The sequence below is a fragment of the Aythya ferina genome, assembly GCF_964211825.1.
Source record: "Aythya ferina genome assembly, chromosome: 10".
Lineage (NCBI taxonomy): Eukaryota > Metazoa > Chordata > Aves > Anseriformes > Anatidae > Aythya > Aythya ferina.
The window spans coordinates 6,083,239-6,327,031 of record NC_140306.1 but is presented as its reverse complement, the minus strand read 5'-3'; the positions used below and the strand labels follow the sequence as shown (position 1 = coordinate 6,327,031).

Genomic DNA, 243,793 nt, shown 5'->3' with positions numbered 1-243,793 from the left:
ATGCCAAGTCCCTGCTATGGAAGTTAGAGCCACTTCTCCAGCGGAGATACCCTCACAATTTTAAATACGTTAAGGACCTGATCCCGCTCCCATTTAAGCATTTAGAGCATGGCAAGATGATTGCAAGTCTGAATAACTTGACCCAAGAGCTTTCTCAAGAGTGCTCAGTAATAATGAGCTCAGAGACCAGGGCCTGGGTGCTGCCCCCCGCACAGCTCTGGGAATTGCCTTTGGCAGCAGGGTCAGCTCTGCGGGGCACAGGCTGGAGGGCTGTCCCACAGCACATGTCCAGGCACAAGAACAGGGGCCATAAATATCACGCTTGGCATCTCCTTCCACCCCAAAGTCACCTGAGAGCTGGGCAGCATCACAGAGGATGAGAAGTGTATAGAGCAGGTGGGACAAGTGCAGAGAAATCCCAGCCCAAGGATGACTTCCATCAGCATGCCCTGTCTAAGGGCAAATTTAGGGTGTCCTCTCTTCATTAAGAGAGCCTTTTATTACCACCTCAGCCCTCAGGAAAAGGCATCCTCCACACCCTGCTCCAGCCCCAAAGCTCTCCCCCATCCTGGCCAGAAAACAAAAGCCTCCACACTGCCTCCCACCGTGTGCTTGGTTCCTCCCCACCGTGACCGAGACCCCGGGTGCTGGTACCTGATTTTCCCAGCCCACTGCACTCCCAGTGGGTGCTCTCTGAGCCCTGCAGCAGGCTGCCTGCCTGAGCCTTGTTATTCGGCAGCAACCCACTTAGAAGAGCCAGAGGATGGGGACTCAAGCAGAGCTCAATATTCTCCTACAGCAGCTTTTAGGAGCCTGGTGTTGGTGCATGACAGCCTCTCCTTCACTCCTAATTAACACAGTCTGTTGTTTGGCTAGGGCTTTCTTTTCTGCTTATTTTTTTTTTTTTTCAGTTTGTTTTCCCATTTTGCTTTTTAGTGCCTGTTCTTCCTGCACAATGCAGCCAGAAAGCAGAGGCCAAGAGGCCAGGCCCTGCTGAAGGAATGACTGCAAAGGCCCAGCCCAGAGACACCCACAGAGCTGCAACCCTGACACCACTCCTCCAGCTGCAGGTTCGCAGAGAGGCAGCTCTGAGCTGTGCTTGGCAGCTTGCAGCAAACAACTCAAGCCACACATGGAGCACAACCCTCTTTCATTCTCTTGCTTAACCTGTTGGTGAGTATTTCCCTAAACATGGGCTGTAAAGGGGGGCAGCTAGGGTGCCAGCAGTTCTCCAGCCTCTGTGGTCTTGAATTATCTCAGAGCCCTTGGCTGAAATATTGCTTCAGGACCCACACCATGGTACCCTCACTATCTCTGTTAGGGAGCTCAGCAGCCACATGGCAGTGTTTTCTCTAGACTCCAGATTATTAACTCTGCAGACAGACACCCACCTGGTCACATTAAGTGCTCTGCTGAGGTTCAGACAGGAACCTTCAGTGCTTACAGTGCCCTTCTGACCTGGGCTGGAGCTCATATTTACCAGGACACCCTCCAGCCAGCTAACCGGCATTTAAGACAACTTCAGCCAGACACAGCACTCTATAAAGTTCTTAAGCAGAAGTAGTAACAGAAGTGACTATTAAAGAAACAGAGTAAACAGATTTTTTTCCTACCTTTCTGTTCTATCCCTTTATCTAACTTTCACCTAAGTTTCTCTTTAGCTTTCTCTTCTTTTGGTGGATTCCATTCTTTCAGGCTGAGGCCTGTTACTCTTCTAACTCTGTCCTAGTACTCTAGGAACCAGGAGACTTCTGAACTTTTTCTCCCCCTTCTATCCTACACTATTTCTCCTTCAGAAAAAAGACACAACCATTCCTTTGAAACCCCCTCCTCCTCATCCTTTTAAAGGACTGTTGTTCCCAGCCCAGGCAGCGAGTGGCTTTGATTGCTGGTGACTGGGATCAGCTGAGGAAGGGAGGGATCCGTGATCCATCACAGATAAAGCCAAGTGCAGATACCAGCCATTTTTCTTCTACACCAAAAGCTTTTTGTGCTGGGGGCAGCTGCTAGTAGGCTGCTTGTGCATACAAGGATGCTTTCTAAGATCAAGGTGAGTAGTAAAGCTCTTTTTTTGCAGTGAGTGTCCTTCAGTGTGAAGGAGCTGAGTGCTTCTCTGCATTGATCCTTCTTTTTGCACAGCAAGATGATCCTGAGTCTCGTTGGTGTATTCTTTAGATATAAGGCAGCCTCTGTGTTTATGTGGTGCTAACCTCCAGGTCTGCAATCCCTGTTGGTTGCTCATATAAGGTATCCCAATATAAGTTTGCTTCCAGATTTTTCATGGCTGGCTGAAGGTATAGATGTACTCATGGCTTTGGGGTAACCCTGAAGCAGAAATGTGTGATGAGCAGTAGATGAAAGCCAGCTGTCCTGTTCTTCCTGTGTGGTGTCCAAGGCACTGAAGAAAGCTCTTGCATGTGTTTCCAGGTGTGGGGAAGTAGCTTACACTTAATACAGCAAATGTAGGCTTGTCTTGGGTGATTCACAGAGGTGTTTAGTTATCGTATCCCTCTGTTGAAGGGAGTAGGTGGGCTCTGATAGTGCTCTCTCCCCTTTCTATTGGTTTTCTTAAGCTATCAGCCTTTGGGTTTTGAGCTCTGAAGTGACCGTGCCCAACCCAAGCAGTTGGATGGCTCCTGGGGGCTGCAGGAGCAGGCGGTGATGTGCTCAGTCAGCTCTGTGTGCTCAGGGCACTAACAGAGAAGTGAAAGGAAGGGGAGAGGAAGGTCAGGAAAAATCCTGCTGATATCAGCCCTGGGCTGGTGGGAATCATCTCTGAATGATCTCTTGGGTGCCCCCTACTTCTGAGTTATCTGTGGCAAAGGGAAATGTTGGTGATAAATCTGTCAAGCAAGGTTTTCTCCAAAATCAATGAAACTATTTTCCCCTAAAAGGGATTTCTTGGATACTGCCACAAAGCTAGCATCAGGAGAGAAAGAAGCCATCAGGTTTAGATGTCAGCAGTGTCAGTTTAATGCTAGAGGGAATGATTTGCCTGCCTGCCAGTCCTGAGCTGTTTTTTCCCTGTTGTCACACTTCTGGCTGGACCAGAAGATGCTTGCAGAGAAGTTTAGTCACACAGGGCAGCAAGAGGGGGATGCCTGATGTGGTTACAAATGGCTCTTTCCAAACCCAAGTATGGGTTGAGATTTCCTGCCTGTGTCAGTCCTGGCTCTAGCCTGGGTGGGCAGGCGATGGGTTTCTCCTAGGAAAGCTCTCCTCCCTCTCTCCCCCTGCACTGTGAAGGAGCAGAAGGCTCTGCTCTCCAGAGACCTGCCCCTTTGCTTTGCCCCTACTGCTTTGTGGCAGAAATACTTCAGCTCTCATGCTGGCACAGTAAAATTTGCTTTGGCTCCCACCAGTGGGCAGTTCTGATTTTCAAATGGCCTCGCCAGCCTGCAGAGGATGGCTGGGTGTGCTGAGGATCACAGCGTGGCTGCCTGAGCTGAAGGAGACAGCTGAGATGTGTGCTCTCCGGTAGGCTGTGAATAATTCAAGTGTGCTGAAAATGAAAGGCAGGTGCTCTAAAAATGGTTCAAAAGCATCAGTGCCTTCTGCCTGAGGATGTCCAGGCCCCCTTACAACATTGTGAAATTGTCAATTTGAAGCAATAAGATACCTTTATGGCTTTAGCATCAAAAGCAATGTAATGGCTCTTTGCTGTCAGAGGGTTAAAGGCTTTCTCTAAACTGCAGTGTTTTCAGGGAAGATGTATGTAACAAGCCTGGCATGGTGCAGTCTGTCACAGCTCATTCAGTATCTGCAAGGAAATAGAGCTGCCTGAACAGTTCCTAATGCAATCTTCTTCTAGTTGGAAGTGCTGTTACAGCACACAAACTGGAAGGATGGCATGGGAGGGTTTTAAGGCAACTTCATTTGGAAAAGGCACAAGTTTTCTTGGGTCAGAGGGAACTCCTCTTTTTTTTTTTTTTTTAATTTTTTTTTTTTTGTTGCTTCAAAATTACTTTCCGAAGTATAATAGAAAATGAATGGCAATTCAATAAGTCAAAGCTGGAGAAGGCACTTAATTTGGAAGCATTTAACATTTCAGTGGCTTCCGTAGCGTTTTCCAGTTTCCCTGCAGCAGCTTTGCCCGAACTGAGTTCTCTGCCCCTTCTCCCAGCCCTTGCAGGGCTTGAGGACCCCTTGGTACCTCATTGCATCGCCTTGATTTTGCAGACTGTCACTTAAATAGCATCACTTTGGCTTCCTACACCAGCTATTATTAAACTGGCTGAGCTCCAACACCCCAAGCCCAGCTGACTTTTCTATTCCAATTCAGCTGGGAAAACGATGGCATTGTGCAGCCCTCAGCCTGCCTTCCCTTTGTACGCGTCTCAGGAGATGAATAACTTATGATAATGTCATTAGCGAAGGGCCCAAATGATTGCAGTGTGCGCCTCTCCCCGCGAAGGAGCCGCAGTCTGCGGTGGGGACGCTAGGTGGTAGTCTCAGCCCAGAAACGCTTGGAGCTGTGGGGACTGTGAATTTTGGGTGTGTGTCAGCCGGGTTTGCTTCTCCCAACGCACAGTTGGAGAGCAACTGATGGGGAAGTGTTTTTCCGAGCCGAACTCCTCGCAGGTTCTGAAGCTTGTAACAAACTCCCAGCTGATCTCCAGAAAAGGCAGATCTGGAGCCTGACGATTTTCGTGGTTAACTGTTCCTGAAAGCACCAGTGAGATCTCTATTTCTGATGGTGTGAGCACAAATTCTGATTTATTTTATTTTTTTTTTAAAGCCCAATCCCTAGATACGTCGATGCCTGGAGTCAATGGGACATAGAAGACATGGCAGGTCCCCTCCTCCCCCTCAGTTTGGAGCAGACGTATGAGCAATTATTACCTAACACTATAAAAGTGTCCTGGTTTGGCTATTTTGTGATGCTTGTTTTACATTTGGAATAAACAAGCACTTACATACAAAGTCATGCTAATTGTATCTGATGTGATTACTCAGGTACAGTCAGCTTTGTGTATGTCACAAAGTGCCCACTTGCTCAAACTCTTTGCTGCTTGGTCTCTAACATGCTCTAAGTTCCTGCATCTGCTCCTGAGGAGGCAGCCCAGAAGCTTCAATTTGCATCTCCTGTAGCCAGCCCAACACTGCAAGACATTTCCTTTCATCTGTTTTTCCCCTGAGAAGTCAGAATCGTTAAGGCTCAGTACCGCAGGTATATTTATATGAAATGAAATCTGCATATGCCATAAACTTTCAAGAACAGAAGAATTAAATAGCAGCAGTGAAGCAGAAGAGGCTCAGTTGGCTCCGCTCCCCACTGACCAATATTCGGGCTACGTTAGATGCCCTGGCTAGGGAGGGGACTTCTTCCAGCTTGCTCTGAATCAAAGAAAAGATTCCCTTTGACAGTGATGTTAAGAAACATTCAGATGTGTTCCTACTTGTTTTGTTCAGCATGTGTTTAAGTGTGAGGGGAAAATGTGGGGGGTGGGGAACTTGGAAATAACCTTTTTTAATTATGAGATATCAGATTGACTGAGAATTGAATCCAATTTTCACTCTGATGGACTGGGAATAGAACGCAAAGAGAAATCAGGCATATATTACTTGTAACTTGACTCTTTCACAGTTTCAACAGATTGCAAACTAGTATTGATTTCTATACATAAGCTGTGAACAAAAAAGAATTACAAAACTTTTCAGCAGCCTGAAAAGCCAATATCGACCAACCTAGAATGGCATTTAGGAGAGCGATGCTTAGCTGATGAAAATAAATGGCAGTAAAATAGCTTCTCACTTGTAATTTTTATCTAATATTGTATCAGGTCTGTAATCCTTTGCAAGTGTCATCTAATGCATCACTGGCGACTGGAGAAATGTATGGAATGAATAAAGAGGATGCCTGGATGTGGAATAGCCAACCACCTCCTATCTTCTTGAAAGGCTTCAGTTTGATGCATGATATTCCTCTGATGAAAGTATAAAATCTACTCTGTTCCCAAAGCTAGTCTTATTCTTGAGCTTCTGTAAAAGCAGCGCTTTGACACCATCCATTTATTTGTCTCCCTGCAGCCACGAAATCATGTGGCTGTGCTATGGCACTGCTAACAGGAGTGGCTGTGGGGTCATGAGCATAGATTAGAACCTTTTCTATTTTAATATTTCACTATTTCTAGATATCCAAAGCAGAGGAAAGGAGCAGAGGACAGAGGATGGGCGTGAGCTGTCAGGCTGCTCATGAAGGGAGCTTTCTAGCAGGAAGAGCACAGCATTGCATACAGGTGCCTGGGATGGTGACATTAAAAGCTAGGTCAAAAAGCCCAAAATAAGACAAACATTCCCCAGAAGACGGTGGGAATGGCTCCTCTGGAGATGCCTTCTCTCTGTTGTCTGGCCCCAAAATGTTACTGCCCTAGCATATAATGAGCATCCCTAGTTTTTAAGGGGAAAGGAATGAGAATTCTTCTAACACAGGCCAATCATTTTGCCTTGTTTTTAAGCCTTGTTTATAGAATCAGAATATCCCAAGCTGGAAGGGACCCACAAGAATCATCAAGTGCAACTCCTGGCTCCACTCGGGACCACCCAAAAATCAGACCATGTCTCTGAGAGCATTGTCCAACCTCTCCTTGAACTCCAGCAGCTCGGTGCTGTGACCACCCTGGGGAGCCTGTCCCAGTGCCTGACTTCACCCTCTCCTTCAGTGCCTCTTCACCCTCTTGGTGAGGAACCTTTTCCTGATATCCAACCGAAATCCCACCCGTCACAGCCTCATATCATTCCCTTGGGTCTTTGTTTTGGTTTCTCCTACTTTGGGGTGGGAGGACAGGGGGTGGTCATCTGCAGAGCACAGAGTGTGGGCTTGGTTCATCTGAACGTGCAGCTGCAAAGACTGCTTCTATGAGTGCCCTGCTATGGAAGCAAAAAGCCTGTGGAGCAGGTACCAGGTCTCCGAATGCTTCTGCCAACAGAAATTACTATTCATCATATTAATTCTGAAAGGACATAAATTCTTGTCAAATACAGGGGGAGGTTTCTTGCAGTAGGATATTGGTGTTTCTAGTTCAATGCATGTTCTGCTGGACCAGAGCTCAAATCTTCATCTACTTGTGGCCAATTGCAAGCAAGAGTAGCTCCATCCCTTAGGTTAGAAACATTACCACTTGACTGGTATCTTAGTTTGAAATTAAATTAAACTGAGAAGCAGGTGTTGCATATGACCAGACAAAGAAGAAGTTCAGCAAGCCTCTATCTGCATCTTCAGATCAAGATGAACTTTGATAAACTTGGTTATTAAAAAAACAAGCAACGTTTTTCTCCCTCATCTGACTTGCAAATGAAGCTAAACTCGCATTATCAAATCTGATTGGAATTTATTTTCAGCTGATGGATTCACCACAGACTTAAAAGACTAAAGCCAAGATCGTAATTGCATATTGTGGGCTGCCCCTGCTGCAAAAGTTCTGCTGATTTCAGAGCAAAAATCTACTTAGAGAGAGAGCTTTTTGTGCTAAATGAATAGTTAGAAATGCGGTAATTGATGTTTCTCATTCAAATGCAGAAAGAATTTTGATTCAGATCCCTCCTCCCTCCCTTTGAAACGCTATTTACCTACATCAGAGTCTAATAAGGTTAATGCGCTAGATGTTCCCCCAGTGTAAATTGTATCAGTAGGAAGAATGCTGCTTGAATAGAGTCCTCCAGCTCTATTCATTTGCTTTCAATGTGTCAAATTAATTTTGCCACATGGGTAATAAAAGCTGTGCTTCTGTGTATTTCTGTAAACATTGTACGATTTAGAAAGTGTTTATGATTTCTTTTAACAATGAAACTTAAACTGTGCACAGTCCAATATCAGCAAGTAATTTCAGAAGCGACTGAGGCATGTAATTGAGTTTGTCAGTGTAATTGTATTTTGGAATAGATAGTGGTATGGTTTTTTTAGTTGCTAGTGAGTCTCATATTTAGTGTGCTGATTAATTCTATTAGAGAAGTTAATTAGACTGAGGAGGTGGGGGTGAGAATGGATACAAATCACTTTAAAGCACTGCATTTAACTTGGAGTTGATCATTCTGTGTACGGAGAAATGATGCTTCTCCCTGTTTCGGACTCACGTGTGTGATTAGAGCTCATCAGCGCAGCCCTGAGCCTGCCGACAAGGACAAACGAGGAGTATGGATACAATTTTCTCTCCTTTCAAGTGTGAACTTCCAAATTGAGGCACTGCAGGGTACGGAGCTGACCTGACTTTAAAACAATAAGCTCCTGTTTGCTCCGTCATAAAAAACAATTACAAGATCTGTATTTCTGGCACAGCCTCCCCATATTGTTTCCTGTAAATAGTAAAAGGCAATAAGGAATAACTAGGCACCACTTAAGGGCACTCTGCAAGACTTTAGAGAAGCCGGGGCTCAAGTCTTTGCATTTTGGTTTTCCAGGACGCTGGAGGTCTGGCAGCTGTAACATCTGCCCCTGAGGTGGTATGAACCGTTTCTGGAGTGCATCAGCAGCTTTGGGATGGTGAAAGGAGAAGGACGGGCATTAATTCTCTGTGCCTGCTGACAGGGGCTGCACACAACGCGCACCCTTAGGAGCAGCACAGCAGGGGAGCTCAGCCCCAGAGGAGCTGATGGGGCTCTTCTGCACCTGAGCTAGCATGAACCAAGCAGCTGGAATTGTAGGCAACAATTCAAAGAGCCCTTCAATGCCTCTCCATCCCCACAGCACGCCCCAAAGCACTTCTAGGTGTGAGATGAGAGGGACTGAGGAAAGGGGGAATAGGGAATTGCAACAGCCTCCTCTAAAGTCAAAAATATGTGAAATAAATCCATAGAGAATAGACTTTAAGAAGCTGTGTGCAAATTGAGTCACCTGGAATACTTCCAACTAGACAAACACATGACGCTAGCAGAAGAGCATTAAAACATGCCTTGAGACCTCATCTGAGCCGGACAGAAGTCAGGACCCTTTATAATGCACATGTTGGAAGCCTATGTTATTTTCTGGAAAAAGTCTCTGCCTAGATGTGGAGGCAGGATAGCGTCAAACGAAGCAGTGGTCAGGACTATACAAAAGCCAGGTCAGCTGTCTGTACCTCTTCAAGCAACTTAGATATTGTGTCAGGGGATTGCTCCCAGCCTGCCTGCTCGGGCCATTATAATGCTGTCAGTGAAATTCCTCTTATCTTCTGCCTCCTTCCTCGTGCAGATTATGCAGCCGTGGTCAGCACAGGGCATATTTTAATAAGATTCAGAGTGGTAACATCTGGCAAATTCACATGTCATATGCTTCTCCTTCCCCGTGTACAAACAGCCTGTGTTCCCAGGCTTTTGTTTCCCTTAGATAATGGCTTCTCTGCAGCAGAATACCAACGATAGGTTATCTGCCAGGAGTGGCAATGCACCTCCCGATTGCGTGATACGAAGAAATGATCAGAAACTTTCCCTGTTGGGAAACTTCGCATCGGAAGGTGGCTGTGATAAGCTCAGTGAAAGGAGAAAGGCTGGCAAGGTTCCCTCGCTGCACAACGGGAGGAAAAGGAAAAGGGCCCTGGAAACTCGCAGGAGGGTGAACGAGAATGTCTTGTCATCAGCCTCCTTCCTCTGGTCCTGGGAAGGAAGCTTTGGCCGCCTCTCACCAACGGGATGGGCTGCACAATGTCAAAGACAACAGTGGAGATGGAGACTGAAGGCTGAAGTAGCTCAGTAGAGAATTAAAGGTGTGTGCAGAAGGGCAGCAGCGTGGCTGTCTGGGGGTGCCGTGTGCTATTCAGGATAAAACGACGTCTTCTTGCAGGGGCAAATCATGTGCTGACTACTGGGCTGGGGCTCAGCTGCTGGGGACTTCCTCAAATGCTCAAATGAAGTCAACAAGATTTATGAACATGAAAATATTTAGGTACTACTGAGACTTTCAATATTCTATCTCCCTTTTAATATCACTGCAATCCCAGCCTCTTGGGACGAATATCACAATTTTTAGTCACATTTTGGGGTTTATTATAATCCAAAAATCAAGCATTGCCTGCAGATAAGGCTTTTACCACTTGTGCAAGCCGGTGGAAGGAGCTGCACAAGTCCCCTCAAAGACCTCAGCTTTCTGGAGACTGGTGAGTCTTCTGCAAAAAAAGTAGTGGGGATTCCAAGCTACCAAAGCCACATAGCCATAGAAATAATGTTGTCTTCTGCAAATAGAAATAGAAATAATTCATAGAAATTATATCAAAATCATAGAAATAATTTTGTCTTCTGCAAAAAAAGTAGTGGGGATTCCAAGCTACCAAAGCCACATAGCCATAGAAATAATGCTGGGTAGTTTTGGATTTCTGATGCAGACTCTGTGGTGCATGGACAACTTGGTTTCTTTGCCCTTTTCTGAGTAGCTAAAACAGCCTGAGAGAGACTTTTCCTTGAATTAAAGGGTACTAAAAATGAATTATAGCAAGTACACAGCACCAAGCACAACACACAGCTTTTTTTTAAAGCAAATGTCATAATTTTTACAGTTTACATTTAAAAATAGCTGTGGTTTACATGCTGAAATTCAGCTGTTCAAATAAGCCCTTAAGCTCCTTCCTTCAGCAGCACCTCCCTGTAGGGGCACCGTTACGGCTGCGGTGTCACCGCCAGCACTTCCCATCAGCCGCGCTCCTGGGAGCCAGAGAAGGAATTGAGCTGATAAAAACTAGGAGCTGAGCAAACAGCTGGCAAGGAACTAATTTTCTAAAATATTGCTGCTTGTCTGCATGGAAACGCTCACAACTTGTTTCTGCTAGGAGGCTGATGGAGCTGAGCGGTGGGCGTGAGGGTCAGGGCCATGGCCACGCACCTCCCCTGGGGCTGGGGCTGCCGTCCCTGTGGCAGGGGTGTTGGGACGGAGGATCTGGGGGCGTTGGGAAGGGAACAGGCAGCCTCACGCTTCAGTTTGGGCAGGGCGGAGTGTCAGTGTCCAGCTCTGAGGAATGGGGGAACAAAACATCATGAAATTTGAGGAAATACAATTGGAATTGAGTCCTTCTTTACAGAGACCCAACAAAATTTTGTTCTCTTAGAGGACAGCCCACTGTGTGTTTTGTTAACCCTGGCTGCAGCTTTTGGAAGAGACCAGGTCTGCTAATCCTCTATTTAAAAGAGAGGAAGGCACTAAACCACCAGGAGAACGACTCAAGCAATTTGGTTGCCCAAGGAACCCACTCTTTGGGAATGTCGGGGTGCTCCCCTGGAAGAGTTTGGTAGTGCAGAGCTGCCTGGGCAGTTTAGGGCCATCCTGTCTCAAACTTTTTCTTAACTCTGCTTCCTGAGTCAACTAAGTCATTGCATCAGCCCACAAAATGAGCTGAGAACAGATGTGAGCGATTCCAGTTGTCAGGTCACTGGACTGTAGCCACAAATGCAGGCATAATTAAGATTTTCCTCCATTTCTCTTATGTGCTAAATGGAAATATTAGATTAATTCAGCTGTGCTGTGAGATGAACTGCAGAGACTCTGGCAGATATGCTCACATGGAAAAGGTCACCGTGTTGCCATTGGATTGTTATTTCACTTACTTTACCCAGTAGTTAAAATGGACATTTTGTCTTTCCCAGACCACTCATCTCCAATTGTCCAGGCAGCCAATAAGGCAGGATAAATGAGGATCACCAGAAAGTTGTACGGTTTAAGGCTTTCTATCATTATGCAAAATCTACAACTTCATTAATCACTTTTCTCTTAATGAATTTGGGGACTAGCGTTTCTGCTGCTAAGTACTCAAAGGAGTTATTAAATCTCTGGCTGTCTGGTTCCCCATCTGCTTCCACAAAAATTTACTGCAATTAGTATTTCAGCAAAATTTCTAAAAATGGCCAGATTTCTTAAGAACAGGGAATGCTACTGTAAGCGTGAAGGGGAGCTTATGGTGTATGAGTAGCAAAAAACGCTTCTAAAATCCTCATTAAAACAGCCTTCGCTGTATTTTGCAAGAGGGTCAAAGCAATAAAAGTGAGCCTGACAAAATGAGGAGAGGCTGGAAAAACTGCTGCCCATCCAGGTCCAGCTGTCTGCTGCTGGCGAGATGTTAGGTTAATATTTAATTCATTTTCATTTTTTTTTCCTGAAGGAAGCAGCTCCACCAGCCCACGCAGCAGCCAGGGAAGTGGGCTGGTGTCTGTAGCACAGCGACTGTGCATGCGGAGGGGCTGTGGGGCACCGGGGTGGCAGCTGGAGGCAAGGAGCAGTTCTGGGGCATGGACTGGGCACAGGACCCTGCTTCTTCACAGCCCTGATCACTAGGCCTCGGGTTGCCTCTGAGATTTTTTATGCACTGAAACTGTGACTAAATCATTGCTGGCCCATCCCTGGCAGAAATAAGTTGTAGGAAATAAATCTGTGCTTGTGGAAGACTGTGTCAGGAGCCCTTGCCTTCATGTGTGCATGTGATGGGTGTTGAAGAAGGCTGGTGACAACGCTGTCACCTGGAGAAGGGCCGATGTCACTCCTTCCATTGCATGGAGATACGCTCATGGTGTGTTCTCAGGAATGTGCTCTTGCTCTGCTCCAACTTCACGGTTCTGTTGCAGTTTGTCATAAAATGGGGACGAACAAGTTTTCTAATGGCCAAGAGGTTGTTTCGCTTCTGGTCTCTGTTTGCAGGCCCACTCTGCCATGCTGTGAGCCCGTAGTACATCCCAGCCCCTTGGGTGTTGTACGCAGCCACATCGCCGACATCCCCCTGCAGATGGCCTCCCTGGCTCAGCCACGTACCTGCTTAGCTTCAAATCAGAGGGATCCACGAGCCTTTATTTTTATTCTACTTATGCCAGGACACATTTTTGCAGGGGCTGAGTTTCCATCTGCTTTCCCCAAGTGCGGGCCGGGCCTGGTTTCTCAGGAAGGAAGAGCTGCAGGGTGTTGTCTGCGCTGAGGCAAACCTGGCGACCCGCGAGGGGCTGGCTGACTGGAAGGGCTTGGCTCGGATGCGCCTGGCTTGCCCAGGAGAAAGATAATAAACAGAATGAGGAGAGCAATTGCTTTAATAAATAAACTGGAACATGTGTGCAACTGATACCGCCAGGGGCTGATATATGCCAAGAAGTCTGTTTTTAACATCTGCTCTTCAGCGGCCTTAATATGTTATGACCAGATCAATATATCTTCTGCTGCTGGTGTCAGCCTCCCGACAGCAGCTAGAGACGGGGGGGAAAATACAGGTAAACAAGCATATATCCATATATATATGCACATATATATGCCTTTTTGTACATAAATACCCACCAGTGGGAGGATTAATAATGTGAAACGGATTCAAAATGGTGCTTAAGCAGCCCATAAAGAGAGGCCCTATTGGCGGCCCATATTTGTTCCCTATGTTTTGCACAGCACAGAGGATTGTTCTGATGTCGGCAACTCAAAATTCCACATGGGGCATCCATAGACGCAACGTGTTCTTTACCATACTGTGATTAAAGGGATTTTCATCTCTTGCCAAGGCTTTTATGTGCTGCAAAGGTTGGGGGAAGCAGGTGAGGTGCTGTAGGCCTGGCGGTCATTTTTGCAAGCACTCCTGCCAGCCTGCAGCCACGGGCAGGGAAGGGCAGAGATGAAAAGGGGCTGAGCAGGTAGATGTTCCTGGGCTGTAGTTTTTAACTAAAGACAGAGTGCTACCAGGGGAGAGGAAAACAAGAAATCCTACAGGCAGGAAGAAAGCGTGTGAAATTATTCAGTGCTTGAAAGTCATGTGGATCAATTGACTGAAAAACTTTGAACTTACGTGTTATAACAGAAACCAGGACCCTACTGAGCAGAAAAGTAGTGAGAGAAAAGCTATAATCAGCTTATATTTTAGGAGACTGGCAGGTTTGAAAGCCCTGGCTGGCCTAGTCATCTGGTAGATTGACTTTGGCAAAACCACCTGACAACCATCTGAACTGTGGGGAAGAAGCATCACGGGGCTATGCCTCAGCCTCCCTAGCTCATCCTTCAGCCCTTGAGCTTCAGAAAGGACGTGAGAAAATGGACTTCTTTCTTTATTCAACTTACTCTGCAAGCTTGGGGGGAGTCCACTGAAGGACTCTGCACAAAGATTAGTGCTTGGCATGCAGCATTAGGCGGAGCTTCCTCATTTAAGACAGGATGGTGGCTTGGATGAGTAGGAGGTTGTGGCCTCTCTGAGCCAGCTGCAGTTCTTCTGACAGAAGGTGCTAAATAAAAGAGACTGCCACTGAGTGTATTTGAACGCTTTGCATTGAACAATGTGAAAAATTCTTGTTATGACCCTAAGCACCTTTACATCAAGAGACCTGGGCACACATGGAAAATAAGGTCTTCTTTCAAGTGCTGCCATCAGTGGATTATGTGGGGATAGCTTTAAAATTATGCTTCATTTACTGCAGACATCTGATTTTTTTTTTTTTCCCCCTTTAATATTGCTCTGAAGTACCTAATCTAATGACAGATGTGGACTTGGAAACACAGGAACTTTCAGGCTTTTGTGTTTATTTAGTCACTTAGCAGAACACCAGCTGGAAATGGTAGATTTTGGATCATTTTTACTTCTACCTAAATAGCAGGGTTCTTTCAGAAAGTCAGGCGCTCTGCTGGGTATTACTTTAATAACTGTTCAGTCCCATGTTCCCTTTATTATAGCTGACACATGTAACTGGCTCCTGTTTCTTCCAGGAATCCAACCCAAAGTTTTCAGGAAGTAATTCCTTGGATAGCAAACTGGCTCTGGTTGGCCCCAAAGCCCTTCCAAGGAATCACAGGTGTTGGAATAAAGGAAGGAAAGCCAGCCATAATGGGGATGAGTGCTAGTAAAGTCAAAGAAGTCCACTTGTTTGATCATGTGCTGATAGGAAAACAGGAGGTGATCCTCAATGAACATAACAAAGACTAAATTAAAATGAAGTACTGATAATACACCAGAGCAGAAAAAAAATGTAAAATAGGACCAGAAAACCAAGGAGAGAGAAAGAACATGAATGTGTTATATTTCTATATTTGATTGCAGAGCTTTGAGCTTTTCACTCGAATGAAAATGAAGACAATATGAAGACTATTCTAACCAACATCACATGTCCCTGAGAAATGCAGGTGTTCAGGAAAAACCACTGAGTTGTAGGAGGGCTGTAGTAAGTTTGCGAGAGTTGGCAACTCCATTTTGATGTCAGCCACTGCACTGCTGAGGGCAGATGTTATAGGTTGAGTGTTTCCCACATGCTAACATCCTCAGTGCTCTGCCAAAGAGGGGCTGAGCTGTCTGAAGATGGTCACTGATGGTGAAAATGTGAGGCATCATTGCTTCCTCAGCTTCTGCCTCCAAAGTCTTCCCAAACAAAGCGCTCTCAGCCAAGGAAACCTTGAATTAAAGCCTGCCGATCTGCCTGCTCTGCATGCACTGTCTATAGTGCTTTCTAACATCTACCCCCTTTCCCTCCTCTGGAATCATATTTCCTATAATTTCAAGCGTGGTTTTCTGCTGGGTGAGGATTATGCGAGAGCTCTGTGTCAAAACCCTCTTTGTATCTTTATTTTTATTCACTTTTATTGGATTTTGGTTTCGTTTCCTCAGTCAGTGGTGGGGGGTGAGGGGGGGCACAGAAACACCCCCCAGCTACTCAGGAGTACTCGTGGCCAGAAGAGCGGCAAACACCTCAGATGCCCAAGCAGCACCGCTGCTCGCACGCGACTCATCGCTAATTAATGGCTCGTTAACAGCTCATTAACGCTCGGTGGCCGTTACCGAGGCGCTGAAGCCGCTCCCCGCCATGCGCGGCGGGGGCGCATGCGCAGCGGGCTCGGCGCCCACCTGACCGCGGCTCGGGGGCCCCAAGATGGCCGCGCCCATGCGGGGCTAGGCCCTTGCGGGGACCTGAGCCCGGTTCCGTTTCCCCTAAGGCCGGGCAGGGCAGGGCAGGGCCGGGCCGGGCCGGGCGGTGCTGCCCCGTGCCGGGTTGTGCCGCCGCTCCCCGCACATGGAGCCGCGGGAGTCGTGGGCGGCCCTGGCAGTGAGTGCGGGGGCCGAGGCCTGCCCGTTGCCATGGCGACGCGGGGGCCGCGGCCTAGGCCCGAGCTGGGCCTTGGGAGGGACCCGAGGGGGACACAGGGCGCGGGGGGCCTGGCCTGGGGGTGCGGGGGGGTGCAGGGTGCTCCCTGTGTCCCCGGGCCGGGCAGCGCTTGGTCGCGCTGGGTGCTGTTAATTGGTGTCTGGTTCGATGTAAGGGCAGTGGGGTGCCCTCTGTGGGGTGTCCCCAGCTCCTTGTAAGGCCGATGTGACTGACAGCCAGGGAATGAAGTTATTTTGGTTGTCTTTTTGCCTAAAATCATTTCTGTTCTGCTGCAGTTATAAGCACGCCGATATTGGCACCCGCTGGCAGGTGCGCCCTTCGCTGCTTCGTGCATTTAAATGGCGTTAAGATGCAGGAGTTTGCAAAGTAAAGAAGCAATTAGTAACTTTTGATTCATGCTTTAGCAGATGGCTCGGTTAAATCTGATTAAATCTGATCAATGCTATTTTGAGCAGATAAGGATTTTGATGAAAAAGAGTGAAGAAAAATCAATGCATGCAAAATAGCCAAACAGATTAAAAGAGTAATTAACTTATTGATTAAAACTCCAGTAGTAGCAACTCAACACCTCTCTGAATCCTCTGTTGGCGCTGGAAAAAAAAATCAGAGTAACACAGGAGAAAGTGATTTGCTTGCAGACTGAGTTAAAAACTTGTGATAGTTTCTTGCCTGCTGTCTATATGCGGTAGATTTCTGCAAAGTGTGTCTTGTTCTGAACAACAATGAATAAATAATATCGTCTAATGGATTATCGCTAAATATTTTTTCCTTTTTATTTTTATTTTTTCCTTTTTTTCAGTTTATTTCAATCCCTTCTTGCTGTTGGCAAGTAATTATTTTCTACAGATCAGCCACGTTCTGGGGAAACCTAAAACCAAAGTCACCTAGAAACACAGATGCTGAGAAACCTTGAACTTTAGTTGAAACTATTTTGGGGGGGGTAGTATTAGGAATTGCTTTGGAAAAAAAAAAAAAAAAAAGAAAACCTTCCACTTTTCCTTATGGCTTTGGAAAAATCGCTTTCATATATATTATTTTTTTTCTATGTGCTCACATCAACAACAACAAAAAAAGTTTTGCTTTAGGCTTTGTTCAATAAAGGAAAAGGGTGGGCAGGAACACTATAAGTACGAAGTTTGCTAGGAAATGTGAGTGTGCTTTCTAGAGATGCTTACGGGGAAGCAGAATTGCTTCTGTCCTCCCTGATCTTATCACACAGCTTCCTAGGGGTATTGGTGGTTCTGTGCTGTGGCATTTTGATAAGTGACATTGGCTGTCTTGCTTTTAGGTGTGGTAGATAAGCGCTGCTTTGCTTGTACTCTGCAACATAATGAGATTATTTTGAAAACACCTTTAAATGGTTTAAAGGTTGTAATCTCTCATTATAGCTATAGAAGTTAAGGAGATCTGTGTGGGACTGTCAATTTATAATTTGATCTCAGAAAGGATACTTTTGGTAGTGCTTTGGCTTAGGCATGTCTCGGATGCTCACATAAGCACCGCAGCTTCACACCCGTGAATGTTAATGCACTTTGTGATTTTATCTTGAAGGCTGGCGGAGTTGCTGGTGTCTGTGTCGACTTGATCCTTTTTCCTCTGGACACTGTCAAAACCAGACTGCAAAGTCCCCAAGGATTTTGGAAGGCTGGTGGCTTTCGTGGCATCTATGCTGGTGTTCCCTCCACTGCTATAGGATCCTTTCCAAATGGTAAATCTTGGTCGGATTGTGCTTTATCTTCCTTTAAGTGGGTGTTAGGTAGCACAGGACATTCATGTCAGTGGCTTCCTCTCCTGCAGGTGACAGTTTGGATTCTGTGGGACAATGTCCAGCTGTGAAAACAGTGTCTAGGGTTGTATGACACTGAACAAAATCTCTGAGCACGCTTGGAGTAAAGGCTGCTGTGTACTTACTCTGTTCTTGTGTTTTGTCCTTAGTGCCGTATTTCAGCTGGGAACTTGCCTGAACAGGAACGTTTGCAAACATGCAGCTCATATCTGAGGTTTTCATTGTGGGTTAATTCCTCCAGTTCAGCTCCAAGCTGTAGGGAACTTCTCTGAAAGCTTTGGCAAAGAACAGTCCCCTGTCAGTGGGACCTGGAGGCTGTGTTTGTGCTTAAAGAAGCCTGTCCTGGTGTCACAGGCAGCGTACGTCTCTAATGTGGGTGCGGTTTGGTGCCCTCCTCCAGTGTGTTTTTACTCTCTTAAACACCTGCATGAATCCTGCTATTGTAAGCATCATTCTGTGGTGGGAGCAGTGCATAGTGATTGGCGTAGCCCAGCAGTGCAAACCTATCTTAAATAAACGAGCTGCAAAGGTTAACAAGTGGGCAAGTAGCTGCTGGTGTTAAATGTTCCCTGCATGGCCCTTACTCCTTGGAAGTGTTCCTGGATATGCCGTATGAGCCACTTCTTACTGAATCGGGGCACCCAAGGCATTTCCAGGTGCCAAAGAGGACTCAAGTCCTGCTTGCCCTGGATGCTTTTGTCATGATCCGGCCTTCCATGGCGATGGAAATGAATCAGAAAGTGCTTGAGCACTGGAGGTCTTTGAACTGAATGTCCTGGGGATGCTCTGCACATCTTTTCCTCCCTGAGAAACAGCTACAAATCACTTAACATGAAAAGACATCAGGAATACTTCTGAAACTGCAACATTAAAAAAAAAAAATTAATACTTCTCCCTGCAGAGAATAGGCATCTAAAAATCCTAATGCCTTTGTCCATTTTGTCTTTGTAGGGAAGGAAAATAAAAACCACCAAGCTCTGCTGTCAGTAATAAATGTTAGGAGAACTTTGCTGACAAATCCCCTTACACCTTCAGATGTTTGATGTCCTTCATAAGATGATATAAAAAATTCAGTTCTTTATCTTGTCTGCTCGGTTATCTCCTTTTGAGGTGATAAGCATCTTTTGATTAGCAGAAGGCAATTCACGTAGTCCTTCTTTACAATTAAAATCCGTTCCCCCGCAAGACATGTCAGTTTTTTTCAAGATTTACATCTTCAAAATCTGAACTGTGTTTTTATCTTTCCAGCATATGACTCAAAACTGAAATTATTGTTAGGAGAAGAAGTAACCCTTAAGGTGCAAGTACCTTTGCAGTTGACTTGCAGTGAATAAGTGCACTTTTTCTTGTTATGTTCAGTTTCATTTTCTGTGTTTCTTGTCCACTGGAACTTCAGAAGAATTTCTTTTTGGAGCTAAAGTGTAAAATGTTGAACTAGGAAGAAGTTACTGATAACCGCCACTGAAATGGTTTTGCAGATTGCAGTGTAGCAGGTTTGTATCAATTATTTTGATTATTTTTGCTTCTTTATTTAAGGTCACCTGCCCAATTCAACTGGGACAGAACAGCGTCATTTCTACCTTCCCCTCCACATGTATGAAAGATAGGGTTTTTTCAAAACCTGTTGGACAGTCAGGACTCATTAACATCTCCTTCCTTATCTCTAAACTAGTGCTGCCTGAAGCCTTGGCACCTTTGGTGTCAGTGGGAGGTGTGCCCACTAGGAGCATAAACTGCTGAAGAGATTTACCTACAGATTGTTTTCCTACAGTGTTAGAGTTTTGGGGCAATAATTTTTCTTTTTTCAAATGTGTTTTTAGAATAATAGGTGACAGAATCCACCTCTAAATGTTCTAGTTCTATGTTCTAGGGCTAGTTCTATGATGAAAGAATGGAGGGACGGTTAAATGACTGAATGTATGCTTGAATTTCAGCTGCTGCGTTTTTTATCACCTATGAGAATGTGAAATCTGTGCTGCCCCACGGCTCTGCATCGTACTTGACTCCAGTAACACACATGGTGGCTGCCTCCTTTGGGGAAGTGGTAAGAAAGAGCTTTATATGTTGTGCCTCTGTGGAAGGAGAAGAAACCATTCCATTACAGAACTCATATTTGGTGTCATGTCTTTTCTGACTGCTGCCCATATATGCACTTGACAGTTCTTATAATACTTCTTATTTTTTTAATGATGTGCTGATATTTGTCAGGATTCTTTCCAAGTGTATAAATGAGTTCTTAGGCTGAGCTTGCTAAGTCAGTAGGAACTGTGCATTGTTCTGAAATATGAATCCACCTTCACACTGTAGTGGTTGTGTGTCAACATTAACTTTCAAGAAGGCTTTTCTTGCGTTTACAGCCTTTCAGCATCAGGTGGGGTAGTAACGGAAATTATTTTTATTTTTAAAAGGTTTTTACATACAACACAACTGTCTTACGGTAGTAAATCAGGTGGGTGCCACCATCTGAAACCCATGCAGCTTAGGTGGTAAAAGCCTGTATTCACTAATTAATATTAATTTTTCTCCTCTTCCCTGAACGCATTCATAACCAACACCATTTCCTGTAAGAGAGTGTCATGCTGATGAAAAGACTTTCTAGTGTTTATAAACAGAATCTGGGATAGGGCAACTGGCAGCTGTATAACACAGAATCACAGAATAATCTAGTTTGGAATAGTCCTGCAAGATCAGAGTCCAACCTCTGACCTAACACTAAGCAGTCCTCCACTAAACCATATCACTGAGCTCTACCTCTAAACGTCTTAAAGATCTCCAGGGATGGTGACTGAACTACTTCCCTGGGCACTTTTCTGACAAAGCCTGTGTCATGGGTAGGTAATGATTTTTTTCCTTGGAATGGGCACCTTTTAGTGACAGTTTTTCATAGTTTCTCTGCTAGCAGTAGCCCTTAGGTTTGTGTATTGGTTGGGTTATTGCAGGATAAAAAGTGAATAATGAAAATCATGTCTGTATACAAGTTTTTTTTAAATGTTTTTCCACCCACTCCTTGGAAAAGTTGCTGTGCTTTTTATCCTTTAAATTCTAATTACTTTGTTTATAGCAGGATCTGGAGCAGCAAGTAACAACTTGTTTTGCCAAGGTTCAAACAGTACTGAGAATAATTGAGACCAAGTTCTATTGAACACCTTAGATGATCAATAAGACAGGTCACCAGAAAAGCTTTTCTTTTTTTTTTTTTTTTTTTTTGATACCTAGGTTGCCCTTCCCTTCTTAACAGCGTGGGCTTTGTAGAATTTAGTAGTGGGTGGAAGTAGTTTTTTGTTTGTTTGCAACTTACAGTATCCAAACAAATAAAGTAGAATCATTCAGGTTGGAAAAGAATTCTAAGATCATCAAGTCCAACCATTACCCGAGCGAGCAATGTTAAACTATTGGACTGAAATAATAAAATACTAAATATAGTATTTAAAAGTAAAGTCCATCTTTCAAAAATAAATATAAAAAATAAGTCCATCTTTCTTTTTTATTTTCGTTCAGCAAAGTCCATCTTTCTCTAGATGTCCCTCTTGTTTTTAACTGCGGGGTTGGAACTGTGCCTTGGCAGTGGTCAGGTCTGGGTGTTCAGCTGTAAACAGTCCGCTGCTGTGGCTGCCAGCGCTGTCCCCTCCTTGTTCCTGCTTTTGTCACACTGGGTGTTTCCTGGCTGTAGTGATGAGGTGGGGTGTGGGCTGCCTCCCCACAGGTCAAGGGGAGGGCAGCGGGCTATACAAAATTAATATTTCTGGCTCTTTTGCAACTTAAACTCAGCCTGTGATACGGGGCAGAAAAACGGTTTGTGTCTTTGGTTCCATATTTTGCTTTTAACTGAGGTTTTTAATCTCTCAGGAAGCTCGCTGCTTTCCCTCCTTTGCACGTAGCTGTGTATTTATGCTCCTCTGAGTGGCTTGGTCCCAGGCTGCAAGGAGTGCAGATGGAGCTGTGCCATTTTGCCTTAGCTCTGCGATGCCTTGCTGTTATATCAGACTGGCATAGCTGCCTCCCCTGGGAAGCAGTTCAGCTATTCTTGCTCTCTGTGGTTTCAGCTTTGATTCCCAAGTAATTTTTATTCTTCTGTGGAAATGATACTTATCAGACTGAATGGGACTGAGACAGTGAACTTAATTTACCATACCAAGCACATGGAGATAGGTGAATGCAGCATACCCCTCCTGTAGTATAATCATAGGCAGGAGTAGATAGAAGATGGTAGATTTAGGGCTGGGTGGGATACGTTTGTGTTGCCTCCTCAGGCGGATTCTTCTTGATCTTGATTAGAGTCTGCACTGTTAGCTTATGATGTTTAACTTCAGGCAGTGCACAGACTTTATTTCTATGGAAATCCTACAAAGGCTGTTAGAGGTTCTTCACCACGGCAGTGCATAGCTCTGAAATTCCTTGTTTGCTTGGAACATCACGGAACAGGTGCCTTAAGCTTCCCTACTGCTGTTTCAGAATCAAACAAAATGATGATTGGGCTTATGAAGAGGTACCAGTGTTCTGTTATAAAATCCCCTGAAAAATTCTCTCTTCTTTTGCGAGTGGGTTATTTATAGTATACCTCCTCTGCTTGTGAGTATTCTGCAAGAAAACCACAACTGGGTAATTGAATCAGCAGCAGCCAGAGAAAGGTCGGCTACAGCTGACTCCTGTGCGTAATTACAGAACCTGCTGCCTGACTGTTCCAAGGTGGTCTGTGTTTGTGTGATCCTTACAACTCAGGCAGGCACTGCTTTCATTTTTTTTTTTCAAACTGAGATGCTGCATAGTTAAATGAGTTGTTCAGGGCTGTCTTTATCAGTGCCTCATGTGTTTGGCTCTTGCTGCCCTAAGGCCAGAGAAATGTGTGGTGATAGCCTTGAAATGGCAATCTGACTTTATGGTGTGGAAACTGTGATGTTGTCACAACCATTTCTCAGCCAATAAGATTTTGCTTTTTGCTAGCTTTTCTTCTTCTCTTGGTGTGCTGAGAGAAATAAACTATAAAATATTGAGGCAGGGACTTAGAGATTTGCTACAGCGAATCTGTAATAAAAATAGCACTAAGCAAGATCTTCTTACACTTGTTTTTTTTAATAAAGTCTTAACAGATCAATCAAGATATATAAACTCTTCCAAATTGCATCAGACTGAAAGTTATAATTATAGTTTTATTGATTAGTCATTACGTTTTAATCAAGGTATAACCACTGGGACTATTATTTTGTCAGTTGTTTTTGTTGAATACATACTTTCCCTCTTTTGTATACTTTAATAATTACTTTGATATACATTGCTTTTAAATGTAAAATAATAAGCCAAAGGCTCGGTCGTGTTAGGATTCCCAAGACATCTGTTTGCGTTTCCAAGCTGTCTTTTTTGCAAAACTGAAATTTGGATTTAGATCGAGAAACTGGGGTTGAATTTCCAGGTTTGCTGCTCATTTACTGGTGAGCATAGATGAGTTGGCTGCATTCTTGTGCATTAGTAAAATGTGCTAAGCCTAGAGGTATGCTAACGCTGACTAATCTGCTTTGAATGTGCCCAGCTAAAAATGATAAAATAGGTAAAGGCAGAAAAATGAAAATGCTGCATCAAAATATGGTAAAATATATGAGAGAAATTGGTTAAATGGGAGCTCTTTGGTTTTTGTAACAGCCACTCTTCCCTACTGCTTACAGCCTGTGTAAATTCATGGGAAACAGTCCCCTGGAGCTGGCTTGGTTCAGTACAGGCTGAGGAATAAAACCAAGCAGTGAAGGGGCAGTGATTGTAGTGTTTTGGTTTTTGTTTGTTTGTTTTCCTTTTATACTTTATAATTTAGGAGAGTAACCTCATCTTCAGGGGTAGGATTTTTTACAAAAAAAAAAGTACACGTATCATCTGACCCCGTTAAACATAATTTTTCCTATAACTGAATCTTGCTGTATAGTGACCCCGAATATCCCATAATACAAGAAAAAAAATACCAAGACAGAGCCCAAACCGTAGAGGACAGCTATGCAGCATATCGTTTCATCTCATCAAGGAAGAGTGAAGGTTGAAGAACACATGAGTTACCAAAGGGAGAAAAAACCTCTTAGCGTACCACTTGCCTAACTGTGAAATTTGGGGGTAGGAAACGCACTTACTGCATCCAGGGCTTTGGAATTTTTCATCTTGACTCGGCATTGCCCTGCATGTTTAGTCTGCCTGTATCTTTACGGTGAGCTGCCAAATGCGCTTGGAAAACATGATATCATAGGGGGTGGAAAGGAAAACCAGATGTTCGCAAATTTTACTTTTCATATTCTAAGGCGGTGTAAGGAACCCTGAGGTGAAGCAGTGTTTTTAACCTCCCAGAGCCCGCTTTTAGAGGCTGCTTGTTGTAGATAGAGGTGATGGAGTTTGTAACTGCTTTTAGCTGTGGTGTAACGTGGCAGTATATACATGTACTATTAATTGCAAGAAACCTTGGTAATGAGAAGTTGTGCTCTGCCCCCATCACTGCCAGTGTCCTGCAAGTGTGGTTTTATGGGGCAAATTTAAGATTATCCCAGTTCGGCTGATGAGGTTTCCTTCAGGAGTGCCAAAGTGCTTGGATTCAGCACAGTTAATTTTACATCCTGCTGGCTTTCCATGGAGGTGAGAATAAAGTCATTTGGATCACGTTCTAGCAAAGCTAGCTGACAACAGCCTTTTCCATCTAATATTTAGATATTGTTATGGTTACAATCTTTGCTTTGCAAGATATTCAGTGAAAGTTTAGGGCTGTTGCCTGTAAATACCAGGTCTACCCTTACCATTTTTCTGACCTTTTATTTTGGATTGGGCTTTTTTGATAGCTTTGTCATTGTTCCTGCTCTGTAGGAAAGCAAACCGCCTGACTTCTAGCTCAAGTGTGCGAGCAAATGTGGGGGAAGGACTTAAGACCAGGATGGGAGGTCGATGTCCCATTCTTTTGGCAGCGAGCATTAAGGTGCTGCTCTGCAAGTAGATTGCTGAAGTTACTGAGCTGCTTTTGTCCTTGTGTACGTTAACAGAGTACTTCAGGAGAACAGTGCTGGAGATGTGCTGACACTGCGGTGCTGTGAGATCCCAGGCTGCTCGCAGGAGGGTGATGTGTCTTCACAGGACGCAGCAGCACGCGACAGAAAGCAGCTCAGATCCTGGAGGCTTCCCAGTCGTATCAGAGATGCTGTGCCTGCGTTAATTTGCTTGTTAATTTTGAAGCAGATGTAGGCACGATACTTTTTAAGCTCCTCAGCTGGCTTGTTTTCATCCTTCTTCAGTGTCTGTGCACTGTGCTCCCTTGAGTCATATAATTCTGGACAAGCTTTCAGGTGTAGAAAGGCGTTTCTGGTCTGGCTCCAAAAATGCTGAAACTTGGGCTATCCACTAGGCTTTGCTGGAGCATGAACCTCGCAGGAGAAGATGGAGAGCTGAGCTGAGGTCTTCTGAGACAGCTCTGACGTTGAGGTAGGGACTGCTCCCTCCAAGAGTGATAGGCTTGGCTGGCTTCAACAACAAGCATTTTGGCACAGCCTCACACTTAACTGTTTTTCCAGAATTGAGAAATGAGGGATGTGGAGTACATTTGAAACAAAATGGCCAGAAGTTTGTGGCTTTACTGGGGTGCGGGGATGAGAATGGCTGACTTGTCATTCTCCAACTAACTAAATGAAGTAACGGGAGAAATGCACTCAGGAGAGCAGGAACTGAAACCTAGACATGCAGCTGGGCATTCAGTTTACCACCTCATCTTGGCTTAAATAAGTAGGCAGGTGGCATGGCATTGTCACCTCATGTGGCTCCAATCGGCAAGGCGAGAACAGGTATTTCAAGGTGAAATTCCACCCTCACTTGTGTTTTGCAGCTTGTTGCCACTTAAGATACCTGTGTGATAAGAGCAAAGTGTGTGGTTCATCTGTGATTGGCATTGGACCCTCAATATTAATAACTTGGAATTTTTTTTTATCTGCTGTTGGGATGTGTCAAATAGAAAGGCTTCTTAATGCAGGAGTGAGCTTTCTGGGGAATTCAGCTAGCTTTTGCTACTCGTCTGAACTTGTTTCTTGGGAGAAGCAAGTCCAAATGCAAGCAAGTTTACAGTTCACAAATCGCAATTTTGTAGAGTGACATTTTGAGTGTACTTTTCATTCAATTAAAAAAGAAGGGAAGTGAGTGTTTTGTATTTTAGGCTTCCTTCTGGGAAAAAAAAAAAAAAAGGATGCATTTAAACGTGTTGTTGTTTGTCTCTCTCTGTCCACGTATCGGCCCCTTCTTCTTCCCTCTGCTGTGGCAGTGTCTTTCAAAACTGTTAACTAGTTTGAATTTAATAGAACAGCAGCAATTTCTAGAAGTGTATTAGTATGGATTCCATTAGAGTAGCTGGCTAGATCAGAGAGGAGAGTTGCTATTAATGCCTGTTCTGAGGAGAAGACTGAGGCTTGAGCCAGACAGATCCACAAAGAGTAATGTCATGAAAGCATCCCCAGCAGGATAATTGGTTTGGGCTTTGCAGCACTGTAAGCCCTAGAAGACCGGCTTGCAGGAGTCAAATTTAACAGAGATGAAACAACCACTCACGTCAGACGTGGAGTTAAGGTTTTAGCTGTTTGAGACTCCAAAAACTAACATGTTGGAAGATGTTGCTTTTCAGTTCAACAGGCAAGTTGGACACTCTCGGGAGAGTTGCATCTAATCAACAATTATCTGCTGGAGCAAAGAGGCTATTTAGCACTTAATGCGTCTAGACTTTGGGGTAATGGCTTTGAATTTTTAACTATCCTTTTTCTAAGAACCGAACTAAGACACGAACAAAATTGTTTAAAAATGAAAAGCTCCATTTTCTGCTTTGCCTTCAGTCTCCCAGCCAGCGTAGTACAGGCTGGCAGACCATAATATTCAAAGTATTATCCTAAGTTTGACTGTAATCAGTGTCTGACAGGACTCCTTCCACAGTTCGTGTGCGTTTTGTGGTTTTATTTTCAGTGATCAGGGCCTGTCATTTTGGGTCTGTGTCTCTGTGCTGTCTGTATCTGGATGCACACAGGCAGTGAGCAGGGGAATGTGCCGACCCTGGCAAGACGAGCAGCGGCGGGGAGTGCAGCAAGGTATGTGGTCTCCTGAATTAATCACGATGGGTTTTAAGATACTTGTAAATTAACCTAGGTGAGGCCAGGTCTGCTGTACAGCTGCTGCAGAACCTTTGCCAAGCCCGTATGCAGAAGCGTAGCTCAGCAGTGGCTGGAAGCTGGTTGTGAATGTGAGACTGGTGCCATTAAGAGCTAGGGGAGAAGGAGTGCAGTTAGTGGACGGAAACCCAAAGCTGCAGCTGGAAATTGGTTGTAAATAGAGACAAATAGAGGCATGATTCATAACTGCTGCCAACAAATTCATCATACAATTACAGACTGAAACAGCAAAATAAGAACTGTTGAGCACCTAGCCAGCCACCCACGCTGATCTTTTTTTTTTTTGTATGCTCCGTATTAACTCCATGTATTACCTCTTCTTCGTCAGCTGGCCTTCCTAGATCACTTCATGTTACCAGTTCAGGTCAGGACTTAAAGGACATGCTGTTTCTCCTTACAGAGTAGAAACTGGAAGGTTGTCATCTCTTTGCTGGGCCTCACCATCCCAGGGCTCATACTCAGCTGATTTAAAAATATTTGTAGCTCGAAGTACATGACTGTAAAGGAAAATTAACTTGGCTTAAAGAGTATGCATGAGAAATAAATAATTTAAAACGATTTTCTGGCTTGCAACTTATTCTGCCAGACTCAGCTTTGGAAAGGACTGAGGGAGCTTAAAATAAGGGACGTTTATTCCAGTGTAAGGTTCTGTACAGGGTTTGTCAGCTATTTCTGAACAGCTCCATATGTGAACCAGCCCGTAATTCTTCAGGGGAGAAGGCTGTAGGAAAGACTAAGGGATCAATTAGAGGAAAATACTTGATAAAATACAATGTAGTTGAAATTTCCATGTTTTGGGCCAGTGTATCCCCAAGAGCCTGAGCAAGCTGTAAAATACTAGTCATCTTTCAACAGGAGACTTAATGTGTTTTCAGAAAATATTGCCTGTGTTCTCTTGCCTGGAATCTCATTAATGTTTGTCCTCCTGTAACACAGCCTGACCCCTCTTGGCTCTCTGGAAACAGTTTTGTGCTGGATGGGATGCACCACACTGCTGTGGAAGGGAACTTTTGCTGAAAGAACCGTTTGGCTGGTGGATGTGATTAGTTTAAGTCTTTTAAAATAGATTTAGCAGGCTCACGGTGGTGAAAGTGTTGCTGGGATAGGTTGGGTCATGCAGACAGTTCCGTATGCTGAATTCAGGGCCTTCCATTCTTTGGCTTTAAGGCTTTCTGTGTTTAAGAGGGGTAGCAACTGATGATTCAAGCATCAGCCTGATTAATGAAGATAGACTGGTATTTCTAAAGCTATTCAAGTGTCTGATTTCTGCCACTCAAGGGCTGAATCCAACTGTTTGTGACTCGGGAACTTCAAACTCCGTGGGACACTCGGTCTGTACTGCAGTGAAGAGAGCTGAGCACCAATTTCTGCTGTCTGAGGACAGAAGGTACCGGTCAGTTACCGAGGTGTAGCTGACAAAGCTGATGGAGAGGTAGGCAGGGAGACTACAGCAAGAGAGGTAGGGCATCTGGCTGAGCAATTGAAGAGCCATGTTTGGGGAAAGAAATCTGAGAGCCCATGCTGAGAGGGCTGCTGAAGCATCCAGCTGAGGATTTCAGGCAGAAGGGGTGAAAGGGCTCAGTCAAGATGGCCTGTGTGAAGGAGGAAGCATGTGGAGGTGTGGGTGATGCTCTGGAGCAGGAACAAGGGGGCTCTGGAAAGCATTAATAAGGAGCTGACTTAATTTTGACAGTGACAAAGGACGAAACAGCACCCTGCTCAACAGTTGGGCAGTTCCAGGCAGAGCTCTCGAAGGTGGAAAGTTGGAGGAAGTCAAAAACATTTGTGCAGAAGCTCCAGTTTTTCAAATGCCTGCGCCGTTCGGTCCATGCGCATGGTCTCATCTCTGAAATAGTATGTTTTTAAGCCCTGGGAAGTGCAGAGATCTGAGGGATCTTGCTGGGTGAGATTGCTCTTTGAAGAAATGTTTCCTGCCAGCATGCAGGGGAGCTGCAGTTAAATTAATGAAGGCCCTATTGTGTTAGTCAGAGGAAAAGACTGGACGAGGAGGTTGGTGTTGTCTGAACTTTCCTATCCAGAGCCCATTAGTCAAAACTTATTCTCTCTGTGGGCTTTAAATTAGGAGTGGAGGCACTTGTTCATGACCCCAGCAGCTTTGCACAGGACTGAATTTAACTCTGCTGGAAGGGCACAGCCATGCTGTGCGTGAGCGTGGGAGGGGAAAGTAGGATTTAAATATTCTGAGGTTTCATTTTGAAGATGAACACTTTTTCTCTGGGGCTGGCACTTAAAGCAGAAACTGAGAGCGCACAACACATGTAATGGGCAGACCCCGTTGTCCCCGGGGACAGTTTCCTCATTAAAATAGGTGTTAACGCTTCAATTCTCCTCTTCCATTGTGCTTTAGCAGGTAGCAGAGCCTGCTGACAAGCACGTGTGGAAGGGCTTGCCTGAGTTTGTGATCCACAGCAAATTACAGACCATGCTGACGCTTTTTTTCTGCTTTGGTCAAAAGGGCAGCAATTATTTAGATGAACACTTACTGATGTTTGAACCGTTAAGGGTCTGTGATTGCAGCAGTTCAGGCTTCTCTGTTCAAAGAAAATATGAGACCAAATGACAAATGTGTATTTCATTTATCCCTGTTCTCCTGTTAATTTTCATGGTGGTGGAAAGGTTACGGCAGCTCACCTTCTGCCTGCAGGTACATCCCTTGCTCCCGCCTCCGCCAGTACTGAACGTTTCCAATCCCAGACTTGTGGCCAGAGTTTAGAAACAATTATCTGGAGGATAAAGTACTTTGCTAATCTCATAACACTGCATTGAAAACACTCGTTTTTTCTTTTCAGTGAATCTCTGAAGATCCAGCTATAACTTCTCAGTATTTGGAGAGGCATGGGAAGTTGAATATGAGTCTTGTCGAGAGACAAGCCTTAAACCAAGATGGGGCATCTGACACAGAAATTGAGGTGCTTGTATTGTGTCATGTTTATTAACCTGTTTTGGGAAGCAGCATTTTTTTGTAAACAAACCAGCCTGAACTATAAGGTAGCTTTTGTTTGCAAGAGTGCCACCAAGGCTAACGCAAAATGAATTTAAAACAAAAGTAAGCTAACAAAACCAACAAACCCAAGCAAACAAACGTATTCTGTTTTTGCTTCTTCCCTTTGAATGGGTTTTTAGAGTTCAATTTTTCTTGGCTTTTCTGCATTGTGTTGCTGCAGGCAATCTCTCTGACCTTCAAGAACGGGGTGGAAGATTAGGGTTTTGTTTCCAGATTGACTACAGCCTAAACATATGTCCTTTGACAACTCAAACTCTTTGTCGTCATTTCCCTGCAGCGGCTTTTTCTCCTGAGTGGCTTAGTGATTGTCCTGGGATTCTGAGGGTTGGGTTGAAGTCTGCTTTCTGGATATGAAGTTGTGTAGTGTCATGTGTTAGGTTCCAATTTGATTAAGAACAAATTCATGCAAATGATACCTAAGAATAACTCTCCTCAGGTATGTTCCTTTAGTTCCGTCTGAAGTTATTAAATTATATTTATGTGGGGAACATCAATTAAAGCTTCCCAGCCTACTCAGACAGATAAAGTTATTAAAAGTAACCTCCTGCTCAGAAAAATTAAAAATCCTTTGGGAAGTGTGTTCTAAAGGGTTCACAGCTGCAACGCAGACAAGTTTTCTGGAGCTTATCACCTGTTTCTGTACCCAGTTTTCAAAGCAGGCTTAGGCATGGAGGTCAGAGACTTGTTGGAGTCGCCGAGCGCATGTCCCTAAACCAGCAGCCACTAACGTGTTCCAGAAAACTTCTCTGTCCTCAGACTACTCTTCACCCCATTTGCAGCTGAATAGCTGGCTAATTACAGCATGGAAAAAAATTGGTCTTGATCCTCACCCCGGTCCCTAACAGTGCAGAGAACAGATCAGCTTGTTAGCCAAGAGCTCAGCAAGTGCCAGCGGCTTTGCAGATTGGGCTCTTGGTCTTTGTGCTTTGGTCTTAAGAGCATGGGCATTATCTCTCTCTTATTAAAGTGTTCAGACTTTAATGGGAGCTTTAAAGTTCGTGAGCCAGATCATCTGCTGTGCAAGGTCCATGCCAGGCTGCAGAAGGAGATGTTTTCTCAAGCTGCTCCACTTAAAGGTACAAAGCTGCGAGTTGTGGTGCACCAGCTGTGTCCCCAGATCTATGAAAAACCTGCCCTGCAGACACCCAAAGGCATAAACCCTTACCAGCAACTGTAACACCTGCTCTGCATTCTCACTAATGTTTCTGGATAGAGCTCCTGCACAGATCAAGCATGCAAGGTTAGTGTAGCTGCCTGAAAACAAATGCACAAATGTGACATCGTTGTCTTGGATTCTCTACTCAGTCCTACAGAAAAATCAGCCATGTAGAAAATGATTAGCCAGGGGCACAAAGGGTGGAACCAAAAGGCTGATAATTTACCTGAGATTTATTAATATTTGAGTAATAAAAAAGATACAGTTCTGAAGACCAGGAGGAGTTGTGCTCTTTTTGTAGCATGCCTGATTTTCTTTTACCTATAGCCACATAGAAATAGATTTCTGTATCTAACTTCTCATCTACTGAAACAAGCTGTTTAAATCAGTGTGTATAAAGAAGCTTTGTGTTGATTTTAGTGTATTTTTGAGACTTTAAAATGCACTGGTCATACTTCAGGGTCAGTTGACACACTGGTCAGAGCAAGCAGGGAAATCTGGTTCCAACATAAATCTGACCAGGAGATGGCAGCCTTGATGCACACAAGGAGTATCTGAAAATAAAAATGCTTTTTACCGAACCGACAGAGGAAAAGAAATTACCTTCATTTAATGGGAAGATTATCTAGGTATTGCTAAGACAGTATAATGTTAACAAAATAATCCCATTTTAGCTTTTGTCTCTAACTGGCTAATGCAAGTCAGTGAATTAAAAATGTGCGTAGGTTTGCATCTGAACGCTTAAGTCACGAGTTTGGCCTGGTAATGATTGAAGACAATGACTTTGAAATTCAGTACTCCTCTCCTTCTTGTTTGTGTTTTTGTTCAGAAGTGTTTGTAGTGTTAAAAGACTGGACAGATAATAGATGGTAATAGTCACTTTGATTTACCTGCTGTGTAAACAAACAATAGCAATGCTTTCAGCTGCAAATTAGGGTTTTACTCAAGCTTAGAGCTAAAACTCCTTGAGCTTCTTTTTCATCGTTTCTTTCCTACCCATGTAGTACATGTATGCATACCTGTGAGATGGACTGAAAACTGGAGAATTGCGTTAGCAGACAGGGAGAGTGAGGAAGGACTTCGTAGGGCGGTACTCATTGATGCCCTGAACTTGGTCTGTAGGATCTTCATTCTGGATTTCTGGTCCCGTCGACAGGCAGGAATTGTGCTCGGCTCCACAGCTTGCTCGGAGGAAAGAGCATGGCCCTGTCAATTGGGTGCTGTTGTTGGATGCCTTAATGCAGGCTGAGGCAGCTGAGGGCCTGCTTCTGAACCCTCTCCATTGCTGGCTACGCGGTTGTTTGACAGAAAGCTAGCTCGTCACTGGGCCATCCCTCAAACCAGCAGGATTCACCAGGAATGGCTGAGTTTGGCAGGTTGTATTGCACTCTTCTGTGGCAAGCTACAGGCTACACTTATGTGAACAGCAGTGAGTTTAAAAAGTAACCTGTTGGGTTAGACTGGTTACAATTCTTTGCACCCATCTGTCCCAGCCTGCAACTTTATTTCACCTTGTGGGCTGGTGAGACCTGTGACATTGGCCTTCCTACTTCCCTTCTAAAGAGCGGTGTTGACTGACATCAAAAGGCTGTTTGAATCCTTATTGCTGGTAAGGTGCCCGTGTAGAAGCAATTAAGGTAGCACACTGTAAGTTTGGGTGCACGCTGGAAATGTCACCGTGCAGCCTGACGTGGGCAGTTGAGGCTCGCAGCTTTTCTAGCCCCCGAAGTGCCCCATGGAGGCAACCTGACGGCGGAGCCTGGCTGACACGAGCCTTTAATTCCTTTCATAACAGCACAATGTAATCACTGTTTTTGTTCCTGTGCAGCCAGAGATTCCCTTCTAAGCTCAAATTCAAATGGGAGAAACATCAAAGTTAGTTTGAAATGCAAGGCACCCCAAGTAGTCCGGGGAAATGGAGCCATCGCTTTGTAGCCACCCTTCTCTTGCCGAAACAGCAACACCCAGGTGTCAGAAAGCCACGCCGCGTTCTTTGTCTGCTCGTGGCCGACTAGATTGTTTTCATCCCAGCCTTTTTAAAGTTTTCCTCCTGCCTCCATATTCGTAAGGAATAAAAAGCTAATATAAGGACAGGGGGTGTTATGAAGCATGAAGTTCTATAAATATTTATGCTGAACTATCAAAAAACTTGACAGTTCTTATTTTCTTGACATATTGGGGTCACTTGTTATTTTTGACCCTGAGGATTGAAGAGCACATGGAGTTATATCTGTTTGTAATGACTTCTGGATATTGTTGTCTGGTAAACTTGTAGGAATATAACAGGATAACAGACTTTTTCTTAGTCACTGCGAAAATGGAACTTAAACTTTACACAGTGTTACCCGCGAGTGATCATTCAAGTTACATCGCACTTGTGTGTCTGTGTCTGGCAGTGAATTCCTGAATTTCAACTCTTGGTGGCATATGTGATCACCTTTCCTGCTAGGAACCAAATTCACTGCAGTGGGTTGCTCACCCCAGCCCAGGAAAGGACCGAAGAAAGCCGAAAGCCTAGCAAAGGGCTCTGGCATCTCCGGTGTCGTGCCACCAGTCCCAGCACTGTTTTAAGTATCCCTGGGATCAGCTGAAGACAACAACTTCTCCTAAAAGTTTACGTGCTGGTGAACAGGCATTTTGTAGAGATGAGGCTCATAACTCTGACACCTCAGTGTCCTCGTTTCTCAGAATTATGTGCATGCAGTCTTAACTCTTACCTGAAATTGTGGTGGCAGGTGAGCATTTTAAAGCCAGGTTTAGCTATTTCATAAAAGCTAGAGATTTATGGCAGTAGCCACATTATTTCGTCCAGCTACAAGGGCCTTTCTTGCCTAGTTAAGTTCATTACGTAGAAAAGAATCAGTCTGATGCTTCACCTTGAATGAAGTCCGGTGTGTTTGAAGGTAAACCTTGAGTGTGTTGTTTGCATCTAACACTAACTGGAGCATCTTTTGCTGTCAGTCACTAGAGGGCACAATGGAACTATCTACGAAATTTGTTCTTCCAGTCCCAGATCTGCAGATTAGAGCTGTGAAAGTAGGGGAGATTTTCCTGTAGCTGCCAAAAAAAAAAAAAAAGGATGGCTTCAAAATCTTGGTTTCATCAATGATTTGTCTCATCCAAACCTACTTCTGTTTTGGAGGTTAAGAACTGAACTGTTATTTTCGAGAGTGCTTAATTTTCTGTTAGTACAGTTTCACCTTCTGGAAGCATGTAGCTCTGAGAGCAAACACATAAGCGCCTTATAAACAGCTTTTAAGTTCAACTCATATAATTACAAAAATTATTTCCTGGTTTCTCAGGTTTCTGTACTGGGAACAAACTCCAAATGCGTCAGCTGTATGAAGGCAGCAAAAGGAATTGCTCCCTGATTGTATCGCTCTTTTGCAGGTTGCGTGCCTCATAAGGGTTCCATCTGAAGTTGTCAAGCAAAGGGCCCAAGTTTCACCTTCTGCAAGTACCTTTCGGATTCTTTCCCACACCTTGTACCATGAGGTGAGTTCAGAGCAAAATTTCAAAGAAGTTGCTTCATTCTTCCCACTGATGCTGTACATGTGCAGAAGCATTACTACAATTTTATTCTTTCTCAGCACTTTTCCAATAATTCTTCTGTTCCTGGAAGCAGTAGGCATGTTAATGTTTAAGGGAACCAAACCCCACACCTCCCCCATGTGTGTGCACTTAAATGCACACACGTGCAAACTTTAAACAACTTTTTCCTCCTCTTTTTATATTGGGCACCTACAAAAAAAAAAAAAAAAAAGCTGTGAAAAGATCTACTTGGATATATCTAAACAGCCCTTGTCTGTGACAGCAGGACATCAAGACCCTGTATCTAAGGTTTGCTGGCTGGTTTTCAGTTTTTGAAGCAGGTTTCGGGGGAGATATCTTAAAGGCACCATTTCAGAGAGGCTTCAGGAGAGAAATGAATGCACTTCCAGTATCGGTAACTTTTGAAAAATCAGAATTTTTGTCATCTCTTCAGTACTGTTTCTTTCTGGAAAACCTGCCTGCCGCTGCTTTTACTGCGTCTCAAAAGGGCATTTTTCAAATTCTATTATCCCATAAGAGAAAGTGACTCCTGAAGATACTGTGGGGAAAAATGTTATACAAGTTTCCATGTATAAATGCCAGGAAAAGGAAGACGTATATATGACCCTTTAATGATTCAGTTGTTTTTTTAGTTGCTTGCAAATGAATACTATTTTGATAACCCTGTATGAGAGGGTCCCTGGAACTTCACTCTGTGATTTGGTCGTTCTGCTCTAAAAGCTGGTGCTCTCCAGATTGTACTCTTTTCTCCTTTGTAGCTGACCAAAGAACTGTAGGATTTGATAAACATCCAAGAAACTGTCCTGTAAGATATTAAACCTAATTTTATATGTACATTTAAAAAGAATTCTTAATTGTTTTGCATATTATTAGCTGGTTATAATATTCATAAAAGCTGTGAATCAAAGGTAAGGAGTTGGATGTAAGTTGTCATCCTGTGTGTTCACTTCAGGTAGGCTGCTTAAGCAGAAGAGGAGTAGTTTCAAAATATATGGAGGATAATGGATGCTTGCCCAGGATTAGTCAAGCAGAACTTGGAGTAATGTGTTTCTGTGCTATCTTTTAATTTTAACTGTAAGGTATATTTTCTTCTCTGTAACTGATTATTGTGAACAGTGTTTAAATGCTTTTTGAAATGAACATAAAACTGCCCAGCACTGTAAATCACAGAATACAGCATACAATGCTATAATCAATATAGTCAATTTGTAAGAAGTCAGGTCTGACACTAAGTAAGGCTGCACTGCTTGCCTTGTGATCACCAATAAATTGTGGTCTTTGACAAACTAATTCCCTATAGCTGATGCTTTCTTTTGTTGGTTTACAGGGTATTCAAGGACTTTATCGGGGTTATAAAAGCACGGTATTAAGAGAGGTAAAACACTTGTCTTTCCTTTTTTTTTTTTTTTTTAAACATTGATTCCTTTGCCTCACTTTTTTTTTTGTTCACTAACAAGAGGTGGTGGTAGTACCAGTAGAATTGAGATCAGTTGCCCTAACCATAATCTGTAAATATTAGCATATTTCATTCCAGGTAAGTTACCAGCCTGTAATTTAAATAATTACTGATGACATGCCTTAGAGAAATCTATGATACATGCAAAAAGTCAGCTACCTTCCTGTCTCTTACTTTTGTTGCTGCTAAATTGTAAAAGAATGGAAATATACGTATTAACACGATGAAAACCATAAAATTAAAGCACTGGAAACTTCAAGTCTCGTGGTTGCATCATGTGAAGTATGTAATTCAACAATGGTGAACTGGTGGCATCAGGCCAAGTTTGGCACAGATTTAGGCTTTCTTTAAATGTGTTTGTCAGCAGATGCCAAGAGATTATCTGTCATCTGTATATAGGGAGGATTGTGTGCACTTTTTTTTTTTTTTTTCCCCCTGAATGTGTGAAAGAAATGCATTTAGTCATCCAGTCTGTGGATCTGATATGGCATTACTTAACTGCAAATCAGAAGTACTTCACTGGTGGGAAAAATGGAGCTAAAAATATTTTGGCCTGCTTGGCAGTAAATAGTTCCTAAACTTAAAATCTCTTCATAAACAGACTACCAATTTTAGGATTAGTGTCATGGAAGTGTTTGATACGCTGTGTGGACTGAAGGCATTACAAAAGAAATAGAAAAGTTCTTCTGTTGGCTTTTGTGACCCTGGTTTGGACCCACTGAAAGTGGTGGGCGGGCAGAGGCTCTGATCTTGTTGTGCAGCGTGTTCTCATGGCTTCAGTTATGGATTTAGTTTGTGCTCAGTGCTGGCGCTCTTCTTGTGCAGCTGGAACTGTGGCACCTGAGATCTGCACACAGCAGTCCCCATGTGGGCTGACGGTCTTCATAGCTCTGACTTTTAGATCTTTAAATGACATCTGTGTGACTTCTTAACAGCTCTCATTTAGGACATTGATTGCCCCTATGATTTCCCTGAACCTTTAACTTTTTTTTTTTTTTTTAATTTAAAGAATTTCCTAACATTAATGCTTTTATAAAATGTACGTAGTCTTCTCTAAGCTGTTTCAGATTAGCCAGTAGATAGATTTCTTTTGGCCTTTAACATACACTGATAAACTCCCAATCCAAAACAGCTTTAAAAATCACATCACAGGTGGTAGATCATCTTTTGACAAAGCAGAGTTTTCTCCATGAGTACCTCAAATAAAGAGGCAAGGCTTGATTCGTATGAAAACGTAGCAGCTATTTTTCAGAAAGGGTTATTTACTTACAGTGTTCAGTGTGGCACGCGGGGGTTTGTTCTCTCCTTGTATAGCTCAACTGAATAAACTAGGTTTAGATCTCTGCTTTTCTTCATTTTTTTTTTTCCCTCCAGATTGGTTGGATGTGTTGCCATTGATAACAAAGCTAGTTAGAGAGGCTTTTTAAGCCTTCATTCAGTAGCTCTTCTTTAAAAAGCCTTTCTTCTTGCTGCAAACTATTTTTAGGGCACTTAGGTTAGCCAGTTCTTGTTACAACGTAGGATAAAGATGGATATTACCTAAAATAAGAAATCCCAAATTTTGTGTTCTCCAAAGTGCTGAGAAATGACAGTGCACTTCAGTTTATTTGAGCAGTTCTGAGTGTTTCAAAAATTAGTTGCTTTTGCAGAGATGACACCTGCTTTTCTGAAATGTATCCCGCACCATAGCTTCATCCTGTACTTATTTTCTGGCTCACTAAACACGTGTTATTCACTCAGATTTCATTTGGCGACGGGCAAAAAAAGGCCAACGAGTCATTTTGATTTCTCTGAGGGGTTCTGAATAAATGAATAAATTTAGGTGCCATTGAATACAGATTTTGCATACTAACAGGTAGATAAAACACACGGTTACAACTGGGTGCTGTTCTCCTTAAAATTTGTTTTGACATATGTCAGGGTGGTAATTAATTTGCAGACCATATTCATGGCACAGTGTGTGACCCTGCTGAGATAACTTTGTTTACTCAAAATGGCAGCACTTTGTTGGAAATTTAATGGGGGTCCTCTCCATTATGTATATTCATAAAAGATCCTTCAGAACTGATTTCTGTTGAAGTATTGCTTTTCAGGGGAATCTGTCCGATAGAATGAGAAATAAATGATCACCAAATGAAATGTGCTTTCTTTTCAAAATGAAACAAATCATAAGTGATGTCTTTAAAAATAAAATAAAAAAAATCTTTGAATTTAACAGCCAGTTAAGGCCATTGCATTTTCAGACCACTAAATACATAAAGCAATATCCATACAAGTAGGAGCTGCATGCTGAACCTCCAGCTGGAACCACTCTAAGCCTGATGTTTAATCTTGATATTTTCTCCTCTATTGAAATACACTTCCTTTAGGGAAAGTCTTTATTTTCAGATAAAAATCTATATTAATTTGTTGTTGGACACATCCAGGTAGCTGCATGACATCTGTAGACTCCAGCTGAATTTTACGCTTATAGAGTTCATTTGTATGTTTTGTTTTTTTATTTAGACAAAACCCTTTGTTTAGTTACAGCAGAGCGGGATTTGGGGTAAAATGGTTTCAATGAACAATTTTTCATTTAAAAAAAACAGTAATGGAAGAGGCTGTGGATATTGATGCTTCGAAGATGGCGATGTTCTTGCACAGACAAAATTCTTGAGCCAGATTTTGAGATGTTGGTTTTAGATTTTGCATATTACATAAAGCAGGTATCAGTGCCTGGACAGAGATCTGCTTGCCAGTTGCTTGGGCTTAAATGAAAATGAGTTTGAATGTTTATAAAAGGAATGCAATCTTGAAATCTCTTCGTTTTCCCATAGCATTGTAGATCTTTTCAAGGCAGCCTTATTCTTTTCTGTGTAATTTGCATTAGCTGCTGTGCTGCTTCTGTTCTGGTGCGAGATGGTTGTTTCACCCTTCACTTTTGATTTTCATTCCTTCTCTTATCCCCCTTTATCTTTTCATCGGAATACCTTCTGTACAGACAAATATCAGAAAAGAAGGAAGATGGTTAAATGTATAATGCTTTTGGAAATACCTTTGTTTGAGGGAGTCTCAGTGGAGGATAAACTGTGAAGTTTTGGCTGTGCTGTTTTCACCTGCTCTGAACTAATCCTAAAATCTGAAGGAAAACAAGGTATGGTGCATCATTCTTTTGGCAGTAGTAGCCTGCAAGAGACACCAGTGCTCCGAGAGGAAAGCTTTTGTGACAAAGCACAAAGTGAGAGTATGGTTATTAAGCTGTTGAATGAGACTTTGAAATAATGGCAGAAATCTGAGGCTGTGAAAAGATGTGGAATTCCCATGATGTCACTTCCGAAGCAAATCAAAGCAAGAACTGGCCTTTCTTGTGGTCACAGTATGGCAGCGTGCACTGGTGCGCAGACTGGATCGTGCTGCTAAGAGCAGTCAGCGAGCAGGTAAACGTCGTCATGTTTTCCAGAAGAGAGTTCATTTGTAAAATCTCCTGCCATCTTATAACAAGGCAGGAGTAGGCTGTAAATGCACTGTAAATCCTCTAGAATTTCTTAATGGGAATGTAGTTCTGCTGCTGAGATCTTATATAAGCAAATGGAGCCAGATTTTTAATTCCTGCATAATTCATTTTATTAACTATGACTGAGTAGAACATCTGTTAAAATTCCATAATGTTCAGTTCATGGGAAAAAGACAGAAGCCCCTGAGTTCCCTTTGGAGTTTATCCATTTCCATTAATGTTACAGGAGCCTAGCAGATGTCTTAAAGGACACTATTATGAACGGGAAGACAACGCAAGAGAATGAAGTGCATTGTCCAGTTCCACCGTGTGCAGCAGCTTGCTGGACAGTGAGTCACGTTACTCTCTGCGTGTTTGTATGAAGGGTTCAGCTTTGCACAGCTGAGAAGTGCCACACTTAAATGTGGTGTCCCTTCTGTTGCAAATTGCTGTAGAAGTGTTTGGGAGAACTGAGGGGGTGCTTTGGTTTTAATCTAGGTTGTCACTGCTAGAAATATTGCAGAGGGATTGGGCCCTAACTCAGGATTAGGGGCGAAAGGAGCTAAAATGGATATTGAACTCATCCTCCATCCCTTTGTCTTTAAGGAATCGATGTTTATAATTCACGTATGACTTGAAAGGAGGCAGAGAATTGCTTTCAAATGGCAGTCCTTGCCGTGCAGGTAGCTCTGCTTGTTGTTTGTATTGCCTCAGAGACTTCTCTGAGAAAATTCGGGCTCTTGGCTTTTAATGGCCTCCATTCAGGGGGGCAGTAATGATGAGTCCCTGAGCAGTGGTGTTCGAGAGCTCATCTCAGGGCTCAGAGTTCGATGGATAATTTGATAAATCTGAAAAATCTGAACCCACTCTTGTGTAGCATGCTGTTGGTCTTACTGCCAGGGAGGTAACCTAGCTGTGATTTCTGGGAGTACGAACTTTGAGAATTAGTACAGCTGTAGGGTTGGCTGGGGGACACACGTTTCTTTGTTTTCCTTCGGTGTGTGCAGGTCGGAGCCCTGAGCGAGCACAGGCAGATCCTGCTGCTCTGGGGGGGGAGAGAGCACTCTATGCCATATTCATTTGGGTCAAAGAGGAGGAGAATTAGTTAAAAGTAAACCACTGCATTAATGAGTGGTGGCAGTGCTCTGACAAACAGGCAACAAACTCAAGCTTTCTTCAGGCTCCAAAACCCCAGAGGTAACATCTCCTGAGGCAGAGGTACTGTGGGCAGTACAACTGGTGGCCTGTCACAGTGCCCCCATCAACGGGGATGGGGAGGACATGCAGGTGACTGACCAAAACCCCGCTCTTAACTGACTGACTACCAGGGAGAAGGTGAGAGGCACTCTGAAGCAGCTGGAAGCAAAATGAGTCTTAAAGACACACCTGCTGCCTTTTCCTAAATTTAAAGGGTCAAGGAACAAAGGATGCTGAAAAGGTTATGTATAAAAATGTGGAAGCCAGCTGAGATATGTTAAAACATTGTTGACCGAGCAAGGGAGGGGATCTCTGAGGGCTGAGCTCGATAGAGAACAGTCTGCAAACAGGGAGCCTAGTTTGTTTATCCACCAGAGGTAGTTTTGCATGCTTTTCTTTTGTTAGGACATCTTTATATAAATATCCTGTTCTCCTAGCTGTTAGATTTTTTTTTTAAGTTTATCTCTGTTGCTGTAGGACAGAAAGAATGTTATTAAGACATTCTTTTTCTTGCACAATTAAATCTTTGATCTTCTATCATTCTCTGTATTACAGAGCAGATGTCGATTGAAATGGGCAAACAGGACACTATCTTAATACAATATTTGGAAAAATAAACATCCTCTCTAATGAAATATGTGCAGTATCTGTCTTTTGTTACTTTCTGGAAAACTGAGTTGGCTTTAATTGTATTTTGGGATTCTAGAGGTTAGATTTAACCAGGAATTTGCCAGGCAAGATCCGTAAGACTGGGGGTTTTGCCTTGTACTGAGCAACCAACGTTTCTTAGGCTTGGGTGTTTCCATATAGAATAAGTCTCACAGAAGGGTTGGGAACTAGAAAATGGATTAACTTAGTCCCTGCCATGTGAGAAATTATGCAGAAGTTATGCAACGTGATTAATAGGAGGAAAGTTGGGAGCGGAAAAAAGAATCTCTCTGCTTCCTCCTGCCCATAACGCCGCTGTGTTATGGATTGTGTGTTACTGGAGTTGTACCAGGTATCTGGTAGGGCACCTGTATCTTCCTAGGTATCGATACTCAATGGATTTTGATTTTGGAAGCTATGTAAGGGTTAAAAGTGATTCTTGTGGTGTAAGAGCAGGAGACAGCTCCGTGCTCTGGTGTAAAGGTTCAGGCACATCCAGGTGCTCGGGACCTGGAACAACAACAAATGTACCAAGGAAATAACTGTCCTTCGTTTTTGTGGGTTATTCATCACACTCCTTACTTTCTGCAGTCACTGGAGTAGTATTCGGAAATTAAAGCGGAGATCTAAAAAGGCTTTGTGTAGGTTTTGTGACCTGCTTGAATGGTAAATAAACTGGCCAGGATGGGCAGAGACGGAAAGCAAATTCCCTGTAAAGTTAATGGGGGGGATTTTTTTTTTTTTTTTTTTTTTTTTTGTTAAGCACATGCAGTGATCCCAGATTTGCCAGCTGAATGTGCTCTTTCTCAGGCTGGGTGCAGCATCCACGTTCATTGGTTAGAAGCAGAATGCAGCCATCCTTTCTGCCCCTGGTAAATCAATTTTTACCAGAGCATACAATTAATAGGGTCTCTGACATCAGTGGATATCTTCATCTGAAAAGAATTTCATATATGCACAATGTTTCTATATTTGGAAGACTATAGCCTTGCATCTAGGCTCTCCAAACAGACAAAACACTTCCAAAAACTGTGCAGTAAAAATGGCTTATGTGGTTTGGTAATGCAGATGCTTTCCAAATGGAAGTGTATGCAAGCAGCATCTTGCAGGAAGCACGTTTCACCGCATGCTTGAAATAGAGGTACTGTTCCCGTACTTTTTCTAAGCACCTCACTAAAGCATACTTGCAAGTGATGTTTTCTGCATTGTTCTTGATGTAAGGAACACATTTAGTGGGTCAGTAGTGACATTGTGGGCAAGAACAAGTCAGGAAGAGGAAGATGCCTGACTTTGGTTTTTCTTCATGCTGTAAAATCTTCGGTTGGTTGTTGGCTGTTTTTTTTTTTTTTTTTTTAAACAACCTAAGAACTGATCTTTGCATTGGTTTCCCATGAGTTTTGTTTGGCAGTGGTTTGGAGAGCATGCTCCATGTGCTGGTTCCAGTGGAGAATGTCCATGTGAACCTTGTTTCCCCACCGTAATAGGAGGGAGGACAGGCAACAGATAACTCCTCGTGGTTAAGAGGAGGAGGAAAGGCAATAGGTAGCAAATAGAAGCAATTATAGAAGATACTTAACCTTATTTTTATTTTTTATCTGGTAGTATCACTGGATGAATAACACTGATGTTTTCCAAAGCAAGCTAAGGGTGTTAGAGTTAATGGGATAACTCTGTATCTTCAGATACCTGGGATATCTCTGTATGGGATATCTCTTATCATTACAGCCTGGTGGCATGGCACTGAAGTCCTGTCATGTCTAGTCGGATTGGAGAGTTCTGCCTACTTCTGAAATTTGGCTGGCTGTAACACTTCTGACTGTTCAACGGCAAAAAGAATTGTATAAAAACGTGGGGAATTTTTGGCTGAGTGGCCGATCCCAGTTTTAATTCCACAGCTACATTCCTCTACGGGCAACTGTATTTTGTCTGCCTGGATTCTTTCTGTGGCTCTCAGCAGGAGACGAGGGTTCCTGCTTTTCTACGCTGTGCAGAAACCGTGCAGATGGCTGATGAGTTCCCGGGCTGGATCCGGTGCAGGCTGCGTTTCGTTTGTGGCTGTGCTGAAGCAGGTTCTTATCTAACCGTAAAAAGATAGGGGCGCGTGTGTGGCATAGCTGCTTGTATAAAATCTGAACAGAGACACGCATGCATATACATGTAATTCCTTATCAAGGGTCTTGCACTCTCTAAGGCAAATCGTCCTCTCAGTGTGTATGATGGGTCTGGAACAGCAAGCAGTTTGGCAATACGGGACATGCTTTCAAGGATGAAATTCTTGCCTGAAATAGACCAAAAAATGACTTTTACAGTGGAAGATTTCCATGTACAGAACGATACTGCTGTCAATATTCACAGCAATTATCTGGTTTTCCTACTTGGGGCAGCTATTGCCTGGTTTTCTCTACATCTGCTGAAGAACAGAAAACTCAGCAGTCCAAGATCAAAAGCATTTTCCCCAAATTCCTTGCATGATATTCTCTCAAGCAGCAGTTCTGCTTTAACACAAAAAGCTGAGTGTCTGCTCTGGCCAAGAGATGTGCTTCGGGACTTGAGGGTGCAGAGTCCTGGGGAGCTTTCTGCTCAGCCTTGGGCTTGGCGCTTAGCACTTGGGAGCTTCCAGCCTCACGTTGAATGGTGACAGCCTTCTTGCATTCTCTTCTATCAGAAAGATGATGATTGCTGTAGCATGTGGAAATAGTTCAGCAAGAGAAAGGTCTGCGGGCATTGCCTGGTGAGCTCTAGTGACTTGTTTGGAAGTGGACCCCCCCTTTCTGCTAGGAGGTTAGCATCTTGGTGACTTAAAGTGCTGCAGAGTGGTGGGCTCTGAACTGCGGTTCGGAGGGCCCGATGTGTACCAGCTTCTGCTGGGTCTGACCCAGGGTGAGGAACCTCTGGCAGTAGGATGGGGCAGACAGATGGAAAAATCTTCTCTTAAATCATCCCAGCATTCGTTCTAGGAATCCATTGTCCATACCCTTGATATGAAAGCTCAGATCCGCACATGTCCATAATACCGTGCCCGTCAGCAGTACTGCTTTTGGTGGCAGCCTTGGCGCTTGACTTACTGTTTGTGCAGATTTTTGAAGGCAACAGCAATCGTGATTTTCATCTGTAGGTACACCAACAGAACTGGAGGGATGTAGCTAAAACATGCAGAAGAGAAGAAACTGATTTTAATTTAGATTGCTGCTGCTGAAACCGGGCTTCATTTAGCCATAAATAATTCCACCCAACCCTGATGCGTTGCTAGATTTTAAATTCTTTTATACGTTTATCTGTACACATGCACGTATGTATGGATAGAATGCTTGCTCTGTTGCTTGTTAGATGACGTATGTATACATCAAACTAAGTATTAGGCACCAACTGAGAGATATGAAGAGTTGAAACTGAAAACCCAAGATTGTGGATGAAGGTGTGGAAAAACAGAGCAGACCTGCCGCAGAGCTTATTTAATTTAGCACGATTGTGGTAAATTCCGTGTTCCCCCACTCCATGTTTTGGAAGTACGGCCCTTGTGACAGCTGGCTACAAGAGTGGCTCTTCCAAGTGGTTAACACAGGTGACACCACAAATTTCTTTTGAAAACCCAGCTTATTTTTATCTTGCAGGAAATAAGTTCTGATTCCACTGTTGTGAGCAGAGGAGATGTGACACCCCCCCATCCCAAAAAACAAAACACAACAACAACAAAAAAACAACCAAACAAAATGCTTAAAGCCAAAGTCATACCTAGCCTCAGAACATTTTAAGGGCCAGATTCAGCTGGTTTTAGCTAACCAAATAGATGAAACAACTTGCTTATTTATTTATTTTAAGGGATATTCTGGGAATTCACTAGCAATCAATCCTTATAGTAAACATCTTGTCTGGTTAAGGGAAAAGAAGTTAATTTTGGGCATGGGAACTTTTGCTTCTGTTTCAAAAAAAAATAAAAAAAATAAAGTTGGAGCACAGTGACCTTTCCTGGGTCTCTCCCTTGCTCTGTGCAGACTGACTGAGCGCTGCAAGCAGTCACACACTAGAGGGCACACAATACCTGTGATTGCTGCAGCGCCAGCCCAAGGAAATGCCTCTTGCAAGGGATCCAATCTTAGGGTGCCCTGTGGAGCTTGGAATTGACTTTGCTTTAATCCTGCCTCTCAACCCAGTTGCAAAGGAAACATAAAACTTGAAATACTGTTTGTTTTGTTGATTCTGGGGAGCAGTCCCATTGAATTTCCTGGGACTAAAAAAAAAAAAATCTTAAGCATAGCCAGGGACCTTTATGGCAGTGTATATCGAAAGTATCAGCTTCAAGGCTGATACTTTCGGTTTGATTGGCTGTGCTTTGCTTTTTTTGTTTGTTTGATACCAGGTGGCTGGTTCCATTCGTGCTTGTTTATCAGGAAGCAGAGGGCTTCTCTTGCCCTGCCTGCCCAGGTGAGCTACCCACTGTGTCCAGGACCGCAGCGATCAGCTGCAGTCACACCTTGAGAGGCACGTGGCATCTCCTGTGAGGCAGGAGGAGAGCTGCCTGTGGTGGTAGCACTTGCAAGATGCAGGAGCAGAATGCCCTCATAACCTGGGTCTGCACTGTGCATGGGATGCATGGATGTATGGTCAGGTATCTGCAGTTCAGAAGAGCAGCCTGGCTGTGGTCTCCCTCCAAGAAGGAAGGACTCTTGGGTCTTTCCTAAGAATTTCCTAAGAATGAGGAGGCAGATTGGCTTGGTCTTCGCACAGAGTGAAGAACTGGAGGTGTAATGGGAGGGCTTGCAGTCGCCGTGTGTGTAACTGGAAATGCACGTGGGGGAAGGGACAGGATGGATGGTAGCATGACTTTCATTATTTTTATAGAAATGTAGGCAAAGCAGGCCTGGTGCATATGCTGCAGATGGAAATGGTGTTATTAAACCGGCCTCTTATCTCACTTTTACTTTTCTGTTAATTTTATAGAAGCCAATAAAGTGTAAGCTCTGCAAATTTTCTTTTTATGCGGGTTGAATAAGTGAAAATTGTATTCTTGCTTTTCAAAGCCAGCAGGCCTGGCTACAATAAAGCAGAGCTTGGCCTGAATATTTTGGCTTTGAATGGCAGATAGAGCAACCCTCAGGTCACTCTACCAGATCTGGCTGTTCCAGGCTTGAATCTTTCCCAGTTAAATACTGCCAGTGATGCACGGTATGTGACACGGATGAGTTTGTCATGAGTAAACTGAGGACCCTGGATGCTCTTTCAGACAAAACAAACCCCCAAAAAGAGAAAAACATAAACCAGGATACTACCCCTGCGTTCCACGGGAGAACAGCTAGTACATTGTATTCTGAATTTGCATTTGACATCGCACTGTCTAACTTGAAAAGAGAAGAGCCATAAAGAAGTATCCCTACACATCTAAATAAGTAATGTGCTCATACCTCAGTGGGAGGTTATCTGCTTCATTCCTGCTTTTGCTGATATGAAATCCTGAAGCACAAGAAAGTGTTTTAGGAGCCTCATGAAATATAAGACTCCGAAGCACTTAACTGAATCTTGTCTTGTAGATTTTAACATACTAAATGCCAATTAAAGCAAAATTTGGCCCAGTGTAATCTTGCCACTGGCTACATACCTCACAAGTTTGGGGTGTTTTTTTTTTTTTTTTTTTCCTTTTTCTCCAACTCTCCCAGCATTTTGCCTTCTGGCCTGTACAGCTGTGCTGCTGGTATACTTTCTATTTCTGGAAGTGACCCATGCAGTTAGGTCAGTTTGTTTTAGCCTTGCTCCTTGTTGCTGAAGTAGTATAGCACATTTCCCCTCGCTGCATGAAAGCCAGGGTAGACAATCTTGATAAATATGATTAATGGGCCTCTTTGCTTTGCTCTGCAGCTGAAGGCTTCCTGAGGTTCTGTCTCTGCTGGGCTACAGCTCCCCAAACTAACTTTTACATAAAAAGTATGCCTTAGAGTCAATGATGCTGTTAAAAATATTTTTATTTGCAGCTTTTGCTATAGGAAAGTCTTTGTGGTTGAAATATGGTAATGGGGTCTGAAGAGGTGGTAGTGGCAGGAAAAACAATTCATAAGAGTGGGTGAGGATTGTTTTTTCCACCTCTGTTGTGTTATCTGAAAGTTTGTTGGTTACATTTTCCGTGGCTGAGGTTAAGTTTGGGGTTAGCGTGGTATTTAAAGCCTTGCCCTGATCAGCGTGATAGTAACTGTGATAGTAAATGGCAGCTTCAAGGTGATTATAACTTGTCAGGAAGCTGTAACCTACAAACATATTCAGTGATGCTCATTTCCAGTAACATGACTTAAATACGGTGTTCATGGAACTCGATAAAAATTATCTTGTGTTGTCCCTTTTGTCAGAAGGAAAAGCAAATGAAGCGGCATGTTATCTTGATGAAAAATGCTGTCCAGAGACTCCAGCAGCTGTGTGGCCGCTTCTTCAGAAACGAGATTAAAGGGTACAGGGGGAGCCGAGGGGGAGCATTGATGTGAGTGATAAAATAAAAGCGTTACGGGCACCAAGGAACATGCAGGTTGCAACTGTTTATTAGCAAACACCCGTATTAGTGAGGGTACTTTGCAAATTCTCTTAAAAACGAGGGGCTGAACTGTCCTGCATGTGGGAACAGCTGGCTGCAGCGCTGCTCAATCCATCCCTGCTTGCCTGGAGCCTCCTGAAAGGAGCACGTCAGCGTTCTCCATAATTGAGTACAAGTCTTAATAGCAAATAATCCTCTTGAAGTTGTGTTTTTTTCCCCCTACTGCAATCAAAGGAGAGCTTTGTTAAGACATTAACTAACAAATTAGCTGCTAAATACTGGTAATAACCTATTTCCCATAGATTGCTTTTTAATTATACCCTAAGCTGTGTGATTCCTGAAATCGCTTCTTAAGCAAACCAATGTTTGTGGACATTTCAAACCACTGTAACTAAGTGGTGAAAAACTCGCTTCTAAAAGTTGTTAGTGGTATCAGAATATGACTTGCTGATATATTCCTGTCTGCAGAAGAAATACGTCCTCAGTGTTCGTTTTTATTAGTATTTTAATTTAAACATGTTATGCTGTGCTGTGAATCTGTTGTTTTAATTTTACTTCTGTGTACAATATGTGCCCTCATCAGATTTTAGCATAGATATTTTCCCTTTAACTTTAAAAAAGAAACTTTCTGTGAGGGAGGAGGACTTAACCACTCTATTTTATATAAGTATTGGTTAATGCAAACAGTATTTATTTTGCTAATCTGTGTCTCAGCAATCATTTAGAAAATTAAATGAACTTTGTTTTATGGGAGGGAGGGGCATTTTTGGTGGATTCATTGCTTTTCCTCCCCAGATTTCAATAAAGGCTATACCTCTTCCAATATATCATCCTCCTTCCCTTCAGAGCCGACTCTTCTGTTAAGGGAGCACAGCCATCAAAACTGGCAAGCGTTAAGCTTGATAATTAGTTCAATATAGTGACCAATTCTGTGAATTACGAGTTCAAAGCAACATATGGACATGGATGAAATCAGATTTTGGCATTTCTCACTTAGATTGTTTCAGGACACTGCTGGAGCTTCTTTGATCTGTAAATAACAACTGCAGTTCAGTGCCTTACTTAAAATACATCAAACGCATTCATGACTTTTGCTTTTAGATATAGACCTCACTTCTAGTTATAGTTCTGAATCAGATTAATGCGGCTATTCATGTTTTGAGATTTCATGGAGAAAGCTACCAAAGATAGCTCTTTTCATTCTTCATGTTTTAAGAGGAGCAGCAAACACTTCTGTCTTGATCTGTACCCCAGACCAGCTCAGCAGCTGCACTGGGAAATGAAAAGCAACCCTCTCCTGGCTGCAGAGGGGCTGTGATACTGATGGCGATTGTTAGCCTTCCTCTTTCTCAACAGTATAAAATAAAGAAGTGAACCAAAGGTTTGTTTTCACTCTACCATTTGGTTACCTACTTCACTAAATCCATTCCCTGCTGTCGTTTGCACAAGGCAGCCTTTTTCTCAGTCTTCAACTGTGGGCTATTTTATCCACGATGTTCCCTGCAGCAGCCAGGAGCTGGAGATACCCAGGCAGACCCTCTTTGTTACTCCTTAAGGTATACGCAGGTGCTGACCGAGTTCAATAAGCAACATTAACTAACAATAGGTAGTTAAATGTGCTACCTCTGGGGGCTGTGTGATTTCTTGGTAGCAAAGGAATGAGGGAATTACTGATACTCAGTGTTTTTACCATCCGCTTTCCAGCTGGGTAATTCCATTGTTTGTGATTCAACTCCCACTGTTTTGCTTAGAAAAATTCAGCGTTTAGCTGTAATGTGATGTATTATTTTTTTCTGCCGAATAGTTAGCTGTGTAATTACCCAAATTCCCCACAAATGATTGAGTTGTTTTCATACTGCTTTGGGGTCTACATAGATCAAGTTCTTGTCCTATACAAACCTTAGTCTACAGCTTTGTACCCAGTGAAAATTCACTGCAACCCTCTGCCTCCCCCCTCCAGCCCATAAGCTTGAAAAGGAGCAGAAAGCCAAGCTTCTCTTCTAAGGAACCCCGTCCCTCCTCACTTTATAGTCCATTGATAAGATGCCAGATAGCTGTCACTTGGTGGAGCATTTATTTCCGTGGGTGGCAGATGGTAAAACCCAAGTAGGAAAGTTGGCTTTGGCTGATGGGATCAGCTCCTTGTTCTGGCCAGTCCCGTGTCTTGTCTCTCCTTGGGGCCAGATGGGGAATCCTCAGGGAGGGCAGGAGGTAGGAAAGATCCTACACTGGGTTTGGGGCTGACATCTGGCAGCTGTTGGAAGGCAAGCATTCACCTTCCCTTCAAGTCAGTCCTTGTTACTACCAGCACCCCAGCAAAAAAAGACTGAAGAATTAGGGACTACAAATCCTAAACTTCTACGTTAGTCGTTTGAAATGGATGCAGCTGGCTCGGAGATGGCTTACACCAATAATTGATTTGGAGGGGCAACTTCAATTTGTTATTTAGGAAAATAATTCCTCCTTTTTTATTTTGCCCAGCTGTTTGAGCTTGGCTGGTTGGTGCCAGTGGGACTCACTGGACATGGGATTGGGTGTGATGGAGAGCAAAAGGGTGGTGAGGGCTTTGAGATTAAATCTCAGCAGTATTTGTTTAGTAAATTAATATTTGAAGCTTCTGAGAATTGGTAGAATTAGATTCTAATGAATGTCACTCCTCTTTCAGTTGTCTCCAGTATTTGCATCAAAATTGTATCCCACGAGGTTATGTTTTATGCATTTTTAGGTATTCTTTTGTTTTCCTTTTTAGCTTTTTTGGTGCTCTGAAATAAACGCATGTTTTCTATGAGTGCTTGCAGTAATGTAATCAGTGGGAATTCAGTTCTGGATTTGCAGCTCTGTCACCAATAATCTGTATTGCGTTGGTTTTTTCTTGTTTGTTTTACATCTAGGTATATGTTTATTCTGTCCCCTTGAGTTTTATGTAGTTAAGAGATGCCTATTCTGAATATTTAGAGGCACTAGCAGTTATTTACAGAACACGTAGTTTCTGCAAGAATGAAATCAGAAACTGAACTCCGGAATTTCTGTGGCAGGTCAGGCACTTCTGGCCTCAGCTGTCGTTGACTGGAAGAAGAATAAAGCTCTCGGTGCCTCTGCAAAGCACTGCAGCAGTCTGTTCCCTGATGTTATGATACATGTCACATGCTGCAGAGAGACAATATCAATATGCCTGCTGGATAAACGCTCTCTGGATAAACTCGGATGTTATTTTGTCTCCTCACTGTGCTTTTTATGATCCACATCTCTCAGATTGATGTGAATATGTAAAATATGACCTGCTTTAAAAAAAAAAAAAAAAAAAAGTGTCTAAATGTAATGACCAAGGAAAAAAATGCCTGAGAAGTGAGCAGAATCCTATAGTGAAGTTTCAAACACCGGCCAACAGAAGAGCCCTGCTATATTTGTTTTCATTCCTGTACTTTTCAGAGCCTGTTTCACAATGGTTGTCACTCGATCCAGGATTTTAGGAGGGCGCTTGAATAAGGCAGTGTAATTTGTGCAGTTTAGGAGGCTGGGGAACTACAGTGGCTTCTGTGCCTGGTGCCTGAGAGCAAACTCACCCTGTCTAGATGCTCGGGATGCCTGTGAGACAAAACAAAGGAGAGAAAACAATAACAGTTTGGGTAAGGAAGAAATACTTAAAAATAAATGTTTGGGATGGGCAAACCAAGGGGAGAGAATTCTTCCTGAGATACTGCAGGGCCACGTCTTGTTCAAAATGGTGAAAAACAAGATGCAACAGATCCGTAGTCCTGTGTTTTCCTCTGACACCTGAGTCAATGTGCTGCACAGATCCACACATCAGGTGAACAGAAATTGTGCAGTGAGAATTTATCCGGCCACTAACTTAACCTCTGACTGACCCCAGCAGTGGTACAGCATTACAAATGTAGTCTTCAAGGAAGGATGAACAAATTTCTTAAGCCATTGGGCACAAACAAAACACTCAGATTCAGTCAAGAATCCATCCTCATCCCATTGTTCCCTCACCCCTCATGCCCTGGGATGTATTTATTGCGGCCAGTGCTAGGAAAACTCAATCTGCCTATTTGTGTCTTCTGCTCAGAGCGACTAGAAGTACCTTTCCTTTTCCAGTTTTGTCCAACTTGTCTTCAGTTCTGTGTCCTTTAAAAGATTTCCAGACCACCAAGTGTGAGGGCTCTTGGCTCAGCACATGAATATCCGTGGTTTGACAACCTAGCCCCTTTTCTGAATGCACGTCAACAGAGGGAGCATCAAGAAGGGAATGTAAAGCACGGCTTTCTTTACAGCCCCAAGCATCTGCACCAGCAGTTTAGGAATTAACTAATTCAGGCCACAGGAATCCTGTGTGTTACCAAGGGACCCAAAAAGAGCGTGTACTCTCACCGCTGATTTCGTTTTATGGTTGTGCCTCCCCAAAACTACCAGACATGCAGAGCCCCCACTGACAGTGGGGAGGGAGCTCAGTACTTCCAGAAACAAATAAGGCTGCTGAAGTGTTTGAATTTAGATTTAGCTCTTCAACTTTTTCATATATGAGTTAGAAATGTCTCCTTTATGCATTAAAGAAAGTGTTCCTGTGGCCAGATTTCCTTTCTTTGCAACTTCCCCCATTTATAACTGAGGTGGAGAAGTCAGGAGCGGAGCTGGGTGATGTCGGTAGGAAGAAGCCAACTCAAGTATCTAGTATGAATATTCTGCTACCCGCTTAGTGCAAATCCTGCCTGGATTACGTGGCATACTTACAGGTGTTGAAGCTCATGGATTAAGATGTGGACATTCCTCCCAGCGCTGACTCTCCCCCCTGCCCTTGCTTGGCAGGGCGGATGGGAAGAAAAATTACTTATGATGGTCAGAAGTTATTTTGAATTTCTTGTGCCAGGGGCTTTCCTGACTGTTGGAGAGCTTGTGACAGTAAACTGTATTCTGAAGTTTATCCTTCCAAACTGTAAGTTGCAGCCCTTGTAGATGAGTGTTCCTTGATTTGCCAGTTGCCGTCACCTCCTAAGCTGCAGTTTGCTTTGTTTACCTGAATGGAAAGGTAGGATTTTCTTTTGCTCCTCCTCTCGTGTGATTTGGCAATATGTGAAGAAAACTAGGAATATGAAAAATCATTATTTTTTTTTTTCTTAGAGGCCTGTTGGAGAAGGGCCTCTGGGTAAATCTCATCACCACCTGGAAGCCTGGGGCCAAGGCTGGAGCTGCGCCTGTATCTATGGGACCCTTCTGAATGTTTAATCAGCCACATACATCACGCAGCGCCGTGTGCGGCACGAGGGTATGTTTAGAGCCTCCCCCCCACTCCTTTGCTCCTAGGGGGTGTTTCTGTGCACATTCCTAGCATAAAATGAGGTATGGAGCCTCAGCTCCTCTTGTCGTGTTTAAGTGCGGTGATATCACGGAGACACGCTGAAACATGGGGCCACTTGTTGAGGTTAATGTTTGATCTCTCAGTCCGCTGGGAAATGCTGATGTTGAAGTGGTAGGGCCTAGGACAACTTAAAATACTCATTTTCCCAAGGCCCATGAGTTACCAACACAGGGAGTGCTTTTACTGTTCTGTGTATATAAAGAGAATTCCTTCCTCCTCTCTGAGGGCAAATGTGACCTTGATTAAATTATTTCTATTTTTAATCAACTTTAAGGTTCCTGGAACTTCTGAAGTTCTCAGCAGCTGTTCCTCAGATGTCTGCTGATCTGTCAGTCTCACGGATTTCCCTATCTCCCTGGGAGGACCGAGGGCTCTGCACGTGTCCGAAATGGCCAGCAGTACCCCTTTGTGTCCAGGAAAGAGTAGGTGGTGCCGTGACCTTGGAAAAGGGCTAAGTGAATGCTATGTCTACAGAGCTTCCCAACAGAGAGCATGTGTGTTAGAGCCCTGTTAAAGAGCACTTCAGCTTTAATAGTTGCACTCTGGTCCTCAGCCACTGGATCTTTATTGTGCCGTCAGTCTTTCTTTTATGCAGCAGGTTTCCTTTGAGGGCAGAAAACAGGCACAATCTTTTAGGTTCTTGCTTTACCCCATAATCCAGCGCCACAAACCAGAAATCCTTGGAGTTTAAGCAGCTTTATCATTTATTTACACAGGTCTGCAGTTACTTCTTTGTTGTTTCTTTTCTTTTTTTTTCTTTTTTTTTTTTCCCTGGTTGTTTTGTCTGGTTCTGTTCTCCATAGGAAATTCTGAAAGGCTGTTCAGCTGCATGCTTAATGGCTTCCCTGTACACTCGTATGTCCTCTGAACGTGGTGTAAGCATGTCCAGCATCCTATTCTCACGGCCACAACACCTTTTTTTTTTTACTGAGGTACTATAAACAGCAGAAACATGCTCTCTATGGACCTGTAATCCGCAGCATCCCTGCTGTCCCTGTTGTGCTGACTCCAGCCCTGCATGCATGGCCCCCAAGCTCCCCCCGTTCCTTCCAACATCTGGGCTCTGTCCCACAGCCCTGAGCTGTTGGCTGTGCAGATGATAACACCCGCTGGGGGGCATCCCCAGGTGGCTGTGTGCTGCTTGCTGCCTGTGCATACCCACTGATTCCCTGGCTGACAACCAACCAGGTAATTGTTGAGCTCCTTCTGCAGCCTTTCCTGCAGAGTAGGGTGGCCGGTTTGGGTCTCTCTGCTCAACCAAAATACCTTCAGATGTGTTTGAGATGCCTGTTGGACGTTCACAGAAGTTTTAGGAGCTCTTTACCCCTGAGATCCTTACCTCTGTCCTGTGTGCCTAAAACTAAACACTGAGTTCAAAAGCTCAGGAGAAAGAAGAAGAGGGCAATTTCACACACTGCTTCTATCATAAACCAGTCTGAAAACGAACCTCTGTAGAGTCAGCTACACGGGCTGTTCAGTGTGACATTTATTAATATCTTGTTTCATTGCTTACAGGTACATCAGTAAAATAACTTTCTGTATTAAATAAATCAAATTTGTTGCAGCCAGATTGTAAGGATATGGTGGAGATGGAAACCGTAGTACCAATTAAGTGCTATTATCCAAGCAATCAGCTCAAATCTTACCACCCAGACGTTGTGTAGTTGGAGCCAGTGGAAGGCAAAACCTATGCTGAAATCATGCTGAAATTTGAATCAGGACCATGTTACGGTATTAATACTTGACAAAAACACCGAGTTTTACTGTAATCAGCAAATGTGGTCATTTATTGCATCTCAGGTACCCATTGAAAATCCCTGGGCTACAGTCCAAATACCTGTACAGATTCACAAATGGAAGGTACGTTATGAGAACTCCTGCAACCACTCAGGGATTAAAAAGGAGGAATACTTATCAGTACAAAATGTCCTTAAGCTTCATCAGCACAGATGTCCTTTCAGTAATTGTTATGGGTAGTCTGCCAACAACAAAATCATGATGCGGGACTGAGATACCGTTCTCCTTTTCCTGGTAGATATAAGAGCACTTAATTGGAGGTTTAGCTATGGAATTTTCTCTCAACGAGCAGAATTCCATAGTTTATTGTAGTGAAATTCCTGAAATAGCAAGAAAAAAAGCATATAAAAGGCAGCTTAAAGCAAAGATAATAGAATTGCATGCTGTTGTGTGTGCATTGGGTTGTAATCGCCCATGGTGAATCAGACTTGCACATCCAGTATATTTGCAGAGGTGAAGTTTTGCCATTGTTGGGTTATTTTCAATTAATTGCATCCAGACCAGTTAAGTTTTACAATCTCTTGAGTGGCCTTAGATGTCTTTTGCTTGTGTCTGATCTTTGCTTCTTTGGTTTCAGGCTTTAGCACTGGTGGTCAGGTTTGATGTCAGTCTATCAGTGTTATTTCTGCCACTGGTGATGTTATTTCTGACTGGAAACACTGCTCTTTAATTCTGTCAGAGGTGTTTCTGTAATTAATTTTATACTGCAGCTTATCAGCAGTTCAGAGAGTGTAAAGCTCCCAGTGGGTTTTAGTTCTGTTGGAAAATGGATGCTTGGGCTACAGTTTGGATCAGAGGTGGTAAAATTGGTTAGTGTTTTGTGACCATAAAGCTTTTCTGTTCAGTCACATCTTAATATTCTGTGCTACTGAAAGACTTGTGTGCAAGCATGCTTTGAAATGTTGCATTACAGTAAAGAAAAATTACAATAAAAATGCTCTTTGCTGCATGTTCACAGCTATTCAGCTCTCCAAGCTTGTGTTAACCTAAGTGTGAAGTGCTTGAGTGGGATGTTTGCAGGATCAGACCGCTTGCAGGCACGTAGATGGGAGATATCCTGGCCTTCTTTACTTGATGAAGCATGTTGAGGGAACAGGAAATTAGCAGTGCCCTGTCTCTCCCTGTATTTTTCCATGAGAATAATCAGGAGATGTAACAAGTTTGTTGCCTAACAAGCTGTCCTTTAACAGTAATGAATTGGCATTAGGGAATCCTGCTGACCAAAAATATTTGGCAGGTTTTGAAAACTGAAGTGTCGTAAATATGGGCACGGTCCAGATGGCACAGCTTGAATAAACTTTCTGATCGGGCGTACAGGAGTACCTTTGGATGGAAGAGAGCAGAATTTAGCTTTTTAGCATGAACCTTACCCCAGTATATCCTTTCATGGCTATGCTTACACAGACACGTTTTGATTACCAGTGCCTATAAAGAGCAGATGGTGTCCTCTGAATGCGTTTTAATATGAGCAGGTATTGAGTAGGGATTGAGACTGTGCATATTTTAAATCAGCTGTGTCTGTAAACCCCATTTCAGCATTACCTGTGCTTTGAAGAACTTGGGACATTTAATATGGCTACAGACATCCCATAAATTCTTATCGACACCACCTGCCTCCTCGTGCTGAGTTCCTGCTGTTACAGGCAGAGCTTTGATGGATATTTAGATTGCGCTATAAAGTTCTTGCCTTCTAAGATATGGGTTTTTCTCATGGAAAAAGCTTTGTTTCTGTTCTGAAACACATAGGAGAAAAGGATTGTGTTATGCCCATGGCTAACCGTTGGTGCAAGTGGAAAGGGAAGGAACACTTCTTCCTGGAGCAGTGAAGAGCAGTGAATACAGTTTCCTAATATCCCAAAAGCTTGGTCAGAAACAAGTTTAGTGCATACTTAGAATTTTTGGCACTGAAGACATCTCTTTCCCCAGTTCTGAAATGACTGCACTAATCATCCTCTTGATGGATATTGTTCTCTTCCTTATGTGTCTGTTCATCTGGGGACCTTCCAGCTACCCCATTCCCCTCCACCTTCTCAGCCGTGTCCCATGTTGTGGTGAGCAATGCCTGCTGCTCATCTGGCCAGAGGGTTTAGCATTTCTCATCCTCCTCGTCTGTCTTCACAAACGACCTCTTTGTGAGGCTTTCTAGCAGACAGCCGGTTGATCAAAGTTGACTTTAGGAGGTGTTCCCTAGAACTTCCTGGAAGATCTCATTATTTAATGGTTTAATTTAGTCTTGAGGCACTTGGTTTCCGTGGAAAATCTCTGGTGCGTGTGTGTACACACAGCCTGGTGAGAGGGAAGTTGAGATCTTGCAGCTACTAGCAGTGTTTGTGTTACAACGTCAGGATCTAACCTTTTACAGTCCTGATAGAGGGCTCAACGAGAAACCTGGGGCATGTACATGCTGCCTGGGGCTTTGAAGCACAAGTGGAGATGTGCAGCAGAAGCTGAATTTCCCTCGTGTCGGGGTTTAACCCGGCAGGCGGCTCAGCACCGCACGGCTGTTTGCTACCCCCTCCCAGTAGGACGGGGGGGAGAATCGGGAGGGAAAAAAAGTAAAAGCTCGTGGGTTGAGATAAAGATAGGTTAATAAAATGGAAAAGAAAGAGAAATAATGATGATAATAATAATAATAATAATAGAACGTCCAAAGCAAGTGATGCACAATGCAGTTGCTTGCCACCCGCTGACCGATGCCCAGTCTGTCCCCGAGCTGTTTTCTCCTTGGGGAATTTTTGCTTCTTAATGCAACAATAATTACAAATGGAAAGGGGTTGTGTCTTCAGGCACACTTCACGTGTGTTTTTGTTGCACATCCGAGCTGGCACGTTGTGTTTGGTTCTTTCAGTCACTGCTGTAACACAAATAATCCCTATAAAAGTGCTCTCTGCCTGTTTTTCTGGCTGGCCTCACAGCAAAGGGCTGGCCCTGAGCTGCACATCTTCTAGTTCAATGGCCAAGACAAAAGGAAACCATTTTTTTCCAGATGTCAGGTCTGTAAAGATGGAGTGCTGTCCCGAGGTTATGCCGCTCACCTCCTGTGTGCTCGGTGAGTTCTCCTGAGGGCCACAGCACCTTCGTAAGCCAGAGGCTGTCCTGCTGCCTCCCTCTAGGGTTTTGTTGGGGACTGCCAGCTGAGCACACCCATAGCGTTTTGCAAAGCACTGAGGGTTGCAGATGTCACGCTGGCTGATTTCGCTGATGATCTGCTCAGAGATTCAGTGTACATATATGGTGACTTCTCTCCTGCTCGCTTTGGAGCCCCAGAATAACACAGGCCTGCTCCTCCAGCTTCTGCACAACGGCATGCCTGAGACTACGCAGGCTTGCACTGGCTCTTAGGGTTATACTTGTTTCCCACAATTTTCTGCATGTTTGTCTCTAAACGAACCATGAAACGATTCAGTGCCCGCATGTGGTTTTAATAACGAGTGTATGTGGGCAAGCGAGAAAATACAGAATGTTCGACTGGAAGCTTCCAGCATACAAGAGGGGTTAAAATCGAAGGAGGTTTGTAGTGGGGTGTTTTTCGGACTTGGTTAGCTACTTTGGGGTTGTGTGGCGTTTCAGATGAGGCTTCTATCTATAACCTGGTAACAACGACAGTAGTGGAAAGCTCCACGCTTAATCAGGGACAGGTTTGGAGCAATAAGCTCCAGTTTGATCTCTGAGCAGATTGTTTTTCTGGAAAGTCTGCGTGTTGTTGTTGTTTTTTTTTGTTTTGTTTTGTCGTTGGATTTTTGAGAGGGAGAGAGAGCAAGAAAGTGCAGCAAGTAGCTTTCTGATCTTGCTCTAGCTGCAAGTTCTGTCAAGGGCTTATACTCATTTAATAGGTTATGTTAGACATCCACATCTTAAAAACAATCATTGTAGGCACATTCTGGCTTCACATGGGTTTTTCAGAGTGCAGAGCAACCCTTCCCTTCACCATGTATCCTCAGTTACTCAGAATGCTTCTGAAAAGACTTGAGCCTTTCATTCTTATTTTGTTAGAGATCAGTATGTCCCCAGATTTTCAAAATTTTTCTCTTTTCTCCCACCTCAGAAATGTTTCATCCTCAATACATAACTGAAGTGAGATTGTGACATCCCACCAGCCCAAAATCAGAACAAGAAATGTCGTGCTGACAGATGTAGGTTTAAAGCTGCTGTGGACTTAACCAGCTTTTGCTAACAATCTGCCTTAAGCTTGTTGATGAAATACACGGTGAGACTGAGACTGATGTCCTCGTGTGTGAAAGGGAGGAAAAATACTGGAAAAAGCACAGGGAAGAAAAATGATAAATAAAGGCAAATATGCTTGGATTTTTTTCTGTGAAGGAGAAAAGAAAAGTCTGTTCCTATGCCTGTGATGAGGAGGTGAAGAAGCAATGACTGAAGTTACTCTGGGGAACTATCCAGCCACGCAGCACCTGAGTTGATCATCTCTGCAGCCCATCCATCACAAGCAGCCATAAAATGAGGTTAGACAAACATGCTGGGAACAGGCTTTGCCCTTGATCAGGGGAACGAAGGGCCTTCGAATCCCGTTTTCTCCATAATAATGTAATTTCAGGGAAAAGCAGGTGTAGTTGTACGAGGTGAGCAAGAAGTGCAAGGAGGCAGAGCTACCTTTTCTTGTGACAGCAGTGCCACACACCAGTTCGTTGGGTGGTTGTGTACAAGGGACTTTGGTAAGCCAGGTGGAGACGGTCTGTTAAATGTGTTAAACTGAGTGGCTGCACCTGTGACTGGGAGAGTCGTTTCTCTGTGGAGATGTGTTCAGTATCTAGGCGGTGTGTCAAGGTGGCTGCTGGTGTGGAGCTGTGTGTAGGAGCCGTGCTGGACTCTTGGTTTGTTCTCACCGTGATCTTTGGGCATCGAGCTGCTTGCAAGGGGGAGTCCCACCGCGCACAGGTAGGTCTTTCTGCTGTGCTGTGAGGAGCTTAGCTCTGCTGGCAACTCCTCTCAGTGCAGACATCTGAAATGGCAGGTAGTGGTCAAATTTGCTATAAATCCTGCCACCTCTGCTGCAGAGGGGGCCAGGTGCCCTGCCCTCTGAGTACGAGCTAACGTACAGACCCGCTTACACTGCTCAGGGCTGTAAGGGCAGGTTAGTTCTGCTTCTGCTGCTGTGCTCGTTGCCTCTGTGCATACAGACCTACCAGCTCCACGGGCAAGAGCCTCAAAATTCCTTCTCAACAAAGAGTAGAACCTGGAAGTTGTTTTCTGCTCTCTGCAAGGTGCATGCACCAAGGCAAATCTGGCATAACAGGAGGAAAAACGGGGAGTCTGTCATTTCTGTTCTGTGCCTAGTGAAGTAACTTCAAAATGAGCACAGAAGGGAGACTAAAATCTATGACTGACATGTTAAAAAACTTAAAGCAGTTTTGGCCCAGAAGTTTTAAAACATTTGCTTGTCATTGTGGTGGTTTTACAGTCATATAACCTGTGCTTTGTGAGCGCAGACGACCGCAGGAGCGTGCTGAGGTTGAGGAATGAGCACTTTCCCTGTGGCTGCCCTTGCTTTCTACCCATGGACCCAGCCCTGGGTAGTTGATCGGACATCTTACAAAGCAGAGGCTACAGCATCAAGTTGAATATTTGCCTGTTCTAGAGGGGAAGTGCACTTCTCTGAAGCACAAACATCCCAAGGTACTGCAGATGATAACACCTGTATGCAGTTATTTTATCTCTGGGCTCATCAGGCTTTAGGAGCGGAGTCATATCTTAAAGGAGCTGTCACAGCAATCCTTGTTTGCCTTCAAGGTGTCTCCTGAAGTGCTCCTGAAGGTAATTAATCACCTAATAAAATACACTCTTTGACAGTAGGTGGAATTTGGAAATTAATTTGCACCCCTTAAATGGGGCTCCTAAAACTATAATTATCACGAGAGGAAGAAACGAGCTGTGTCAGGTGTATAAATGATTTATCTGTTGAGAATAAACTGTCACCAAAGTGGCACTTAGGCTTGCTGCGTTTCTTTTAAGTGAATTGAGCGATGATACTTGCCTTCCCTGCTATATTTTTGCAAATCCTGGGGCAAATCTTCTGTTGTTTGTGAAGTGTTTGGAACAAAAGAGACCTGCAACAAAATTTTAGCTGCTTTTTCCACATTCTCCAATGTGGTGATAAGTTCTTCCTTCTGCCCCATCACTCCCTGTGCAATTCCTTATTCCCAGAAAAGCCTTTGGCCTCCTCAGAGGGCACCACCAGCCTTGTGCAGCTGGACATCTGGCTTTCTCCTTCTCTCTCCGAATAGTGGGCTTTGTGAAGTGGGTATTGGTAGGAGCACCAGGAAATGGAAACAGGAGCGGGCAGAATCCAGAAAATTGTGAGAACAGGCACATTTTAAAAGTGAATCACTTGCAAAAATAGTTGCTTGATTTTGAAGGTAAATACCCTGGTAAAAAGGTGTCACTCAAGTGCCCGTGCACCTGAGCGTCTGAAGGTTGGATTCAGTTGTGGAGGTAAAGGCTGCTTCAGCGTAGCCTTTGCTGTGGAATTACCACTAACGAGTGCTTTAGTTGCTACATCTGAAACGTATTTGCTGCTGACAGTGTAATTTGCTGGCTTCAAAGTGCGTGTGGTGGGCTGATCTAATGCATGTAGTTTGTGTGACATGGAAAAAATAGGCTCATTATTACATATTAATTTTGCATTATTGGTGCCTTAATTTCAGAGAAAGCCCAAGAGGATTTCTGTTTATTCATGTCAAACTGACTTCTCTAACATACACGTTAGCCCTCTAGGAAGGGCTGTGCCTGATTATCTCCTCCATACCTGTTTGCCCAAAGTTAAGTTGACTTGAAAAATGCATGAGGGTACTCAGTGCCACGGGCTCGATTCAAAAGTCTTGCACGCAGTGGGAATATCTCTTGAGTTTAAGCCCCTTGAGAGAAACCTGTGGAAGTGTGAAATCATGTACAGTGCCCTTCCTATTTAAATTTTCCTGATGTTGTCTCGTAGGGGCAGAGAGGGCTTTTGCTGGAATGCATCACCAACACAGACAAAACAGGCAGTGATTCAAAACAAAACCTCATTTGATGCGATTATACCGGCATGCCGCATTTTGGTTTCTGGGTACTGACAGATTGCAGACAATTTATGTGAGCAAAACATAGTTTTGATTCTTTCTTTTCTCTTAGGAGTGTAGGTCTGAATAATGCTATGCAGAGTCCTTTCAATACAAACTAATACCTTTCTTCTCCCTCCTCCTCTGCAGTTTTACCGCAAAGTATTTTTACTGGACTGCTGAATTTTTTGGAAGTGTGCTGGAAATATTTTTCATGAAACCGAGTGGCAAAAATTAAACACTCAGGAATGCAGCTGAAGGGGCAGTCCAACTACCCTGAGCATGTCCTGGTTTGCTTGAAATATGGGTGCCCTTTACAGGCACTCAATTCATCTTGAGGCCAATTTTAACAGTGCGCAGTGCAGAAATGACTAACTGTTATGACATGCCCTGAGCCAGCTCCAGTTCAGCTTGTGTAAATTCTACATGTGGGGTGCTTTTGGAGCTGACAGGTGGAATTTTATTGTGATTGTATTTAACTATTCTGCCACAGTAAAGGCTTTTGTCATTTATCTTACTGAGTTGCTATGTGTTTTATACAAAGGCACAAGTTCTTTGCTTTTTACTTATTTTTTTTAACCAGCGTGTCTTATAAAGTGTCTGGAAACGTGGATAGGATCCTTTCAGCGTTCAGTTCCCCACCTTTAACCTGGCTTCTTGGCACGAAACGGGAATGGGGCAGTCACAAAAGGAGCCAAACCACCACAAAGTCAGGTCCTTTACTGGCATCGTGGTAGCATTTAAAACTGTGTGTGTGAATCATGTTACGCTGGGAAAGGCATTTGTCTTGAGACCAGCTTATTCTTGGTATTAAGCAATAACATTCCTTTCTTTCCTCTTCCCTTTGGTCCTTAAATAGCGTGTTAATTTCTCTTTAACACACTGTGCATTGCCCAGCTCTTTCTATCCAGGTATGTGCGGTGCTGTTTCAGGGATACCCCATCTGTGAGGAGGTGCTGCGTTCTTTGTCTTCAGAAGCTGTCTGACAATTTTGCTGAGCTAATTTGGACAGATCCATCCCAGTCAGTCTCGGGGTGAAAGGAGCATCGTGCAGGTATCACGGGGCCTGGGGGTGGCTCCTAGAGCAAGGCAGCGGGATGCTGCAGGAACAGCAGCAGATCTGGAGATCCACCTAGGGGCAGGTTTCTCAGGCAGCTACTCAAATGCTGTCCACGAGGAAGGTGCAATTTCTGGAGATTCCTTGTGCTTAGGGAAAGGACTGGGTGTTTCCCCAACCAGCATTTTTGTGTTCGATTCTTTCCTCTCAAGTAACAACAGTTATCATGAAAATCATTTCATTGCTGCTGTTCTGTTCTCCATCTGGAAAACAATTGTGGAGGCTGTGGTTCAAATCACACGTAGGTAAATCCCCTCCGTTGCTGTGTATCACAGACCTAAGCCCCTACCAGGCGACATGACCTCAGCCGTAGCACTGGGAGTGCCGTGGATCTACCTGTAACACCAGGGAGCTGGCACATCTGCCCCGTGGCTCTGATGGGCGTTTGGCATGGCTGCAAAATCAGTGAGGGAAAGAAATCAGCTTAGGGGGAACCTTCTGGACGCGAAGTGGCCTCTAAATGAATTAAAGCTGTGAGAACAGCGTTTCCCATTCCTTTCCCTCTGGAGGCCATGCTGCAGTGGGCGTGCAGTTTGGCTTTCTCCTTTCGGTGTCAATGCTTTCTGCAGAAGTTGGGTTCTTAAAGGGCTCATGAGTGCAACAGATGCCGGGCTCAGACCTGCCGCGTGAGAGAGGAACGTGCTGGAACTGGTGGGATCCGATCCTGTCCCGGGGCCCCGGCTGTCACGCTGACTGCTCGCGTTTGTCTGCTCCTCGCCGTGATGCTCAGACCTCGTGGAGGAAGCGGCAGCGGTGTCGTTACCTTTGCTTATCCCGGGTTTGGTGTTGGAGGTCACTTGGAGTTCTTTATTGTACATCTAGAGTGAGCCACAGAAAAGTTTAGACTATTTTCTTTGTCTTTTCTCTTCATTCACCACGTTGGTTACAACACCAAATTAGCAGAAAACTTTGTTTAGGCGTCAGTTCAACAAAACACTTTGGCCCAGCTCCAGCTCTGGAGGAGCTTTGAGATTAATGAGAGGTTGGGAGCGTAAGGAAGAGTGAGGAGTGCAGAAACTTGTTTGGGTCTGGCCTTCAGTGTTTCTAAAGCAAAATGTTGTTCGCTGTTCAGCAGTAGTTAAAATTAAGCATGTGCTTAAGTGCTTTGCCAAGCTCGGAGGGGATGATTTATACTGGTGAAGTGGAAGCTTAATAGTGTCTGCTTTGCTGATCGCAGCAATAACGGGGATTTCATAGAGCAGGCCTTCGCTGCTGTCGTGCTCTGTGCTCTGGTGTCGGGCTCAGGAGATGGCCCAGATCTGTAGCAGGGTGTGTGAATGCCCTGCAGGGTGGGCACAGGAGGACAGCTCGTGTCCAGCCGCTGTGTGAGGGGTGTTTGGGATGTTTTACGACTCAGCCTCGTGGTTCAAGTGACCCTCAAGGCAAACGGAAATAAGGTGGCCGCCTAAAGACAAGCAAACGAATTTGACTGCTTACAGCGAAAGCCTCTTCTCCATAAACAAATTAAATAATTGAGAGTGATGCTTGAGAATGGCGTTTTATTTCCACGGGTCCTACAGTGTTAGGCTGCTCCGAGGAAGCCTGCGAGGGATTGTGTAGCAGCCCCTCCTCGCACACTGCACTTTGTACACAGCCTAAAGCTTTTCCCCAGCCGCTGGCAGCAGGAAGGCGGGGGCTGCAGCAGCCTGACGGCTTGCCCAGGGGCCCCATAACCATGGACTTGCTCTGCATGTCCACACCTGGGCAGGCAGCGAGCTCCAGGCGGCCCCACGGTGTCACTCCCAGCTCCTGGGGGAAGCGGTGCTGCGGCAGGAGCCGAGCAGCTCTCCTGTGAGTGGGGGGCTTGTTTAAAGAGCCACGGGGCCAGCAGAGTTGGTTGAACTGCCAAAGAAAAAAGAAATTATAGAGGGTAAAATCAAAATAAAATGGGAGCATCCTTCCTGTATTTGTATGTGCGTTGTCGAACTGCTCACTTGGGGTTGATGTCTTGTGGTTTTTCATCACCTCAATGGTTCTGTTGTAAGGTGGAATCAGCTCAAAGTTTGTGGAACTGCAGCTCAGGACAGCTCATGCCTTAGGACATAAATGCTGGAAGAAACCACTGTCGTCAGGGTATTATACTGTTGGGTATTAGAGATGTGTTTCAGTTCTTTGCAGAATCAACTGCTAGTGGGCGAATGCCAGCAGAGAGCACAGGTGGGAACTCCTTCCAGGAGTTTGTAAAGGGCAGATCTGCAGCCCTATGGCTGCCGACTGCCTGTGCAGGCTGCCCTGCAACTGCCCACTCACTCTTGCCTGCCGCAGCTTCCCGTTTCCTCTTCACTTCGTTACCTTGGCACCCTCTGGTGCTGCCCCAGCGACTGTCAGCACTTTGCAGGACAAGGCTGCCTTCTCCTCCAGCTGTGGTGCGCGGTGCAGGATCTTCAACAGGCACAGAATAAAGCTTAGCAATGCCCCGTTTGGTGAGAGCCACAACATTTGGAACGTGCCTACACACAAATGTGTACACAAATGTGTAAGGTAACTAAAATATCTTTACATGAGTAGCATTTCCTAAACGTAATATCAATCTGCATTTTTTCTCTCAGCCACATGATGGAGATAATGGTGTGAGATCCATACGCAGCGCTGTACGGGTCATACCCCACAAGGAAAAGCTGCTCAAGGAGAGTGGTTGTTCTCCAGTAGTTACTCTTTAGTGCTGGTTTAGCACTAGCCTTGATGGAATAATTTTCTCATACTTATCTCTGGGTGTTGTGTTTATAACAGCATGTTGTTACTTGTTTGGTTCTGCTCTTTTTTTTTTTTTCCTTCTTTTTTTCTTTCCTTTTTTTTTTCCCTATAAAAATACGCAGGAGTGCTGTTTACCAGATTGAACACCAAAGTTTGTATCTGGTCGAGCAGTCAGAAGAATATGCTTAGCTCACATTGATATCATTGGGACCTTGAATTGCATGTAGACATTCACAGTCAGGGCTCAGATATAGCTGCTAGTGGGGCTGTTGTCCCTCTTTCTGTACAAGCAGGGAATTTTCAGCAGTTTCTGTTTAACAGCTTAGCAAGGGCATGTCCCCAGCTCCTGGTGACACCACGAGCGTGACTCTGTGCATCCTGAGAAGGACGCGGTGGCACCTGAAGGTGTTGGTCCTTGTGCCATATGCCAGAACCCTTGCGTTGGCTCTCCTCTGCTCTCCAGCTGGAGCGTGAACCCTGATCCCAAACCTACTGAAGCCACGTGTACGAGTTTCCCTGCAGTTTCGATGACCTTCGGATCAGGCCTGTGCGCAGAGGAAGATGTGGGTTTTCCCATGGAGCTGCTCTCAGTGCCATACCGAGGTCTCCTGGTGAGAGCTGTGTGTTTAATATATTAACAAAGAGCTGCTATGTTGTATTTGTGATCACAGTGAGTAACAAGACATTTCTAACAAACCTGCTAGAGACTGAGACAGGTCCAGGGAGAGGGAAACACTTGTTTCTTTCCAGCCTGTTAGTTCTTTGTAGCTGTTACTCCGAGGACAAGAGTTCCCCTGCTGATGTCAGTGCAATTACAGCTGCGCTGTTGTCAAGTTGCTTGATGGAGTATTTGCTGGATGAAGCAATTCTCTCACCCCTCTCCCCAGATCCACCTGCCTTAGGAATCAGGCATGCTGCTGGTTTAATTCCCTGCCCAGCTCCTCGTATCTCACTCAAAATTCTCACTTGAGGAGCTGTGCAGCTCTGTGATACTGCAGGTCTGTCAGTCGGGGCGCTCTGTGATCAGTTTGTCTGGAATTAGGTTTTGTGTGTTTGTTCTCGGAGGGTCCCGCTTGATAGCTGCCCTTTGCAAGACACTTTTGAAATTATATTTACATTAAAAATGTTGCGTGTACGTAAAATATACATTAACATACCTTCGGAGTTACAGCACCGGCGTGTTCCACTGACAGCAGCACACAAGCATGCGTGTGTGTGCGCCCACGGTTTATGTAATAGCTTCTCCAAATGCCGGGCTTTTTCCTCAGAAGGCTTTCGCAGAAACGCTGTGCCCCATGCTCCAGAGCTCTGCTGGTAGGGTTTTTTTTTTCATGAGAACAAAGATCAGCCCTTCATGGTCCTAAACGCAATGCATGTGCATGACTTAAAGGCATTACCTACCAATAAATAGGAGATTAGCTGCGGCTTGTATATTTCCTGATCAGTTCAGGTTTTTTCAGATGGCTCATTGTTATCCTGTTTCCTTTAACGATGGGACACTTTAATGAGTTTGCCATCTGACATACATCTGCTTCCTGTTAAACAATACCTTCATTCTTCTAGAGCTGCTAAACTCATCTTTTATCCTACAAGATTTTTATCTGCGCCTTGAAAACAGCCTGTACAAATTGGTGCTAGCACACTCGGTTGCTCGTGGAGGGTTGTGCTGTGTGTTTTCAAGAAGGAACAGCTTCCTTTAGTGCTCGTTTGTTGGAGGATGGGAGAACGTGGATATTGTTTGGCTGTTCAGAGCCTGGTCAGTCCAGCTCTTGCAGAAGTCCAATAGGATCAACTTAGTGCCAGCATCTTGCAATTTCTCACAGTTATGCCATCTTCCCAGCAAAGCAAGGGGCTGGTGCAAAACGGGTTTTGAAGGCTGTTCGTGTTTCTTTGAGGAAGGAGCCTTCAATAGCTAGCTGATGGCCTCACGCGTGTGAAAAGTCAGTGCTCTGTGATCATCAGGCTCCCTTAAATCAATCCATCTTGCATTGAGTTTGTGCATCTGCCTCACTGCTTCCCTTTTCCCCATGTGCTGGGAACGTGTAGTTATGCCAGATCTCTGGCTGTGTCCTCCTCCTTCCCTAACCAACATCGCCTCTCCAGAAAAGCTTTTTTTTTGTATCATCTACCCCTTTTGTAGTGGAGGGAACACAGGATAGCATTTTCCTTTTACAGAAACATACCTACTCTTCTGTTTCTACATAAAGCCCTTTTTGTGTTGCTGTTACAACAAGTGTGCAGTGCTGCTTAAAAGAAAATGCTGTTGTATGGGAAGTGCAGTCACACAGATCCAAAAGACATCACTGATAATGGCTTGCGACCAAATAAAGCAGCTCTGTGGGGTGTACAGTGTTTTGTCTCAGAAAGAATTTACTTCCAGGCATTCACGTAGCCCAGGTACAAGTGGAATTATTTTGGTTTTGGAACTAGAGGACCAGAGGAAGCAAGGTACAGATATTTGAGGCTTGGTAGATGTTTAAATCAGAATAATGATTATAATTCAGGGATTTGGGATTTCTCCCCATTTAGAGCTCACAGCTCAGGCAGGGTTAATGTCATTTGCTTGAAAATGAGGGAATTGCAGATTAGCTCAGGTTACTGCTGATGCATCAGCTAAAACCTCTGTTTTAACGTCACTCCTGCCACTGTAGGGACTGGTGTTTCTAAACGCTGTCCCTTTGCTCCCACCAGGGCTGCAGGGCCACACGTCCAGTGTGAAGAGTTGGTGTTGCAAGTGGAACTCAAGAGTTTTACCTCCAATGGCCCCGATTTCCCCTAGGGTCCCAGCACTCTTTAGGTATTGCAGTTTTATAGGAAGGCATTGTATGGGAAATTGGATTTCACCGCTTCTCTTTGAGAAATGCAACCACGAGAAGATCTCTACTGATTGTTGTACCGGTGTTGTCATTTTCTTGAAGACTTTTGATTCTAATTGCATCAGTGTTTATTAACAGAGCCCTACGCCAGTTTTTTAACATATAAACTTGTCCGTTCTTTCACCGTGCTCGCTCCTTTCATCTCCGAGAGCTACAGGAACGGCTGATGGCTCTGACAGCCTTTCATTCATGTTAGGATTACAAATTACTTTCATTAGGCTCCTTGTGGAGTCTGCAATTTATCAAGTGGGATTTAGGAGCAGCATCCACTGAAGCTTTGCAAGAAAATCAGTTGACTTTGTCAACCTCAGGATAGCACAGGGGATGGCTATGCCGAGCTCCTCCACACCTCCACCTTTCGGCAGCGCCGTGGAAAGCTGCAGGCCTTTATACACACTTTATATAGCCAAGTCTATTGCTATGACCTCTGACATGACCGAGGGAGAGGCTTACCTCATTTCATGCTCCCCGTTCAAATCCCATTATGAGGAAAGCGTAGTTAGAGTTGGAACACCAGTTTGTCACAATCCAGATGTACCGGGCGAGCGTGTTAGGAATGTGAAGGGGACGAGACATGGAAGCAGATTTGCTGCAATTGTTAACTGAAATGTTTTGGTGTTAGCTCCAGTGAGCAGGCAGGGTTGTTCTGCTCTCCTGTAACCTGAACCTATTTGGAAAGAACCAGTTTTTAAAAAAGAAGCTGATATAAAAATAAAGAAGGAATGTAGAAGGGACTTAAGTAAATGAAAGATTGATCTTGCGAAATGTGTAGTTTATGTACCCTTGGAAAATGTTTTTATTTTTCATTCTTAGACGCGGGTTGTTAGGTTGTTGGACTTTTCCTTGTCATTGCAGTGGGGAAGCCAGAGTTTGGCACCTGCAGCTCAGATGCTGTGGTGGAGTGCTCCCAATGAATCCAGGTTTCTCCAATGATAACTTTCAGGGGCCTTCAGCAAGCCCTTACAAGGTGAGCCTGTTTCCTTTGCTGGCTGTTTGTGCCAGTCTCTCCTCCAGTATTTACTCCAGCGTTTGTAAAAACAGTTCTTCTGGAGAGCAAGGCCCCGCTGAACTGGAGACAGCGAAAACCTGAATAAACAAACATGTGCCACAGATTAGTAAGAACATCTGTAGGTTTTATATTGTTTTGAGAACACATACCACATAGTTTTTCATTTCTTGTGCTTTTCGAGTTTCTCCCTTTCTTTCTGCCTCTGTTTTCTTCTGCTTTTTAAATATATTGCTAATAAAGGTTGGAGGTAGAAAGCACAGCTGGACTCTGCATGACATGCCACTGTTTAATTTCTAGCTCGGAGGATGAGAAGAAGAGTAGTTTTATTGTATCCGAGAAGAGAATAAAGCCACATGCAAATTCCAGCCATGGACATCTGTTTCCTCTTTATGTGAAAGAATTCTCATATTTTGTAGGGAATCCCAGTTTTGAAGGGGCTGATGAGGTTTTTATTTTTATTTTTTTTTTCTTTTCTCCCCCTCCCCCAGCTCCCCCCTCCCACTCTCTTCTCATTGCCGTCCTTCAGCATGCTCTCCCTGCTCTCTGGCTGCTCTCTTTCCTTCTGGACAGTATCAGCTTGCAGTTTAATGTCAAATACTGAAAGAGGGAATTTTGAATTACATACAAATGGTGCGTTTTGGTTACAAAAATTATCACCACTACCAGTTTTCTGTATTTACGCATCTCTGTGGATGCTAGTTTTAAACTCCTCCTCAAATTTCTCTGATTTACTTAAGCAGTATTTGGTAGGGCTTCTTTTGCTCTGTGATAGATCTTCAGTACTTGCAGCCTGGTGGTTTTTTGGAAGTGGAGATCTGGAGATCTCTGTTGCTCTAGCTGTGAAGTCTTACTCTTTCTGCAAGTAATTTATTAAAAAAAAATCTTAAAAAAACTGTATCAGAGGAATTAAGTGAAACTAAAAATACAGATCTGCAACATTTATTACATTGTTAGCTATCAAGTGCTAAGGAACACAGGGACCAGAGTAACTGACAATTTCACTAACCTATAAAACATTTTAGAATAATGATTTACAGCTGTTTGGGAGCTTTAAACTTTTTTTTTCCTTTTGGTGTAAGATTTGCCTCTGTTGAACAAACAGCACAGTTATATAATGTTAGGCCAGACATGAGAACTGGTACTCTCTGTCTATTTTATATTAACGCCGAATGAGAGGTTGGTGAAGCTCGCCAGGGTTTCATATTTGCTGGCAGCAAGTTAGCCACATGTGTGGACCACATTTTTATTGTTGCCTTAGCCTATTTCAGGCATAAATATCGCTGCCTGGCAGGGTGTGATTCTCTTCATTGCTGAAGAGCTTTTCTTTTTAAAAGGAAAAAGGAATCAAATGGCAAATGCTGTAAATGTTCGGACTGAGAAGAGCCTCGAAACGAGCCATTTTGTCACGTCCATCATAGAGGAATAAGGGATGAAAGGCATCCGAGGGATTTTCGGTTGTTGGATTCGTTCCCCTCGCAGAGATATTTCTTTTTGCATATATTAATCCTGCTTTTGGGTGTGGGCTGTTTAGTCTGGTTTCTTAGGGAAACAAGGCTTATGCAAGCAGGGTGGATGTGCGCACCGACACCAGCAGCGCGCGGCTCATGCCTTCCTGCGTGCCCTTGGACGTGTCGGCCACAGAAATGGGGCAGAGAGAGGGGCACATCAATTTAGCTTCCTTTAAGCTTCCTGAAAATAGGCGTGCAAGGGGAGAAGAGAAGGGATGGAGAACATCTCCTGCTGGAGTCTTCTTGGCCAAGGTGCCTCTTTGTCTTTGCTCGTGGTGCTTCTTTGCTCATTTCTTTCGGGTTTTCAAATTCTACTTAAATATGATTTATGAATGGTTAGCTGCTGATCCTGCCAGCAGTTCAGGAGGCAGCCCCGTAGCTGTGCAGATCCCACTGACCTACATCTGAAACCTTCCCAGGCATTTTGGAAGCCTGCAGCTTGTGGGGCGCACGGGGAGGTGAAACCAATAATCCCTGTCCGGTTCTGATCCCCAGACCAGGACACAGCAAACAAACGCCGCTGATGGCAGAAATCAAACAGCGGTCCTGAACAAGTCTCCTCTCTGACTGAAATGCTTCTAGCTAGCTCTGCAGATAAAAAGGAGGTTCTGTCAAAAAGCCTCTCTTGTCTTATTAACAGCTGCATAATTTTATCACTCATTTTCAAGTATGAAAAAGCAAAACTTTGAGACTGCATTTGAAAGCTTGTTTTGTTGGGTGTACAGCTGGATATAGAGCGTTTCCTTTTCTCCCTTTTAACAAATTTGAAGCAAATGTAGTGGGTATTGTTTCTCTTTTTTCTATTTTTTGGCCTAGATAATAGAATATTCTGTTGCTTTTCATTTTGCATGGCAAGGAAATCATGCCATTTAACTCCAAATCAGCAGTGATGCAGCAGCATGCGGATATACATACATCTTCTCATAAATATATTACCACACATTACTGTCAAATAGCTGGACTTTTTCACCCAGTATTAAAAACGAAATTTAATTGCTACACTAGAGTTTCAAGGCCCTGATAAATAAGAGCCATGTCTGACCTTTATTGTGGGGGTTTTGAGCTGCCACCAGGGATATTGCTCATTGTTCAAGATGACAAACTTCCTCTGAGATTTCAGTTTGTCAGCTCAATGTACAGCAGTGACATTGATTTCTTCTCACTGCCATTTCCTGCCTGAATAGATAACAAATTTTCTGTGGCAGGTGTCCGTCAAGCTTAGTTTTGCCTGGCAGATTAACTTAATAGACTCATTTATTAATCATTAGTTGCAACACAGTGAAGGAGACAATACTCCTTAACTCCTGTGTTGTTAAATAGCTGTACCACTTCAGATTCCTTTGTGAAGCTTGAGTTTAGATTTAGTAAGCTGTTCGTTTCTCTGTAATGAGTGGCTTTAACCTGACATTACTCATCTTACAAAGTGCAAAGATGTGTGTGTTAACTATGACCCACTTTGACTGTCTTCTACTTTTTATGGCAAAAGGTGTGTGAGTGCTTTCTGAGGCTAATAAAATGATGCATGAACTACGAACCGAAAGGAGGGAGGAAACTAACTCAGCGTGCATCACGTCTGGGGAAGGAAGATGCACACAGGAGAAGAAATGAGATATTTGGAAGAAGGTTTGAAAGTGGGGCTGACTGCCTAAGGCAGAGCAGGTACTGCATGAGCATTGAGCAGGGGGCAAACCAGACCTGCAGCTAGAGCTGTAGGGCAGTTCTGGCATGAGCTGGTATTGTCACAGGGACTTCTTCCTCTGAAAAGTCTTGAGATGGGCATCCTGGGCTGGAGGTAGTAAAGGCAGAGTCAGTGCCAGAGATGGATTTTGGATGGATGTCAGGGTGGTGAGCAGGAGGAAGAGCCAGAAGAGCCCAGGTGGGAGACTGGAGGAGGAGAAGGAAGCTATATGGAAATGCAAAACCTTGAAAAGTGATTTCTCCTGCTGCAAGGATTCACTCTGACCATGGAGAAAAAGCAACTCATGGCATGTGTTGGCCCTCCACAGCCTACAGAACTGAGGGAGAAGGATGTTTGCTTGTTTCCTGCGTGTTGAGTTGGTTCACAAGACGTTTATCATGACAAAATCTGTAACAGAGCTGGAAGTGCATGGGCACTGCTGGGGACACATGGCAGAAGGAATGAGCTTAGGTAGAGATAAAGGGTGTTGGACAGAAGAGCCTCGTCTGTCCACTGATAAGAAGGGAAACATCAAGCTTCTCCCTTTGGGCTTTGTTTGGGCTTGCCACCTCTTCTCTACCTGCTTTTAATTCTCAAGGGAGCGTCTTAATGTGAGATCACGGGGAGATGTTCAGAAAAGTTTCTCTCTGCAGCTGATACCCGACCTGCAAAGCCCCGGTTCGAGCACAGCTCTTTTCAGCTCAGCGTTTGTGAGAGTGTTACTGAAGATGGTTCTTTGACAGGCTGTGTTCCTGGCCTTGCGAGCGTGTTACTTGAACCATCCTTATGGCTTTCTTGGCTGAGCATCAAACCGAGAATGTCCCTGCACTAGATCATACTGCTTATTGCTCTTCTAGGCCACCCTGGTAACAATACATTAACCTCTCAGCAGGGAATGTGATAAACAAAGTAAAACTGCTTTAGTGAAACCAGTCGTTTAATGGCAGCCGACATAAAGTGTCCTTAAAGATTTGCAAATGTAATAAGCTGCAGTTCCCTGAGTGAACAATAACTGTTCCTAATTTAGCCAGGCAAGGAACACGCCAACCTCATTTGCTTTCGTAACGTTATGTTGTTGTTGTTTTTTCCCACCTCTGCAGATTCCTTTCTCTCTGGTACAATTTCCCCTCTGGGAGGCCTTAAAGGTAAGTCCTCTTCAATGATACAAATATAAGTTATGCAACTCACAAAGGCTGTCCACGGTAGCTTATTTAACTTGATTATCGCAATTATGGGCACATCCAAGAATCAATAAGCATGTAGCACCCTACCTGTGCATGTGATCATTTGCTTGGATATTTGAAAAATAACAGGGAACACCTAACCATCAATATGTGCCATGCAGTCTACGTTTTACTCCCTGGCGTGCCAGAAGTCTTATTTGCTGCCCTAGCTATTTTTGTTGATTGCAGTAGAGTGGGAACTATCGGTCTTGTGTGATTTATTTTATTTTATTCTGGTTTTATTTTAACTGTTCTAGTGTTTCACTCTTCAAGGTAACAGGAAATTGCAAACGATACAGAGCAGGCTGATGGAACCTGTTTCTGTGGAGAGGGAGAAACTCTCAGTATGTCACCGACACGCTATTTTGATGGGCTGTATATACTTTATTTCAGAGGTCATTTAAAGAAGGTGTCAATTGGATGATATTTTAATAGCACAGCCTTTCAGAACGATGCACTGTTCTCCCACCAGCTGCTTGCTTTGTTTATCATGTACAGTCACTGTGTATTTTTCTGAGCATGGAGTTGAATTTGAAGTTGTGTAATTTCTTTATTCTTCTGGTTTTCCTTTTAAATGGTGATACTGGTGTGGTCCTCACTGCAGAATGATGAGGGAAAGTCGGGGCCTTTTAGCTGCTTTGAGATCCTGGGTTGGAAACACAGAAAATTACAGCAGATCACTAAAAGCATTGTAGCAAAATACAGAATTTTTAAGAGGGAAGCTGGAAAGAGAGTCGTGTTCTTCCTGATAAAGGTGCTGGACTCCCGAGAAAGCCCGGCACTGAGACCCAAACTGGGAAGGAGTACTGGGAAGGATGGGAGCTGGCAGTGCTCTTCCTTGCTCCTTGCTGCCTTCATTTAGGAAGCAGTGCCGATGTTCTCCTCAGTCTTTGTATGCCTGTCTGGGACCCCAGCTTGCCCCCTCATTTGTGTCAGTGGCTGAGCCCACATTGGGACCGTGAGCATCTAGAGGTTTCAGGAAGGCAAATTAAAGGGGAGTCCACAGGTAGGAGAAGCCTGAAATCCATCGAGAGCTTTCATATAACGGAGCTGTAAGTTGCTGGGGGCTCTGCAGGTGCTCCATGAGCTCAGCCTGCTGCAGTGTCTGGGTATCATCCCCTTGTGCAGGGTAGCTTTGGCTGCCTTATTAGGAATCTGTTTTCCTGCCAGTGTCTAGGAACAGCTTTGTGTAAACTCTTTGGAGCGATGCTGGCATGACCCCCAATTGTCAGTGCAGCAGCCTCCGCTGGGAGCTAGAGATGGCAGTACTTAAAGAGAAAAAGTGCAGCGTTCTCTCCAAAACCACATAAAACAGCGCCATAGTGGAGTTGTTTTCAGAACACAAAGTTGTTTTAACTAATGTCCGTGTAGCTGCAGCTCTAAAATGTATTGTTTAAATTTCAGGTTAAAGAAGACAGTCTGAATTTAGCTGGCTCCAGGAGGGAGTCCCTTAGGATGAGAGGCATCAGGTTTAATCTAAAGAGGTCGGTGCAGGTTTGAAAAGAAACAAAACTGGGTTAGTTTGCTCTTTGGACCGGTTGCAATATATTCTTCTGCCTGTGGAACCAAGAGCAGAAATCTGCAGAAATCAATCTTGCATGCTTCAGTCACTTTGGCTTAGCACATGGAGAGAGCTCAAGGTTTGTCACATCAAAGCTAGGCAGTGGTGGCAGAAAACATACAGCTCTTAAAAAAAAAATTACTGTGGCAGTAAAACAAAGGAGGAAAATCATGATGGCCCCAGCAGCTGGCAAGATGTGGCTGGTAGCATCAAGAGCAGCGTGATTCAGCACAGGGCTTCTCCTGGGTGCTTTGAAGGGAGCATGAAGAGACAGGAATTGAGAAGCAATAATAGTGCAGAGGACGAGGCAAAAGGTGCAAAGCCTAAATATACCAGAGTTAGGTAAAGTTGTTGGTTACTTAATGTCTGAGGGACTTCTCTGCACTATAGCAATGGGGTTACTTGAGAAAGTAAATGCAGGAGTAGCTGTGTATGCATGATGTGTGCGGGTCATCCCGCAGAGGAGAACAGAACAAGTGCTGTGGCTGGGTGACTTTTAAAGCCATTAATACAAAATTACACAAACTGGTGGACGACAGGCTCAGTCTTAGAACTCCCCAAGCAAGCTAGTAACCATAAAAATGATGAAAATTATCTTTCCATTGTAAAGTTAGCGGAGCATGTGGAAGAACAGTTTTCTTTTCCTTCACATATGTGCTGGCTAAGGCCAGCAGCAGGGTGTTAAGCTTAAAGAAGCTTAATAAAGGCTTTGTAGGCAGCAAATCAGGTGTTCCTGCATCCCATCTTCTCTATCTGCGTTGCTCTAGGCTGCTGTGGTTACTCTTTTTGCTTCCAGCTGGCTTTAGCCACGTAGTTTACATGCACAGTTTTCTTGTGCCTATGAATGTGGGCCAGCTGCCCCATGTGAGAGTAAACTTGCGTGCCCTGCACTGGTGGGAAGTAAGGTAGGAGAGGGAGAGAGGGCTGTGGGGTCACCGAACCATCAGGGTGCTTATGCTGTTGGTGCTGACAAAGGGGTATATATATATAGAGAGAGAGAGGTAGCATCCACTGCTGTAAAACATGCTTAACATCCTTTCCCATCCCATTTCTTCATTTTTTCATATTTCTACTTAGGTAAAGATTACTGATAAAAAAACAAAGGGGAGAAGGAAACTGTACTATGACATGTCAGATGTAGAAACAGACATTGTCATTCTCTGTTAGAGTGAGTTGTGTAGTGCTGATCTGTCTCGTAATCCCAAGCTGTACAGCTAAAATAATTTTTAAGTCTTAAAGTTCAGGAAAAGAAGAGGGATTTTAAGTATCATTCACACTATGTTAAACCAGCCCTTGGAGGAACACCATGGCCAGTTACCACTGTAGCAGTTTGGTCAAATATAAGTTATTTTAGGGGGCATCTTGCAGAAATACAGGGCACCTGTTTATTTATTTATTTTCCCAACAAAATAGGGTTTAAAACAAACTTGCAAAATAGAGCACTGCTGGTTAGTTTTGAGTCAAGCAACATCTTGCCCCAAATGCCTCCTATTTATGGCTGAGTGGAAATGATCAGCTCCCTAGGAGAACAATGCTGCGTGTAAGACAAACCCTTCTCAGGTGGAATGAGACTCAGTCCTCTTGGGTTTTATATTTCTGCCTGCTGGCTGCACTTCAGAGCCACAAAGAACTGCGCCAGTGCAGCTGTAAATGAAGAATGCTCCCTTTATAGACCAAATGTATCGTACGTCTGAAGCAAAGGCTCTGGCAGTCGGTGAGGAGGGAAGGAACAGGCGGGACGGGAGGACACAGGTCTCGAATGAGTAGACTTGGAAAGTAAGGTTTGACTAGTTCTTTACTAGTTCGTTTGGTTGGGTTTTGTTTTAAGGAGGGAGAACAAACCCAGTATCCTGGGAACCTTTTGTCTTTTTCATCAGACATCCAGTTCTGAGATGAGACACTTGCAGGTTGCTAAAACTTCATAACATCAGGGTCAGGCTGACTTCACCCTGCCGAATGCTGCTCCTGCACAGGCAGCCCCTCTGGGAGGGCTGTCAAAGGCGGTGCTGCTCAGCGGCCCTGCGAGGCAAGATAATAATCTCGCACTGACTGTGCTGAAGGTGGTGGTATGGCTTTTCTGGCACTGGACGGAGCCAGGATTTCCCTTTTAGTCTCAGTGCTGGGCAAAACCCAAAGCTCTCAGACTTTCTGCAGCTCTAGTGAACTCTCATGGTTTTTGTCACCGGCTTTAGCCATAAGGTAATTTTCTCAAATCTCTAAATCTCCCAAATTGACAGGTGTTTTACAAAGCCATGTATTTGGTTGCACCTTGAGAGGCAAGAGCTGGAGAGAGGGAGCCGAGATGCATGGGCAGCTCTCTCTTGTGGGATTTTTTAATGACTGCACTGGCATGTGATAGCTGTGCAAGACCCTGAACAAGCAGAGGAATGCTTTGATGGCTTCAGGCAGAGAACTGTTTGCAGAGTACAGACGGGCACGTTTCCACCCTGTGAAATAAGCAGGACATGGCAATAAAGGGAACGGGGAGAGTCCAGCCGCTCTGAATCTGAGCGGTAGCAGGAGGGTGGTTGGGTCAGAGCCCTTGTGTTGTTCCCAAACTGCTTTCTGGGTGGAGAGAAGTCTTGGGATTGGGCTTGCATCTCCTGAAGTCCCTTGTTTTCTGTCCGGGTTCAGCTGTCACCCAAGGCACCTGTGCTGGGAGTCAGCAAAGATTAGGAAATCTGGTGTTCAGTATAGGATGTGAACAACTCTGGTGGCAAGGTGGGCTCAGCCCTGCTCATCACTATCCGTGCAGACAGACCTTGGAGGAAGCCGTGCGAGGACTGCTCAGTGGGTTTTCTGTGAGGGCAAGGACTCTGATCGTGGCTGAGCTCATTGCACCTGATTTGTAAAGTTACTAAGAATGAAAAGTTTACAGAATGCTTCTCCCCGGGCAGCTGGGGTCCTTGGCTGTAATACGTGTTTATAACTCCACCACTGAAAGAATAAACCACATGCTATTTCCCTCCTAAAATTTACAATCAAATCTGGTGCCGTTTAACAGAATCAGTAGAAAACAGAGGAATGTAGCCAAAGTGGGCCTAAAATGGCTTTCCCGGCTCTAAAGGAAGGTGACAACTTTCCTTTTTTTTTCCTGGAGGAGCAGCTGAGTGTTTCTTTTCTGCGGCGTTCAGCTGCATGTAGGTCAAGAGTAAATGAAACCCAGGCCCGGCTTTAAACCCATTTCCTTGCAGGCAGCATAGTAAGTGTTCTACCATGCCTCGCTCCGTCTTTGAGTAACGATCGGGCGGATTTAGGGATTAAGTCCTAATCGTTAAATAACGCTAACGTGTCTGCCATTTGCTTAGGTGCTGTATCAGGAAAACAGATTTCCACGGCAGCGTTTCAAGGCGTGATGTAACTTGCAGCCAATGCGGCGTGTGCATGCCATTAGCATAACGGCTGCATTTTTCTCACAAAAGAACAATGTACCCAACAGCTGTTCAGCAAACAGCCCCCGCTTTATTAGTGGCACAATAAGTGTCATTCACACAGTCTTTAAGCGCAGCCGAAGGAATGCTATGCACCATCTGCACCGAAGAGAAAGAAACAAATGCAATCCTCACTCAGAGCGCTGCAGACACGTTTGGGAAAGTCAGATGGCCTCGGATCATCAATGCAGCATTTAAAACATAGAAATAAAACAGGCTTGTGCAGTGTGTAGATACAGAGCCAGATTGTGATGCTCTTGGTCATGCCTAGACCACAAGCAGCTCTCTACAAGTTGGAGCTTGCCAATGATGTTTGGGGACATTTAGTAGAATATAGAAACAATCGATGCGAAGGGCTCACCATTTGACTCAGACGCTTTGTTCTTGCTGCAGAAGCTTAAAAACCCCTTATAATTCTTCCATGTAATTTATTCACCCAGGCCTGCATGAAATCCACATTTACTAGCAGGTAGTAGCGGTGCATATGCTCAAGGAAAGCTGGCCTAGCTTTGAAGTGATTTCTTAGAGTTGCATTTTCCTTCCCAGCCACATAGATGGCCCTTTGTGCCATGGAAACTGAGTGTGGCTGGTATATTATGTTCTGCCTTGCCATGGGAACAGTGTTTCGAAGACATTTTATTTAACCAGGCTTTTAGCACATCCATTTTGATTTACATCCAAATGGGTCGCAGACATCAATGCAGTATTATATGGGGAGAGAAAGGGAATGAAACGCTTTTAACATGAAAAATATGCTGTTGCATGTAGGCCAACTTTTGTTCTCTTTCTCTCAATTTATCTAGGATTTGGGTGGGTTTATTTCTAGGGCCAAATTCAGTACTGGCGTAAGTGAGTACAGCTCCATTAGTGTGAAAGGAGTCTCAACATTTATATCAACAGTTAACTTAGATCATTGAATTTTTCCCATGTTTGGGCTTGCATGTTTCCTGCGTGATTAATATACACATGTACTGCACATGTGCTGCACATATGCGCATAAAAATTCACTGGAGATGGCATTTGTCTCTGTGCTTTTTGATTTTACGTCTAGAAATTGCAATCTGCTTACGAATTTCTGCTTCTCCTACAGCTAATGTGCCACGCATCTGTAAGGACCAGCCATGCAGAATGCCACATTGCAAATAAAATACCTAGCAGCAAAGGCAAGCGTGAAAATGCTTTCCTTCCTCAGTCTGCAGGACTGCACATAGGCACAAATCAACGTGATTAATTCCGAGAGATAACTCCCCCTCCTGTTATCATAAAGTTGAACACTCGTTGAACAGAGGGGTGCAGAGAAATACTACAGATGCGTATCATCGGAGCGAGTTGTAATATTTACTCAGCTGCAGGCCTCGAGTTTAGAGCACGCCATGAGGCCTGCTTGCCTCTTAGCGTCTGAGGAATAGTAAAGTCAAGGCAGAGATGTCTCGATGTCTGCAATGCCTCTTGCAGCATTTGGGATATTGTTCTGGTCACCAGGTTTCAGAGAGAGATGCAAGTGGTGTCCTGTCCTAGTATCACCATAGCTAAGGTGTCCTGAATATAGACTGAGACCCAACGGTGTTGTGAGCACGAAGCCTTTGAAGGCTGATCTTTGCCCCAAACTTTTACCACAAACATAAGGCAGAGATGACAGATGTGCCCAGGTAAGGAGTTCTGGAGAGAGTAAAAAGTTATTGGCCATCTTGTGGCCAGGTGTCCTCAACAGATGAGCAGCCTTGTCGGTGCCACATGTTCGGGGGCACCGTATAATTCCCCCTGTGTTTAAAGGAGATGGTAAACTTGCTTTTTTTTATTCATTTTTATTTTTATTTTTATTTGGATTGAAAGGTCTTTGATATATCCTAAGAGGGACTTTTTCCAATGTGATTTATGCCCAGCAAAACGGGGTGTCTGTTGTATTCTCTATATCAAAAGAGCTAAATAATGTTTGTGGTGAGAGGCGGAGGGTGCCGGCTTCTGAGACAGTGTGTAACGGGATCATTAGGAAGAAAAGTGAGGCATGGCTCACGTATAAAACCGGACCCTTCTCTGCAAACGTTATCCCTGTGCAGAACTGGAGCTCTGCATTCAGGCTTCCCGCCGAGGCCGATCCCTCGAGGACACAGCCGCTGTATTGCTTTACATGGCGTGGCAACGCACAGCGAGATTTACATATATATCACAGAAACGTGTTTACAAAAAAATTAGCATGTGATTGAGCTGGGAAGCTGCAGAGGGCCCCAACTGTATGAGTTTCCATGCGCTTCAGCCAGAAGATTTATTTCCAATTTGTTATTCATAAGGGAAGAGCGAGAGATTGGGATGGGGTCCTTTGAAGTGGAAAACAAAGTCTTCTATTCAGCCTTCAGCTTAATAGAATACACATGACACAGGCTTGGCATGGCGGCCTGCTTTCATGTAATGTGCTCCTTGTCATTTGGCTTTCCTAGGCTGCGAAAGCTGGTGGGAAGGGGAATGGCCCTGGAAAAGCCCCGTTATCTCCTGCCGCCTGCAGGAGTAGTGTGGTGTCGTCAGGTCGGAGCTGGCTGGTGGTGACGAAAGCAGGCCGACCAAGGCATTGCGGTGTGCTGCTAGCGGCTCCCAGTTTGTGTTTCGTGTTCAGAGGGCACGTGTCGAAAAAGCAGCGTAATATCGAGGCTATTGTGGGACTTGGGCAGGCGCTTCGGCCTCCTCAGAGGCCCCGAGCAGGGAGCGGGGAGCACGGCTGGCACGGCACCGTGACGCGGGGCCGTGGCTTCATCGCGCTGGTGGGGAGGTGACCGAGGGGAAGCTGTTCTGCGTCAGTGCACCAGCCAGGATGGTGGGGAGCGAGCCAGGCAGTGCTGCAAATAACCAGCAATCCGTCAGCAGCCAGCGGTTTGGGGATAGGTGTGTTAGCCATGTATTTCTCCTCAGGAACGAGGCCAACAAGGCCTGGTTTCGGCAGTGCTGTTATTACCTGTATCCACAGCCTGCAATAGCTCTGTGTTGCCCTGTGGTAGTGGTATCAGTACGGTGCTCGGTGCAGCTCCAAGGCAAATGTTTTTGAAGACGTTACCAGCCCAACTTACCGTAAAGCCCTGTCAATTAATGCTCTGTGGACTGAGAGAGAAAACATGCGTGACCTTCAGCACGTCAGCTTGGCCCGCGGTGCGAGCGTGGTTAGCAGGAATTTGGAGCAGAGACCTGCCAGGCCTCTTGGCCTCGTGACACTTGTTCCTCACGGCTTCCCTCTCTCTCCCTGCTTCTCTCTCGCTCTTCTGCATATTCAGGTTTGGAGCTCTGGGTGAATCACCGAAATCAGAGATGGAAAGAAATGCATGAAGTCATCTCGTCCTGCCCCTGCCAATGCAGGATTATTCCCCACAGTACAGTCTCGAGTGCCTTCTCCAGTCTATTTTTAAATGACTCAGAGGAGAGGGCTTTCCTCTCCTCCCTGGGGAGGCTGGCTCTGCTGTTCAATAGACCTCACTGTTGGGGAATTTTCTTCCTGTTCTCTAGCCTCAGATCTCCTTTTCCCTAATTTAATTGAACTGTTCCTGGCTCCACCCTTCTAAATAATTTTCCATGTTGCATGACTCTTGCAAATACCTATTGTCAATTTGCAGGCATAATGGATGGGAATTCAGCACAGTTTGCCTTGCTTGGCAGAGGCTCTTTGTACAGAACTGTACTGGGAAGCCAGGCTTTATCAAAAACTAGGTTTCAGAAGCACATGCCAACAAATAAGAAAGACGATTTACAACTCTTTGGACAATACCATTGACACAAAACCCCATCAGGACTGAGAACAGGCTTCAAAATGTCTATATTGATGTGCTTGTTTTCTGTTCGTCCTTCAGCAGATCTTGCGTAGTGGTTTTTGCCTAAGAGAAGAAACTGTTGGGAGTTCTCAGGTTGAGTTATGGATGTGTGCGTTTGGAGAACGTTTAATGAAAAAATACAGCGATTCTGTTTTTGTCAAGTGGCTGCAGCAGTTACGTTTCTAAACCCTGGCTTTCAACTTGAGGTTTCTTAAGTGCTTTTAGTGTTGGGAGAATGGGTTTTGAAGATGGGATTTATGCTTTGACAGTACCTAGACGCTTTGGAGCAGAGCACCCTTTGTCTCAGGGGGCATGTGTCCTTCTTCTGTCAGGACTGACTTGCAAGAAATCTGCGTGTCCAAAGGGTGGAAGTTATTCCAGAAAAACATCTCATGGGTTTGAAGAATTATGAATCCCTATTTACTTATTTATGAGATGAAAATCAGTTTCTGCTGTGGGTGACAGCAGAATAGGAACTCATACTGAAAACACCAGGAAGAAGAATGGCTAGCATTAAAGAGACTGAAATCCCTTTAGTGCTTTCGTAAAGCAGAGCTGCAGCTATTTAGCTGTGGCAGGATACCAAACAACATTGTGGCTGGCCATTGTTGCTTGAACAGTTTGATTTTTAAAACATTCAACTGAAATATAACCACCAGCCAAGTTGGAAGAAGCGAGTCACAAGGACAGTGTGTTAAATGAAGAGTCAGCAAATAAAGGAAATGAGCTCTCATGCCCCAGTGGAGCGTGGCTGTATTGCAGACCAGGAGCCCGAGAGCAGCATCTCAGCCTCCGAAGCTATCGGGTTGCTTTCAGGAAAGTTTTATAGTATAGGAGTAATACGGATTTAAAAAGAATGAGATAGCGCCGCAGCTATAAAATAAAATTATTGATTTCTCTGTGGTAGGCCTCAAAGGGCCATGGAACCCATCCCTTTTTGCTAAGCACTGTTCCTGACTTCATAAGACAGAAATCTCTCCTCCAGAGCATTTCAGGAGATGGAAGAGGGTGATGAGGTGAAGGGAGGAGGAGAGAACAATGTGACCGTAGCTGGCATCATCACAGATCTTCCCAGCAAGCTTTGGCCCTTGCTGCTGATCTCAATCAGAGTCCTCAAACTGCATGTTTGACATGATCCTTAATGCTTGTGTTTTGGAAGACACCGTTCTTGGTGGTGTGTTTAAGTGATGCAGTGAGTTCAACGGATCGGAGCACGGTGTGTGGGAGCGGTGGCAAGGAGGAGGGTGTGTGGTCTCCAAAGACGCCAAGCGAAAAACAGACACACCTGCTTCCGAATGCAACGGGAGCGATAAGAGTAATTTCTTAATGATGGCTTCTTCGGGGAGGGGCTGGGTTACGAAAGGCAGGGGAGCAAATGGGATTTGTGTCCAACTGGGCTGGGGGCTGCTCACCCCACACGGGGGTGTTTGGTACTGGGCTGACCTGATGCTGGTTCTTGCATGCTGCCCCCCTGGCTAAGTGTTTTGCTTTGCACCGTTTTATCTGCCAAAAAGAAAATAATTTCACAAAATATTTGCAAAGTTGCATGGCCACAGGCTTAAATGCATACATATGAAACCCCTGAAAGCAATTTGCTTCAAGCCCTCCTCAGTTCCAGACATCTTTCTCACTCCATCTGCTTGTTCAAGTACACAAGTTCCTTGGGAAAAATCACTTATTACATCACTGAAAAATGCCACAAAAATAGCTTTTCACTTAAGTTCCCATCCTCGGAGCTAACTCACATGGGGATCAGATAGATTCAAACATTTAATAACTTTTTATTTTCCTTTCTCTTTAAACACAGGATCTCTGGTCATGGAAGCAGGGTCACGTGGTGGATTCTTGGCAGTCAGCAGTCTGTGGAGCTTTTGCAGGTGCAAAGGATTATATGTTACACTGGGAAAGACTAAAGAAGAAAGGGAAAAATGTGCAAATCTATTAAGTATAGCAGAACAACATTCCTTTGTAATTCAAGTTTGTTTAGAAGAAAACGGATCCAGTTGTTGTTTGGAAGTAGGGAAGTCAGCAAAGGAAAGGGAAGAAAAAAAAAAGGCTCAAACAGGGTGTCTGTTTGAAAGACAACCAATTTGTTTTTGACAAATTTCTGTTATTTAAAAACCAGGGGCCTGTCAGTCAGGCTTTGCGATTATTTCAAAGTTGATTTGTAAAATCCTCATCCAGGAGAAAACTTTGCTTGGGTGCGGGTTTGTGCAGCTGTCTGCTCTGAGCAGCTCCCCAGGGCTTGAAGTGATTGCAGCGAGAGGCCGTGATTCACCATTCATGTGACAGCTCTGACTAATTTAGTAGATTAACTAGAGTCAGGAGAGCAGAGGCTAGCACTGCACAGCCTGGAGGCAAAAGCCTTCCACAGCAAAAAAAACAGAGGACGAAACATCTGGGCAATCTCCAGACACTACAGCAAGAATAAAGAGTGGCAGAACACAATACTGCACTATTTATTACCAAACAAGCCAAAAGTTAATTGAATTCTTCGGTAGGCTTCTTGCTTGATTTTAGCCTACTGTAGTTTTTTCCAAAAAAAAAAAAAAAGTTGGGGGGGCAATTAATGACTCATCAGTATAGCTGACAAGTTAAAGGGAGGAGAGACTCAACTGTCTTAACAGAGAAAACAGATTAGTAGTTAAGAGATGGATAGCCAGAGTGTCTCCCCAAGGAGCTAAAATACATTTTGAGATTCCAAACCAGTAACAGAATATGTGGAAAAAATAAATCCTACTTAAACAGAAATTATAACATTTCTTGAAATAGAGATTATCAAAAGCAAAGCTTGTTCTTTGATGACTTGTAAAATCAGAGCCATTACATCGTATGTAATTTTTAAAAATAAGCTCTGTTAGGGGAATTGAAGTATTAATAGCAACAGGATTCCAGCAGAGGCTGAGGCTTCATTTTGATAGGCACTGTAACGACACAGCAGAGAGAGGATTTGTGGCTCTAACTGCACTCCGTTCAGTAGATCAGTCATGCAAGCAGCCTGGGAATGGTTTAGGTAGGGTTGATTCTGCTTTGGGGCAGAGAGGATATTTTAGATGATCTGTGGTGTGTCCAGCTGTGTTTTCTATGTTTATGAGATATGAAGGGAGTTTTTGTTCTGCTTAAATTTTGGTCTCCTTTTGGATTTTACACTGACTTAGTCAAATCAGTGCAAGCAAAATCAGAGCACTTGAGTTGAAGCAGATCGTTCATTTCTGTTTGGAAACAAAACAAGCCATCAGGCTAAAAATGCTTTAAAATGCAATCTGTATGTCTGCAGGTGTGATAGGAGATCATTAATTTAGTTCTGCTGATTTCTTTACAGTCAGATTGATACAAAAACTGTGTTCAGGCACGTTCAGAGAGCTGGAGAGGTTATCTGATTTACCCAAGGCCCTGTGGAGTAATTTCCTGAAGTCCAATTTGGTGCCTCAGTTGGAAACCTAGCCCGGTGCCTCTGTTTCCTCCTGTGTATGTCTTTATTCTGACCAGTTGTGCTTGAACTTGCTGCTGTTTGATGGATGGTTGGTGGCGTCTGCTCGCTTTCCAGCAGGAATATTGCAGAGGGAGCTTCCAGGGGCGCAGTCGTGCACAAGCACTTCGCCGCCTTTGGGGAGCCCTGGCACTGGGTGCTCGAGGAGACCCCAGGTCCCGAAGTAGCCCAGAGGCTTCCAGGTTCGTGCTCAGGTGGTTCATGCTCAGCCCTGACTTTTTAGGCTCAATTCCCAAAGCAGGAATCTGTGCAGACCTGCAGTCCTGGTTTGTAGCTCGTGATGTAGCTGGTGATGATACATTCTGTGGGTTATCCTTCCAGCTTCACTTCCTCCAGCCTGGTTTTCCTTTTTTGTTCTCTCCTTCCCCATTCTTGCCTTTTCACCAGGAGCATTTTAAACTTCCTCTCTGGTGTGTCCTTTGAGGGCCTGCTTCAAAGCTCATGAGATTAAACGTTTTCTGGACCAGAACCTTACCTTTTGGTCTCCGTTCCCTCCCTCAGCAGACACACAACAGGCAGGACCTGTATTGATCTAACCCAGCGCTGTGTCCATTCTGTTTTACCGAAAATATTCGGCTCCATTGCTGAGCGTTGGAGGTGGAAAAATAATTTCCTGCTTTCTGAGGAATGGTTTCCACAGTTAAAAACAATTAACTACCTACCTGGAGCTTCGGATGAGGGAAGCGAAACCAGACCAAGCTCTTTATCCCTTTTTTTCCACCCCAAAACAAAAATCAGAATGCCAGCAGTACTCTGTGAAGAAAACAGGCTGTGTGTGCATCTGAATGATTTAAAATCATCACGTTATAAACCTCAAAAGGAGAAGATTATCCAAAAAAACAACTTTTAAACACAGAGATGCTATCAAATGCCACCATGGTAGCAGTGGGATGGAGAAACCACACAGACATGCTTTTCTCCTGTGCTCTTTGCTTGAATTCAATACTTTCTAAAAATATGTTAGAGGTCCTGAGGGGCAGGGTAAGCTGAAACAAACTGAAAGAGAAGTCCTGTTTGGCTTCCCTTTAGGGCTCTCGCACACATACATACATGTGTCTGTGTGTTGGTTAGTTCCTAGCTAAATCATAATTGATTATTTGGCGAGGACAGAACAAAGAGTAACAATATATTGAATTCCATCCCCAGCGCCTGTGAAATAACAGCGATTTCAGCCAAAGTGCTGCCAGAGGCCTGACTCCTCCTCGTTGAGCACACATGTGTCAGATGTATGTATGTGATCCGTGGGCTTTTTATAGAAACCTAATAGGCGCGAGCATAAATATCAGAGATCTGGAACCCTCCCTGTCTCGTCTGTTAATAATTTAATCCCTGGAGGCCTTGTCCAGCTTTATCATCGTCTTTGGTGTCTTAACTGGAGGAGATGTTTGGAGCAGTCAGGGAGTGAGAGAAGGAGGTATGCGAGCAGTGGGGAGGAACCCAAGGGTAGATCCGTGGTATATTTTAGGCCTGAGGTTTGGAACCAGAACTTGCCTGGTGTCTGAGCTGTTTGGGTACCAGCCCAGGATTTGGCAGGCAGGAGGCAGGTGAGGGAAACATGTCCCCACTCTCATTGCTCTTGATGCTCGAGCCATCCTGGGGCTCAGGTTGCCTGGCTGGACCACTGCAACCCAACCCTGCTCTGTGCCAGGGCAGGCTGTCCCAAAGGGGCCTCCGGGTGGCTTTCCAGCAGCTCCTGCTCGTCAAAGCACCATTTAATGTGGTTGAAAACTGTCCCTGCTAAAGACACCTCCTTTTTCTCCCTAGTGTTAAAAAAAAAAAAGTGTGGCTTGCTGTTAATAATTTTTGCCCTGTGGTGAAAAAGTCCCAGGGACTGGAGGTGCAAGCCTAGTGCATAATAAAGCACGAACGGGAGCTTTTTGCACATTAACAGGGAGGGCGTCCCATCACTTTTGTTCTCACCTAATTGGCTCTGACAAGATTACATGCCGTGTCTAAAAGCCTGTTTATAGCTCTGGATAAATTTTTGAGCAGTTCTCAAGATCCCCCTTCAGTGCCTTCTTGGATGGGGCTTCTCAGCCAGAGCTGGTTAAATCCCCGGAGGAGCAGTGCCTTGCCTCTTGGTACCTCTGCTGGTTTTTCTTGGGTCACTTTGCTCTGCCCTTGGCAGGTGTCAGTGCTGCAGGAATAAAGGACCTGGAACAGCTTCTTAAAATCGACCTAATGTCGATATAATGCAACTTCAAATAAAAAACAGTTGATTGAAGAGTTCTGGGGAAAAAAAAAAAAAAAGGTAAAGTCTTGAAAAAAGTTCTGAAAAAGTTAATTAGGCAGTCAGTCAGTGTCAGGTGTTGTGAGGGGTGGTGAGTAGTTTGCGTTAGACCAATGCTATGCAGTTTTTCCGTGAGAATTTGGGATTTAATCCTAAATCAGCAATGAAGACAGGCAATAATACAACTCAATCAGCATTTTTTTTTCCTTCTCCCAAGGTGGGCTGATTCAGACAAATACATTTTAATTCTCAGACTCAAGTTCCTACCTCTTGAGACAAGCCTGGCCTCCGGGACAGGACTGGTGTTCAGATGAGAGTGCCGGGGTCCAGCAAGGTGACAGAAACCTGCGAGGCCTGGCCAGAAGGGTTCCTTGGTCCCTTCAGAAAGGGTGAGGAAAAATTGCAATGATACCAAAAAAAAAAAAAAAAGATACAGGAGCTGAAGAATAACCTGTCTTCCTCCCTTTGTGGGATTTTACTTGCAGAGTGTCCCAAGGAGGCAGTGGGACATTTCCCTGTGGTAGCAGGAAATTCAGCAGGAGCCACCTTACCGCTAGGACCTCGGGTTATTTATTGTTCTCGAGTGAAGTATTTCATTCTGTTCTGATGCTTCTCGATTTTGATTTGCATGTGACAGCTAAAAAGGAAATGCCAACAGGAACCTAGGGGAATATCTTAGTCTCCAAGGCTCCTCTCCTATTGCCAAATCTAGGGAAATTGCTCTCTTTGCTTGGCCTCAGCACAGGGACTGTCTGTCTCTAGCACTTCCATCAAGAGCTGGTCAGTGGGAAAGTGTGACTAGCAGGGGGATTTTCTGTTTAACACCCTGTACTTGGTAAATTTGGGGCCGTTCTGCTGAGATGTGTGAATATACAGCATCCCTTGTAACTTCTTGGGAGACAGGCAATGAATTTTCCAGTAGCATGGAGTTTTATTTTCCCAGCAGAGGAGTTTGTCACTCTGCTAGGAGTATTAACAAGCCAAGAGCGTTTTCCCATGTGCAAATCCATCTTTATGCCTACTTGCTGAGCCCAAGCCACCGACAGATCCTCCTAGGGCAGGGGATAAAAGGAGCCTTCTCCAGGAGTGAGCAGGTGAGTCAGTCTGCCTGCCTGGGCACGGGCTGCCTCTGGAGGTGCCTTTCTGTCAGCTCTGCAGAGGGAGAATGATTGGGAGCATCAGGGTGGATGTGTTTGGACTGTGTCTGTCCCCCTGATACTCTGATACCTGTTTTTTCTGCTTGTTGAGCAGACTCCAGCCTTGTGTGGCAACTCTTGAAGAATTTGGTGACAGCAGGACTAGGCTAAATCAGTAACAGGGCAGGTAAAGATCTTTTGGCCCTACTGAGTATTGGACAGGCCAGTGCACAGCGCTGCTGTTTTGATTGAGTAGACTCTGGCTGTACTCGTTTGGATTTGTTTTATTAGTTTGATGCTTGGAAGCTGTCAGATTGTATGCTGAATTTCCCACCTAGGGCAGGTGGAACGGCACAATACCCGCTAGCACTGCAGCCTGTCCCGGGATCTCCATGCAGTAGCATTGAAGAGCTCATTCTAAAATTACTTTGGACATTTAGGGTTAAGACTGGAGGAAATTAATTTTTCAGACTCGTTGCCTGCACTGAAATGTCGTTCCCAACAAACGCCAGCTTTAATCTGGTGTTTTTGTCAGGCATATGCAAACTTGCATTTAATTTAGCTGCTATCCTGCTGCTTGTTGTGCTTATGAAGCATTTTATTGTTGCTGTTGTCTTTCTAAATTGATTGGTAAATCTGTACCAAATACTTCCCAGTGATGGAAAAAGAAACATAGAGATGTTAATAACAAAAGAGTCTGAGACATCCAGATGTTAGCTGGGGAAAAATGAAAACCAACCAGGCCTGCTGAAGGCGTTGGGCTGCGAGTGCTGGGGAACGTCGTATCCGCAGGAATTGGTTGTTCTGATCACTCCGTCAATGCAGATCAAAGCTTCTGCTAATGAGAGACCTTCAGGAGTGAGTACCTAAAAAATTAACAGGGTCTGATAAGGGAAATTAGCTGTCACCTCCGCAGCCGAGCGATGCTTTGAGATCTCTGCCCGATACAGGCCCAACAGCCTCGTGGTTCGCTGCGGGCGAAGGAAGGACGTCTGCATCCAAACTTGTAAATCCCCACTCTTTTCCATGGAGGTTATTTTTACTGCTCTAAAAATACTTTGCTGACATGAGTACCAAGTTCCTAACCCGATCGTTCTCTCCAAGCCTTTGGGTCATTTAGTCAAAAACTGGCTCACAATGAAAAGATTCGTGACCTTAAAGAAGGTCCAAGAACGGGCTGGGATTTACTTTAACTTGCTCATAGTTTCTGCTTTGGTTTCTTAAACACAACCCATTTTTTTCTGCCTTTTCATGAGGTATCACTGCTAGAAAGCTTCCGGCAGGGTGAAGCTGATGGGCTGACCTTACAGGAGCCGAAGCTGCTGCTCCAAGCTGGGCTTGGGTGGTTCAGGAGCTTCCCTGCTCCTCTTGTTTGATATCCAAGGGATTGCACATCTGCCTCACTGTGCCCTGAGCTGTCCTGGGACGTTCCTCAATGAGCTGTCAGAAGTCACCCCGGGGTGCCAGCTGGCCTCTCCCCATCTGACATAAAGCAGGGTTTTCAGGTGTTACAGCCAAGGTAACAGAGAAAGAGATGCAGGTAGAATCACCAGCCGGTGGGGAAGAGAGTTTTTTTTCATTACTTGACAGATGTTAGAAGAAATGCTTTCCCCCTTCCCGTCCCAAGAAAAGAAGGATCAATTTTTCTACATTCTGTAGAACAATTTTTTGTTCTACATTCCGTAGAACAATTTTTTTGGAGCAAAAAAAAACAGATTATTTTTAGCTTATTCCCTGGGCACGCTGTAGGCTTCAGCCCTTGGAATCGCTTTGTTCCCTGCTGCAGCAGATACAGGGTTTATCCAAGCTCCAGGGGAAAAAAATAGGAGGGAACGAGCGAGACAAATTTCAGAACGAGTCTCTCTTTTTCTTCCCTCCTTTTGTCCCTTTTCTCTCTTTGCTTACCACTGTGCTGCTCCAGCATTTTAAGTTCCTTTCTCTTCGTCTGTGCCACAACATGAATTACTTGCTTGGGATATTGTGAAGAGAGGAGGGACAGCTCAGAGTTAATTTTAGGATGGTGAAATAAGGCAAAGGGAATAAGAGCCTGGGAGAAAAACCACCAAAGCTGGTCCCTAGGTAGCATGAGAGGCCAGGCTGTACCCACAGGGTTAAAATACGGAGAAATAGACACACACATTTGTGGGTGAGACATGCACATGGATAAGCTTAAGATTTCTGGCTTTTGGGAAGAAAGCCACAGCTGAGCTGGCTGCTCTGAGTGAAAGTAATGAGCTCCAAGGGTGACGTTTGGGAGTGATTAGAGAGAATAAAAGTGCCTGTGAGGAGAAGATGGCACTTGTGGCAGCAGCCTCCTGACAGTTCCCGAGATCTGCGGGCAGACTCACCTTGTTGTTCTCCAAAATGCAGCTGATCTTCGTTGGGGATGAGCTCTGTCCAGAGCTGTGCCTTGTCTCGTTTTCCTTGAGGCAGAATCCCAGGTCTAACAGCTGCCATTCACACCTGATCTCTCTGCTGCCTGTGGCCAGCGATGCCCTGCAGCATGAGTGCTGCAGACACAGAGCATCTTCCTCGCTTGCTCTTTCTAAAATTTGAATGGTCAGGCTTTAGTTCTCCAGGCAGAGCACAGCAGGCTGGGCTGCACTCACCTTCACCAAATGTACCTGGACTCTGCCCCTAGGAAATGTGCCGGAGGCATTAATAACGCAGCAGTGTTGGCCACAGCCATGGGAATTACAGGGAGGGTGTCGTTCCTACTCAGCCAACAATGTCTCACTTGTGTTTCGTGTTTTGGTTTGCTCAGGTGGATTTGCAGCTGCCGTCACCACGCCTCTCGACGTAGCGAAGACGAGAATTATGTTGGCAAAGGTAAGAGTGGAGGAGAGCAGCAGACATGCCAGGGGAATGGTCATAGCAGAAAGAAATCCAGCACCTAGTAACAATGACTTCAGCTCTTGTCCTTTAAGACAGATGCAAGCAGGTACCACACGCAGAACTAATGAAATTGTGTTAATTTCCTTGAATTCCTCTTCTGCTCCCTTCCCAAAGGAGCTCTCTGAGAAGGGCCTGCACTTGTGCTGGACTCGAGGCTTCCAGGGTCTTACGCAACGACACCCAAAGTTAAACATCCCACCAGGAATTTGTTCCTGTGTTGTTTTGTTAATGGCTGTGTGTGTGTGGTTTTTGAGGACAGCTCAGCACTGGATTTTCTGTCTGAAAATTTCAAACCACAGAGATCATGGTGGCTTAGTTCTGCCAGCCAAAGCAGAAGGGCAATTGCTTGTAAGACTAATACCTTTAGTAAGCAGTTAAGTTGCCAGTAAATCTACTATCCCCATCGTTCTTACTGACCCAGAGCAGAGCTAAGCAGCCACGCAGCTAAAAGCCCTCAGTGGGTGGATGTTCCTAACGTCCTTCCCTGCCCTGAAAAGAGACGTTATGTTGGCAGGGGTCAGGCATCCTGGGGTGTGCGAGGATGGTTTTTACCCTGTGGCTCACATCTTTCAGTGAAGGGCTGTTTATTCTCCATGACACATACCCTCTCAGCTGAGTCACACACAGCTGTGCACACCTCGGTGTGTTGTGAGTCTGGTGTTGTACCTGGTGCAGCTTCTTTGCCTCTGGGCAGCATCGGTGATAAAATTCTAAGAACTGGGTTTCGTTTGTGTCTGCTGCTGTCCTCGGCAACCAGGTCAGCACTGGCAGGGGGGTGATGGTGCCTTGGGATGTTCTGAGACCATTCCAGCAGCATCTATTATTCGTCACTGCACGCTAACCAGATCACACATGTAATGTAATTGCTCTGGTGTTTGTCCTGTTTTTCACTCAAGGTAATTTCCCCATGCAAAACACCACTCATGTTTTTTAACCATTACTTGTAATTTGTATTTTTTAAGTTAATCCCAGGCTGCTAACATTTGGGTTTGAAGTCAGTGAGTAGTGAAGTCACTTGGTGGTGCTTTTAGAGTGTGTTTTTATTAACGTCTTAGTCCAGAGTCAGCTGCTGGACGTAGAGCAGAGTGTAGTGCAGAGGAGACTGGAGCTCCAGTCCTGTAATTAACCCGCTCTGTGACCTTGGAGTGGTTATTTTGTTCTTCTGTGCCTACTTTTCCCTTTCTGCCCTCTGCCTCATTGCTGGAGACAGTGAGCTTTAGCCTGTGCCAGGAGACCCAGACCGTTAGGACCCCTGTAGCTGCTGCAAGGTGGCACTAAGCAGGGACACACAGCTCGGTAAATAACCAAACCTCTCTGGCAACAATTTTCAGACTCTGCTGTTTTTTGGTGCAGGCTGGTTCCGCCACAGCTAGCGGGAACGTGCTGGCTGCCCTCGGAGGCATCTGGAGGACACAAGGACTGTCGGGGTAAGGCCACGCTGAAGCAGCACAGCTCAGGGCTTGTCTCTCTGCCTGTGGGGTGGGGAGGGAGAGGATGGGGCAGTCTGCTTGTATTTAAACGATGTCACACAGGAAAGATTTTTAACTCAGGGCCCAGGAGCACCCCTCAGGTAGGCACAAACTGTGCTGGGTCAGGCTGAGGTCTCTCCGGTCCGGTATCTTCTCTTTAGCAGCAGCTGGGAGCAGTGTCCATGGAGGAGCACAGAAATGGTGTTATTTTTATATATTTCCTTGGTAGAGCCTCTAAGGCTAGCTCCAGGCTTCTGAGGCGAAGGTGGCTTTGTGTTCAATAACCCGTGATGGACTTACCTCCAGGAACACGTGTGTTGTGCACAGCAGTGTGGGGCTGTACGCCGGGAGCACTCCCAGCCTGGCCTCACTGGGCAGTAGCTCAGCACCAGAAGTGCCTCCTGCAGGGACAGGAGCTGCAGGGAGGCTGGAGACATCTCATTCAGCTCGAGCTCAAAGAATCAATCTGAGCAGCCCCAGAGCAGCTCTCCAGCTGCTTTCCTGCTGTCACTGGTGTGTAGAAATGTTGGTCTGGGTTTCTGCTGACCAGTATGAGAAGTTGGGGTGATGCTGATCCAATCTCTCACCTGCCCTGCTTTACTTCTGAGAATGAGAATCACTCTCCTGACCTTGGAGCAGTGTCGTGAAAAAAAAATAAATCCTTTTCAAGTGTTTGTAGAACATTTTGAGAGCTTTTGAAGAAGGTGTCAGGGGCTTATAAATTATTATTAGGTTTTACAGGCACCTGCCTCGTTTCTGTTCCCCTGCCCTCTCAGAGTGCAAGTCAGGGTGCCTGTTGGCCTCTCGTAGGGAGCACACACAGCGTGACACCTTCACTGCAGCCAGCTCAGGCTCCTCCAGTCCACGAGGTGTGGCTGTGCTTCCTTTGGTGGGGCCCGTGTCCCACCTGCCCTGGGGCTGGAAGAGAAATGAAGGGTTTTGGAACCCTTCCTTGGTGCTTTTCCCTGTCATTTTTAAAGGCTTTTCATCCTCTTGGTGCGGCCGATGCTCTCGGGGTGCTGCTGTGACGTTTGTGAACTGCTGCTGGAAGCAGCGCGTACGGTCTGGCGTGCTGGGAGAGGGCTTTCTCCTCACATCTGATCTCTGCTCCCACGGCTAATAAAAAGTTCAGCCCTCTTTCTCCACATGTGGGAAATAATTCAAAACAAATTGCAGGAAGTTCTGGACACTCAGTGCAGGAAGCCGTCCAGCTGCGTGCCCCCAGCAGCCCGCACGGAGAGCTGGGCTCTCGGGTTTGCTCCTCGAGGTGCCCCGTCTGTGGACGAGCTTCAGGTCCTCCTGGTGGGCTCCAGGGCTTGGTTTCAGGGGGGCTGGGAGAAGCGAGGCCGCTTGTGCTACCGCTGGAAGTCAAGCACCGAAGGGCATAAACAGGCAGGGGGTCGGCTGGGGAAGCAGAGGGCAGAAAACGTGCGTTTGGGTTCCTTTCAGGGTGTTTCGGCAGTGCCCTTTTCTAAACGGCCCCAAATTAAACTCTACCTAAAGATAGTACCCGGGGCCTGGGACCAAAGGGAAGGCAACGCAATCGAAATCAAAACAATAAGTGATCTGGAGAAGGAAAACGTAAAGTAGGCCAAGCTGCGTCAGCTACAAGGAAAAGGAAGAAAGTCTTGGGAAAAATAAACGCTGAGACTGCCATGCCTGCTGCCAATTATAAATCTATTAATCAAAAACAATAAAAATGTCAGGCTTTTTTGGCTAGTTGCAACACGATTTGATTTACGGCGTCTCTAATAAATCTAGTATTTGAAGAGGAGGAATTCTAGGGGCAGAAAGATGCATTGCTTATTGCCACCTTATTAAAACCAGAGCGCGGGGCTCGGCTTCCTGTTTTGCACCTAGTAAATCCCCCTGCTTCACGCCGCGAGGCCCGCTCTGTGCCGGGACAGCCTGCAGGACACGGAGCAGGGATGAGGTGGACGGATCCGTGTGGCTCTTCGCTCTCACCAGCAGGGTGATGGAGCCCTCCCACCACCGCAGGTTGCAGCTTTTCCGACTGCTTTTAGTGCAAGGGGCCAGCGGGAAAAAAAAATAGAATAAAATTCATCAGGTGATGGGGCTGGTGTGGCCCGGAGGGGTCTGGTTTGGGTCAGGCTTGCAGCAGAGGGGCTGCGGGGGACAGATTTGTGGGGGCAGGTAAGGAAATGGAGCAGGGCCAGGGATCCCGGGGGTGATGGCCAGCAGTGGGTGCTGCCAGGGCTGCAGCTCCCAGGTAACTCAGTTATCTGCCCCTGTTTGGTCTTGAACGTGCAGCTCTGGCGATGCTGCTCCTGCGCTGGGGCTGCCTGACGCAGGGGGTGCTGCACCAGAGGATTTACCCCACCAGCGCTCTGTCCGTACATGCCTTGTACAAATTACTCTGGTTTAAAGCTGTCATTATGGTAATAGACCCAATTGCTGTCTAGTAAAGCCATAAAATGTTTCCATCTGCCCGGGTGCTCCAGGCTCCTGAGCGAAGCTCATTACAGCGGAAAGCGGAGTTCCCGCAGGCACGGCTCGCCCTGAGCAGCGCAGCGAGAGCTGCTGAGCACCCCGGCTGCTCGGGGCACGCTTTTTCTCCCAGGGCATGGCACGAGGGCACAGCACGAGGCCCTGAGGTGGGCAGGAGCAGTGGGGGCTCGGTGGCAGAGCCCAGGGCAGTGGCGTCCTCGTGCAGCCCAGCTGGAGCTCGCTGCATGAGGCCTCCCGCGGTGCGGGCGCTCGGTCGGCAGAGGAAGCCAAATAGGTCCGAGCCTGGTGTTTAATCCTTGCTCGCAATGAAGGAAGCCTGTAATGAAGCCTGTAATCCTCGGGGAGGATACGCCGGGCTGTCCTGGAGTTATTAGACCAACTGCGAGCTTAGATGTGTAGGGTAATGGGCTTTGCATCAGTTTCCTGTTAACTTCCAAGAGCTGTTAGGATCAGGCACCTAAAACCCATCGTGGCTGATCATGCAGCCGTTCCTGCTCCCTCCCTGCCGAGTGTTTTTGGGGATTGGCTGTGGTGCTGGGTCTGTGGCAGGGTAGCTCCTGGAAGATAGAGCAGGTCCTGCCCTCAGCGCACCTCTGCTGAGGCTGGATGTGGGCACGGGGCACTTCTTATCTGAGACAGTTTCTCTTGGCTTTGTTTTCTGAAGCCCCTGCAGGCAGCCACACAGCAGCCACTCACCCTGAAGCTGCCTTTCCTTTGCCTTCAGCTTGTTTGCAGGTGTTGTCCCGCGGATGGCAGCCATCAGCCTGGGAGGGTTCATCTTCCTGGGGACCTACGAGAAGACGCGGGAGCTGCTGCTCTGACCCAGCTCCTGCCTCTGTCCTGCGAAGAGCCGGAGGAGCCCGGCCGTGAGCGCAGCCCTTCCTCTCCTGCCACCTCCTCGCCGTGCCCGCAGCAGCTGCCGAGCAGCCCGAGCGCCGCTCTCACTGTTAGAGAAAAGTAAATCCTCAAATAATCCCATTTCCCAAACGTGAAATTTTCCTGCACGGAAAGTGAGTGAAGTCATCGGGAGAGTCGTGCCAAAAAAAAGTGATGTTTGGGGGGTAAACAGCTAATTACGGTGCCTGAGAAAGGCGTTGGGAGAACTCCTGCAGGGGAAGTGTTCTGCAAACCTCCGGACAGCGGGGAGGCTGAAATAAAGCAAGTTTTCATAATTTGGTGGCACCTGCCTCGTAACGCGGGGAGGGTTTTACTGCTGGTGGAAGGGGCTGATAGAGTTACGGCCTGCTGCCCTCCTACAGCACTGAAAGTATTCCGGGTTGGGAGGGCTCTTTGTAAAAGACAATAATCCATTTGTTTCTGATTTGAGCCATATTTGTGAAAGTTTATATTCCTGTTTATACCTACAGGTGCACAGCAAGCATTCCTGCCTGGTCACCAGTGCAGCTTTATTAATTAGACTCACATTTCTCCAGTAAAAGCCCGGGGTTGGATTATTTTACAGCTGTGCCTCCGCAAAGACGTGCGGTTGGGCCTTTTTTAGGTCTTCCTCCCTCAGCAGCTGAAGGAGCAGGAGTTTGGAAATGGTAAAACCCAGGAGGGAGGCCGGGAAGGCAGGGCAGGGAGAGCACCCAAGTTCTCCTGCTGAAATATGGACGGACCCAAAGGGCTCAGGGGGCTGCTGGCAAGCAGAGGGAACCTCTGGTGCTGCTCTCCTGTTGGGAAGGAGGAGCTGTGGGGCCAGGCTGGTGCTGGGACAAGCTTGGTGAACGGGTGGTGAAATTATTGGGTTAAATGATCACCAGAACACGGGGAAAATTGATCGGCCATTTAGAGCACCTTGGGGTGCTCTAACTTCACCTTAGGGTGTGCTCCTCACTGGGAAGCTGCACAGGTGTAGGGAGACTGGGGCCGGTGCAAAAATGGGGGCAGGGGCATGGGCAGAGCCTCAGCCTGGAGCAATGGGCAGTGCTGCCCCGAGACACAGCCGTGGGCCTTGGTTATGAGGGGGGCTGTTTTATTGCCCTGTCATCCCCTGACACAGCAATCAGGCTTTGAGGAGTCCAAAACTTACAAAATAATTGGCAGATGAGTCAAATATGCGGAACAAAGGCCGTAATTCTTACAAATTAGCTTCAATTAAAATGGGGAATTTCAACCCAGTCCGATCGTGGCTGGTTGCGTCTCCCAGTTGCCCTGGCACAGCACAGCACGTCCACGGCTGTGTCTTTTATGAAGCTTTATGTAGAGCAGGCCCGATTTTAGGGGCATAGGGGGTGGGGGAGAGATTTATTACCTAGTCTTAAAAGCGAACTCATATTTTCTGTTAAAGCTCTTCAAGCAGCTGAGGGGGCTAGGGCTGCAGTTGGGCTGTTTAATTACTTGAGCTGAAAGTAATCACGCCTCGTCGTCCTCGGGTCCAAATACGGGGTTGTTGTTGTTGTTACTTAATATTTACATAACCAGTTTTGTCATCACCACTTAAAAAAAAAAAAAGCCGAAGTTTTGGCAAACAACAGTGCATGGGGTGGGGGGAGACTGTTGCAATGCTGTTGTATTAAGGTGGTTTGTCTGTGGTAATTTAATAATGGCTGTGCAAATCAGCGTGTGCTCCTGCTTTAGTTTGCCGAGGTTGAACGCTCAGCAGGTGAGGCAAGGCTCGGATCCCACCTGGACACACAGCTCTTGCCACACAAAGTGGTGCTGCCACCTGAGCGAGCCCCAACGCCTTCCAGCTGTGCTGCCAAAACCAGGTGCCATACCCAGGCTGGCCTTGCTGAGCTGTTCAGCATTTCCAGCAGCCCCCACGCTGCTCCCTCGTCCCTCGCGCTGACGGACTGGCTCTGCACCCCAGCACGGCACCAGGCGAGTGGTGGCGAGGGGCTGGTGTGCACGCAGCTGGCTGAGCCCGCTGCAAATGGCACCTTTGGTGATGGGAATAGGGGGGAACTTGGCAAATGCTCCTCGGTGTTTGTTTTTTTTTCCCATCCTGTCTGTTTGCCTTGCGGTTTAGCCACGTTTTGGCAGTTATTTCAAGTTTACTGAAACTTGAAAAATTCATTTTATTTTGTTACTGAGACAATGTGGATAAGAAAACTTGAAGCTCAAGGCACTAGCTTCTTAAAGGCTCTTGCTTTTCCATTTTAAAGTACTTTAATGTGTTAAGGGATTTAGCATAGTCTCAGAAAAGCTGTGTTATATTCAGGGTTAGAATTTGGAGAAGGAAATACTTTATTTTGTAAATAATATACAGAAATTGAGTTGAGACTTTAGCTGGAGCAAAAATTCATGCTTATCTCCAAAGCTGCCTCTGGAATTTCTGTAGAAGGTGGGGTTTGGATTTGAGCAAGCCAGAGGTGTTCAAAACTGCAGCTGACTCTGGGGTTGTCCTGGCCCTGTTTTTTTACACACTAACCCACCCCCATCTGTTCTGCTCTCGGTGCCAGGAGAAGGGTACTTGCCAGATACTTACGCAGTTGATATCTTAGAAGTGCATTTCGTATGAGTTCCTTATTGTATCTTTCATTGCAGCCCCCAAATTCCACCCCATCCACAAGCCCGACTGCCAGAATCTCACGCTGATCCGCAGTATCTGATGTTAAATTTGGGGATCTAATTTCACAAGCGGATATTCTGGCAGTTACTCTGCATTTTCATTAGAGAAAGACAGAAAAGAGTGTAGCAATGGATTAGAATTTTATTTAATTTTCAACTGAAACTCCCAAAAGCTCACTCAACAAAAAAGCTGTAATATTATAAATGAACCTTTATTAAAGACACTTCAATGCCATTTGTTAGACACTTCAATATCTTACATGTTTGTCAATGTACAACATTGTACCAAATTTTCTAATAAATAAATAACTTTGTACACAAAAGTAATACTTCCTCTTTCACATTGCCTCTTAGAAGCAGCAAATTCACATATTTAGTGGAAGTCATAACGTTAGGCAGTTAACTTTATTTAGAAACATCATTTGCAAATGTTAACGTGGCAAATATGCTTGGTGTCTGCAGTGGTGGTGACGCGTCGCCAGCCCAAGGAGGCAGTTGGGTCGGTCTTTTCCCCTCTTCCCGGTCCCACTGTTTTCCCCGTCAGTTGGTTCTTTTAGCCCTTGACTAAAGGGAAAAATGCGCTCGGTTTGTAATTGTCTAACGTCCTCTTCCTTTGCTTGGAGTAGGCTTGGCACTCAACATCGCTAGCCACCTGTCTCAAAGTGCAAATGCGTCAATGGTCAGGACTGGTACAGACAGGTACGTGGCTCAATTACACCTTGCTTCATTAACGGGGGGCTCGGGGGGATAGCTTGCGGCCAGACCGCCCCCAGCTGCTAGGCAAAAGGCAGAGAGGTCCTTCCCTGAAGGGAGGTGGTGGCTTCTCGAGCTAAGGTTGGGCACGAACAGCTTAAAATGAATGGGTGCTGTGCTGGTGCAGGGCAGCGTGCAGCTTCTTTGCGTGGTAGGGCTTAGGCAGATCCAGAAGTAATGAATCTGAACCCCAAATGCAGCCTTTCTGCCCCCATTTCTAAAGCTTGTTTTGAGCCACAGCCCTAACAAAGGTGGATTTCCACTAGACTCTGCTTCAGTGGGACTGGCATTTGTGTTGCTCCTAAGGAAAAAAGTAACAACTCCCCAGAAAACCTTTCCCCAAAGTAGTCATCACCAGGGTTAGCAACCGCGTATTAGCAGAACTCAAATTACAAATAGCTGGAAGGGAGTCCTCCATCCACAGGTACCAACAGAAAGCAGCCTTTCTAGGAATAAAAAGCTTTGTAGTGAAGTTAGACGTGACAAAGATCTGTTTCACCAACATAGGTTTTTCTTTTTCCCCCGTTCATGGATGAACTTAAAAGACCCCCAAAATATTTGAGACATTTCCATTTAAACAAGTACTTTCAACCCTAAATACACAGTTTCCCTTCTAAGTGAGGGTATTTCTGCATTGCTTAGCATTGCTGCACGGAGCACCGTAATTCATTTGAGGCGGGTACGTTCACATCAAGAGTCTGGCTGCAGCTCAGGGTAACGGTGTCAAACAAGAAAGCCTAATGCTGGGTTGTAGGAAAAAAAGGTAAAAGCATTGTATGAATTCATGGTACAGCTGTTGGCCTAGGTTTTGTTGTCAAAACAGCTGCACGGGTTCAAACTCCCTCCTGAATAGATGTGTTTTTCTTGGGTAGCAAATGCATTGTACTGGCCAAGGTTGTTCCTTCTGCTTCACAGGGCCAGGCCGGCTCCCAAACGCACCTTGTACAGGTGAAGCTGCGTCCGTCCGGGGGGAAATGTCTGCACTGGGCTCTGTAGGTGAGCAGGGCTGTAAGAGCACGTGTGGGCAGATAATGCCCTCTGCTAGGAGGCTTTTGCAGGGTGCAATGTCTGGGACCACCCCACAGTTTACTGCATGAATTATTTATTTTGGTAATGGCTGTTCACCAGCCATGATAGCTGGGTAGTTCTGGGGCTCTGCCCTGTTGCTGAATTATTTAGTGCTGCTTGTGTGGTCCACTCTAATGTAGCGCAGTCACAGTTCAAATACTAATTTTTCTGCAATTTTGAAAACTAAGGGAATTTAAGTTCTTCCACAAACAGGAGAAAATCAGGTTGCTATGTAATTTCTCACTGCTTGTTTTTTTTTTCATATAAACTTCATTTGAAACAGTTGCAGATCTCTGTTTAAATGTGTTAAGTGCAATAAATTTCAAAGGGGAAGGAAATTTGTGCTAAGTAACCCAATTGATCCTTGATTTAAAGGAACTTCCATTGAAAAGAGGACAATCCCTTTGGAACAGTCTGGCTTTTTAAAGTTCTGCTTATGCATTTAAGGCACCAGAATTATTTCTCTCACGAAGTTTAACAGCAACCTGATACTGAAAACAATATTGCCAAAATTGTAAAATTTCACTCAGTTTTCCATGCACTAAAGATTAAAATAGCCTCTGTAAAAGATATATATATATATATTTATATATATATATTTATATATGAAAACTCTTATGTACAATTGTATCAAATACTTTTCTCTTTACACAATAATCCCTTGCATTTATGTGCTTCATATGCAAGTCAACTTTTGAACGCTTCATACTTCTCAGGGAAGTTTTAAACTATGTACAGACAGATGACGCTCGAACAGGAGTTTGTTCCCCATACAAGCTTGTTTCTCATACCTCAGCTGTGTTGCCTTTGACAGGTCATCAGTTCAGGATTTGAGGTAGAAGTAAGTAGCCTATATACTCTGTGCAAAAAATAATAATAATAATAATAGCGTGTTTGTTAATTTGCACATGGCAGTCTGTCCTCTCAGTCTATCGATCTGTTTGGTGGCTTGAACTCAGGAATGGAGTCGCACGCCGTGGGTGCGTAGCCGTTGGACAGGAGAGCCTGTTTCACTTCTGCTTCGCTCTGCAAATCCAGTAGTGTTGGGGAAGCTTCAGGAAGCACGTTCAGTTGCTTTAGTGACCCTCCTGATGGTGAAGCTCTCACCAAATTCAGGTTGTTAAGCTCTGAAGGCTTTGCTACTGATTGTGAAGAGCCTGCGGAAAAGGAAAGAACCAGTGTGGTTAGCTGGTGGTTGGAGCCAGCTGGCTCGGCCTGACAGTGCGCCTCATAAAACCAACCCTGCCACTGTCATTCGTACTCTCGAGCCAAGTTTAAGAAGCTGATAGAAGTTAAAAAACCCGGCTCTGATGTAACCCCAGTGATGCTGTGGAACAGCTGGGGAGAGGAAGAGATCCCAGGGGAGCGACGTACCGTGTTTGTCTGCTAGCAGCGGGCTGGTTGTGCTCCCGGGCCCTATCCTGTCGTGGTTGCTGGGGTAGAGGGTCCCGTCCGTTTCTGTCCTCCTGCTGCTGGCGATCCCATTGCACTGCTGCGGGTGGAGAAGGCCGGTGCCTGCAGCCCTCTTCCTGCTCCGCTCCTTGCTGCTCAGTGCGTTGTGGTAGGTGTTATCCAGAGTCTTAAGGCCTTCGGAGTAGTACTCCGGCTCCCTGGGGTAAATGTGGACGTTCATGCTGTCCGTGCTGCCGCTGCAGTCCGCGCACACGACTGGCAGGCCGTAGCCTGTGCGGGAGGAAGGGAGAACAGCAATAAACGGGGGTCAACCAGCTGGAATGTGTCAGCACCGGAGCACACAAATTGCGGAAGGAAAAGGCAACTCTGTTTAGCTCATCTGTCCCTCAGCAGTGTGGGAATCTCTCACTAAATAATATGGACACATCTCGGGTTTTATACAGGGCTAGTAAATACTTGTGGTTTTCGGAACTCGGTAGCTGTCCTATCACAAAAAGTAGTTCCAATTAATGTGTTTATTTGGCAGCTTTTGTTTGGTTGGTTTAACTCCTAAGAGGTGATGACTTTTTTAAATAATTACGTGCTTATCTCTTTTGTAAACTTTCTAGTCAAGGCAGAATTAGAAAGTGAAACTTTTCTATAAGTGTTTTATAATACCAAGTTACCTTTCTTATTTTTGTGCTGCTGCTTTACAGGGATCACTGTCAAAACGTATTGTTATCTCAAGATGCTTTATTACTGCCAGTGGGAATAACAGATGAACAGAATTCAAAGCAGCAAGATGAAAGGAGCTTCTAAGGTTTGAAAGTTAACTTTCTTAGTGCACTTGACAGCTTTCCATTATTCAACTTCACAGTTTCTCCTGGAGAGAAAATGTGTTTCACTGGCTGTTTTTCTGTGGATACTACAATACAGGACAAGAACACAAAACTCATCCTAAAAATAGAACCAAGAAATTGGCAAAGAGAAGATAATCAGGTGGAGTGCCCAAACCAACATTTAAATTTTGAAAAAAATTTTTAAAAAATGCTGAGCTTTGAAGCTGGCAGCCCCTTTAAAGATCATGAAAAATTTTAACACCTTCAGTTTGAAAGTGCTTTCAGGACTAGCTCAAATCAAAATACCCATCAGCCAGCTGCAAGCCATGGCTATCACGAGCTTTAGTCTGCCTTTCTGATGGTTCCTCAAATTCAAACTATCCAAGTTTGATAGAGGATCAAAGCAAGCAGGAGAAAGTAAATTTAGTGTACTCGCACCTGAGAATCATTCTGGGCTTTTTTTTTTTTCTTCTGAAGGTAACAATTTCTTGTCTTAATGCTGTCTGACTTGGAGGGCTTTCTGATCTGTACAAACATGAAATACCTTTCCAGATTAATGGGTTTTGTACCTGTCTTATCTGGAACAAGCATTCCATCAGCCATGTCTTCAGTTTTCCAAGTGTCTTTATTATAGCCGATACATAGCTTTGGCTGTCTGCAGCCTACAGTGGGAGCTTCAACATCTGGACACCTTCCAGCATCAGTCTGACACATACCTGCAACAAATGAACCATCTGGCTTAGGATTACAACCATCTGCCCTCAGCCGAATGGCTGTTAGCCTCATTTCTAACATAAAAACTCCAAAAGGGAGAAAAATAGCAATGGAGGTAATAGATAAGTTTAAGTTAACGTTTAACAGAATAAATGCTGCATAATCATAGGAGAATCTTAGTTCAGAACACTTACCTTTTCCTCCCTAATGTACTGTGTTTAAATACTGTAACATCCCAGCATTAATTTCTAAGCCCGAAGGCAGGGACAGGCAATGCTAATGGGTTCTCTACTAGAGCTTAACCAGGGGTAGCTCTGGTGCCAAAGAACTAATCCAAAATTAGCAAAAAGGTACTCCTTAGGGCCTGACTGAGCAGTTTCTGAAGCAGTCTCCATGCATAAATGCAGCTATTACTGGGAGAGGGTGGCTTTGTAAAGCCAAAGACAGATCCTTGTTTTGCATAAGTGCAGTAGCTGGAGAATTACACGGTGAAGATCTTTCAGATAACTCGTAACAAGCGCTAAGTACTTTGTACTGTGATTTTTCCCTCCTCATATCAAATTCAGATACAGCATTACAGAAGAAATAATTAAACTGGTTCTCACCATTGCTGTCTACATGCCCGTTAGGCTGTTGGTTATCTACTCTGACGACCGCTTCCTGCCTGTCAGAAAGAGTCCCTTGTGAAGACAAGTAGCTCGGCACGTCTGGAGGCACAATAGTCTCATCTAGAGCAATGGGAGTAGAGAAATATGAATTCCTAGTAGGACGTAAAGGCTTCTGCTTTCATTGCATCTAAAAGCACATATGCAAGAGGAATTTGGGACCAAATTATTATTATTTGGGACCATGCTGTTTTCCCTAAGTGCAATGAATTAGAGTTGAGCCGCCAAAATACCCCATGCCCCTCAGAGTCCCTGCTCCTGCCTTTTCAAAGCCCGAAGCTGGGAGGTTTAGCACTGCTAAGCCATTCTGGATGTTTGCATTTGGCATAGTCAGTACGAGGTAGGTTGCAGGGGAGCTGCCTCTTCAGAATATGCAAATCCTGATCCCCAGAAATTCAGAATGGGAGACCGAGGACTTGAATCAAATGAGGCAAAGTCATAAGCAACAGACTTCTGGGGAGCGGGCATTTTGATTCACTTAAGCAGGCCGTCTGAGCCCCCCCTTAGCTACCCTGGGCTTTCCCCACTTCTTATCAGGTGATTTCAGTCATACAAACACCAAAATGCCATACACCTCTGTCATACAAACACCAAATGAAACTCAAATACACCAGGACTGAATAACAGGGAAGAGAAAATCCCACTAACATGTTGCACCAGCCACATGGTACCCAATACCTCCTACCTAGCTCATGTCTCCAGAACACCGTGCCACACTACATCTAAAGCTAGCAGTAACACAGCAAGGCTGCAAAGCCAAGAAGGGAACGGAAACCCTAAGCTGGTTCTGCCACACTTCTGTACAGAAGCTGTATAAAGTTGAGGGCAGGAGAGGTTTTCTTCACTGCACCATTTACTTTTACTGCACCAAATGATCCCCTTTCAGGCTCAGCAGGAAGCAGTAAACACCGCTTCTTCTTTGCCCAAAAAGTGAGGGATGCCCCTTGTCAGCAGGGTTACAACAGCTCTTACAGGCAACATGGAAAAGGGTTTTCCAGCTTCCAAGTCTATTTCTGCAATGATTTGAATACAAAGCCTTTGAAAATACAGATTCCCAAGAAGACAGGTTCCCAGCATCATGGGCGCAATCCAGACTGTCTTGAGAGTTATGGTCATGGAACATCAAAGTAGCAAAGCAAGGGAAAAAAAAACAAACACTTCCAAGTGGAAAAGACCAATCTGGAGAGCCAGCCAAGGCGAGAAACACAGCTCTAAGCATGGTTCAGCAGCAAGCGAATGCTGGTTCCAGCTTTGGTAGCCACGAGAACCACAGAGATAAGCCAATTGCTTTTCCAGTGTGACTGTGGCTACCTGACGTGCCAGTCTGGCCTCAGTGGGAAGCATGACAAGACAAAAGATTAAGGAAAGCCTCAGCAGGAGAGGCGAGGTACCTGTGTTGGTGACGCTGTACTCTTCGCTCTTCTTCCTGGTTTGGTAGATGATGCAGACCCAGACCAGGGAGGTGAGCACGATGCTGCACACCACAGCGATGGTGATGATGCCCACCGTGGTGCGGTCCTTCCGGCAGCCCAGGGACTGTAAGATGCTGACGTGGCTGTGCGCGCGCTCCGTCCCCAGGGTGTTGGACATTTCACAGGTGTATTTCCCTGCGTCTTCCAGGATAACGTTCCTGACGATGAGCAGCTGGTTGCCCGAGGTGAAGTGATGCCTTTCCGTCACCACCAGGGGCTGGTCACCTTTCAGCCAGGTGATGCGTGGGGGTGGGCTCCCCGTGGCTTTGCACTGGAGAGCCACGGTCTCACCTACAGACACCACGTGGTCCTCCAGCGGGTGGATCAAAGACGGTGTCTCTGCAGGGAATAAATGCCAAAATTAATTATTGTGGTGGGACAATTTCTTTTAACAGTACTGAACACAACCGGCGTTTCTGCAGACAAATACACAGCAATGCGCTGTGTGGCCATGGCCCAGGAGCACACCACGACAGGTCACAACCAAATCACAACCAAAGCCTTCTCTTAACCAGCTGGCGTTGGTCTTCCCAGCAAAGAAACGCCCCAGGATCAGGGGCAATGGCTGACACATGGATAATCTGGTAGGGCCTGAGAGGAGGAGTGCAATTTCCTCTTGAAGTAATTTTCCCAGCCAGGAAATAGCGTGGTTAGAGGGGCTTCCCTGGCACAAGAGGAAATGTGACTCAAAGCTCCTTTTTTAATTAGTGGGTATTTTTCATTAGTTAACTACAGTGTAAAAGGATGAAATAAGATTAACACAGAGTAAGTACCGCCTCTGTCCCATTTCTGTGCCTGCAACTGCCAGAGAGCCTGGACTGCAATCCCTTCCCGTTCCCACTTGGTCCCTCAGGGGCACTAAGACATCTTACCCAGGACAGTCAGGGTGGCGTTGGCCAGCACAGACCCCGCGGGGTTCTGAGCTGTGCAGCTGTAGACGCCCATGTCTTCGATCTTCACATCGGTGATGAAGAAGACGTCATCGTCGGGCATGACGTGCATGCGGCGCTCCCGGGCGGCGGGGAAGTCGGTGCCCCCATCTTTCTGCCAGGCAATCTGCGGGGTGGGGTCTCCTTCAGCCGCACACTCCAGCCGTGCCGTCGTCCCTGTCCGGCTGGTGATGTCGTGGGGAGTTTTGATAAAGGAGGGCAGCACTGGTGGGAGAAAAACAAGAAAAGAGGTGAGCAGTTCCCTGGGGAACGCGCCGTCTTCCAGGCAGTTCAAACTGCTTTCCTTCCTAGGCAGGACATGGACGCGGGTGGACACCTCAGCTGCTGAGGGCTAACCCCACATTTCTACAGCACGTACCTGGCCGAGGTGCCCCCACACAGCATCGTTAGAGCTGGGATCAGAACTGCTTTTCTTCTGTAATTAACCTGAACCAAACCCCACTATCCCTCCTACAGAGAGCTTTCAATCACTATCATCGCTCTTCTTTCTATCCTTTTTCATTCCCATGGGCAAAGACTCTTCTGGAACAGCCACAGACAGGTGACTAACGCCACTGAGAGTGTGCAGAAGTGCTTGGCTGCATGGCAGCCGTCACAAGCCCGGCACGTGCACCTCACACAGCATTTCTCAGCACCCAGCGATGCAAGCAGCTGGTGTGAACCGGCTGGGAGCTTCTCACCAGCAGGAATGGGCCCTCAGGAGTAACTGAGGGTTACAAATGGCCAAAAGCGGGCCCCAGAGAACTGAACCACCTCAGGGCGAGGGCAGGAACCAGAAAGCAGCTTTCTACTCACCATTAACAGTGAGCCGGGCCTTGCTGGAGTAGGTGGAGCCGAAGTGGTTGGTGATGATGCACTGGTAGCGGCCTTCGTGGGCGAAGGTGACGTGGCGGAGGTGCAGGATGGTGGTGTACTCCATCACCTCCCCGTCCTTCGCCCGCACGTGGGCAAAGTTCTCAATCTCGGCGTTGTGCAGCATCTCGTTGTCCTTCTTCCACGCAAACATCATGGGGGAGCTGCTGCTGCTGGCAGCCGAGCAAGTGAAGCGGATGTCCTTGCCGAGGACTGCCACCGTTGTCTCGGGCTGGATGATGATCTGAGGCTTGGGGAAATCATCTGAGGGACAAGAGCAAGCACGGTTAGTGCTGGGCTGCGAGGGCAGACTGGGACAGAGAGAGATGCAACAGAAAACGAGTGTGGAAGTGAAAGACATTACTGCACATCTGTCTGTACATCCACTGTTGTCTACACCAGAAAAACTGCTTGCTCTTGCACAGCTCCACCTTCGGGACAGCGCAGAGGTGCCGTGCACAGCTCCAGGACTCTGCTCCTCTGGTTTCTTCTGAGATCAGCGGAGTCAGGCAGTCGCTCAGAGGCCTGAAGCACCCTGAAGGTGCCCAGCTCTCCTCACCACTGAGGCTGAACCTCAAAAAGGTCTGCGCTAGCACAAAGCAGGAGGAGAGAGCAGGGGGGCAGCTAAAGCACAGGGCTGCAAATGCCACCTCTGCGGATAAGGCTCGGGAGCCTGGTTTAGGATAACTGCAGCCTGCACTCAAAACAGAAGCAGCTGTATTCGCCTGTCACCCGTCCAGGGTGGAAAGCTTTGTACACTCTTGCTCTGCCCTGAAGACTGTTGGTTTTAGCAGGGTTCCAAGCAGATTCATTTATTAGATTTCTACAAATGGTGTAATTTAATATTTGACTAAGGTTTAATTAAGCAGCCAGGCCTCTGGAACCAGGAATACTAGTGTGCCTGGAGGCCTTGGAGAAGCAAAACTGTCTTCACTTTGTGATGTTGCTGTGGAGATGGAGCCTTCGTGATCGTGTCTTCCCCACGAATGCAGCAAGCCTCCCGGTCTCGCTCTGACAGAGGCCATACATCAGCCCTAGCACTCAGACCTGAGGGACGTGGGACAGCAGCTGGAACAAAGCTTTCGCTCAGTTTTTAATGCAAGTCACGTGCTGAGCTGAGCTCAGTGGTGTGTGCAGAAGCTCAGTTCTCCATCCAGCAGCCATGTGCAGCCCCACCTAGGAGCCACGATGCTTGGCACCACTGAGCTGGGACTGGCTCCCAAAACCAGGTGTTTATGTAGGCGAACACCGTTTAGATGAAAAAACAGCAGCAGAAGCAAAAAGAAGATTATAACGCAACTGTTAGCGGTCGGTGGGTTACGTGTGACACCTTCCTGGACCAAGAAAAGGAGCTGCAATGGATGGATTCTGCTCTTTTTAAGCCTTCGTTCATGTTTCCAAGAGGGAGGAAAGATGAGCGAGGAACACAGGGCTACACAACAAGCTCAAAGCGCTGCCGCAGGAATAAAATGATAGCTGCAGTCTTGGTAATATCAACCCAAGAGGACTGTGCAGCTGTGCTGCCCCGTTCAGAACTGGAACAAGCATTAGTCCCTTTTGATTTAATACTCAGGGAGCTCCGTACGGAATACACTACATGCAAGCAATGCGCTGTGTGGTTTTGGTGGGAAATAAATTGTAGCCAATGACAAATTTTTAAAATGCAGGCTTGGGCTTCCTTTGATCCCATTGAATAACAAAACAAAACAGAAACTCTCTCGTAATAACATGCTAGTAGTCAAAGAAAATGTTTCCCAAGTGAGTTCTGCCCTTCATACAACCTCAAAACACACAGGCAAGACTTACCACACACAAAACTTTCTGGCAGGACGGCAAAAATGCTCTTGCTCTTCAGTGACTCAGGATGGGCGCAGGTGGCCACCACGAAGGATTGCAGCTCCTTCTCCACTAACCACGGGGGCAACCACTTCAGCTGGCAGTCGCAGAGGAAGCTGTCGCTGTTTATGTGGCTGCAGGGGAACAAAACCAACACGAGCCTGCTGTGACTCCTGCGTGGAGAGAAGGCTGCAAAGCTCCCGGCCCTTTCATGTTGGTCACATTCCTCCCATCCCCTCAGCAGGGGTGGAAGGAAAAAAGGAGCGCAGGGCTGTCCTCAAGGCACTAACGAAGCAAAATACAGCACACATTTAAGCAGCGTTTCATCTCTGCATACAGCGCCCCAGTCTTGTGCCCCCTGGTGCCTTATAATTATTATCCACTTTCAGAGTGGTCCCCAGCAGCAGGCAGTGACCAGTTGGGAAACAAATGGTACAAAGCCATTTCTCAGCACCCCAACAGTAACTCAGCAGCTTCTGTTAAAAAAAAATAAATGGGAAAAAGATGCAAATGAAGGGGAGCTTCATTTCTGAAGCTTCTTTTTTTTTTTTTTTTTTTTTTTAATCTGGGCCAAACTGTGGCTCAGCACAGCTCTGAGGGTAGTGGAGAGCTGCATGTTTACATCAACAGGGAATTCAGAGTGGTCTGGTTTGGTCTAAGATCCTAGGAAAAGCCAGGCTGATCCCTCACACCAAATGCACAGGGTGCCCCAGAGACTAATAGAGAAATCTGCCCCGCAGTGCTGCAGGTTGTGCAATAGCAGAGAAGCAACAGCACAGCAGAATCCCAACTGCAGCACTGTGTGGTAGGAAGGTGTAAATCTCCTCCCGTTTTTATACCTGAAAACCTTGGGAAATCCTGAAGAAACTAGCCCTGAAAAGTGAAAAGGAAAAAATGGACTGGAGAGGGATGGAATGAGGGAGCACAGGGATTTGCTCTTCCAAACTTGTCTGCTTTGCTGGCCTAGACAGATGTGCTGCCCCTAAAATAGGTGATGGCATAAACACTGCTGGCGAGCTGGGAGAGGTCAGAGAGACCCTTAGTATTTAAGATTTTAATAAGACGTATTCTGCACTTGTATGTCATCTCTGAAAGCCACCTTTGCTAAGACATAAAGGCTCCTTCACAATATCTGGCATCCCACAAGCTCTTCTCTAATCAGATCAGATTTTCTCCTCAGTTTTGTTTCAACGATGCAATAGATGCAGCAGATAAAGTGGTCAAAGAGGCAGTGAGCGTGCAACGTTTGTCTTACTCTACAGTCACAGGTACTCACTGTCCTTGCTAGCATCACCTGATTCCCATTTTCGAAGTCAGGAAGAAGATCCTGAACCTGCCCGAGTACCAAAGAAGTGACTCCTTGTTCCACAGACTTTGCACTACTCCAGAGTGCAGCAAATGCACTGACGTGGATTAAATATTTATAGAGAAGAGGAGGAAAGGAAACCAGGCAAGACTGGAAACAGTGTCTGATAACAGCACGGAGCCCAGGCTGGAGCACAAGCAGCAGCTCTGATAACACATCCGTATTTTTACACCAGAAGGCTGGATGACAAGCGGATTCAGCTCAAATGGTGCTTATCGCTGAAATGTCAGTGCTGTACGCGGACCCTAAACATAGGCACGGCAGAGGAGCAGATGGGCCACTGGGATTAAAGCTGTGACGGCATGAGGAGGAGAGATGGCAACAGGACCAGGGCTGGACTTCCTGAGCGGAGATGAATAATTGCACAGATGCGAACCTGCTGGAGGAACCTGTCTCGATGATCTAATTTCACTCACTATTAAATGCAAGATGTTCCCATGACAGCTACTCGTGTGTAAAAATACCCCGCCGAGGAGGACAGCGGGAGGAGGATATAAATGAGTGGTAATGTGAATAACACCCCCTTGCAAACAACGTGCTACTTCTCACGTCCAGGGCAAGAAAAATCCATGCCTCCTTAATGGTGTGCACAGCACAATTACTTACAGCTGCCGCAGGCTCTTCATCTTAGCAAAAGCGTCTGCTTGAATGGAGCGGATGGCGTTATCTCCAAGGTTCCTGCAGAACACAAACAGAGGTGGTTTGAGCAAAAGGGATGTGACAAAATCTCTCCGTATTTAAGCAAGGACTGGCAGCAGGAGGTGAGGTGGCGGCTCCTCGTTAGGACAGCACGCACTCGCAGCTCACAGAAACAGCTTTCCACAAAGCGTTTTAATATTGAACAAGTATTGCTGAGCAATAGTAAGGAAGCAAAAACCTCAGGAATAAATCGCTAAGTCAGTCCATAGCCCACCTGCTCACTACCCTTTCTCAGTCTCAGCTACCTCCATCACCCGGGGCTCAGAAATTCCTCAGCCCTCTCAATAACCAAAGATAGTCAGGAATGTTGAATCCCAGGCCAGACCTTCAGCAAACGTAAAGAAAGCCAATACTTGCACAAAACGGCATCTGAGAAGTTATTTGAAAGTGACTTTGAGAGGATATTAGAGTGCTTGAAAAACACTGCAATGTTTCCACAGGAAGGTATTCTTAAAAGCTTCCCTTGCAACTGTCGCTAATTAAAAAAAAAATCCCTTGTCCTCTGAAGGAGGATAGTGTCAGATTTAGGGTGAAGTGCGGGACAGACAAATGCCAGCACTGCTTGCAGAAGAAAATCTCAGCACGGTGTTAGTAAGGGACCCTTTATTGGGGGTGGTGCCCCCCAGTCACAGTCCTCACCCCTCAATATGCTCTCAGTGGCCACACCATTTTGTAGGATCAGTGGCCAATGAGACATCCAGAGCAGAATCTCACGTACTCTGACATGCCTTAGTTCAGAAAGGAAGCTATTCATGAATCGCTGCTGGAGTCATCAGCCTTGGGACAGAAAAAATATTACACAGCAGCAGCCAAAATGCACTTCTTGCAAACCGCTCTTAGGCAGCGGAGCTGGACGGGGATGTTTGGTGCCTGTATCACAGGCGCTCCTTTGCCAGCCTCCAGATTTAGGAGGAAGTCTGGGCAGGGGAAGAGGAGGGAGCCCTACATCTGAAAGCGCCAATTTTCATCGCTAACTGCCTGCAAAGAAGCAATGTGCAAGGCGATATTTATCCAAGAACAAATCAAAAAATTAAGAGCATGCAGATTTGCCATATGTTCTATAACTTTGTTCCTGGCACAAAAAAAGGCCAAAGTTGAGGCGGACTTATAATGAGAAGGAAGCAGGTGGCCCCCACAAATGGACTGGCTTCTCAGTTTACAAAGACGCTATTAAATTGCTAGCAGATCTCTCAAGCAGCTACTTTTGGCAGCCCCCCCTTCCCCAAATCCAAGGCATGGTGGGTTACTCACAGGTGCTCCAGGGCCTCCAACCCTGAGAACGCTTTCTTGGCCACCGACTTGATCTTGTTTCCAAACAGAGTTCTGCAGTTTCCAAACATCCAGTGCCAGATAAACAGAAAGCAAACGGGGAGAGGGAGGCAGAAAAAGAAGGAACACAATTAGCGGGGCTTTATCTGATGGACGCGCTCGGTGCAAGTCCCAGGAAATCTGAACTGCGTGCAGATTAAGAGGGCTGCAGTGCACTCGCTTTCCCGCTCCTGAAATTAAATCCTTTTATCTGTATTCGAATTTAATAGTGATGACAGCACAAAAGGGAATGTGCCGTATCACGGAAAGAGGCAGCTTTGCTCCCGTGCTTGGAAACCAGCTCGCAGAGTTAACACAAGGTCCCTCCAGTCTTTGAAGGCTGGCTGCGGACAGGATTAATGTGATGCCAGTGTAACAGGATTTGGGACTCTCCCTGCACCACTTTTCATTTCTGACTTCTTCCCAGGCAGTAAAGAGCAGTGATCTGTTCGCTGCAGCTCGGCCTGATCGGGTATCCGCATCCAGGGGCTGCCTCTGGGCTGCGTGCTCACAGCACCTCGCCCACGGGAGCGCCGACTTCCTTCCTTGGCCTCTTACAAACACAACATTTTACACAATAAATAAGAGCAGCGTGGTGAGTTCGAGGGCCAAAGGGAAGAAGAGAAAAGGCAATAATGCACAGACAGCCCTGAGCTGAGGAGCAAGCCTGCCTCCATCTGTGGCCACGGAGCCTTCCTCCCCACCGGCAGAGGCAGCTGCAGGCAGCCCAGCCCAGCCCAGCCCAGCTGCTGCTGGCAGAGGTACAGGGCTCTGTAAATATTGACCGGTGCTGACTGCTCAGGGGCAGGGTTCATGCAAAATGGATGAGCCCCTCAACTGTTTAAAAAAAATACATCCACCGATGTCGTTAATTAGGAAATTCTTTCCTTCCCCCAGCTCTCTCTGTGTGAGGTTTGTCTTCCAGGTGCATCTTTTACATCTTTTATCCCCCCCCTTGCTTCACACGGCGTCCAGCACAAGTCACTGCTGACAGCTCTGGTTAAAGGACTGCCACGTCAGGTGCTCTGCTGGGTTGGGTTTTCCTGCAAGATTCTTGCCTCAGACACAGGCTGCCACCTACGTGCTAATGAGGCTCCAGAACTGTGCTCACTACCAGATGCAGAAAGGAGGCTGGGGTACAAGATGAAATGTGTGGCCATTATCTGAGCTCATCCATTTGCAGGAACTTCTTAGGGCTCTCCACAAAGCACCATCCGAGTGGCAGGACAAGCTGGTGGCTCACCACTGCCACCCAGGAAGAACAGCTTCTGTGTCACACCGAGCAGAAGGAAAAATGGGGCTCAGCAAGGCTCCCGAGAGCTGTAACCTGCTCTAGGAGGGGCATTGTTCTAAATACCTGGAGAGCTGTCCTGAGAATCCTCTTACAGCCCCAAAACCAGCGTATCAGAGCTTCTCCTTACTGCATTTTACACTACATCAGTGTATAAAGCAACAGCTGCATACAAGCTACATACACAAGCTTTATACAACACCCCAAGCAGCAAGGGCTGTCTGCAGGCACGTGTACCATCAGCTGGTAAAAGGTACCTTGTCTTAATGCGGGCTCTGAGAAGCCCATTAGAACAGTTAATACGGTAACTCACTCACTGTATGCACATGGGCCACATGGCAGCAGCCAGACAAACTCATTTATGAACCATAACCCTGAACGAGCGCTGTGCTGGGTTTGGATTTGATAACTGGAGATTTCTGCGTGTGGTTTACAGCAGATCTTGAACTTTGAGAATCTGAGATACCGATTCTGTCAATTTACCCATCTGGGCAGAGGCAAGCAGGGACCCTGGGGGGTGAATACACCCACCTCTGCGCTGTGTGTGATGGCGCATGCGGTTTTATGGTTACATCCATAGGAAATACTCAACACACTGGGAATGAAGCCGTGCTCCAGCCAACTCATTAAAGCCACGATGCCTTTCAGACCTCAGACAGCCCCTTCTCTGACTCGGGGGCATGCTCTGAACCCAGCAGCCCCCTTCAAAGGGAGGCGCACACGGAGCCACGCAGCCCAGCCGCGCTCCGCAGCGCTGGGCACAAGCGAGCTCTCCCGGTGACTGCACGAGTGTAACCGCACGTCAGGCACGCAATTCATTAGGAAGCAGCATTTTCTTCCCCCAGCCAGTTCTGCACCTGCAGGAAGACCTCGGTCACTGAGTGAGCCGTCAAGAAAGGGGGTGCGTTGGGCAGCTTGAATAATTAGGGAGCGCGGCGCTCCCCGGCGAGCCCACCGATGCTTTTTACGCTTCGGTGCTTCTTTGACTCTCCCTTTCTTGCAGAAACGTTTTAATTTAGGCCTGTGCTCTCCAGCCTGGAGAGCTTCATATATAATTCAGAGAAGGCTAAAGTGGCTGCCCTCCCCACCTCTCAGTTTAACACCTTCATTTCAGCGAACAGCCCTCTCCTGGCTAAATCCTTTCAGAGGCTAATCTGTGCCAGATCAAAGGGGAGCAGCTTTTAAGGCAATCTCCACAGAGCTGAGGTGATTATTAATTCATTGGAAGGTCTCCTCTGAAGTGCCCATTTATTTTTTGTATGCTAATGCATTTAAAGCCTATTGACAGTTTAAACACAGGCTTTAAATCAGGCAGTGAAACCTCTGTAGAGGCTGATATTTTACTTTATTTAAGAAAAAAAAAATCCCTGCAAGAATAACACTCATTTCAGTCTTAGAAGAAATTACATGTTTGGGATTTAAGTGCTGATGAGCTGGAGCAGAGCTGTGCAGATCCCTCTAAGAGTGAACACCCCCAAGTCTCCAGAATGCTCCGGAATGCAATAATCTCATATTCTGAGGGGTTTCCAGCCCTACAGTGACCATGAATGACTCCAGCGACTTCTCTGCTCCTCTCTCCATCCTATGGCAAGAAAACCGGCCACCTTCCGAAGCTGCTGCTGTGCTGGCTGCTGTCAGACAGGCCACAGCTCACAGGGATTGAGAGCTGCCCTGCCCCGAGCCCCACGCACCCACCCCGCACAGCCCTGCGGGCTCCTTCCCTCCTCCCGCACCTCCTGGCCTCTGCCTGACCCCCCACTCATTCCTCCTGCTTGCTCTCCCTTGTCGAAGCAGCACAACTTTCAGATTCAGTCCTTCAGCCTGCAATTCCCTCTGGACAAGGCCTCTGCTCCCACTGCCCCTCCGGCCATTCTTACTGGTTTCATCAGAAGCACCAAAACTTCGGCAGCGTCAGCCAAGCCACCTCCCCCCCCCACCACATCTGCCGCCTCTGCCTTTTTTCTGGCAGCTCGTGGGAATATCTCCTGACTCCACACGCAGCGATTCCTGCTGCCCGCTCTCCCTCCCTCACATCTCTCACCTCTCTGCCTGCCTCCCCCTGTCCTCGGCTCCTTCCCCACCTTTTGCCTCACTTTACTTGTAGCTACAGCTTGGTTCCCCTCTCCTTGGATCCAGTAACTCCCCTCAGCAACGATCCAATGCCATCTACGTCCGTGCCTTCCATTTTTCCTCCTCCATCTCAGCGTCACATCCCCACCAGCCCTGCCAAGGCTCTTCCCACTCCCCCAGGAGGCTGTAATGAGAACAGGACAATATACCGCCCGCCAGGATTCATTCTAGCCATCTGCTCTCCATCGAGGTACTTTTACTGCACCTCTAGCTGTGCCATCGCAGCATCAGAGACAGCGTGATGGGGGGGTGCTGAGAACTTAAACAAAGGCAAGAGGTAATGATTAGAAGGGCTCTTGATTTGTCACAAGCCATCAGAGACTTCCCTGACAGCGCTGATTTATATAACTGATTTCAAATGGAACACGAACAAGTACAGAGCAATGTGAAAATACTTGCGAGGGCCAAGCAAGCAATAAACATTTGCAAGGCGCATGCTTGCCTTAGGTTTCTTTTTATCTCTTTAAGAGTCTATGCCCCATGGTGCCTTTTATTGTCACTGCACATGGAAGCAAGCCCAAAAGATCATTCTCAGACAGAGTATCCCACAGAAACGAATCCTGCTTCAACCCTCTGTTGTAACAGGAAATGGTAGGATTTTTCTCTTCTGTTTATTGTTACTCGCTGCATCAATCACTGCTTCGCTGAGGATTGCAAGGGGTCTTTTGTTACTGTCTGCTTTTGGAAGCAAAGACCAGTTGTGCTCAATCTCGTATCTGAAAGGAACTGAAGTTACTCTCCCTGGTGTTTCCTCACTGCAGCATCCAACACTGTAAGCGATGGTCACTGCCTAGGATCGCCTCCTGCCTGCTTAGAAACACGAGTGCTTGATAACCCCATCTGTGCTCCTGCAGGGAGCCTGCAAAACTACCACGTCTCAGATTTTCTGTTGATTTCTAACTTGTTCCAAGGGAAGGAAGACTGCAGAGGGGAGAGACCCGACCCACACAGGCACACAACTGTTTTGCACGACTTCAGAACCAGGGATACTCACAGCTTGCTCAGGTTTTCTAGGCCTGTGAAGGCTCCGTTGGTGTCTTCTATCGTGCCTGAGATGTCGTTGTGGTCCAGTTCCCTGGGGAGAGGACAAGAGAAAGCTCATAATCAGTGTCTAAATCCTAGGGTCATCATTCAAAACAAACAGAAACTTTGAGAATGGCAAAGAGCGAGCGTCCCATTTCCTTGTGACACTTAGCAGAAAAAGCTGAGTCCCACAGCAAAAACATCCGAACTGCTTTTCCTGCACTGCCCCATGTTGAGTTGATGTATTCTAAAACTTTTTTTCTAGCTGAAACCCTCTGTTTCTGAGGCAACAGTAGCTGATAGCTACTGTTTAAAACATGTAGGTTTTAGACCTTCTCTGTATTTCTAAACAGGAGGAAAAAGAGCTCGAAGTCCCCAAAGTAAACTGAAAGAACTGAAGGGAACTGGTAGGTAAGATGAGGCAAGGAGAGACCTACATCAGCGTTAAGTCTCCGATGGTGAAGTTTCACTGCACACAGATGGTGCCCACTGAAGGCAAATGATTTCTTCATTTTCTCACTCAATTCAAATTCCACCAGGATAGAGGCCACATTAAACCTGAACAACAAAAGTTCAACAGCTGTCCCTAAATGCTAACATCATAAATTGATATATTTGGCTATTCCTGTCTACAGTTATTTGTCTACAGCCGTATCTTAGGAAGATGACTTGGTTTATTTTCTATGAAACTGCATTTTTTTTCTGGCAATGAACTTGAAAGCTCAACAAAGGAAAACCCTATCACTATTGCACAAGCCTAACTCTGTATAACTGTTAAAAAAAAAAAAAAGAGCAAGAATTCCTTTTTCAGAGTTCGCTTCTTTTGGCTTTCAAATCCACCATCAATTATGAAAGTCAAAGGGGTCTGAAGAAAAACAAGCACACAGAACAAACAAAAAGATCCACAAAAGCTGTTTAAACAGTCTGTTTAAAAATCCTTCCCCCCTGCGCTTTGGTTCCAGCTAGAAATGAGTACCCAGCAACACAGACAGAAATTTATCATTTCTAATGGTAAGTAAAAAGAAAGGAAAAAATAAATAGGCTTTGTTGGTTTTGTTACATCATTCAGATTTAAAACCTAGCAAAAACCAACAACAAAGCAAAATCATCCAGATAACCCCCTGAACCCTCAGGTACTCTTTCGCACCTTTTGAAGATTATTATCAGAACAATCCCAGTTTAAACATACCAAAACAAAAAAAAATCTAAAACAAAGCCCCCTGTATTTCTTAAAATGCCAGGCACAGGGATCACAGTACAACTTCTGGGCTATGATGCACAAATACACAACGAAACATATGAAGAGAACAATAATAATCCTGAACTACCCCTGCAGTTTCGGTATTCACGTGCCTTTCCTCAGTGGGGATGGGGCTGAGCTTTTTGCCCTCAGTACCTAAGCTGGCTGCGGTCTTTCTCAGCCTCGGTGTGTGAACTGAAGATGTGAAAGGCGATGGCCAAAAGCCACAAATCCTCTTTCTCAGCCGCCTTCAGCATGCGACCTGACTGCCGTGGCCCTGGGGAACACTCGCCTTAGCCAGCATTATTACGGATGTCAGGGTGATCTGTGGACACGTCTATGCCAAGAGGATGGAGAAAAACCCAACGCCCCAGTGGGGTCTGGGCACAAAGAATGCTGTGGTGGCAGAAGAGACAATGCCAGGAGAGCTGGTTTGCTGTGCTGACAGTTACCGTGCTATCTAAGTGGGGCAAGAGCAAATATATCCTCCCGGAGCTAAGTTTCTACCCTTCCCCTATGGTTGCCAAGCCCATGCCAGTTGTTCTGTTTGTCTGGTTTTTAAGGAAAAAATCCCTTCTCAGACATTTGTCCTGCTCAGTTCCACCACTGGCTACTGGTCTTTGGACCAGCGAAGCCTTTCCCATGGCAAAGGCAGACAAGTGGGAACAGCCCGCAGGAACCCTCTGACATGCACTTTTATTAATTGACTGCCACACATTGTGTTTTCTTGAAAAAGGAAAAGAAAACGGTATTGCTTGTTCATCCAGAGGCAGCTCAAAGGTTTAGTGTTAGAAAGGAGGAAAAAAACCTTCCCAACAAATGGGTGAAAATAAAGAGAAAGAAAAAAAAAAGAGTGGGGTACTTTGGCCTGGCTCTCTTTGTATTCAAACTCCTCTCCCAGCCCCTGTTGCCAATTTCCTATTCTTTCTGGCTGGCTGAGCTTGAATGCTCGCAGCCTTGTTAATCATTGTGCTCTGAGGTCTCTAGGCCTGACCTCTATTTGAATAGCTCCACATTTCAGCAGTTTCACACCCACCAAAGGCTCCCCAACAATGGGCCATAATTAAAGCATGCTCGGGTCTTTTTCACCAGGTGCAGGACCCAATGGGCCTTTCTCTTTATTAAATTAGAGCTCGCTCACACACTCCCTCTCCTCCTCCCCCCTCAGCCCTGAACATAAAAGAGGCTCCACATTCACTGCCGAGCAAAGGGACCGGCCAGCTCCCCTTCCCCTCCATTTTTCTTTGGAAACCTTTAGTTCCGGTCTTGACAGCTGCCTCCGAGAAGGCCCTTTCTGAATGCCCAGTGGCTGAAAGGCTTTGGCTTAAGTTTAAAAAAAAAAAAAAAAAGGCGGGGGGGGACACAAACAAAACCCAAACTCACTTTCCAGTCACTTCCTCCACTGTGAACTTCAATAAAGGGAAGAGTGGGATGCGAGAAGTACTGTAAAGAGGGGAGATCTCTCTGTTCCCATTTCCTTTTCATTACCCAGACCATAATGGGCTTCTGAAGAGGAATAAAGGTATCAAAGTGTGTTTTCTTCCTTTTGAAGGAAGAATTAAATCAGCCTGCTGAACTCAACCAGTCTGGAAGCTTGGCCAGTGCTGTAACTCGGGTGCTGGGAACTTGGTGGGGTTTCAGGTGAAGGCGCCGAGCGGGCAACCTCTGGAGAGGGGAGGGGAGCAGCCAGGAGCTCCTACGGCAGCTTTTGGGGCTTCCTAATTCAAAAGCACCCTACAACAGTGAGTAGTCCAGTTGCAATTTACTACTCTTAATTAAAAAATAGAAGTTCATTGAATTTGAATAATGGGTAAACACAACAGCTGCTCAAGACAACGGAGCTGCGTGTAGGGGAGTTTGCAGCTGAGAAACAGGCACCCAAAGCAAAGGAGAAGAGTTTGGCAGAACATAAACTGTAGAGGGAAGGTGGGTATTGCGTTATCTGACAAGCTGAGAGCAACTTACAGGACGCGCAGGTTTTTCAGTCCCTTGAAGGCACCTTCTGCAATATGATTGATGGAGTTGTGGCTCAATCGTAGTACGTGCAGTCCCCCGAGGTCTGCCAAGCTTCCCTCGTCCAGCCTGGTTAGGTTGTTGTAAGAGAGTATTCTGAGGAGAAAAACAACAGCCCCGTCAGCCCAACCAGCCGTTTCCAAACTCCTCTGCACCAGCCAGTGCCTGCCTCCCACAACACTCTTACGAGAGGCGATGTATATGGGGTGGGTACATAACAACCTGATTAGGAAATAACACTGCAGCCTGCAAATATTCCCCAACGATACCATGGGGCAGGAGGCATTTGGCACCCGCTTATAGGGAAGTCTTACGAGCATGAGTTGGAGGGAGGGAAGGAGGGAAGCTCCTCCAGAAGTGAATCAGAGCAACAGCCTAACACAGATGCTGTTATGCTGGGGAGAAGCTACTCTTTCTCCATGGACTGCATGGTGACATTAGGGCCCGGCAGCACCCCTCCTTAGCCCCCTGATATATAGGACAGGTTTAATTAGCCCCATAGCATTGAGATTTCAGCAAGGGATATTAGTCCTGGTCGTGTTCACTCCTCACTCCTGCTTGGACACCCTCTGAGGCTTACAGGAAAAAGCAGTCCCCGTCTTCCCTCTGCCCTGCGAGGTGGGGAGTGCTGCCAGACCGAAAGATTTTGAAGTTCGCATGCACCCTGGGCAGGGTTCAGACCTGAGTACTCAGGAGGTGCCTTATCGGTCCGCATTTGTGCATCGCCAGCCCCAGGCACCTGGGCGTGGGTGTCTCCACCAGAGTCTAGAGCCAAAAGCATTTCACCACAAGGCAATTGAATGCTTGCTTTCATCCACAGGAAGGAGGTATCTATCCACCGTACAGCAGCCGCCTTCCCTCCCGCTCCCCTCTGTCAGGGAGCGTACAGTCTGCCTGAAATCATCGCCACTTACGAGTGCCTAATCTTGGAGGGTTGCTTCTTTCAGCCATCTCTTCCCATTGGTTTTATTCTGTTGGTTTTTGTTTTCAGTGCTCCTCTTGTTGCAGTTTGGAAGCTGGTAGGAGAAAGCTGATTTTCTCTCCCAGCCAAGGCGCAGATGAGGCTTCTGAGACTGGATGCTGAGAGTAGGGCATGGGAAGCTCCCTGCTACTGCACACCCCTCACACAATAAATGAGGGGGAAAGCCACGGGCAAAGTCACCGGTCAGTGATCCTCAGCCTGGAGCACTCACCCACAGCTCCTGGTGCCCTGCACAAGTGTCACCAGCTCTAAGTTGCCAACAGGGCAGGGGTTATAAAGCTATCATTCAGATACACCCTGCCTCTCGTGTTTTTTCTCAAATGTCTCTCTCTACATAGGGCAGTTACATAGGATTTTAGAAAATACCTTGGTGACCTGGGAGCACAAGTCCTTTCAGAAGCTGTGAAGCACCAGACAGCTAACTTCAAAAAGTGGGGTTGTGCTACTTTGTATAAGCACTGAAATCCTTTATTATACAAGCAACAAGAAAAAATTGAGTTCCAAACCTCCAAATTCCTTTTCTAGTCCTTTCTGTTAGTAACTCTGCTTAAAAATGTGTCTAGGGCTTGCATGAAAGTCACTGCAAAGCCAAAACCTAAGTCAAAACAGACACATACTCCTAAGCACTGTGACTGTCATTTACTTGGCAAAGGAGCTGTCTATCTTTTAGCTGTGTGAGTGGGCAGAGGGCAAGCTTTGGAAAAAATCAGCAAAGATTAATGAGTTTGAGGAAGGTATGGGACAACATATTTTCATTCCTAAAGAAGTTGTAGTGTTAGTTATGAAGAACTGGCATCTGGTCAAAATTATGTCCTCACCTGCGATTAAAGAATTTGGCTTAAAAAAAAGAAGCGTTCAAAAGTAATTCTAAACCTGGCTGAGGAAAAAAAAATAGCTCCTTTTGATTCTACACAGAAGGGTTCCTGCTACAACTGGTGAAAGCATGTTCCCATCCGTTCCTCCTGACGTCACCAGGACGGATGGACAGCAGCAGCCTTCAGCGTCTGTCTCAGTGGCTGTAACCAGCTGGGAGGTTTCAGGGGCTGAAGCACCTGGCAGCAGCTTCCTTCAACACATTCGGTCTCTGCTTCCTGCCAGTGGGAAAGGCCAGTTTGCAAAAGACTGCGTTCCTCTCCTCGGCAGTTTGGATTATCTGGGTTGAGAGAAGCCAGCAGGTCTCTGCCACTGCCCCTTCTCGTCTCTTTACCAAAGAAATCACTGGGACAAACACATGGAAATACCTTGCCTACACACGACCCTTTTAGCCTGGGAAGGAAGTGGAAGAGTGACCCAAAAAGCAGCCCGCCAGAAGCGATGCATGAAGCAGTTAGCTGGAAATCTGTTGTGCAGCTGCAGCTCCTGCTGCCAGACAGTTCTGGACCAGGTACGTCTACCTCCTTTCCTTCCCACTGACCGAACCATAGGTAAGAAGCGAGGCTTCTTCACCTTTCTGAAGAAAAAAAAAAAAAGAAAAAGACCCAGAAACCGATTCATCATTTACATCTGATGAAATTGTATGCTCCCACTGTGGATTTTTCCATGATACTGATGCCTTAGCACCTGACCGGCGAATACAATCAGCCCTTTCTCGTGCCCATGAGAAGGCAAGAGATCTCTTTTCTTGTTGCATTTTGCATCAGACCGAGACTCGGAGTCATGTTTTCTCCTGACAACTGAAGGAGAGGCAACTCTTCAGATGCTCGCCTCCTCCCTCGTCACAGATCAGCGGAGGTCTGGGTCTCTCTTTTTGTCAATCAAGGACTTTGAAATTCATTCCCCGTACAACCAGAGGCAATACTGTCTGATAACTGAAACCCAGCAGATTTAGTAATAGGGGAGGTGAGCAAAGATCTTTTAATAAGAACGTAACAGACACATTCAAAGGAGCGCACAGAGGCAGTCTAGATGTATCTAGCGCTTCCTTTCCTCACCCTTCAATTTCAGAGCAGACCTCTCCTACGAGCACTCTCTGGCTGTGGGAGTTTCAGTTACGGGTATCTGATAGCTCTCTGTAGCAGCCTTACCCTAAAGGCAACATCTGCAACAGCTTGTAATATTTTGCAGAGATGTGTGCTAACACCCGCATAATTACCTTTCGGATCTCAGCTCTGTCGTCCCTGGCCCCACACTCTAGCACAATCCTGTTTGTCAGGCCAAGCATGCCGCAGTGGCTGCGACCACCAGCCCTTTTCCAAGTCTGCTCCATTCTGCACCGGGGCAAAAAAGTCCTGTAGCGGGTTGCTGCAGTGACTCCAAACAAGCTCCTCTAGGCCAGAACAGCTGCCCATGGGCACTGCTTGTGGTAGGAGATCCCAATCCACACGTGACATAGAAAGGACTCGGCACTAGGTGCAACCTTTCATCTACATCTTAAGGGTTTGCAAAGATGGTGTCAGGTAGAAGAGACAAGCACAGATCTCCCTAAGATAATTTTAACGTGAGCAATGCAAGGCACAGATGGGATGCACCCATCCCTTCAATGCAGACACCAGACACTGGATCCCAAAGCAGAAAGCTCCCAGAGCTGTACTACTAAATCAGTGTAGTGATCTGGTAGTGATCTGAATTTGGCTATTCCAGGGACCTAGCTGTGAGTGCCTTAACAAGGTAGATTCCCCTCTTTTTGATGCTTCAGACTTAAGCAGGCTGTGGTTGTTTCTAATCTGTTCTCTTGAAGACATCTGCATTGACACTGCCTTAACGCAGTAAAATATCAGTTGCAGATCTACACGTGAAGGAACTATGGCTGTCTACAGCACTATGCAAAGGAGCCCTTTAGGCATGGGCAGTTTCACAACAGTTTGAAAAATTAGGTAATTAAACAATCACATTTGTATTAAACTAAAAACAAAAGATTTCCTTGTGCCAAAAGAAAAATCCCCATTTGAATGAGTATTTTGGGTTCAACAAAAGATCCCAGTTGGCCACTGCACTACAGGTTCATTCTACAGCTTCTAACCTCAGTGGGATGGCGTGTCATGTCCAACTGCCTTTGAATCTACACGCCAAAAGGTGAGGGACTCACAGCTGGGTATGCAGTTACAGTCCCTTAGTCTGAGTCCAGAGGGAGGCCTCTGAAAACAGGACATTGCTTTACTGTACTGCTTGTTGGTGGACAGGAGAACCCGTAACAATGTTCAACAAGAGATTTCCGAGCATCAAGCAGAATGAATTGCAGTTCCACTAACCACATGTGTCAAGTTCTCCAAAGAAAAAAAGTGAATCTTTCCACAGTCCCACCGAGGGGATGACAGCTACTTCTGTAAATACTGCAAGCATCCATGTGTGTCTCTTCAAAAAGGCATTAAGCAGTGCCACAGGCCCAAAAGGCGCCCTTGTGGGGCTATCCACAACAGCACGGCTTTCTTTCATTTATCAAAGAGACCATACTCACAGCAGGAAATCTCAGGAGAGCAAAGTCAGTGTATTTACTTTTCAACAACTGAACCCTACAGGAAGGGTAAAGTGTAAATAGGAGAAAGGACAACTGCCTTTAAAGGGCCAAACCTCCGCTGGTTAAAACCAAGAATATTCTTTGTAAATACACAGGACAAAGCAAAACTTCCTTCAGGCTGTACAGTCATTATATGGCAAGCAGCAGATGTCTTGTAACTAGCTAGCTAGGAAGTGTTGGCAAGCCCCAGATCACAAGCTCTCCACGTCTTTTGGCACTGTACACTTCCAGTATACAATAACGTATATGGTGCAGAAATATTTTAAACAGGTGCTCTGAAGGTCATAACATGATGAATAACAAGGGCACCACTTGGAGGCTGCAGTTCCTGCATTTCTACATGTTACTACAGTGGAAGCTGCAGGCCATGTGATGGGGGAAGAGTCCTTACCTTGCCTACCAGCGTTACATTAGCATCAAACCCTGCCCAATGAACCACGAGGGAAACCAACTTACAGCTCATGCAGCTTCTGGCAGAAGCTCCAGCCGTCGGGGTTGATGCGGGATATGGAGTTGTTGCTGAGGTGGAGCTGGTGGAGAGACGAAAGGCCGTAGAGAGAGCCACTGTTTACTTCTGTCAGGCTGTTATACTCCAGGTGGCTGTAGAGAAAAATCAGAAGGAATCGACAGATAAGCAATGCTGGTCAAATGCTGAAGAATTCCCAACAACGAAGAATCTCCGCAAAGGACTGGGGTTTTAGCCATTCCTACACATATTTCCTACATACCTATGTGGACACACCCATGCGTAGGCATTTCATGTGCAAGAAAGGATAGAAATTCAAGAGCAACACAAGCAAAAGGTCTAAGGTATTCACTTAGCAAAAGGCTTTCTACCACGCACTCCCACACAACCTCCCAGTACAAAGGCACAACCCTCTGCCACCGTCACACAGTCACAAGGTACCAAGCTGGTATGTTCTGAGGGCTTAAGGCCCAGATCGAGGTGTGACTGAGGTACGCTCCACTGCATGTAAACTGGGCTTAGAGCATCCCAATAGAGTTTGTATTTGCAGAGTCTCAGCTGTGTGACAGCAGCTTCCAGAAACACACTGCCTTGATCACTTGTGACCCCGCAAACGCACTTGAAAGCCAATCACATTGCAAGTTTCAAGCATTTCTCTGCCATGACTGTTCAGCGTGCTCTCTTGTACGGAAAGAACGCATCACTGAGATAGGCCGGCTTGGTTTCTAGGTTTCCCAAGATGCAGATTAATCAGGTCTGCAGCACATAGTTTCCATGTATCAGTTGAAAGAAATTTGCAGAGCCAGAAAAGCTTTCATTTAAAGCCCAGTTGGGAACTTACGGAGTGTTCAAATCATCAAACTTACAAAGCAACACTGCCACAGCTTGAAAAACTGGATTTTTTTTATTGAACACCTGGCAGATCACTGAGCTGACAGTGGGGCAATGGGACAAAGGCTGCTGTAGCACTGCAGTTCTGTGCATGCAGGACATAGAAAGAAACATGAGGACTGGCACTCTGAGGGGAGTCCTTGCTAAAAGAAGAAAAGGACAAGATAACAGGTGAAGTCTAGGCTGTTTAAGAGAAAAGAATGCAACTTACAGAACTTGCATCTTGGCTAGCCCCCAGAAAGCCCCATCAGTCAATTTGCTTATGTTGTTGCGCTGCAGTTTCAGGACTTCCAAGCTGTCCAGTCCCTGGAACGTCAGGCCTTCAATCAGGCGGATGCGATTCCGGTTCAGCTCCCTAAAATCACCAAGGCCATACAAGTATATTAAATCCCAGCCCTTTCTCACGAAATCGTCTGTGCAGCACACAATGGGGACAGCAATGCCAACAACTCCTCCACCGACCGTTCCCAGAGAGAGCAGAAGCACACCGGAAACTTTCAATCCCCGAGCCAGCCAGGGAAGTCAGCTGGGTGTGATCTCTTAAATAAACTCACCCTGGGACAGACTCTCACTACAGAGGAATTACAGACAGTGCAGCAATTCCTCTTCAACCCTCTTCTCTCTGAATATGTTTTAGGCCATTTATCCTTTTCATCAATTTTCACACTTCACCTTCTCTCAAGCAGAGACACCATGTGAACAGACACAGCTAAATGTCGGCATCGTTTTCCTTACAACCCACCGTTTTTACAGGACTTGTAAAAACTGTGCTCTGAAACAAATGGGTGCTGTATGAACTGGGAGCCCAAGAGGAAGCTTTATGGCTTAGTTTGAAAGGAAAGCTTTCAGTTCCCTTTACAAATTTCACATTTTTCCCTATTATAAGAAACTAATAAAGACTGAAACAAGTTGTTCCAATAATGAGGCAGTCAGTATTCTGTGTATACAAAGATCTCCAACTTGGTTCATTAAATTTCATTTTTTTTTTCCACTGTGTTAGTGGGAACCCCTAAAGCTTGGAAGCTTGGGAATACCTTTTTTTTTTTTTTTTTTCCCCAGAATAGCGATGTGTACATCATCACAGCACACTTCACCAACCCATATCAAACAGTATCATGGATTGCTAGATCCAGGCATGCCAGGTGAAATCCCAGTTCCATAATGGCCGTAGAGAAGTTCACCGACACAACGCATTGAAGTTGAAGATAGAGCTTTGCAAATGGATGTCCTTTCAAAAAATGCAAGACTAACCTAAGGGTAGTTCCCTACTTGGTGTTTGTGTTGAACAAAATGATGAAGATTACCACATCAGAAATTGTTTTGGAAAAGATGACGAAGCCGTACGAACTCCAAGCTTACTTTTTTAAAAAAGTAAGCTTAAAAAAACAACATTGAAGTTGCACTGAAGTTGAGTGTAATTAAAGTCAAGTAAGCAATTAGAAAGTTTTTAGGCATAAAGACTGTTGCCCTAACGCACTTCCTAGACTGAGCTATGCCTTGCCAGAAAAAGAACTCTACACAACAAATTCTACAACACATCAAGTCTGTATAGCTTGCTATTCGTTCCTGTTTATCCACAGCGTTAAACAACCAGCTGTGAGACTGTCCCAGAGTCTAAGAATACCAATCACTCTAACTTCTAGGGAAAACTGCTCCCAAATAGATTGAGTTGACCCTTGGTTTATTATACGTTTGCACAGGACGCAGATGAACACAGCGTATTACAAGCTCTCAGCTAATGGACAGCAATTTCCAGCTGAGAGGCAACAGACTCCTAAGACACACATGCTCTTGTCCTACACTGTTCAATCCCAAATTGGCTATGAATCCTACAAGTATGCCAGCACAGATGCACACCCATTCCTTAGCCACGTCTTGGTTTAAGGATCTGCTTCTCAATCAGAAGGCTGCCGTTTAGAGGCACGAGTTCCAACAGCCTTTGTGTAGTTTTTGTTGATAGACAGCAGTTGATCTTTTGCCTATCAAATTTGACAGAAAGACCACAACAGGTCACAGGCTGGGACCATTTCTCCAGCAGAAAAAGCAGAAGGGAAAAGTTAAGCCATTAGAGCTACTATTTACACATAAAGCATTTTTATAGTTGCAGATGTCTGTGTGTCTCCATGCAGCTCCTGCCCTACAGACTGCAGGCAGGACAATAATGATGTGTGTGTTAACTCATCTAGAGTGTTATTTTCTCTGCCCAAATATCACTGCAGTTTAACAACCTTCCGCCGTTGCTATTTTATTGCCACATAAAGATACCTGTGTGGTCTTGAAAACCTAACATGGTGGCTGAGCTCTGTCACTCCCAACAGACGCATCCTTCCAAACCTCTCTTGCACCACAGACGCCAGCAGTGTTCAGGGGAATGGATTTGTCTTACCCTGTCAATGCACAAGATGCTGATGCCTGCTGCTGCTCCCATCCCTCCCCACCTGACCAAAAGAATGGCCTGAAAGGTCAACAGCTACAAGACAAAAAGGACTCTCCCGGTATGTTTTACTCAGTGCTGGCAGGGCACCAGTGCATAGCTTATTTTAAATTTTAAATAGCAGGTAAGGAAGGGTGACATTTGGTGCATGTATTCTCAGGGGCATTTTGTCTCCATAAAGCAGGGCTAAGTTTAATTAAAACACCCATTTCTACTCACAGTTGTATTAGCCTGGGTAGCCTGAACGCCTTGACAGGAAGCTGAGTGATCCTGTTTTTACTCAGACGAAGTGTTAGCAGGGACCGTGACAGACTATCAAAAGCACCAGGCTCCAGGGTGCTGATTCTGTTGCTCCCCAGGTAGCTGCAATAAATCACAGCAGAAAAATGAACTGTTCTGTCAGAAATCTCCTTTTATCAGCATTTAGTTGGTCTCCAGACAGGCTGGTGAAATTACAGAGGTGGCTTCAGTTCCCTTGGATTTCTGGCTGCACAAAAAGCACAGTGCCTTTCCCAGAGCCCTGTGACGAATGTGGAGAAGTGCAGTGCAATTCCCAAGAGCTCCCCTATAACCTCCTGCTTCAGAAAGTTTGGAGTGGAAGCCAGAAACCAGAGAATATTCTAGTGCAGTTTGACTCCAGCCATTCCCCATTTCTTTAGATTTTTCCCTTAGCATCTATCCCAGGGCTCTTTCTTACTCGCACTCTGGTCTTAGCACAGAGGCTGTTCTTATAAATTAACAAACAAACATCAGGTACAACACACACTCTTATATCCTCTTACAACCAGAGGCAGTAAGTTTTGTGCAAACTTTAATGGAAGCAAATCATCTGTGTGCACCTTTTCAAATTTACCTAAAACACAGCTCACTCTCACTTTATGTTTCTCTGAATAGGCCAAAAGCTCTGTGGGGAGGGCATTACTCTGCTTACCCCCCCTTTTTCTTCCAATTACCAGTGAGAGATTTCTGTTCTTAGCCACTGAGATTTCATTCAACAACCGCTTCAACTGTAATGATGAAATAATCATTCACCCTCCCCCCTTCCAGATGCAAAGGGGCTGATTTAGGAAGCAGCACCTACAGATCCCACTGGGGAAGAAGATACTGTCCTGCTGGAGACAGCTCTGGCTTCTAGGCTTCCAGTGAAAACACCAACACCTGGAGGATGAATTCCAGCTTTTCGCTGCTGCAACATTCCCGTGCAACACAAACAATAATCTGCATTCTTTACGGGTACGCCAGAAACCCAAATGAAAAAGCTCAATAAATAACCTGACAGTGAGGACAATGTGCTGCCATCTGATTCTCCTCTGCACTTAAAATCCTGATGAATAACCCCATACTTTTTGTGTCGTTCCCTTTCCTTCTTTTAAAGAAGGTTTGAGGCCCTTTTCTCTGCTGTGGTAACTCAACAAAAGCAGTTCCCAACAAGAAAAACTCACAGCTCCTTTATGTGAAGTCCCTGTGGAAAGCAGCCGTTTCGGATTTCCGTGATGTCATTGAAACTCAGGTCCAACGTTTCCAGGGTAACGTAGGGCTTCAGTTGACTTGCTTCAATGCTACGGATCCTGTTGTGATGCCTGAAATGGTCAGGAGGAGAAATGGAGACAGTTTAGTTCTCTTGGAAAAACAAAGAGACTAGCAAGGCTGCGGCAGGCGCTCGGGCTGGCCGCTGAGTTCACACGTGGTGATTTAAATCACGTCTTTAGCAGCTCTCCTAGGAGAAAACCACGCCAGGGACACCTTCCCTAACCCCCATGTCGTTCCTGTGAGTACAGAGATTGGGTCTCAGACATCTGCAGGCTTCTGGACGATTTTTCTCTTACGGTACAAGGCTTTCCCTTCTCCACAAGTACTGACTCAAGTCATCTGTTCTCCTTCCAGTCGTTTGGGCTTGCTCTCCTGCAAGCCTGCACTTCCAAATCGGATTCATTACATGCAAACTCTGGAGGGCTGGATTTTAATCCTGCAGGCAAACAGCACTGAGCAACAGTTTAAGCAAACTGCCCATGTTTTTACAAGGAGGATGGGATTTTCAGAGCTGTCTGCAAGAAACAGGTAAGCACATACAGTCTCAGGAAAGGTTACAAAACACCGCTTCCCTAATTCCTAGGGATTCTTCTGAAAACACTCAGCTTTGGACTATTTACCATGATTTGTAACACACAGAAATACTGTAAGACGGGTTGTTCCTGCAAACATTGCCTCATCTTCTGCCACCTCTGTCCCACTGTGTGATTAGGATGACTCTGCAGTACCGCGAGCTCTGCCCAAGCACTGCCTGCAGGATCAGACCCTGTAACAATCCTCTGCACTTGCTGCCTTATCAGCACCAGCCTGAAGGACTCAATCTGATGTTTTTCTTTAGAGGAGGCACTGCAAGCTCTCCTCAAGATCTCCACAGCTGTCAAACAGTTAATTACCTTTTGGACCTCATCTGTACTCAACAAGGTCTAACTAAAAACCCCCCGAGTCCTTTCCTCTGACTCCTTTCTGGCCTGAATCAGCGGAGAGAACAGTAACCAATTAAAAAAAAATTCATTGTGCATTAGTCACCAGAAGTAGAGCACATGCCTGATGTGAATTTAGACCAGTCATTGATATTCCTGGCAAGGCTGCGAGTGAGGCACTCCAAATAGAGACGCTCAGCAGACACTTGAGAACTTGCTGAATAATAAGAGATAGCAGAGAGGGTTCAGACAAGTACCGGGGCTTAATCCGGCTGCCTACCCGCTGCGTAACCAGAAGAAGAGACAGCCGCCACTGAAAGCGCTCTCGAATGCAAATTGGGACGCCCCGGCTCTCCCGACACAGCATCAGCTCTCCGAAACAAAATCCTGCTCCCTGAGCCCACCGCAGCCTTCGAGGCACTGGAGCTGCCGGGTGTCTGGGAGCCGGTCTCCTCCAGCCTCACCCAGGTGTTCAGACAAGCTCCCAAAAATTCCTATATCATGTAGCAAGGGTCCTGCTCCCCACACTGATCTCCTCTCCTTCCCCACTACTAAAACCAGACTGTTTCACTGCCACGTGTGCTGGTAACAGAAAGAGGCCATGAACCGCATCCCCCTGACAATTTGCTCTCTGGAGACTCACCCTCCAAGCAGCGCCCGATGCTTGCTCACACCGGTGAAATAGCCCCAGAAACGCTGCTAGGACTTTAAATGCTACTTAGTTAATTCAGTGCAGGCTCACAAGTCGTTAAGGACAAATTTTACACCACTACAGAAATGCTCTGCTAATATGGTGCAAAAAGGCCTCAGGAAAATCAAAGGGAAGTCATAGCTTAAGTCCCCAAAGCACTTACTCTGGGGTTATGGGCACGCAGGCTCTGCAGGCACGAACAGTACAAAAAGCAGTGATATGACCAGTATTCATTCACAGCTGGAAATTAAGGCTGAATTTTCACGTCCACACCACGCAGAGGAACAGAGCTCCGGTGGGTTTGTTAACAGGGTGACTGAAACAGGGAAACTCGCTGTGCCCAGGTTTTTGTGTCCTCCATTAACTGAGCACACGGGTGAGAAGGATTTCATTTCCGTAAGGACTGGTTTTTCTTTTGCAAGGCCTCGATAGGTAAAACTCGCCAGTTCAAAAATTTCCATCTTTTTTTCCATCTCAAAATAACAGAGGCTGTTAAATGAGCGTGTGCGACCTGAGTCAGGGAAGTACCTCGCCGCAGACATCAGCGAAAGCAAAGCCCAACACGCTTTCGGAGCTCTGCTGAAGAAGGGGCTGCGAGTTCAACTCTGATCTCATCTGGGCTGCGATGGCTGAGCTGAACCTGGCTGTAAACGCACAGGAAATGAAGGCTTGTACAAATGAACACGAAGAATCCATAAACTACCTGACAAATCCTGCGCGGGGCAGCTGAGGCTGTAAGAGCACGGAGTGAGTTTGGACACGAGCTGTTCCTCAGAAGCCAATGTTATTTTTTTGGAGTATTAATATTTCTGTGCTTTAGTTGCTCAACTTATATCCAGCCTGCCTGCCTGCCAGATCTCCCAGCCCTTCCCAGAGGACTGAGTTAAAGAAGGGAAGGAAGGGGCAGGAAAGAGCTATATTGTCTGAGCCACGCTCGCAGTTTCCAGGTGACTCCTGTCCATTTGCCTCTCGCTTTGCTTGCGCTGCAGCTGGCAGATGAGATGGATGCGTTATTTCACACAGGAAAACAACAGGCTGCTTTCTCTCCCTCTCCCTGTCTCCTTCAAACATGGGCTGACTCCAAATGTAGCTCTCGGCTCCAAACACCATCCCGGGCCAGTCCCAGCTGGGGAATGTCAGACAGTTTGCTGCAAAGTACTGCACCCTCTCAAAGCACTGCACTTCAAACAAAAGCAGCCCTGCTGACTTTTCCTATACACAGCATGTGATATGAGCGCAACGTAGTCCAAACCTTCTGCTAGCTTGATTACATTTCATTTTTCATTCTTACAGTAAGAGCTGAAATGTGATTTAACCCTTCCTGTTAGTACTCGGATCCTTGCAGCTTGTTTCCCTTTGTTCCCAACTCTTATCACAAAGGTGTTTTACAGACGGAAGACGAGTGATGAAGTTATAACTTTACCTCTCTCCTTTGACTGCACAAGGCCGGGATTTTTACCGGCTCGCTCCTTGGTTTACAATTCCTCGGCTTCAAAGGTGACAGATCAGGTTTTAGTACCAATTGCTGGACCGGGCTTTAAAGCACAAATTACTGGTCCTTCCACAACTAATTTGCCTCCAGGTGTCTTTTCCTCTCCCCTCTCCTTAGGTATCACAGCCTGGAAACAGATTTCCCCGCCTCGCCTGGGCCAGCGTTACCTCAAGAGTATAAGATGACAAGGCCTCAACGCGAGATTGAGCAATTAGAGCCAGGAGCGCGAGCCAAGTCTCTTTACTTTCTATTCCCAGCTCTGGCACTGACTCATCCGCCTTGGGCAAGTTTCTTAACCCCTCTCTACCTCTGGGTTATCCATCTGCGTGGGAATGCACTGCCGGTCTCAGCTGCTGCACGACTGCCTCGCCGAGGACCAAGGACTTGGAGTGAAAGCTGCTCCGGTGAAAAAGAAATCCCAGGGACTGAGGAGCCCGAGTCCACGAGGGTTTGCTCGTGAACGAGGGAGGATGTAGCTAAAAGGGTTTCACTTCCCAGCTCGGTAATCTCATTCCTGGGGACACCAATTTGCTAAAGCAGATGGGCCGTAACAACCTAGTGCTGTACACCAAGGTGACTCGAAGCCAGCGCTGGGTGGGTTTAACACCACGAGCTGCACGCATGTGGCAGCTCCTTAGGTCAGCAGAACTGAGCCTTCAGCCACCACCTCTTGACCCTCATCCACACCCCGAGGTGCCGCAGCCCCTCAGCCCCTGTGCTTTGCCCTGCTCCCCAGCAGACCCCTGGGGGTTACAGGGGATTTGGGTTAGCCTCAGCCAGCCTTTTGCTGAACCGAGCCGATGCGGACAACGTCGGGAAGCAAACGCGTGCTCTGCGCTTCTCCAGGCTGCTCAGAGACAGGAAAAACAAGCAAAATGTTCCAGCGAAGCAAAGCGTGTTTGGGTTTGCTCTAAGTCGGGAGGGAGCCGAAGGGGGTGGCAGGAAAACAACAGGTGGCGCAAAGTCAAAAGCTTGCAGCATTTCCAGGAATCTCAGCTTGTATTTTAGAGGTAAAGTTACACTTTAATCCCGGTGGGTTTCCTAGTTCGAAGCGTCTTTGTGAATATTTGTTTGATAAACAGGCTGTGAAACATTTTCCAGTAGACCTAATAGGAGAAGAATTCACCTTCCTCTTCGCAGCAAGCCTGTCCTTTGGAGTACACTAATCAGTTTAATTTAGACCATGGCTTCAAACCTCTTCTGTGAAATCGATGCAGAGAGCAGTGCAAACACGCTCCTTTGTTGTTAGAGCCACATTTACTTCCCCTCAGCAGCTGCCCATTAGAAAGCTGACAGCGGAAAATCAAAGCAAGCAGCCCCTCAGATGGGAATGCACGAGGGGCTTTGCTCAGCCTGATTTAAATACAATCGGCACAAAACCCTCCTGGTTTAGACAAAGCTTGAATTAAGTCTGCCTTGGCTGCCGGGAGCCTGCAGCACAACTGCGTGGTGTGAAGTGAGGCTAGAGGCAGGGCGCAGTCACATGCCTGGCCTTCATGTCGTGTCAGCTTACAGGGCTGGCTGGGCTCGCCGAAAAAAAAAGAAAGCCTTAATACAGCAAACCTATTAAACCCACACCTGTTATAGGCATCAAAAATAAAATCAAGCTTCAAAAGAGGCTCCACACCTCGGTAAGGCTCTATTAATAACGTGAGCACATTCTCAAAAGGAGCATATAAGCGAGATCACAAGGCTACAGCCAGAGATGGAGAAGTCCGGAGTTCAGTTAATATTTCCATACTGGGAAAGCAGTGAAACAAAAAAAAACACAGTGCTGGAGCCAGAAAGAGTTATGGGGTTTGCTACCGAAGGACATGCGAGGCTCGGTGTCACAGACAGGCCACGCAGAGAGGGCACGGCCAGAAGCGAGATCAAAGACGCGGTAACACAAACCGGCTCACACACACCGTGACTAAGTGATGCCTGGAATTACCTGCCCTCCTCCTCCTCCACCTTCTCAATTCAGAGAAGACAGAGATTTAATATCAATCTTCCTAGAAACGCTAAAGAAGATTTAAGATACGGGTTCCTAAACTCCCACCTTAGATCTGCCATCTGATTTCACCCCGCCGTTCACTACACAGAAACAGCTTCCCGGTGGAAGCTGCCTGAGCAATTGCCCTGAAAGGATGAAGAGCAGCCCGTAATCTGGAAAATGTGGTAGTGCTTACAGTGGCAGAGAGAGAGACATTTCTGTTCCTGTCACATCATTACGCTCTGTAATTTAAAATCAGTCCCAAGTGATTCCTCTTATGGAAATACGGATAGAGAACATTGTTGTGATTCAATTTGTATAGTTTATCAGCATAAAACTTCCATGATCTTAACATTTTACTCCTAAAAATGCTGTGCCAGAGACTTTTAATCAAAAAAAAATTCCTCTGTTTTATCAGGACTTGTAAAAGTTCTAGCTTGCAAGGGAAAGGCGACAGAGAATGGAGCGAATGTGCAGGTGACAAGCTGGAAACCCGCAGCATGCTGTCCTCTACTTCTGTGCATGAGACCTTCCCCTGAAAGCCTGAGCTGCCCAAAGCTCAGCCCTAAGCCCTCGAGCTTCCCAGATGCCCTGAGAAAGCTGCTGCCACTTTGCACTGCCACCTCAGCCTCACCAGCATCATGCATCAGACTCAAGGTCTGGTACCCCGACAAGAAGGTACATTTTTAGCCATCCCAGCGTGTGCTGAGCTTGCTTAAGCGAACAGCCCCGCTTTTTTTCTCTCCAAAGTAACGCCGCGCGCGTTATTCTCTGGGCAGGAAGCAAGGACGCATGGAAGCAGCCCCCACTTCTCTCAGATGCTCTGAATCACTCCTTCCCCGAGGAGTCCTGGCGGAGCCCCAGGGCCGCCGCAGCTCCAGCTCTGTTTGTTCAGGTGCCGGCCGCATGCGCAGCGAGAGCAGAGCAGCCGCAGGCCAAGCAGCCACCACGTTTTGGGGTCAGACACAAAAAGAGAGGGGGAAAAGAAAACTGCACGGGGTTTACAGGCATCCCAACCTTCCCTTAAAGGCTTACATGGTCTGTCTGAGACTACGTCAGGATCTTCCCTCTCGCTACTTCTCCTGCAGAACAAGGCCTTTCTAAGGCGCAGCAAACACAATCTGTGACCGTTTCAGGCTGTTTTCACTTAAAACCATCATATGTAATTGTACAGAACAGGCTGACAGAGCTATTCCAGCCGTACCGAACAATGGCAGGAAGTCTGAAGGCATTTCTCCATCTGCTGATGTACTTACAGGGTGTTCCTTCACCTGGTTACGTTCCTGGCCTGTGCTGCTGCTTTAGGATGGAGGAGCACAAAGGCTGGGACAGACGTGGGGCTCAAAACCATACATATCCTCTCTGGATATTTCTTCATTGAGAACATTTATTTAAACTTTCTGTTTGTCAGATAACTTTATGCTGTGCATGAGATCCACTGAGGTGAGTGATATAATTTTATACAAGCTTTCTCCCTCTCTCACTAGACTTCTTTTACTCTCACGAGACTTCTTTGACTTGCCACAATATGATTTGGGGTATTTTTTTGCAATGTCCTAAACCTTCAGCGTTTGATCTATTAGCAGAGTAAAATGTGTGGGGCAGGCAGGATTAGAGGTTAGTCATCTTTAAAACCAGAGGCTGCCTTATCGACTCAGCACATTACACAACCTGCTGTGACATCAAAGCAAATGAAGATTCCTGAAGACCAGCCCGCCCCTGTTACGGGCACAGCCGTCCCCCCACCAGCAACAGGGTGGTTCCACATGCACCAGTCTTTCTGCATGATGCTTCACGAAGATAGCACTCCAAACGGGCTTTTTAAATGATGTGTTCACAAAGGGAACAGACCCACAAAAACGCTGCGTCAAGCATCTCTCATTGTTTGTCACAACCTCGCCGTGAGGAGCTTGCCTTATCTTTTCTGAGCTCAACACCACAGAGCACAACCTTGCCTCCCCGCGTGCAGCTCCACCTCGAAACCTCTTGGCCAGAGCCCTGGCACGAGGAGGGCAAGCACCTCTGAGCCACTGGGCATAATCGATGGTGGTTTTGAAACAACCAGCTTGTGAGCAAGCACAGCTGGGCCAGCGTTTAACCCCCTTCTTCTCCAGCTCTCAGACCCATCCGCTGCTCTCAGCACCCTCCATTTCCTCATAGTCCCCAGCCTCTGTCTGGAACAAGCATGAGGAAGGATGAAAAGGTGAGCAGAGGCTCTGCTGAGTGCTGAACCCTGCTGAGAAGGATCCGAAATGTCCTACAGGAATAGAAGGAAGAGTCCTACCAGGTAGATTTCATACAAGAATGCAGAAAACCACATGGCTCTGCACCACCTATGTGAATGAGGCTGTGGGGCACTGCACAGGCTGTCTGAAGGGGCTCAATCAGTATTTGAAAGGGCTCGTTCAGCTGCTGGCAGATGACAGGTCGGTGTTTTCATGCTATACACCTCATATATCACATCACTGGCCTCAAAGAGGAGTCCTACCTGTGGCAAGGAGGAAGAGACAGCGAGAATCAGAATGAGCCAGATGTGAATTGAACTCGGAGCAGGGGCTCGGACAGCCACCCTGCCCCATCCCCGGCACAGACAGCATCTCCTTTTTGTTGTCACTGCAAGCAAGTTTTTGCAAGCCTCCATCTAATCAACACGGGTAGCGTTTTCATTTGAAAGCCAATAGGGCCCAGGATCACACGGCGTGTAGGCACTTTTATCCTTAAATCCTGATGCTGATTTTAGTTCCTCTTTGTGTAATAAATGATCAAAGCAAGGAAGATCCACCACAGCCTAGCGAGTGCATATGTTTTGTGGGTGGCTTTGTTTTGCTTTTGTCTCTCCACAGGAGCGAGGAGGGGAAAATACACAAGTGGAAAAGCAATTTAAGTGCAAACCAAATGTAATGACTCTGCCCGTGATGCTGGGACATAAATCCAAACTGTAATTGCATGCAGACGGCTCGATAGCACGCACTGTTGGTGCCTGAATGCCACCAGGACGTGACACAGGCTCTGCCCATTTCTGACAGGAGCACAACAAACAGGTGAATTTAACCACACAAGATTTTTGTGACCCTGACGCTGAGGCAGGTAAATCAAGGACAGTATTTTTGATCTGTCTGCTCCACAAGACCACGAACCTCTCGGAGTCTAACGGCGCTTGCAGCAAACCCTTACAGAAGGCAGCGGTTGGAGGAACACGCGCTTTTAACTGGCCAAGCAAACTCCTGTTAACACTTTATAGATGTAGATAGGCTGGCTGGTTAGGCTGCTCCAACATGACACACACTTGTGCTCTGTTGAAAGGGCTTATCTGTCTTGTCAGCAAGGTCGCCAGAGCAGGGATAGCCTCTGGGCAGGCTTCGCTGGGAGCTCCACTCACTGAGACTGTTCAGCCTGCAAGAAGGAATAGCTCCTGTGTGGAAAAGCAATAGCCAAGCTAGGAAAGAAAACAGCTCTTCTTAAAAAAAAATAGACACCTTGTTGTTAATACAGCATGGCAAGTGGGAAGGATGGCTTCGGGAAACTGCTGAACAGGGTCTCGGAAGATCCAGGGAAGAAAAATTGAGCTCTGAAGCAGAACTGATACTGTGCTAACCCAGGCTGGTGTAAAATAATAGCTGTCCAAGCTTCCCTAGAGCAGATCTTGGAAAACCAATGGTCAAAATCAAAAGCATTCACCACCACTTAGCCAGTAACTTCTTCAAGTCACTTTAATAGGACCAGTGACTTCTTCAGTTCCTCTTACGTTGAAAAGAAAGAAGTCTGTCCCAGGAACATAATCGAGGGGGGGGGCAAAAAGCTTCAGTAAGGAAAGGAGCTCTTTCTCCAGGTCACTGAAAAACTACAGCAAGTCCAGCCCCTTTCCCTGGTTGTTTATACTAATCACACCCCACTTCACCCTCAAGCAGCAATTGCTTCCATGCAGTGTGACCTGCAGTATGCACTGGATTGAGGAGAGTATTTTAAGCCTAAAAACAATGAGCCGTTCAGATTCTTTCTTTTGCCATTTACTCTTCTTCCCTTCTCCCCAACTTTTTCTCTTCAGACCCTTGACCACTAAAACACTTCTTTTCCCTTGCGTGCTCCTGCTCTCCTCTTTCATTTTCCAGCTGCCTTTGCCATTTTCCCCGATGTGCAATTGAACATTAAATGGTTTGACAGGCAGAACATGTACTCACCCAACCACTTACTCCCAATCAATATTCACGTGGAATTCCTGTTAACAAGCAAGAGTTATGCACACACTTGGAAGGGAGGAGGGCCTCTTAAGTGATTGTTTCATCCAAAGGCATGACTGATCATTTTCCTGTCTACCTTAATAAGCAGCATTCAGATTTTCCACCCCGCCTACCACCAGCAAGGCGGTTTTTATAACAGCAAGATCAGAACTCTTAACGTGATCCCTACTGTTCATCTCTGCAATTACCTGGGGAATTTAACATGGGTTTAAAATATCAGAAAATCCAGCGTATAGCCAGCTTTTATTCGGTTAAAAATGCGCCTTCTAGAGATTCTTTGCTAATCCTTTCCAACCCCGACATGGCAGGATCCCACTACTTTTAGTGAACACTGTTTACACACGTAGTTCTTTACTCTGAATTACGCACCGCTCCTCGCGCTGCCAGTGGAAGCAATGATGGAAGTGCCAAGCACCGCGCAGAGCAGAAGGTAAATGGCAAAACTGATGTTTTAGTCCCCGGGCTTTGAACCACGTTCACTTTTTAACACCTCTGCTGAAACAGTTTTCGCCTTGTTATACGCAGAGGACCTAAAAGACACTGCCTGTTCTCAAGCCTTCCAGGCCGCTTGAAGGTAAACAAAATGGATTTTGAAAGCACTTATGGCACCGTACTTTAAAAAGCCCGTTCTGCCCCTGTTCCTGCTCCTACTGCTCTCCGTGCATATGTTTGTGGCTGCTGCTGCGAAGGCAAAGGCGAGCGGGGCAGACCATGCCCTGAGGAAGCAGCACCGAGCTAAGGACCAGTACAAAGCACCTGACACTTACGGACTGATAATGAGGACTAACTGGGCAAAGTAGAAAGTCTGGAAACGGTGACACGCTGATATCTCTTCATTTTCTGCAATTTTGTCACCAAACTGTATCAAAGTTTCAAGCTTTTGGAGAGAAGAGAAATGAAGAGAGGATTATACATTCATAAATACTTTAATTTGCTTTTATTGCAGTTGCAACTTCGCTTTTACTCGCCCCTGAGCAAACTACATTGCAGTTACTAGCATTTTTAGGCAGGAAAGTCCAATATGCTAAAAAAACCTTTTAACTCAGCAAGTTATTTACGTTTGAAATCTGCTCAGCCTGAGAAGCCTAACAAAGGAACTGCCTCTGCAGACATGTGCTTTATTTGTCATGTGCCATGAGACCGTCAATCTACCACAGATATTAATAGTAGTAACTTTGGGCTATTCTAAGGTTCAAACATGAGGCTGTTTTTCATAATGACCTTAACAAAAGATCATGGTCACAAATGACCCCAACAACTAATCTAGGCTTGAGCTGCAGAGTTGGGAGCCATCCTGTGCGCTGTGGGTGATGCACCTGCCCTGGGACCATGCACCAGAGGATGCTTTATGTTCACCAGTTACATCTGCCCTGGGGCAATGCCCCATCTTTTGGCTATTTTTTAGGATATAATGAATATATGGAACATGCACTTAAGATCCCGTTCCCATATTCCAACTCCTAACACCTTGTGCTCCGTCCCAAAGGACCATTTGGGTCATCCATCCCCTTCCTGCAGAACAAATCCTCACCCAGCACAGCCAGCTAAGCAGCACACAGACAATTCTCCATCTGCAGGAGAAGCTGCCACGGCTGCACATGAGAGTTAAGCTCACTAGTGAAGACAAAATAAAGTAGCCTCAAGGGGTAACTGCTATTCCAAGAGCTGCCACCAACTTTCACTATCTTTTTCCTCTGGCTAATGTTCCCACTGCTCTGTATCTGCACAGACTGCGTTCTGATGATCTTTTATCGAGTCTGAGGACCGCGTGTTTCATTTCTGCTGCTTTTCTAGCAGAAGTGATTACTCATTTCCCTGGAATAGCCTCAGATCCTTCGCTGTTTCCATGTGCTCACATTGTATGTGAAAGCTTGCAGAGGAGATGCAAATGATTAGAACAGTTCCAAGAGCCCAAACAAGAAGTCAAAACAGTGTCTCTCCTGGTGCATGGGAGCACGTGATTAATGAGAATTTCCTCCACTGGGAAAGGCTCTTGCAGTCTTTGGCCTCAAAATCCAGCGGACTTTACACACCAGAGCCTTGCCATGAACTCTGAGCAAAGCAAACACGCGAGGTAGGTTTACGAGTATCTTATGCCTGCGTGTTGCTTGCACCCTGAACATCCTGCCTGTCGCATTCTTTCTGTTCACCTCTCCACATCGATATGGTCATACTTGAAAACAGCAGCTGGGCAGCACAGCCCAAAACCTCGGGATGAAGTCTCCCTCCAGCCTCTGAGAGCTGCCTGAATAAACACTGGAGAACTGGTCCCTGCAGACATTACACCGACTGAAAACTGAAGCAAGCAGAGGCTGGGGGGCTCCAGGAGCGTGAGCTATGTCTGCTCCCACTGCTGGATCTCGATCTGCATACACCACCTTGCCTTACTTACCAGGGAAAGCTTTCTGTGTGCGAGAGACCGTGTGTCAGGGCAGGCAGCAAGGTTTTCTGGGCTGCCCGAGCCCTGTCCTGCACACAGGCAGAGCCTGCTGACATCAACTGGACCCCGCACACGGCTGCGTCTGACTCATCTGCAGTTTGTGCTTATGAGTACAAAACCACTTGCTGCGACCCAGATGGAATTAACAGAGTATTCTCCTTATTTCGAATTCTTAGATCATCCTTTTCTTACTCCAGCAAAGATGACTTGCAGACTAAGTCTCCTGGGGGTCACGGCAGTTGTTGTGTTTGTACAGCAATTAGCACAGCAGGATCCCAGGCCACAACCGGGCTCAGGCTGCATCTATACGGCTGCGTTTGCTCCGGCCTCAATTCCTCACTTCAGCCCAAACCTTCCAATTTTCAACACCACCTACACTGACGCTTACATGCGAGAGACCTCACATTTCGTGTATGGACCAGCTCAGACCTGAGCTGTACTCTATAAACAGAATTGATGCTGCAGTTTCAAGCCCTTTTCTATAAGGGCTACCTTGAGCAGTCAGGAACCGAAGCAGCAGTCAGGAATTGAAGCAGCAGTCAGGAATTGAAGCAGCAGTTCTCCTGGTACTCAGCCAAGTCTTCGCTATCTAACTTGAAAACCAAAATCACACTTGGCTCTGATGGGGGGAGTGCAGTGACCGAGCACCATTTCAGCTAACGGAGCAGGACACTCTTGTCTTGGATGAAAGCAAAACAGCAGCTCAGGGAGTCTAATGGACCACAGGGGTCTTCAGAAAGGCTCTGCAAACCCCAGACAACATCAGAGAAGCAGCATAACAGCATGAACCTAACAGTTGCTTCCCCAGGCATTCTCTAAGAAAACAAAAGTCAACAGCTCCAGGAGGAAGATCAGCTAAGTGTATGGTCCCAATTTTGCCACGTTAGGGATCCCCATGGCTCGTCAACTCATCCGGTACGAAGTGCGAACGAGATGCAATGAAAATTAAAGCTAAAGTCAAGCAAAAAAAGGCTCATGTTAGAAGTTTAACTAATTCAACCAAGAAGTACAGTGAAATCCCAACACTTCAGACAAAAAGCTCTTACAAACTGTGCGGTACAAGCAGAAACACTGCTCCTGATCCAGGAATTACTGCTCTTTGGCCGGGCATCCAGAAGGAACACAACGCGGCGCCCCCCAACACCCCCCCAGTCCCTTCCAGCACACCTCGCACGTTCCCTGCCGCTCCCAGATCCCAACTCTCCACGTATTTAGTTCTCAGTTTTACGTGATCTATTTTGCCTGTGGCACAGTAGATCATTTACCCTTCTCCTATTAGCCCTCTCTGTTTAATTACAGTTTAATGTGAATTGATCTTTACATTAATGAGCCTGTAAGGAAGATTGATTTTCTTCAAGAGACTTTTATGCTCAGTTTGGCAGCAGAGTGGTCCTATTGATTTCGCTTTCCCCAGTAAATAGGCACAGAGCGTTGCTGCATCCTCTGTGAATCAGCTAATCCTATTTCACACTCTTTTGCTCCAAAAAAAAATCCTTGCTCCAAGTTCCCTGTTATCTGTGTTTATTCACAGCGAGATCATGGGGCCGGCGCACCTCAGACAGCTTTGGCTGTTGCTTACACGCAGCGACTGCCGTGGGTCACCATCCCTTTTGTTCCTAAATGGTTGGGGGCTTAAAAGACTTGCAGTGAAAGAAACTAAAGTTATTTTTAAGTGTTTAATCTGTTAACTTCCTTAATTCCTCACCAGCCAATTCCTCGCTGTTTACCACGCTTGCTCGGATCTGCCCCCATCGCCCCCTGAAGCCGCCCCAAAAGCCCTCCAGCCCTGATCACGGCTCAGCTCCTCCTCTCGTCCTCCACACGATCAAGGTTAGAGGCTCTCCACTCAAGCTGGCCGGGAAGTTGAAGACAATAATTAGATTCAGATCTGCTTTAAAGAAATGATTTCATCCATCCTCTTCTCCCCCCCCCAAATCAGGTCACAGCTTGAGAAAAGTCCTCTCAAGAGCCTACAGAGTTAATACACTTGAGCTGCAGCAGAACATTTGGAAGGGAAATCCTCAGCCAAGTGCATGTCAGTGAAAACATCCTGCCATCAACTCCCAAACGTCCAAGTCTAGGAACTGTAGCTAAATTACAAATGCTGTGGGAATTTCAGGCAAGATTCTCCTCTCAGCTACTCCGATGTAATTTCGGAATGAATCCAGATTCACAGTCTCTCCCCCTCCCAGCTGAATTTCCTGGCTTTTGTTTGTACTAACAGATGTTTGCATTTAATGTCTGTCTTTATTTGGTAACCAGTACATAGATTATTTTTCCCTCCTGTTCTATTAAAAGCCTTATCAAGTCCCTTATGTTTGCTCTCGTTGAGATGAACGACTTTGGCAGTATTTTCAACATGCGAGGCAAACTGACTCTTCAAGGAATAATTAAGCCGAATTAAACTTCATGGCAGTACGTTAAGGCATAGCATGTTTGATGCATATGTTATCCTTGCATCCATCTGCAGCCCGAAACATCCAAAGGTTTGCAGTGAGGCTTGAGAATGCTCTCCCCTACAGATTCCCACATGCTTGCATATGCATAACCAGCCCACGGTCCACAACACGAGGTCAAGCAAATCTGGAGGTACAGGGATCCCTAAAACAGGTAATGCAAAGAGACCAAGCTCGTTGAAAAAAACTTAAATTTGAGTTTGGCAGCATGCAGATTTCTTTCTCCCAGCATCAAGAGGACTGAAAGTCTCTTCCCCAGCTTAGGAAGAGCTGGAAAAGAAGCAACTCATTCACAAGGACCGTTTTGAGTGACAAATACACAACCACTGCTTTTATAATACATTCACAGCCCTTTGGAAATACTTAACCACATGCAATATACAAAACCTACTTCAGAGGTTTGTGAGGTAAACACACTTCACACATTTATAAACACTGAAAAAAAAAAAGGAAACGTATTTATTTTTCTTTAGCAGTAAGAATACACTGTAACACTATATACTCAAACATAAACCAATTGCTCAGTACACAGTCCTCATTATGAGTCTTCACCCTGGGTTTGGTTTGGCAACCTCCCCAATTATTACTTCATGGATGTGAAGGCCAGAAAGAACCAGTATGATCATATAATCCGATTCCTTACATCACACCAGGCCAGAGAACTTTCCCCAATGCTTTGCGTACCGAGCCCATTAACCTGGAGTTGAACCAAAGGGCCATCTTTTAGGAAGCCATCCAATTGATTTAAAGACTCTCAGAGATGGAGAAAGCCTCACTTCCTCAGCAAATCATTCCGATGCAAGTTAGTCAGCAACATCAATTAAAGCAGGTATTTTAAAACACCTTTCAGATTCTTACCTCTGATAAAAAATAAAAGGAAACGCAGGGGTAAAAAAAAGCATGGCATTCTCTGAAATAAGCTAAACAAGAGATCCTTCTTGCTAAGGTATGACAGCAGCATTACAAATCCCACTATCAGAGTTATTTATGGGTAGCAGCTGAGGAAAGCAATACAGATTTCTGGAAAGTGATACTGAGCAGGTCTGTTTAGAGTACCGTCCTTTTATCATTTGGCTTTGTACCTTCCCCTTCCTTCTGTACCACTCTGAAATTTTAGGAGACGTAAATCTGCTGCCTTCCACCAGTCAGTGTTACTCCTTTCCAACCACTTATTTCATTTCAGGAATAAAAAGGCAAAGCTCTAACAATTTGGTCCTTTGCCAAAGGCTAAATTAATAGCAAAAATAACAACAGGGGCTTGTGAAAATTAGATCATTTATAGACTTCGTGAGAAAGAAAAGGCGTTTTGAAGGGCCTAAAAACTATATCCTGGATGGCAAATTGTATGCGAGCTTTCCATCCATAAATCAGGTCTCTGAAATTTTGGAATCCCAGCACATGAGCTGAGCCATTGCACACTGGGTTATGCAGCAATTCGGTGAGCTCAGCTCAAGTGGCAAGCAGATGGCCTCATGTCAGGGGACGGTGCCTCAACAAGGGACCCTGCTTGGAGGGAGTTACTGCACGGCGCTGCAGCCAGCAGCCCCCAGATCACGAACGCAGGCTTCACATGCGGTCACACGAGCACGGAGAGGCTGCGGCAGGAGGCAGGAATCAAACAAGTTGGTTTCACACCAACTGCATGCGACACATTCGACAGGTCTGATAACTGCTGAGACACAAGCCACCCCTCCACCCAGGAGGTGGGGTGGTTACGTACCAATTAAACTGAAAGACACTCGCTAGATTCAGCGCTGCTGATAGCACGGGAATACTTTGGCTCTTTGTAAGCTCTGTAGGAACATACCATGCCCAAGAACCAGATCAAAGGCATCATATCTCAAATGAAAGCAAAACTTGCTTCATGCCAGGAGAGAGAGATGGATGCCAACTTTAAGCTCAGATCCTTAAACTGAATTAAGGGAATGAAGGAGTTCTTCTGCTTTGCATATTTTAACACTGCCTAATGGAAAAGCAGGAATGGTGCCAATTCATTTCAGTCAATTCTGTCCTTGATTTAAGTAATAGGAATGTACTTCTAGCCAACTGATCAAGGTTATCTTGGAGTAATTCAGAGCCTTTCAAGTCATGAGGGCACACTGGCACTTTCCACTATGAGGAGGTGCCCAACCACTGCAGCTACAAAGGGGCAGGACACTTGCCTGCAGCTGGATGCTTCAAGGCCATGCACAATGGAAGACATCACTCGAACTGCTCAGGCTCTTTGCAGGATGCCGTATTAGCTATAAGCACTTCCCCTTCCCAGGAACTTGGGAGGTATCACGCATACCTCAGCAAAATTCCTTCTTGGTGTGCATTACAAGCAGACACATGCAAAAATAATTTTAGAAATCCACACTCTTAAGGTACTAAGAAGTCTGATACTATGTCTTTATTCCCTTCGGCAGTGTCCCCAACCTGAGATCCTTGGTGGCAGATGTACAAGGGTTCTCAGGTGTCTAACACTTCTGCAGGCACCTACACTACTGAAGTTAGCAACTTCAAAGTTTCTGCAGACCTAGCCTTGCAATCACCAATCACTCTCTCTCTCAAAGAAAAAAAGTTGAAAGAGACCATAAAAATGGGTCTGGAATAAGTTCCCTGAAAGATTAAGACATGAATACTCTCTGGCTTTAAGAGAAAAGAAATAACCAGAACAGCGCCAGAAGAAAAAAAGAAAAATCAATAAAGAAAAGGTAAAATTATATACTCCTTTAACAGTACAAGTATGAGACAATGGTTGAAATCCAAAGTCAGACAACGAAGAATAACAAAATATTTTTACTCAGTACGTGACTAACCTGTGGAATTCAGTGACAAAAGTTACCACTGACTATAAGTTTTCAATGGTTAGGCAAGGGATGAAGTGTTAGTGAGACAAACGAGTACAATCACAAAAATAACAAAACCATTAAAGAGTTTCTGCCTTCCTCCATCAGCAGGAATGCAACAATGACAATGTGCAACTTCAATGTGCATTTCTGCTAGGAGCATCTTATTCTGTAACTATTTCCATGGCTGCCCATCCTGACATTTCCACAGGCTGTGTGGAAGCACTGCCCACCGTATTTATCTGCGACAGAACACAATCCAATGGACCCTTCATATTAATCACAGCTATAATCATTTTTCATTGGGGTTCTGCTGACATGCAGGCCAAAAGGTGATATTTCAAATCAATTAAAATTTGCTAAATCCCGGACAGCTCCACTCCAGCCAGATGCAGAAACCCAGACTGGCACCGAAGTGACTTTTAAAACTCTAGAGACATTTACACAGACTTGGCTGTGCTGACAGACGGACATTATGGCTGCCTACTTTGGATCACTCCATAAAATTAAGTATCAGAGAAATGATCTGCACTAGAGTTTGCAGATTTCTAATCAGCCTGCAAGCATTATCTTGTGCCCTGCGCGTACACGCTGTATTAGAACAGCACGTTTATCATACACAATCTCACAAATCTCAACTCCAGATGTTTCTTAATTAAGGTATCAAGCCTGATAGCGAAATCTGAAGAGCTAGCAGAAGTGGGTGTGACACGAAACTCTGAGTAGCAGTTACATCCACCCCACAAACAGCAGCAGAAAGACAAAAGTAATGAGGCCACAGCAACTCACAGGTGGAGGGCACGGACACTGGAAGATGCAGGTCCCAGGGAGGGAATGGTGGTCAGCTCGTTATTGTTCAGTCTCCTGCAACAAGAAGAAATTAATTGTTTAAGCGAGAAGCCTACAAGGAGGTGTGCATGAGCTGGGCATCTGTCTTCACTGACCCACCGGGAACACCAGCTTTTTGGCAGAGGTCTCCATCTCAAGGGGTTTATCTGCATCTGAGTTTCACATCTTCATTCCAACTCTTTAATAACTAAATGAGAGCTTCCACAACCGTTCCCACAACACCTTCTTTAACCAAGCCAGACTTTGCATCCCCTCCCACCACCAACTCCATGCCCGGCCAGGCCGCGGGGGTGACATGGCGGCCCTCAGGCCGCACCGCCTCCTCCCTGCGCCAGGCCTGGCTCTGGAAATCCCACAAGGAGCAGCCCCACAGAACTGGCCACAAACATGCAAAAACTGGCACTGGGCACCAAAAGGCCACCAAACCCAGGTGACCTGCTCCAGCCAGCCCCCAGCGGCCCCACAGGACTAATAGCAATTGCAGACTGGCCCCACTCCTGGAAACGTGGTTACGAAAATGTCCCCCCTCAATGGCCTAATGTTTGAAGTGTTTTTCTGACTGAAAACAGATCCTCGCCATGTGACCGGCTCTTCCTTGGTTTAAAGAGCCCTTGTTTGTACGGTGAATTAGTCAATTAATTACTGTAACAGTTGCTTGTCTGGCTGCTTGAAAATTACCTAATTTCTTAGCCATCCTGCTGCCCCCCCACCTCCACATGCTGAATCCATTAAACCCAAGCCCCTGCGAGGCCGAGCCGGGCAGGGTGGCAGCTCCCCGGGCCCCCAGCTGTGCTGATCAGCAGGGCCTTGCCATGTCTCTGCCCTCTGCTTCTCTTAAAACTATTCCCTTCCCCTCCACAGGCGAGGCTCAAAAGCACCCCGACACTCGCAGGCCATGCTCCCCAGCCACCCCTTCCCAGGAAATCCTGAAAAATCACATCCAGATGCATCCAAACACAAAGCAAGAGCGGAGGAATGTGGTGCAGCTGAGGGGTGCTAAACCCCGGGCATGAGTTGGGGCAATCCTAAATTCTGGTCTTGTTTGGGGATATTTTTTTGGCACTTGAAAAATATCTTTGGCGGGTGGGAGAGGGCAGTGATGCATCTATGGCAGAACTTCCTCCTGACTCCTCCGAGAGCAGGAGCTGTATTTGATTTCATGAGCAGTTCCAGGTAGTGCTGGGATAAAAGCTTTTCTCAGCCTCAGCTCTGCCTCTGACATTATAACCCTACCTTAAAACATAAGGGAAAAGAGCTGGAGGCACTGCAATACAGCAAGGAGCTCTACTTTGCAACTAAAAGCTCATTGTTACTGATACCACAGAAAGGTCTAGAGCTTTCGACAGTGCAAAGCAGGCTGGAAAAAGCATTGAGATGCATATTTTACATTAACATCCAGCCCGGCATCTTCTTTCTGAAAGCCACACATGGGGAAGGAGAACTGGGCCCACAGCCCAAGGCTCCACAGCCTGGGCCAGCTCTGGTTGTGCAGCTCTAACACCAACCAGTGTCTAACAAGTGTCCAAACCCTCCTCTGACGTAAGTGTGATCTTTCAACTATCAGTGTCCTATCAGGTCTTTCTTGGTTAAACAGTGCAGTCAGAAAGCAGCTCTCCCACCTCATTTTCTCTTGGCTTACAGTCACCAGTTGCTGATGCAGAGGAGACAGCCAAGCTCTGAATTTCTCTGGGATTTCCCTTTCCTCCTTCCCCTTCCCCCATGGAAGAGCAACAAAATAGTAAAAACAAAGAACAGAACAACCAAGCTCAACAAAATGAAACGTTCTCCTTTCTCCTTTGAGGACACAAACCTGCTGCCCCTGAACGGCAAGGGAAGGCAGGAGGGGACCACCTGTATAAAATATTTAGCCCGGTTGCCAGACTGGTGTCAGGCTGAAATGGAGCCTGCTCAAAAATAGCACAGCTCTCCAGAGCTTTCAGTGAAAGGCACTTTAGAAAATAAAAGGTGAGTTGTTTGTAGAGGAATTTTAGCACAGTTACTACCTCTTTGTTACAAAATGAGATTGGAAAACCTGAGAGCCCTGTAACCATCACTCTCATGGATCCCATATGACCTGAGAAAAGCCCACAAAGGACAAAAGGGCTGCCCCACAGTAACATCCCCCTCCTATAATTGCAGCCAAGGCACAAGATTGGGGCGTCTTTAAAAGGGAACCATGGAAGGGACACGGGAGAAACTACAGGTGTCCTGAATGAGGGAGGTAACATCCTGCTGAAGCCTCTTCTACCTGAGCTTTCACCAGCACACAGCTACGTATTCCTGAGTATATGGGATCCTGGGGTTTGTATCACTTTGAGCTACTGAATTGCCTCCTGCACAAAGTGAGAGTTCAAGGAAAAAAAAAAAAAGCTTCTAAAAACGATCAAAAAAGCCAGTTGCCTATGTACTATTTGCTTTATTACAATCTTAGCAAAGCAAAACAGTGCATGCAAGATAAGCTCTGAGCTTTAGATCTCCATTTTCCCCTGAATTTTGTGAAAATGTCTGCAAACAAAAAGTTTCCAAAATATATGGCACTAATTATTCACACGCACGCAGAGCTTTGAGCCCCATCTGTAACGCTTAGGAATCAGAGGCTCCATGTTTGAAGCATCATGGGAGGTTTCAGCTCTTATCAATGCATCTATTATTTGGGGCAATCTCATTCCCTGAGGGTGACTTGGTTTGCCCAGCACAGCGCGCACAGCAAAACACTGACTTGCTCTCAAGACATGCCACAGCATGATGCTTATTTCATGAATGTTTGTAAAGTGCTTAAAAACTCAGAAAGAGATGCTCTGGAAGTACAGATGTGGTTCTCTTTGTGAAACGCAGTTTATTTCAGTGGTCTGTGGTTTAGCTGTTATTCAAAAGCAACCAAGATTGGTAGATAGGGCTTTTAATAGAGCTTCTCCCTCACACTTTCCAGAGCTTGCCTTCCAGGCTTTGCTCCAGACCTCTGCCTCCCTTTCTGTCTCCCATCTGACTGCTCCCTCTCCCTCCTATCCACTTATCCACTGCCTCCCTTTTCCCTTACCCTGCCTCTCTAACAGCAAGCTGCTGTTATCCGCACCACCACTCCTCAGGCTGCATTGCCTACCTCCCCCAAACCCTGACGTTTTGCATGTTCAGTGCAGAGCCCACCCTGCCCTCAGTGCGTGCAGCACTTTGTGCACGGGGGCTCCCTACCAGAAGCCATACAAATCTCCCGGCTTCGTGCTCCCAGTCACACACCTGCAGGCACTTCCACAAATAAAAGCTATTGCTAAGCCACAATCATGTTAGGATAATTCGAAAGTCTCATGGGATCAGGGCTGTGATTCTATTCTCTAAGCACAGAGCAATTTAAGGCTTTCCGCAGTTTAAAGAAGACAGGTCCCATAGGCAACAGTTTGCTCACCTCCATCACTTTCTTTTCCCTCCCCTCCTGCTCTCTGCGGCAATCACAACGAGCTGAACCCGAGCACTGCGCTCACTCCCCATGCATATTCCTCATTTTGTCACGATCCCCAGCAAGTCCCTGCTGTTTGTTTAAGCAGGGGAGCCACGCGCAATCAGGCAGGTGGAGATCCATTGCATTAATCCCCACAGTCCAATCCGGCAGGCATTAGGCAGGCAGAGCTCCCACTGCTGCAGACTGCTTTGCCTATTTAAGGATCACAGGATCTGGCCCCTCCGCAAGCCCCAGAGCCAACACTTAATGAAAACAGACAAAGGACAAGAGAAAATGAACGATATACACAGAGCACAGCATTGTTTCTGAAAGGAAATGTTTTTTCAGTTTCCCATGAGGCATCAGTAGCTCTTCAAACACAGCCCAAACCTCAAGTATGCCAGCAATTCAACATTCAAATGAGAGCTCATTACCTCAACCCACCGCTTACAATTTTAGTCACTTTCGTTTTTCAGAACCCAAAATCAGAGCTCCAGAAATTGCTGCAAATAGCTGACAAGTACAGCAGCCCTGTGAGCACAACTGCTGAGCATTTACGCAGGTCAGGAGGCAGGACACCCTGCCATTCATTCCCCAAGCAAGATTTCCTTCCACCAGCCAGGGGACCTGTTCCAGCCAGCCTTCACTGGCTCCTCTTCCCCCACCACAGCAGAAGACAGCTCTGCTGTTTTTAGGCTGTCCTAGCAGACTTCAGACAGAATTTGTCCTGGTTCCAAAAGGAATACAAATGTCTAAGAAAGGAGGAGACACAGTTAAGTGCTTTGTTATCCACTACACTACACCTTTGTTTCCTGGGAGATTTGGGTTAGGTTGGCATCAGATATCACAATCCAGGCTGTTCTGCCTTGCTTCAGGGTTATCCTTTCAGCAAGGAGCTTTGTGTGTATGTACAGGTGTGTTAGCTGAACTGCTCCCTCAGAGCATTGCACAAGACAGAGAGAAGCAAACACCAATGATTTCCAATAACAGCTACGCTGCTTTAATTGGTTGTTGTGTTTGTTAATTGATTAGTTTTTAAAAAGCAGCACAGGTACAATATGAAAAAACTCCACACCAAGCCAGATGTGCTCAGTCAAACTGGCTAAAGGCAGATATCATCTTGGGAAACTATATACAGTTTCCTGCAGTCCCACAAGCTGCCCTTGCAAAATAAAACTAAAGCCTTACACTTAAATACTTACACTTCCTGCAGGTTCAACAGCTCTGCAAAGGCAGAAGGATCAATCTCCGTCAACTTGTTGTAGCTCAGGTTTCTGTTAAAGTAAGAGAGAACAGGATGAGCATCGCGCAGCCACTGTACTCAGCAAAACACACTCATCACAATTATTCTGGATTGCACTGGGAATTGGTAGGTTGTGGGGTTTTTTATTTTAAGAGTACTTAAACACAGTAGGGCAGCACTTTTCTGCTGAATATGAGTTACTTTAGTTCTGTGATCAGAATGTGATTTAGCTTGCCCTAAGCTTTATGCTCTTTTGCATTAGTGTGGTGTTAATTTGTCTTTATATTAGGCAATTACTTTATCATCCTTCTATTGGTTATTCACAACCACACAACTAATTACAGATGAATAGGATATTTCCTGACTGATTGAAGTCTGAACTGAAACAATCAAAAAAAGCTTATCCGAAGTATTTTATAGCTATCATTACAGAGGGTGTTTTTATGTACCACCGTGTTATCACATACAAACAAAACACACATATAGGTAGGTACGCTTCCTATGTGTCAACATAAATATATTTTACATTTTCTAACAAGCTGTCATTAGTATGCCACTCAATGTCATCAGCATCAGTGATAACAGCTTTCAGCTGGTCACTGTACTACAGGTTTTGTACCTCAACACCTCCAACCCACGAACTACAGACAGCCCACGTCTAAATCAGGTTATAGCACCTTGCTGAGGCACAGGTTGTATTATCTGGAAACAACCTGATGGGAGAGCAGCTATATAACAGGCTTCTGGAAAAAAACGCACTGCAAGGATGGCTGGGGAGAGCTGAACTGACAAAATAATGCTAGAAGTGGCAAGAAAGCAACACCAAAAGCAAGACCTTTGCTGTGCTCTGCGGCAACAGCCAAGTGCCCTGTAAGAGGCACCCTGTCAGCACACCACACACAGGTCAAACCTGCACTTGGGGACTTACCAGAGAGCACAGATCAATTAAGACCAAGTGACTAATGATGCGGAAATTAACAAGTGTCCTAATTAATGTGATGTATGCAGTGTTGGCATGTTACCGTGAGTGTGTAATCTAAAGAGGGAGGAGGCAAATTGATGGGCGGTAGCAAGGAAAGCAACCGCAAGGAGTTGCGAGGAAATTGTGAGGGGGACCTTCTTTAATTTCATCCTGCTCCACACCCTGCTCTAGGATATTATCCTGGGTAAAACTCAACCCTCCTGTCTCCTCTGCAGGGAGGTTACACCCTCTTATTGCACCTCTGAACACGACCCAAAAGATTCATGGCCTGATTTTAGATAAGCCCTCAAACATTCAGCTGCTTATTCAAACCACCGAGCCAGTCTGACTGGAAAACTGGCCAACCTTCCCCGGTTTGTGTATTTTCTCTGTTATAAAGCTGTGCCTGCAGTACCCAAAGCGGGCCTGGAGCTTGAACAGGCCCCAAGTCCACAGGGCCGCCGTGGTGGGCCTGAGGTGAGGAAAGAGGGCAGCTGCCATGGCGCAGGGGCCTCCTGCCCGATGTGCTCCATTGCACCCCAAGGAGGAAAATTCAGGCCTACAGCAACGCAAAGAGGAATTCAGGCCCACAGCGACACTTGCAAGCGCCAAGACTTGAAAGATCACCAACTTTGTGTGCTTAGCAGGAAGTGATAAATGCCTCTTTCGAGCTAAAAAGCAGTTATTGATCACCTGCCCTTCTACAACTCGTTTTATGGGAAGTCCTCGAAGCATTCCCCTTCACACGGTAGTTCTCTGCATGAGCTGTTCCCCATCACTTCAGAAATACCTTGCATCTTACCCAAAATGTACCATTTTTTTGGCCAGTATTTGCTGTGAAAGAAAGCTCTAGAAATCACCAGTGCAGGATTCCTTTAGCAGAAACTAGGCCTAAAGCAACATAGGAGTGTAAAACCTAACCAAGCATCTAGTTTTAAAATATGCTGTCCTATGAGCCCCTACCGTCTTTTAAAACACTCAAGAGACCTTTAAATCAATACCAGCCTACAGCAGATATCCATTTCACTATGAACTCAAAGGCATTTGTCTAAATAAAAGTCAAACTGCAGTTTAAACTCGGAGCGCGTTTGAAAGCCAAGTCCGTATTCATAGCACAATTACGAATTAAAGTGCAATTTGCCCACAGATTACATTACTACTATTTTTTTTAAACCACATAGCAAAATCAGGTTGGAGCTTGTCCTGTCTGATATACAGGCGAAAAAAGAAAATATAACAGGTAATGTCCTATAGGCTCAACACAGTAGGAATTAAGCAGACACAGAAATATTAGCGACATATAGCAAGGGAGAAAATGCAGCCATGGTGCTAGCCTGAATCCATCTGTTTTAATGTATTTCTATGCCTTCTATTGCTGCAAATCTTTGCATTTTTTAAGGGAAAATATTTATCCTCAAAACACTCCCCCACAATAAGCTCAGAGGCTATTTCACAACCCAAGCACTGAGGATCACAGGCACCAAACTGATCAGCTGCACACTTGTCAAAGGGAACAGATCCCGGGCTTAGCCCATGCTCAAACACTGAGTGATGCTGACATGACCTTCAAAAGCTCAAAAGTGAAAAAAACAAAAGTCTTAGCAGATTAAAGGATTTCATGGCCATGGTCTAACATCTTCCAAAGCAACTTTCTGATTATTGTTGTTGCTATTTGAGAAGTTTGAACATCAAAGCCATTGCACAAGCAGCTTTTCAGAGAGCACAGCAGTATTTTGCCTGCTCCAACAGACTCTCCAGTGCTTGCTACAGAAATACAGGTGAAGTCCACCTTGTATGCCCAAATCTTCAGTTTGCCTCATGCTACGCACTCCAATTTCTATCTTTCCTCACAAAACGTAGAATATGCCATTCAAAAAGTCAGTGGGGAAAATGAAACACAGAAATAGTGTCAGTGCAAAATAAACAGGAGAATTGAAAATAGAAACACCAAGATAAACAGTTTACTCCATTTCTGAGACTTGCTGTATTTTAACTCGCATTAAAATGCCCAGCAATTTGTCGCCTGCAGCATTAGCAAGCAAGGGACGTGTTTCCCAGAACCCAGATCCCCTCACTAGACAGTATTTGGAATGCCAGCCACAGCATGCAAATTGGAGAAAGAATTAACGTGCTCTGATAGATAGATCATTGGGACCAGGAGTCAGGAAACCTCAGTCTGCTCCTGGCTCTCTTAATCTCCTGCTGTGTGACCGGGTCATGTCACATCACCTCTCCAGAGCTTTTGTTTCCACAGTCACCCTTTGTCTGTCTTGTCTATTTAGACTGTAAATAAAATTGAGGTAGGTATTGTCTCGGTTCGCCCGATGCTGATGAAATGAGGGCTCAGTCTTGGTTGGGTTCCAGTAATGCAAATACAGAAGGGAACTCAAAACTTGAGGTCATGGGTGCACGCGGCGCTCCCCCAGCGCAAAGCACGGGTCCCAAATGCGTGGCAGCGCACGGAGCACCGCAGGGGCTGTAACGTGCCCACCAGATCAGCTTCTGCACACCAAGCAGCCCAACAGCACAGGCTGGATGGCGATGCTGAGCTTGGGGCATGGCTGTGCCATCATTGGAAATGGTCACACTTCTGCTCTGCTATAGCACTGAGCGTGTTCCTTCTTATGCAGCCCCCAGTCTGACAGATACTCCACTACTGCTACTACTCCCACTACGTGCAGTAGTGCAACAGCTCTCATTGAGCAAATCTCTGCCATCAGTGTTTTAGTGTCTTCTTCAAAGAGCCTTGGAAACCCAGAGCCTACTTCTATCCCAGAGCAGGGCTCTCCTGAACCAGATGGGCATCGCTTTGAAGCTACCAGCTCGAATGGTTCCTAGTGGTCAGCTTGTTTCCCTCCCCCCAGTTTGAATAGAAGCTGGTGTAATGTTGTGGTTTTTAATTAAGGCATATTTTGATTTAATGGCATGAGAAGTGTTTGCACTTATTTACCCATTACATGCACCAAGTATTCCTTGTATTGGCTAATCCCAGACTGTAGGGTTTTTCCCCCTCTTGTCACTTCCCTAAGATGCCCCTGATGAGGAACCAAGAGCATGTTAAATCAATATGGGAAGGGCCCTCTGCCACCTGTTTTACCCATTCCAGTCTCTAATTAAATAAGAAAGTAGTGTTTGTCTTTATTTGGCATTATGAAAATGGCACTGTGGATCACTGAGCATGGCAGAGACTCAAAGGAAAGCCTTGTTAAGTAACCAGGTACAGGGCCTGCCTTTACAACACTTTCCAAAAGTCATAGCACTGCCACAGAGCAAGCCGTGCTTGCCAAGGAGGGGATCAGCCAGCTCTCTGCCCCACGAGATGCCGATCCTGGCCCTCCAAGCAGTGTTCAGGGTACACGGGGAATTCATGGACAAGTTTTGGCTCTGTGTTGGGAACTTGGCCAGCCTTGGAGATCAGAGGTGTGTGGCTGGCTCGCCAGACAAAGGACTCAGACTGGTGGCTCCTGGTCGCGGCTCACCCCGATGATGGCTGAGTTCTGCTCGGGGAGGTGGAGGCTTCCGAGCCGCACATCAAACCCCTCCATCTGTCAGCGGGGAAGATTGTGTCAAAAGCGTTTCTGCACCTTCTGATGACAGGCAGGGGGAGAAAGAGGAGGATGGCTCCAAGTTCTGCCCCTGCCAACCGCGGCTTTCATTAAACACTTTGTCAACCATTGTCATAACACAACTTTTCACTGCTCCTGCACAAAAGGGAGCCGAGGGCCCTGAACAATCGAGCCCTGCAATAGAAATTCCTCTGGCTAATCTGTCGAAAGATAGCTGCCTAGGCCGCAGCTCGCTGAATAGGCACCAGCCTCTTCCCACATGTTTGTGGAGGGCTTTACAGCCCCGGCGTGGAGGCCCCGTGCACACTTGATTGGGTATGAAAAGCATGGCAGCAGCTGAGTAAGCCTGGGGCCGGGGGAGCACATCGCCCATGCAGCAAGTATACAGCTGTGCACAGGAGAAAGCACGCTTGAATTTCCCTTTTAAACAAGGTTTTGACTCCCAGAGAGATGGCGGAGTCCTCATAAGCAGGGACACGCAAGGCTTAACGCTGAGGCACAAAGTGATCAAAGAGACTGCAAGGGTTCAGCCAGTTGTATGGCCTGTAAGGACAGAAAGGAGCAGCTTTAGGGTTTTTCTTCCCCCCTTCCATGCACATGACAAGCCCCAAACCCACTCGTTTGGGGCAAGAGCAGCTGAACAGCTACCGCAGCCATTGCCAGCTCCCACCGCCAGTCCTGCCTGCCCTTTGAATCCACCTGCTGAGCTGGTGGAAAACCACAGCTTCTGCACCCCTGGCTGGCTCATCACCCTCACCCCTGTCCCACTGCTCCCAAACTCAGCTCAGCAGGCCTGATTGCTTTTGCAGCAGGAGCCCTGGGAACATCCCAGCCGGCTGCTGCAGGGGCTTTGGAGAGGAGAGAGGGACCCTGGAGGAGCAGGGAAGGGTGAGCAGCCCTCATGTGGGCAAAAATCCCCCCATCACAGACAGATCCTGCCAGCAACTAAAGCTTTGCTTGTGCCCGAGCACAAATCAGCAGCAGATTAGCTTGGGTTGATAGCACACTCATATAAGGGGCTTTATGTGCAGAAGGGAGTCAACTTAAGGGCAACCCTCAAGCCATAATATGAGCTAATTTGACAGTGAAGACAAACTTTGAGAGGTCATCCAGACACCCAGAAAGCTGCAGCATGAATCACTCCCTCCCAGCCATGACTAACAATGCCGTCTGAAGGAAATTCCTGCAGCATGATTACCAAAGAATCAATACCACGCCGATCCCAGCAGATGCACGCAGACATTAATGCAAAGAATACTAATTAAAACCACATCACTGAGACCCATTGTATCAGTCTGCAGTTTAGTTTAACTTGCGGTTGAGATAGTTCCCTAATTCTTCCAGCCACCTCTGAATAACTTCAAATAACATCTTCAGCCCCTGCCTTTCCTCCTGCATGAAGTGCTGGGTAGCACCAAGCTGCAGCTGGGCTTTGTAAGGCTCCTACCAGGAAAATTCCCATTCTTATCCATCTCTTAGAAGGGCAGTGTCAGGTTATTTCAGGCCCTGCTCAGTTTATACAGATACGTTTTGACAAAACCTAGGATCCTATTTCTTCCTATGTTAATAACCTTAGCAAAACAAAAGAAGTTTGGCTTTGCTCGGAAGACCGTCTCCTCAAAACACCCCAGATGTTTTAATTTTTTCCCCAAAGAAAGAAGATCAGCTTCAACTTGCCCTGTATAAAGGCACATCAATGGCAGAGCGAGGACAGGGAGCAGCTGCCGGGACAGGGACAGGGCCAGCACCTTCCTCTCCCTGCAGCCAGCGGGGTCCCAAACCAGCAGAAGAGAGGGCACAGCACGTAGGAGGTGTGACAGCATTCTCAGCTCTCTCTGCTTCTGAAAAATAAAAGCAGCAGCCACTCTGCCTGCAGTGACTAAGGCTACAAAAGCTCCCGTTATGGCTGCATGTTCCTCAGCCCTCAACCAGACAGCCCAGTGAAAGGCAGCATTGTGCGCAGGGAAGCGGGGATGCTGCAAGGCTTCGGGCAGTGTTTAATTGCAGCAATTTTTCACCTTACTTGCTGCTGGGAAGCTGCACGGGCCGAAGGAGACAGGTTCTCTCCAAAACACGTTGAGCTATCAGCTGCAAGAATTGCCCCAAGGCAAAAAAAAAAAAAAAAAAAAAAAAAAAAAGAATAATCAAAGGGGCCAGGAGCATCTAAATAAAAACAAACGGATTTAATTTCACATAAAACAACCCCGGTTTGCCACCTGTGGCAGGTAAAGCAGTTGGAAGGAAAATCAGGATGTGGAAGTTCTTAACCCACAAGTAAACCCCACCCTTCATCTGCCCAGATCCCCATGGGGTTTGTTGGTTTTGTTTAATTAATCTGCTGCTTAGTCTCGAGAGAAAGACGTGTCTAAAACCCAAACTGGGGGTAAGCCCCTTGCTCCTCTCTACTGGGGGGCTGGAGGCCCTGCTCGGACACATGTGAACCCAGCAGCTCCCTCTTCCACCACCACATCTCCCAGGGAAAAATCGATAAAGGCCACGGCTCCTGCACGAGCATTTTCAATTAAGGATCCCCACTGTGTATTCAACATACTAACCCAATTTATCGAGGATTAACAGCTCTGTAATTTACTGTATGCCTACCTTACAGCAACTGCTAAGCCTCCATTAACTGACACTAACACACAAGAGCTGCATTGATAAATCAGCGCTAAGTGCTATTTACTGCTTCGGGTACTGCTGCTCCTGCAAAGCGAATATTTTCACCCAAAAGTTGTGCAGTTTTTCACCAGTACTTGCAGCAGATCAACCTCGAGCCTCCCGCTGCATGACCATGCAAAATCCAGCTGTGGGCTGCAGGTCGAGTGCAGATGGCAAAGAGATAACCCAGAAACTCCCCGAGCACTGCTCAGAAGTCTCCACAGTTCAAGAAAACATCCGAGGCCGCCAATCATTCAATGATATCCAATAACCTGTATTTTTAAGACACGTTTCCTACCAAAACACAGGATCGTAACGTGCTCTGAAACCACGTGAATCCCTCAAGAGCACAGCCACGTCCGTAAATGTTTTTGGTAAGCTCAGAAAAAGTTTTTCCAGCGCTCCACCACCACGGTTTGTCCATCAGAAGCGTTATTCAAACATCCCTGGGCACAGCTCTCGTGCTGCAAACAGCACCCTGGCTGCTGGGGAGGGCGAGCATCAAACCCATGCTGAATTTTGGTGTGCAGCCAGCGCTGCCTTTCCATGGAGCCCCTCATCCTGGTACCGCAGCCACCAGTGCCACCAAAAAGCCACCACGGCTGGCACGGAGCCTGTGCCCCAGCATGGTCAATGGTGAGTGGTGTGGGAGGGCTGTGACCTCCCCGCAGCGTGTGCCCGGCGCTTCGTTCCCTCGCCATTCTTCTTATTAATAGTTAATCAGGAAGGGCCAATCTCCCCCCAAAAAACACATTCGCTTGGAAGCGGCACAAAGGAATATTTGTGTGCTGGTTAAAACTAGTCAGGCAAAGAGTGAGGGGGGGAAAAAGCCTTAGAAAAACAGCGGGAAGGTTTCTACCGCAGCCCAAACCTCTCCGACGCTGCTTTTCATCGCCTCCCTCACACAGAAGGGTGCAAGAGCAGCGAGGCATCCATCTCCCAGAGACAGGGCTGGCTCTCACACGTGGCTATGCCATGGTCTCACCTTGATGCTCCTTCACGTGCATCTGCTGCACGGCCAGCTCAGAAACGCAGGTGCTGCGACTTGGATTTCCAGCCGTCTCCTGACATTTGCTGCAAAATGCACCAGCTGATCACAGCCAAAGCAGCCAGCCCAGCAAACCACCCCCCAGTACCGAAGCCACCAGTCCGTCCCCATTTCCCAGCTGGTGGCAGTGACCCAGGTCCCAAGACATTCAGCCAACCCTGCAGCTTCCCACCGTGGGGTAAATCCCTTCCGAGCACAGCCACGCTCCCCCTGTGATGGGGATCACAGCGCTGCCCCCACCACGCAGTTTCTCGGTTTGAACCCAAGCCCAGTGAGGACATTCCCTTAAATTTTCAATGCGTGGGCTGCAAAACAAGAGGTTGACTGACTGCAGAGACCCTGCCCACAGAGGAATTACACACGTAACCCCAAAGCCCCACGTCCAGGACCGGTTACCCACGCTGGCAGCACAGCAGGTTGCACGGCCAGCTCTAACCCCCCCGAGGCATGAAGAACATATGGAAGTCAGCTCCCCATTTTCAGTTTAAAAATAGCTGCTTTGTAATAGCGAGCGGCATTTTAAAGGGCAAAATATGCACATTTTAAGCTAAAAAAAATGCCTCAGTTGGCCATCCAGGCTGGAGATGTGTGGTTAACACAGGCATCCACCCTCCCCTCCCGAGTAATCGATGTCCAATGGTAATGCACTCTCGTTCCAAGCACTTTTATATTGCCAATAAAGCACCGAGCAATTTAATGGATTTCTAACCCCAAATTGGAGGCTGTACTGCATCCAACTGACTCAATTTGTTCAGCCTTAGAGGAAGCCCTGGAACAAAACGCTAGAAATAAAACCACATGCACTGATAACATTACAGAAATAGATGCACGAAGCAGCAAATGTTCTGCCCCTTTATTTTATCTGACCTCCAACCTGTTTTAATTGACCTTCAAGATGGAAAGGCTGCATTTCAAAGAAACCATTTCCACCCAGATCAAGAGAAATAAAAGCCAAGCTATATATAACGTGTTTGCTGCAAAACAAGGCAAATAAATCTACCCAACCACCTTTCGCTTGACAACGAAGAGCCAGAAGAGACTTTCAAGTTAATTTACTCCGTATTTTACGCCCTAAGCAGAGCTATTTTCTAGATAAACTTGCTTTCCCTGCACAGCACAGACAGCTTCCTTCGCCCCCCAAACCACAGAGCGCAGCACTTGCTGGCACACAGCTGCAGCAGCAAAGGGCTGAAGCCGCACATCACAGAGGTGATGGGGAAATCGGGATCCACAGCACATCCCTGCTGGGGGAAGAGACAGCCCCAATGCTAAGAGCGGGGCCATCTACCAGCACCAGCATTCAGTCTTTTGTGTAACTCCTTCAGTAGTGCTTACTGCTGGGACAGCAGCAGGATACCTGCGAGGATTTTAGAGCAGAGCAGCACAAAAAGTTGTTTTCTCAAACAACTTGCACATGTATGTGACTTTCTGGATGTGAATGTACAGGTGCATGTACCACCACACAGACATGTATGCATCTGCAGGAATGCAGAGATCATGCATCCACTGTTAGGTACACAGCCAAAAGCTTTATCTCAGAGATTGGGACAGCTCTACAGCTTCTGCCAGTTGTAAAGAGCTCTAATAGGTCTTCATTACACTCAGCCACAGCATACATGTATATATATAATGCCACATCTCTTACAGATGCATTTTTAAGCATTCAAGAGCTTTTCAGTGCTGTTTTTCAGTTCCCTCCATTTACAAAGCCAGACTTCTTCATTAATGCAATTCACACAATAGGACTGAGAAAAAGCAAAATTTATAGCCAGTAAAACTTCAGAAAGTCCTTCCCACAAGCTTGCCCTTCCCACTAAAGCCTGGTATCTCAGGATGCCCCAGGATTAACAGCCACCTCCCTTTCCACAGGCTGCAGCTTGTGACTCCCCAGCTGGGTTCAAACCCCACGTTACCATCAGCCAGGCACCAAAACCAAGCACCCTTTGCCTTCAGATGGGGAAGGTATTTTCTGATCCCCCAGAGGACAAGGCTGTCACCTCCCTGGAGGTACCCCTGTTTATTATTCAGTGAGCACCCTCAGGTTTGGGCAGTTTTGCAGCTGAAAGCATCCCAGCTAACTCAGGGTGGGCAGATGCTACTGAGGTTGAACCAAGGACCAAGCTTTCTCTACTATATAGCTTTTTATCCTTTGTGTTACAGAGAGCTGGGATGAGAAGGGGAACATTTCCTTAGCCTTCTGCTGCAGGAAGCAGTTAAGGACCCAATCTCTTGGGAAACCACTGGATTCCAGAGGTATTTGGATAAGCTTAATGCACCTCCTTTTAACTATTATTCCTGGAACCACGCTGCTCCACTTGGCGTTTAAGACCAGATGTCTTGCTGTATTTCTGCCCACCAGAAGGTGTGGAGGCTCCAGTCGGCCTCCAGCACAGGGAACCCCTTCACCTGAAGGAATATCTGAAGGAAGGCTTCATCCAACTTCTGCAGGACGGTGGTAAAAGAGCGCCAGGTCCTTCCCTCCTGCTTTGAGGCTCTCCCACTCGGGCAGAACCCAAAGTCGATGCCAGCTCGAAGCTGCCCAGTAAGAACAAAACTCCACGTGGGTGGCCACCTGGCTGCGTTGCAAACAGAGCTAACACTCCAGTCCGGGCAAGCACAGAAATGCCCTTTCTGCTTTTCCGAGTGGTCCTTGGGAGCCGGGCGCCGTGCCAGGGCGCTCGCCATTGACTGCTCCCCCTGCGCCTCTCCTGGGGCACGAGGCAGCCTGGGCTGGCTCCACATCGGCACCTCGCACTCCAAAACACAATTATTAAAAAAAAAAAAAAATGAAGGCAGACAGTGCTCTCGAGGTTTGTTATCACTTGGGGAGGGCCACAGGTGTGCCCAGAACTTAGGGAACTCAAGCCTTGCCCTTGTGAGAGCAGGCAGGTTAACCTCTGAAGGGCAAGGAGAAGGAATGACACCATTTCCTAAGGATCTAAGTTGCTATGGTTTGTGGAAAGCCTTGCTCTGAGCACACAGGATGGAAAAGGGGTGGGTTTTGCACACAAAGGAGATGAAATCCTGAGATGTCCCACGATGGAGGACTCACAGCACCTTGCCCGTGGGTCTCAGGAGGCGATGAAGATGATAAGTCCAAGGAGACCCAAGGGCGAGAGCGCATCATGTGCCTGAAAACCACATGAGAAACACCCACACAACTCACTACCACAGCTGCAAAGCCACAGGCTTACCAGCACCACAAAAAGGACAGTTTTCTATCACTGTCAGCTCCTCCCAGCGCCCAGGACTGGATTCACAGAAGGAAGAGGGCAACAAACGGCCCCAGCAAAGCAGCCGAGGGGAGATGCTGCTCCTCGGGGCAGCTCATCCCAACCATCTGCTGGGGTCCTTCCCGAACCAGACACTGCCCACGGCAGGATCCTGGGCTCGCCAGCCCCCGACCAGCATGGGAGCCCGCTCCAACATGTAATCGGAGTCCCAAGCCTGGCTCTGCTACAGCAACGCCACATTAACAAACGCATTTTCCTCAATTTGTCACAGCAAGCAAGGTATGAAATAAAAACCTCTCCGAATCTCCCAAACACACGGGCTCCCCCCCCCCTCCCAAGCCTTTTGCAAACCAATGAAAATTGCATAAAAATAAACTGTGGTGCATTTTATAGGGGCAAATAGCTCTGCTGCAACTGGAAACACATAATCTAGCTTTTCTCTAACAAAACCTCCAGGAAATGGCTCTGCAGAAGTTAACTAAGTGATGCTGAACTTTCTCCAGAGTGTCGTATAGGAAATAACACCGCAGCAACGACTGCCTGATTTAACCTTTTGTCCAGACTACGCTACAAAGCCGTAGCATGGAGGTATCTGGCTGATGTTAACAATCCTCTGGTGTATTCTGCGGGACTGCAGCAGGGAAAGCAGGTTATCTCACACGTGCTCAGCGAAACACCCCCGCCAGCACAACGCCCAGGCAGCCAATTGGTGACGGGAGACTGGATTTTACGATTTTCCCCTTCTGTGGCTGCAGTTGGCATTTGTTTTATTTTTGTAAAGACGTGAAGAGGTAACGGCTGTCTGCGAGGAGCAGAGCAGATGAATGCACCCTGGGCATTCAGCCCACCAGCAGTGCAGACACCGAGTTTCCCCATCCCTCCAGCAGGACCAGCCCAGCCGTTTGTTAGGGATCTCAGCAGGTGACACTACAGCACCTCTGGCTGAGATGCACCATATTTCTCCATCCCACCTCCACAATCCCAGGAGGGACTGCTCCACGCTGCGGTAAGTGCTGTGGAGATCTTTACTCACCGGGCACCTCAGGAGCAGCGCGTCTGCCAAGCAATCTGGTGTCAATATTTGCCTGGAGCTCTGCAATCCTGATTACATCAGCTGAGCCAGGCTGCCCTCCCTCCAGCCTTTCTCCCCCACTGCCCACACTCTCCTAGTTTGGGGAACACATTGCTGCACAGACCTGGAACGAGCCTACTTCTCAGCTTTCTTTTTAGTAGAAAAGAGGAGCTACAGCACGACGCGTGCACTTTGCCTGCTGAATCCCCAGCACCTCAGCCATCACTCCGCATGAAATATGCTGTCTGGGGAAGAAAAAGGCAAGGGAAAGACACCAAAGCGTTTCCACATTCCCACCAAGCTTGGGTTTCTGTGCAACTGCTAACGTAAGTGTTTAACCAGGACGGGGCTCCCCGGGAGCCATGGGACACGCTGCCTGCCTGCCCAGGTTAGCCAGTGGGAAAACACTTTGTTTTCTTCAGCAGGCTCGACACAGCCACCAAAGTTGCTCTAAAATGAAAAAAACACACAGGGGCACAAGCCAAAAAATAATCCAGAGCAGCAACGTAACCCTCGGTTCAGGAGGCTCGCACTAAAACACTCGGCACTGATTTTAATACTCCAGATTGCCCGCTGGGAGGGAAGCCAATGCTCAGCGAGAACGCAGCCGGCCTCAGCCCGGGGCTCGCTGGTGTTTTTCTGCAGCCCCACGCTTGCGTGGAGTCACGTGCAGCCGATTACATAAACTGTACCTTTTCCATGAACACCTTCTCTGGGATAAAGGTTCTCATTTTGCCCTGCGTAAAACCGCTCTCCACATGCTTATAAGCTTTAATTGCTATGGGAGCACATAAAAAGTGTCCAAATAAGTCTATTTAATGGTTACACATTAACTGTCATACACCTCCGGGCTTCTGTTATCCATATATTTGCAAGATCAATAAACTCCTTATGAGTAAACTTAGGGAAAGAGTTGCTGCTGAGAAATGTTCCATTCCTATTTCCTAATAACTTTATGAAATTCATTAGAAACTCCTACCTATATCTGAAGCTTGCTGCTCGTGGAAAAGCAGGCTGTGCCTCAGCACAAAGAAAAAGAGAAGTGTGTTTCTCCCTCGCTCGAACTTGGACGCGTGCCCACAAGGTAATGCAAGAGCAGAGCAATTCCAGGCTGGGAAGGACTTGGCTAAAGCAAAACGTGTGCGTGAGCCTGCAGAGGCAGAGCCCCTCCAAACCCAAGGAGAAAAGCCTCCAGCGAACAGCAGCAGCCTGGATACCCAGGAACAGAGGAGCTGTCTGCGTGAGGATGGAAGCATAAGAAGGGTTGAGGAAGCCACATCCAAAACACTTACTGGCAGTTAAAATGAAGGTATCGTTCCCAGTGAACCCACAACTCTGGCTTCCACATACCCACGGGGCTCTGGCAGATTGATTTTGGTGGCTGCAGCCCATGGGTGCCACAGCAGGGCAGGGACAGCCCCACCAGCTGCACGAGTACAACCTCGCTGCAAGGCACGGGGATGCTCTGAGCATCTCTGGAAGAAAGTAGAGAGGATTTTATTCACTGTCCTGTGCCTAAAGGGTCATCAGCAGCCTGGTGCTGCCACATTGCTTAATTGGGATGGCTACAGATCATTAAACACCTGCTGAATTTTACCTTGGGCATTTAGAGATGCCCCGAGGCGCAGCAGCGGAGCAGCAGAGAGAAGGGGGAGAGGGTGAGAGAGGCTGAGCCAGGCAGCCTGAGAGTGATTAAGTGTTGATCAAATCCAACTATTTCATAAAGCTCCTGGTATGCCCGACCAGCTTCGACAGTCTCCACACTTTGCTGTGAAATCCCTGTGATATTTATGAGAAGTCTGCGAACGGCTCCTTTATCGCCTTTTTTTTTTTTTTTTTATTCCCCTTTCATAAAGGAAGTGCAAAGCCCCAAACAGCTGGGATGCCCAAGTGCTGTCAGCCCCGGCGTGTTTCCCAGCTGTGCACGCAGCATCCCCCAGCACCTCCTGACTCCCATCCTCTCGGGCACAGGTAACACACTGCCCTTTCCCTGATCCCATCCCTTTTGCCCCCCTGGTGCTGTACAAAGCCACTCCAGGCACAGCAATGCGCACCCCCCTCATCCCAGAGAGATCCCCCCCCAGGCAACTGGGGCAGGCAATAGGGAATTTCAGGGGGCAGAGCCACACCGGCATCAGAGTGATGCCAAAACCCCACAAGGGCAAAGGAAGAACACATAGGGTTCCCCTCTAGCCCTTACCCATTAAAAAAAATCAATCCCCATTGTAAGAGTGCAAGCAGCGCCCGTATTTCACACCAAATAACACGGAGAGGACGTCATAAAGATGGAATCGCTTACAGTTGGGAGGGAGGAGGATTATAGAGGCTATTGCAATTAAAAACAAACTAGACAAACAAATAAGCCCCGCTTCCCTCCCCCTGGCCGCCACTGCCTGCTCCGCACATGTTATCTGCAAACCGCGGGCGAAGCAATTCCCCGCTCCGTGCTATTTCACAATCTGCTCACTCTGAACCTTACGCTACGTAAGGAATTAAACAAACATTTCCTCCTTTTCCTTCTTCGGGTGGTTTTCCCCCCCTTCCCGCTCCCTTTCCAGGGCTGGGCTCCAAAGTCCAGCCCTGCCCGGGGCTGAGGAGTGAGCAGCAGCTGGGGCTCCCCAACCCCAAAAATCCTCCCCAAAAAAAAATGAGAGCGATGGGGCTGGGCACCGTTTGCACAGCAGCTCGTGATCGCCCGGGTCGATTCCTCCAGCAAACAGGCAGCCCAGAGCCCTCCCAAAATACACCAAGGACAGCCGGGGGGGAAGGAGGGCGATACCAAACACGATGCAGAGATAACAGGCAAACTTTGCAGAAGTCAATTAAAAAGGCGGTCAGCCCTAAAGACAGAAATCCTCAGGAAAGCAGACTTCGCCCGCTCCTTCCACGCATGTTACTTGCTGTTACACGCAGCTGCGGCAGCAAAGTCTCGTGAATAAAAGCCTTTGCCTTAATCTGCTCTGATTTGCAACAGGTTTACGTTACAAATTTGGGGTTTATCTGCCTTGGAAAACACTGCGAGGGGAAGCAGAGCACAAGATGAAGCAAGGGGACAAACGCTGGAGATCCAAGAGCCAGGTTGGTTGATTTTTTTGTGGCTGCTGCTATTTAGTGGCAATGCCTAGTTACGGTTTGGGATAAAGGAAGCTTTTGTTAACTACCTGCTCTCTCCCTCCCTCTGCACCTTCCCTCAGGGTTTTGAGATCACATTAAGAAAACACATCCCAAGCTCCTCAAGAGATTTTTCAGCAAAGCCAAGGCTGACAAGACTTGACATTCCTGAAATGTTTAAATGGGAGGAGAGGGAGAAACAACAACATTTTTTCAAACCCACTTTATACATCAGACACAAGCAAAAACTGGCCCGGGTCCAACTATAAAAAAAAAAAATATATTTGCAAAATCATCTGAAATACTTTAAATGTTCTGGATTGAAAAAAAGAAATCCCTCGGTGCAGAGCAGATACAAACCCCCACACCAAATGCTGCGCGTTCCTGGGGCGAGCTACGGAGCGGAGCTATAATCGAGCCCATTGACAGGCACCAGCCCCGAGCCCCACAGCCAGCCCTGGCCACCCATCACACGGGACGCGTCCTAAATGCAGCCTGCACATCCCGGGAAAGCTCCACAGGGACCAGCTGTCCTTTCCAAAAACACAGGGATCCTGGAAAATCTTGGCTGGGGGACTCAGTAATACACTTGGGATGAAAGAGCTTGGCAAACTATGGGGCAAGGAGTCAAGAAACCCAATTTCAGCCAATACTGGGAAGGGGACACCACTGTCAGCAGCTGTTTCATTAATTCATTCACACACTGGCTCATTCTGGGTATTATTTCAGGCTGGAATCTCGCTTGCCCGATGCTTCTGGAAAAAGCTGGGTGAGGAGCAGGGTCCCGATGGAGCATTACAGCCTGTGACAAAACCCACTGAAGGCGATGTGGGAAGCAACTGCATGCACTCCAAGAGGTCCCACCACCCCACACGTTGGGAGCAGGCACCCTAAAAAGCCACGTGAGGCTGGGAAGCATTTCCAAGGGTGTAGAACACATTATGGGGAACAGACGGGCACTGATGTCCGGTTACTCATCCTTGGTTTGCATTCGTCATTGGTTCGCTAGTGCAGAAATTGAGGCATCAAAGAGGGCCGCAGCGTTTCACTTGTGCAATAAACTCCTTTCACCAACATCACTTCACACTTTCCGGAGTGCAAAGTTCGCGCTGATATTGTTGGCTTTCTCACTTGCTGCTTTTTGGCACCGGCCCGCCTGCCTGGCTGTTCATTAATACGCCATCAGGATGTGAAAGGCCCCGTTCCACAGGCCTCGCTGGCTGCAAGTCCTCCTCCACCAAGCACTGTCCTGAGGGGGGGGACAGGCAAAGGTGCTTAGGTGCTCCCACAGGATACTTAAAATTTGAAAAAGCAAGTCCTTTACTTCTACCAGTGGGTTTTACGGAGTACGGGAGTGTCACTATCAACGCAGATACACTCGATATTTTTAATCTTTCCTGTGAGGAGAGGCTGAGGGAGCTGGGACTGCTCAGGCCGGAGGAGCTCGCTCTGTAAACACCTGAGGGGAAGGTACAGAGAGGACAGAGCCAGGCTCTTGTCAGCGGTGCCCAGTGCCAGGATAAGAGGCAGAGGGCACAAACCGAACACGGGAGGCTCCGTCTGAACACCAGGAAGCAGTTGTGTGCTGGGCGAGTGACGGAGCTGGCACAGGTTGCCCAGAGGCTGTGGAGTCCCCTCCCTGGAGACCTTCAACAGGCACTTGGACGTGGGCCTGGCACCCTGCTGGAGCTGGGGCTGGCCAGATGGCCTCCAGAGGCCCCTTCCCACCTCAGCCATGCTGTGAATCCATGATTTTTGCACAACCTACGGCCTCACAAGCCACAGCTACGCAGCAAAGGCTGTCTAAGTGCACAAGGATGAGAAAGCCACCATCATTTTTGGTCAAACAGCTGCTGGCTAGGGTTGCTACAGCCACCTAAAAAAGTCGGCCATCAAATCCTGTCTTGTGCATTCCCTGGGAGAATGAACACAGGGTATTACTTCAATAAAAATTGTAACTACACGCTTGAAATACAGAGTACAAACACTAATTTTAAAGAATATCAAAAACACTCTAGTTGTTTCAGGCCCTTTCATGCCAGATTAATAAGTTTGTCTTTTTATTTATTTGTTTTTAAAGATTTGCTTATGATGGAGATGAGCCCAACTAGAAAACCAAAAATCAAGAATCCTTGAACTCCGAAGCAAGTTTTATCTGAGCCTGGGCCTGCATCTGCGCTGACTGCGGCACAGCCAAACAACATTTTTCCATCCCTGTTTATCACTATCACCTCATGCTCTCCCCCCACCAGCACGAGGTCATATCAAAAATTCCTTCCCCACATCCCCTGGTTCCTTAAATTGTTAAGGATCTGGATTTACATCAGTGGGATTACACGAGATCAGCCAAATGTGCACACGCTATGGAGAGAAAGGACAACACGTCTCTTTAAAACCCGAGAGTATTTTTCATTTATAAATAGTTTACATTTTTGGATCCAGTGGCGGACAACCCGCTCGGTCTGTACGGAAACCAAAGAAATATCATGTGTGAGCACTAACCACAGCGTAACTCAGATAATAAACACCAGACGGGCAGCCATATGCAAGGAGGCTGGTGCTTGTGGTAGGGGAGGCAAAGAAAAGTAAGAAATTCAGCAAGCATCACGCAGCTGAACGTTGGATTTCAGACGAACTGGCAGAAGTTTGTGGTCCTGTGCCTCCAAGTTAAACTACAGGAACACAAGGAAGCACGCTGAACCCTGCCTTGCTTCCCTAGTCTCAGTTTTAGCATCTTTCAGGCTTCAGCAGATTGTCCCCTCTGTGCTATGGAGAGTCACAACCAGGTATCTGCAGCACAGAGGGACACAACAAGTCCAGGAGGTCACACAAAGCATATGGTGGCCCCCAAAGCTGTACCATGGGCCAACTTCCACAAAAGTTCAAGTTCTGCTCCAAGCCAGACCTAGTGTGCTCTCCTCAATTGTAAGTGAGAGGACTATAAGCAACAGGAACCCAGAACACGTTGTGTCTGGCAGCCACAAAGCCCACGGGACTGTGTTAGCGAGCAGCTGGAGCACAAGAGAGAAGAAAGCAGCATGCAAGTGGAAGCTGCTGTGAGCACAGCACCTGAGCCTGCTGGGCCCCCTGGCAGCCCCCAGCCTCATGGGCTTTGCCAAGCTAAGCAAGCTCCCTGCCCCAGCCTCTGCCTGCACACCAAATAAACCTGAAATGGATGCAAACACCTAAAATATTTGTAAAATCGTGGACAGTATAGGTAACATCAAACAATAACCCATATCCCACAGAAAAGACAGTCTTTAAAGCAAGAGGACAACTCTTTGCTTGCCAAGCATGGGAACCTGAACCTGGAGCATCTCTACTGAAATCAGCCTGCCAAAGCCAATTTGATCATTTATTGCTGCAAGGAATTCCACCAATACTCTGGTAACTTTTAAGCAGCAGTGTGTGCTCCTAGGTAGGAAGAAAAAAGCCTGAAAGTATACATTTTCCAGATTTTGCAAACATTTACCAGATGCAAGAGAATTCACGGACCACTCACACCATGCCAAGTGTGCAGACACCAAACCCAGAAGAGCCTCAGCACCCATCTCCCTCTTGAGATGAAGGCTACGGCCAGATACGCCTGGCCGAACAAAGGTTTGTTTTCAATTATATTTCAGGTTCTTCTAACAATAACTGTGTGGCGTCTGGCACCAACACATCTGAGCCTTTGAAGTGGTTCTCAGCTTCAACAGGACCGTGGGGGAGGGCAAAAAGGGAATCAATCAGCAATTTCGGTTCCAGTCAAGCCTCCTTGCTGAAGAGAAAGCCTTAATTCCACAATCCCTGAGCACACCAACTAGCAAAACACAACAAAAGCCACACATTCAGGCAGAATAGCAGTAGGTCTGCACCAGGGTTGCTGCTTTAACCTTCAGAAATGAGGCTGTGAAATAGGTGGGGCAGCAGTGCTGGACACCACAGCCTCCTGCCTCCCAACACCTGCACTGCCCGCGGTGCCAAACTCATCTTCACAGAAACACAAGAGTCTTGTCAGGAACCAAGAGATGTTCAATCACTCCTTTTTTTTTTTTTTTAAAAAAGCGAAAGAGAGCAACCCCCCCCCCGCTCCATCATTTGCATTTCTGGGCAAAAATAAAGCTTTTTCCTACTGAGCTCTTCTGCAGAAGCTCACCACGAAGGCATGTTTGGAGCATGCACGATGGCCTGGACCACACAGGACAGCAGCACTGATGTTACAGGGTTTAGGGTATGTGGTGTTTGTGACCACAAGACCAAATCTCTTCTCAATGTGCTTGGACCCCAAGCACGGCTCGCAGCGTGCAGGTACATAGCTAATTCCCTTTCACCTCAGTCCATCTTCAGAGATCTAAACCCCTTTTCAGAGCTCACCTCAAACAGCATCGGCAAGACCACACGGGAAATCAGTGCAAAGGCAGGGCAAACCTCACTGTTAAAATGCATATCTTCTTTATCTGCTCGGTTCAAACAAGCACAGTGTGGTTTAACAGCAACAAGGTGGCAGAGCGGAACAGCTCCCGAGGATGGTGGTTTTGATTGGAATGATGCTCGTTTCAGAGGAGGGATAAAAATGCCTTATTCATTTTCCCCAAGCCACGTCCAAGTCCTACCAAGTCTTTTTGTTAGGTCAGGCAGTTTCTGGAAGCATCTTCTGGCTCAAAACATCCTCAGAATTTCAAGAATCCGCGCTCCACAAATCTTGAGGCTGTTTTGTTCAGGAATGCTGACATGTGGGCAAAGGGAAACCAAACCGTTCCCTTCAACACTGCAGAAAACTTTAAAGTCTGCCCAAGATGAAAAATGCAAGAGTCAAAAACTTTGAAGGAAATGTGGGTTTTCTGCTCAGAGGCAGCTGCATTTCAAATCTTGCCCAGATCATGATCTTCCAACAAGGGAGCGCGGCCGTGCCAGGACAGCTTGTGTGCCTAGCAAGGCTGGTGGCCTCCATGCGCTCCCCTCAAAGCAGGGCCGGAGTTAGAAATGAATAAATAAAGCAGACTTCCAGATCAAGTTTTCTTGGCCTTCACAAAGCAGATGATTGCGCTGTGAAAAGCTCTTGGCAGAGCTTCTTCCCCCCAGACAGGATCCACCCACTTCCCAACGCCTCGCCGTCTACGGACACCAAAGGGCAGGCATGCACTTGGTCTTCTGCTCACACAGACAATGCTCCCTGGTTGATAACCGAGAAGGGGACTTGCACATAGATTGAGGCTAACAGCGGTCTGATTGCTCCCATTCTCATCCCAAAGTCACACCAACCGCAAGTAGGTGATTTGGTTGCCTGCCTTGCTGAGATGTCCACTAGAAACACGCACTGCGTTCCAGATTTCTTCCTTTTTGTGGACCTCTGCCTTCCACCTGAAGGATAATATTTGTGGGCTTATACTACATGAGATGGATCTTTCAATTTTATTTTAACGTTTGGGGCCATTTTCAGGCTGTATCTGTGCTCCCAGACCTGCACAGGAATCCTGCAGATCTCCCCTCCCACCCAAGCAGGGCCCCAAGCAGGACCAGCTTCACACCTCCCCAGCCCTTCAGGCAGGAGGGAAGGAATCCTGCATCTCAAAGCCAAAAGGTACCCCGCAGGAAAGCTGTCAGAAGGAATCTCAGCCGAGCTGTGACAGACTAAAACCTTCACAAAAAGGCACATTTTCAACCCATTCCCAGTCCCACAAAGGCTGTTTATTGTCCAGCATCAGGAACGCAGCTTCCTGGGGTTAAGAAGCTCTTCTGCTGGCCACGAGCAGCAAGGTCACCCCGCGGCAGGGAGCCCGAGTGCTGGGCAGGCTGGGGACACGACAGTGTCCTGGTTTCAGAAGGGAGATGTGAGCAGGGACACATCCTGCCCCTGCGAGGCAGACGGTTTTATAGCCAGGGGTCAGGATTACTCAGGAAACCAGAGAGGAAGTAATTGGAAATTGTTGGACAGGGAAACTTCCACATTTTGTCTCCAAATGTGCAGGCCTGCAGCCTGTGATGAATTCCTCTTCTTTTAGCCGTGCCTCTCCCAAACAAAGCTGGAGCTTTGTGGTTTAATTAGCACGCAGCCCCAGAAGTGTTGGACTGCTGTTTCCTCCCTGCCCAGAAAGGTGGATTTTTTTTTTTTTTTTTGAAAGTCAAAACAAAAAGTCATAAGAAGCCTGGAAGGCTTTGTCATGCACAGCCTGTTCCTGAACAAGCCTCACGCTGGCATTTCTAAAACTTGCACATGGGGAGCTCCAAGCCCTCGCCTGGGAGAGCTCACAGCTGGAGGATGAGGCAAGGGCAGCAGACAGCAGCAAAAGAGCCAGGCTGGGAGCAGAGCAGCAGCTAACTGGGAGCACTGGGGCTGCAGGAGGGGACTGGGACATGGCGACAGCAGCAGCACATGCAGGGGAGGCGCTGGGGAAAAAGCCTGCACAGTCCAAAGGAGAAGATAACCTGGCAGCCAGAGCAAGCCCTGGGGACACGCAGATGAAGGCAGGATCCTGCCGTCCCTGCCAGCTGAAAGGACAGCTCGGCAGGCTCTCGTGGAGCAGACCACAAAGTGCTAGCACTTGAGACACAAGTGCTGGAGACTGGGAGCAAGCAACACAATAGTAAACAGCTCCGGCTGCTATCCGGCATCGCCTGGGGATGCTGCACAGCTGCCTGGCCCTGCATACAAATTCTGGGGAGCCCCCAGAGCAGCACAGAGCCCCCAGCACCCAGCCCTGCCTGCAGGGATGCTGCCAGGCCCGGGGGACACGCAGGCGCCCGGGGCCGTCCCATCCATCTGCAGCCGATTGCTCAACACCCATCAGGCCGGGAGGCACGAAAGCTTCTCCTTCCTGGAAGCTCTGCTCCGAGATGGGAGCAGCAAGTCGCCAAAAACCATTCCCAGCTGCGGCCGTCACAAGGGCTTGCTGCTTTGGCTGAAATGCTTCCTACCGCGGCCACCAGCGCTGCTGTGTGCTGAGAAGAGACCACGCTGGTCCCCAGTGAGGCCAGCATGCAGGAGATGCCACCACTGGTACCTGCCTCAAAGCCAGCAGAAAACCATGGAGAAGCAAAGCCAGCTGCTGTTTGAAGCACACAGTACAAGCCAAATGTGTTCTGTCAAATGCACACAGCTTTCTGTCCAAGGAGATTAACTCAACGACCAGCACACGTCTCCACCAGTGAGTTCGGAAAAAAAAAATGAAATCAGAGCTCCTGGAAGGGGATCAATTCACCAAGAAATCAAAAGCCAAGCCACTTCCCTGGGGAGCTGGGCTGAGCCCCGCGGAGATAAATTCAGATGGACACATTCCCCGAGAGCCCCGGAGCTGGAGCAGGGCAAGCACAGGGCCCTGCAGAGCAGAGATAAAGCCAGGCAGCTTCTGGCTCGAGAGACAAACCAAGCGACGCCACTTGAGATGAGAGCACTAAAACCAGGGTGAAGCCTCAGCTTCTTCTCCCAAAGCAGGACCAGCACCTCTCCCATTCATGCAGAGTTGAATTTGCCTGGGCATGGTGCCGTTACCTTCATTAGGCTATTTCCTAGCTGTCTGTAACAAGCAATTCACGGAGGTCATTCACCTGCTCTTGTGAACAGTCATCCAAACACCAAGCTCACTGAGCAGCTTTTGGGTGGCAATCTGCTCGATCACAAAGGTTGGAAAGTGGGAAATGGGACACAGAAAGGGTTTACAACCATGCGAAACAAAAACAAAAAGCACAGAACTCACAAAGCAAATCAGAGAGGTCTAAACATGCACATTACTTAGTGGTTTAATGCAGCAGTTGTGTGCCATACTCCAGAAATCATCCAAAGACATCCGAAAGCCAAGAATTCTTACTTAGACTTGTTTGGTTTAAGAAGGAAAAAGAGGAACAGAGTTGTTTATAGACCAACATAGATAGGAACAGCACAAAAACATGCTTAGCAAAGGAAGACTGGAAAGTACTGTGACAGTTCAAAGTGAAACATCATATGGTTTGTTTAAATCTCCTAAAACGGGACAAGTCTCCCCGTTTTGCCAAAACAAATGAAGCACAAGTGTTGCTCTGCCTCTGCCCCCTGGCTCGAGAGGAGACAAAGGTTTATTGTGAGTTGCACAGATGAACGGAGCGCAACGATGCTGCCCTGGCTCCCCAGCAAGGCCACACCAGAGGTGAGAGGGAGGCGAGCAGAGGCCAGCAGCACCACGGCCCCACGCTGCCCCTGCCCACACCATCACCAAGCAGGAGCTTGGAGGTAAGCAGGGAGCCACCGGGTGCTGCCATGGGCACGTGTCCCCACCAGCACCCACACCAAACCCAAAGCAACCACCTCGTGCTGAGTAAGGCAGAAGTTAGGGTCACCACTCCAGAGGACTTTTTATTTTATTTTAAAGAGCTTTGGTGAAGGAAGGTGGCTGGTGCTCTTTCACAGCTCTTGAACCCACAGCCTGGCCAAGCATCACTTGAAACAAGCTGTGGAAAACAAAGCAGAGCAGCTCAGGGCTGCTTGAGGCACTGGCAGAGGCACAGCCAGCTCTCCCCATCTTCCCCCAGCTCACACACACAAAGAGGAGGAAGGAGAGGCAGCGATGTTTGGACAACTGGAACATATTTAGGGGGTGATTTTTCACAGGGCCTCCAGCCAGGCAGTTTCCTCCGATAGCCATTTTATTACCCGCAACACACTTCACAGACCAGCAGCTCTCACATCCACAGGGTCGGCTGCCACACCGGCCTGCCCCAACACCATGGGGGACATCACCCATCGCTGCTGCAGCCAGCTCTGCTGATGGGGCACCCACAGCACCTGCAGGAAGCAGCTTTAAATGCTATCTCCATCTGAACACCTTCCTCCAAACCCCAGGCATTAGCTGAGAGCTCCCCCCCACCCCACAGGTGCCAGCCATGACTTTTCAGGACTGTATTCTGCACTAGATATAATGTGGAAAACCTGTGACAATTCCCAGCCTGCACAAAGCATGTCCCCAGCTCCCAGGGTGGCATTTTGCGAGATGCTGGTTAGCAGATGGCACTGATGGCCAGCTCCAGGGCAGCGAGCACAGCCAGGAGAAGCAGCACAGCCCCAGCTTCATGTTTTAGGTCTTATTTCCTTCACACACCTGAGGGCTTGCTCTGCCTCTCTGCAGCGAGCAAGGAGCTGCCAGCTGGAGGTGGTGGTCTAGGGAGCCGTGTCGTATTTCAAGGTTTCACAGCCAAATTTCCACCGAAGTCGAGGTATGTGTTCCCTAATCTGAAAGGATTCATCTAAAAATAGGCACCTTCACTGAAAGTGAAGCACTCTGCGCACTGCCTGCCCAAGGGGGTAGGGCTTAAGAAAAATGTGCACCTCTGCAGATTTCCAAATTTAATGCAATTAAACAATACAGCCCCCAAAAAAAGACCATGATGAAGTCTGCAAACAAATGATCATCTCATTACAAACAGCACTATCACAGCTACTATGACAAATTCTCTCACACAGGACACTTCAGCTCCAGAGCCGAGCTTTAGCCAGCTAATGCATTTTTAGATGCAACTTCTGCAAGACACTGGAATGTGTCTGGATATATTTTAAGTCCACAGCTCTGTGTAAGGCTGTTCAGTACATAAAGGACTTCTGAAATACTTCTGAAGTTCACGCAGCACTACGACAAGGTACAAAGCTGGCACGGCACGGGTGCAAGCAACACACACCCTGCCTGTGTGTCCAAGGCAGGTACCCTGAACAAAGCCAGGCAGGTGGCCTCCTGTCCTCCAGGTCCTACATAAACTGAAAATGCAACTGAGAGAACCGCAGCAGACTCCTGGACTTTGGCACAACACAGTGCCAGCTCTTGAGAGGTGACCCCCTAAAAATTGGGGCCTGCTTCTAGACTCCCCCAAAATGAGGGGGTTGCAGCTGTATAAACAGTGTGCTGAAGAGATGAGGGGCACACAACACGTTACACACGTTGTGGTCCTGTGCTGGAGCTGGAGGAGGCTGGGGTTGAAGGACTTGAACTGCAGCACAGCGTTTGGTTAACCATTAATGGATGACTCAGCTCCAACAATAAAACACATTTCACCTTCCGCGCTAGCGCAACAGCACCCTGGCCCTTGACTCGGGCCCCTGTGCACAGTAAGGAAGAAAAAAATAACACTTGGTAGCACATCATTTAATAGCTGGGCACACCAGGAAGCGCCAAGAAGGGCTTCTCAGCCCTTCCCATCTTCCCTTGGCTTCCTTCACGTGCCACATGGGGCTCACAGCAGTGCTCCGAGCCACCTTTAGATGAAGCCTTATACGAAGTCTGAGCGAGGTGCTAGGTTCGTGCCTGGCTGCTGGGCCCGCAGCCCAGATCTCGCCGGGCTGTGCCTTACCGGCAGCACCAGGAAAGGCTCTCCCTGCCCCGATATCAGGGGGATGAAGGGAGCGCGGTGATTAGGTTAGCAGCACGAGGTGATTGCGTTAAGGGCTGATGAGATGAACTAACTCAACCTGAGGTGTCTCACACCACAGCCAGCAAGATCAGTGCAGAGCCCCGCGGGCCCAACTGAGGGTTTCTGGGTGCGGTTGACACAGAGCCAGGGACAAACACCAGGATTTAACACGGCTGGTGACAGAAACGAGAGCCACCAGGCAGCTCAGCCTTCAATACAAAACCCAGAGCCCTCCTCAAGGGGTTGGGGCAGCCAGGAGCCACGTGTGGGCACAGCCTGGGGGCACTGCAGGACCAGCAGGAGCTGCTCTTCACCACAGGAGGCTCAGAGCAGCCATGGTAAGGCCATGCCAGCAGGCCCAAAACACGAAGGAAAAGCCAGAAAGCATCTGGGGGAAGCAGCCAGCTCCCTGCTCCATCCCTCACCCTCCAGGCAGGCACTCCTCTGAGGCCCAGCCACCCCCAGGCTCCTCATCTACAGGGCAGTTTGCACGAGCGAAGACAAAATATTGAGCTGCCACTATAACATCATAATGGTTGTTTTTCCTAGAGAACAATTGCTGGTGTGTTCGTTTTTTTCGGATGCCTACTGAGATGCTCCTTTCCCTGCCCTGGGAATTTTCCCTCCGCCCCCAGCTCCCAGCCCATCCATTCTCCCCTTTTCAGGCTGCACCCATTGTAAGCAGCACTGAATATTAACACAGCCCATTGAGCACTTGCTCCTTTTGTATGGGACCCTTGCGTTTCAAATTGCAGTGGCTGTGGAGAGGAAAAGCCTCAAAGTGATTAAATGCCACCAAGTTTCTCAAAAGAAGCCAGGAGGAGGCAGGGGAGGCTGCAGGGGTCCTAGAGCCCTTCACGTGAGGCCAGGGAGTCCTGTAACAGCCAGAAAGGCTTCTCAGCAGGGATATTTTGCCCCATTGAGGCTGCATTATGCATCTTATGAATCTCACATGCACATCTAATCCTAGTCTGGTCGGGATCACTCCCGCCCCAGCCGTGGCTCAGCCAGGGATTAAGATGAGAAGATCAGACAGCGGTCGCGAAGGGCCTGCTGCTGACTGCTGTTCTCCAGCAAGAGCCAATAAATATCACGGCATGCCGAGGGTGGTCAGTGAATCCACAGACACATGTTCACAGGCAGGGCGGATTGATTTGCAAGCGTGAGCATTTATTCGTGCCTGCGGAGGCATTGCTCCGAGAGGAGAGGCTCCTCCACCACCCCAGCCCAAGCAGCCGCCCCAGCCTGGGGGGTTCAGCCCCAGCCACCTCCCCAGAGCAGCCCCCAACTGCACGGGGCCAGGCACAGCAAAAAAAATTACTTAACAAGAATTAAGTAATCTTTGCTCCATTATTTCTGCAGGGCTGGAAGCGGGACATGCAGGGAAGCGACCGACACCAAGCCACCCGCGGGATCTATCCCCCCAGAGCCTCCTCTGCTGGCTCTCCTTGTGTCTGCAGAGGGGCAGGGGTTACTCAGGGGGCTAAAAACGACCCGTGGCAATCCCCAGAGAGCACCATGCACACAGGCAGCAGCAGAAAAAGCTCCCTACAGATTGCCACCGCATCCAAAGAAGCCACCTAAAATGTAGGAGAGCCCAGCAGCAACATCTGGCACGCGAAAGCCCTGGTTCAGCAAGGAGTGTAAGTTCATAGGTGATTTTGAGCACAAACATCCTGGTCTCATTGCCTCTAAAAATCTCCCCATGTGCATGTACTCAAGTACAGCAGGGCTCCGTCCCAGGATCCCAGATCAAATGCGCTTTCAGGGCCTGTGGCCAGGCATCCGCAGGACTTCCAGGAGCACCCAGCTCCCCAGAGAGCAGCAGCACCAGGCAGACAGAAAACACCCCTGCAGGAAATGCCTTAGGACAACATATCCATATATCCAAACCCATCTCCCTAGGAAAATAGAGCAGCACAATCACCCAAATCCCCCAGGGAAGCTGCAGAGGCCCTGCTGTGCTCAATGCCCCGCACCTGCAACCACCCAAGGGCAGGAAGCTCCACACAGAGCTCCCCCTGCATCTCCACCACCAACTGGGAGATGTGAGAGGACTTGATCCTTTCTATTGTTTTGCAAACATAACATTCATGGTCCTGGGCTGCTGTGCTCTAGCTCAAAGCATGGATGAATTCTTCCCTTGTGCAACTTTAAATCAAGAGTAGCTGTGCTCACATGCGTGAGGGCTGCTCCAGAGGGGACCAAGAGCAGAACTGGAGGTGTCTGCGAAGCACTGGGTCTGGCGCAGCATCCAGCACAACAGGGGGAAACCCATACATCCTCTGGACACATGTGCCCAGTATCCTGAGCACTTCATCTAGTTGTCTGGGTCACACCACCGCAGACTTGCTTAGGAGATAAACAAGCTTTCATTCCTTCAGACCACACCAGCAACAAGTCAGCTATCGCGCTGCACTTCCACAGCCATGAGTTTTCTCACTGTTAGAAGCTGTGCCCAAAAAGCAAGTGCTCTATCAGTAAGAAGTAGAAAAGTCCCTCCTCTCACCACTCCTGAGGAATTAAGATAGCACAGAAAGACAGGAACAGCAGATGCTGCTGATGTGCCACGGCACTGACAGCACTGGAGCCCCACACCAGGCTTTTCAGAGCATGAAGCGTTTTGTACTTAAGCTCGGCCCTAAGAAGTTACAGCACAGATAACGCTCTGCTGTACATCAAGCCTTCAGGCAGAGTTTGACACAAAGCATCTCCACAGCGAGACTCCAAGAGGAAAATGCAGCAGCTGCCGGGTGCAGTCCCACTGGCAGCTTCCTCCACAGCCAGGGGCTTTTTGCTCAGTGCCGCGGCTCTTTCGAGGGCTGCGTGGGTCCTGCATGGTGACACATCCTGCACGCTGCTCGAGCTGGCTGTGCCCAGAAGTGCACGGCGTGTCACCCACTGCCTGCTCCTTTTCCTTGTAAGAACCCCCATCTGTGCCACGCTGCGCTAACCGTGAGCGACCGCAGCGCGCTCCCCTCGCTGCGCATCACTTCTGCCCTCTGAAAGCCAAGGAGAAAAATTACAACTCCCAGCCCTGCTACCAACAAAGAAATAACAATAGTTTCAAAAGATCCCACTGCTTTTCCTCAGCACTGATAGTCCTGTTGACAAAATACACAGCGATTAAGTCGGTTCAGAACGCTCCCCAGCGCGCGGAGCCACATTTCCAGCAGCCCAAACAAAAGCTTTACCTCAAACACACTGAGATCCGACCCGAGCACTGCAGCACCAATTAGGAGGAAAAAATAAGATAACTGCTAAGGAGGGATTTTCAAAAGCACTCTAATGAAGCCAAAGCACAGCCAGCACAAGCCACTGCACACGGGATTTCTCATCCTCCTACGAGCGATCCCATCTGGGGATGGAGTATCTGGGCTGGGGGACCCCAGACCCTAATAATCAGCCCCTGGCACTGCTCTGCTAAATGCATCAGTGACCCCCTGCATTAGAAGTTCGCAGTCATGAGCCTAGTGATCACAAAAAGCAATAGAAACAATATTACTCTAAAAACCAGAAGTATGTCTAAGAGCTTAAATGGCTGCTTTATATCGGCTTGGGAAAAGAAAAAATGCCCCAAGTTCTGAATTGTCAGATAGGAAAGCCATCACAAATTTCCTCTTTAGCTAATTCGTTGGTTAGCTTAGAATTTGCTAGGTGACAAACCGTATTTTGTCTAAGTGGCTAAAAGACCAACAGCCCACAGGCTGTAGATTTATTCGTGCAATTATTTCACCCATAAAATTTAAACTGAGCTCGGGACATTCAAAAACCCGTTGCACACGAATAAGACACTCCTGGGCATTAGCACTCCTGAAAAAAAACACGACAATAAATTTGTTCAGAGCAGGCTATGAATGCATTTCTCTGCAGGAACAAAGACGCACTGTCCTGTTTTAAAAAGGAGCGCGGGGATTCTGGAATGATGCTGAAAAGATTAAAACTTCACGGGGAGGCTGAGCAAAGGAGCCGTCCTGTGCAGGAGCAGGCAGCAACAGGTGAACGTGGCGAGTCTGGCTTTTACTAGGACGGGCCACAGGCTGCTCTCGGTGCGACAGCGGGCGATTTCGTGTAAAACACGGCGTTTTGCCGCCAGCAGCGAGTAACGCCAGGAGAACCTGACAGCCCCCTAATAACTCTTCTTAATAAGAAGTTGGATGATCTCCAGCCATACTTCGGTGACCGCCTTCTCCTGGCAGAGCTGTGGGGTATCTGTTACAGCCGCCAGCTTTATGGATTCAATAATCTATAAATCTGCTCAAACGGCCGAAAGGCGCAGCAAAGCGAAGAGCCCAGGCGCTTTTCCCTCCTCCTCTTTGGATCCCCGTTTCCAGAGGCTGGCTAATGGTCTGGGACAATTATTTTTCCGGATCTAGGTGCGTGCACAGGCTCTGTGCTCAGATACACGGCAGCTGTCAGAGGGACCGAGCTGGATGAGCCAAATTTGTTGCCCTTTGCACAGCGCGGCAGCAGCCCCGGCTTTTGGGGACAGGAGTCCTGCTGTGCCGTGCGTGGGGCTACACTCTCCAAATCGCAGTTTTAGGGGAAAAAAGGAGCCGTGGCACACACCCAGCCACCAGAAACCCAACCGCATGCTCCGCAGCCCCCCAGGACCCCGATAAATGAATGGGAACCGGGGGGGCTTTGGGGAGGGCAGCCGCCAGCCCCGCGCAGCTCGGGACCCCCCGTGCGCCCCGGGGCCAGCTCCGCGCTCCCCGCAGGGGCCGGTTTTGGGGCAAAAAAGGCCAAAAGCAGCTGCGGAGCCGGGGCGGCGATGCCCAAATAAGGCCTCGGAGCCGCCGCTCGGCCCGGACCCGGCCCGGGACCCAGCGGGGGGCGGCAGCGGAGCGGCCCCAGGCGCTGAGGAAAGGCTCGGCTCCCCAAACCTAACCTCTTAATTAACTAATTAATTTTTTTTCCCAGCACGGACATCCCCTCCCGGTACTCACACGTGTCGCGGCCAGCGGGGCAGGTCCCGGGGCACCTCGGGCAGCGCCAGCCCGCCGCAGCCCAGCAGCTCCGCGTCGCAGGAGCAGCCCCCGGGGCAAGGGGCGGCGGGGTCCGCCGAGCCCAGCACCGAGCCCAGCAGCAGCAGCACCGACACCGGCAGCAGCAGCGCCGCCGACCCTCCGCCGCCCGGTACCGGCCCCGCCATTTTGTATCCGGCACCCGCCGAGCGCCCGGAGCCGCAGCGGAGCAGCGGGGGCAGCCCTGGAGGGGAGCAGAGCGGAGCCGCTCAGCGCCGCCTCGCCGCCTGCAGCATCGCCAAACCCTCACGGCACCGGCATCCGCAGCCCCTTTCTCTTCTCCTCGGCTTTCCTCCGCTGCTGCTGCCGCCGGGGCTCGGATTCCGCCGGGACTGCGAAGCGGCGCCGCCGGGACTCGAACCCGCGCCCTCCCGGCCCCGCCGCTCCCTCCTGCGCTCGCCGCGGCCCCACGTTGGCCGCCCCGCAACATGTAGGCGCGCCGCCCCCCGCCCGCCCGCCCATTGGCTGCCGCCCGGGCCCGCGCGCCCCGCCATTGGTAGCGGCTCGCCCCCCGCCCCTGTCAATCAAAGCCTCCGAGGCCCGCCCCCCTTTGCCACTCCAGGTGTGAGCCCACTCCCCTCCCCGCCGCGCCGCTCTTAAAGGGGCCGCGCCCGCCGCACGCCCCCCCCAAAAAAAAATCAGCGATTTTGGGTGTCCCGCCGTGGGCTTTTTCACCCAAAGGCTCTCCCAGGCCCTGATATCACTTTTCCCGAGTCACTGAAACGGCTGTGCTCACCATACACATGTGTCCTGCACCAGTTGTCCTATTTGCCAATGTTTCACCCCAAACCTAAGTGGCTCCCCGGATTCCCCCCTATTTTGGAAGGACCCCATGTTTTGCCACCCCATTGTGCTGCCCACATCCGTGAAACCACCCTGGCCCTGTGGGAAGGCAATTTTTGGGGTGGGGAGGGGGCACAGAGGGGTGCAAGGGGGCTGTGGGTTCACATGAGAGCACCCAGCCCCAAACCAGCCATATTATGGCTCGTTAGGTAACCACAGCAAGATCATTTTGGGCAAAACCCACACTAGGGCATTGACACGCACATAAAGGCATCTCCTGAGCCCAATGGAGAGCACCCAAGTGCCCTTGGCCAAGCATGGATGCAGCCCATGTAGCACTTAGGGTTGGAAGCCCCCGGTGTGCCCCATGCCCCACAGCGCCTTCACCCATGTGTGCCTGCGGTCGCCAGGCTGTGTCCTATGGGAGGCAGCAGGCCAAAGGCTTCAAGGCGAAATAAATGGGATGGCTACACCAGGACAGTGACACGATGCCGAATTCGCCAGCCAGCCCGGCCGAAGGCGTCAGGGCCGAGGGGGTTTGGCTGGCGGGTTCCCCACCGGCCGCTGCCGCTCGCAGTGTGGAGCCCCCATGCCGAGGCCTGGAAGTGGCTGTGCTCGGCGCGGGACGGGGTTTTGGCAGCGCCCCGAGCCTAGCGTGGAGCATGAAGTCATGTCTGCTCCGTACCCGTGCCTGGAAGCCTGCCCGAGCCGAGCGCATGCGGAAGAGACGTGCCCAAAGGGAGCCGAGCGCGGGGGCTCGAGAGGAAAACCCCCCCATGGCTCCCTCCATGCCACGCTGTGCCGTGCCATGCCATGCCGTGTGTGCCGTGCCATGTCATGCCATTCTGCACTTCACCCCAACCCAGCTCCATCATGCTCCAGGCTTTGCAGAGGGGCTTTTGAAGCTCCCAGTCATGTGTGACCCCACTGGGTTAAACGTCTTGGCCCTTTCCTGCCAGTTTTTTGTCATCTTTGCTCCTAAAATAGCTTGGTTCCTACTTAATTCCTTTTTTTTTTTTTTTTTTTTTTTTTTTTTTGGAATTCCCGCTTAATTAATTCTGCAAATGACTTGCAGGCAAGGAATGCAAGATGGGAAGCATTGTGAAGCATTGTCATCTACTGACCGAAGAGGAGGGGGGATCACAGGGCAGCTGTTCAGAGAGGCAAAGAGTTGGGACTTCCCAAGTCTGGGCTTCAATATTCCCGCCTGCAGTCCCAAAACTTGGCAAAGAGCTTGCGAGTCAGTGATCACAGCGATCAGATTCTGCTTTGATGATGGGAGGGAAAGCATGAGAGGAGCTCAGCTTGTTTCTGGAAGCTGTGACCCTGAAGGAGAACCTTCTCATCTCCTGCCTATTCTCTTCTCCTAGATTTCTTACAGGTTCATCAATGCAGTAATTAATTTCATTAGACACAGTGCACCAGGGATCTTCTCGCTTGCTGGGGACATGTTGGTAGTTACAGCAATGATGGGTGTGGGTGTGCAGCCAGGCATCACATGAAGCCTTTACCGCACTAAAAGTGGTGCTCTTCGTTCTAACTCATGTCAGAGACATCCCTGATGGGCAAACCTCGATACACTGACACGTATCAAATTCACACAAACAGCAAGTTCACCATCACCAGGCGTTACATTCAGGTGGTTTGGTTCATTGTCATTAGCTAAGGAACACGTGCACGCTGGCACAGCGCACAGCCAGGTCAGGCAGCCAGCCCCCACCTCGACCATAAACAAAAAGAAGGAACATTAGCGATTACGGCCTAACATTTCCCTTTTCTTCCCTTTTTACTCTTAACAGTCTGCTTGCACAACAACCGTTTGACCTTTGGGACAGCGTTGCACCTGCCAGATGGCAAAGATCACCAACAAACCGAAAGCTGAACTTCTGCAAAGGCTTCACCCCACCAGCGCTGGGGTGAGCAGGCCCTTCAGTCCCACAGAGCCTCACCTTCCCTGGTGATGCTCAGCGGTGTCGGTGCCCTCACGGCTGACAACAGGGCCAGGAGGGCCCCTGTGGCAAGCTCACCTTTCAGCAGGCACTGCCTGTATTGTGTGGGCCAGCCCTAAATCATCCCTGGCAGAATCAGCAGGCATTATTTATAGACAGAGGCTTTCACTAGGTAGAACCTGGGGGTTAGGCTTTTGTTATGCTGAGCGAGGAAAAAAAAGAAAGAGAGAAAAGATTCACACTGACTCGGAGTCTTATTTCAGCCTTCGAGAACTAGACAAAATAGGAGAATGGCTTAGGTTTAGTCCTTTAATTTATTTGAAAGCTGTTTGCAAACTACGAGCAAGCAGCTCCTGTCCCCAGAGAGGGAACCTGGAGCAGGAGGGGGAGATGTATCACAGAAAGTAGTGCAGTCTTATAAAAATATACATGCAATTAGAAAATAAACCTTTAGCTCTGCAGTGTGGGAACCCAAGGTTTAAGGCACTTTTATGGAGCAGCTTGCTCTTGCCCAGTGGGGAAGGCCTCATGAAAATGAGAAACGCTTCCGTCTTTCACAGTGGTTTCGAACCTTACACCCGGGATTTTTTAATTATTTTTGCAATCCTGAGCAGAGCCCCTGCTGATTTCATCTCACACGCTCAATCCAGAGCTCTGGCATCGCATCGTGCCACCGCAGCTCTCCCCAAACCCATGCCACATCCCCTCGCCTTTGCACAGCATTGCCGTGCACTGGAAACCAGTCCCCAGCACCAGCTCCCTCACCTCCCCATTGCTGCCTGTGCTAGAGAGGAGTTGTGTACAGCATGGAGGATGCTTCTTTCTCGAGCCTCATTAAATCTAATTAAATAGCTTACAAAAGTATTTATGAAAACAAATTTTAAAATGGCAAAGGCATGCCAACAAGGAAGATATTTCTAATTCTGTCGGTGTCTTTTTGCGGATTTGGACTCCGTTCAGAAAGTGCACACTTGGAAGGTAATTGCTGACAGCATGCAGAATCCATCAAGCTATAATTAACACTCTACTATTATTCTAATTGCCTCACTCAAGCTGCTGTGTTTTTTAATTGTAGAGCAATTTGCCAATAGAGAATTTAATTGCAATACATATTTTATACATTTTGGGACAAAGTACCATTATTTCCACTTCAGCAAAAATGTTCCTCAGTTTTTAATAGCTTTCTTTATTCTTTTCTGGGATATTTTTTGCCCGATAAAGGAATATGATTGCAACCTCTTATGAAATTAGTAATGATATAATATACAGGAGTGCCTGGAGGCTTCAGTTTGGATCATGACTCTATTAAGCTAGGAACTGTACATACACGTAGCAAGACACAGCCCTGAGGAGCTTGAAATCTAAACAGAGAAGACAAACTGAGGTGAGAACAGAAGCATCATCCCTGCTTTACAGATGGGGGAACAGAGCTGCAGAGGACTCACCTCGGGCGACCCTGTGCTGCTGGGGTGCAGCCAGGAGCTCACGCAAGCCCTTCACAGGGCACCCTCCGTCTCCAGTGTGAACTTATTTTCTCTCTTCTGCTTCCTGGCAAAAGTGCATCTGTCTAGGTGGATTTGAAAACCATGCCTTTAAATAATTTCTACCAGTCTAGTCCCTGCAGTCGTGTTTTATGAATGTCTTGGCTTTCAGAGCAAGCTCTGAGCAGGAGCTCCCTGCCCAGGGCCTCTGCAGAGCACCCCCGTGGATGTGGCACTGTGGAGGGACAACTGTCACACTGCTGTCAGGCTTCCTGAGCGGCGAGCTCGGCTTCTCCTGGAGCCAGACTGAAGTTCAGAGGCAGTGAAGATAGCAAAGAGCAAACCTAAGCTCATGTTGACCATCCTTGCATTTGGCAGTTTTCGTTATCTACTACTTAGTGCTTTTAGCTGCGTGGCCCCAAATCTCTATGCAAAAAAAAGTGCATCTTCTTCTAACAATGCTTGTGACAGCTCTCTGCCCAACACCGATGGTGCTGAGATTTGTGAAGTATCTGAGCACCCTGGCTGCGATCCCTTGTGTTGTTCCCGCAGTACATTGATGTGTCCAGCGATGTTATCATGGTGACAAGTGCTTGAAAAGGTCACGGGAGGTGCGTTGTGGGGAGAGCATACAGGATCACGGCAATCATTCAGCACAGCAACAGTGCCATTTATACACAGCTGACAGTGGACTTCGCTATCAGCTGCTCATGGCAAGCTGCTCGGTTTGCCTGCTGGCAGGCAGGCTGTGAGAGATGCCTTCCCTGGTATGACCAGCTCAGCCAAGGCAGCAGCATTCCAGAGGTGTGTTAGTTGGTCTGGTTACACCAGATCTGCAAGGACAATGCTGTGGCTGCTTGCCACCCAGAGCTGGTCTCGGTCTGCCTTGGATCCCAACCCTGCTCCTCAGAGCTTGTTCGGTCGGAGCAGCGTGCGAGGTGCATGACGTGATCCAGAAGTGCCTACCAGCAAGGACTACCGATAACATCACTTCTCGCTGCTGTAATGGGTGAAGCCAGCTCGGCTTAGCAGGAGGAGGCAGTATACGACAGCAAGAATTAAAGGACGAGATGATCAAGTCAAGCTTCAGTATGGGGCAGTGGCAGTGCTGACACGAATGTTTACCTTGGGCTCAAGCTCCTAAGAGCTTGCCTTGTGGTGACACGTGAACCTTTCCTTCCCTTAAAAGTGGAGACTTGGGCTTGAACTCTGGTCCTCCAGGAACATGAAGTCTTTGATCAAGACCAGATCACGCTTCGTTAATGTGAAAGTTCACTCAAGTAGCTGCTGTCGTTTCATTTTTCACAGGCAATGAGTTAAATTGCTTTCCCAGCCTGGGACTGGCACGGGCTGCAAAAGATGGTGCAAATAGCTAGATCCAATTAACTGAATCCACGTTCTGTCACAACATTGCCACTTCTGATCTTTTTTTCCCTCTCCTGAAGGCCTTGTTTTAAAACTTTTGCATAAATGGAAGTGCCTCGTCTGTTTAATTATAGACTCAAAAACCACAGCAGCAATTTACTCTTGAGACGGAGAGGGAAAGCAGACTGTTAGCTCTAGAATAGTGCCTGCCTTTTGGATGGGCAAATTTCATGAGACAGAGACTCTGGAGGTAAATCCATGGTACTCAAAGCTGGAGCTTACACTCGATTACTTAAAAGCATGTTTTTGTAGACAAGGCCATGGACCAACGCCAAGAGCAGGAAGAGAGCTGGTAGGGCTGAAGCCTGAATGCTGGCTGGCTGCGTGGATCTCACGTTTCAGCATGACGTTACTATCCCCAAATCACGCTCAGGATCCACATCCAGAAGTTTCCCCAAGCCCAGAAAGATCCGGCCCTGTGCACGAGGTATCAGGGCTTGCTCTTCACATCTGGGCTTGGACTCAGATCCGTGCCGAGCCTCTGACGGCAAGAGCAGGGCAGGAGACGCAGCTATTCCCGACAGTGACTAGTGCTAATAGTGTTTGTGCTATGAAGAGCTCTATTAACTGGCATAATAACTATAATTATATGCTGTAACTTCTCATTGCTTTCACCTCTAGGCTGAGATTGAAGTGTGAAGTTCTTGCAGCCCCAGAGGAATGTGTTAGATGAAATCATCAAAGTGGAGCAAAGAAGACGGGATCCAGCTACAGCAGGAGGCACCTGCCCCTGCTCAGAGAATAACAGAAAAAGATTGGGGAGTATCAGAGTGGATGAGTTTAATTTCTCTTTCAGATAGGGATAGTCTCAAACTGAGACTATTTCTTCACTCTGGACAAGCCTCCCCTAGAAAAGTGCAAGAGAATCCAGGTACATCTGAAAAATAATAAATAGCTTCCTTTTACTGCAAACACTTGCCTCAACTTAAGTGGGAAAATTAGCCACACGCTTGCTTAATAAAAGTAATAAAAGTAATAGTCTCCTAAGCACTTCCAGAGTAAGCTTATGTTTCCTTACTGATGGCCGTGGACTTCCAGTGACTTTCACAGGAAGCAAAGCTACCTCAACACTTCCCCCCAAAACAAAACAAAACAAAACAAAACAAAACAAAACAAAACACTGACATATTTCTGCAGGCTCAGAAGGTTAAAATTTATTAAGAAAAAACAAAACAGGCAGATAGAATTAGAGCAGACTGCCCCCTCAGAAGCCGTCAGGCTGAGCATTTATTTAGTAGCTCCCTGTCAAAACTCGATGCTCCAGATGAAGAGCACCATCAGCAAGGGTGGTCCATGCCTTGCAGCATTTTCAAGGCAAGTTTAGCTGGAAGTTGCACAAGTTACGCCTGGTCTCGAAGGTCCAGCTCCCATACAACAATTAAAGGAAGATGATTGCAGAATGACCACAGCAGCCAGGCTTTGGAAGGAGCTGGCAGACAAGCGCTGTCTTGCAGGTCAGAGCTAGATTTATTTATTTTTTTCTCCACAACTGTTGTACTTGATCTTTATCCATACTGGAAATGTGGGAAGATACCTTGTGACAGCTTTTATTGGTACTCGGTTACTGCCTCTGTGATTACCATGGGATATTGCTACCAAACGGCCTGTTGTTGCTTCATCTGGCTGGAAGACATTAGTATTTGTCCGCTGCTTCATCACACTTTGATCCCTTGTTTAGAAAAGACGTCTGTTTCCTTGCTCTTGAGTGCCTCATTCTTGGCTAGGCACTGAACTGCAGGCTGATATTTCTGCTTGGCCCTTGAAGCCAACTACTAACCACACTTCTTGTCCTGCTGGTACCACCCAGGAGCGCATCAATACTGCAATACCAACGGCACAGCATCATTATATGAAGAACAAAATGTGGCAGGGCCCTGCTGTGGCTTAGAGCCTCCAAGAAGAATCTCTCAAAATATCTTAGACATCTGCCATGTGTAAAATCTCATGATTGTTCTTCGGATTCTTCTATGGCTACATCAGCTTTGCCTCAGCTTCTCTCCCCGTCTCCCTCTGCTAACGCATGTGCTCGTTACCAGCAGCGTGTGACACCAGGGCTGTTTTCCTCCTCAGCCCTTCGATTTATTCAGTACCTGAGGTCATTCTGCTCTGTTTGGAGACATCCTAAATCACTTCCATAGTGCGCAGTTGGGATGACATGAAGGATTATGACTTCATGTGGGAATAAGGAGGAGCAGATGAAGACTTAATAGACATACATCCCGCTTTATGCCAATGCCATAACTAATTAGAAACAGGGGGAACAAGTAGATGGGAACTGTCTCAAACCTCCTTCAGAGTTTGCCATGGCTCTTGAGTGAGTCTAGCACCCTTATGCCAGCTCTGCTGTAGTGGGACAGCTTTGTCCCTGGACGCAGGGGTGGGTGTTTGGGACTGGTGCAAGCACATTGTGTCTCGGTGACACCCGCTTCGCACATGCCTTCGTCTCCCTCAAGATGTGAGCAGCCATGGGAAGTTGCAGGGATGCACGACGCCTGTGTCTGTTATATCCCGGGAGGATTGTATTTCTTCTGCCCGCGAAAGGAGGTTTCCAGCAGTCTAGCAGCCAGGCACGCTGTAATGCAAGAGCTCACGCAGAAGTAACGAGGTTAACTCAGTTACCGACTGGTGCTCCAGAGGCAGCACTCTTTGAGGAGGCGCAAGACACCTTGTGCTTCCAGCTCCTTTCCCCCACCTTGCCAAACTTAAAGCAAAACCCAGCAACTCAGCATGATATCATTTGTCTCTTGGCTTTAAAAAAAACACAGAGTTTAGTCTCACAGCTGTGCTGCTCCAGGGAAGACCTAAACTCAGACGTGATTTCTTTTTTGCTCTTTAGCTTCCATGCTGTTCTGAGACATCTCTGTCACTCCCCTTCTGTCCCCTGTGGCCGAGCTCTCTTTGTTCTGGTTTCTTTGGGCAACAGCCTCATCTGCTGCATCTTGGAAGCTCCCTAACCAGGCACATGGGAGAGAGCCAGCCACCTCTGCCTCCTCGCCCACCTGGGGCAACCTGCAACACCGCCTCCTCCTGGGGCAGTACCCTCTGCTCTCCATCAGCACCATCTGATGATACACAGCACCTTCACTCTGCAGCCCGTCCCTTTGAACCAGGGCTGCCTGCATACAGTAGGGGGAAAATTTATCTCCCCAGCATTTATGGGGGTTATGGGGTGCTGGTTTGCTGTGGCTTCCTGGCCGAGCCATTCCAAACAGGTTATGTGTCTGGCTGATGGCTTTAAGACTGGAGTTGGGTTTCTCCTAAACATCTTCCTTCGGCAGCTGGGCAGAAGGCAGTATAAAGAGGAGGTCTGTATGTACTGCTGTGCGTAAAGGTAATACAAAGCTTAGGCTGCTTTGTCTCTGAGATACCCAGATTGCATCAGTTTCGACAGCTTCCTCACATATGTGAGCCTGCAGGTGACCAGAATCCACTAATATATCATCCATAATTTAATAAAAGTTAGCTCGCTATATTAATGTAAGGCAACACGTTGGAAAAAGTCATTAATCATAGCGAGTCTTGATGGCTGCTGAGTCCGCACCTGCGAAGCTGGAGCCTTGGGAAATAGTATTTTGAGCAATCTGCATGGCTTTGACAGAATGCCTGTAACTTTTTCCCATTACATCATTACTGGGGCCAACACAAAGGCTATCTGGGTTGCTCAAGGAAGTGTATTGTGGAAAACAATCCTACTTTGATGACTGATCCAGGCATTTATTTAGGCAAAGCAGAAGCAGTTGCATTGGCTCATTTGATCTGAACTGTTAATAGGAGACAGCTCAGTGCATGCTTTTGTTATACTTGCTCTTGCTTGCATAAGTTCTTGAGTGTTTTTTTTTTTTTTTTTTTTTTTTTTTTAATGAACTAAACTGTCTACCCCTTCACGTGGCAATCCTGCCAGTGTCACAATCTTACGTATCACTCAAACTTTCCAGATGGGATGTTTTCCAAAACCTGGCTCAGAAGAATTTGCCCAGGTTTAAAAAAGTCACTCAATGTAACACTAAATGGCTAAAAACATGTATGTACACAGCAGGGGGGTGAAAAAAAAAAAAAAAAAAAAGGATGCAATGTGAGTAGGAGTGGGGTAAAAATAAAACAGCTACTTGATTTCTAGTTGCAGCGTGTTGATTTTGTACCAGAAAAGCATCGATAGCCCTCTGTGTCTTTTTACAGCAAGCAGGCAGAAAGTCCTGGTTCCCTCAAAGGGATGGGAATCTGTTATAGGCATCACATTGATCACCGGGCTGTTGTTGGACACCTTGTAGGCCATTTTTTTTTTAACATTCATTCTCTGTTAACATTTCTCATATGTTATTACCTATTATTAAAGGCTTGCTAAACGTTTTGAATGAAAGACTTGCAGAAATGGCCAACTCACCTCTGTGCTATCAGACTTCCAAATTTTCTGTGCTCTGCATCTAGGTGTTCATTAAATAAAGATAAACTGAAGGAATGAGTGGGGCTTTCAACAACATAATATCTGAAAATAAAAGGTGAACCTTGGTGTGGGAAGCTGAGAAGTGGCGGTTGTGTTCTTCTCAGGGTGTGCAATGTGGTAAAACACGGTGTCACTGCAGAATGTTCCTGTGCCATAGCAGTGTTATCCTGTTTTAGGATATCCCCTAGGGCTTTATATTTGTCACCCCCAGAGCTGTGGGAGAGGAACGGGTACCTTTGAGAGCCCAGCTCTCCACACTCACAGGTACACAGCCTGAGGGGTGCTGGCTCTGCTTCTTCTCTCCCTTAGCTGCTGGGCCATGGCTGCTTCCTGGGCTCTGGTTTTGGCCGGGGGTGGCTCATCACCATCTCTTCCTAGTTCTTGGAATTAATTCACTACCAACTTTAAAGCATGCGTCTAATTTTTTTTTTTTTTTTTTGCAAAAGGGCTTTTTAACTCCTTTTAAAGTGATCTCAGAAGCCTGTTTCAGTGCGAAGGAGAGCCATGTGCATGCCTGTGTATCGCCCGCCCGCGCTGGACCCTCCGGCTACTGATTCCTCCTTCCTCGGGCAGCTCCGCACAGGCAGCAGGGAGCGTGACAATAGCCTTGGATATCATCCCGTTTCCTCCCCCCTTAAAGCTGAGCCTTGTCTTCCAGGTGTTACATACGTTTGGAAGTCGAAGTGCTTGCCAGCTCCAATTAAACTTGTGGTTTGCAGACAAATTGGGAGCCGGCCGGAGAGGAAGCTGGCGGGAGAGCAGCTCCGAGCGTGCACCAGGCTCCCCCGGGACCTGCACGAACATGAGAAGTGCTCGCTTGCCTCGTGGCTACTGCGGCCTTTGGGTTTCTCGCTCCCTTCTTTGTGGCGTCTTTTTTGGGCAGAAGCGCCAGGTGGGCCCCGTGAAGGCATTGCTCCTGGTCACCCCATGTTCTGATTCTGACAGAAATTCTCTCCTTGCTCAGCTTAATGCGCGTTCAGTAGAAATACAGCTTTTGCAGGGAGGCCAAACTGAACCAAATTCAACATTGGCCTAGATGTCTCCATGGCAGATAGATTTCCATAGGCTTCATGCAACTAACAGGACAGAGAAGAGACCGTGAAGAGATCTCAACAGCAGAGGGCTGGAGTTAGGCTTTCTGTGAGCACGGGCTGCTCAGCTTCTGCAAAGCAGGTCATCAAGCCAAGAGGTAGCTCGGGGCCATTTGTAATGCATTTCTTTAAAACAGAGTGGGAAATAGTTTTCTCAAACCATATTTTAGAGACCTTTGAACAGTGTAATTCTTAGATAGCACAGTGGCCAGGTTAGAATCACAGAACGATTCAGGTTGGAAGGGACCTTAAAGATCATCTGGCTCCAACCCCGTGCCATGGGAGGGAACAGAAAACCCAAGTTCAAACACTCAATTTTGTTTGGGCATGACGGGGGTTATTTTGTTCCTTTTTCTACTTGCAGCTTTGGAAGCAAACGCATTTTGAATGGCAACAGAAGAAAGGATCTTCAATTTTGGCATTTGCCAGTAATGGGACACCTCACCTGGATTTAAAAAATGGATCAAAATAGCCTGAAAACTAAAAGTTTCCTGCAAAAAGTTTGTTTTGGCTTTTTTTTTTTTTTTTTTTTTTTTTTTCTCTAGGAAATATTGTATAGTGAGGAAATTGCTCATCAGTTCTAGTATTTGATACTATTGGAGATGTCTTCCTGAGCTTAAAAAAATATATTGCTTTTTTTTATTATTATTATTTGCATTCACTCTGCCTTCTGAAATGGACTCTGATAGTGAAGTCAGACACAAAACCAGCAGGTATCAGAGTTTATTGGACTGGGGGTGTTTTAGTGATCCTGCTTTAGTGATCTTTCAAACCTGGCTGCCTGCTTTGCAAATACATCCCCAGAGAGCGTGTTCCTGGTGTTGCATAATGTTTCTCCCCAGCACCCCCGATGTTGCAATGCTGTTTCTCCCCAGCATCCTGAAGGTTCAGCTCTGGGGGATTTCCAGCCCTCTTGTTGATGTTGCTTGCTGTTCTGTGCCCGAAGGCACTACCACCATCTCCCAGGATGACTATATGCCCTTGCCATGGCCTTGTGCCATACCCTTTTAGGTTTTGCTTGCTGCACCCTTTCTGATAGGCATCGTTTTCATTTAGTGCCCCTACTACACCCATAAAAGCTCCATGTTGGTGTCTCTGAAAGCCCTACAATAACTTGCATTATAGCAGAAGAGGAGCACTTGATTGCTGTTGTGGACGTGAGGATAAAGAGGATGAGGGACGAGTGCCAAATCTACTGTTTAAAGCCCTACACTTGCTGCAGAAAGCATCTTGGGTGTCTGCTGCCAGAAGTGTCTTTGGTCCTGGCACCACTGGGGCTGGGAATGAGCCCCATGTCTGTTGTCATCCCCACCAGCCAGACCCTTGCTGTTGGTGGCCAAGTGGTGTCCCAGGTGGCCAGGCAGCCCCCAAATTCCCAAAGACATCCTCTCTGAGTGACCTCCAGCCCCTCGTCCCATTGGGATGAGCCCTGTCCTGCTGTTTGCCCTGGGAAGGACGCGCAGGTCCCTGTGGTGATGGTTTGCCTCCTGGAAGCAGCCCTCCTCTCCTGCAGCCATCTTCCTGACCGCGTTTCTGTTTTTCCTCTTGCTTGTTTCTCCATCCTCCACCCCCCTCCGCCTCCATCTGGTTTCTATCTGGGCTAAACAGATGTTTTTCCACTTCTTAAATGTCCTGTGCGCTCACCTCGCTGATGTCGAACAGTGATTGTTCATTCTTCTTTCCCCAGGTGTAAAACTTGAAAAACTGGAGGGGCTGGGGGGGGAGGACCAGCTTCTCACAATCCCTTTGTGTGCATATAGCGCTGGACAGAGGGATGGGGAAACCTCTGCCGCTGCTCACCTTGCAGCCTAGAACCCCTCTTCTCCTCCCCGCTCCCCTTTCCATCGCCATTGTACACAAAGGATCAGCCCCATGATTTATGCTGGGGCAGTGTATATAATATTCCCTTTCATGTTATAAATGTTTAACAAATCCGTAAGGTATCAAAAGAACTCGCGGAGGAGACTTGCTAAGAAGGGCTCATGGCTAAGCCTTGCGGACTTGGCTGGGGAGCAGACATACACAGTTTATTGCTTCCCCCCGCCGCGGGGTGACAATAGGTTAATTGTAGATTTTTCCTTAAAATAAAAGTTCCTCGCTTGGCAATTCAATCAAGTGGTATCTGTCATGTGGAGGTCCCTTGAAGGATTTATTCCCATTTTAAGTAATGTTTCGGAGGTGTGTGCTCCATATGGAATACATTAGATAGGCAGCGGCGGGGGCTGCTGGCATGTGTGGGGCTGGGGAAGGTGCGTGCCGTGCGGGTGCTGGGGGTGGGCTGCACCTCGCTGAGGATCTGCTCTGCCAGCACCTTCCTTCCCTCCTGACCCCCTGTTGTGGCTCTGAATGCCCCTGGGGGAGGGTTCCCCAATGGAGAGACTGGGAGCATCACGGCAAAGGGGCCTCTGCTCACAGCTGGGTGCTGGGCAGTGGGGCCCCATCTCCTCAACCACCACATAAAGGAGCCACGGGCTCTCCTGGTGAGCCCCAGGAACAAGTCCTGGGCCCTGGGGTGGTGCTGGTGTGGCAGACCCTGGTCCCCAATGCCCTCATGCTGCGCTGGGGGCACAGGGGTCCCAGAGCTGGTGGCTGCTGGTGGCCATTCCTGGCCACTGTGGTGCCCAGCTCCAGGGCAGGGGCATTGGGGATGGGTCAGAAGTCACCAACTGCTCCCTCTCTGGAAAAAAAAATAAAAATAAAAAAAAACCACTACTTTCCCTGATGAGAACTGCATAACCAAGGGAAACCATGTCATTTGGAAGCTGCCCTCTGCTTGGCTTTGCGCTTATTTACTTTTGAGCTAGCTGGGGCTCAAAAAAGAGATTTTTTCTCCCATAAACCAGCAACCAGTGATGGGATAAGAGAGCGAAACACTGGTGGGGTGAGCACCTGCTGGGTGTGGACCCTGGAGCCACAGCCCCCTGCCACCAGCTGAGGGGCGCCTGGTGCCCTGTGGGTGCTGGATGCTGGCCCTGGCCTGGGGGCAGCCCCCCCTGCTCCGCTCAGTTTTGGAAACTGTCCTCCTTGGAGACCATATCTGCGAGTGCTGGCATTTTCCACGCTGCCTGCCAAGGGGGCCGCGCAGCACGGAGCAGCAAGCCCATGTGCGTTTTCTCACTCCGGGCTGCAGTGCTCGCTGGAGCACAGCCCAGTTCCCCAGGGAGCTGGGCTTTTGTCGTGCACTGTCCCCGGCCACCAAGCATCCCTCCTCGTGCCCTGCGGGTGCCACAGGTGCCCTGCTCTGCTGCAGAGCAGCCAGGAGCAGCCCCCGCGGCGTGCTCGGCACTGCTGGCAGGCAAGGAACAGCGGGAGGGGGAATTGCTTTCGCTGGGAATTTGCTCTCGTTAACATCCCCTGCAGCAGACAGATGCACCGCTCCGAGCGGGTCTGAGTGCAGCACCACCCTCAGCTGGGCTTGGAGACCCGAAATGATGAATTGCATGGATGAAAAAACAACAACAACAACAACAAACAGCAAACAAGGCAACAACCTGAAAAACCTGAGGCTGTTTCAATCCAGATTGAGCTGCGAATGCAGCCTGCAGCACCGGGCACCTTGGCAGTGCCTCTCCATCCTGCACCTGCTCGTGAGGCTTGCGGGGCCTGTGGGGTTGGGGCATGTTGCTTCCAATCGCCGCCAGTCCCAGGAGGAGCAAAAATATCCTGCGGGCCCATCCCTGCAAGCCACAGGTGCTGCCCCACTGCCTGCTAACAGATGCTAAAAAAAGAGCCTGAAAGCCTCGGCACCAGTTGTGCTCTTAACTCTGAACCTCCTGGTTTGTGGCCTCCCTGTTTGAAGGACAGCAGGGTGCCCCGTAATGTTTGGACCCTAAAAAGAGGTGGGTGAAGTGGCATGGTGTTCCTAAATCTGGGGAGAGCTGGGGCTCTATTAGGGCATCTTGGCATCGCGTTTCTGCAAGGTCCTTTTGGAGACGGGAGCTGTCTGCGTGCGCAGCCAGCGGCATGGATCCCAATACCACTGCTGTGTGATGCTGCTGCCATGCGTGGTGGAAAAGAAGCCTGGTTTTCAATAAACATATTTCCCCGAGCTTCCTGACCTTGAGGCTTTCCCAGAGCTTTGGTATTTTGCCTTCCCCAACCCAGTGAAAGACGAAACTGGGCGCGGGGCGGCCGGGGTGCAGCAGGCACGGCGCTAATGAGTGTGAAGGGCCATATGGTCCTGAGCCATCACTGTCAGCCAGACCCCGCTGCGGAGCCCCCCCTCTGGGGGTGTGGGGGGGTAATTAATCGCCGTCACCTCCTGGCATGGGTGGGAGCTCCCATACCAAAGGGAGCTCTTGTTGGAGGGACGGGACTTCAAAGCTGAGGCTGGGTTACAGCGTGTGCGTCGGGGCGCTGGTACCCGGTGAGAAATGTGGTGGGAGAGCTGTGAATGCTCCCTCAGAGGGGGATATTGGGTTTTACGGGGCTGCTCCCTGCAGCATCTCCACGCACACTGCATGGGCTCCGTGTCTGCAGGGCTACCAGGGGAAGCATCCTTGCATGTGGCTCCAGCAGCCAGCTGGGGAAGATCTCCTTTCTCTTCTCTTCCTTTCCTTTCTCTTCCCCTGTTGGAGGGGTCCACAAAGCATTGAAGAATTCATCCCCTCGAGCACTTGCTGCATGAGCTTCATGGGGACTGAGTCGGTGCAGGATCAGTGCAGTGCTGAATGAGCGCTTCCCCGAAGCCACCAGCTGTCTTTCGACCACTGGGAAATCAGCAGTGCCTTGTTCTTTATCTTTAAGTTCTGGCTGGATGAAGTTGAAAGTGGAAAAAAAAATGTTTATTCAGTCTTTTCTTACTGCAACAGACTTCTCTTTGTCCCAAGCACCTTCATTTCCCACATTTCTCTCAGCAGTGTGGTCTGCAGTACCAGCTTCTGGCCACAGCCAGGCTCATGCCACCTTTTAACCTGTTTTCATTGCAAACCTGATGTAATGCTGGAAAAAAAAAAAAAAAAAAAAAAAAACAGTCTGAGGAAATCATGTTTTAGCTCATCCCTACTTTTGTTGTCCATGAGTAAAGCAATACGTCTCAACCTCACAGCAGTTCATAAATATCGCTGCATGGGTATAGAGCAATAGATGCTTTTGTGGCCGTGTTTGCCAGGCCACAAAGATTTGGGACATTTAGCAGAAAGCTGCAGCCAGACGTGTACCTGCCCGCGGGGCCGATGGTTGGTGTTTGCAGGGAGCAGGGCTCTGGGCAGGGGCTGCACGGGCAGCCAGAAGGAGGACGTTCTGCGTCCAAACCTGACACCTCTGGAGCAAAAGCCGGTGGCTTCGGTTTACTCTACTCACCCTGGTGCACCTGTGGGCAAAACTCGTCCCTTTGATGAGAACAATCATGCCATCAGTCACAAAGAGGACCCTGGAGCAGCAGAACTGGAAGCAGCCGATGCTTGGGATGGCACCGGAGACATCCCACTACTGAGGACAGGCACGTGGGGCTTGGCTGCACGCCGGGTTTCACCCGGGTTGGAGCAGCAGCAGCTGTGCACCCGGTAATCTGTGGCAATTCACCCCATCCTAAAATGTTGTTTCAGCAAAGCCGCTTTCTGACACAGCCCTCGTGTCACCGTGCGGGGAGGTAGGCCGCTGAACCAGCTGCGGTTTTTTGTTAGTTTGCTACACTGGAGTGTGGGACTCCGCCGCTCGGGTTGCCAACTGCTGTTCTTTCTGATGCTACCCAGTTGTTTTGCATGGCCTTGAAGTGGTTTCCCAGCTATTTGAACTCCCTAAATGACAATGCTTCATTATTGTCTGATGGAGAAGTGGAATCTTCTGTTTATATGTAAAGGTTCCCCTCCTTCCCCCCTACCTCCCTCAACATATGCAAAGGCACTGCAGAAACTGGAAACAGATAAAAAGAAGAAAACAGGCTTTTAAAGCGAGTTCTGAAGTGTAAAGATGTGAAGGCCACTTAGGAATCGTTGCCTTGTGCTTTCTCCCACACTGTGATTCATTCGGTCCAATCCATCATTGATTCAACATGCTCATCCGCCAGAGCCTTCAAAGACAACTCTGCATCTGCTTTAGCCATTCATCAAGGGGGAGCACAAAAGAGAAGGGCAAAGGAAAATGTATTGCCAGCTCCCTTTGGTGCTGTTTAATGGGTGTGAAAAAAGGACAGTGGAGAAGGCTGGTTAATGAAAGCCAGGACTGCCGAGGAAGTGCCCCCGGGACGTATATTTCTCAGCCCAGGTATGGACCTTGCTAAATCTGACTCTGTGAAGGAACTTCAAAAGCAGAGCAGGAGAGCCAAAAGGAGGTCAATGCACAAAGGAGTAATCGGGTGCAGGCAGGGGCTCGTCCCCAGATGTGGCCCCCAGCCTCACCACGGACACTGAGGGGAGCGGGGCCAGGCACACGCAGCCCCTCGCCTCCCTGTTCCCTGCTAAGCACCCAAATATTTCCAGGGAGATGGTACTGCGCTGCCCTACGGAGTTACCACGGCCTGGGACCTAAGGATATGGCCTCATGTGTTTATTGGGTGTCTCAGTGAGCGCATTTTGGAACATTCCCAGCTCTGCCCCACTTGGATACCTGTGTGAGGTAGGCAAAAGGCTGTGCTGTTGGACGTGCCTGCCACAGCATTCACCTAAAGCAAATCAGCAGCTCTCCATCTGGGTGTTGGAGCAAGAGCTTGTGGCTTTTTACAGAGCTCTGTGTGAAGCAATTCATGTCTTTTCATGCTGCCTCCCATGGAGAAGCTCTACCTGTTCTGTCCATCAGATCCTACATGCCTTAACAAACACAGTTTTGTGCCAGGGCACCAAAAACCCAATAAGAGTTGTTACTGACAGGATGTATTTTCCCTGAGGTATCTCTGTGAGGCTTTCATGTATTTAACACTTTTTCTTTTCTATTAATGAGAAAAATACCAAAAATATATTTCTGGGCATCTTTGAAACTCACCCCAAATTCCTGAGACAGCCAAGCCACTGCTAACAGCGATTACTTGTCCTTCTGTAGCCTGGGTTTATCTCGGTGGAGGAAGGTTGTTCGGGGTTGCACGGTGGAAGGACACTCTGCACGATACCATGGGGAAAATTCGGGCAACTTAGTGGCTGGTGTGGAGCAATGAGCAATAGAACATGCCTCACAGCTAATTATCTCACTTTTGGAGGAGGCTGAGACCTCCTCCTGTGTTCTCACATGATATTATTTATTGCTGATATTCTGTTCTTCTCAATCAAAGATGCTTAGCCCGAAGTTTTGCGAAGATTGCTTCCAAGTAGTTGAGCAACAATTTGTTCTCGGAATAAACCAATTTGCAGCTGGGGCCTGAAAGGCTTTGAAGAAGATGAGTTTATACTTGCAGACATTCTGCTTTGAGCTTATCTTGATTTGGCCTTGCAGATCTAAGTCCAGATTTATTGCTGAGCGCAGTCTTTTCTTCAGCTTCAGGATGGGGAGGGGAAGCTCTCTGCCTCCCAACGGCATGAAAAAGGGTGAGCTCTTGTCCAAAATCCTTCCCCTGAGGACCAAATAGAGCTTCTGGACTTGTGTAATGCACTGGCCAGTGCATGCATTCAGGTCCTTTCCATACTGAGGGATATAGATGGAAGTTGCTATGAATTATTCATCTTCGTGCTTCAGTTCTATAAAATGAGAGTAGGAGGATGGGCCTCTCTTGGAAAAGGCTGGGAACTCCGAACAAGAAGCCTATAGAAGTACTGTAAGGCTTTTTCATTTTGGTGCATCTATCACAGAAGGCCTGCTATATCTATATTTATGTGGTTCGTCTTTCAGACCAATTGTACAGACTTTCTATTTTTTCGGTCTCCATGCTGCAAGTTGGGATTTGCTTTTCCCGGCCGTCTCCATTCAGCTTGCCTTGTTGGTGCCCACCCTGCAGCTTTTTGCCTTTGAATTCCCCTGATTTCAGTCAGCTCTGGAACTTAAACCCTGCCCGTGTGCCTGCAGCCCACATCGAGCTCAGCAACCCCTTTCTGCAAGTTCATCATTGTTACGGGAATATTATAAATCATCCCTGTGAGGTCCCGGCCCGCTAACGAAGAAAGCAGGACAATGTATGCTGCTAATGAGCATCTTCATGTTAAAAGGCTCCCGATGGGTGTCTGGGACAGTGAAGTCACACAGCCTTCGTCTGGGTGTGGTCAGAATTGTGAGCAGACATCAGTTTTAGATAAAGCAGCGTTCTAGCACTGGTGCGCTTTTATAGAAAGTTAGTAGCGTGGCTGCTGACCTTATGTTTGGCAAAAGTAAACTACCCGAAACATGCATGCAAGGCAGATGGGGAATGCGATTTAATTAAAAAAGAAAATATTATGATATTCTGAGAACAAAGTGGTAAAATCCTCCGACTGCGTAGGAATTTCTCTGGAGAAATGGGAGGCTCTGGCAGGCCGGGCCGGGAGGGGACAGGATCCGGGGCGTCCTTCCCCGGCCGGGAGCAACAAGGACAATCCCAAGGGGTCTGCCAGGGGCACGGTAATTGGTGTCTCTCTGGAGCAACGATGTCTGGAGGGCAGCCAAGTGCATTTTTCTATCTGGAGCCATGGTGTTTTGCAGAACTTGATGCCAGTGTGATAGCAGTGATGGCTCCCTGCCCGCCGGGCGTGCTCCGGAGCCGCCACTGCTGGCACCCTCGATCCCACCTGTGTGCACCCCAAAGACCCCAACAACCACCCGGGGCTGTGCCAGAAGCCTGGCACCAGCCAAACCTGCAGGCACTGTGTGGGGAAGGGGAGCATCCTGCACCCAACAGCTCTGCCCTGCCTCTGGGCCTCCCTCTGGGCCTTGGTGACCTTGGCTGAGCAGATGTGGAGGTCCCCAGGTCAGGGGGAGCTGGAGAAGGAACAGTCAGAGTTGCAGGGAAAAGGGGACCTCCTTGCCCAGGAGAGAGGGTCTCTAATGGGTCTGAGAGTTGCTTCAGCTGAGGAAGGATCAGCCTCTCCATGGGGCTGCTCGCAGCGGGACATGAGCCCCGTTCACAGCGCCAGGCCATCAGACATCAGGGCGGCATCTGCCATGGGCTCAGCTCTTTAGGGCAGAATCCCTGACCTTTGGCGACCTGGAGATCATCACCCATCCCTGCAAGGACCCCAGAGAGCTACAGAGAGGGCATACAGCCTCTGACCCTGATCCTCCAATCCGTCATCCAGCCCTGTCCCCATGCAAAACCTGCACGCTCTCTGGACCTGGCTTTGGGGGGTCTGTGGGGACTGGGGCGAGCAGCTCCGGCTGCAGCCTCCAGGTCTCCATTTGTAAATAAGCACCTAGCTGCTATGGTAATGCTTATTTAATTTGGGCTAAGTATTTCTACAGCTGTTCTGGGGGAATCATGCTGCTTTATGCTGAATGTTAATCCTCGGCTGCTCACAGCTGCAGAAGCGGATCGGTCAGGCGCAGCCCCAAAAGCAGATTCTGCAGCACGACGAGGCACGGCCACACGGGCTTTCCTTGCCTTTGGGGTTCACTGAAAAGGGCAGCGGCTTTCCAGGGCTGCTTGCTCTCAGCTTACAGGATGCAGAGACCAGTACCTCGCTGTGCTAACAAAGCGGGTCTTCAGATGTAGTTTGCTTAAGGCATTTTTGAAGGAAAAGGATGCCAACACGCTCTTTGAGTACAGATGTCTTTTCCTTTACTTGCCCTCACACCGTGCCACAACTCATGCCACGTTTTCCTGTCTCGGTGAGACAGGGCTACATCTCTCCTTGCTTTGAATGACCGGAGTGGGTCCAGGTGTAGCAACCACCACCGAGCACACAGCACAGTGCCCACAAGCCCAGGGGCTGTGTGCTAGCAGTGAGTCAAAGAGCTGCTGGAGATGGATGGTCCTTGCTCCGAGGTCCTCCAGGGACCCTCCTGACTTCCTGCACCTTGCTCCAAAGTCCTTGAGGGATGATCTGACCTTCTGCAAAGGCCCTGCAGACCCCCCTGCCCCTCCCTGCCATGCACCTGAGCTGTGTCAGTGCTGAGAGCTCTCCCAGCAGTGGGATCGATCGGCTCAGCGCTGAACCGCCGCCAAGCCGCCCCGCTGCAGCAGGTGGGCCCCGCTCTCAGCCCTGGCTCCTCCAGCGCCGCGAGCAGCTGGGAAGCTGCTCTCCTCCGCCGAGTGTGATAAAAGCCTCCCTCCAGCCTCCCCTGGGCTCAGGCGGGTTAGAAAGCCCGGCTCAGCTCGCGCTGTACAAGATGCTCTCTGCAAAAAGCGGATTTGGGAGCGTGCTGCTCTGCTGAGGACTCAAGGGCAGCTTTCTGTCCAGGGTGGTGCTTTTGGGGCAGGATTTGGGGAAAATCGCAAGCTTCGCAGCACCTGAGATGATGCCGGGTCCGTGATGTGCTAAAATAAGCTCTCCTTTGACAGGAGCCTTTGCAAGCTGTCGTGCAATCTGTTTGTGGCCCAGGCTCGTCTGTGACTTTTAAACACTGCAGCGAGGAGTAAACGCAGCGAGCCCAGCGCGGGCTTTGTTATGACATTCTGCTGCAGGCAGGAGGCAAGCTCCGGCTCTAATAACAAACACCCAGTGTTATGACACTTTTACCTTTCCAACTATTTATGCAAGCGCAAATATTTTATTTTAAGGTTTGAAACGGGCGGTTAACATAAAGCAGTCCCATTCCTTTAAGCGCAGCCTGGTTTTTGCTTTGGGGGATGTTGTTTAAGGAAAAGGTTAATTGTGTTTTATAGGGCTGCATCACCTACCTACCAGTCTCTGTCTCGGAAGGAGGCGAGGCACAGCTCCTGGTGCTGGTGCCAAGCTATGGGCTGTGTGCATTAGCAGTTCCTAGGAAGAAAACAAAACACAGTACAAAAAGTAATACACAAATCAGGAGTTTTGGTGGTGCAATTCCTTTTCAGGGCTGAAAAATTAAACTACAATGATTTTTGAGTCTATCCCATATAACACCCTGTGTCTTACAGTGGAAAATGAGCAGGGAGTTTCGAAGAGCATAAACTGTTTTCTGCCTAGCAGTAAACACTCAGCATCTCCCTCCGTAGCTGTACCCTGTTAGAGAAGTCCTGCCTGCATTTTCATCTCCTGAGATTGAATTAATTAACTTGAAATTTCTTCTTAACAGCACATAATGACTGGGGAGAGCAGAAGGAACTGAAAATTTAATCTTGACTTGTCAGCAAATTCCTCCTCCAGCAGCCGAAGGAGAAGCAGCCATGCACTTGCATAATGCCCTGGTGCGGCCGCCTGCCTGTTTTGATTAAATGGATTCTGGGGGTTTAGGAAAACTACAAATTTTATAGCTATGGTGTTCTTTGCAAAAGTGATGTAAAACGTCATAAAGCTGCCAAACCACCACTGTGGTGCCGGGATCTCATGCTGGCCTCCTCTGCAGCGGGGACGTTCAGGCCCAGAAAGCACTGTTAAGAAAATAGTGTGGAAGGAGTTGGCAGGCGGAGGGGGAGGCTCGCGCCTTGTAGGCTTCCATTCCCCCTTTCCGAACGTCTCACGTCTTTCCATCGGAGCCGCCTGGAAGCCACATCTGAAGCTGGCTCGGAGCTGTGAGCCAAGCGTTCCTCTGTGGTGGCATCACCCATGGCATCGGCAGCTGGCATCGCGCTGGTGCTGCTTCAGGGGAGCTTTGTTGGGGTGCGACCATCGCTGCCTTCAGACTGCACTGAGCAAGGATCCAGGGGGAAGTTACTCTCAAAGCAGTGCAGTTTCAGAGCAGCTTTTCAAAACAAGGTGCTTGTGGCCAAAAAAATCAAGTAAGGAGCCGTCTCCTGCCCCATCCTCAGCCGCTGCTGCCTCCTGGCTGCCCCAAGCCATGGTTCCCTGGCCCTGCAGGTGAGCTCAGACCCAGGCATCTCCAGCATGGTGCTGTGGGCCCTGCGATGCCCTGGGCTAGGAGACAGCTTCTTGTTTGTTTGTTCGTGAGCAGGGCTGCCTTGCAGCATTAACAGCCTGCAACACCACCAGCATGGGTCTGGCCGTGGGCTTTTGTCAGCTCTCCCCGCAGCAAAAATGAACGGGCTTCAGGCTGGAGCTGGCAGGAGCAGTGCTCCATCAGGACAGCCTGGCTGCCTCCACACGCTTAGGGAATGCTCCCTCTTTTGGCAAATTTGGATATCTGTGCCTATGGAATATAGAGGCGGAACGCAGTGCAGGGATTCTTAGGTTCTGAAGTCAAACTGCGTGAAGATTGCAGCCACCCGACTGGTGCCATGCTGTACAGCCAGGTGATATAACAGCGGGGGCCATGCTGTACAGCCAGGTGATATAACAGCCAGGATCTGAGCATTTTGACATCCCAGGCCCCAAAGAAGAGACAAATTCAGAGCACAAGGGAGAGAAAACAAGCCTGCTGAAGGGCAGCAGCAAGCATGGAAGCATGCAGAAAGATGTGACTGAGGCGATAAGGGCTGAAGGATGAGGATTGACGGCTCGTTTCCATTCCTGCAGTGGGGAAAGGCTGGCACATCACACAGCCTGGCCCTTTTGGGTGCCTGACCTTGTTCCTTCAGGCACCCGACTACTGTACAAGGAGAGGAAAAAGCCTGCCCTGAGACAAGGCCCTCAGCTGAAGGGTTTGTGTGGGGTTACACGCAATGCTGATTATGGGACATGGCTGTCCCAGGAAAGCTGTGACTGGAAGAAGGCCTCTGCTTGGTGCCAGTGGCAAGCACAAAGAACCAAAATATAGCTAAGTGCCCCCCAAATGGGAGTTCTCTCAAACCAAAGGTTTAATTGCTATTTTTCTTCAAATAGTGGGCTGAAGTTGAGTAATTTAAGCCATTTTACAGCAAAGGCAATTGAATAACTGCTAATGGCTTTCAGCTGAACGTATTTAAAGCCAGGTCACAAACCTGAGCTGATTTAAAGACCAAAGGGCACTCCTTTCTCTTGCAGAAGACTTAGATAACTGGTAATTATGAGGTGGGATTCAGAGGAAAAGTGAGGTTTCAGTGTTGCCTTGGCAGACCAACAGCAAAAGAACTTAGCTGGAGAAGAAAAATAGTGAAAAATGACAAAACAAAGCCTGAAATTTTGATGTTTGTGTGTGAAGGGGTGGGAAGACAGGGCAAAGAGGAGATGGAGGGTGCTTATCATGGAGATCTGGTCCAGGTGATGGCACAGTGGTGTGTGATGATGGTGTGGGGACAGGTGATGCCCATCCTGCAGGGTGCTGGGGGCTGTGCCATGCCCAACTGGTGTAGCAGAGTGGGTGTAATAAAATTTGCCGCTGAAACATTTGTGGCTCTTACGTATCTGATGTTTGAAACCATGAGAGAAGGGAGGTCCGGGGAGGTGAGTGACTATTCTGTGAGGTGCTCAAGGGGAGTAAAACAGGAAAAGAGGCCTTCATATTAGACATCTGAATTATGTTAATGTGTGGTTATGGATGAAATTGTAGGATTATTGTTTTTTTAGACTCATTAAAACAAGAAAAAAATATCTTGGTGGGATCTGCAGAGGCTCTGCTTCTCTTGGAACAGAGTCCTGGTATTGTGACGCTGATGAGAAGGGTCTGGGATGGGGCTGTGCCCTGCAGATTTATAGGTCCAAGAGTCACGATGTGGAGCTCAGGCTGCTGCAGGATTTCCTCAGCTATGGCTGCACCTTGCACCCATTCACAGGCTGGAGAATGGCCTTGGGGGTGGGATGGTGGGCACCTGGGGGTGCTGTGGCCTGCAGGCCAGTGGGGGCTGGCAGGGACTGCTGCCACAGGCTGTGTGCCAAGGGATGATGATGAGAGAAAGTCTTAAAAAGCTCCAAAGCCAAGGAGAAACATGCTCCCTGAATCTTTGCGTGGGCGTTTCTCGGAGCAGATAAACCTCATGCTCTTCCAAAGAACAATTTATTGATACTTCAGACAAGCCAGGACTCCTGCCCCAAGTTGCTGTCAAGGCAAGTCGTTGTTGTATTTGTTTGTTTTCCTGCTGCTGGATCAGGAATTTGCTGGCTGTGGGAGCAGGCAGGTGCCAGTCCTGGGGCTGCTGCATGTCACCGGGGCAGGGGTAAAGCCCAGTGCTGCCTGGCCTGTTGCTGGGGTGGTTGTGGTCCAAGAGGGAAATCTGATGGTTTTTCTCCAGAACATTGCACTTTCCCCCAAAGTGAGCTGCTTTGGATAAAGGCACTAAGCCTTTGCATTAGGAAGAACCCTGGACAGCATCTCTAGGCTCTGTAGTTAGCTTTGGGTATTCACGTGCACCTCATGGGCAGTTACCTCATGGGCAGTTGCCTCCTGAGGCTAGCAGGGGGCCTTCATTTTCCAGCCTCCACATCTCAAAGACAAGGTTGCGTGAGGCTGTGCCTTTTGCTGTTTGCTGAAATGGCCTTGCTCTGGTCATTCTGGAGTCACGGGAGAAGAAAAAGAGAAAATTTTCATCAGCTTTATTCTTAGATAACAGCAAATGGATTCATTTGTCTCCTCCTTTTTGTTTTATTTTAAGGTAATCTGTGCCAGCCCTTCAGTAGGAAACACTTTCCTTTCCTCATTGTTTGAGCAGTGGCTCTGAACTCCTCCTGGCCCTGCATCCTCCAGGGATGGAGCATCCCCCAGCAGGGTGGCACAGCCTTGCTCATCCCTGTGCTGCTCTCCTTGAAGGAGTTCATTACCATGAAAGAGGTGTTCTTGCAGCCCTCCATGGCAACTTTCTTGGGCTTCCTTCAGACTTTGTAGCTCCTTTGTGAAGAACTTTCCTCTCTGAATCTCATGCACTCAGTGTCCTTGTCTTAAGCACCCTTTTTAAGGCTTTGTTCCTTGCATCCTTGCAGATTCTCTTCTGGATGATCCCAGTCTCCAGTCTTCATCCTGATGTCACCTCCTTGTCTGAAATCATGGCTACTCTTCACTTTCCTTCTTTTGCTCCTCAGGATGCTCAAGACATGATTTAAGGAGAAACCAAAGAGCAAACAGCTGCCAGGGGATTTTTAATATACCATTGCCTTGGAAAAGGTGCTGGATCTTGCACTTTCCTCTTTTCTTTGCTATCACCCAACTTTCCACCACACTCCAACATGGGAACAGTTAAGCAGCATAAATAGCAAACACATTCACGTCCCTAAGCACTTCCAGATGCCTGAGCAGGTAATGCTTTGAAATGTCTTTTAAATGAGTGCTGAGTTTTGACCTGCAGGATAAATGCTGACTGGCATGACACAAATAATACAGATCTAGAAAATTATGCCAAATTATCCCCACCAGCCGTAATGGTGGTAACAGCTCAGAGACCTGCACCTTAATGAAGCAATTTCCTGCCAGGACACTGTAGAGCCCTGCAGTTACTGTCACCAGCTTGTTCCTCGAATTACTGTGTCTTTGCTAACTGTCTCTGCTTCCCCATTTAGGTTTAAACAGAAGAAAAATGCTTTTAATTTATTATCTGTTTATACATCAGTGCTCCAGCATGACTGATCCTCTCGCACTGGACCTAAGGAGCTGAGTTCTGCATCTCTTACAGAAAGCTTTTCTCTTTAGAATTATTTCTTCATGCAGGGATTTTGCAGCTGGCCTCTGCAGCATAGAGGTGTCCATTTTTCCCTCTCTTCCCCCAATTACAAATCTCCTTTTGAGGAGAGCAGTGCCTGTGTTACTGCAAGAGCAGCACTACAAAAGTGGCAATATATTTAATTTAGTGATGCTTATCTCCATTATGGTTGTACTCTCCTGCTGTTCGAAGAGCTTGGATGGAACCCAGTACATTTAGGAAAACAATTAGGACAGGGTGTTTTTTGTGTTCTTTTGGGAAGAAAACTCTTTGGAACCACTGACAATTCACACTTGAATGCAGCAGATCAGACTCCAGATCATACACAACCAGTGTGAAAATATTCACTTTGCCTGTGAAATGGCGAGAGGGGTGCGCAGATGGAGGTGAAAACCTGGATCTCACTCCTGGCTCCCTTATCCTTTAGAAAACTTAATGTCAACTTTGTCTCCTTCCACATCCAGTGAGCACATTAGAGACAATTTCTACAGAGGTTTTATTTATCTGCAAGATCCAAAAATTTCTGTGTATTGCTTTTTGTGATTTTTTTTTTTTTCCTCTTAGGAATGAGTATTGCATCTTCCATAAAACATAAATTAAAAGACAAAAAACCTGGGGGCTGTGTGGGGCCACTGAGCTGGACTGTACATTGTAGTAACGCACAGCATGATCAAATCATACTTCTAGTAACTGTTTACAAATGTTTGCTTCTTGGAAAATGTCTTCTATAATTGGGCAAGGAATTAAACCATTGGTTTAAAATTAATTTCCCTGTACGAGAAGGATCACTTTACCTTGTGCTGAGTGATTACAAACATCCAAGATAATTTTAGAGTCCTTCCTTCCTCTGGCTATTCATATTTCAAGTTTAATAGTAAAATAAAATGTTAAAGGAATTATTCTCTCTTTACCGCCTTCTGTCTGCTCCCACTTTCTCTCCCAATAGCTGTAGGAGACCTTCCCTAATCTTTCCAATTAACTCGGTATTTCCTGTAAGGCTAACACTGAAGTGGGTAAGAAAGGAGTGTAAAGCGAGGAAAGACATCTGTCAACTATTGGAAATACTTTCCATGTTAGAAATTGAAGGGAGCCCACACTGAAGCCAGATGATCCAGCAAGAAGAACAATTGCAGCGTTGGCTTGAAAAGAATGCGGGTGATTTGTTATAGCTGTCCTCGCAGTAGGCACCCGGTTGTCATGTTCATATGAGAATACCTTGGAGATATGCTAAACACATATCCTGTTCCCATCAGCAGTGCTGAAGGGCCAGAATAGGCAAGGTTTGACTTGCATTTTCTGGAAGACATAAATTATCATTTGTTCCTAAATCTCTCTCTTTTAAAATCCTTCTCATTCCTCTCTGCTGTCCCACGACTAATTTAAAGCAAGCTGTGAGGAGCTTGTGTGTTGTGTAGGCAGCTGAGAGTGTGCATTTTGCAAACTATTGGAAGTCCTGGTTGACCCTTTTGGGGACTGAGGCTGCGTGCAGGATTTTGCAGCGGTCTGGTTTTGACTATGAGCTTTATGTAACAGGTCAGTGGGGGCCCGTTCTGGTAACATTGCAGTAAAAATATGAAACACTTCTGGGGAGGAGAGATCCAGCATTTCAGCTGATCTGACACATAAGCTCTTGGATTGTTATTTATTTGTTTTACTTTTTGGTTCATTATGAAGTTTGAAAATTGTTCTAGCATTTCCTGAAAACATGCCACTTTGCGAGCCAGGGTAGGTTTTTAGCAGGAAAAAGGGTTTACAGACGTCCAGGGCTGTCCTACTTCTCCACCCCTCCTTGCCCAACATGAAGTAAGTTAGTTCTAGATGCAGAGAGAAGAACCATTTTCATCCCTAAAGGGCAGAAAACGTGATTTCATTGTGATAGTTTCTGCACCACTTGGTGTCCTCCCGTTCATGATCAAAGACCAGCTTTTCAGCAGTCCCTCACCATCCCTGTTTGCAAAAAGGGAGCTGTGAATTAGTCAAGTCCTGGCATGGCCCCACTGGTCTGACATTATTCTCTTGTATTCTCTTGCACTTGAGCTCCCTTCGTTGTGCCAGGCTCCAGGAAATCAGAAGAAACTCGTGTGAATGACTGGATTACTCTAAAGGGCAGAGGGTATCACAAGATCAACAACTGGAACTTTGCATTTCGTGATTCATGGGATTTACCCAGCCTGCCTGGCAATGAGCCCGGTAACTCTTGCTCCAAAATGGCCTGCAAGTGAAGATGTCAAGGGACAGAGACTGTTAGCAGCTCCTTTGTTATCTTCGCAGTTAGTCACGATGCTTGAATTGGCTTATCTTCATTTCTAATGCTAATTCGCAGGTCCGTCCACCCTAAATTCTGGGGGTGGATGTTACTGTGGGGTGAGGAAAGGGGGGCTGTGGAGGTCATTGCTGCAGGTTTAGGTCCCTCAGAGCACTTGAGCTCTAGATCTCACAGAAAGAGAGAAATTAGGGAGCCAAATAGCACTTTGTGGGCATCTAGCATGAGTGTCAGAATGGGTCTAGGAATACCCCACTCCTTGCTAGCTCTGTCCTCCCCTGCATGCTTTAACACAGAAGCAGCTATTTTAAATGAAAACCTTTTATGAAAACTATTCAACATATTCTCTTTCAAAGGGTCAAACCCATCTCTCCTTTTTGGGTTTCTCTCTCCTGGGCTCTGTCTCTCGTTTTGGCATTTAGTAGGGATGAACTAGAGGGGACCCAACAGCGAGAGGAGCCCTTGTAAGGCTGCATCAGTGATCTTATAAAAGTTTCACCTCTTCCCATGGCCATGCTGTGCTCTTTGGTGGGGGACAGGCTGGCCATGACCTCCTCCAGCCCCTGCCTCCATCCTCGGGCCCTCAGCTCCTCCCCGCCTCGCACGCCTCCCCGGCCCAGCCTGATGACATATGTGCTATTTGCAGGGAATGTTTGCCGAGGCCAGGTGGTTGAAAGTAAAAATGCCAACAGATCTGCCTTTTGTAACCGTGCGAGCAGCTTGTTAAAATTAGTCACACGCTAAGCTGCGGGACATCTGTGCTGTCAGCCGGCCAGCGGCGTCGATCCCGTGCCTGCCGCAGCGCGAGGCCCAGATGGGAGCTGCTCTGCCCTTGGTTCGGTGCTAGTGCAGGTCCAAATCGTTCCCAAATCCATTTTTTGCACCACTTCGGTTTGTAAATCTTTGCTTGGATTTAGCCACCAGCCTTTAAGTGCATAAATATTCACGTGTCCTGAGCTTCAGATACCCACAGATAGAGGATCCCAAAACAAAACCCAGGGAACCTCAATGCTGGAGTCAACTTTAGAAGAATTTGTACTTGGCTGTTCTGATTGTTTTTTTTTTTCTTTTTTTAAGCTTAACTGAGCAAGGGCTGTGATTTCCAAGGCCTTTTGGGGAGCGAGGTACCTAGCTATCACTGGAAGTTTATTAAATTTGGGCCCAATTCCCACAATCTGCTTGAAAAACTGCGAAGCAAAATTCCTGTCTGGCTCTATGCTGCAGCCCAGCTGTCCATCTGAAAGCACCGAACCTTCCAGTGATCAGCAGCTGTCCCCGCTGTTGGGCAGGAGTCATCTTTCCCAGATTTCAGAGCAGCACCCCTATTCCAACCCCTATTTTTAGGGTCGGGATGGCAGAAGTGTGCTGGTGCTGCAGCATGGGCAGCGCTGTGCCCCCAGCCCTCTGCTTCCCTATCGGGAGACGCCTTTGATGCGTGTCCAAAAATAAGGCTTGAATTGGCTTCTTCGGATCCACTGTGCTTAACTGCTCTATCAACATGCCCCACTGTACAAACACACAAACATTTTGCACGTCTGTCCTCGAGCCAAGGGTCTTATGTTTCCTTGAGTCCTACCTCTGGTGACTTCTCCTGACTTGCCAACTGCACCCGCTCTGCCCCATGTCCTGTATCTCATCTGCACGCTCTGCCTGCCCCTCATTGTTCACCAGAAATGCAAGGTTTTCATTTTCCCACCCTTAAAGCAAGGATCCTCATGGTTTCACCAAGCCTTCCCTCACCACCACTGGCGATGGGACCAGCGCCCCGTGCTCAGGCAGGGAAGGGGAGAACATTGTTCTGGCTTTGCCTGTTTCAGAGCACGTTTGGTGCTGACTTCCAGACATTTCGCACATAATTCCCTGCCTGTGAAAGCCCAACATTGTGCCGGGAGGACACGAACACAGAACCTTTGTGCTTAGGGTATTATGCTTTCCCCGCGCACTCTGCTTGCACATGCCGTCTGGCCAGCCCTCGGAGCTGGGTCTCTTGCATACCACGCTTTCTGATGGAATTTGGATTCAAATGTGAAAATTCTCCGCCACACAATAAAAGTGGCATTTCCATGCCCTTTAGCACATCAGTCTTTTCTTGTGAATAGAGCCCTGAGTTCTTTGGCTTTTGCCGTATGGAACAATTGATCCCTTCAGTTGACTTGCCAACAGTAATCGGTTTCTTCTAGCCGTAAATTTTAGCCATTCTTTTTTTTTTCCCCCCCTATTTTGGGGGGTGAGTGGGTGGGGGATAAAGTAATAAAAAGAGACAGCCATAAAGTAGGCAGCTGTTACTAGTCAGATCTTGCTCTGGGAAAGAAGCAAAGCAAATATCAGCCTGGCTTTTACCTGTTGCTGTGAGCTGAAGTTTAGCTATGGAGACAGGTTGCTTGACAAAGGGTCCCATTGCCAACGTCCCCACTTCCACCTCCCTCCTTCTCTGTAATGAATAGCTCTGCGGAGTCTTGTTGTATTCAGACTAAAAGAATAACCAATTTTAAGTGCCCTCTGGGCTTTAATGGTAGCTGGACAAGGTGAGGTGATACTGTCTGAGAGCAAAGCAGTAGCAAAATGAAGTGTTGTTTAGATGGGATTTTTGGAAACATAACTTTTCTCTTTTTCGTGACATTATTTGTTGGACTGCTCTCTGCCTTGCATTGTCGGACTGATCACTCATTTTACTGAGGCTTTCCCTGCCTGTGAGCTGCAATATCTGTTGGAGGATCTTGGTCCCCTGTCCTCTCCTCTCCTTACCTCTCTTCTCTTCTCCTCTCCTCTCCCCACTGCTGCCCTGTGAGTTTTGCTTCCCTTGTGTCTGTAGCTGAGGCAAAAAGGGGTGGAAAATGCCAAGGAAAAGAATTTCCCCCTCTCCAAAGATGAGAACAGCAGAGCTGATCTCACAGGTCCTGCTTTCTTCTAAAGCTGGAGCATGTCTTGCGGATGGGCTTATTTGAAATACATCTGTCCTGGATGGAGGCTTTCTATTCATGTGCTTCAGTACCGTAAGAGATTTTTCACACTTGTGTGGTTTACAGAAAGGCCTCGGGAAGGACAAACCTCCTACCTGGGACCACCTCGCACCTTGGCAACTTGCATCCCAACCAGGGGGATTACGTGGGTGGCCAGCAGAGCTGGGTGACTTGCCGAGCAGCCAGAAGCCCTCCTGCAGAAAGAGTTTCTCCTTCCCCCACCACTGCTGATCTGCAGACGTTTGCTTCCCCCCCCAGCAGGATCGCGATCGCTACGAAGCCCTTCCAAAGCTGATGTCATTTGTGCAGAGACCTGCCAGATTTCCTGACCTTTCTGACACGCTCCCAAAATCTGCAGCCCCCGGGGATGCTGTGGGATGACGTGCTCATGGCCAAAGGCCGTGGTGCTGCTGGGGCCCCGTGCCTGGCTCCCCCCAGCCTGGCTGATCCCCCAGCTCCCAGAACCACTTCATTTTCCTGGTGATATTCTAAAACTACAATTTGATTTTGGAGAGGGTTTAGGCTTCTTCCCACCATCCTCACTGAGGACTGGAATGAAATATAATTATTTTAATCCCCCTCAATTCAGCAAAAGCTCCCCTGCAGAGCTGTCCCTGCCTATTTAATTTGTAAACCACGTGCCAACACCCAACTGCATTACAGCTGCAGCATCACCTCTCACCCATTGGTTTACTATGAGGAAATTAAATATGTTTTTTTTATCTTGGATAAGCCAGGGCCATCGATGGGGGCCAAAGTCATGAGATGCTTCGGGTGCTTTCTCTTGGTGATATATGTGTTTCAGTGCCTTGTGTCACCAAAAGTTCGATTTTCCTCTGCCAGGGCAAGAGGTGAGTCTGAGAAGCACCACCAAGGGTGCTCTGCATCTCGGAGGCACTGTGGCTGTCAGAAAGGTTGGGTTTTGTGTGGATGCTTCATGCACAAAAGCAGAACTTGAGACCTAGTTTCAGAATCCTCTTCCAGTTCTCAACAGGTCGGAGCTGCCTTGGCAAAGCAATGACTTTCTACATCCAGACACATAGAGCTTGGAGCACATTTTCAAAGCAAATTATATATATTTTTTAGTATCTGCCCATGTGTGAGGCTGCCAGGGCAGAGACTGCCTTCTGACGGTATTTGCACAACATCTGGCTCGAGAAGGGACCCCTCAGATGGCTCTCCAAAATGCTGCTGACACCCGGCAAAGATTAACAAACTTACGGGAAGGCCAGAAATAATATATACAGCCCTTGCTCACATTCTTGTCATGATCGGTTAAAAAAAATAAATACACAGAACTGTCAGTCTACCACAACTGAACACAGTTGTATTATCTGCTCCACTTTCTGATTTATTTGTTGAAGTATAGCAGAGCACTTACGCCCCATACAGCTAATAGTTGCTCTTTCACAAGCAGCAGAAATGCTTACGCATTCCAGTAGTTAAATGATGCAATATCCAGGTGGATATTCAATGGCCCGTGACAAATCTGGAATGACACAGCAGACACCATAAATATCTTCACTTGAACAGATAGAACAAAACCTTTTTTATGAAAGCTGTTCCCATTTTTTTCTATGGGCTGGCCTTATTTTTAAAATAGCCTTTAAAAATAGCTTGGGGATTCATCCGTCCTCTCCAGCCCCTCTGTGAGTTCTTTAGGATGTGAAGCCAGTGATAATGCAAGCAATGGAGATCTTTCCTATCAAACAGATACTTCTTGGCATTTTTTTTTTCATTTTCAGAAGTTCAGCTATGTGAATATTCCCAAATTGTACAGCAAAATTCCTCATGCCTATGAATGTTTACATTTTTTTGTATAACCTTGGAGAGTTTTATAAGCACGTGCTCCTTATAGGTAACCTCTCTCTTGACTAGGGTGAGTGGCTGCAGGATGCCAAGGCTGGTGGTCACACAGGACACTACTGTGGTTGCTCCCATGCCAGCAGGGTCCTTCAGCAGGGAGATGCTGTCCTGCAGACACGAGATAGACCTGGACCCTGCCCACACTGATGCCTCAGCACCTTTTCTGAGTTCAATTATCCTCACATTATATATAATGCACTGGAAAGAGGTAGGTGGATTGTTGGAGAAAAGGACACATTTATTTTCAAAATTAGGTCTGGAGCGCCTGTCAAATGAGACTGAGATTGTTAAATCTTTAATTTTTCTACAAAAGATTTCTAAAAATCACCATGCTTCATTTTGTCATCTTTCAGATCTGAGCGATTTGGAATCAGTCTTTTGGGGCAGCAATAAAAGGAAATCAGCAAAAGATGAAAGTTTTTTAAAAAGAAGTCTCAGTAACCCAAATTTTGTTGCTATTTTTTGGCTATTTTGTTTCAAATCAAGAAAAATCACATTATGTGTTGAAGACTTGAAGTTTTTAAAGGGGAGGGAGGAGAGGCGGGTGTTTTGTTGAAACATTCCTTTTGCTTCAAGGTGAATAGGTATGTTTAAGTTATTTTATTCAGTTACTCATTGACTTAAAAACGATGATTTTCTTGGCTTCATTACTGAAACAATGGTGTGGCATCCTCAGTTTACATCTGAAAGTCCTGATCACGAAAAGGCAAAGCAAGTGAGGTACCTGGGGTTAGCAAACCCTGCTGGCCACAGGCACCAGGGTGGTACCAGGGACACTTGCAGGTCCCAGGGACTGAGATTTGACTTGGCTGTCGGGGTCCCAAGGAACGAATGTGGGTTTTGGCATTGCTCTTTGTAGGATTTCGTCCCTTTCGGAGCACATGGCAGGCTGTATAAAACTGTTCCCAGACAGGCTATAAAGATTCAAAAGAATGTATCTAATGCTACTGTCCTTGTTTATGGGCCTTTTCTGTGTACTTTTAACTTTTAAACATTTTGAAAGCAGTAGGATTTCATTACTGATACATGTGTGCCTCAGAGGCAGCTACTGCATCTAGTGGAGACATTGTCGTCTCTTGCAGAGTGCTTTGGGCCATGAGGTATTAACTAACCAGGCTTAATGCCGTGTGCTGCTGTGGGGCACCTCTGAATCATTTCTCAGGACAGGCAGGTCTCAAACGCAGCACGCTCAGCCTAATGGACTACACATGGGAAGGCTCCTGCCCTCACCTCCCCTTTCTAAAGGCGTTCTCTATTTGTTCAGATACATCCTTTATTCATAAACAGCACAGAAGTTGTCAATTTGTCGTGTTCTCTATGTCCCTTCCTCCTCCTTCCCGTTAAATCCTTGTTATAAGCTAACATAACTGATTTTTATCTGCTCTTAACCACTTACCCCTTCTGGTACTTCGCAGTCCCTTTTACTGATACTCGTGTGTTTATTTCTGTTTAATCTTTAGTGTCAGAGCACTAGAAATCTCTCTCGGTCTTGAGTTATGGGATCCTCATCTGTGCCACCAATTAATGAGTGAGGTAATCACAGCTGCGCCTTGAGCGGGCCGGCCGCAGAGTATCTCCACGGTGCTCTCCAGCCACGACCATGTTGTGCTTGCCCTGAAAAAAAAACACCCTGTGCTCAGGCCAGGCATCGAAGGGAGAGCCCTGGAGCCATGCACGTGGTGGGCACACTGGCGGCCACGTGCGATAGCTCGACCTGGCAAGATTTTGGTGACGGCGGGTGGGCCCTGGGTTTGTCCTGGAGAGGGTCTGGCCGGTGGCAGAGCACTTTTTGCAGCTGTGTGCGAAGCCTCCTGGCTGCTGCTCAGCCTCCCCAGCAGCATTGCCTTTCTTCTCGTGGCTCTGAACTTGCAGACACCCCTCTCCTTTGGCAACGCTTAGGCTTGCAGCCTATTGTATGGAAATGCTGGTGTTTCTCTGCAGAACAGCAAGGATTCGTTTCTTTTTTTCTCTTCAGCGTAGACAAAACAACCCTGTTTTCCATGAGCTCACCCTGCGAAACACCCGATGTATTTCAAATGATTTCCCCCCCAAAATGTAGACAGAGGCAGATGCTCGCTTGGAAAATTTCAGCCCCGCTGGCTGAATTTTGGCAACAGCAGCCGAAAACCCAGTGTCCTGTGATGGAAAGTGGCTGACAACTGCGGCCACTGAAAAGCGCTATGTAAAAATAAACCCGGGGAAATCGTTCAGCTTGCAGAGGGGGCTGTGCAAACAGAAGAATGGGGCGAAGCCCCTCACTTCTCCTCACCTCCCCTAGAACTGGCATTTCCTAAAACCCCCGGGTGCGGCCCCAATGCCCCTGCAGCAGGACAGCGAGAAGCCTAAATGCCCCAAGCAAGGCCCCATTTAAGGGATGCTTTTTTCTTGCTCTTGTTCCCTCGCTTTACTGACGACTTATTCTGCTTGTCCTTCTGTTTTCCCTCTCCCCCCATCCCTAGCAGCACGGCCCCTTCCCTCAGCACGTCTGCCTCGCCGGGAAGCCTTGGATTTCCATTACTGGTGTCCGTCACGTGTTTGTCAGGTCCCCTACACAATTCTCCCTTTGTATTCCCAAAGTGTTAAATTGCGTTTATTACTCGGGACACCGAGAGAAAATTGGCTAAGCAGTTGAAGGGTAATTGTATTTCTTATGTTTTCTCCTTTTTCCTCCTGTAGAAGAGATTTGCTGGGTGAAAAGACCTCATCCAGCTTTCTTCCTGCTGTGGCAGAGCTCTGCTCTCATTACTCATCCAGTTTTTATCTTTTATGGCAATGAATTTAGGGGTTTTTGGCTGTGAACTCCGGTTTATTCTGCCTGTGTCCCGATTAGCTCACATTTGCTTTCCCTTCACTTCCTGCAAGAACATCTTTTCCTACAAAAACCTCATGCAATTATCTTCTAGGCATTTATTTGTAAACCACCACCTGGCCCTTGTACTTCATCCAAAGGCAAAAGCCCCCATATCTCTGGGAGATGTTTGCACCTTGCAGGTGCTTACACGTACATTAGGGCCGTTCCCCTGGGTCAGAGCAAAGTTGAGCCTTGCCTCATGTTTGGGACCATGGAACAGGCACCAAGAGAAAATGTCCAAGGAGAAGGCGAGAGTGCCCTGATACCACCCTCGGCAGCATTTTGAGTGCTGGCAATCGGTGGCTCTGGGACTTCCCATGCTGGAGGTTGTGCTGCCTCTTGGTGTTCAATGGCTCCAATCCCTGTTTAAACACTGTGCTTTGTAACATTTGTCTGGGTGGTGACTAACAAAGCCTTCTGTAGGTGGCTTTTTTATATTTGTCAGCAAAATATTTTGGGGTTTCATAAAGTGTTTTTCTTAAAAAAACAAACAGAATAAATCTTGGTAATCTATCAAATTTAGCACTGTAAAAATCACAGCAATTCCCCAGCCAACCCCATTGTCTTGGGCTCGGCTCAGACTCTTTGACAGCTTCCCTGGCCAGAGGGAATTTCCTGGGGTGCAGGGATCATCCCGGGGGGGAGCTGTGCTTGTCCCAAGACCGTCCCTTCTCCATGCAGGGCTGAGTCTTTGTGCAAAACCTCTGCGTGGTGGAGTCACTTCAGCAGCACTTGGCTGGAATTTTCCCAAGAAAACTGATTTTTCCAGTTGTTTTTTGTATGTCCTGAACTGAAGGAGATGTCATTATTTGTGAAGCTTTGTCTTTCCCTGGGGTGCCTGTGGTGCTCACCGTGCCGGCTGGGAGCTGATCTGTTCCAGGGCTTGCCCATGTAGCTGCATCCTGGCACATCTCTCAGTGCTGCAGAGGGGAAAGAGCCGTCCCGAGGGGCTGGTGGCCACCCTCTGCACCTCCCGGTGCCTCCTGGATGGAGTTGTCCTCAGGGGAGATAAAAACCTCTTCTGGTGCTTGCATGCCCCAGCCTGCTCGTTACAGCAGCTCTTTGTCCTGGGGGTTATTTTCCAGGCTGGCATCGATTCCTCCCTGATGCATCAGTTTGCATTTCTCCCCCAAGCAAAATGCCACCTGCTGGATTTGACCCTTCCCCCTACATTTTTTTTTTATTCGTTAAGCAATGTTGTTTCCAGAATGGATTTTTGGATCCACTAACACTGAATAAACCCAGCCCTGTGCCCCAGCCAAAATCTCCACACATCTCCCTTTACCTCTCCTTGTGCCTCTGCACTCTTGGCACTGGGTTTCCCAAAGCTGTAGGCCTGCAATCTCCATCTGAGTGACGGGTTGGGCTTGTCCCATTGCTGGAAACCAGGCTCACATCCCCTCACCCATGAAGAAATCCATAAGTCCCCTTGCCCACGCTGGCAATGAGCCCTTGGTGCAGACACTGGGAGGTTTTGCCTGGCTTAGGCTGGGAAGGGAAGGTGGAGGAAGGACGGCTGCAGCTCTTTCTAGGGAGGGTGCAAGCCAGGAAACGGGGCCAGAGCAGGATGCAGCTCGGCTCATCTGGCTGGAGGGACATGGGGCTGCTCAGACACATTTGCCCCCAGGCGTGGGGCTGGTGCTGAGCTCGGCGACCGGCTCGGCTGCAGTGCGGAGCTGGAAAAACTCCGCTCGGGCAAGAGCCTGTTTTAGAAAGTTGCCTGGGTGCCTTGGCAGAGACGGTTGTTTTCCAACCCGAAGCAAGCCATCAGGGCAACAGATGATGTTTACTTCATGTGACATAATACTCAAGTCAAATATTATTTAATAGTGCTTTCTTTCATGTCCTGACAACTCTGAAAGTGCCTCTGTATGACAAAAAGCTGTCGAACAACTTTTTGCAGCTTTGTCTTGTTTTGTGTGCGGAGCGAATATTTGTCTTTTCTTTGGCCAAGTCAGACTGATCCCAGAAGAGCTACATCAGGTCAGACTGAAGCCATTTGTGTTTGGTTCTGCTAGCACAAGTTTATCACGTCCCGCAGAGGAGACTGCAAAAAGGCTCTGGTGGGTTTGGGACTGAATCGAAGGTCAGCAAGAGCAGCCGGTGAGGTGGGGAGGGATTAAGAGAAATGTCAGCAATGGATGATATGGAAAAAGCTCAGATTATAACCTCCAAAAGTGGCGATGCCTCCCAGCTCCTTCAGGTGCTTGAGCTGAGGACCATGTTCCTACCAGCATCCTTCACTGGGCACTGCTGTGCACCCTGTTGGGGCTGTTTAAAATTCTAGGGCAGAGAAGCACATTTTAGGGATTTAACCTCACGTCTTGCAGTATCACAAGATGACTGGATTTTAAGAGCCTTTCCTGCTAAAGCTTTGCAGATTCAACAAACCAAGTGCCCTGGCAGTGTGCTAGCCATGATGTACCCGATGGATCATTTAATTTTTACAGTGGGCTTAGACTGGCTTTATCGTTCCATCCACTAGAGAAAGTAAATGCCATCTGTCCTGATGGAGAAGTTTCTTCGGAGTTGGTGTTTCAGATGATTGAAGCTGGCGGAGGAAAACATGGCTGTTCTTCACCCACAACAGGTTTTCTCTTTCAGAGTCAACAAAGTTCCCGTCAATGAAGTACAAATATCCAAAGATATGGTTAAAACTGTTGCTGATGATAGCAAATGTCAGTAGTGGAGTGTATTTTAGCAGCACCCAGAGGAGCTGGCTGAGCTCAGGCTCTCTGCCTCGTGCCAGGCACTCCCCAAACCCGAGCTGATTTTGGAAAGGTAGAGTCTCTGAGAGAGGCAGGTAGTGGCTCAGTGCCTAAGCTGCAAAAAGGTTTCCGCATTTCTTAAATTTCTTAAGCATTAATGCAAAGTCTTTCCAAAAAGTCCTCTGTCACCTCTGGATGGAGCATCACATGCCCCACGTGCTGTTTGGTCTGTAAGAGAAGAGTCTGTGGATTTGATGATTGGGAAGGTTTGGTGTTTGCTCCATATTTTGATATTTCAAGGGTAAAGCACATCAAGAACAACTGTAGGATGCATCTTGGGCTTAGGGTCGGTTTTAGGCTGTTTATAGGCTATGCTGAGAGCTGCAAGGCACTTGGAGCAAAGTCGTGTTATCCTAATTTAGCAATGAAGTGTTGATAACTTCTGTGTGAAGATTGAAGATCTTCCCCCTCCCCACAACTGGCTGTGACATCAGCGGGAGAGGTCCAAGAAGCTGGTGATGGCCGAATGCCATAAAAGTGTCATAGGTACTGATTGAGATTTCTTCATGAGTTTGTCTGGACTACGATCACACCCTTTGTATCCACTTTTCACCAATACTCAGTACATCAGGCTTCACTGGCAGGAACATGCAAGCTTTGAGGCCACGATGTCATTGGCAGGAGTATTTGCAGAAGCTGAACTTTATGTTCCCAAGCAAAATTATATAAATATAATAATAATAATAATAATAATAATAAGAAGAAGAAGAAGAAGAAGAAGAAGAAGAAGAAGAAGAAGAAGGAGGAGGAAAAAAAGAGAGAGAGAGAAAAAAGGTATGGGAAATATTCAGGGCTTTGTCAAATAACATCTGGCAGGAAAAATGGGCTCTTAGAGCTGAGCTTGTTATGGGTTCAGGTGTTGGGGTGCCAATAGCCACCAAGACAAAATAATATTTAACTGAGTCTTTCCACAACAGAGATGCTGTGCCAGTTGGGGTGGGTTGTCTCCGTGTTTTAATTGCCCACATAAAACTTTCTTCTGGACATCCTAAGCACAACCGTCTGGGCAACTTCTCTGAATTAAAACCATCCAAGAGCCTTACATATGTGCTAGCAATAAATCAGTTTTAAAGTTGCAGAGGATTATCTGTGTGCTCTCTGTGTCCCATCAGGTCCTCTCCATTTTCTTCAGCAGTGGCTGTGTGTGGCAGTCCAGGAAAATAAACTCCAGCCCATTAAAGTCGCTGTTCCTAAGAGTATCGGACCGACAGAGCCTACTTTATCAGAGCAAAGCTGCACTTATAGCTGATACAGATCTAAGCCACTCATGTTGATGTGTTTGGAAGCAAGATGTTTGGTCTGTTTTATGGGTTTTATTGTTTTAAGATGATTGATGTTGCACAAGACTTTGTTGTGCTGTCAGCAATAAATGGAGAAAGGACACAACATGTCCAGAGCCGTGGAGCTGGTAGCTCCGTCTGGGTCTCCTGACTTGCAGCTGCATCTCCTTGGCTTGGCCACCCCATCTTCTCCCAGACCCTGGGTTATCGGCAGACGCTCAGCTGCATCCCAGCTCAGCTGCGAGCCAAAAAGCCCACAGGAAGGAGAGGGATGTCCATCAGCAGCTCTGGTGGGCTTTGCTTTAGGAGCTTCAAGCCTTATGGGGTTTTCAAACGGAGAGTTTTCAAACCCAGGCAGCATCCCAACTCCGCTCGGGGCTTCTGCGGACACGTTGTACCTGATTCGACTCAACATTTGGATTGGAGAAATACAGCAAAGATGGACAGGGACACTTAAAAACAAACTGTTTATTAAAGCTTCCTCTCAGCTGTAATGCCAACAGAAGGGTTTTCAGAAGGCAGGGTTGGGTATCTCACTGCTCCTTCCTTCCAGCACCACGAGGCATCCTCCCAGTGGTGCACACTCAGAAATACCTGGTGCCCGGCACGCCGGCTGCAGGGAGCCTCGTCTGGCAGAGCCAGCCCGCTCCTCTGGCACGCAAACCCAGTGTCCAGCCCGCAGCGAGTGGCATCTCTTGCTTTGCTTGCTCCCTGCCTGCTTTTATAGGGCAGCATTTTTCTGCCACTTCTGGCTGGGAGACAACCTTTGTCTGAACAAGCAGGAGGGAGGCTTTCTTGGCAGCTCGCTGTCTCCTCTCTTATTTCCCCCGGTGTTTTGGCTCTTTCTCCTCTCTCTGTTTATTCCCTTGGGAGCCCAGACACTAGCAGAGTTGTTGAGATTCCAGCAAGGGTGCAGCAGTCGCAGTCATGCAATCACATTTCATTTGCAGACAGAGAGAAAGAGCAGATGCTGGGTGCAGGAGAGCTGCCTTGGGCTGGGGATGGCGTTCTCAGTAGAAATGTGAGAAGGACCCATGTTGGCACCAAGTAGCCCACAACTCAGGTTACTTTAGATACCACCAGCAGAGGACAAGGACATCAACCCACGATATCAACCTGGAAAGGCCAGGCCAGAGGGATGAAGCTCAGCAACAGACTAAAGTCATCTTCCCTGGAAAATAGCAAGTCTGATGTGTGAGCAAGCCTGCCCTGCAAGGGAGCCAAGGTGGAAAGTGCCACCAGGAAACAAAACAGCCACAGCCACAGAGCCTTAATCCCTGTGCCGAGTGCCTTTCCTTTCAGGCATGCAGGTTTCAGATGTTCAAAGGAGAAGATGGGATCTGGATACTGACAAATTTGGCCAATTTAAGCAAGGCTTTGAATCCTCTGCCAGAGTAACTAGAAACAGGAGATGAAGAGGTTTATCAGTGCTTCTTCCCTGATATACCAGGGGGAGGAGGGTGTTTACTTCACACTATTCACCCTTGACTCCTGACACAGCTTTTTGCCTGACACAATCTGTCCTCTGAGTAAGAGCTGTTGGTCACCTTAGCTCTGCTCAGGATCTGCCTTTCCCACCTGCTTTTGGAGTTTTTGGAATATCTACTTTTTAATTTGTTATTTTTATTAATATATATATATATATATTTCCTTACGTGTAGTTATCTCTAAAACTTTGCAGTGAAGCTCCCAGATTTCCCCAAAGAGTGTTCCCAGCAATAGGGTTTGAGAGGACCCTGTCTGCATCCATCTTTCCCTGCCTTCAGCAGAGCTATGAAGGAAAAGGGAAGAGGGATGATGTGAACTGAGCCCTGTCTTCAGAAACCTTCCTCTCCTACAAGCCTGCGATGAAAACCAACAGCTAAAAACCTGTTTTGAAAAGGAGATTTTGAAAGAGATTTTATTAGCTCTTTTGTGGTGGTTGGAGACTGGATTCAGAGGTCTTTTCCAGTTTTATGTCCTTAAATCCAAAGGTTGCAATTTAAGCTTGAATTTAATCCAGGGAGCCTGGTGTTGTGCTAATAAGTAGCCTGGTTTAGGGGATGACAGTAGTGCCTTCCCACCTTAGCATTGCCCACAGGGGGAATGGGGCTGATGTCCCCAGTTTATCCCCAGTGTGAGCACTGGTTGGCAGCAGTTGACATGGTGAGGCCTCTTGGTGAGGACTGGGGGGACCACGCTGCTCTTGATGCCTCTCCACCTCTCAGCAGGACAAATCCCAACCTAAAGCTGGCTGTGGGGCTGCCACCCATCCCTCACGGCCCGGCCATCCCTTGTAACTCTGCATCGGGGACGGCTCTGAACCTCGGATTTATCTGCTGGACCCTCAAGCTTGACCAGAGCAGGGCTCTCCCTGGTCCTCCCTGGGAACCTTTGTAGTGGGAAAGGCTCGATTCGGAGGCCAAACCCCACATGTGGCAGGCGGGGAGGCCAGCTCACCTTCCCCATCCCGTCCCCAAGCGAGGCAGAAAGCTCACGGGGCGGCTTTCGGCATGGCCCAGCTCTGTGGAGGTTTGTCTCCTCAGCAAGCCACCTCGGAGGCCTTCCTACGCTCTGCGTGGGCCTGGGGTTGAGCCTGCATGCTTAGAAGAGCGGGACCACACAGAAAGTCCAGCCGGCCGACCGGGGAGGCTGCTAATTGTCTGTGTCTGCTGGGGCGGCTGGCTCCCGCTTGGCAGCAGCCACCCGCACACGCTGAGCCCTGTGCAAGGTGGGCTGCCAAAACGCAGCCCGGGCACCCGCAGGCCACGGGCTGGGCAGGCTGTGCGCAGCGTCTCGTGCCTTAAGTCACTCTATAAATAGCCGAGGAATTACCTTTCGGTGCCTTTCAGGAAGATGTGCTTAACTAAACAGCGAGCAGCACGGAGGGGTTGCTTTGTTTGTTGATACAAACGGTCTCCACGCAGTGCGCGGGCTCGGCGAGGCTGGAAACCCTATCAATATTTTGGTGACACCGAGTTACTAAGCTGCTGTCAAAGCCCGCCGAGAAAGGGAGCAGATCCTCTCCCCGGGAGCAGCTTGCTCCCTTAACTCGTGGCTCTCTGCTTGGAGCACGTTTTTACATTTTGTGACACCGCCGTGCAGCAGCGGTATCTAGTCCTATTTTGTGACGGAGAGGGTTGAATTCGGTGTGCTCTCCCCTTCCTCATCGGGGTGCTGAGCTGGCCGGGCTCCTCCTGGCTTTGGGGACATCGTGCTGGGCTGCGGGCTGCCCGCCGGCTGGGTGCAGCAGGCAGGAGGCTTGGCCGAGGGCTGCCTTGTTTGTTCTCCTCTCCCTGCTTCGACTCGGAGCCTTGGCAGTCCCTGTGAAAATGCCTGGGGGTTAGAAAAGTCTGAAACTGTGTTTGTTTCAAATACTTGGCTGAGCTTTTTTTAGGCAGGGTTCCCAGCACAGGTGTGAACTTTTTTTTTGGGTGCTGTTTGTAATGCAAACACAGCGAAGGAAGCGCTCCCATATTCTGCCTGGATTTCATAACGCTCTGGCATTGCTATTTTTTTTGTTCTTTACCTTATGGCCCTTGGCAATGTTAGTTTTACTCCTTATTTATTCATCTATTACTTATAAACCATCCTCCCTCCTGTCCCCAAGCCACCTCTGAATGCCGATGGGGCACTACATCCCCACACAGGGACACAGCTCTCGCCCCGGAGCTATTTGCCATCCTTGTGCAAACGAAAGGAAACAACAGGTTTCATCAGCCTGGGAACCTGTGCACGCAGGAGTGTTTTTCCTGGTTTCAAGCTCAAACCACATTCGCACCTGAAATCCCAGGGGAGCCTGCCCGAGGCCAGCATCCTGCACGAAGCCAGGAGGGATGGTTTTGTCAGCTCTGCTCAGAAGGTGCTAATTCACCCATGTCCCCAAGGTGGCCTTTTGCCAGGAGCAGTGCCGAGCACACGGGGTGTGTTTTTCTTCTAAAGATGGGGCAAAAGTGCATGTTGTTTGCTTTACATATTATTTTTTTTCCCAGTTTGATAGAGCAATTGATGGTCTTGTTGAAAAAGGTCTTTAAAAGTCAGACAAGCATTTTCTTGAAATGTGAGGGGTCTGCTGCATTCCTGTCAAAGCACGGCTCAAGCAAAGGGATGTGGCACATGGAGTTAACTTTGTGTTTCTTTAGAAAATAATAGTGTAAAAAAAAATCCTGTATGAGTTTGGCAGCAGAACAAATGAACGCAAACAGGCAGAAAATGAGAAGGTTTGTAATCCTGAGAGAAGCAACTCTGCTGGGGATGAGAAGAGGGTTGGGGGACTGCAGGGAAGCCTGTGATGGGTTTGAGAATGTGGCCATGTGACACAAGGATGGGGATACAAGGACATGTAAGGTAGCAGTTCATTTATTAATGATACTATTTTCCTATTTTCATAATCAAATAGCCTGGTGAGAGCAGCAGCAAGTCCAGGTTTTCCCGACCATCATTAGTTCTGCAGCCTCGTTTGTTCTTTTTCCCCTGTGGTTTGTAGAGACCAAAGCACTTGAGGAAACTGTGGGCAAAACTCTCCCTTTAAAACTGTTGTATGAAAAATGCTTTTTTTTCCCCCCCCCCACACTCATTATCGATCCTCATTTTGTCCTGATTCATTTAGCCCAATTTAAATACCTGAAAATAAAAACCAAGCCCTCAGTCTTTTCAAACCATCCCCACTGAGCCCTACATCTCTGTATCACTTCCATTTCAGAAGAGGCCTGGTTTACCAAGGTCGTTGCCCCAAGACATTGGTAGATATTTTGATTTGAGAAGAAAAAAAAAAAAAAAAGGTCAAACTTTAATCAAATAAGTGAGAGTGGGAGTCAGTGAATGAGAAAAGAAGATGAAATTAGCACCAGCCCTGATCCTGCGGCCCTCCCACCCCAAAACTCCTCCTCAGTGGGGTAAGGTGGGACAGGGACCTGCTAATCAGCTGGAAAGGAGCTTTCCCAGAAAATCTCTAATGCAATCAGGTGCCAATACAATGCAAGGCGGGGGTGGCCGGGAACAACACCACCCTTCCCAGAGATAATTGGGGTGGAGGCAGCTGTGCTGTCCTGCCTCAGCCCCACCAGGCCCGGCTGGTCCAAAAGAAGAAGGTGTGGGGCCAGGGCTAGGCTTAGGGTGCTGTAGGATTGCTTTAGTCCTCAAAAGATGGTCATGTTTTACTTTCTGCTGAGTCCTTGCTTTGATCAGTGCTGCTGGGAGTGCTAGCTCATTTCACAGGTTTTAGGAACTGAGGCAGCACCAGAAAAAAAAAAAAAAAAAAAAAGTCTTGTTGAGGAAGGACAGACCTCAGTGTCCACACTCCGAGCTTTGTGCCTTCTGATACTCTTTGGGGGTAAACTCTAGGATTATTTCCTTCCAAAAATATTTTGAGGTCTTATAAAAGAATCCTTTGAAAGAGAACCAATTATAGCTCTGAGCATCATTTCTTTGCTCAAGCGTGACCTAGAAGTTGTAAGTACTCACATTTGTTATCTGTACTTCGTTTCAACTTGAATAGTAATTCCTGCTTTTAATTTGATGCTGATTGATCGTGAAACTGCATGTAAGCCATATGGCACCCTGTTTGCAGTTTTACACCATCCCTATTTTCCAGCAGTTGTATCAAACAGTTTAACATTGCTCCAGACATACTTAGGGGACAACCAAGGAGTGACATTTGTTTTGATTATCTCATTAATGCTTTATTCAATCAAGAGAAATCCCAGCGAATGCATAGCAGACCAATGTGTACAAACAAGACCTCCCAAACTCACATGAAGTCCAGCGGGCATGCTGGGAGCAGACACATTTGGTAAGGTTTTACACACCTGCCTTCCAAAAAAAACAAATGTTATTTTTTGTCATCAACTTTTACTGCAAGCCAAAGCCTGCTTGCTGTGACTTGCCCTGTTCTGCTATTTTATTGAAAGCAGCGGGCACAGCAGGTGAGCAGGAAGGGTTGTGTGAGCTGTGCCCCATTGGGGTGCAGGGGGAGCCCCCCATTTTCTGCAGTGCTGCCCATTGCCCGTGCTGTACTTGCAGCCTGTGCTTTTGCAGTGTTTTATCCAATCCAGGCCGTAATCTGGAAACGGGAAGGATGTGCTTTGGCTGTGCTCAAAATCAGGAATTCCAAATTTCCTCGAAATCTGACAAAAGAGCAAGTCATTTCCCGCTGAGCAGATGGAAAGGACTGCTCCCATAGCTGTGGGATGTGTGTATTGGGGCACTTCTGAACTAACTGCCCTTTTTTCTGCTGGTGTGCCTGTGTGTGTGTGTGAGCCGCAGGTGCTTATTATGCATGGCCCAGATTATTCAAGTTTAAAACAAAAAATAAAGCAGCAAGAGGCAGACAGATCATGACAAATATCAATATTAATTGTAATCTCATTCCTGGCAGTGTCTGGAGCCTTTTATGATAGCCAGGCATCTAAGAAAACCAATTCCTATATAAAAGATTAATTCCTTGAAGCTAAACTGCACATTTAAAATGAAAACCAGGTTAAGGGGAGAAATCTGTGCTGGATGATTCGCTCAGGCTGGGGTCGAGGCATCCGAGTATGGTTTTAGTCTGAGGTTTTTCAAAGATGTTTTAGGGATGTAGTACGCAGTTCCATTCATTTTAGGGGCTGTTGATCACTCACATACCACACGTGGCATTTTCCTTTGGGGATAAATGCTGCTTGAGGTTGCTAACTGTGCAAAGATCATTTTGTTTCATAAAGAGCTGCAGAGAGATAAAGAGGAGAATTTATTGCATCTTAATAACTGGAATGTCAGTAGTTTACTCCAGTTAATATCCATTTTAAAAAGCTAAACTTTGAAGAAAAAAAACTATCAGTTTCATATTTTTCCCATACTGCTTTACCAAGGACAATGACGAACTCAACAGTGAATTTGCTTTTGCTCACATAGAGCAAGGGCAAACAAATACAGAAGATTATCACAAGGGAAAGTGCACCGATCTGCTGCAAGTATTGGATAAAGCTGTCTTGTGCCACGCTGGGAAATTAATACTTATTGATTGTTTTATGCAGAAGAATAATTTCCTTTCTGATTGCAAACATAAAATGGAATACACATAAATTAAACATTCTGCACTATTTGTATATGCCTACAATTTAAAGAAAGTGAAAACGCGAGGTTTCCAGAAGTGCCTCTGCAGTCACCCTTTGCCCACCTTCCAGTTGTGCAGCAGCGAAAGCCCTTACCCACAGGGCACAATGTTTTAGAGTCATTCTGGGAGGTTTTAAACTCCAGAGCAGTCCCAAGGCACTAACACCTTCTTAGATGGATGGCGATGCCCAGAGGAGCCGCAGGGTGACCTGCAGGCACTGCTCAGCACACAGACCTCTGCCAACAGCTCTGTGTTACCTGCCACAACCAACATGCTTGTAGCCAAGCACCCGTACGTGCTGCCTGCCCGTGGCCACTCTGCAGCTTGTCATCTCTCACCACGAGCAGTTATGGGTTTTGCTGAAGGCTGCTCCTTGCTCTGTGCATGGGCAGCTATTTGCAGGGCCAGGAGAACGTCCTCTGGGGCGCAGCAGCATGGACAGTCTCCCTCCCTCCCCCCTGCTATTTTCCTTGAGGATGAAGCAAAAGGGAATTCGGAGAATGTTTTTCCTTCCAACTCAGGAAATCTCAGGGGCTTCTTCTGTAGCGCTTCACACTGCCAGATGTGCCGTGCCGTGCTGGCAGCAGCTGGGGAGCAGCTGGGTGCCGCGCTGGGTCAGCGCCTGTCGCCCTCTGCCCCAGGCTGGGCTGCAGAGCCAAGGGAAAATGGCTTTGCGCAGCAACCCGGCCATGCCATCGGCCTTGCACCAAGACAAGGTTTTCATGTGCAGTTAGGAGTTTGTTGGCTGTCACCACACCTGCAGATTTCTCTCCGGGTGGCCCTGCAGGACAGCGGGTCCCATCCTGGTGCTGCAGGCGCAGCGTGAATGGCACTGGGGAAAGGCAGGGGACAGCAGCTAAGGCAGCCCAGGGTGGGTCAGAATGTCTGACACTGCCCTTGTAAGTCCTTTGTGGAAAAAAAATACAACTCCTCCTTTTTCTGGGACATAATCCAGTACTTCTATATGAAGTAGGGATTGATTTTAGGAATATCAAGGTTGACGTTCCCATATAAAAAGGCAGGGCAGTGTAAATCTTCAGTAATTAGTTTGAGCAACCCACATGAAAATCAGCAACATTTAACTCCTATATAGTTTTTTTTGTTTTGTTTTGCTTTTTTTTTTTTTTTTTGTCATACCAAAGTACAGTAATATATTTTAATTATATTTAAAGCAAAAATGGTTAAAAGAATTGATCAAAGTAGCTGTTTTTTTTTTTTCTTGTAGGAGTGAAGAGCCTTTTGAGGTCTCTTAGGCGAGCTTCAAAAACACCTAAAAGTTGCATGATCGAAGCTTTGTTTTCAATTATTCATTTGTTTTCAATATCTGAAGGTCACACAATAGGCTGGGATGGGGAATGCAGCTGTCATTAAAAATTTACTTACTTTTTGTACTCCAATTAAACTTACAGATAATAGCAGATAAAAACAACCATGCGATTGCTTTCCTGATGAAGGCACTGATTTATTGATACTGAACTTGGCTTCAGTGTAGTTACACCAGGGATGAATTTGCAAAGGTTTGCTTCCATTTTAGGAAGAAAAAAATTGACAGCTGTAAAAACAGCAGGATGTGATACTGTCCTTGATGAGCATTTTTCTTGGCAGCATGGTGTACACATCTTGCAAGACCATGACATGCCACACTCCCTCTGAAGACACGGTCAGCTAGGGCTAGCATGTTAAATTAGGGATTTCATCTCCTCCACTCCCTTTGCAGTCAATGAAAAAGAGAGAAGGGCTGGATCAGCAGAGGGGATGGCAGGAGCTGCCTTCAGAGTCCAAGCACGGGCCTTCTCCTGCGTTTTCCATGATCTGGGAGTTTTAGGACAATAAAAACAAGGTCTTTCTTCAGAAATCACCCCTCTCCAGTCTGCTAGATCTGCAGACTGGTGTTCCAAGAGATCAGCAGCATATCAGCAGGAGCAAAGTTACCCAAATGGTGAAGTGGTTTTGGAAACCCAGCCGTGTAACTTTGGCATTTAAGCAATATTTCCTTCTGCAAAAGGAAGGAGATGCTGCAGTGAATCGATACATCCTGTGGATATCTTGGGTGCATTGACTTATGGCCCAATAGTGCCTCCAACAACAGCAGAAGTAATTGGCATACAGAGCAATAATGCAACCTTCCGCTATATGGGAGCTAAGAAATGGGGTCCGGCCTAGTACACCAGCTTCTCCTGCTTCATACTTGAACTTTTATTCTTAAGGCTTTCTTCTTCGCCATCTCTTGTTGTGGTATTTTTTGCTTTGTACTTCTCAAAATTACATTTAAGCTTATCAGTGATATTAGGGATTGGTCTTGAGCATTGGATCAAAGGGATAATTTTACCATAAGATTTAATCCTGGCGTGCTTGGGTGTCTCCATAGCAATTACTCCCCCACCCTGCAGCTCCTGCTCTGAAAAAGAACTCATCACATGTGAAGGGGGCAAAATTCAGAAACACCTGATAATTTGGTAAGTGCTTCAATACAAACCCTGTGTCTGTTTCGATTAAGAATGTAAGGATTCATGCAAAAAGCTGCTTAGATATTGTCATAGGACATAACTATTTTTTCCCTTTATTTATTTATTTATTTATTTTTCTCTGAACTGAACTGTCTTGAATATCCCATAGGCTTTGGTGGGAATTTTAGAAATACCGTCAATATTTCTATTTCTACACACACGTACGTAGCATTTCTACATAAGGCAAAGGCAGAGTATGCCATTACTTGTTTTTTTCTTTGACAGCAGGTTCTCTGTCACTCTGCAGGCAAAATACCCTATGCAACATCTTACTACTGGAGGCCTGGAGACAGGGAGATTATGGTAGGTGCTAAGCAGATAATAAGGTCACAGGTTTGGTGAATTGTGTCACTCTTACTGACCTAAACTTTCATCCCTTTTTTTAGTGCTACTCAAATGTGCTCTTTAAAAGTTTTGAATTTCACCAAACATCACAGAAGTTATCTTCATGGTGCTTTCAGAAAGACTGATGGTGGAGGCTTGCTGTCATCACATCATCGTCTCGTTCAAGTGGCATAAGTTAAAGTTCTGGTTAGACCGAGGAAATGCTCATATGTATGGTTCTAAGGACAACCTCTTGCTATAAGCCTGTAAAACGAATAAGATGGATGAAGAGGGCTTAGGTTTGAGCCAATCTTTGGGTCCTCCTCATGCCTTGAAGTCCGTCTGGCTGATATGGCTATGTGCAATGGGTAAGAACCTTGGATCTAAGTTATGAAAACAGCTGCAGCACAGGATGGGTCTTAAATCTTCCCTGGATGTCCACATGTGTGTATGCATGCATCAACCAGCCGTGTCTTCCTGCTTGACATCCAGCTGTTCGCCCTGCTAGGCAAGGCTTAGTAAACTATTTCCACCAAATCTGAGTGGAATTTGATAACTGGTTTCAGGCAAGGTATTTTTTGAGGTGAATTTTCCAAGGATTTAAACCTTCTGCTAATAAGTCTTTAATTAGGAAATTTTGCTTTGATATTAGTTATTTTCCAGCGCTGTCTGAAGCAGTGAGTAGAGTAATGGGTCATTTTGACTACATTTTAATATACTTCATATTTGGCAATGCCCAAGAAAAATGTCCTCATCGTAAATTGTCATTTAAAAAATACCAGGGTATGTATTATTGTGGCCACAGTGAAAACCTTAAACCAGCAAAAATAAGGGCTTAAGAAACAGGAATGCTAATCAAAGAGGGGCTCCATTTAATTTTTCCTTAAACTTTTGTATAACTTAACACACCTATTTTCCCAGGATGGAGAAATGCTCAACTGTTATTAATTTATACATGAACAAAAGAGGTTTAAGCATCCTCCTTGTGCAGTTAGAGTATTTCTATGAGTTTTATGAAATTGTAATAGCTTCTAGACTGTATTATTTCTTTTCTTTCTACTGATAAATATTATAATACAGGGAATATTTAGGTATCCACAGAACATTTAACTTTCCATACAGATAGGATGCTAAGAACAGCATTCTTTGTGGATATTCACAAAAGCAGCCTGAAATCCAGGGTTTTTTTTTCTTTTTTTTTTTTTTTTTTCTTTTTTCTTTTTTTTTTTTTTCTCCAGATAAAGAGAAAAACAACTTTGATTTTCTTCCACGGGATTATACAAGGTAAAAAGTTGAAAAAAATGCCTTCAAGGAGAGGACAATTATAAAGTAGGGCAGCCTAGAAGTACAAGTGTTAGAAGTTAATTGAATGGATACAATTGCATTTACAAAACCTCCTTATCTTATTGCAATATTAACATTAGTGTAATTTATCTCCTTTTCTGGGAGGCAATGTCACACTAAAGCTGATACCTGTGTGATTAGATAAATGCTACTTTTACAAGTATGCCGCCTTAGTAGGTTGCATGTGTACATTCTTTAACGATTTTCTCCGTCCCCTTTAGAAAATATCCTTTTGCATTTTAGCTATCATGCAGTAAAAAAATATCCCATTCTGGGGAAACAGAGTTAGAAATACTTGGAAAGTTGGAGTTTATCATAATAAGCAAATCTAACTGGTGAGTGTGGCTGGTGAGAGGGAAAAACTCCTGTAGAAAAATGGAAAAAGGGTTCAATTGGAAAAAAAAAATCAGATGCACGTCTTGATTTCAATGAGTGGTTTGTAAATTCCCTACAATTCATGAGTGGTATCAGATTAAAAAATTGTAATTAAATCTTATTAAAATCAGATATATATATTTTTTTTGACCATATTCCTTCCAACATGAATGGCTTTGCTCACAGAATAAGGCTTCCTGAGCTCAGTGGCAGCAGATCTTCAGTGTAGGAGACCCTCTCCCTAAGGCTGTGCCTGGGAGGATTGTCCAGACCCAAAGGGCTCGAGGCCACTCGTACTGACACGCAGGGGAATGCTAAAAAGTGGTCATTAATAAATCAAGGGGCAAAATTTCGTCTCCCAGTCTGGGCTCATGTGTTCCCTGCCCATGCCAACTCTGTTCTCACATGAAAGGGAGCAGGAATCTGGGAAGCTGATACCAAGTTTTTGTTCTGTTGTGGTTGTCTAGCTAACTGTTTCAACAGGAAGGTGTTTAATCAATGCGAGGCAAAAGGCAGAGAAACAAACTGGTGATTTCCAGAAGGAGAAAATGTCAGCCCTGATTAGAGGGTTTCTTTCTCAAGACAGAGTAGACAATACAAAGTGTGTGATAACATGCTCAAGATATGCCTAAGATCCCCAGCAGCAGCCCCATGAATGAATGGCACACTTCCTATCGTGGCTCCCGCGGTCCGAGGCTGATAAGAAATGTCCAGTGCAGCAAGAGCGCATTGCTGTGAGATCCTTGAACCTTCATCGTCTCTTGGGGAAGAGAGAGAAAAAGAAAGAAAGAAAAAAAAAAAAAAAAAAAAAAAAAAACATACGAAAAGCAAGTAGAGGAAGCAGTTCCCATTTATTTTCAGATTGTAAATTTGCTGTTAGATTTGTCATATTAAGTAATTGTACTCTCCAGCTCATGTGAAGGTAGGAGGACAGGAAGAAAGAGGATATTTCCTTTAAGTTTCAATCCAGAGAAGCAAAATGTTTGCTCTCCCAGTAGGTACAATGTCTTTTTGTGCTTTACGATTTGATTGACACTGGCAAAAGGGGCATATTATGTACATACCACATGTAGCCCTTCATATCCTGCTCGATGTGTGAGCTGAAGTCGTTAATCTCACCCATTTCCTATGCTCAGCACGCTGTGCCAAGACGTTCAGAAATAACGAGGGATTTGGGATGCCTTAGCTATTGGGTGTCCAGCTAAAGAAACTTCTAAAGGTCTTGATTTTCAGGAAGCTTTGAATAGCTGTACTTTGAAAATTGGGCTTGTAAAATGGCTGTTGGCAAGTGATAGGACTCAGTTTTCGGAGGTCTCCATGAAGTGGGCATTTTCTCACTTGCAGGTTGGACTCAGTGAAGCATCACTGACATCTTCGGATGGATTTTGATCAAGTCATGCTGCCATGTGGGCATCAGGATTGGGCTGCAACTGTTACCTGCTGTATTGGGCTGCTGTTGTTCTCCTAGGATTTGGACTTGGCTGGCACAAGCAAAGGTCAGTTTTTCTCCTTGGGATAAAATATGTGATCTTTAAATGTCAAGCAAGGCAAAAAGAAGCACTTTGTTGAAGTGTCCCAACGCCATGCTCAGTAGGGGTCAAAACTGAGGTATTCCAAATCCATGACTGACCTCCACGTTGAAAGTTTTAGTGAGAGGAGCAATCCCTCTGCTGTGTACTAAATTTGAGAACATCAATTCAAGTCTAAAAGTCAAATTTGCTTTGCCCTAACTGGTATTCAGAACCTCCTGTTTTGAATATCCCATCCCATCCTATCCCATCCTATCTTACCCTATCTCTCTACCTCATCCCTACAGCACCACAGCAGCTTCTAGAAGCGCTGGCTGAATACATTTCCCAGATGAACTCTAAGGTCAAAATAGCAGAGAATAAACAATACGCAGAGCAGAACCAGCGTGTACCAGCTTGTCTTAGTGGTACAAAGCTGAATAATACCTGGGTAAACACTGCAAAAGCAGCTATTGACAAATTGGCCACTCAAGAACCCAGTGACCTCTGAAGTGCTGGAGCTCTGCCAAAGTCCAGCAGTGGCAAGGAATATGATGAGCTGCTGGTTTTGGGAGCAAAGACATGGGGAAAGATATAAATTACATCCTGGATGTTGCAATGTCCTGTAGCTAACACTTCTATTATCTACATTGTGCATATATAGCATATAGTTACACAGACTTAATCTGAGAAATAAATATGTCAGGGGAAATCTTGTTTTCATCCTTTTGCTTCCAAAGGTCCTTTCATTCTTTTAAAAATTACACTAATAAAATCTGCTTTTCAGGATGTTTGCAGCCAGTTTGGCAGGTTCAGAAGATAATCCTTCACACCTTCTGGCTTTATATAAATCATTTTTTTGTACAGAGACAAAAAAGGCAGCCTGGACTGTTTTTATTCCTTTGAGGAACTCTGTGCAACACCTCCCAGCTATGTAAATGCTGTGGTCATCATGCAAACACATTTCTCAGTTGGGTAGGTGTCTAGCATATTTTCTTCAGTCTTGGGGACCGCAGGAATAGGGTTTGCCCATTCTGCATGATTTGAAGTAGCCAGCCTAGTAATCCTTTGCAAACCCTTTGTAAAAGCAGAGAAAGGTTGCTTGTTCATGCAAATAGGCACCGCTGGTTTGGCTTGCAGAGGTATGCAGCGTGCCTTAATGATCTCACGTAACGTGGAGGCCTTGAACTTTCCCTTTCCATATTCTGTTTCCAGACTTTCCACTGCCCTCCTCCCCTAGAAGCCGTCTCACAGGTAGGGTTACCCGTTAAAGTCGGGGGTGCCCCTTACTCTCTGTCCTCGCAGGGTGCACGGGATGGTGCTGAGCTGTCGGCAGCAGTTGCTCCTGTGCACGTGCACTGTCTGCGAAGTGAGTTGGGCCTTGGGCCCCCTGGGGAGCCCAGAGCCATCTCCTGGTGGTGCTGGAGATGGGGAGCACTCTGAAATGTTAGAGGACACAGGGGTTTTACATTCATTTCTCAGGGAATAATGCCTGGTGGTTCTTCTTGTTCGTGCTTGCTTTTAAATCTTCATCTCCGTCTTTGGTGGGAAAAAGTAAGGTGCTTCTATATCCAGGACAGCAAATCGTTGGGAAATCCTGGGAAGATGCACGGTGTGATGGTGGCAGTACTGGTTATGGATAAGGTCCTTGGTAGGGAGAAGTGTGCAAACGGGAGGAGGCTGTGCCTTGGTCCAGCTGAGGTTTCTGAAAGATGATTTCATGACCTCCCGTGTGCCAAGACCAGCCTAAAGAACAAGTCATGCTTATGCTTTATGCAGACCATATGCCACCGATTTTTTCTGCTGAAACACGGCCAAAATCTTTCACTGGTTGGATGGAGGCGTGTGGATAATGCGCATTAGCAATACCAATACCTCATGTTTAGAGTAAAAAATAGATAACTTTTAAAGCGACTGCTCTAAAGATTTATTAAACACCTGCTGTTACTTCCCGCTTGATCTTCGACTAGGGCCTGCTCTGAAGAGCAATCAATTCTGCTTTTAAACGCAATATCTGATATTTTAAAATACCTTAGCCCACCACCAGATGAAAAAATCTCTTCCCCTTAAAAGCTGGGTTGTTTGTTCTCCTGCTCCTGCCCGAGCACACGGCTGTTTCTTTCCATTCTCTCAACTCTGGCCAGCTGTGGTTCAATTTGGATGCTGAAGTGAGGTGGCAGAGTGGTCCTGGGTGAGATGTTTGCAGTCAGTGGCTCGCAGACCTTTCCCAGAGGGCTCACACCGTTCTGTGAACACCGAACCCCATTTACTTTGTCTTCAGATGCATTTGAGCCTTGCTTGGGAATGAGCAGTGCTGAGGGGCAGTGCCACATCTCCTCCTCAGCCTGACCCCGCACACGGCTCAGCTCTGCAGATTCACCCCGATGCCACAAGCACGTCTCCCTCCTGCCACCCTCCGTGTCCTGTGGAGCCCCGCGGCCTCTTCTGCGGCTTAGCCGTGGCCGCGTGGCTGCTAGTCCCATCTCCTCGCCCCTCTGGGGGGGCTAAACTGTCTGACCTGTGACCCCCCAGCTGGTCTGAGACCTCCATCAATCCTTCTGAAAAGTTTTACTGGAATCAGGGCTTCCAAATGACCCTTTGCATAGTTTCTAAAAAAAAAAAAAAAAAAAAAAAAAAAAAAAAAGAAAGAAAGAAAGAAAGAAAAAACACCCAAGAAAAATCCAGCCCTGTGCTGTTTTCTGTTGTTTTAGCAGAAACCAAACATAACTCGTAAAAAACACAGGCAAGAAAAATAGAGCGCGCCGGCTGCCAGAAAAACAAACCGTAGCAGAACACGGAGGGGCCTCTCGCGGGGAGGAGGCAGGGAAGAAACACCTGCGATTTCCATCGAGGCTCCCCTGACACCCACGTTCCCCCCGCCCTGCTCCAGCCTGCTCTGGCTTCGGCCCCGGCGCCGGGTCTCGGTGCGAGGGGTCCCTCCTCATCCTCGTGGGCTGCTTGGACGCGGCCCCGAGCTCCGGCCCCGTGAATCACAGCAGCTGATGAGCACAGAGCGTGCCTGCCAATTGTCCTCATGTCATTGCTATGGTTATCTTAAAAGTGCTCTGCAGATGTTTGCCTGCTTGGATGAAAAAAAAAAAAAAAAAAAAAAAAAAAGAAAAAAGGAAGATGAAAACAAAGCTTTAAATTTTTTCTCCGCAACTGTTATACCGCAAGTATGAAGAAGCTTGGATGGAGGTGGGGCTGTTGTTGCTGGTGGGGTTTGGGGCCCTGGTGGTCCCTAGAGGCTCTGGTGGGGATAAGATGCCAGGTGGCCCTGCCATGCCATAGGACATGCTGGGTGCACCCTGCGATGGGCAAGCAGGCAGTGGGGATGGCTGCAGGCACCCAGGACGTGTGTATGGTGCTTGGACGGGCTCACTGGTGCTCCAACCCTTCCCTGAGCAGAGAAATATCCATGGGCGCTGTGTTCAGCCATGAGGCATCCCCTCCGTGCTAGCAGAAACGTGTTTCTGCGTGTGATTTCCCAAAGCTCCTGGACCACAACGCACAGGGCCAGTGGGGCTTGGAGAGGGGACCTGAGACTCAACGTGGACCTGAGCATGGAGCTGAAACATTTGTCTCAGTGTTTTTATGGCTTTGTCAGACTTGGTGTTTATAGGAGGCGGGAAGATAAATGATGCGAGAGGTGAGTGCTGAGGATGTAATTCAGCGGCCGTATCAAGCAGGCCCTCCAGGAACAACTTCTCCTTTCAGCTGCTGCACCGCTTCTGACAGCAGGATAAATGTACTGCCAGGGCTCATCCAAATGCCCTGCAGGGATGTTACGGGAGTGTCCAGCACGAGCCCGCTGGAATCAACAGCAGAATTTTTCCATCCATTTATGCAAACCCTGACCACGTTAGAAACGAGCATGCACGTCCTCAGCGGCAGCAGAAGCCTGCCAGGCTCAAGGGTCCTACAACAGGAGGCGACCCGCTGGCTTGTGGTGGAGAAGCCGTCCCTACAGCACACAGAGGGAGGAACAGCCTGGGGAGAAAGCTCCCTCTGCTATTTCATGGGTGGGAGGTTCAAGCGCACAGCGTGCTCAGGAACATTTTGTGAGGCTGGGGTGGCTAAATGGAGTTTCGAAACGCACATTTTTCTTTGCAAAACGGGGTGGAAAATCCTGTTTAGGGAAGCAGAGCCCAACTCGGTTGAATAGAAAATAGTCCAGCTATAAAAAGCATCACTGCCTTTCTCTGGAACATATAAAGGGCTCAGTTCAGCAGCACGCATGATGCTTTGCTGACCTGGGGTCCCCAAATTATTTGCGTTGTTGCAGGAGAGGGGCACGGCTCGAAACCACTTGACAGGCCCTTTTGTGGAGCTGCCTGATTTACCTTCGGCAGGGCAAAAGAGGGAGCTCATGCTACAACAAGAGGACAAAGGATTCAGCAGATAAGGCTCTTCTGAGGAGCGAGGAGGATCCCAATATCGCCGGCACCTGAAACTTCCCAGGTGCAGTCAGGGCTGACTGAGGATCTCCGCAGCTGAGGGGGCTCCCACTGAAACAAATTTATTTCAACAGTTGAAGGCCGTTTGCTAAATTGCTGATTATATGATAAGTTCTTGATTTGGGGTAAATCTTTGAAGTTTATCAACTTATTGAAAATGCTCACTAATAGATTTATTTCCTCCTTGTTTTCTCTCATCCATCCCCCCATTTTTATCCCAGTACATGAAAAACGCCAACATCAGCCCAGTGGACAGAGAAGTATTGGCTTTAGGCAAGAGGAGAAATTTTTGGAAAGAGGAAAATTTTTGGAAAGTATTTCAATAAATACTGGCTGAAACACTGAGGAAGTAGGTTTCTTTGCATCTTGAAGTAGAAAATGCTCTCAGTATACTCCAGTAAGCAATTTCCCATTTTGTG

At 47.0% G+C, this 243,793-nt stretch overlaps 2 protein-coding genes and 1 long non-coding RNA gene across 7 annotated transcripts; 2 read left to right on the top strand and 1 right to left on the bottom strand.

Moving 5' to 3' along the window:
* Nucleotides 1–1,480: 1,480 nt before the first annotated feature.
* SLC25A26 (solute carrier family 25 member 26) lies at nucleotides 1,481–97,911 on the top strand. 4 transcript variants are annotated; one of them, XM_084530763.1, is made up of 10 exons: nucleotides 15,748–15,942; nucleotides 17,554–17,710; nucleotides 19,723–19,832; nucleotides 34,512–34,616; nucleotides 36,001–36,048; nucleotides 74,148–74,192; nucleotides 84,858–84,927; nucleotides 92,671–92,735; nucleotides 94,155–94,228; nucleotides 97,464–97,911. In XM_084530763.1, the coding sequence occupies exons 1-10, from the start codon at nucleotides 15,910–15,912 to the stop codon at nucleotides 97,558–97,560; spliced, it is 804 nt and encodes a 267-aa protein (XP_084386889.1). In that variant the 5' UTR covers nucleotides 15,748–15,909; the 3' UTR covers nucleotides 97,561–97,911. The 4 variants fall into 4 exon arrangements, with proteins under 4 accessions (XP_084386892.1, XP_084386891.1, XP_084386890.1 ...); XM_084530766.1 differs by lacking the exons at nucleotides 15,748–15,942; nucleotides 17,554–17,710 and adding an exon at nucleotides 1,481–2,050; XM_084530765.1 differs by lacking the exon at nucleotides 17,554–17,710 and having other exon boundaries at nucleotides 15,747–15,942.
* Nucleotides 97,912–98,977: 1,066 nt separating this feature from the next.
* LRIG1 (leucine rich repeats and immunoglobulin like domains 1) lies at nucleotides 98,978–185,615 on the bottom strand. Of its 2 annotated transcripts, XM_084530754.1 has the most exons (19): nucleotides 185,137–185,614; nucleotides 154,148–154,219; nucleotides 149,453–149,527; nucleotides 131,533–131,670; nucleotides 130,310–130,453; nucleotides 127,868–128,011; nucleotides 126,756–126,899; nucleotides 121,816–121,959; nucleotides 118,582–118,662; nucleotides 114,110–114,181; nucleotides 112,766–112,837; nucleotides 110,764–110,927; nucleotides 108,901–109,221; nucleotides 108,028–108,309; nucleotides 107,075–107,494; nucleotides 105,624–105,746; nucleotides 104,874–105,020; nucleotides 103,448–103,756; nucleotides 98,978–103,230 (listed from the first exon to the last, which is right to left on the bottom strand). In XM_084530754.1, the coding sequence occupies exons 1-19, from the start codon at nucleotides 185,340–185,342 to the stop codon at nucleotides 102,998–103,000; spliced, it is 3,291 nt and encodes a 1,096-aa protein (XP_084386880.1). In that variant the 5' UTR covers nucleotides 185,343–185,614; the 3' UTR covers nucleotides 98,978–102,997. The 2 variants fall into 2 exon arrangements, with proteins under 2 accessions (XP_084386880.1, XP_084386881.1); XM_084530755.1 differs by lacking the exon at nucleotides 105,624–105,746 and having other exon boundaries at nucleotides 185,137–185,615.
* Nucleotides 185,616–235,352: 49,737 nt separating this feature from the next.
* Nucleotides 235,353–243,719, top strand: LOC311441814. Its single transcript, XR_014696228.1, has 5 exons — nucleotides 235,353–235,527; nucleotides 235,614–235,669; nucleotides 238,754–238,905; nucleotides 240,133–240,171; nucleotides 241,632–243,719. It is a non-coding gene; the product is annotated as an uncharacterized lncRNA (long non-coding RNA).
* Nucleotides 243,720–243,793: the final 74 nt, after the last annotated feature.

Bases quoted from the DNA above. Each gene is read 5' to 3' on its own strand.
- SLC25A26 (XM_084530763.1), top strand. From the start codon at position 15,910: ATGGAGCCGCGGGAGTCGTGGGCGGCCCTGGCA. The intron at 15,943-17,553 runs GTGAGTGCGGGG...TTTATCTTGAAG, and splicing joins AGTCGTGGGCGGCCCTGGCA to GCTGGCGGAGTTGCTGGTGT. The intron at 17,711-19,722 runs GTAAATCTTGGT...CTTGAATTTCAG, and splicing joins TATAGGATCCTTTCCAAATG to CTGCTGCGTTTTTTATCACC.
- LRIG1 (XM_084530754.1), bottom strand. From the start codon at position 185,342: ATGGCGGGGCCGGTACCGGGCGGCGGAGGGTCGGCGGCGCTGCTGCTG. The intron at 110,928-112,765 runs GTAAGTAATTGT...GTTCCCCTGCAG, and splicing joins ATGAAGAGCCTGCGGCAGCT to CCACATAAACAGCGACAGCT. The intron at 107,495-108,027 runs GTAAGATGTCTT...TATTCCCTGCAG, and splicing joins CGCCACCCTGACTGTCCTGG to AGACACCGTCTTTGATCCAC.